Here is a 277,272-nt window from a genome sequence, read left to right on the forward strand (position 1 = left end):
AACCCTATCGCTAACCCTAACCCTAACACTATCTCTAACCCTAATACGACACCCTAACCCTAACCCTAACCCGACACCAGACACCCTAACCCTAACCCTATCCCAACACCCAAACCCTAACCATAACCCTAACCCTAACCCTAACGCTAAACCTCTCCCTAAACTAACCCTAAACCTAACGTGGCACTCTAACCCTAACCCTAACCCTAACCTGACACCAGACACCCAACCCCTACACCGACACCCGACACTCTAAACCTAACCCTAACCCTATCCCTATGCCTAACCTTAACCCTAACTCGATATCCCAACCCAAAACCGACACCCTAACGCTCATCCTAACCCAAACGAGACACCCTAACACTAACCCTAACCCTTACCCGACACCCTAACCCTATCCCTAAGCCCAACCATAACCCTAACCCTAACCCTATCCCGACACCCAAACCCTAACCCTAACCCTAACACCATAAACCAACATCCCAACCATTACCCGACACCCTAACCCTAACATGACACCCTAACCGTAACCCGACACCCTAAGTCTAACCCTAACCCTAATCCTAACCCAACACCAGACACACTAACCCTAATACTAACACTAATCCTAACCTTAAACCTATCCCTAACCCTAACCCTAACCCTAACTCTAACCCTATCACTATCCCTAAACGTAACCCTAACACGACCCCCTAATCCTAACCCTAACATGACACACTAACCCTAAGCCTAACCCGACACCAGACACCCTAACCCTAACCCTATCCCGACACCCAAACCCTAACCCTAACCCTAAGGCTAAACCTCTCCCTAACCCTAAACCTAAATCTAACCTGACACTTTAACCCTAACCCTAACCATAACCCTAACCCGACACCAGACACCCTAACCCTAACCCTAATCCCACACCCAAAACCTCACCCTAACCCTAACCCTAAACCGACACCCTAGTCTGACAACCTAACCCTAACAGAACACCCAAACCCTAACCCTAACCCAAACCCTATCCCCAACCCTAACCCTAACCCTAACATGACACCATAACCCTAACCCTAACCCGACACCAGACACCCTAACACTAACCCTAAAACTAACACTAAGACGACACCCAAAGCATAACCCTAACCAGACACAATAAACCGCAACCCTAACAAGACACCCAAACCCTAACCCTAACCCTAGACCTAACACTAAACCTAACCCTATCCCTAACCCTAACCCTAATGCTAACCCTAACCCTAACCACAACCATATCCCTAACCCTAATCCTAACCCTAACATGACACTCTAACCCTAACCCTAACCCGACACCAGACAACCTAAACCTAACCCTATCCTGACACCCAAACCCTAACCGTAATCCTAAGGCTAAACCTCTCCCTAACCCTAGCACTAAACCTAACCTGACACTCTAAACCTAACCCTAACCCTAACCCTAACCCGACACCAGACACCCTAACCCTAACCCTAATCCCATACCCAAAACCTCACCCTAACCCTAACCCTAACCCGAACCCTAAACCGACACCCTAAACTGACACCCTGACCCTAACACGACACCCAAACCCTAATCATTACCCTAACCCAAACCCTATCCCTAACCCTAACCCTAACATGACACCATAACCCTAACCCTAACCCTAACCCGACCTCAGACACCCTAACCCTAACCCTAATCCTATCCTGACACCAGACACCCTAACACAAACCCTAACCCGAAACGCAAACCATAACCCTAACCCTAGCCCTAACCATAACCTTAACCCTATCCCTATCCCTAACCCTAACCCTAACACGACAAACAAACCCTCACTCTAACCCTCACCCTAAGCCTTACACGACACCAAAACACTAAGACGACATGCTAACCCGACACCCTAACCCTAAACCTAACCCTAGCCCGACACCCCAAATCTAACCCTAACCCTAAACCTAAACCTAACCCTAACCCAACACCCTAACCCGACACCCTAGACAGATATCCTAACCTAACCAAGCCGTAACCCTAACCCAAAACCTAACTCTAATCCTAACATTAACAGTAACCCTAACACGACACCAAAACCCTAACCCTCACCCTAACCATAAAACTAACCCTAACACTATCCCTAAACCTAACACTAAACCTGACCCTAAACCTAACCCTAACCTTCTCCCTAAACCTAACCCTAACCCTAAGTCTAACCTGTCACCCAAGTCCTAACCCTAAACCTAACCCTAAGCCTTACAAAATAGCCTAACCATAAACCGACACGATAACCCCACACCCTAACCTGACAACCTAACCCGAAACGCGAACCTTAACCCAAGCCCCAACCCGCCACCCTAACGCTAACCCGAACCCTAATGCTAACACTAACACTAACACTAACCCGAAACCAGACTTCCTAAACCTAACCCTAATCCGACACCCAAACCCTAACCTGAACCCTTACCCGAAACCCTAACCCTAAACCGACACGCTAACACGACACCCTAACCTGAAACCCTAACCCAACATCCTAACCCTAACCCAAGACGTAACCCTAACCCTAACCCTAACCCTTACACTAACACTAACCTAACACTAACCAGACACGCTAACCCTAACCCTGACCCTAACGCTAACCCTAAACATAACCCTAACCCTAACCCTAAATCAGACTCCCTAACCCTACCCCTAACCCGACACCCAAACTCTAACCTTAACCCTTACCTGAAACCCCAACCCTAACCCAACACCCTAACCCGACACCCTAACACGACATCCTAAACCTAACCCAAGCTGTAACCCTAACCCTAACCCTAACCCTATCCCTAACCCTAACCCGAAACCCTAAATTTAAACCTAACCCTAACCTTAACCCGACACATTAAATCTAACCATAACCGGACACCGTAAACCTAACGCTAACCCTAACACTTACCCCAACCCAACACGAGACACCCTAAACCTAACACTACACCAAAACCCTAACCCTAACCCTAACACTAACACTAACCCGACACCAGACACCCAAACCCTATCGCTAACCCTAACCCTAACCATAACCCTATCCCTAACCCGACACCATAACACTAACCCTAATCCTAACAAGACACCCGACATCCTAACCCTAACCCTATCCGACACCCAAACCCTGACCCTAAACCTAATGCTAAACCTCTCCCTAACCGTAACCCTAAACCTAACCTGACACTATAAACCTAACCCTAACCCTATCCCTAACCCTACGCCTAACCCTTACCCTAACCCTAAGAAGACACCCTAACCATAACCCTAACCTGACACCCAAACCGTAACACCAACGCAAACACGACACCCAAACCCTAACCCTAACCCGACACCAGACACCCTAACCCAAAACCTAACCCTTTCCATAACCTTAACCCTAACTGTAACCATAACATGACATCCTAACTCTAACCCTGACCTAACCCTAACCCGACACAAGACACCTCAAACATAACACGACACCCAAACCCTAAACTTAACACTATCCTTACCATAAACCTATCCATAAACCTAAACCTAACCCTTACCCTAACCCAAGCCCGAACCCGCCACCCTAACGCTAACCCGAACCCTAATGATAACACTAACACTAACCCGAAACCAGACTTCCTAAACCTAACCCTAATCCGACACCCAAACCCTAACCTTAACCCTTACCCGACACCCTAACGCTAACCCGACACGCTAACCCGACACCCTAAACCGAAATGCTAACCCGACATCCTAACCCTAACCCAAGACGTAACACTAAACAAAACCTTAACCTCTTACACTAACACTAACCCTAACACTAACCAGACACCCTAACCCTAAACCTGACCCTAACCCTAACCCTAAATCAGACTCCCTAACCCTACCCCTAACCCGACACCCAAACCCTAACCTTAACCCTTACCCGACACCCTAACCCTAACCCGACACCCTAACCCGACACCCTAACACAACATCCTAACCCTAACCCAAGCTGTAACCCTAACCCTAACCCTAACCCTAACCCTAACCCTAACCCTAACCCTAACCCTTACCCTAACCCTAACCCTAACCCTAACCCTAACCCTAACCCTAACCCGACACACTAAACCTAACCATAACCGGACAATGTAAACCTAACGTTAACCCTAACTGTTATCCCAACCCGACACGAGATACCCTAAACCTAACACTACACCAAAACCCTAACCCTAACCCTAACACTACCCCAACACCAGACACCCAAACCCTAACCCTAACCCTAACCCTATCGCTAACCCTAACCCTAAACCTAATCCTATCCCTAACCCTGAAGTTAACTGTAACCCGACACCATAACCCTAACCCTAATCCTAACAAGACACCAGACATCCTAACCCTAACCCTATCCGACACCCAAACCCTACCCCTAAACCTAATGCCAAACCTCTCCCTAACAGTAACCCTGAATCTAACCTGACACTATAATCCTAACCCTAACCGTATCCCTAACCCTAAACCTATCCCTAACCCTTACTCTAACCTTAAGAAGACACCCTAACCGAAACCCTAACCCGACACCCAAACACTAACGCTAACCCGACACCAGACAACCTAACCCTAACCATAAACCTAACCCTTTCTCTAGCCCTAACCCTAACCGTAACCCTAACACGACATCCTATCTCTAACCGTAACCCTAACCCGACACAAGACACCTCAAACATAACACGACAACCAAACCCTAAACGTAACCCTACCCTAACCGTAAACCTATGCATAAACCTAACTCTAACCCTTACCCTAACCCTAACCCTAACCCTAACCCTAATCTTAACGCTAACACGACACCCTAACCATAACCCTAACCAGACAAAATACACCCCAACCCTAACAAGACACCCAAACCCTAACCCTAAACCTAGCCCTAACCCTAAACCTAACCCTATTCCTAACCCTAACGCTTACCCTAACCCTAACGCCAACCATATCCCTAACCCTAATCCTAACCCTAACATGACACCCTAACCCTAACCCTAACCCGACACCAGACTCTCTAACCCAAACCCTATCCCGACACCCAAACCCTAACCCTAACCCTAAGGCTAAAGCTCTCCCTAACCCTAACCCTAAACCTAAACCTAACCTGACACTCTAACCCTAACCCTAACCCCACACAAGACACCCTAACCCTAACCCTAATCCGACACCCAAACCCTAACCCTAACCTGACACCAGACATCGTAACCCTAAACCTAACCCTTTCCCTAACCCTAACCCTAACCCTAGCCCTAACCCTAGCCCTAACCCTAACCCTAGCCCTTACCCGACACCATAACCCTAACCCTATACCTAACCCTAACACGATACACTAACCCTAACCCTAACTCGACACCAGACACCCAACCCTAACCTGACACACAAACCCTAACCCTAACCCTAACCCTAACGCTAAATGTATCACTAAACCTAACCCTAACACTAACCTGACACTCTAACCCGAACCCTAACCCTAACCCGACACTAGACACCCTAACCCTAACCCTAAACCGACACCCAAACCCTAACCCTAAACCTAACCCTAACCCGACACCCAAACCCTAACCCTAAACCTAACCCTATCCCTATTGCCAACCCTAACCCTAACTCGACACCCTAACACTACACGCTAACCATAACCCTTAACCTAACCTGACACCAGACACCGTAACCCTAATAGGACACCCAAACCCTAACCCTAACCCTAATCCTAATGGCAGACCTCTCCCTAAACCTACCTCTAACCCTAACCTAACACTCTAACCGTAAACCTAACCGTAATCCTATCCCGACACCAGACACCATAATCCTAACCCTAACCATAACCATAACCATAACCATAACCCTATGCCTATCCCTAACCCTAACCCTAACACGACATCCTAACCCAAACCCAACAAACAAACCCTAACTCTAACCCTCACCCTAAGCCTTACACGACACCAAAACACTAAGACGACATGCTAACATGACACCCTAACCCTAACCCTGACCCTAACCCGACACCCTAATCTGACACCGTAACCCTAAACCTAACCCTAGCCCGACACACCAAACCTAACCCTAACCCTAACCCTAACCCAACACCCTAACCCGACACCCTGGCCCAATATGCTAATTCTAACCAAGCCGTAACCCTAACCCGAAACCTAACTCTAATCCTAACATTAACAGTAAACCTAACATGACACCAAAACCCTAACCCTCACCCTAACCCTAAAACTAACCCTAACCCTTCCCTAACCCTAACACTAAACCTAACCCTAACCTTCTCCCTAACCCTAACCCTAACCCTAACTCTAACCCGTCACCCAAGTCCTAACCCTAAACCTAACCCTAAGCCTTACACAATACCCTAACCATAAATCGACACGATAACCTGACACCCTAACCTGACAACCTAACCCGAAACACGAACCCTATCCCAAGCCCGAACCCGCCACCCTAATGCTAACCCAAACCCTAATGCTAACACTAACACTAACACGAAACCAGACTTCCTAACCCTAACCCTAATCCGACACCCAAACACTAACCTGAACCCTTACCCGAAACCCTAACCCTAACCCGACACGCTAACCCACCACACTAACCCGAAACCCTAACCCGACATCCTAACCCTAACCCTAACCCCTAAACCTAATGCTAAACCTCTCCCTAACCGTAACCCTAAACCTAACCTGACACTATAACCCTAACCCTAACCCTAACCCTAAACCTATCCCTAACCCTACGCCTAACCCTTACCCTAACCCTAAGAAGACACCCTAACCGTAACCCTAACCCGACACCCAAACCCTAACACCAACGCAAACATGACACCCAAACCCTAACCCTAACCCTAACCATAACCCTAATCAGACACAATACACCCCAACCCTAACAAGACACCCAAACCCTAACCCTAACCCTAGCCCTAACACTAAACCTAACCCTATCCCTAACCTTAATGCAACCCTAACACTAAACCCTACCGCATCCCCAACCCTAATCCTAACCCTAACATGACACCCTAACCCTAACCCTAACCCAACACCAGACACCCTAACACAAACCCTATCCTGACACCCAAACCCTAACCCTAACCCTAAGGCTAAACCTCTCCCTAACCGTAACCCTAAACCTAACTTGACACTCTAACCTTAATTCTAACCCTAACCCGACACCAGACACCCTAACCCTAACCCTAATCTGACACCCAAACCCTCACCCTAACCCTAACCATAACCCTAACCCTATCGCTAACCCTAACCCTAACCATAACCCTACACCTAACCCTTACCCTAACCCTAAGAAGACACCCTAACCGTAATCCTAACCCAACACCCAAACCCTAACACCAACGCAAACACGACACCCAAACCCTAACCCTAACCTAACACCAGACACCCTAACCCTAAACCTAACCCTTTCCCTAACCCTAACCCTAACTGTAACCCTAACATGACATCCTAACTCTAACCCTAACCCGACACAAGACACCTCAAACATAACACGACACCCAAACCCTAAACTTAACCCCACCCTAACCGTAAACCTATCCATAAACCTAACCCTAACCCTGACCCTAATCCTAACCCTAACCCTAATCCTAACGCTAACATGACACCCTAACCATAATCCTTACCAGACACAATACACCCCAACCCTAACAAGATACCCAAACCCTAACACTAACCCTAGACATAACACTAACCCTAACCCTATCCCTAACCCTAACCCTATCCCTAACCCTAACCCTAACGCTAACCCTAACCCTAACCCCAACAGTATTCCTAACCCTAATCCTAACCCTAACATGACACCCTATCCCTAACCCTAACCCGACACCAGACACCCTAACCCAAACCCTATCCCGACACCCAAACCCTAACCCTAACACTAAGGCTAAACCTCTCCCTAAACCTAACGCTAAACCTAACCTGACACTCTAACCCTAACCCTAAACCTAACCCTAACCCGACACCAGACAACCTAACCCTAACCCTAACCTGACACCCAAACCCTAACACCAACGCAAACACGACACCCAAACCCTAACCCTAACCTGACACCAGACACCCTAACCCTAAACCTAACCCTTTCCCTAACCCTTTCCCTAGCCCTAACCCTAACCGTAACCCTAACACGACATCCTAACTCTAACCCCAACCCTAACCCAACACAAGACACCTCAAACATAACATGACACCCAAACCCTAAACTTAACCCCACCCTAACCATAAACCTATCCATAAACCTAACCCTAACCCTAACCCTGACCCTAACCCTAACCCTAACCCTAATCCTAACACTAACACGACACCCTAACCATAATCCTTACCAGACACAATACACCCCAACCCTAACAAGACACCCAAACCCTAACACTAACCCTAGCCCTAACACTAAACCTAACCCTATCCCTAACCCTAACCCTAACGCTAACCCTAACCCTAACCCCAACCGTATTCCTAACCCTAATCCTAACCCTAACATGACACCCTATCCCTAACCCTAACCCGACACCAGACACCCTAACCCAAACCCTATCCCGACACCCAAACCCTAACCCTAACGCTAAGGCTAAACCTCTCCCTAAACCTAACACTAAACCTAACCTGACACTCTAACCCTAACCCTAACCCGACAACAGACACCCTAACCCTAACCCTAACACTAACCCTAACCCTAACCCAAACCCTAAACCGACACCCTAATCTGACACCCTAACCCTAACACGACACCCTAATCCTAACTCTAACCCTAACCAGACACAAGACACGCCAACCCTAACATGACACCCAAACCCTAACCATAACCCTAACCCTAACACTTAACCTAACCCTATCCCTAACCCTAACCCTAATGCTAACCCTAACCCTAACACTTAACCTAACCCTATCCCTAACCCTAAACCTAACCCTATCCCTAACCCCAACCCTAACCCTAACCCTAACCCTAACCTAACCCTAACCCTAACGCTAACCCTGACCCTAACCCAACACCCTAATATGACACACTAACCCTAACCCAACATGCTAATTCAACACCCTACACCAACATCCCAACCCTTACCTGACACCCTAAACCTAACATGACAAACTAACCCTAACCCGACACCCTAAGCCTAACCCTAACCCTAATCCTAACCCAACACCAGACACGCTAACCCTAATACTAACACTAATCCTAATCCTAAACCTATCCCTAACCCTAACCCTAACCCTAACCCTATCACTATTCCTAACCATAACCCTAACACGACCCCCTAAGCCTAACCCTAACCCTATCACTACATCAGACACCCTAACACTAACCGTAACCTGACACACAAACCCTAACCCTAACCCTAACCCTAAGCCTAACACGACACCCTAAGCCTAACCCTAACCCTGTCACTACACCAGACACCATAACACTAGCCCTAACCTGACACACAAACCCTAACCCTAACCCTAACCCGACACCAGACACCCAAACCCTCACCCTCACCCTAACCCTAACCCTAAATCGACACCCTAATCTGACACCCTAACCCTAACACGACACCCAAACCCTAACCCTAACCCTAACCCGAATCCTATCCCTAACCCTAACCCTACCACGACACCATAACCCTAACCCTAACCCTAACCCGACCCCAGACACCCTAACACTAACCCTATCCCGACACCCAAACCTTAATCCTAACCCTAATCCTATCCCAAAACCAGACACCCTAATCCTAACCCTAACCCTAACCATAACCATAACCCTATCCCTATCCATAACCCTAACCCTAACACGACATCCTAACCCAAACCCGACAAACAAACCCTAACTCTAACCCTCACCCTAAGCCTTACACGACACCCAAACACTAAGACGACATGCTAACCTGACACCCTAACCCTAACCCTAATCCCACACCCAAAACCTCACCCTAACCCTAACCCTAACCCTAAACCAACACCCTAACCTGACACCCTAACCCTAACACAACACCCAAACCCTAACCCTAACCCTAACCCTAATCCTAATGGCAGACCTCTCCCTAAACCTACCTCTAACCCTAACCTGACACTCTAACCCTAACCCTAATCCTAATCCTATCCTGACACCAGACACCCTAACTCTAACCGTAACCCGACACCCAAACCATAACCCTAACCCTAGCCCTAACCATAACCATAACCCTATCCCTATCCCTATCCCTAACCCTAACCCTAACCCTAACACGACATCCTAACCCAAACCTGACAAACAAACCCTAACTCTAACCCTCACCCTAAGCCTTACACGACACCAAAACACTAAGACGACATGCTAACCCGACACCCTAACCCTAACCCTCACCCTAACCCGACATCCTAATCTGACACCGTAACCCTAAACCTAACCCTATCCCGACACCCCAAACCTAACCCTAACCCTAACCCTAACCCAACACCCTAACCCGACACCCTAGACAGATATCCTAACCTAACCAAGCCATAACCCTAACCCGAAACCTAACTCTAATCCTAACATTAACAGTAACCCTAACACGACACCAAACCCTAACCCTCACCCTAACCCTAAAACTAACCCTAACCCTATCCCTAACCCTAACACTAAACCTAACCCTAAACCTAACCTTAACCTTATCCCTAACCCTAACCCTAACCCGTCACCCAAATCCAAACCCTAAACCTACCCCTAAGCCTTACACAATATCCTAACCATAAACCGACACGATAACCCGACACCCTAACCTGACAACCTAACCCGAAACACGAACCCTAACCCAAGCCCGAACCCGCCACCCTAACGCTAACCCGAACCCTAATGCTAACACTAACACTAACCCGAAACCAGACTTCCTTACCCTAACCCTAATTCGACACCCAAACCCTAACCTTAACCCTTACCCGACACCCTAACGCTAACCCGACACGCTAACCCGACACGCTAACCCGACACGCTAACCCGACACCCTAAACTGAAACACTAACCCAACATCCTAACCCTAACCCAAGACGAAACCCTAACCCAAACCTTAACCCTTACACTAACACTAACCCTAACACTAACCAGACACCCTAACCCTAACCCTGACCCTAACCCTAACCCTGACCCTAACTCTAACCCTAAACATAACCCTAACACTAACCCTAAATCAGACTCCCTAACCCTACCCCTAACCCGACACCCAAACCCTAACCTTAATCCTTACCCGACACCCTAACCCTAACCCTAACCCTAATCTATCCCTAAGCCTAAGCCTAACCCTAAGCCTAAGCCTAACCCTAAGCCTAACCCTAACCCTAACCTAAATCTATCCCTAAGCCTAAGCCTAAGCCTAACACTAACCCTAACCCTAACCTAAATCTATCACTAACCCTAACCCTAACCTAAATCTATCCCTAACCCTAACCCTAACCCTAACCCTAACCCTAACTCTAATCCTAACGGCAGACCTCTCCCTAAACCTACCTCTAACCCTAACCTAACACTCTAACCATAACCCTAACCGTAGTCCTTTCTCGACACCAGACACCCTAATCCTAACCCTAACCATAACCATAACCATAACCCTATGCCTATCCCTAACCCTAACCCTAACACGACATCCTAACCCAAACCCAACAAACAAACCCTAACTCTAACCCTCACCCTAAGCCTTACACGACACCAAAACACTAAGAAGACATGCTAACATGACACCCTAACCCTAACCCTGACCCTAACCCGACACCCTAATCTGACACCGTAACCCTAAACCTAACCCTAGCCCGACACCCCAAACCTAACCCTAACCCTAACCCAACACCCTAACCCGACACCCTAGACAGATATCCTAACCTAACCAAGCCGTAACCCTAACCTGAAACCTAACTCTAATCCTAACATTAACAGTAAACCTAACACTACATCAAAACCCTAACCCTAACCCTAACACTAACCCGACACCAGACACCCAAACCCTAACCCTAACCCTATCGCTAACCCTAACCCTAACCCTATCCCTAACCCTGAACCTAACCCTAACCCGACACCATAACTCTAAACCTAATCCTAACAAGACACCCGACATCCTAACTCTAACCCTATCCGACACCCAAACCCTACCCCTAAACCTAATGCTAAACCTCTCCCTAACCGTAACCCTAAACCTAACCTGACACTATAACCGTAACCCTAACCCTATCCCTAACCCTAAACCTATCCCTAACCCTACGCCTAACCCTTACCTTAACCCTAAGAAGACACCCTAACCGTAACCCTAACCCGACACCCAAACCCTAACACCAACGCAAACACGACACCCAAACCCTAACCCTAACCCGACACCAGACACCCTAACCCTAAACCTAACCCTTTCCCTAACCCTAACCCTAACTGTAACCCTAACATGACATCCTAACTCTAACCCTAACCCGACACAAGACACTTCAAACATAACATGACACCCAAACCCTAAACTTAACCCTACCCTAACTGTAAACCTATCCATAAACCTAACCCTAACCCTGACCCTAATCCTAATCCTAACCCTAACCCTAATGCTAACACGACACCCTAACCATAATCCTTACCAGACACAATACACCCCAACCCTAACAAGACACCCAAACCCTAACACTAACCCTAGACATAACACTAAACCTAACCCTATCCCTAACCCTAACCCTAACCCTAACCCTAACCCAACACTCTAACCCTAACCCTAAACCTAACCAGACACCCTAACACGACACCCTAACCCTAACCCTACCCCTAACCCGACACCAGACACGCTAACACTAACCCTAACCTGACACCCAAACCAAAACCCTATCACTAACCCTAACCCTAAACCTAACCAGACACCCTAACACGACACACTAACCCTAGCCCTAACCCTAACCCTAACCCTAACCCTAAACCTACCATTAATGCTAACCCTATTCCTAACCATAACCCTAACCCTAACCTGACACCCTAACCCTAAACCTAACCCTAACACTAACCGGACACCATAATTCTAACCCTAACCCTAACCCTAACCCTAACCCTAACGCTATCCCTATCCCTAACCCTAACCCTAACCCTAACTCGACACCCTAACCCTAAACCGACACCCCAAACCTAACCCTAACCCTAACTCGACACTCTAACCCTAACCCTACCCCTACCCCTAAATCTAAGCCTAACACTAACCGGACACCCTAGCACTAAACCTAACCCTAACCCTAACTCGACACCAGACTCCCTAACCCTAACCCTAACCCGACACCCAAATCATAACCCTAACCCTAACCCTAACCCTAAACCTATCCCTAACCCTAACATTAATGTGACACCCTAACCCTAACCCTATCCCTAACCCAAACCCTAAGCCTAACCCGACACCCTAAACATAACCATAACCTTAACCCTAATCCGAAACCAGACACCCAAACCCTAACCCTAACCCGAAACCCAAAGCCTACCCCTGACCCTAACCATAACCCTAACCCTATCCCTAACCCTAATCCTAACCCTAACCCTAACCCGACACCAGACACCCTAACCCTAACCCTAACCAGACACCAAAACCTTAACGCTAACCCGAACCCTTACCCAACACCCTAACCCTAACCCTACACGCTAACCCGACAACCTGACCTGACACCCTAACCCGACACCCTAACCCTAAGCCTAAGCCTAACACTATCCAGACACCCTAACCCTAACCCTGACCCTAACTCCACACCTTAGCCTGACACCCTAACCCTAACCCGATGCCCTAACCCGAGACCCTAAACCTAACCCTAACCCTAACCCTAACCCTAACCCTAACCCGAAACCTAACACGAACCCGAACTCTAACCCGAACCTGAACCCTAACCCGAACCCGAACGCGAACCCGAACCCTAAACTGAACCCTAATCCGAACCCAAACCCGAATCCGAAACCTAACCCTAACCTGAACCCGAACCCTAACCCAAACCCGAACCCGAACCCTAACCCTAACCAGAAACCTAATCCGAACCATAACCCGAACCCTAACCTGACCCTAACCCTAACCGTAACCCGAACCCTAACCCTAAGCCTAACACGAACCCGAACCGTACCCCTACCCCTACCCCTAACCCTAAACCTAACACTACCCCTATCCCTACCCCGAGCCTTACCCCGAACCCGACCCCGAACCCTACCCCGAACCCTGCCCCTAACCCTAACCCTAACCCAAACCCTAACCCAAAACTAACCCAAACCCTAACCCTAACCCGAACCCTAACCTGAAACCTAACCCGAACCCTAAAGCTAACCCTAACCCGAACCCTAACCCTAACCTGAACCCAAAACTGAACCCTACACCTACCCCTACCCCTACCCCTACCCCTACCCCTACACCTACCCCTAAACCTAACCCTAACCCTAACCCTACCCTGAACCCTACACCTATCCCTACCCTGAACCCTACACCTAACCCTACCCCGAACCCTACCCCTAACAATAACCCGAACCCGAACCCCAACCCCAACCCTACCCCCAACCCCCACCCTAACCCTAACCCAAACCCTAACCGTAAACCTAACCCTAACACTAACCTTAGCCCTATCCCTATCCTTAACCCTAACCCTAACCGAAACCCGACGTAACCCTAACCTGACACCAGACAGCCTAACCCTAACCCGACACCCAAACCCTAAAACTAAACCTAACACTTACCCAACACCCTAACCGTAACCGGACATGCTAACCCAACATGCTAACCCGACACCCTAACTCGACATCCTAACCATAACCCTAACCCTAACCCTAACACTAACCCTAACACTAACCCGACACACTAACCGGACAACTTAACCCTAACCCAAACCCTAATCCTAACCCTAAACCTAACCCTAACACTACCCCTAACCCTATCCCTATCCGAAACCCTAACCCTAACCCTAAGCCTAAACCTAAACCTAACCCTAACATGACACACTAACCCTCACCTTAATGTGACGGAAGAGGTGTTTGGATGGTGCCTTGATGTTCCCTGGGAGTGTGGGAACTCTAGCCGGAGGTGTGTGCTCAGCGGCCATGGCCCCTAAAAACTGACTTCCCAGCTAGCACTTCCCAGCCTCATGTGACTGTCAGCCGGAAGGTGGCCGGGCAGGCTCTCTTCCTTGGAGGGAGGAAAATCAGCCCCAGAGAGTGGGTTTTAAGGCCTCCCTCTCACAGCAAGTATGGGGCTCTGCAGACGACAGAACAAGAGGGCTGCAAGCAAGGCCTCACTTCCCGAATCAAGAAAGGACTACTCTCATGAGCTCTCTCCTGCAGAACAAACGTGATGGAAGAGCTGTGTGCAGAGAGCCTTGATGTACCCGGGCAGTGTGGGAGCCCTAGCCGAACACGTGCACCAAGCGGCTATGGCCCCTAAAAACTGACTTCCCAGCTAGCACTTCCCAGCCAATGTGACTTTCAGCCCAAAGGTGGCCGGGCAGGCTGTCTTCCTTGGAGGGAGGAAAGGCAGTCCCAGAGAGAGAGTTTGCAGGCCTCCCTCGCACAGCCAGTGTGGGGCTCTGAAGACACCAGTACAAGAGGGCTGCAAGCAGGGCCTCACTTCTCAAGTCAAGAAAGGCCTAGTCAAGCGAGCTCTCTCCTGCAGAAGACGTGACAAAACAGCTTTGTGGAGGGTGCCTTGATGTTCCCGAGCAGTGTGGGAACCCTACCCAGATGCATGGGCCCAGCGGCCATGGCCCCTAAAAACTGACTTCTCAGTTAGCACTTCCCAGCCTGTTGTGACTTTCATCTCGAAAGCGGCCGGGCAGGATCTCTTTCTTGGAGGGAGGAAAGGCACCCCCAGAGAGTGCGTTTTCAGGCCTCCCTCGCACAGTAAGTATGGGGCTCTGCAGAGGCAAGTACAAAAGGCCTGCAACCAGGGCCTCACTTCCCGATTCAAGAAAGTCCTATTCAGGAGAGGTCTCTCCTGCAGAATAAACATGACGAAACAGCTTTGAGGATGGTGCCTTGAAGTTCCTGGGCAGTGTGGGAGCCCTACCCAGACGCCTGGGACCAGCAGCCATGGCCCATAAAAACAGGCTTCCCAGCTAGCCCTTCCCAGCCCGATGTCACTTGCACCCGGTGGAGCCCGACAGGCTCTGTTCCTTGGAGGGAGGAAAGGCAGCCCCAGAGAATGGGTTTTCAGGCCTCCCGGGCTCAGGCGGTATTGGGCTCTTTAGACTCCCGAACCACAGGTCTGCGAGTAGGGCATCACTTTCGAGGCCACAAAGGCCTAGTCTCGCGAGCTCTCTCCTGCAGAGCAAACGTCACGGAAGAGCTGTGTGGAGGTAACCTTCATGTTCCCGGGCAGTGTGGGAGCCCTAGACATACATGTGCACCCAGTGGCCATTGCCCCTGAACACTGACTTCCCAACTAGCACTTCCCAGCCCGATGTGACTTTCAGCCAGAGGGTGGCCAGGCAGGCTCTCTTCCTTGGAGGGAGGAAAGGCAGCCCCAGAGAGTGGATTTTCAGGCCTCCCGCGCGCAGGCAACGTGGGGCTCGTGAAAAGCCCGAACCATAGGGTTGTGAGCAGGCCCATGCCTCCCGAGTCAAGAAAGGTCTAGTCTCGCGACCTCTCTTCTGCAGAGCAAACGTGACGAAAGAGCTGTTTTGAGGGAGCCTTGATGTTCCCAGTCAGTGTGGGAGCCCTAGCCGTAAACGGGCAAGCAGCAGCCATGGCCCCTGAAAACTGACTTCCCAGCTAGCACTACCTAGCCTGATGGGACTTTCAGCCCAAAGGTGGCGGGGCAGGCTCTCTTCCTTGAAGGGAGGAAAGGCTGCCCCAGAGAGTGGGTTTTCAGGCCTCCCTCGCTCAGTAAGTGTGGGGTTCTAAAGACGCAAGTACAAGAGGCCTGCATCCAGGGCCTCACTTCCCGAATCAAGAAAGGCTTGGTCTCGCGAGCTCTCTCCTGCAGAGCTAACGTGACGGAAGAGCTGTGTGGAGGGAACCTTGATGTTCTGGGCAGTGTGGGAGCCCTAGGCATACACGTGCACCCAGTGGCCATTGCCCCTGAAAACTGACTTCCCAACTAGCACTTCCCTGCCCGATGTGCCTTTCTGTCAGAAGGCGGCCGGGCAAGCTCTCTTCCATGGAGGGAGGAAAGGCAGCCCCAGAGAGTGGGTTTTCATGCGTCCCGTAGGCAGGCAACTTGGGGCTCTTGAGATGCCTGACCCATAGGGCTGCGAGCAGGGCTTCACGTCCCGAGTCAAGAAAGGTCTAGTCTCGTGAGCTCTCTCCTGCAGAGCAAACGTGACGGAAGAGCTGTGTGGAGGGAACCTTGATGTTCCAGGCCAGTGTGGGTGGCCTAGCTGTAAAAGTGCATCCAGCGACCATGGCCCCTGAAAACTGACTTCCCAGGTAGCACTTCCCAGCACAATGTGACTTTCAACTTGAAGGTGGCCGGGCAGGCTGTCTTCCTTGGAGGGAGGAAAGGCAGTTCCAGAGAATTGGTTTTTAGGCCTCCCTCGCACAGCAAGTGTTGGGCTCTGCAGACGCCAGTACAAGAGGCCTGCAAACAGGTCCTCACTTCCCGAGCCCAGAAAGGCCTAGTCTCGCGAGCTCTCTCCTGCAGAGCTAACATGACGGAAGAGCTGTGTGGAGGGAACCTTGATGTTCCCGGGCAGTGTGGGAGGCCTACCTGCAAACGTGCAGCCAGCGGCCATGGCCCCTGCAAACTGAATTCCCAGGTAGCACTACCCAGCCCAATGTGACTTTCAGCTTGATGGCAGCCGAGCAGGCTGTCTTCCTTGGAGGGAGGAAAGGCAGCCCCAGAGACTGGGTTTTCAGGCCTCCCTAGCACAACAACTGTGGGGCCCTGAGGACGCAAGTTCAAGAGGCCTGAAAGCAGGGCCTCACTTGCCGAGTCCAGAAAGTCCTAGTCTCGCGAGCTCTCTCCTGCAGAGCAAACGTCACAGAAGAGCTGTGTGGAGGTAACCTTGATGTTCCCGGGCAGTGTGGGAGCCCTAGGCATACACGTGCACCCAGCGGCCATTGCCCTTGAACACTGACTTCTCAACTAGCATTTCCCAGCCCCATGTGACTTTCAGCCAGAGGGCGGCCGGGCAGGCTCTCTTCCTTGCAGGGAGGAAAGGCAGCCCCAGAGTGTGGGATTTCAGGCCTCCCGCGCGCAGGCAATGTTGGGCTCTTGAGAAGACCGAACCATAGGGCTGTGAGCAGGCCCATGCCTACCGAGTCAAGAAAGGCCTAGTCTCGCGAGCTCTCTCCTGCAGAGCAAATGTGACGGAAGAGCTGTTTTGAGGAAGCCTTGATGTTCCTGGTCAGTGTGGGAGCCCAAGCCGTAAACGGACAGACAGCGGCCATGGCCCCTGAAAACTGACTTCCCAGCTAGGACATCCCAGCCCAATGTGACTTTCAGCCCGAAGGCGGCCGCACAAGCTGTCTTGCTTGGAGGGAGGAAAGGCAGCCCCAGAGAGTGGGTTTCCAGGCCTCCCTCGCACAACAACTGTGGGGCTCTGGGGATGCAAGTTCAGGAGGCCTGAAAGCAGGGCCTCACTTGCTGAGCCCAGAAAAGCCTAGTCTCGCAAACTCTCTCCTGCAGAGTAAACGTCACGGAAGAGCTGTGTGGAGGTAACCTTGATGTTCCCGGGCAGTGTGGGAGCCCTAGGCATACACGTGCACCCAGCGGCCATAGGCCCTGAAAACTGACTTCCCAACTAGCAATTCTCAGACCAAGGTGACTGTCAGCTTGAAGGCGGCCAAGCAGGCGGTCTTCCTTGGAGGGAGGAAAGGCAGCCCCAGAGATTGGGTTTTTAGGCCTCGCTCGCACAGCAAGTGTGGGGCTCTGCAGACGCCCGTACAAGAGGCCTGCAAACAGGTCCTCACTTCCCGAGCCAAGAAAGGACTACTTTCGCGAGCTCTTTACTGCAGAGCTAACGTGAGGGAAGAGCTGTGTGGAGGGAACCTTGATGTTCTGGGCAGTGTGGGAGGCCTAGCTCTAAACGTGCAGCCAGCGGCAATGGCCCCTGAAAACTGACTTCGCAACTAGAACTTCCCAGCCCAAGGTGACTGTCAGCTTGAAGGCGGCCAAGCAGGCGGTCTTCCTTGGAGGGAGGAAAGGCAGCCCCAAAGACTGGGTTTTTAGGCCTCTCTCGCACAGCAAGTGTGGGGCTCTGCAGACGCCAGTACAAGAGGCCTGCAAACAGTTCCTCACTTCCCGAGCCAAGAAAGGCCTAGTTTCGTGAGCTCTCTCCTGCAGAGCTAATGTGACGGAAGAGCTGTTTTGAGGAAGCCTTGATGTTCCTGGTCAGTGTGGGAGCCCAAGCCATAAACGGACAGACAGCGGCCATGGCCCCTGAAAACTGACTTCCCAGCTAGGACATCCCAGCCCAATGTGACTTTCAGCCCGAAGGCGGCCGCGCAAGCTGTCTTGCTTGGAGGGAGGAAAGGCAGCCCCAGAGAGTGGGTTTCCAGGCCTCCCTCGCACAACAACTGTGGGGCTCTGGGGATGCAAGTTCAAGAGGCCTGAAAGCAGGGCCTCACTTGCTGAGCCCAGAAAAGCCTAGTCTCGCAAACTCTCTCCTGCAGAGTAAACGTCACGGAAGAGCTGTTTGGAGGTAACCTTGATGTTCCCGGGCAGTGTGGGAGCCCTAGGCATACACGTGCACCCAGCGGCCATTGGCCCTGAAAACTGACTTCCCAACTAGCAATTCTCAGACCAAGGTGACTGTCAGCTTGGAGGCGGCCAAGCAGGCGGTCTTCCTTGGAGGGAGGAAAGGCAGCCCCAGAGATTGGGTTTTTAGGCCTCGCTCGCACAGCAAGTGTGGGGCTCTGCAGACGCCCGTACAAGAGGCCTGCAAACAGGTCCTCACTTCCCGAGCCAAGAAAGGACTACTTTCGCGAGCTCTTTACTGCAGAGCTAACGTGAGGGAAGAGCTGTGTGGAGGGAACCTTGATGTTCTGGGCAGTGTGGGAGGCCTAGCTCTAAACGTGCAGCCAGCGGCAATGGCCCCTGAAAACTGACTTCGCAACTAGAACTTCCCAGCCCAAGGTGACTGTCAGCTTGAAGGCGGCCAAGCAGGCGGTCTTCCTTGGAGGGAGGAAAGGCAGCCCCAAAGACTGGGTTTTTAGGCCTCTCTCGCACAGCAAGTGTGGGGCTCTGCAGACGCCAGTACAAGAGGCCTGCAAACAGTTCCTCACTTCCCGAGCCAAGAAAGGCCTAGTTTCGTGAGCTCTCTCCTGCAGAGCTAATGTGACGGAAGAGCTGTGTGGAGGGAACCTTGATGTTCTCGGCAGTGTGGGAGCACTAGGCATACACGTGCACCCAGCGGCCATTGCCCCTGAAAAGAGTCTTCCCAAATAGCACTTCCCAGCCCGATGTGACTTTCAGCCAGAAGGCGGCCGGGTAGGCTCTCTTCCTTGGAGGGAGGAAAGGCAGCCCCAGAGAGAGCGTTTTCATGCCTCCCGCGTGCAGGCAACGTGGGGCTCTTGAGAGGCCCGACCCATAGTGCTGCGAACAAATCCTCGCTTCCCGAGTCAAGAAAGGCCTAGTCTCGCGAGCTCTCTCCTGCAGAGCAAATGTGACGGAAGAGCTGTGTGTAGGGAGCCTTGATGTTCCCAGGCAGTGTGGGAGGCCTAGCTGTAAACGTGCAGCCAGCGGCCATGGCCCCTGAAAACTGACTTCGCAACTAGAACATCCCAGCCCACGGTGACTGTCAGCTTGAAGGCGGCCAAGCAGGCGGTCTTCCTTGGAGGGAGGAGAGGCAGCCCCAGAGATTGGGTTTTTAGGCCTCTCTCGCACAGCAAGTGTGGGGCTCTGCAGACGCCCGTACAAGAGGCCTGCAAACAGGTCCTCACTTCCCGAGCCAAGAAAGGCCTAGTTTCGCGAGCTCTTTACTGCAGAGCTAACGTGAGGGAAGAGCTGTGTGGAGGGAACCTTGATGTTCTGGGCAGTGTGGGAGCCCTAGGCATAAACTTGCACCCAGCGGCCATTGTCCCTGAAAACTGACTTCCCAACTAGCAATTCTCAGACCAATGTGACTGTCAGCGTGAAGGCGGCCGAGCAGCCTGTCTTTCTTTGAGGGAGGAAAGGCAGCCCAAGACACTGTGTTTTTATGCCTCCCTCGCACAGCAAGTGTGGGGCTCTGCAGACGCCAGTATAAGAGGCCTGCAAACAGGTCCTCACTTCCCGAGCAAAGAAAGGCCTAGTTTCGTGAGCTCTTTACTGCAGAGCTAACGTGAGGGGAGAGCTGTGTGGAGGGAACCTTGATGTTCTGGGCAGTGTGGGAGCCCTAGGCATACACGTGGACCCAGCGGCCATGGCCCCAGACACTGACTCCCCAGCTAGCACTTCCCAGCCTGATGTGATTTTCACTGCGAAGGCGGCAGGGCAGGCTCTCTTCCTTGGAAGGAGGAAAGACAGCTCCAGAGAGTTGGTTTTCAGGGCTTCCTCGCACAGCAAGTGTGGGGCTCTGCAGATGCCAGTAGAAGAGGGCTGAAAGCAGGGCCTCACTTCCCGAGTGAAGAAAGGCCTAGTCTCGCGAGCTCTCTCCTGCAGACCAAACGTGAAGGAAGAACTGTGTGGAAGAAACCTTGATGTTCCCGGGCAGTGTGGGAGCCCTAGGCATACACGTGCACCCAGCGGCCATTGCCCTGAAAACTGACTTCCCAACTATCACTTCACAGCCCGAAGTGAGTTTCAGCCAGAAGTCGGCAGGGCAGGCTGACTTCTTTGGAGGGAGGAAAGGCAGCCCCAGAGAGTGGGTTTTCAGGCCTCCCACGCGCAGGCAGCGTGGAGCTCTTGGGACGCCTGAAACACAGGGCTGTGAGCAAGCCCTCGCCTCTCGAGTCAAGAAAGGCCTAGTCTCGCGAACTCTCTCCTGCAGAGCAAACGTGACTAATCAGCTGTTTTGAGGGAGCCTTGATGTTCCCGGTCAGTGTGGGAGCCCTAGCCGTACACGTGCAGCCAGCGGCCATGGCCCCTGAAACTGCCTTCCCAGCTAGCACTTCGCATCCCGTTGTGACTTTCATCCCGAAAGCGGCCGGGCAGGCTCTCTTCCTTGGAGGGAGGAAAGGCTGCCCCAGAGAGTGGGTTTTCAGGCCTCTCTCGCACAACAACTGTTGGGCTCTGCAGATGCAAGTTCAAGAGGTCTGAAAGCAGGACCTCACTTCTCGAGGCCAGAAAGGCCTAGTCTCGCGAGCTCTCTCCTGCAGAGCAAACGTCACGGAAGAGCTGTGTGGAGGTAACCTTGATGTTCACGAGCAGTGTGGGAGGCCTAGGCATACACGTGCACCCAGCGGCCATTGCCCCTGAAAACTGACTTCCCAACTAGCACTTCCCAGCCCGATGTGACTTTCAGCCAGAGGGTGGCTGGGCAGGCTCTCTTCCTTAAAGGGAGGAAAAGCAGCCGCAGAGAGTGGGTTTTCAGGCCTCCAGCGTGCATGCAACATGGGGCTCTTGAGACGCCCGAACCATAGGTCTGCGAGCAGGGCCTCACTTCGCGAGCCAGGAAAGGCCTAGTCTCGCGAGCTCTCTCCTGCAGAGCTAACGTGACGGAAGAGCTGTGTGGAGGGAGCCTTGATGTTCCCGGGCAGTGTGGGATGCCTAGCTGTAAACCTGCAGCCAGCGGCCATGGCCTCTGAAAACTGATTTCGCAACTAGCACTTCCCAGCCCAAGGTGAATGTCAGCTTGAAGGCGGCCAAGCAGGCGGTCTTCCTTGGAGGAGGGAAAGGCAGCCCCAGAGATTGGGTTTTTAGGCCTCTCTCGCACAGCAAGTGTGGGGCTCTGCAGACGCCAGTACAAGAGGCCTGCAAACAGTTCCTCACTTCCCGAGCCAAGAAAGGCCTAGTTACCTGAGCTCTCTCCGGCAGAGCTAACGTGACGGAAGAGCTGTGTGGAGGGAACCTTGATGTTCTCGACAGTGTGGGAGCACTAGGCATACACGTGCACCCAGCTGCCATTGCCCCTGAAAAGAGTCTTCCCAAATAGCACTTCCAAGCCCGATGTGACTTTCAGCCAGAAGGCGGCCGCGTAGGCTCTCTTCCTTGGAGGGAGGAAAGGCAGCCCCAGAGAGAGCATTTTCATGCCTCCCGTGCACAGGCAACGTGGGGCTCTTGAGAGGCCCGACCCATAGTGCTGCGAGCAGGTCCTCGCTTCCCGAGTCAAGAAAGGCCTAGTCTCGCGAGCTCTCTCCTGCAGAGCAAACGTGACGGAAGAGCTGTGTGGAGGGAGCCTTGATGTTCCCGGGCAGTGTGGGAGGGCTAGCTGTAAACGTGCAGCCAGCGGCCATGGCCTCTGAAAACTGGCTTCGCAACTAGAACATCCCAGCCCAAGGTGACTGTCAGCTTGAAGGCGGCCAAGCAGGCGGTCTTTCTTGGAGGGAGGAGAGGCAACCCCAGAGAGTGGGTTTTCAGGCCTCCCGTGCGCAGGCAGCGTGGGACTCTTGGGACGCCTGTTCCATAGGGCTGTGAGCAGGCCCTCACTTCCCCGAGTCAAGAAAGTCCTAGTCTCGCGAACTCTCTCCTGCAAAGCAAATGTGAAGAAAGAGCTGTCTGGAGGGAGCCTTGATGTTCCCGGTCAGTGTGTGAGGCCTAGCCGTAAAACTGCAGCCAGCGGCCATGGCCCCTTAAAACTGACTGCCCAGCTAGCACTTCCCAGCCCAATGTGACTTTCAGCCCGAAGGCGGCCGCGCAGGCTGTCTTCCTTGGAGGGAGGAAAGGCAGCCCCAGAGAGTGGGCTTTCAGGCCTTCCTCGCACAACAACTGTGGGGCTCTGCACATGCAAGTTCAAGAGGCCTGAAAGAAGGGCCTCACATCCCGAGCCCAGAAAGTCCTAGTCTCGCGAGGTCTCTCCTGCAGACCAAAAGTCACGGAAGAGCTGTTTTGAGGGAGCCTTGATGTTCCCGGGCAGTGTGGGAGCCCTAGCGGTAAACGTGCAGCCAGCGGCCATGGCCCCTGAAAACTGACTTCCCAGCAAGCACTTCCCAGCCCAATGTGACTTTCAGCCCGAAGGCGGCCGCGCAGGCACTCTACCTTGCAGGTAGGAAAGGCAGCCCCAGAGAGTGGGTTTTTCAGGCCTCCTTCGTACAGCAAGCGTGGGGCACTCTAGACGCAAGTACAAGAGGCCTGCAAGCAGGGCTTCACTTTGCGAGTCAAGAAAGGCCTAGTCTCACGAGCTCTGTCCTGCAGAGCTAACGTGACGGAAGAGCCGTTTTGAGGGAGCCTTGATGCTCCCGGGCAGTGTGGGACCCCTAGCCGTATACGTGCAGCCAGCGGCCATGCCCCCTGAAAACTGACTTCCCAGCTAGCAATTGCCATCCCATTGTGACTTTCAACCCGAAGGCGGTCGGGCTGGCTGTCTTCATTGGAGGGAGGAAAGGCAGCCCCAGAGAGTGGGTTTTCAGGTCTCCCTCGCACAGCAAGGGTGGGGCTCTGCAGATGCCAGTACAAGAGGCCTGCAAGCAGGGCCTCACTTCCCGAGTCAAGAAAGGCCTAGTGTCGCGAGCTCTCTCCTGCAGAATAAACGTGAAGAAACAGCTTTGTGGATGGAGGCTTCAAGTTCCTGGTCAGTGTGGGAGCCCTACCCAGACCGCTGGGCCAGGGGCCATGGGCCATAAAAACTGACTTCCCAGCTAGCACTTCCCAGCACGATATTACTTGCACCCGGTGGCGCCCGGCAGCCTCTCTTCCTTGGAGGGAGGAAAGGCAGCCCCAGAGAGTGGGTTTCCAGGCCTCCCTCGGCCAGCAAGTGTGGGGCTCTAAAGACGCAAGTACAAGAGGCCTGCAACCAGGGCCTCACTTCCTGAGTCAAGAAAGGCCTAGTCTCGCGAGCTCTCTTCTGCAGAGAAAATGTGATGGAAGATCTGTGTGGAGAGAGCCTTGATGTTACCGGGTTGTGTGGCAGCACTAGCCATACACGTGCACCCAGCGGCCATTGGCCCTGAAAACTGACTTCCCAACTAGCACTTCTCAGACCAATGTGACTGTCAGCTTGAAGGCGGCTGAGCAGCCTGTCTTCCTTGGAGGGAGGAAAGGCAGCCCCAGAGACTGTGTTTTTATGCCTCCCTCGCACAGCAAGTGTGGGGCTCTGCAGACGCCAGTACAAGAGGCCTGCAAACAGGTCCTCACTTCCCGAGCCAGGAAAGGCCTAGTCTCGCGAGCTCTCTCCTGCTGAGCAAACGTGATGGAAGGGCTGTGTGGAGGGAGCCTTGATGTTCCCGGGCAGTGTGGGAGGCCTAGCTGTAAACGTGCAGCCAGCGGCCATGGCCCCTGAAAACTGATTTCGCAACTAGCACTTCCCAGCCCAAGGTGACTGTCAGCTTGAAGGCGGCCCAGCAGGCGGTCTTCCTTGGAGAGAGGAAGGCAGACCCACAGACTTTGTTTTTACGCCTCCCTCGCACAGCCATTGTTGGGCTCTGCAGACGCCAGTACAAGAGGCCTGCAAACACGTCCTCACTTACCGAGCCGAGAAAGGCCTAGTTTTGCGAGCTCTTTACTGCAGAGCTGACGTGAGGGAAGAGCTGTGTGGAGGGAACCTTGATGTTCTCGGCAGTGTGGGAGCCCTAGGCGTACACGTGCTTCCAGCGGCCATTGGCCCTGAAAACTGACTTCGCAGCTAGCACTTCCCAGCCCAAGGTGACTGTCAGCTTGAAGGCGGCCAAGCAGGCGGTCTTCCTTGGAGGGAGGAAAGGCAGCCCCAGAGATTGGGTTTTTAGGCCTCTCTCGCACAGCAGGTGTGGGGCTCTACAGACGCCAGTACAAGAGGCCTGCAAACATTTCCTGACTTCCCGAGCCAAGAAGAGCCTAGTTACGTGAGCTCTCTCCTGCAGAGCTAACGAGACAGAAGAGCTGTGTGGAGGGAACCTTGATGTTCTCGGCAGTGTGGGAGCACTAGGCATACATGTGCACCCAGCGGCCATTGCCCCTGAAAAGAGTCTTCCCAAATAGCACTTCCAAGCCCGATGTGACTTTCAGCCAGAAGGCGGCCGCGTAGGCTCTCTTCCTTGGAGGGAGGAAAGGCAGCCCCAGAGAGAGCGTTTTCATGCCTCCCGCGTCCAGTCAACGTGGGGCTCTTGAGAGGCCCGACCCATAGTGCTGGAAGCAGGTCCTCGCTTCCCGAGGCAAGAAAGGCCTAGTCTCGCAAGCTCTCTCCTGCAGAGCAAACGTGACGGAAGAGCTGTGTGGAGGAAGCCTTGATGTTCCCGGGCAGTGTGGCAGGCCTAGCTGTAAACGTGCAGCCAGCGGCCATGGCCCCTGAAAACTGACTTCGCAACTAGCACTTCCCAGCCCGATGTGCCTTTCAGATTGAAGGCGGCCCAGCAGGCGGTCTTCCTTGGAGAGAGGAAAGGCAGACCCACAGACTTTGTTTTTATGCCTCCCTCGCACAGCCATTGTTGGGCTTTGCAGACGCCAGTACAAGAGGCCTGCAAACAGGTCCTCACTTTCCGAGCCAAGAAAGGACTATTTTCGCGAGCTCTTTACTGCAGAGCTAACGTGAGGGAAGAGCTGTGTGGAGGGAACCTTGATGTTCTGGGCAGTGTGGGAGGCCTAGCTCTAAACGTGCAGCCAGCGGCAATGGCCCCTGAAAACTGACTTCGCAACTAGAACTTCCCAGCCCAAGGTGACTGTCAGCTTGAAGGCGGCCAAGCAGGCGGTCTTCCTTGGAGGGAGGAAAGGCAGCCCCAAAGACTGGGTTTTTAGGCCTCTCTCGCACAGCAAGTGTGGGGCTCTGCAGACGCCAGTACAAGAGGCCTGCAAACAGTTCCTCACTTCCCGAGCCAAGAAAGGCCTAGTTTCGTGAGCTCTCTCCTGCAGAGCTAATGTGACGGAAGAGCTGTGTGGAGGGAACCTTGATGTTCTCGGCAGTGTGGGAGCACTAGGCATACACGTGCACCCAGCGGCCATTGCCCCTGAAAAGAGTCTTCCCAAATAGCACTTCCCAGCCCGATGTGACTTTCAGCCAGAAGGCGGCCGGGTAGGCTCTCTTCCTTGGAGGGAGGAAAGGCAGCCCCAGAGAGAGCGTTTTCATGCCTCCCGCGTGCAGGCAACGTGGGGCTCTTGAGAGGCCCGACCCATAGTGCTGCGAACAAATCCTCGCTTCCCGAGTCAAGAAAGGCCTAGTCTCGCGAGCTCTCTCCTGCAGAGCAAATGTGACGGAAGAGCTGTGTGTAGGGAGCCTTGATGTTCCCAGGCAGTGTGGGAGGCCTAGCTGTAAACGTGCAGCCAGCGGCCATGGCCCCTGAAAACTGACTTCGCAACTAGAACATCCCAGCCCACGGTGACTGTCAGCTTGAAGGCGGCCAAGCAGGCGGTCTTCCTTGGAGGGAGGAGAGGCAGCCCCAGAGATTGGGTTTTTAGGCCTCTCTCGCACAGCAAGTGTGGGGCTCTGCAGACGCCCGTACAAGAGGCCTGCAAACAGGTCCTCACTTCCCGAGCCAAGAAAGGCCTAGTTTCGCGAGCTCTTTACTGCAGAGCTAACGTGAGGGAAGAGCTGTGTGGAGGGAACCTTGATGTTCTGGGCAGTGTGGGAGCCCTAGGCATAAACTTGCACCCAGCGGCCATTGTCCCTGAAAACTGACTTCCCAACTAGCAATTCTCAGACCAATGTGACTGTCAGCGTGAAGGCGGCCGAGCAGCCTGTCTTTCTTTGAGGGAGGAAAGGCAGCCCAAGACACTGTGTTTTTATGCCTCCCTCGCACAGCAAGTGTGGGGCTCTGCAGACGCCAGTATAAGAGGCCTGCAAACAGGTCCTCACTTCCCGAGCAAAGAAAGGCCTAGTTTCGTGAGCTCTTTACTGCAGAGCTAACGTGAGGGGAGAGCTGTGTGGAGGGAACCTTGATGTTCTGGGCAGTGTGGGAGCCCTAGGCATACACGTGGACCCAGCGGCCATGGCCCCAGACACTGACTCCCCAGCTAGCACTTCCCAGCCTGATGTGATTTTCACTGCGAAGGCGGCAGGGCAGGCTCTCTTCCTTGGAAGGAGGAAAGACAGCTCCAGAGAGTTGGTTTTCAGGGCTTCCTCGCACAGCAAGTGTGGGGCTCTGCAGATGCCAGTAGAAGAGGGCTGAAAGCAGGGCCTCACTTCCCGAGTGAAGAAAGGCCTAGTCTCGCGAGCTCTCTCCTGCAGACCAAACGTGAAGGAAGAACTGTGTGGAAGAAACCTTGATGTTCCCGGGCAGTGTGGGAGCCCTAGGCATACACGTGCACCCAGCGGCCATTGCCCTGAAAACTGACTTCCCAACTATCACTTCACAGCCCGAAGTGAGTTTCAGCCAGAAGTCGGCAGGGCAGGCTGACTTCTTTGGAGGGAGGAAAGGCAGCCCCAGAGAGTGGGTTTTCAGGCCTCCCACGCGCAGGCAGCGTGGGGCTCTTGGGACGCCTGAAACACAGGGCTGTGAGCAAGCCCTCGCCTCTCGAGTCAAGAAAGGCCTAGTCTCGCGAACTCTCTCCTGCAGAGCAAACGTGACTAATCAGCTGTTTTGAGGGAGCCTTGATGTTCCCGGTCAGTGTGGGAGCCCTAGCCGTACACGTGCAGCCAGCGGCCATGGCCCCTGAAACTGCCTTCCCAGCTAGCACTTCGCATCCCGTTGTGACTTTCATCCCGAAAGCGGCCGGGCAGGCTCTCTTCCTTGGAGGGAGGAAAGGCTGCCCCAGAGAGTGGGTTTTCAGGCCTCTCTCGCACAACAACTGTTGGGCTCTGCAGATGCAAGTTCAAGAGGTCTGAAAGCAGGACCTCACTTCTCGAGGCCAGAAAGGCCTAGTCTCGCGAGCTCTCTCCTGCAGAGCAAACATCACGGAAGAGCTGTGTGGAGGTAACCTTGATGTTCACGAGCAGTGTGGGAGGCCTAGGCATACACGTGCACCCAGCGGCCATTGCCCCTGAAAACTGACTTCCCAACTAGCACTTCCCAGCCCGATGTGACTTTCAGCCAGAGGGTGGCTGGGCAGGCTCTCTTCCTTAAAGGGAGGAAAAGCAGCGGCAGAGAGTGGGTTTTCAGGCCTCCAGCGTGCATGCAACATGGGGCTCTTGAGACGCCCGAACCATAGGTCTGCGAGCAGGGCCTCACTTCGCGAGCCAGGAAAGGCCTAGTCTCGCGAGCTCTCTCCTGCAGAGCTAACGTGACGGAAGAGCTGTGTGGAGGGAGCCTTGAAGTTCCCGGGCAGTGTGGGATGCCTAGCTGTAAACCTGCAGCCAGCGGCCATGGCCTCTGAAAACTGACTTCCCAACTACCACTTCCCAGCCAGATGTGACTTTCAGCCAGAAGGCGGCCGGGCAGGCTGTCTTCCTTGGAGGGAGGAAAGGCAGCCCCGAGATTGGGTTTTTAGGCCTCCCTCGCACAGCAAGTGTGGGGCTCTGCAGACGCCAGTACAAGAGGCCTGCAAACAGGTCGTCACTTCCCGAGCCAAGAAAGGCCTAGTTTCGCGAGCTCTCTCCTGCAGAGCTACCGTGACGGAAGAGCTGTGTGAAGGGAACCTTGGTGTTCTGGGCAGTGTGGGAACCCTAGGCATGCACGTACACCTAGCGGACATTGCCCCTGAAAACTGACTTCCCAACTACCACTTCCCAGCCAGATGTGACTTTCAGCCAGAAGGCGGCCGGGCAGGCTCTCTTCCTTGGAGGGAGGAAAGGCAGCCCCAGAGAGTGAGTTTTCAGGCCTCCCGCGCGCAGGCAACGTGGAGCTCTGGAAACGCCCGGTCCATAGGTCTGGGAGCAGGTCCTCACTTCCCGAGTCAAGAAAGGCCTAGTTTCGCGAGCTCTCTCCTGCAGAGCAAACGTGAAGAAAGAGCTGTGTGGAGGGAGCCTTGATGTTCCCGGGCAGTGTGGGAGGCCTAGCTGTAAACGTGCAGCCAGCAGCCATGGCCCCTGAAAACTGACTTCCCAACTACCACTTCCCAGCCAGATTTGACTTTCAGCCAGAAGGCGGCCGGGCAGGCTCTCTTCCTTGGAGGGAGGAAAGGCAGCCCCAGGGAGTGAGTTTTCAGGCCTCCCGCGCGCAGGCAACGTGGAGCTCTGGAAACGCCCGGTCCATAGGTCTGCGAGCAGGTCCTCACTTCCCGAGTCAAGAAAGGCCTAGTTTCGCGAGCTCTCTCCTGCAGAGCTAACGTGAAGGCAGAGCTGTGTGGAGGGAGCCTTGATGTTCCCGGGCAGTATCGGGGCTGTACACATACAGGTGCACCCAGCGGCTATGGCCCCTGAAAACTAACTTCCCATCTAGCACTTCCCAGCCCAATGTGACTTTCAGCTTGAAGGCGGCCGAGCCGGCTCTCTTCCTTGGAGGGAGGAAAGGCAGCCCCAGAGATGGGGTTTTTAGGCCTCCCTCGCACAGCAAGTGTGGGGCTCTGCAGAAGCCAGTACAAGAGGCCTGCAAACAGGCATTCACTTCCCGAGCCAAGAAAGGCCTAGTTTTGCGAGCTCTCTCCTGCAGAGCTACCGTGACGGAAGAGCTGTGTGAAGGGAACCTTGGTGTTCTGGGCAGTGTGGGAACCCTAGGCATGCACGTACACCTAGCGGACATTGCCCCTGAAAACTGACTTCCCAACTACCACTTCCCAGCCAGATGTGACTTTCAGCCAGAAGGCGGCCGGGCAGGCTCTCTTCCTTGGAGGGAGGAAAGGCAGCCCCAGAGAGTGAGTTTTCAGGCCTCCCGCGCGCAGGCAACGTGGAGCTCTGGAAACGCCCGGTCCATAGGTCTGGGAGCAGGTCCTCACTTCCCGAGTCAAGAAAGGCCTAGTTTCGCGAGCTCTCTCCTGCAGAGCAAACGTGAAGAAAGAGCTGTGTGGAGGGAGCCTTGATGTTCCCGGGCAGTGTGGGAGGCCTAGCTGTAAACGTGCAGCCAGCAGCCATGGCCCCTGAAAACTGACTTCCCAACTACCACTTCCCAGCCAGATTTGACTTTCAGCCAGAAGGCGGCCGGGCAGGCTCTCTTCCTTGGAGGGAGGAAAGGCAGCCCCAGGGAGTGAGTTTTCAGGCCTCCTGCGCGCAGGCAACGTGGAGCTCTGGAAACGCGCGGTCCATAGGTCTGCGAGCAGGTCCTCACTTCCCGAGTCAACAAAGGCCTAGTTTCGCGAGCTCTCTCCTGCAGAGCTAACGTGAAGGCAGAGCTGTGTGGAGGGAGCCTTGATGTTCCCGGGCAGTATCGGGGCTGTACACATACAGGTGCACCCAGCGGCTATGGCCCCTGAAAACTAACTTCCCATCTAGCACTTCCCAGCCCAATGTGACTTTCAGCTTGAAGGCGGCCGAGCCGGCTCTCTTCCTTGGAGGGAGGAAAGGCAGCCCCAGAGATGGGGTTTTTAGGCCTCCCTCGCACAGCAAGTGTGGGGCTCTGCAGAAGCCAGTACAAGAGGCCTGCAAACAGGCATTCACTTCCCGAGCCAAGAAAGGCCTAGTTTTGCGAGCTCTCTCCTGCAGAGCTACCGTGACGGAAGAGCTGTGTGAAGGGAACCTTGGTGTTCTGGGCAGTGTGGGAACCCTAGGCATGCACGTACACCTAGCGGACATTGCCCCTGAAAACTGACTTCCCAACTACCACTTCCCAGCCAGATGTGACTTTCAGCCAGAAGGCGGCCGGGCAGGCTGTCTTCCTTGGAGGGAGGAAAGGCAGCCCCGAGATTGGGTTTTTAGGCCTCCCTCGCACAGCAAGTGTGGGGCTCTGCAGACGCCAGTACAAGAGGCCTGCAAACAGGTCGTCACTTCCCGAGCCAAGAAAGGCCTAGTTTCGCGAGCTCTCTCCTGCAGAGCTACCGTGACGGAAGAGCTGTGTGAAGGGAACCTTGGTGTTCTGGGCACTGTGGGAACCCTAGGCATGCACGTACACCTAGCAGACATTGCCCCTGAAAACTGACCTCCCAACTACCACTTCCCAGCCAGATGTGACTTTCAGCCAGAAGGCGGCCGGGCAGGCTCTCTTCCTTGGAGGGAGGAAAGGCAGCCCCAGAGAGTGAGTTTTCAGGCCTCCCGTGCGCAGGCAACGTGGAGCTCTGGAAACGCCCGGTCCATAGGTCTGCGAGCAGGTCCTCACTTCCCGAGTCAAGAAAGGCCTAGTTTCGCGAGCTCTCTCCTGCAGAGCAAACGTGAAGAAAGAGCTGTGTGGAGGGAGCCTTGATGTTCCCGGGCAGTGTGGGAGGCCTAGCTGTAAACGTGCAGCCAGCAGCCATGGCCCCTGAAAACTGACTTCCCAACTACCACTTCCCAGCCAGATGTGACTTTCAGCCAGAAGGCGGCCGGGCAGGCTCTCTTCCTTGGAGGGAGGAAAGGCAGCCCCAGGGAGTGAGTTTTCAGGCCTCCCGCGCGCAGGCAACGTGGAGCTCTGGAAACGCCCGGTCCATAGGTCTGCGAGCAGGTCCTCACTTCCCGAGTCAAGAAAGGCCTAGTTTCGCGAGCTCTCTCCTGCAGAGCTAACGTGAAGGCAGAGCTGTGTGGAGGGAGCCTTGATGTTCCCGGGCAGTATCGGGGCTGTACACATACAGGTGCACCCAGCGGCTATGGCCCCTGAAAACTAACTTCCCATCTAGCACTTCCCAGCCCAATGTGACTTTCAGCTTGAAGGCGGCCGAGCCGGCTCTCTTCCTTGGAGGGAGGAAAGGCAGCCCCAGAGATGGGGTTTTTAGGCCTCCCTCGCACAGCAAGTGTGGGGCTCTGCAGAAGCCAGTACAAGAGGCCTGCAAACAGGCATTCACTTCCCGAGCCAAGAAAGGCCTAGTTTTGCGAGCTCTCTCCTGCAGAGCTACCGTGACGGAAGAGCTGTGTGAAGGGAACCTTGGTGTTCTGGGCAGTGTGGGAACCCTAGGCATGCACGTACACCTAGCGGACATTGCCCCTGAAAACTGACTTCCCAACTACCACTTCCCAGCCAGATATGACTTTCAGCCAGAAGGCGGCCGGGCAGGCTGTCTTCCTTGGAGGGAGGAAAGGCAGCCCCGAGATTGGGTTTTTAGGCCTCCCTCGCACAGCAAGTGTGGGGCTCTGCAGACGCCAGTACAAGAGGCCTGCAAACAGGTCGTCACTTCCCGAGCCAAGAAAGGCCTAGTTTCGCGAGCTCTCTCCTGCAGAGCTACCGTGACGGAAGAGCTGTGTGAAGGGAACCTTGGTGTTCTGGGCACTGTGGGAACCCTAGGCATGCACGTACACCTAGCGGACATTGCCCCTGAAAACTGACTTCCCAACTACCACTTCCCAGCCAGATGTGACTTTCAGCCAGAAGGCGGCCGGGCAGGCTCTCTTCCTTGGAGGGAGGAAAGGCAGCCCCAGAGAGTGAGTTTTCAGGCCTCCCGCGCGCAGCAAGGTGGAGCTCTGGAAACGCCCGGTCCATAGGTCTGGGAGCAGGTCCTCACTTCCCGAGTCAAGAAAGGCCTAGTTTCGCGAGCTCTCTCCTGCAGAGCAAACGGGAAGAAAGAGCTGTGTGGAGGGAGCCTTGATGTTCCCGGGCAGTGTGGGAGGCCTAGCTGTAAACGTGCAGCCAGCAGCCATGGCCCCTGAAAACTGACTTCCCAACTACCACTTCCCAGCCAGATGTGACTTTCAGCCAGAAGGCGGCCGGGCAGGCTCTCTTCCTTGGAGGGAGGAAAGGCAGCCCCAGGGAGTGAGTTTTCAGGCCTCCCGCGCGCAGGCAACGTGGAGATCTGGAAACGCCCGGTCCATAGGTCTGCGAGCAGGTCCTCACTTCCCGAGTCAACAAAGGCCTAGTTTCGCGAGCTCTCTCCTGCAGAGCTAACGTGAAGGCAGAGCTGTGTGGAGGGAGCCTTGATGTTCCCGGGCAGTATCGGGGCTGTACACATACAGGTGCACCCAGCGGCTATGGCCCCTGAAAACTAACTTCCCATCTAGCACTTCCCAGCCCAATGTGACTTTCAGCTTGAAGGCGGCCGAGCCGGCTCTCTTCCTTGGAGGGAGGAAAGGCAGCCCCAGAGATGGGGTTTTTAGGCCTCCCTCGCACAGCAAGTGTGGGGCTCTGCAGAAGCCAGTACAAGAGGCCTGCAAACAGGCATTCACTTCCCGAGCCAAGAAAGGCCTAGTTTTGCGAGCTCTCTCCTGCAGAGCTACCGTGACGGAAGAGCTGTGTGAAGGGAACCTTGGTGTTCTGGGCAGTGTGGGAACCCTAGGCATGCACGTACACCTAGCGGACATTGCCCCTGAAAACTGACTTCCCAACTACCACTTCCCAGCCAGATGTGACTTTCAGCCAGAAGGCGGCCGGGCAGGCTGTCTTCCTTGGAGGGAGGAAAGGCAGCCCCGAGATTGGGTTTTTAGGCCTCCCTCGCACAGCAAGTGTGGGGCTCTGCAGACGCCAGTACAAGAGGCCTGCAAACAGGTCGTCACTTCCCGAGCCAAGAAAAGCCTAGTTTCGCGAGCTCTCTCCTGCAGAGCTACCGTGACGGAAGAGCTGTGTGAAGGGAACCTTGGTGTTCTGGGCAGTGTGGGAACCCTAGGCATGCACGTACACCTAGCGGACATTGCCCCTGAAAACTGACTTCCCAACTACCACTTCCCAGCCAGATGTGACTTTCAGCCAGAAGGCGGCCGGGCAGGCTCTCTTCCTTGGAGGGAGGAAAGGCAGCCCCAGAGAGTGAGTTTTCAGGCCTCCCGCGCGCAGGCAACGTGGAGCTCTGGAAACGCCCGGTCCATAGGTCTGGGAGCAGGTCCTCACTTCCCGAGTCAAGAAAGGCCTAGTTTCGCGAGCTCTCTCCTGCAGAGCAAACGTGAAGAAAGAGCTGTGTGGAGGGAGCCTTGATGTTCCCGGGCAGTGTGGGAGGCCTAGCTGTAAACGTGCAGCCAGCAGCCATGGCCCCTGAAAACTGACTTCCCAACTACCACTTCCCAGCCAGATTTGACTTTCAGCCAGAAGGCGGCCGGGCAGGCTCTCTTCCTTGGAGGGAGGAAAGGCAGCCCCAGGGAGTGAGTTTTCAGGCCTCCCGCGCGCAGGCAACGTGGAGCTCTGGAAACGCCCGGTCCATAGGTCTGCGAGCAGGTCCTCACTTCCCGAGTCAAGAAAGGCCTAGTTTCGCGAGCTCTCTCCTGCAGAGCTAACGTGAAGGCAGAGCTGTGTGGAGGGAGCCTTGATGTTCCCGGGCAGTATCGGGGCTGTACACATACAGGTGCACCCAGCGGCTATGGCCCCTGAAAACTAACTTCCCATCTAGCACTTCCCAGCCCAATGTGACTTTCAGCTTGAAGGCGGCCGAGCCGGCTCTCTTCCTTGGAGGGAGGAAAGGCAGCCCCAGAGATGGGGTTTTTAGGCCTCCCTCGCACAGCAAGTGTGGGGCTCTGCAGAAGCCAGTACAAGAGGCCTGCAAACAGGCATTCACTTCCCGAGCCAAGAAAGGCCTAGTTTTGCGAGCTCTCTCCTGCAGAGCTACCGTGACGGAAGAGCTGTGTGAAGGGAACCTTGGTGTTCTGGGCAGTGTGGGAACCCTAGGCATGCACGTACACCTAGCGGACATTGCCCCTGAAAACTGACTTCCCAACTACCACTTCCCAGCCAGATGTGACTTTCAGCCAGAAGGCGGCCGGGCAGGCTGTCTTCCTTGGAGGGAGGAAAGGCAGCCCCGAGATTGGGTTTTTAGGCCTCCCTCGCACAGCAAGTGTGGGGCTCTGCAGACGCCAGTACAAGAGGCCTGCAAACAGGTCGTCACTTCCCGAGCCAAGAAAGGCCTAGTTTCGCGAGCTCTCTCCTGCAGAGCTACCGTGACGGAAGAGCTGTGTGAAGGGAACCTTGGTGTTCTGGGCAGTGTGGGAACCCTAGGCATGCACGTACACCTAGCGGACATTGCCCCTGAAAACTGACTTCCCAACTACCACTTCCCAGCCAGATGTGACTTTCAGCCAGAAGGCGGCCGGGCAGGCTCTCTTCCTTGGAGGGAGGAAAGGCAGCCCCAGAGAGTGAGTTTTCAGGCCTCCCGCGCGCAGGCAACGTGGAGCTCTGGAAACGCCCGGTCCATAGGTCTGGGAGCAGGTCCTCACTTCCCGAGTCAAGAAAGGCCTAGTTTCGCGAGCTCTCTCCTGCAGAGCAAACGTGAAGAAAGAGCTGTGTGGAGGGAGCCTTGATGTTCCCGGGCAGTGTGGGAGGCCGAGCTGTAAATGTGCAGCCAGCAGCCATGGCCCCTGAAAACTGACTTCCCAACTACCACTTCCCAGCCAGATTTGACTTTCAGCCAGAAGGCGGCCGGGCAGGCTCTCTTCCTTGGAGGGAGGAGAGGCAGCCCCAGAGAGTGAGTTTTCAGGCCTCCCGCGCGCAGGCAACGTGGAGCTCTGGAAACGCCCGGTCCATTGGTCTGCGAGCAGGTCCTCACTTCCTGAGTCAAGAAAGGCCTAGTTTCGCGAGCTCTCTCCTGCAGAGCTAACGTGAAGGCAGAGCTGTGTGGAGGGAGCCTTGATGTTCCCGGGCAGTATCGGGGCTGTACACATACAGGTGCACCCAGCGGCTATGGCCCCTGAAAACTAACTTCCCATCTAGCACTTCCCAGCCCAATGTGACTTTCAGCTTGAAGGCGGCCGAGCCGGCTCTCTTCCTTGGAGGGAGGAAAGGCAGCCCCAGAGATGGGGTTTTTAGGCCTCCCTCGCACAGCAAGTGTGGGGCTCTGCAGAAGCCAGTACAAGAGGCCTGCAAACAGGCATTCACTTCCCGAGCCAAGAAAGGCCTAGTTTTGCGAGCTCTCTCCTGAAGAGCTACCGTGACGGAAGAGCTGTGTGAAGGGAACCTTGGTGTTCTGGGCAGTGTGGGAACCCTAGGCATGCACGTACACCTAGCGGACATTGCCCCTGAAAACTGACTTCCCAACTACCACTTCCCAGCCAGATGTGACTTTCAGCCAGAAGGCGGCCGGGCAGGCTGTCTTCCTTGGAGGGAGGAAAGGCAGCCCCGAGATTGGGTTTTTAGGCCTCCCTCGCACAGCAAGTGTGGGGCTCTGCAGACGCCAGTACAAGAGGCCTGCAAACAGGTCGTCACTTCCCGAGCCAAGAAAGGCCTAGTTTCGCGAGCTCTCTCCTGCAGAGCTACCGTGACGGAAGAGCTCTGTGAAGGGAACCTTGGTGTTCTGGGCAGTGTGGGAACCCTAGGCATGCACGTACACCTAGCGGACATTGCCCCTGAAAACTGACTTCCCAACTACCACTTCCCAGCCAGATGTGACTTTCAGCCAGAAGGCGGCCGGGCAGGCTCTCTTCCTTGGAGGGAGGAAAGGCAGCCCCAGAGAGTGAGTTTTCAGGCCTCCCGCGCGCAGGCAACGTGGAGCTCTGGAAACGCCCGGTCCATAGGTCTGGGAGCAGGTCCTCACTTCCCGAGTCAAGAAAGGCCTAGTTTCGCGAGCTCTCTCCTGCAGAGCAAACGTGAAGAAAGAGCTGTGTGGAGGGAGCCTTGATGTTCCCGGGCAGTGTGGGAGGCCTAGCTGTAAACGTGCAGCCAGCAGCCATGGCCCCTGAAAACTGACTTCCCAACTACCACTTCCCAGCCAGATGTGACTTTCAGCCAGAAGGCGGCCGGGCAGGCTCTCTTCTTTGGAGGGAGGAAAGGCAGCCCCAGGGAGTGAGTTTTCAGGCCTCCCGCGCGCAGGCAACGTGGAGCTCTGCAAAAGCCCGGTCCATAGGTCTACGAGCAGGTCCTCACTTCCCGAGTCAAGAAAGGCCTAGTTTCGCGAGCTCTCTCCTGCAGAGCTAACGTGAAGGCAGAGCTGTGTGGAGGGAGCCTTGATGTTCCCGGGCAGTATCGGGGCTGTACACATACAGGTGCACCCAGCGGCTATGGCCCCTGAAAACTAACTTCCCATCTAGCACTTCCCAGCCCAATGTGACTTTCAGCTTGAAGGCGGCCGAGCCGGCTCTCTTCCTTGGAGGGAGGAAAGGCAGCCCCAGAGATGGGGTTTTTAGGCCTCCCTCGCACAGCAAGTGTGGGGCTCTGCAGAAGCCAGTACAAGAGGCCTGCGAAAAGGCATTCACTTCCCGAGCCAAGAAAGGCCTAGTTTTGCGAGCTCTCTCCTGCAGAGCTACCGTGACGGAAGAGCTGTGTGAAGGGAACCTTGGTGTTCTGGGCAGTGTGGGAACCCTAGGCATGCACGTACACCTAGCGGACATTGCCCCTGAAAACTGACTTCCCAACTACCACTTCCCAGCCAGATGTGACTTTCAGCCAGAAGGCGGCCGGGCAGGCTCTCTTCCTTGGAGGGAGGAAAGGCAGCCCCAGAGAGTGAGTTTTCAGGCCTCCCGCGCGCAGGCAACGTGGAGCTCTGGAAACGCCCGGTCCATAGGTCTGGGAGCAGGTCCTCACTTCCCGAGTCAAGAAAGGCCTAGTTTCGCGAGCTCTCTCCTGCAGAGCAAACGTGAAGAAAGAGCTGTGTGGAGGGAGCCTTGATGTTCCCGGGCAGTGTGGGAGGCCTAGCTGTAAACGTGCAGCCAGCAGCCATGGCCCCTGAAAACTGACTTCCCAACTACCACTTCCCAGCCAGATTTGACTTTCAGCCAGAAGGCGGCCGGGCAGGCTCTCTTCCTTGGAGGGAGGAAAGGCAGCCCCAGGGAGTGAGTTTTCAGACCTCCCGCGCGCAGGCAACCTGGAGCTCTGGAAACGCCCGGTCCATAGGTCTGCGAGCAGGTCCTCACTTCCCGAGTCAAGAAAGGCCTAGTTTCGCGAGCTCTCTCCTGCAGAGCTAACGTGAAGGCAGAGCTGTGTGGAGGGAGCCTTGATGTTCCCGGGCAGTATCGGGTCTGTACACATACAGGTGCACCCAGCGGCTATGGCCCCTGAAAACTAACTTCCCATCTAGCACTTCCCAGCCCAATGTGACTTTCAGCTTGAAGGCGGCCGAGCCGGCTCTCTTCCTTGGAGGGAGGAAAGGCAGCCCCAGAGATGGGGTTTTTAGGCCTCCCTCGCACAGCAAGTGTGGGGCTCTGCAGAAGCCAGTACAAGAGGCCTGCAAACAGGCATTCACTTCCCGAGCCAGGAAAGGCCTAGTTTTGCGAGCTCTCTCCTGCAGAGCTACCGTGACGGAAGAGCTGTGTGAAGGGAACCTTGGTGTTCTGGGCAGTGTGGGAACCCTAGGCATGCACGTACACCTAGCGGACATTGCCCCTGAAAACTGACTTCCCAACTACCACTTCCCAGCCAGATATGACTTTCAGCCAGAAAGCGGCCGGGCAGGCTCTCTTCCTTGGAGGGAGGAAAGGCAGCCCCAGAGATTGGGTTTTTAGGTCTCCCTCGCACAGCAAGTGTGGGGCTCTGCAGACGCCAGTACAAGAGGCCTGCAAACAGGTCGTCACTTCCCGAGCCAAGAAAGGCCTAGTTTCGCGAGCTCTCTCCTGCAGAGCTACCGTGACGGAAGAGCTGTGTGAAGGGAACCTTGGTGTTCTGGGCAGTGTGGGAACCCTAGGCATGCACGTACACCTAGCGGACATTGCCCCTGAAAACTGACTTCCCAACTACCACTTCCCAGCCAGATGTGACTTTCAGCCAGAAGGCGGCCGGGCAGGCTCTCTTCCTTGGAGGGAGGAAAGGCAGCCCCAGAGAGTGAGTTTTCAGGCCTCCCGCGCGCAGCAACGTGGAGCTCTGGAAACGCCCGGTCCATAGGTCTGGGAGCAGGTCCTCACTTCCCGAGCCAAGAAAGGCCTAGTTTCGCGAGCTCTCTCCTGCAGAGCAAACGTGAAGAAAGAGCTGTGTGGAGGGAGCCTTGATGTTCCCGGGCAGTGTGGGAGGCCTAGCTGTAAACGTGCAGCCAGCAGCCATGGCCCCTGAAAACTGACTTCCCAACTACCACTTCCCAGCCAGATGTGACTTTCAGCCAGAAGGCGGCCGGGCAGGCTCTCTTCCTTGGAGGTAGGAAAGGCAGCCCCAGGGAGTGAGTTTTCAGGCCTCCCGCGCGCAGGCAACGTGGAGCTCTGGAAACGCCCGGTCCATAGGTCTGCGAGCAGGTCCTCACTTCCCGAGTCAAGAAAGGCCTAGTTTCGCGAGCTCTCTCCTGCAGAGCTAACGTGAAGGCAGAGCTGTGTGGAGGGAGCCTTGATGTTCCCGGGCAGTATCGGGGCTGTACACATACAGGTGCACCCAGCGGCTATGGCCCCTGAAAACTAACTTCCCATCTAGCACTTCCCAGCCCAATGTGACTTTCAGCTTGAAGGCGGCCGAGCCGGCTCTCTTCCTTGGAGGGAGGAAAGTCAGCCCCAGAGATGGGGTTTTTAGGCCTCCCTCGCACAGCAAGTGTGGGGCTCTGCAGAAGCCAGTACAAGAGGCCTGCAAACAGGCATTCACTTCCCGAGCCAAGAAAGGCCTAGTTTTGCGAGCTCTCTCCTGCAGAGCTACCGTGACGGAAGAGCTGTGTGAAGGGAACCTTGGTGTTCTGGGCAGTGTGGGAACCCTAGGCATGCACGTACACCTAGCGGACATTGCCCCTGAAAACTGACTTCCCAACTACCACTTCCCAGCCAGATGTGACTTTCAGCCAGAAGGCGGCCGGGCAGGCTGTCTTCCTTGGAGGGAGGAAAGGCAGCCCCGAGATTGGGTTTTTAGGCCTCCCTCGCACAGCAAGTGTGGGGCTCTGCAGACGCCAGTACAAGAGGCCTGCAAACAGGTCGTCACTTCCCGAGCCAAGAAAGGCCTAGTTTCGCGAGCTCTCTCCTGCAGAGCTACCGTGACGGAAGAGCTGTGTGAAGGGAACCTTGGTGTTCTGGGCACTGTGGGAACCCTAGGCATGCACGTACACCTAGCGGACATTGCCCCTGAAAACTGACTTCCCAACTACCACTTCCCAGCCAGATGTGACTTTCAGCCAGAAGGCGGCCGGGCAGGCTCTCTTCCTTGGAGGGAGGAAAGGCAGCCCCAGAGAGTGAGTTTTCAGGCCTCCCGCGCGCAGGCAACGTGGAGCTCTGGAAACGCCCGGTCCATAGGTCTGGGAGCAGGTCCTCACTTCCCGAGTCAAAAAAGGCCTAGTTTCGCGAGCTCTCTCCTGCAGAGCAAACGTGAAGAAAGAGCTGTGTGGAGGGAGCCTTGATGTTCCCGGGCAGTGTGGGAGGCCTAGCTGTAAACGTGCAGCCAGCAGCCATGGCCCCTGAAAACTGACTTCCCAACTACCACTTCCCAGCCAGATGTGACTTTCAGCCAGAAGGCGGCCGGGCAGGCTCTCTTCCTTGGAGGGAGGAAAGGCAGCCCCAGGGAGTGAGTTTTCAGGCCTCCCGCGCGCAGGCAACGTGGAGCTCTGGAAACGCCCGGTCCATAGGTCTGCGAGCAGGTCCTCACTTCCCGAGTCAAGAAAGGCCTAGTTTCGCGAGCTCTCTCCTGCAGAGCTAACGTGAAGGCAGAGCTGTGTGGAGGGAGCCTTGATGTTCCCGGGCAGTATCGGGGCTGTACACATACAGGTGCACCCAGCGGCTATGGCCCCTGAAAACTAACTTCCCATCTAGCACTTCCCAGCCCAATGTGACTTTCAGCTTGAAGGCGGCCGAGCCGGCTCTCTTCCTTGGAGGGAGGAAAGGCAGCCCCAGAGATGGGGTTTTTAGGCCTCCCTCGCACAGCAAGTGTGGGGCTCTGCAGAAGCCAGTACAAGAGGCCTGCAAACAGGCATTCACTTCCCGAGCCAAGAAAGGCCTAGTTTTGCGAGCTCTCTCCTGCAGAGCTACCGTGACGGAAGAGCTGTGTGAAGGGAACCTTGGTGTTCTGGGCAGTGTGGGAACCCTAGGCATGCACGTACACCTAGCGGACATTGCCCCTGAAAACTGACTTCCCAACTACCACTTCCCAGCCAGATGTGACTTTCAGCCAGAAGGCGGCCGGGCAGGCTGTCTTCCTTGGAGGGAGGAAAGGCAGCCCCGAGATTGGGTTTTTAGGCCTCCCTCGCACAGCAAGTGTGGGGCTCTGCAGACGCCAGTACAAGAGGCCTGCAAACAGGTCGTCACTTCCCGAGCCAAGAAAGGCCTAGTTTCGCGAGCTCTCTCCTGCAGAGCTACCGTGACGGAAGAGCTGTGTGAAGGGAACCTTGGTGTTCTGGGCAGTGTGGGAACCCTAGGCATGCACGTACACCTAGCGGACATTGCCCCTGAAAACTGACTTCCCAACTACCACTTCCCAGCCAGATGTGACTTTCAGCCAGAAGGCGGCCGGGCAGGCTCTCTTCCTTGGAGGGAGGAAAGGCAGCCCCAGAGAGTGAGTTTTCAGGCCTCCCGCGCGCAGGCAACGTGGAGCTCTGGAAACGCCCGGTCCATAGGTCTGGGAGCAGGTCCTCACTTCCCGAGTCAAGAAAGGCCTAGTTTCGCGAGCTCTCTCCTGCAGAGCAAACGTGAAGAAAGAGCTGTGTGGAGGGAGCCTTGATGTTCCCGGGCAGTGTGGGAGGCCGAGCTGTAAATGTGCAGCCAGCAGCCATGGCCCCTGAAAACTGACTTCCCAACTACCACTTCCCAGCCAGATTTGACTTTCAGCCAGAAGGCGGCCGGGCAGGCTCTCTTCCTTGGAGGGAGGAGAGGCAGCCCCAGAGAGTGAGTTTTCAGGCCTCCCGCGCGCAGGCAACGTGGAGCTCTGGAAACGCCCGGTCCATTGGTCTGCGAGCAGGTCCTCACTTCCTGAGTCAAGAAAGGCCTAGTTTCGCGAGCTCTCTCCTGCAGAGCTAACGTGAAGGCAGAGCTGTGTGGAGGGAGCCTTGATGTTCCCGGGCAGTATCGGGGCTGTACACATACAGGTGCACCCAGCGGCTATGGCCCCTGAAAACTAACTTCCCATCTAGCACTTCCCAGCCCAATGTGACTTTCAGCTTGAAGGCGGCCGAGCCGGCTCTCTTCCTTGGAGGGAGGAAAGGCAGCCCCAGAGATGGGGTTTTTAGGCCTCCCTCGCACAGCAAGTGTGGGGCTCTGCAGAAGCCAGTACAAGAGGCCTGCAAACAGGCATTCACTTCCCGAGCCAAGAAAGGCCTAGTTTTGCGAGCTCTCTCCTGAAGAGCTACCGTGACGGAAGAGCTGTGTGAAGGGAACCTTGGTGTTCTGGGCAGTGTGGGAACCCTAGGCATGCACGTACACCTAGCGGACATTGCCCCTGAAAACTGACTTCCCAACTACCACTTCCCAGCCAGATGTGACTTTCAGCCAGAAGGCGGCCGGGCAGGCTGTCTTCCTTGGAGGGAGGAAAGGCAGCCCCGAGATTGGGTTTTTAGGCCTCCCTCGCACAGCAAGTGTGGGGCTCTGCAGACGCCAGTACAAGAGGCCTGCAAACAGGTCGTCACTTCCCGAGCCAAGAAAGGCCTAGTTTCGCGAGCTCTCTCCTGCAGAGCTACCGTGACGGAAGAGCTCTGTGAAGGGAACCTTGGTGTTCTGGGCAGTGTGGGAACCCTAGGCATGCACGTACACCTAGCGGACATTGCCCCTGAAAACTGACTTCCCAACTACCACTTCCCAGCCAGATGTGACTTTCAGCCAGAAGGCGGCCGGGCAGGCTCTCTTCCTTGGAGGGAGGAAAGGCAGCCCCAGAGAGTGAGTTTTCAGGCCTCCCGCGCGCAGGCAACGTGGAGCTCTGGAAACGCCCGGTCCATAGGTCTGGGAGCAGGTCCTCACTTCCCGAGTCAAGAAAGGCCTAGTTTCGCGAGCTCTCTCCTGCAGAGCAAACGTGAAGAAAGAGCTGTGTGGAGGGAGCCTTGATGTTCCCGGGCAGTGTGGGAGGCCTAGCTGTAAACGTGCAGCCAGCAGCCATGGCCCCTGAAAACTGACTTCCCAACTACCACTTCCCAGCCAGATGTGACTTTCAGCCAGAAGGCGGCCGGGCAGGCTCTCTTCTTTGGAGGGAGGAAAGGCAGCCCCAGGGAGTGAGTTTTCAGGCCTCCCGCGCGCAGGCAACGTGGAGCTCTGCAAAAGCCCGGTCCATAGGTCTACGAGCAGGTCCTCACTTCCCGAGTCAAGAAAGGCCTAGTTTCGCGAGCTCTCTCCTGCAGAGCTAACGTGAAGGCAGAGCTGTGTGGAGGGAGCCTTGATGTTCCCGGGCAGTATCGGGGCTGTACACATACAGGTGCACCCAGCGGCTATGGCCCCTGAAAACTAACTTCCCATCTAGCACTTCCCAGCCCAATGTGACTTTCAGCTTGAAGGCGGCCGAGCCGGCTCTCTTCCTTGGAGGGAGGAAAGGCAGCCCCAGAGATGGGGTTTTTAGGCCTCCCTCGCACAGCAAGTGTGGGGCTCTGCAGAAGCCAGTACAAGAGGCCTGCGAAAAGGCATTCACTTCCCGAGCCAAGAAAGGCCTAGTTTTGCGAGCTCTCTCCTGCAGAGCTACCGTGACGGAAGAGCTGTGTGAAGGGAACCTTGGTGTTCTGGGCAGTGTGGGAACCCTAGGCATGCACGTACACCTAGCGGACATTGCCCCTGAAAACTGACTTCCCAACTACCACTTCCCAGCCAGATGTGACTTTCAGCCAGAAGGCGGCCGGGCAGGCTCTCTTCCTTGGAGGGAGGAAAGGCAGCCCCAGAGAGTGAGTTTTCAGGCCTCCCGCGCGCAGGCAACGTGGAGCTCTGGAAACGCCCGGTCCATAGGTCTGGGAGCAGGTCCTCACTTCCCGAGTCAAGAAAGGCCTAGTTTCGCGAGCTCTCTCCTGCAGAGCAAACGTGAAGAAAGAGCTGTGTGGAGGGAGCCTTGATGTTCCCGGGCAGTGTGGGAGGCCTAGCTGTAAACGTGCAGCCAGCAGCCATGGCCCCTGAAAACTGACTTCCCAACTACCACTTCCCAGCCAGATTTGACTTTCAGCCAGAAGGCGGCCGGGCAGGCTCTCTTCCTTGGAGGGAGGAAAGGCAGCCCCAGGGAGTGAGTTTTCAGACCTCCCGCGCGCAGGCAACCTGGAGCTCTGGAAACGCCCGGTCCATAGGTCTGCGAGCAGGTCCTCACTTCCCGAGTCAAGAAAGGCCTAGTTTCGCGAGCTCTCTCCTGCAGAGCTAACGTGAAGGCAGAGCTGTGTGGAGGGAGCCTTGATGTTCCCGGGCAGTATCGGGTCTGTACACATACAGGTGCACCCAGCGGCTATGGCCCCTGAAAACTAACTTCCCATCTAGCACTTCCCAGCCCAATGTGACTTTCAGCTTGAAGGCGGCCGAGCCGGCTCTCTTCCTTGGAGGGAGGAAAGGCAGCCCCAGAGATGGGGTTTTTAGGCCTCCCTCGCACAGCAAGTGTGGGGCTCTGCAGAAGCCAGTACAAGAGGCCTGCAAACAGGCATTCACTTCCCGAGCCAGGAAAGGCCTAGTTTTGCGAGCTCTCTCCTGCAGAGCTACCGTGACGGAAGAGCTGTGTGAAGGGAACCTTGGTGTTCTGGGCAGTGTGGGAACCCTAGGCATGCACGTACACCTAGCGGACATTGCCCCTGAAAACTGACTTCCCAACTACCACTTCCCAGCCAGATATGACTTTCAGCCAGAAAGCGGCCGGGCAGGCTCTCTTCCTTGGAGGGAGGAAAGGCAGCCCCAGAGATTGGGTTTTTAGGTCTCCCTCGCACAGCAAGTGTGGGGCTCTGCAGACGCCAGTACAAGAGGCCTGCAAACAGGTCGTCACTTCCCGAGCCAAGAAAGGCCTAGTTTCGCGAGCTCTCTCCTGCAGAGCTACCGTGACGGAAGAGCTGTGTGAAGGGAACCTTGGTGTTCTGGGCAGTGTGGGAACCCTAGGCATGCACGTACACCTAGCGGACATTGCCCCTGAAAACTGACTTCCCAACTACCACTTCCCAGCCAGATGTGACTTTCAGCCAGAAGGCGGCCGGGCAGGCTCTCTTCCTTGGAGGGAGGAAAGGCAGCCCCAGAGAGTGAGTTTTCAGGCCTCCCGCGCGCAGCAACGTGGAGCTCTGGAAACGCCCGGTCCATAGGTCTGGGAGCAGGTCCTCACTTCCCGAGCCAAGAAAGGCCTAGTTTCGCGAGCTCTCTCCTGCAGAGCAAACGTGAAGAAAGAGCTGTGTGGAGGGAGCCTTGATGTTCCCGGGCAGTGTGGGAGGCCTAGCTGTAAACGTGCAGCCAGCAGCCATGGCCCCTGAAAACTGACTTCCCAACTACCACTTCCCAGCCAGATGTGACTTTCAGCCAGAAGGCGGCCGGGCAGGCTCTCTTCCTTGGAGGGAGGAAAGGCAGCCCCAGGGAGTGAGTTTTCAGGCCTCCCGCGCGCAGGCAACGTGGAGCTCTGGAAACGCCCGGTCCATAGGTCTGCGAGCAGGTCCTCACTTCCCGAGTCAAGAAAGGCCTAGTTTCGCGAGCTCTCTCCTGCAGAGCTAACGTGAAGGCAGAGCTGTGTGGAGGGAGCCTTGATGTTCCCGGGCAGTATCGGGGCTGTACACATACAGGTGCACCCAGCGGCTATGGCCCCTGAAAACTAACTTCCCATCTAGCACTTCCCAGCCCAATGTGACTTTCAGCTTGAAGGCGGCCGAGCCGGCTCTCTTCCTTGGAGGGAGGAAAGTCAGCCCCAGAGATGGGGTTTTTAGGCCTCCCTCGCACAGCAAGTGTGGGGCTCTGCAGAAGCCAGTACAAGAGGCCTGCAAACAGGCATTCACTTCCCGAGCCAAGAAAGGCCTAGTTTTGCGAGCTCTCTCCTGCAGAGCTACCGTGACGGAAGAGCTGTGTGAAGGGAACCTTGGTGTTCTGGGCAGTGTGGGAACCCTAGGCATGCACGTACACCTAGCGGACATTGCCCCTGAAAACTGACTTCCCAACTACCACTTCCCAGCCAGATGTGACTTTCAGCCAGAAGGCGGCCGGGCAGGCTGTCTTCCTTGGAGGGAGGAAAGGCAGCCCCGAGATTGGGTTTTTAGGCCTCCCTCGCACAGCAAGTGTGGGGCTCTGCAGACGCCAGTACAAGAGGCCTGCAAACAGGTCGTCACTTCCCGAGCCAAGAAAGGCCTAGTTTCGCGAGCTCTCTCCTGCAGAGCTACCGTGACGGAAGAGCTGTGTGAAGGGAACCTTGGTGTTCTGGGCACTGTGGGAACCCTAGGCATGCACGTACACCTAGCGGACATTGCCCCTGAAAACTGACTTCCCAACTACCACTTCCCAGCCAGATGTGACTTTCAGCCAGAAGGCGGCCGGGCAGGCTCTCTTCCTTGGAGGGAGGAAAGGCAGCCCCAGAGAGTGAGTTTTCAGGCCTCCCGCGCGCAGGCAACGTGGAGCTCTGGAAACGCCCGGTCCATAGGTCTGGGAGCAGGTCCTCACTTCCCGAGTCAAAAAAGGCCTAGTTTCGCGAGCTCTCTCCTGCAGAGCAAACGTGAAGAAAGAGCTGTGTGGAGGGAGCCTTGATGTTCCCGGGCAGTGTGGGAGGCCTAGCTGTAAACGTGCAGCCAGCAGCCATGGCCCCTGAAAACTGACTTCCCAACTACCACTTCCCAGCCAGATGTGACTTTCAGCCAGAAGGCGGCCGGGCAGGCTCTCTTCCTTGGAGGGAGGAAAGGCAGCCCCAGGGAGTGAGTTTTCAGGCCTCCCGCGCGCAGGCAACGTGGAGCTCTGGAAACGCCCGGTCCATAGGTCTGCGAGCAGGTCCTCACTTCCCGAGTCAAGAAAGGCCTAGTTTCGCGAGCTCTCTCCTGCAGAGCTAACGTGAAGGCAGAGCTGTGTGGAGGGAGCCTTGATGTTCCCGGGCAGTATCGGGGCTGTACACATACAGGTGCACCCAGCGGCTATGGCCCCTGAAAACTAACTTCCCATCTAGCACTTCCCAGCCCAATGTGACTTTCAGCTTGAAGGCGGCCGAGCCGGCTCTCTTCCTTGGAGGGAGGAAAGGCAGCCCCAGAGATGGGGTTTTTAGGCCTCCCTCGCACAGCAAGTGTGGGGCTCTGCAGAAGCCAGTACAAGAGGCCTGCAAACAGGCATTCACTTCCCGAGCCAAGAAAGGCCTAGTTTTGCGAGCTCTCTCCTGCAGAGCTACCGTGACGGAAGAGCTGTGTGAAGGGAACCTTGGTGTTCTGGGCAGTGTGGGAACCCTAGGCATGCACGTACACCTAGCGGACATTGCCCCTGAAAACTGACTTCCCAACTACCACTTCCCAGCCAGATGTGACTTTCAGCCAGAAGGCGGCCGGGCAGGCTCTCTTCCTTGGAGGGAGGAAAGGCAGCCCCAGAGAGTGAGTTTTCAGGCCTCCCGCGCGCAGGCAACGTGGAGCTCTGGAAACGCCCGGTCCATAGGTCTGCGAGCAGGTCCTCACTTCCTGAGTCAAGAAAGGCCTAGTTTCGCGAGCTCTCTCCTGCAGAGCTAACGTGAAGGCAGAGCTGTGTGGAGGGAGCCTTGATGTTCCCGGGCAGTGTGGGAGGCCTAGCTGTAAACGTGCAGCCAGCAGCCATGGCCCCTGAAAACTGACTTCCCAACTACCACTTCCCAGCCAGATTTGACTTTCAGCCAGAAGGCGGCCGGGCAGGCTCTCTTCCTTGGAGGGAGGAAAGGCAGCCCCAGGGAGTGAGTTTTCAGGCCTCCCGCGCAGGCAACGTGGAGCTCTGGAAACGCCCGGTCCATAGGTCTGCGAGCAGGTCCTCACTTCCCGAGTCAAGAAAGGCCTAGTTTCGCGAGCTCTCTCCTGCAGAGCTAACGTGAAGGCAGAGCTGTGTGGAGGGAGCCTTGATGTTCCCGGGCAGTATCGGGGCTGTACACATACAGGTGCACCCAGCGGCTATGGCCCCTGAAAACTAACTTCCCATCTAGCACTTCCCAGCCCAATGTGACTTTCAGCTTGAAGGCGGCCGAGCCGGCTCTCTTCCTTGGAGGGAGGAAAGGCAGCCCCAGAGATGGGGTTTTTAGGCCTCCCTCGCACAGCAAGTGTGGGGCTCTGCAGAAGCCAGTACAAGAGGCCTGCAAACAGGCATTCACTTCCCGAGCCAAGAAAGGCCTAGTTTTGCGAGCTCTCTCCTGCAGAGCTACCGTGACGGAAGAGCTGTGTGAAGGGAACCTTGGTGTTCTGGGCAGTGTGGGAACCCTAGGCATGCACGTACACCTAGCGGACATTGCCCCTGAAAACTGACTTCCAAACTACCACTTCCCAGCCAGATGTGACTTTCAGCCAGAAGGCGGCCGGGCAGGCTGTCTTCCTTGGAGGGAGGAAAGGCAGCCCCGAGATTGGGTTTTTAGGCCTCCCTCGCACAGCAAGTGTGGGGCTCTGCAGACGCCAGTACAAGAGGCCTGCAAACAGGTCGTCACTTCCCGAGCCAAGAAAGGCCTAGTTTCGCGAGCTCTCTCCTGCAGAGCTACCGTGACGGAAGAGCTGTGTGAAGGGAACCTTGGTGTTCTGGGCAGTGTGGGAACCCTAGGCATGCACGTACACCTAGCGGACATTGCCCCTGAAAACTGACTTCCCAACTACCACTTCCCAGCCAGATGTGACTTTCAGCCAGAAGGCAGCCGGGCAGGCTCTCTTCCTTGGAGGGAGGAAAGGCAGCCCCAGAGAGTGAGTTTTCAGGCCTCCCGCGCGCAGGCAACGTGGAGCTCTGGAAACGCCCGGTCCATAGGTCTGGGAGCAGGTCCTCACTTCCCGAGTCAAGAAAGGCCTAGTTTCGCGAGCTCTCTCCTGCAGAGCAAACGTGAAGAAAGAGCTGTGTGGAGGGAGCCTTGATGTTCCCGGGCAGTGTGGGAGGCCGAGCTGTAAATGTGCAGCCAGCAGCCATGGCCCCTGAAAACTGACTTCCCAACTACCACTTCCCAGCCAGATTTGACTTTCAGCCAGAAGGCGGCCGGGCAGGCTATCTTCCTTGGAGGGAGGAGAGGCAGCCCCAGAGAGTGAGTTTTCAGGCCTCCCGCGCGCAGGCAACGTGGAGCTCTGGAAACGCCCGGTCCATTGGTCTGCGAGCAGGTCCTCACTTCCTGAGTCAAGAAAGGCCTAGTTTCGCGAGCTCTCTCCTGCAGAGCAAACGTGAAGAAAGAGCTGTGTGGAGGGAGCCTTGATGTTCCCGGGCAGTGTGGGAGGCCGAGCTGTAAATGTGCAGCCAGCAGCCATGGCCCCTGAAAACTGACTTCCCAACTACCACTTCCCAGCCAGATTTGACTTTCAGCTTGAAGGCGGCCGAGCCGGCTCTCTTCCTTGGAGGGAGGAAAGGCAGCCCCAGAGATGGGGTTTTTAGGCCTCCCTCGCACAGCAAGTGTGGGGCTCTGCAGAAGCCAGTACAAGAGGCCTGCAAACAGGCATTCACTTCCCGAGCCAAGAAAGGCCTAGTTTTGCGAGCTCTCTCCTGAAGAGCTACCGTGACGGAAGAGCTGTGTGAAGGGAACCTTGGTGTTCTGGGCAGTGTGGGAACCCTAGGCATGCACGTACACCTAGCGGACATTGCCCCTGAAAACTGACTTCCCAACTACCACTTCCCAGCCAGATGTGACTTTCAGCCAGAAGGCGGCCGGGCAGGCTGTCTTCCTTGGAGGGAGGAAAGGCAGCCCCGAGATTGGGTTTTTAGGCCTCCCTCGCACAGCAAGTGTGGGGCTCTGCAGACGCCAGTACAAGAGGCCTGCAAACAGGTCGTCACTTCCCGAGCCAAGAAAGGCCTAGTTTCGCGAGCTCTCTCCTGCAGAGCTACCGTGACGGAAGAGCTCTGTGAAGGGAACCTTGGTGTTCTGGGCAGTGTGGGAACCCTAGGCATGCACGTACACCTAGCGGACATTGCCCCTGAAAACTGACTTCCCAACTACCACTTCCCAGCCAGATGTGACTTTCAGCCAGAAGGCGGCCGGGCAGGCTCTCTTCCTTGGAGGGAGGAAAGGCAGCCCCAGAGAGTGAGTTTTCAGGCCTCCCGCGCGCAGGCAACGTGGAGCTCTGGAAACGCCCGGTCCATAGGTCTGGGAGCAGGTCCTCACTTCCCGAGTCAAGAAAGGCCTAGTTTCGCGAGCTCTCTCCTGCAGAGCAAACGTGAAGAAAGAGCTGTGTGGAGGGAGCCTTGATGTTCCCGGGCAGTGTGGGAGGCCTAGCTGTAAACGTGCAGCCAGCAGCCATGGCCCCTGAAAACTGACTTCCCAACTACCACTTCCCAGCCAGATGTGACTTTCAGCCAGAAGGCGGCCGGGCAGGCTCTCTTCTTTGGAGGGAGGAAAGGCAGCCCCAGGGAGTGAGTTTTCAGGCCTCCCGCGCGCAGGCAACGTGGAGCTCTGCAAAAGCCCGGTCCATAGGTCTACGAGCAGGTCCTCACTTCCCGAGTCAAGAAAGGCCTAGTTTCGCGAGCTCTCTCCTGCAGAGCTAACGTGAAGGCAGAGCTGTGTGGAGGGAGCCTTGATGTTCCCGGGCAGTATCGGGGCTGTACACATACAGGTGCACCCAGCGGCTATGGCCCCTGAAAACTAACTTCCCATCTAGCACTTCCCAGCCCAATGTGACTTTCAGCTTGAAGGCGGCCGAGCCGGCTCTCTTCCTTGGAGGGAGGAAAGGCAGCCCCAGAGATGGGGTTTTTAGGCCTCCCTCGCACAGCAAGTGTGGGGCTCTGCAGAAGCCAGTACAAGAGGCCTGCAAAAAGGCATTCACTTCCCGAGCCAAGAAAGGCCTAGTTTTGCGAGCTCTCTCCTGCAGAGCTACCGTGACGGAAGAGCTGTGTGAAGGGAACCTTGGTGTTCTGGGCAGTGTGGGAACCCTAGGCATGCACGTACACCTAGCGGACATTGCCCCTGAAAACTGACTTCCCAACTACCACTTCCCAGCCAGATGTGACTTTCAGCCAGAAGGCGGCCGGGCAGGCTCTCTTCCTTGGAGGGAGGAAAGGCAGCCCCAGAGAGTGAGTTTTCAGGCCTCCCGCGCGCAGGCAACGTGGAGCTCTGGAAACGCCCGGTCCATAGGTCTGGGAGCAGGTCCTCACTTCCCGAGTCAAGAAAGGCCTAGTTTCGCGAGCTCTCTCCTGCAGAGCAAACGTGAAGAAAGAGCTGTGTGGAGGGAGCCTTGATGTTCCCGGGCAGTGTGGGAGGCCTAGCTGTAAACGTGCAGCCAGCAGCCATGGCCCCTGAAAACTGACTTCCCAACTACCACTTCCCAGCCAGATTTGACTTTCAGCCAGAAGGCGGCCGGGCAGGCTCTCTTCCTTGGAGGGAGGAAAGGCAGCCCCAGGGAGTGAGTTTTCAGACCTCCCGCGCGCAGGCAACCTGGAGCTCTGGAAACGCCCGGTCCATAGGTCTGCGAGCAGGTCCTCACTTCCCGAGTCAAGAAAGGCCTAGTTTCGCGAGCTCTCTCCTGCAGAGCTAACGTGAAGGCAGAGCTGTGTGGAGGGAGCCTTGATGTTCCCGGGCAGTATCGGGTCTGTACACATACAGGTGCACCCAGCGGCTATGGCCCCTGAAAACTAACTTCCCATCTAGCACTTCCCAGCCCAATGTGACTTTCAGCTTGAAGGCGGCCGAGCCGGCTCTCTTCCTTGGAGGGAGGAAAGGCAGCCCCAGAGATGGGGTTTTTAGGCCTCCCTCGCACAGCAAGTGTGGGGCTCTGCAGAAGCCAGTACAAGAGGCCTGCAAACAGGCATTCACTTCCCGAGCCAGGAAAGGCCTAGTTTTGCGAGCTCTCTCCTGCAGAGCTACCGTGACGGAAGAGCTGTGTGAAGGGAACCTTGGTGTTCTGGGCAGTGTGGGAACCGTAGGCATGCACGTACACCTAGCGGACATTGCCCCTGAAAACTGACTTCCCAACTACCACTTCCCAGCCAGATATGACTTTCAGCCAGAAGGCGGCCGGGCAGGCTCTCTTCCTTGGAGGGAGGAAAGGCAGCCCCAGAGATTGGGTTTTTAGGTCTCCCTCGCACAGCAAGTGTGGGGCTCTGCAGACGCCAGTACAAGAGGCCTGCAAACAGGTCGTCACTTCCCGAGCCAAGAAAGGCCTAGTTTCGCGAGCTCTCTCCTGCAGAGCTACCGTGACGGAAGAGCTGTGTGAAGGGAACCTTGGTGTTCTGGGCAGTGTGGGAACCCTAGGCATGCACGTACACCTAGCGGACATTGCCCCTGAAAACTGACTTCCCAACTACCACTTCCCAGCCAGATGTGACTTTCAGCCAGAAGGCGGCCGGGCAGGCTCTCTTCCTTGGAGGGAGGAAAGGCAGCCCCAGAGAGTGAGTTTTCAGGCCTCCCGCGCGCAGCAACGTGGAGCTCTGGAAACGCCCGGTCCATAGGTCTGGGAGCAGGTCCTCACTTCCCGAGCCAAGAAAGGCCTAGTTTCGCGAGCTCTCTCCTGCAGAGCAAACGTGAAGAAAGAGCTGTGTGGAGGGAGCCTTGATGTTCCCGGGCAGTGTGGGAGGCCTAGCTGTAAACGTGCAGCCAGCAGCCATGGCCCCTGAAAACTGACTTCCCAACTACCACTTCCCAGCCAGATGTGACTTTCAGCCAGAAGGCGGCCAGGCAGGCTCTCTTCCTTGGAGGGAGGAAAGGCAGCCCCAGGGAGTGAGTTTTCAGGCCTCCCGCGCGCAGGCAACGTGGAGCTCTGGAAACGCCCGGTCCATAGGTCTGCGAGCAGGTCCTCACTTCCCGAGTCAAGAAAGGCCTAGTTTCGCGAGCTCTCTCCTGCAGAGCTAACGTGAAGGCAGAGCTGTGTGGAGGGAGCCTTGATGTTCCCGGGCAGTATCGGGGCTGTACACATACAGGTGCACCCAGCGGCTATGGCCCCTGAAAACTAACTTCCCATCTAGCACTTCCCAGCCCAATGTGACTTTCAGCTTGAAGGCGGCCGAGCCGGCTCTCTTCCTTGGAGGGAGGAAAGGCAGCCCCAGAGATGGGGTTTTTAGGCCTCCCTCGCACAGCAAGTGTGGGGCTCTGCAGAAGCCAGTACAAGAGGCCTGCAAACAGGCATTCACTTCCCGAGCCAAGAAAGGCCTAGTTTTGCGAGCTCTCTCCTGCAGAGCTACCGTGACGGAAGAGCTGTGTGAAGGGAACCTTGGTGTTCTGGGCAGTGTGGGAACCCTAGGCATGCACGTACACCTAGCGGACATTGCCCCTGAAAACTGACTTCCCAACTACCACTTCCCAGCCAGATGTGACTTTCAGCCAGAAGGCGGCCGGGCAGGCTGTCTTCCTTGGAGGGAGGAAAGGCAGCCCCGAGATTGGGTTTTTAGGCCTCCCTCGCACAGCAAGTGTGGGGCTCTGCAGACGCCAGTACAAGAGGCCTGCAAACAGGTCGTCACTTCCCGAGCCAAGAAAGGCCTAGTTTCGCGAGCTCTCTCCTGCAGAGCTACCGTGACGGAAGAGCTGTGTGAAGGGAACCTTGGTGTTCTGGGCACTGTGGGAACCCTAGGCATGCACGTACACCTAGCGGACATTGCCCCTGAAAACTGACTTCCCAACTACCACTTCCCAGCCAGATGTGACTTTCAGCCAGAAGGCGGCCGGGCAGGCTCTCTTCCTTGGAGGGAGGAAAGGCAGCCCCAGAGAGTGAGTTTTCAGGCCTCCCGCGCGCAGGCAACGTGGAGCTCTGGAAACGCCCGGTCCATAGGTCTGGGAGCAGGTCCTCACTTCCCGAGTCAAAAAAGGCCTAGTTTCGCGAGCTCTCTCCTGCAGAGCAAACGTGAAGAAAGAGCTGTGTGGAGGGAGCCTTGATGTTCCCGGGCAGTGTGGGAGGCCTAGCTGTAAACGTGCAGCCAGCAGCCATGGCCCCTGAAAACTGACTTCCCAACTACCACTTCCCAGCCAGATGTGACTTTCAGCCAGAAGGCGGCCGGGCAGGCTCTCTTCCTTGGAGGGAGGAAAGGCAGCCCCAGGGAGTGAGTTTTCAGGCCTCCCGCGCGCAGGCAACGTGGAGCTCTGGAAACGCCCGGTCCATAGGTCTGCGAGCAGGTCCTCACTTCCCGAGTCAAGAAAGGCCTAGTTTCGCGAGCTCTCTCCTGCAGAGCTAACGTGAAGGCAGAGCTGTGTGGAGGGAGCCTTGATGTTCCCGGGCAGTATCGGGGCTGTACACATACAGGTGCACCCAGCGGCTATGGCCCCTGAAAACTAACTTCCCATCTAGCACTTCCCAGCCCAATGTGACTTTCAGCTTGAAGGCGGCCGAGCCGGCTCTCTTCCTTGGAGGGAGGAAAGGCAGCCCCAGAGATTGGGTTTTTAGGCCTCCCTCGCACAGCAAGTGTGGGGCTCTGCAGAAGCCAGTACAAGAGGCCTGCAAACAGGCATTCACTTCCCGAGCCAAGAAAGGCCTAGTTTTGCGAGCTCTCTCCTGCAGAGCTACCGTGACGGAAGAGCTGTGTGAAGGGAACCTTGGTGTTCTGGGCAGTGTGGGAACCCTAGGCATGCACGTACACCTAGCGGACATTGCCCCTGAAAACTGACTTCCCAACTACCACTTCCCAGCCAGATGTGACTTTCAGCCAGAAGGCAGCCGGGCAGGCTCTCTTCCTTGGAGGGAGGAAAGGCAGCCCCAGGGAGTGAGTTTTCAGGCCTCCCGCGCGCAGGCAACGTGGAGCTCTGGAAACGCCCTGTCCATAGGTCTGCGAGCAGGTCCTCACTTCCCGAGTCAAGAAAGGCCTAGTTTCGCGAGCTCCCTCCTGCAGAGCTAACGTGAAGGCAGAGCTGTGTGGAGGGAGCCTTGATGTTCCCGGGCAGTATCGGGGCTGTACACATACACGTGCACCCAGCGGCTATGGCCCCTGAAAACTGACTTCCCAGCTAGTACTTCCCAGCCCAATGTGACTTTCAGCTTGAAGGCGGCCGAGCAGGCTGTCTTCCTTGGAGGGAGGAAAGGCAGCCCCAGAGATTGGGTTTTTAGGCCTCCCTCGCACAGCAAGTGTGGGGCTCTGCAGACGCCAGTACAGAGGCCTGCAAACAGGCACTCACTTTCCGAGCCAAGAAAGGCCTAGTCTTGTGAGCTCTCTCCTGCAGAGCAAACGTGATGGAAGAGCTGTGTGGAGGGAGTCTTGATGTTCTCGGGCAGTGTGGGAGCCGTCGACATACACGTGCACCCAGCGGCTATGGCCCCTGAAAACTGACTTCGCAGCTAGCACTTCCCAGCCCAATGTGACTTTCAGCTTGAAGGCGGCCGAGCAGGCTGTCTTCTTGGAGGGAGGAAAGGCAGCCCCGAGATTGGGTTTTTAGGCCTCCCTCGCACAGCAAGTGTGGGGCTCTGCAGACGCCAGTACAAGAGGCCTGCAAACAGGTCGTCACTTCCCGAGCCAAGAAAGGCCTGGTTTCGCGAGCTCTCTCCTGCAGAGCTACCGTGACGGAAGAGCTGTGTGAAGGGAACCTTGGTGTTCTGGGCAGTGTGGGAACCCTAGGCATGCACGTACACCTAGCGGACATTGCCCCTGAAAACTGACTTCCCAACTACCACTTCCCAGCCAGATGTGACTTTCAGCCAGAAGGCGGCCGGGCAGGCTCTCTTCCTTGGAGGGAGGAAAGGCAGCCCCAGAGAGTGAGTTTTCAGGCCTCCCGCGCGCAGGCAACGTGGAGCTCTGGAAACGCCCGGTCCATAGGTCTGGGAGCAGGTCCTCACTTCCCGAGTCAAGAAAGGCCTAGTTTCGCGAGCTCTCTCCTGCAGAGCAAACGTGAAGAAAGAGCTGTGTGGAGGGAGCCTTGATGTTCCCGGGCAGTGTGGGAGGCCTAGCTGTAAACGTGCAGCCAGCAGCCATGGCCCCTGAAAACTGACTTCCCAACTACCACTTCCCAGCCAGATTTGACTTTCAGCCAGAAGGCGGCCGGGCAGGCTCTCTTCCTTGGAGGGAGGAAAGGCAGCCCCAGGGAGTGAGTTTTCAGGCCTCCCGCGCGCAGGCAACGTGGAGCTCTGGAAACGCCCGGTCCATAGGTCTGCGAGCAGGTCCTCACTTCCCGAGTCAAGAAAGGCCTAGTTTCGCGAGCTCTCTCCTGCAGAGCTAACGTGAAGGCAGAGCTGTGTGGAGGAAGCCTTGATGTTCCCGGGCAGTATCGGGGCTGTACACATACAGGTGCACCCAGCGGCTATGGCCCCTGAAAACTAACTTCCCATCTAGCACTTCCCAGCCCAATGTGACTTTCAGCTTGAAGGCGGCCGAGCCGGCTCTCTTCCTTGGAGGGAGGAAAGGCAGCCCCAGAGATGGGGTTTTTAGGCCTCCCTCGCACAGCAAGTGTGGGGCTCTGCAGAAGCCAGTACAAGAGGCCTGCAAACAGGCATTCACTTCCCGAGCCAAGAAAGGCCTAGTTTTGCGAGCTCTCTCCTGCAGAGCTACCGTGACGGAAGAGCTGTGTGAAGGGAACCTTGGTGTTCTGGGCAGTGTGGGAACCCTAGGCATGCACGTACACCTAGCGGACATTGCCCCTGAAAACTGACTTCCCAACTACCACTTCCCAGCCAGATGTGACTTTCAGCCAGAAGGCGGCCGGGCAGGCTGTCTTCCTTGGAGGGAGGAAAGGCAGCCCCGAGATTGGGTTTTTAGGCCTCCCTCGCACAGCAAGTGTGGGGCTCTGCAGACGCCAGTACAAGAGGCCTGCAAACAGGTCGTCACTTCCCGAGCCAAGAAAGGCCTAGTTTCGCGAGCTCTCTCCTGCAGAGCTACCGTGACGGAAGAGCTCTGTGAAGGGAACCTTGGTGTTCTGGGCAGTGTGGGAACCCTAGGCATGCACGTACACCTAGCGGACATTGCCCCTGAAAACTGACTTCCCAACTACCACTTCCCAGCCAGATGTGACTTTCAGCCAGAAGGCGGCCGGGCAGGCTCTCTTCCTTGGAGGGAGGAAAGGCAGCCCCAGAGAGTGAGTTTTCAGGCCTCCCGCGCGCAGGCAACGTGGAGCTCTGGAAACGCCCGGTCCATAGGTCTGGGAGCAGGTCCTCACTTCCCGAGTCAAGAAAGGCCTAGTTTCGCGAGCTCTCTCCTGCAGAGCAAACGTGAAGAAAGAGCTGTGTGGAGGGAGCCTTGATGTTCCCGGGCAGTGTGGGAGGCCTAGCTGTAAACGTGCAGCCAGCAGCCATGGCCCCTGAAAACTGACTTCCCAACTACCACTTCCCAGCCAGATTTGACTTTCAGCCAGAAGGCGGCCGGGCAGGCTCTCTTCCTTGGAGGGAGGAAAGGCAGCCCCAGGGAGTGAGTTTTCAGACCTCCCGTGCGCAGGCAACCTGGAGCTCTGGAAACGCCCGGTCCATAGGTCTGCGAGCAGGTCCTCACTTCCCGAGTCAAGAAAGGCCTAGTTTCGCGAGCTCTCTCCTGCAGAGCTAACGTGAAGGCAGAGCTGTGTGGAGGGAGCCTTGATGTTCCCGGGCAGTATCGGGTCTGTACACATACAGGTGCACCCAGCGGCTATGGCCCCTGAAAACTAACTTCCCATCTAGCACTTCCCAGCCCAATGTGACTTTCAGCTTGAAGGCGGCCGAGCCGGCTCTCTTCCTTGGAGGGAGGAAAGGCAGCCCCAGAGATGGGGTTTTTAGGCCTCCCTCGCACAGCAAGTGTGGGGCTCTGCAGAAGCCAGTACAAGAGGCCTGCAAACAGGCATTCACTTCCCGAGCCAGGAAAGGCCTAGTTTTGCGAGCTCTCTCCTGCAGAGCTACCGTGACGGAAGAGCTGTGTGAAGGGAACCTTGGTGTTCTGGGCAGTGTGGGAACCCTAGGCATGCACGTACACCTAGCAGACATTGCCCCTGAAAACTGACTTCCCAACTACCACTTCCCAGCCAGATATGACTTTCAGCCAGAAGGCGGCCGGGCAGGCTCTCTTCCTTGGAGGGAGGAAAGGCAGCCCCAGAGATTGGGTTTTTAGGTCTCCCTCGCACAGCAAGTGTGGGGCTCTGCAGACGCCAGTACAAGAGGCCTGCAAACAGGTCGTCACTTCCCGAGCCAAGAAAGGCCTAGTTTCGCGAGCTCTCTCCTGCAGAGCTACCGTGACGGAAGAGCTGTGTGAAGGGAACCTTGGTGTTCTGGGCAGTGTGGGAACCCTAGGCATGCACGTACACCTAGCGGACATTGCCCCTGAAAACTGACTTCCCAACTACCACTTCCCAGCCAGATGTGACTTTCAGCCAGAAGGCGGCCGGGCAGGCTCTCTTCCTTGGAGGGAGGAAAGGCAGCCCCAGAGAGTGAGTTTTCAGGCCTCCCGCGCGCAGCAACGTGGAGCTCTGGAAACGCCCGGTCCATAGGTCTGGGAGCAGGTCCTCACTTCCCGAGCCAAGAAAGGCCTAGTTTCGCGAGCTCTCTCCTGCAGAGCAAACGTGAAGAAAGAGCTGTGTGGAGGGAGCCTTGATGTTCCCGGGCAGTGTGGGAGGCCTAGCTGTAAACGTGCAGCCAGCAGCCATGGCCCCTGAAAACTGACTTCCCAACTACCACTTCCCAGCCAGATGTGACTTTCAGCCAGAAGGCGGCCGGGCAGGCTCTCTTCCTTGGAGGGAGGAAAGGCAGCCCCAGGGAGTGAGTTTTCAGGCCTCCCGCGCGCAGGCAACGTGGAGCTCTGGAAACGCCCGGTCCATAGGTCTGGGAGCAGGTCCTCACTTCCCGAGTCAAGAAAGGCCTAGTTTCGCGAGCTCTCTCCTGCAGAGCTAACGTGAAGGCAGAGCTGTGTGGAGGGAGCCTTGATGTTCCCGGGCAGTATCGGGGCTGTACACATACAGGTGCACCCAGCGGCTATGGCCCCTGAAAACTAACTTCCCATCTAGCACTTCCCAGCCCAATGTGACTTTCAGCTTGAAGGCGGCCGAGCCGGCTCTCTTCCTTGGAGGGAGGAAAGGCAGCCCCAGAGATGGGGTTTTTAGGCCTCCCTCGCACAGCAAGTGTGGGGCTCTGCAGAAGCCAGTACAAGAGGCCTGCAAACAGGCATTCACTTCCCGAGCCAAGAAAGGCCTAGTTTTGCGAGCTCTCTCCTGCAGAGCTACCGTGACGGAAGAGCTGTGTGAAGGGAACCTTGGTGTTCTGGGCAGTGTGGGAACCCTAGGCATGCACGTACACCTAGCGGACATTGCCCCTGAAAACTGACTTCCCAACTACCACTTCCCAGCCAGATGTGACTTTCAGCCAGAAGGCGGCCGGGCAGGCTGTCTTCCTTGGAGGGAGGAAAGGCAGCCCCGAGATTGGGTTTTTAGGCCTCCCTCGCACAGCAAGTGTGGGGCTCTGCAGACGCCAGTACAAGAGGCCTGCAAACAGGTCGTCACTTCCCGAGCCAAGAAAGGCCTAGTTTCGCGAGCTCTCTCCTGCAGAGCTACCGTGACGGAAGAGCTGTGTGAAGGGAACCTTGGTGTTCTGGGCACTGTGGGAACCCTAGGCATGCACGTACACCTAGCGGACATTGCCCCTGAAAACTGACTTCCCAACTACCACTTCCCAGCCAGATGTGACTTTCAGCCAGAAGGCGGCCGGGCAGGCTCTCTTCCTTGGAGGGAGGAAAGGCAGCCCCAGAGAGTGAGTTTTCAGGCCTCCCGCGCGCAGGCAACGTGGAGCTCTGGAAACGCCCGGTCCATAGGTCTGGGAGCAGGTCCTCACTTCCCGAGTCAAAAAAGGCCTAGTTTCGCGAGCTCTCTCCTGCAGAGCAAACGTGAAGAAAGAGCTGTGTGGAGGGAGCCTTGATGTTCCCGGGCAGTGTGGGAGGCCTAGCTGTAAACGTGCAGCCAGCAGCCATGGCCCCTGAAAACTGACTTCCCAACTACCACTTCCCAGCCAGATGTGACTTTCAGCCAGAAGGCGGCCGGGCAGGCTCTCTTCCTTGGAGGGAGGAAAGGCAGCCCCAGGGAGTGAGTTTTCAGGCCTCCCGCGCGCAGGCAACGTGGAGCTCTGGAAACGCCCGGTCCATAGGTCTGCGAGCAGGTCCTCACTTCCCGAGTCAAGAAAGGCCTAGTTTCGCGAGCTCTCTCCTGCAGAGCTAACGTGAAGGCAGAGCTGTGTGGAGGGAGCCTTGATGTTCCCGGGCAGTATCGGGGCTGTACACATACAGGTGCACCCAGCGGCTATGGCCCCTGAAAACTAACTTCCCATCTAGCACTTCCCAGCCCAATGTGACTTTCAGCTTGAAGGCGGCCGAGCCGGCTCTCTTCCTTGGAGGGAGGAAAGGCAGCCCCAGAGATGGGGTTTTTAGGCCTCCCTCGCACAGCAAGTGTGGGGCTCTGCAGAAGCCAGTACAAGAGGCCTGCAAACAGGCATTCACTTCCCGAGCCAAGAAAGGCCTAGTTTTGCGAGCTCTCTCCTGCAGAGCTACCGTGACGGAAGAGCTGTGTGAAGGGAACCTTGGTGTTCTGGGCAGTGTGGGAACCCTAGGCATGCACGTACACCTAGCGGACATTGCCCCTGAAAACTGACTTCCCAACTACCACTTCCCAGCCAGATGTGACTTTCAGCCAGAAGGCGGCCGGGCAGGCTCTCTTCCTTGGAGGGAGGAAAGGCAGCCCCAGAGAGTGAGTTTTCAGGCCTCCCGCGCGCAGGCAACGTGGAGCTCTGGAAACGCCCGGTCCATAGGTCTGCGAGCAGGTCCTCACTTCCCGAGTCAAGAAAGGCTGAGTTTCGCGAGCTCTCTCCTGCAGAGCTAACGTGAAGGCAGAGCTGTGTGGAGGGAGCCTTGATGTTCCCGGGCAGTGTGGGAGGCCTAGCTGTAAACGTGCAGCCAGCAGCCATGGCCCCTGAAAACTGACTTCCCAACTACCACTTCCCAGCCAGATTTGACTTTCAGCCAGAAGGCGGCCGGGCAGGCTCTCTTCCTTGGAGGGAGGAAAGGCAGCCCCAGGGAGTGAGTTTTCAGGCCTCCCGCGCGCAGGCAACGTGGAGCTCTGGAAACGCCCGGTCCATAGGTCTGCGAGCAGGTCCTCACTTCCCGAGTCAAGAAAGGCCTAGTTTCGCGAGCTCTCTCCTGCAGAGCTAACGTGAAGGCAGAGCTGTGTGGAGGGAGCCTTGATGTTCCCGGGCAGTATCGGGGCTGTACACATACAGGTGCACCCAGCGGCTATGGCCCCTGAAAACTAACTTCCCATCTAGCACTTCCCAGCCCAATGTGACTTTCAGCTTGAAGGCGGCCGAGCCGGCTCTCTTCCTTGGAGGGAGGAAAGGCAGCCCCAGAGATGGGGTTTTTAGGCCTCCCTCGCACAGCAAGTGTGGGGCTCTGCAGAAGCCAGTACAAGAGGCCTGCAAACAGGCATTCACTTCCCGAGCCAAGAAAGGCCTAGTTTTGCGAGCTCTCTCCTGCAGAGCTACCGTGACGGAAGAGCTGTGTGAAGGGAACCTTGGTGTTCTGGGCAGTGTGGGAACCCTAGGCATGCACGTACACCTAGCGGACATTGCCCCTGAAAACTGACTTCCCAACTACCACTTCCCAGCCAGATGTGACTTTCAGCCAGAAGGCGGCCGGGCAGGCTGTCTTCCTTGGAGGGAGGAAAGGCAGCCCCGAGATTGGGTTTTTAGGCCTCCCTCGCACAGCAAGTGTGGGGCTCTGCAGACGCCAGTACAAGAGGCCTGCAAACAGGTCGTCACTTCCCGAGCCAAGAAAGGCCTAGTTTCGCGAGCTCTCTCCTGCAGAGCTACCGTGACGGAAGAGCTGTGTGAAGGGAACCTTGGTGTTCTGGGCAGTGTGGGAACCCTAGGCATGCACGTACACCTAGCGGACATTGCCCCTGAAAACTGACTTCCCAACTACCACTTCCCAGCCAGATGTGACTTTCAGCCAGAAGGCGGCCGGGCAGGCTCTCTTTCTTGGAGGGAGGAAAGGCAGCCCCAGAGAGTGAGTTTTCAGGCCTCCCGCGCGCAGGCAACGTGGAGCTCTGGAAACGCCCGGTCCATAGGTCTGGGAGCAGGTCCTCACTTCCCGAGTCAAGAAAGGCCTAGTTTCGCGAGCTCTCTCCTGCAGAGCAAACGTGAAGAAAGAGCTGTGTGGAGGGAGCCTTGATGTTCCCGGGCAGTGTGGGAGGCCGAGCTGTAAATGTGCAACCAGCAGCCATGGCCCCTGAAAACTGACTTCCCAACTACCACTTCCCAGCCAGATTTGACTTTCAGCCAGAAGGCGGCCGGGCAGGCTCTCTTCCTTGGAGGGAGGAGAGGCAGCCCCAGAGAGTGAGTTTTCAGGCCTCCCGCGCGCAGGCAACGTGGAGCTCTGGAAACGCCCGGTCCATTGGTCTGCGAGCAGGTCCTCACTTCCTGAGTCAAGAAAGGCCTAGTTTCGCGAGCTCTCTCCTGCAGAGCTAACGTGAAGGCAGAGCTGTGTGGAGGGAGCCTTGATGTTCCCGGGCAGTGTGGGAGGCCTAGCTGTAAACGTGCAGCCAGCAGCCATGGCCCCTGAAAACTGACTTCCCAACTACCACTTCCCAGCCAGATTTGACTTTCAGCCAGAAGGCGGCCGGGCAGGCTCTCTTCCTTGGAGGGAGGAAAGGCAGCCCCAGGGAGTGAGTTTTCAGGCCTCCCGCGCGCAGGCAACGTGGAGCTCTGGAAACGCCCGGTCCATAGGTCTGCGAGCAGGTCCTCACTTCCCGAGTCAAGAAAGGCCTAGTTTCGCGAGCTCTCTCCTGCAGAGCTAACGTGAAGGCAGAGCTGTGTGGAGGGAGCCTTGATGTTCCCGGGCAGTATCGGGGCTGTACACATACAGGTGCACCCAGCGGCTATGGCCCCTGAAAACTAACTTCCCATCTAGCACTTCTCAGCCCAATGTGACTTTCAGCTTGAAGGCGGCCGAGCCGGCTCTCTTCCTTGGAGGGAGGAAAGGCAGCCCCAGAGATGGGGTTTTTAGGCCTCCCTCGCACAGCAAGTGTGGGGCTCTGCAGAAGCCAGTACAAGAGGCCTGCAAACAGGCATTCACTTCCCGAGCCAAGAAAGGCCTAGTTTTGCGAGCTCTCTCCTGCAGAGCTACCGTGACGGAAGAGCTGTGTGAAGGGAACCTTGGTGTTCTGGGCAGTGTGGGAACCCTAGGCATGCACGTACACCTAGCGGACATTGCCCCTGAAAACTGACTTCCCAACTACCACTTCCCAGCCAGATGTGACTTTCAGCCAGAAGGCGGCCGGGCAGGCTGTCTTCCTTGGAGGGAGGAAAGGCAGCCCCGAGATTGGGTTTTTAGGCCTCCCTCGCACAGCAAGTGTGGGGCTCTGCAGACGCCAGTACAAGAGGCCTGCAAACAGGTCGTCACTTCCCGAGCCAAGAAAGGCCTAGTTTCGCGAGCTCTCTCCTGCAGAGCTACCGTGACGGAAGAGCTGTGTGAAGGGAACCTTGGTGTTCTGGGCAGTGTGGGAACCCTAGGCATGCACGTACACCTAGCGGACATTGCCCCTGAAAACTGACTTCCCAACTACCACTTCCCAGCCAGATGTGACTTTCAGCCAGAAGGCGGCCGGGCAGGCTCTCTTTCTTGGAGGGAGGAAAGGCAGCCCCAGAGAGTGAGTTTTCAGGCCTCCCGCGCGCAGGCAACGTGGAGCTCTGGAAACGCCCGGTCCATAGGTCTGGGAGCAGGTCCTCACTTCCCGAGTCAAGAAAGGCCTAGTTTCGCGAGCTCTCTCCTGCAGAGCAAACGTGAAGAAAGAGCTGTGTGGAGGGAGCCTTGATGTTCCCGGGCAGTGTGGGAGGCCGAGCTGTAAATGTGCAACCAGCAGCCATGGCCCCTGAAAACTGACTTCCCAACTACCACTTCCCAGCCAGATTTGACTTTCAGCCAGAAGGCGGCCGGGCAGGCTCTCTTCCTTGGAGGGAGGAGAGGCAGCCCCAGAGAGTGAGTTTTCAGGCCTCCCGCGCGCAGGCAACGTGGAGCTCTGGAAACGCCCGGTCCATTGGTCTGCGAGCAAGTCCTCACTTCCTGAGTCAAGAAAGGCCTAGTTTCGCGAGCTCTCTCCTGCAGAGCTAACGTGAAGGCAGAGCTGTGTGGAGGGAGCCTTGATGTTCCCGGGCAGTATCGGGGCTGTACACATACAGGTGCACCCAGCGGCTATGGCCCCTGAAAACTAACTTCCCATCTAGCACTTCCCAGCCCAATGTGACTTTCAGCTTGAAGGCGGCCGAGCCGGCTCTCTTCCTTGGAGGGAGGAAAGGCAGCCCCAGAGATGGGGTTTTTAGGCCTCCCTCGCACAGCAAGTGTGGGGCTCTGCAGAAGCCAGTACAAGAGGCCTGCAAACAGGCATTCACTTCCCGAGCCAAGAAAGGCCTAGTTTTGCGAGCTCTCTCCTGAAGAGCTACCGTGACGGAAGAGCTGTGTGAAGGGAACCTTGGTGTTCTGGGCAGTGTGGGAACCCTAGGCATGCACGTACACCTAGCGGACATTGCCCCTGAAAACTGACTTCCCAACTACCACTTCCCAGCCAGATGTGACTTTCAGCCAGAAGGCGGCCGGGCAGGCTCTCTTCCTTGGAGGGAGGAAAGGCAGCCCCAGAGAGTGAGTTTTCAGGCCTCCCGCGCGCAGCAACATGGAGCTCTGGAAACGCCCGGTCCATAGGTCTGGGAGCAGGTCCTCACTTCCCGAGCCAAGAAAGGCCTAGTTTCGCGAGCTCTCTCCTGCAGAGCAAACGTGAAGAAAGAGCTGTGTGGAGGGAGCCTTGATGTTCCCGGGCAGTGTGGGAGGCCTAGCTGTAAACGTGCAGCCAGCAGCCATGGCCCCTGAAAACTGACTTCCCAACTACCACTTCCCAGCCAGATGTGACTTTCAGCCAGAAGGCGGCCGGGCAGGCTCTCTTCCTTGGAGGGAGGAAAGGCAGCCCCAGGGAGTGAGTTTTCAGGCCTCCCGCGCGCAGGCAACGTGGAGCTCTGGAAACACCCGGTCCATAGGTCTGCGAGCAGGTCCTCACTTCCCGAGTCAAGAAAGGCCTAGTTTCGCGAGCTCTCTCCTGCAGAGCTAACGTGAAGGCAGAGCTGTGTGGAGGGAGCCTTGATGTTCCCGGGCAGTATCGGGGCTGTACACATACAGGTGCACCCAGCGGCTATGGCCCCTGAAAACTAACTTCCCATCTAGCACTTCCCAGCCCAATGTGACTTTCAGCTTGAAGGCGGCCGAGCAGGCTGTCTTCCTTGGAGGGAGGAAAGGCAGCCCCAGAGATTGGGTTTTTAGGCCTCCCTCGCACAGCAAGTGTGGGGCTCTGCAGACGCCAGTACAGAGGCCTGCAAACAGGCACTCACTTTCCGAGCCAAGAAAGGCCTAGTCTTGTGAGCTCTCTCCTGCAGAGCAAACGTGATGGAAGAGCTGTGTGGAGGGAGTCTTGATGTTCTCGGGCAGTGTGGGAGCCGTCGACATACACGTGCACCCAGCGGCTATGGCCCCTGAAAACTGACTTCGCAGCTAGCACTTCCCAGCCCAATGTGACTTTCAGCTTGAAGGCGGCCGAGCAGGCTGTCTTCTTGGAGGGGGGAAAGGCAGCCCCGAGATTGGGTTTTTAGGCCTCCCTCGCACAGCAAGTGTGGGGCTCTGCAGACGCCAGTACAAGAGGCCTGCAAACAGGTCGTCACTTCCCGAGCCAAGAAAGGCCTAGTTTCGCGAGCTCTCTCCTGCAGAGCTACCGTGACGGAAGAGCTGTGTGAAGGGAACCTTGGTGTTCTGGGCAGTGTGGGAACCCTAGGCATGCACGTACACCTAGCGGACATTGCCCCTGAAAACTGACTTCCCAACTACCACTTCCCAGCCAGATGTGACTTTCAGCCAGAAGGCGGCCGGGCAGGCTCTCTTCCTTGGAGGGAGGAAAGGCAGCCGCAGAGAGTGAGTTTTCAGGCCTCCCGCGCGCAGGCAACGCGGAGCTCTGGAAACGCCCGGTCCATAGGTCTGGGAGCAGGTCCTCACTTCCCGAGTCAAGAAAGGCCTAGTTTCGCGAGCTCTCTCCTGCAGAGCAAACGTGAAGAAAGAGCTGTGTGGAGGGAGCCTTGATGTTCCCGGGCAGTGTGGGAGGCCTAGCTGTAAACGTGCAGCCAGCAGCCATGGCCCCTGAAAACTGACTTCCCAACTACCACTTCCCAGCCAGATGTGACTTTCAGCCAGAAGGCGGCCGGGCAGGCTCTCTTCCTTGGAGGGAGGAAAGGCAGCCCCAGGGAGTGAGTTTTCAGGCCTCCCGCGCGCAGGCAACGTGGAGCTCTGGAAACGCCCGGTCCATAGGTCTGCGAGCAGGTCCTCACTTCCCGAGTCAAGAAAGGCCTAGTTTCGCGAGCTCTCTCCTGCAGAGCTAACGTGAAGGCAGAGCTGTGTGGAGGGAGCCTTGATGTTCCCGGGCAGTATCGGGGCTGTACACATACAGGTGCACCCAGCGGCTATGGCCCCTGAAAACTAACTTCCCATCTAGCACTTCCCAGCCCAATGTGACTTTCAGCTTGAAGGCGGCCGAGCCGGCTCTCTTCCTTGGAGGGAGGAAAGGCAGCCCCAGAGATGGGGTTTTTAGGCCTCCCTCGCACAGCAAGTGTGGGGCTCTGCAGAAGCCAGTACAAGAGGCCTGCAAACAGGCATTCACTTCCCGAGCCAAGAAAGGCCTAGTTTTGCGAGCTCTCTCCTGCAGAGCTACCGTGACGGAAGAGCTGTGTGAAGGGAACCTTGGTGTTCTGGGCAGTGTGGGAACCCTAGGCATGCACGTACACCTAGCGGACATTGCCCCTGAAAACTGACTTCCCAACTACCACTTCCCAGCCAGATGTGACTTTCAGCCAGAAGGCGGCCGGGCAGGCTGTCTTCCTTGGAGGGAGGAAAGGCAGCCCCGAGATTGGGTTTTTAGGCCTCCCTCGCACAGCAAGTGTGGGGCTCTGCAGACGCCAGTACAAGAGGCCTGCAAACAGGTCGTCACTTCCCGAGCCAAGAAAGGCCTAGTTTCGCGAGCTCTCTCCTGCAGAGCTACCGTGACGGAAGAGCTGTGTGAAGGGAACCTTGGTGTTCTGGGCAGTGTGGGAACCCTAGGCATGCACGTACACCTAGCGGACATTGCCCCTGAAAACTGACTTCCCAACTACCACTTCCCAGCCAGATGTGACTTTCAGCCAGAAGGCGGCCGGGCAGGCTCTCTTCCTTGGAGGGAGGAAAGGCAGCCCCAGAGAGTGAGTTTTCAGGCCTCCCGCGCGCAGGCAACGTGGAGCTCTGGAAACGCCCGGTCCATAGGTCTGGGAGCAGGTCCTCACTTCCCGAGTCAAGAAAGGCCTAGTTTCGCGAGCTCTCTCCTGCAGAGCAAACGTGAAGAAAGAGCTGTGTGGAGGGAGCCTTGATGTTCCCGGGCAGTGTGGGAGGCCTAGCTGTAAACGTGCAGCCAGCAGCCATGGCCCCTGAAAACTGACTTCCCAACTACCACTTCCCAGCCAGATGTGACTTTCAGCCAGAAGGCAGCCGGGCAGGCTCTCTTCCTTGGAGGGAGGAAAGGCAGCCCCAGAGAGTGAGTTTTCAGGCCTCCCGCGCGCAGGCAACGTGGAGCTCTGGAAACCCCCGGTCCATAGGTCTGCGAGCAGGTCCTCACTTCCCGAGTCAAGAAAGGCCTAGTTTCGCGAGCTCTCTCCTGCAGAGCTAACGTGAAGGCAGAGCTGTGTGGAGGGAGCCTTGATGTTCCCGGGCAGTATCGGGGCTGTACACATACAGGTGCACCCAGCGGCTATGGCCCCTGAAAACTAACTTCCCATCTAGCACTTCCCAGCCCAATGTGACTTTCAGCTTGAAGGCGGCCGAGCCGGCTCTCTTCCTTGGAGGGAGGAAAGGCAGCCCCAGAGATGGGGTTTTTAGGCCTCCCTCGCACAGCAAGTGTGGGGCTCTGCAGAAGCCAGTACAGAGGCCTGCAACCAGGCACTCACTTTCCGAGCCAAGAAAGGCCTAGTCTTGTGAGCTCTCTCCTGCAGAGCAAACGTGATGGAAGAGCTGTGTGGAGGGAGTCTTGATGTTCTCGGGCAGTGTGGGAGCCGTCGACATACACGTGCACCCAGCGGCTATGGCCCCTGAAAACTGACTTCCCAGCTAGCACTTCCCAGCCCAATGTGACTTTCAGCCAGAAGGCGGCCGGGCAGGCTCTCTTCCTTGGAGGGAGGAAAGGCAGCCCCAGAGAGTGAGTTTTCAGGCCTCCCGCGCGCAGGCAACGTGGAGCTCTGGAAACGCCCGGTCCATAGGTCTGGGAGCAGGTCCTCACTTCCCGAGTCAAGAAAGGCCTAGTTTCGCGAGCTCTCTCCTGCAGAGCAAACGTGAAGAAAGAGCTGTGTGGAGGGAGCCTTGATGTTCCCGGGCAGTGTGGGAGGCCTAGCTGTAAACGTGCAGCCAGCAGCCATGGCCCCTGAAAACTGACTTCCCAACTACCACTTCCCAGCCAGATTTGACTTTCAGCCAGAAGGCGGCCGGGCAGGCTCTCTTCCTTGGAGGGAGGAAAGGCAGGCCCAGGGAGTGAGTTTTCAGGATTCCCGCGCGCAGGCAACGTGGAGCTCTGGAAACGCCCGGTCCATAGGTCTGCGAGCAGGTCCTCACTCCCGAGTCAAGAAAGGCCTAGTTTCGCGAGCTCTCTCCTGCAGAGCTAACGTGAAGGCAGAGCTGTGTGGAGGGATCCTTGATGTTCCCGGGCAGTATCGGGGCTGTACACATACAGGTGCACCCAGCGGCTATGGCCCCTGAAAACTAACTTCCCATCTAGCACTTCCCAGCCCAATGTGACTTTCAGCTTGAAGGCGGCCGAGCCGGCTCTCTTCCTTGGAGGGAGGAAAGGCAGCCCCAGAGATGGGGTTTTTAGGCCTCCCTCGCACAGCAAGTGTGGGGCTCTGCAGAAGCCAGTACAAGAGGCCTGCAAACAGGCATTCACTTCCCGAGCCAAGAAAGGCCTAGTTTTGCGAGCTCTCTCCTGCAGAGCTACCGTGACGGAAGAGCTGTGTGAAGGGAACCTTGGTGTTCTGGGCAGTGTGGGAACCCTAGGCATGCACGTACACCTAGCGGACATTGCCCCTGAAAACTGACTTCCCAACTACCACTTCCCAGCCAGATGTGACTTTCAGCCAGAAGGCGGCCGGGCAGGCTCTCTTCCTTGGAGGGAGGAAAGGCAGCCCCAGAGAGTGAGTTTTCAGGCCTCCCGCGCGCAGGCAACTTGGAGCTCTGGAAACGCCCGGTCCATAGGTCTGGGAGCAGGTCCTCACTTCCCGAGTCAAGAAAGGCCTAGTTTCGCGAGCTCTCTCCTGCAGAGCAAACGTGAAGAAAGAGCTGTGTGGAGGGAGCCTTGATGTTCCCGGGCAGTGTGGGAGGCCTAGCTGTAAACGTGCAGCCAGCAGCCATGGCCCCTGAAAACTGACTTCCCAACTACCACTTCCCAGCCAGATTTGACTTTCAGCCAGAAGGCGGCCGGGCAGGCTCTCTTCCTTGGAGGGAGGAAAGGCAGCCCCAGAGAGTGAGTTTTCAGGCCTCCCGCGCGCAGGCAACGTGGAGCTCTGGAAACGCCCGGTCCATAGGTCTGGGAGCAGGTCCTCACTTCCCGAGTCAAGAAAGGCCTAGTTTCGCGAGCTCTCTCCTGCAGAGCTAACGTGAAGGCAGAGCTGTGTGGAGGGAGCCTTGATGTTCCCGGGCAGTATCGGGGCTGTACACATACAGGTGCACCCAGCGGCTATGGCCCCTGAAAACTAACTTCCCATCTAGCACTTCCCAGCCCAATGTGACTTTCAGCTTGAAGGCGGCCGAGCCGGCTCTCTTCCTTGGAGGGAGGAAAGGCAGCCCCAGAGATGGGGTTTTTAGGCCTCCCTCGCACAGCAAGTGTGGGGCTCTGCAGAAGCCAGTACAAGAGGCCTGCAAACAGGCATTCACTTCTCGAGCCAAGAAAGGCCTAGTTTTGCGAGCTCTCTCCTGCAGAGCTACCGTGACGGAAGAGCTGTGTGAAGGGAACCTTGGTGTTCTGGGCAGTGTGGGAACCCTAGGCATGCACGTACACCTAGCGGACATTGCCCCTGAAAACTGACTTCCCAACTACCACTTCCCAGCCAGATGTGACTTTCAGCCAGAAGGCGGCCGGGCAGGCTGTCTTCCTTGGAGGGAGGAAAGGCAGCCCCGAGATTGGGTTTTTAGGCCTCCCTCGCACAGCAAGTGTGGGGCTCTGCAGACGCCAGTACAAGAGGCCTGCAAACAGGTCGTCACTTCCCGAGCCAAGAAAGGCCTAGTTTCGCAAGCTCTCTCCTGCTGAGCTACCGTGACGGAAGAGCTGTGTGAAGGGAACCTTGGTGTTCTGGGCAGTGTGGGAACCCTAGGCATGCACGTACACCTAGCGGACATTGCCCCTGAAAACTGACTTCCCAACTACCACTTCCCAGCCAGATTTGACTTTCAGCCAGAAGGCGGCCGGGCAGGCTCTCTTCCTTGGAGGGAGGAAAGGCAGCCCCAGGGAGTGAGTTTTCAGGCCTCCCGCGCGCAGGCAACGTGGAGCTCTGGAAACGCCCGATCCATAGGTCTGCGAGCAGGTCCTCACTTCCCGAGTCAAGAAAGGCCTAGTTTCGCGAGCTCTCTCCTGCAGAGCTAACGTGAAGGCAGAGCTGTGTGGAGGGAGCCTTGATGTTCCCGGGCAGTATCGGGGCTGTACACATACAGGTGCACCCAGCGGCTATGGTCCCTGAAAACTAACTTCCCATCTAGCACTTCCCAGCCCAATGTGACTTTCAGCTTGAAGGCGGCCGAGCCGGCTCTCTTCCTTGGAGGGAGGAAAGGCAGCCCCAGAGATGGGGTTTTTAGGCCTCCCTCGCACAGCAAGTGTGGGGCTCTGCAGAAGCCAGTACAAGAGGCCTGCAAACAGGCATTCACTTCCCGAGCCAAGAAAGGCCTAGTTTCGCGAGCTCTCTCCTGCAGAGCAAACGTGAAGAAAGAGCTGTGTGGAGGGAGCCTTGATGTTCCCGGGCAGTGTGGGAGGCCTAGCTGTAAAAGTGCAGCCAGCAGCCATGGCCCCTGAAAACTGACTTCCCAACTACAACTTCCCAGCCAGATTTGACTTTCAGCCAGAAGGCGGCCGGGCAGGCTCTCTTCCTTGGAGGGAGGAAAGGCAGCCCCAGGGAGTGAGTTTTCAGGCCTCCCGCGCACAGGCAACGTGGAGCTCTGGAAACGCCCGGTCCATAGGTCTGCGAGCAGGTCCTCACTTCCCGAGTCAAGAAAGGCCTAGTTTCGCGAGCTCTCTCCTGCAGAGCTAACGTGAAGGCAGAGCTGTGTGGAGGGAGCCTTGATGTTCCCGGGCAGTATCGGGGCTGTACACATACAGGTGCACCCAGCGGCTATGGCCCCTGAAAACTAACATCCCATCTAGCACTTCCCAGCCCAATGTGACTTTCAGCTTGAAGGCGGCCGAGCCGGCTCTCTTCCTTGGAGGGAGGAAAGGCAGCCCCAGAGATGGGGTTTTTAGACCTCCCTCGCACAGCAAGTGTGGGGCTCTGCAGAAGCCAGTACAAGAGGCCTGCAAACAGGCATTCACTTCCCGAGCCAAGAAAGGCCTAGTTTTGCGAGCTCTCTCCTGCAGAGCTACCGTGACGGAAGAGCTGTGTGAAGGGAACCTTGGTGTTCTGGGCAGTGTGGGAACCGTAGGCATGCACGTACACCTAGCGGACATTGCCCCTGAAAACTGACTTCCCAACTACCACTTCCCAGCCAGATGTGACTTTCAGCCAGAAGGCGGCGGGCAGGCTGTCTTCCTTGGAGGGAGGAAAGGCAGCCCCGAGATTGGGTTTTTAGGCCTCCCTCGCACAGCAAGTGTGGGGCTCTGCAGACGCCAGTACAAGAGGCCTGCAAACAGGTCGTCACTTCCCGAGCCAAGAAAGGCCTAGTTTCGCGAGCTCTCTCCTGCAGAGCTACCGTGACGGAAGAGCTGTGTGAAGGGAACCTTGGTGTTCTGGGCAGTGTGGGAACCCTAGGCATGCACGTACACCTAGCGGACATTGCCCCTGAAAACTGACTTCCCAACTACCACTTCCCAGCCAGATGTGACTTTCAGCCAGAAGGCGGCCGGGCAGGCTCTCTTCCTTGGAGGGAGGAAAGGCAGCCCCAGAGAGTGAGTTTTCAGGCCTCCCGCGCGCAGGCAACGTGGAGCTCTGGAAACGCCCGGTCCATAGCTCTGGGAGCAGGTCCTCACTTCCTGAGTCAAGAAAGGCCTAGATTCGCGAGCTCTCTCCTGCAGAGCAAACGTGAAGAAAGAGCTGTGTGGAGGGAGCCTTGATGTTCCCGGGCAGTGTGGGAGGCCTAGCTGTAAACGTGCAGCCAGCAGCCATGGCCCCTGAAAACTGACTTCCCAACTACCACTTCCCAGCCAGATTTGACTTTCAGCCAGAAGGCGGCCGGGCAGGCTCTCTTCCTTGGAGGGAGGAAAGGCAGCCCCAGGGAGTGAGTTTTCAGGCCTCCCGCGCGCAGGCAACGTGGAGCTCTGGAAACGCCCGATCCATAGGTCTGCGAGCAGGTCCTCACTTCCCGAGTCAAGAAAGGCCTAGTTTCGCGAGCTCTCTCCTGCAGAGCTAACGTGAAGGCAGAGCTGTGTGGAGGGAGCCTTGATGTTCCCGGGCAGTATCGGGGCTGTACACATACAGGTGCACCCAGCGGCTATGGCCCCTGAAAACTAACTTCCCATCTAGCACTTCCCAGCCCAATGTGACTTTCAGCTTGAAGGCGGCCGAGCCGGCTCTCTTCCTTGGAGGGAGGAAAGGCAGCCCCAGAGATGGGGTTTTTAGGCCTCCCTCGCACAGCAAGTGTGGGGCTCTGCAGAAGCCAGTACAAGAGGCCTGCAAACAGGCATTCACTTCCCGAGCCAAGAAAGGCCTAGTTTTGCGAGCTCTCTCCTGCAGAGCTACCGTGACGGAAGAGCTGTGTGAAGGGAACCTTGGTGTTCTGCGCAGTGTGGGAACCCTAGGCATGCACGTACACCTAGCGGACATTGCCCCTGAAAACTGACTTCCCAACTACCACTTCCCAGCCAGATGTGACTTTCAGCCAGAAGGCGGCCGTGTAGGCTGTCTTTCTTGGAGGGAGGAAAGGCAGCCCCGAGATTGGGTTTTTAGGCCTCCCTCGCACAGCAAGTGTGGGGCTCTGCAGACGCCAGTACAAGAGGCCTGCAAACAGGTCGTCACTTCCCGAGCCAAGAAAGGCCTAGTTTCGCGAGCTCTCTCCTGCAGAGCTACCGTGACGGAAGAGCTGTGTGAAGGGAACCTTGGTGTTCTGGGCAGTGTGGGAACCCTAGGCATGCACGTACACCTAGCGGACATTGCCCCTGAAAACTGACTTCCCAACTACCACTTCCCAGCCAGATGTGACTTTCAACCAGAAGGCGGCCGGGCAGGCTCTCTTCCTTGGAGGGAGGAAAGGCAGCCCCAGAGAGTGAGTTTTCAGGCCTCCCGCGCGCAGGCAACGTGGAGCTCTGGAAACGCCTGGTCCATAGGTCTGGGAGCAGGTCCTCACTTCCGGAGTCAAGAAAGGCCTAGTTTCGGGAGCTCTCTCCTGCAGAGCAAACGTGAAGAAAGAGCTGTGTGGAGGGAGCCTTGATGTTCCCGGGCAGTGTGGGAGGCCTAGCTGTAAACGTGCAGCCAGCAGCCATGGCCCCTGAAAACTGACTTCCCAACTACCACTTCCCAGCCAGATTTGACTTTCAGCCAGAAGGCGGCCGGGCAGGCTCTCTTCCTTGGAGGGAGGAAAGGCAGCCCCAGGGAGTGAGTTTTCAGGCCTCCCGTGCGCAGGCAACCTGGAGCTCTGGAAACGCCCGGTCCATAGGTCTGCGAGCAGGTCCTCACTTCCCGAGTCAAGAAAGGCCTAGTTTCGCGAGCTCTCTCCTGCAGAGCTAACGTGAAGGCAGAGCTGTGTGGAGGGAGCCTTGATGTTCCCGGGCAGTATCGGGGCTGTACACATACAGGTGCACCCAGCGGCTATGGCCCCTGAAAACTAACTTCCCATCTAGCACTTCCCAGCCCAATGTGACTTTCAGCTTGAAGGCGGCCGAGCCGGCTCTCTTCCTTGGAGGGAGGAAAGACAGCCCCAGAGATGGGGTTTTTAGGCCTCCCTCGCACAGCAAGTGTGGGGCTCTGCAGAAGCCAGTACAAGAGGCCTGCAAACAGGCATTCACTTCCCGAGCCAAGAAAGGCCTAGTTTTGCGAGCTCTCTCCTGCAGAGCTACCGTGACGGAAGAGCTGTGTGAAGGGAACCTTGGTGTTCTGGGCAGTGTGGGAACCGTAGGCATGCACGTACACCTAGCGGACATTGCCCCTGAAAACTGACTTCCCAACTACCACTTCCCAGCCAGATGTGACTTTCAGCCAGAAGGCGGCGGGCAGGCTGTCTTCCTTGGAGGGAGGAAAGGCAGCCCCGAGATTGGGTTTTTAGGCCTCCCTCGCACAGCAAGTGTGGGGCTCTGCAGACGCCAGTACAAGAGGCCTGCAAACAGGTCGTCACTTCCCGAGCCAAGAAAGGCCTAGTTTCGCGAGCTCTCTCCTGCAGAGCTACCGTGACGGATGAGCTGTGTGAAGGGAACCTTGGTGTTCTGGGCAGTGTGGGAACCCTAGGCATGCACGTACACCTAGCGGACATTGCCCCTGAAAACTGACTTCCCAACTACCACTTCCCAGCCAGATGTGACTTTCAGCCAGAAGGCGGCGGGGCAGGCTCTCTTCCTTGGAGGGAGGAAAGGCAGCCCCAGAGAGTGAGTTTTCAGGCCTCCCGCGCGCAGGCAACGTGGAGCTCTGGAAACGCCCGGTCCATAGCTCTGGGAGCAGGTCCTCACTTCCTGAGTCAAGAAAGGCCTAGATTCGCGAGCTCTCTCCTGCAGAGCAAACGTGAAGAAAGAGCTGTGTGGAGGGAGCCTTGATGTTCCCGGGCAGTGTGGGAGGCCTAGCTGTAAACGTGCAACCAGCAGCCATGGCCCCTGAAAACTGACTTCCCAACTACCACTTCCCAGCCAGATTTGACTTTCAGCCAGAAGGCGGCCGGGCAGGCTCTCTTCCTTGGAGGGAGGAAAGGCAGCCCCAGGGAGTGAGTTTTCAGGCCTCCCGTGCGCAGGCAACCTGGAGCTCTGGAAACGCCCGGTCCATAGGTCTGCGAGCAGGTCCTCACTTCCCGAGTCAAGAAAGGCCTAGTTTCGCGAGCTCTCTCCTGCAGAGCTAACGTGAAGGCAGAGCTGTGTGGAGGGAGCCTTGATGTTCCCGGGCAGTATCGGGGCTGTACACATACAGGTGCACCCAGCGGCTATGGCCCCTGAAAACTAACTTCCCATCTAGCACTTCCCAGCCCAATGTGACTTTCAGCTTGAAGGCGGCCGAGCCGGCTCTCTTCCTTGGAGGGAGGAAAGGCAGCCCCAGAGATGGGGTTTTTAGGCCTCCCTCGCACAGCAAGTGTGGGGCTCTGCAGAAGCCAGTACAAGAGGCCTGCAAACAGGCATTCACTTCCCGAGCCAAGAAAGGCCTAGTTTTGCGAGCTCTCTCCTGCAGAGCTACCGTGACGGAAGAGCTGTGTGAAGGGAACCTTGGTGTTCTGGGCAGTGTGGGAACCCTAGGCATGCACGTACACCTAGCGGACATTGCCCCTGAAAACTGACTTCCCAACTACCACTTCCCAGCCAGATGTGACTTTCAACCAGAAGGCGGCCGGGCAGGCTCTCTTCCTTGGAGGGAGGAAAGGCAGCCCCAGAGAGTGAGTTTTCAGGCCTCCCGCGCGCAGGCAACGTGGAGCTCTGGAAACGCCTGGTCCATAGGTCTGGGAGCAGGTCCTCACTTCCGGAGTCAAGAAAGGCCTAGTTTCGGGAGCTCTCTCCTGCAGAGCAAACGTGAAGAAAGAGCTGTGTGGAGGGAGCCTTGATGTTCCCGGGCAGTGTGGGAGGCCTAGCTGTAAACGTGCAGCCAGCAGCCATGGCCCCTGAAAACTGACTTCCCAACTACCACTTCCCAGCCAGATTTGACTTTCAGCCAGAAGGCGGCCGGGCAGGCTCTCTTCCTTGGAGGGAGGAAAGGCAGCCCCAGGGAGTGAGTTTTCAGGCCTCCCGTGCGCAGGCAACCTAGAGCTCTGGAAACGCCCGGTCCATAGGTCTGCGAGCAGGTCCTCACTTCCCGAGTCAAGAAAGGCCTAGTTTCGCGAGCTCTCTCCTGCAGAGCTAACGTGAAGGCAGAGCTGTGTGGAGGGAGCCTTGATGTTCCCGGGCAGTATCGGGGCTGTACACATACAGGTGCACCCAGCGGCTATGGCCCCTGAAAACTAACTTCCCATCTAGCACTTCCCAGCCCAATGTGACTTTCAGCTTGAAGGCGGCCGAGCCGGCTCTCTTCCTTGGAGGGAGGAAAGACAGCCCCAGAGATGGGGTTTTTAGGCCTCCCTTGCACAGCAAGTGTGGGGCTCTGCAGAAGCCAGTACAAGAGGCCTGCAAACAGGCATTCACTTCCCGAGCCAAGAAAGGCCTAGTTTTGCGAGCTCTCTCCTGCAGAGCTACCGTGACGGAAGAGCTGTGTGAAGGGAACCTTGGTGTTCTGGGCAGTGTGGGAACCGTAGGCATGCACGTACACCTAGCGGACATTGCCCCTGAAAACTGACTTCCCAACTACCACTTCCCAGCCAGATGTGACTTTCAGCCAGAAGGCGGCGGGCAGGCTGTCTTCCTTGGAGGGAGGAAAGGCAGCCCCGAGATTGGGTTTTTAGGCCTCCCTCGCACAGCAAGTGTGGGGCTCTGCAGACGCCAGTACAAGAGGCCTGCAAACAGGTCGTCACTTCCCGAGCCAAGAAAGGCCTAGTTTCGCGAGCTCTCTCCTGCAGAGCTACCGTGACGGATGAGCTGTGTGAAGGGAACCTTGGTGTTCTGGGCAGTGTGGGAACCCTAGGCATGCACGTACACCTAGCGGACATTGCCCCTGAAAACTGACTTCCCAACTACCACTTCCCAGCCAGATGTGACTTTCAGCCAGAAGGCGGCCGGGCAGGCTCTCTTCCTTGGAGGGAGGAAAGGCAGCCCCAGAGAGTGAGTTTTCAGGCCTCCCGCGCGCAGGCAACGTGGAGCTCTGGAAACGCCCGGTCCATAGCTCTGGGAGCAGGTCCTCACTTCCTGAGTCAAGAAAGGCCTAGATTCGCGAGCTCTCTCCTGCAGAGCAAACGTGAAGAAAGAGCTGTGTGGAGGGAGCCTTGATGTTCCCGGGCAGTGTGGGAGGCCTAGCTGTAAACGTGCAACCAGCAGCCATGGCCCCTGAAAACTGACTTCCCAACTACCACTTCCCAGCCAGATTTGACTTTCAGCCAGAAGGCGGCCGGGCAGGCTCTCTTCCTTGGAGGGAGGAAAGGCAGCCCCAGGGAGTGAGTTTTCAGGCCTCCCGTGCGCAGGCAACCTGGAGCTCTGGAAACGCCCGGTCCATAGGTCTGGGAGCAGGTCCTCACTTCCCGAGTCAAGAAAGGCCTAGTTTCGCGAGCTCTCTCCTGCAGAGCTAACGTGAAGGCAGAGCTGTGTGGAGGGAGCCTTGATGTTCCCGGGCAGTATCGGGGCTGTACACATACAGGTGCACCCAGCGGCTATGGCCCCTGAAAACTAACTTCCCATCTAGCACTTCCCAGCCCAATGTGACTTTCAGCTTGAAGGCGGCCGAGCCGGCTCTCTTCCTTGGAGGGAGGAAAGACAGCCCCAGAGATGGGGTTTTTAGGCCTCCCTCGCACAGCAAGTGTGGGGCTCTGCAGAAGCCAGTACAAGAGGCCTGCAAACAGGCATTCACTTCCCGAGCCAAGAAAGGCCTAGTTTTGCGAGCTCTCTCCTGCAGAGCTACCGTGACGGAAGAGCTGTGTGAAGGGAACCTTGGTGTTCTGGGCAGTGTGGGAACCGTAGGCATGCACGTACACCTAGCGGACATTGCCCCTGAAAACTGACTTCCCAACTACCACTTCCCAGCCAGATGTGACTTTCAGCCAGAAGGCGGCGGGCAGGCTGTCTTCCTTGGAGGGAGGAAAGGCAGCCCCGAGATTGGGTTTTTAGGCCTCCCTCGCACAGCAAGTGTGGGGCTCTGCAGACGCCAGTACAAGAGGCCTGCAAACAGGTCGTCACTTCCCGAGCCAAGAAAGGCCTAGTTTCGCGAGCTCTCTCCTGCAGAGCTACCGTGACGGAAGAGCTGTGTGAAGGGAACCTTGGTGTTCTGGGCAGTGTGGGAACCCTAGGCATGCACGTACACCTAGCGGACATTGCCCCTGAAAACTGACTTCCCAACTACCACTTCCCAGCCAGATGTGACTTTCAGCCAGAAGGCGGCCGGGCAGGCTCTCTTCCTTGGAGGGAGGAAAGGCAGCCCCAGAGAGTGAGTTTTCAGGCCTCCCGCGCGCAGGCAATGTGGAGCTCTGGAAACGCCCGGTCCATAGGTCTGGGAGCAGGTCCTCACTTCCCGAGTCAAGAAAGGCCTAGTTTCGCGAGCTCTCTCCTGCAGAGCAAACGTGAAGAAAGAGCTGTGTGAAGGGAGCCTTGATGTTCCCGGGCAGTGTGGGAGGCCTAGCTGTAAACGTGCAGCCAGCAGCCATGGCCCCTGAAAACTGACTTCCCAACTACCACTTCCCAGCCAGATTTGACTTTCAGCCAGAAGGCGGCCGTTCAGGCTCTCTTCCTTAGAGGGAGGAAAGGCAGCCCCAGGGAGTGAGTTTTCAGGCCTCCGGCGCGCAGGCAACGTGGAGCTCTGGAAACGCCCGGTCCATAGGTCTGCGAGCAGGTCCTCACTTCCCGAGTCAAGAAAGGCCTAGTTTCGCGAGCTCTCTCCTGCAGAGCTAACGTGAAGGCAGAGCTGTGTGGAGGGAGCCTTGATGTTCCCGGGCAGTATCGGGGCTGTACACATACAGGTGCACCCAGCGGCTATGGCCCCTGAAAACTAACTTCCCATCTAGCACTTCCCAGCCCAATGTGACTTTCAGCTTGAAGGCGGCCGAGCCGGCTCTCTTCCTTGGAGGGAGGAAAGGCAGCCCCAGAGATGGGGTTTTTAGGCCTCCCTCGCACAGCAAGTGTGGGGCTCTGCAGAAGCCAGTACAAGAGGCCTGCAAACAGGCATTCACTTCCCGAGCCAAGAAAGGCCTAGTTTTGCGAGCTCTCTCCTGCAGAGCTACCGTGACGGAAGAGCTGTGTGAAGGGAACCTTGGTGTTCTGGGCAGTGTGGGAACCGTAGGCATGCACGTACACCTAGCGGACATTGCCCCTGAAAACTGACTTCCCAACTACCACTTCCCAGCCAGATGTGACTTTCAGCCAGAAGGCGGCCGGGCAGGCTCTCTTCCTTGGAGGGAGGAAAGGCAGCCCCAGAGAGTGAGTTTTCAGGCCTCCCGCACGCAGGCAACGTGGAGCTCTGGAAACGCCCGGTCCATAGGTCTGGGAGCAGGTCCTCACTTCCCGAGTCAAGAAAGGCCTAGTTTCGCGAGCTCTCTCCTGCAGAGCAAACGTGAAGAAAGAGCTGTGTGGAGGGAGCCTTGATGTTCCCGGGCAGTGTGGGAGGCCTAGCTGTAAACGTGCAGCCAGCAGCCATGGCCCCTGAAAACTGACTTCCCAACTACCACTTCCCAGCCAGATTTGACTTTCAGCCAGAAGGCGGCCGGGCAGGCTCTCTTCCTTGGAGGGAGGAAAGGCAGCCCCAGGGAGTGAGTTTTCAGGCCTCCCACGCGCAGGCAACATGGAGCTCTGGAAACGCCCGGTCCATAGGTCTGCGAGCAGGTCCTCACTTCCCGAGTCAAGAAAGGCCTAGTTTCGCGAGCTCTCTCCTGCAGAGCTAACGTGAAGGCAGAGCTGTGTGGAGGGAGCCTTGATGTTCCCGGGCAGTATCGGGGCTGTACACATACAGGTGCACCCAGCGGCTATGGCCCCTGAAAACTAACTTCCCATCTAGCACTTCCCAGCCCAATGTGACTTTCAGCTTGAAGGCGGCCGAGCCGGCTCTCTTCCTTGGAGGGAGGAAAGGCAGCCCCAGAGATGGGGTTTTTAGGCCTCCCTCGCACAGCAAGTGTGGGGCTCTGCAGAAGCCAGTACAAGAGGCCTGCAAACAGGCATTCACTTCCCGAGCCAAGAAAGGCCTAGTTTTGCGAGCTCTCTCCTGCAGAGCTACCGTGACGGAAGAGCTGTGTGAAGGGAACCTTGGTGTTCTGGGCAGTGTGGGAACCCTAGGCATGCACGTACACCTAGCGGACATTGCCCCTGAAAACTGACTTCCCAACTACCACTTCCCAGCCAGATGTGACTTTCAGCCAGAAGGCGGCCGTGTAGGCTGTCTTCCTTGGAGGGAGGAAAGGCAGCCCCGAGATTGGGTTTTTAGGCCTCCCTCGCACAGCAAGTGTGGGGCTCTGCAGACGCCAGTACAAGAGGCCTGCAAACAGGTCGTCACTTCCCGAGCCAAGAAAGGCCTAGTTTCGCGAGCTCTCTCCTGCAGAGCTACCGTGACGGAAGAGCTGTGTGAAGGGAACCTTGGTGTTCTGAGCAGTGTGGGAACCCTAGGCATGCACGTACACCTAGCGGACATTGCCCCTGAAAACTGACTTCCCAACTACCACTTCCCAGCCAGATGTGACTTTCAGCCAGAAGGCGGCCGGGCAGGCTCTCTTCCTTGGAGGGAGGAAAGGCAGCCCCAGGGAGTGAGTTTTCAGGCCTCCCGCGCGCAGGCAACGTGGAGCTCTGGAAACGCCCTGTCCATAGGTCTGCGAGCAGGTCCTCACTTCCCGAGTCAAGAAAGGCCTAGTTTCGCGAGCTCTCTCCTGCAGAGCTAACGTGAAGGCAGAGCTGTGTGGAGGGAGCCTTGATGTTCCCGGGCAGTATCGGGGCTGTACACATACACGTGCACCCAGCGGCTATGGCCCCTGAAAACTGACTTCCCAGCTAGTACTTCCCAGCCCAATGTGACTTTCAGCTTGAAGGCGGCCGAGCAGGCTGTCTTCCTTGGAGGGAGGAAAGGCAGCCCCAGAGATTGGGTTTTTAGGCCTCCCTCGCACAGCAAGTGTGGGGCTCTGCAGACGCCAGTACAGAGGCCTGCAAACAGGCACTCACTTTCCGAGCCAAGAAAGGCCTAGTCTTGTGAGCTCTCTCCTGCAGAGCAAACGTGATGGAAGAGCTGTGTGGAGGGAGTCTTGATGTTCTCGGGCAGTGTGGGAGCCGTCGACATACACGTGCACCCAGCGGCTATGGCCCCTGAAAACTGACTTCGCAGCTAGCACTTCCCAGCCCAATGTGACTTTCAGCTTGAAGGCGGCCGAGCAGGCTGTCTTCTTGGAGGGAGGAAAGGCAGCCCCGAGATTGGGTTTTTAGGCCTCCCTCGCACAGCAAGTGTGGGGCTCTGCAGACGCCAGTACAAGAGGCCTGCAAACAGGTCGTCACTTCCCGAGCCAAGAAAGGCCTAGTTTCGCGAGCTCTCTCCTGCAGAGCTACCGTGACGGAAGAGCTGTGTGAAGGGAACCTTGGTGTTCTGGGCAGTGTGGGAACCCTAGGCATGCACGTACACCTAGCGGACATTGCCCCTGAAAACTGACTTCCCAACTACCACTTCCCAGCCAGATGTGACTTTCAGCCAGAAGGCGGCCGGGCAGGCTCTCTTCCTTGGAGGGAGGAAAGGCAGCCGCAGAGAGTGAGTTTTCAGGCCTCCCGCGCGCAGGCAACGCGGAGCTCTGGAAACGCCCGGTCCATAGGTCTGGGAGCAGGTCCTCACTTCCCGAGTCAAGAAAGGCCTAGTTTCGCGAGCTCTCTCCTGCAGAGCAAACGTGAAGAAAGAGCTGTGTGGAGGGAGCCTTGATGTTCCCGGGCAGTGTGGGAGGCCTAGCTGTAAACGTGCAGCCAGCAGCCATGGCCCCTGAAAACTGACTTCCCAACTACCACTTCCCAGCCAGATGTGACTTTCAGCCAGAAGGCGGCCGGGCAGGCTCTCTTCCTTGGAGGGAGGAAAGGCAGCCCCAGGGAGTGAGTTTTCAGGCCTCCCGCGCGCAGGCAACGTGGAGCTCTGGAAACGCCCGGTCCATAGGTCTGCGAGCAGGTCCTCACTTCCCGAGTCAAGAAAGGCCTAGTTTCGCGAGCTCTCTCCTGCAGAGCTAACGTGAAGGCAGAGCTGTGTGGAGGGAGCCTTGATGTTCCCGGGCAGTATCGGGGCTGTACACATACAGGTGCACCCAGCGGCTATGGCCCCTGAAAACTAACTTCCCATCTAGCACTTCCCAGCCCAATGTGACTTTCAGCTTGAAGGCGGCCGAGCCGGCTCTCTTCCTTGGAGGGAGGAAAGGCAGCCCCAGAGATGGGGTTTTTAGGCCTCCCTCGCACAGCAAGTGTGGGGCTCTGCAGAAGCCAGTACAAGAGGCCTGCAAACAGGCATTCACTTCCCGAGCCAAGAAAGGCCTAGTTTTGCGAGCTCTCTCCTGCAGAGCTACCGTGACGGAAGAGCTGTGTGAAGGGAACCTTGGTGTTCTGGGCAGTGTGGGAACCCTAGGCATGCACGTACACCTAGCGGACATTGCCCCTGAAAACTGACTTCCCAACTACCACTTCCCAGCCAGATGTGACTTTCAGCCAGAAGGCGGCCGGGCAGGCTGTCTTCCTTGGAGGGAGGAAAGGCAGCCCCGAGATTGGGTTTTTAGGCCTCCCTCGCACAGCAAGTGTGGGGCTCTGCAGACGCCAGTACAAGAGGCCTGCAAACAGGTGGTCACTTCCCGAGCCAAGAAAGGCCTAGTTTCGCGAGCTCTCTCCTGCAGAGCTACCGTGACGGAAGAGCTGTGTGAAGGGAACCTTGGTGTTCTGGGCAGTGTGGGAACCCTAGGCATGCACGTACACCTAGCGGACATTGCCCCTGAAAACTGACTTCCCAACTACCACTTCCCAGCCAGATGTGACTTTCAGCCAGAAGGCGGCCGGGCAGGCTCTCTTCCTTGGAGGTAGGAAAGGCAGCCCCAGAGAGTGAGTTTTCAGGCCTCCCGCGCGCAGGCAACGTGGAGCTCTGGAAACGCCCGGTCCATAGGTCTGGGAGCAGGTCCTCACTTCCCGAGTCAAGAAAGGCCTAGTTTCGCGAGCTCTCTCCTGCAGAGCAAACGTGAAGAAAGAGCTGTGTGGAGGGAGCCTTGATGTTCCCGGGCAGTGTGGGAGGCCTAGCTGTAAACGTGCAGCCAGCAGCCATGGCCCCTGAAAACTGACTTCCCAACTACCACTTCCCAGCCAGATGTGACTTTCAGCCAGAAGGCAGCCGGGCAGGCTCTCTTCCTTGGAGGGAGGAAAGGCAGCCCCAGAGAGTGAGTTTTCAGGCCTCCCGCGCGCAGGCAACGTGGAGCTCTGGAAACCCCCGGTCCATAGGTCTGCGAGCAGGTCCTCACTTCCCGAGTCAAGAAAGGCCTAGTTTCGCGAGCTCTCTCCTGCAGAGCTAACGTGAAGGCAGAGCTGTGTGGAGGGAGCCTTGATGTTCCCGGGCAGTATCGGGGCTGTACACATACAGGTGCACCCAGCGGCTATGGCCCCTGAAAACTAACTTCCCATCTAGCACTTCCCAGCCCAATGTGACTTTCAGCTTGAAGGCGGCCGAGCCGGCTCTCTTCCTTGGAGGGAGGAAAGGCAGCCCCAGAGATGGGGTTTTTAGGCCTCCCTCGCACAGCAAGTGTGGGGCTCTGCAGAAGCCAGTACAGAGGCCTGCAACCAGGCACTCACTTTCCGAGCCAAGAAAGGCCTAGTCTTGTGAGCTCTCTCCTGCAGAGCAAACGTGATGGAAGAGCTGTGTGGAGGGAGTCTTGATGTTCTCGGGCAGTGTGGGAGCCGTCGACATACACGTGCACCCAGCGGCTATGGCCCCTGAAAACTGACTTCGCAGCTAGCACTTCCCAGCCCAATGTGACTTTCAGCCAGAAGGCGGCCGGGCAGGCTCTCTTCCTTGGAGGGAGGAAAGGCAGCCCCAGAGAGTGAGTTTTCAGGCCTCCCGCGCGCAGGCAACGTGGAGCTCTGGAAACGCCCGGTCCATAGGTCTGGGAGCAGGTCCTCACTTCCCGAGTCAAGAAAGGCCTAGTTTCGCGAGCTCTCTCCTGCAGAGCAAACGTGAAGAAAGAGCTGTGTGGAGGGAGCCTTGATGTTCCCGGGCAGTGTGGGAGGCCTAGCTGTAAACGTGCAGCCAGCAGCCATGGCCCCTGAAAACTGACTTCCCAACTACCACTTCCCAGCCAGATTTGACTTTCAGCCAGAAGGCGGCCGGGCAGGCTCTCTTCCTTGGAGGGAGGAAAGGCAGGCCCAGGGAGTGAGTTTTCAGGATTCCCGCGCGCAGGCAACGTGGAGCTCTGGAAACGCCCGGTCCATAGGTCTGCGAGCAGGTCCTCACTCCCGAGTCAAGAAAGGCCTAGTTTCGCGAGCTCTCTCCTGCAGAGCTAACGTGAAGGCAGAGCTGTGTGGAGGGATCCTTGATGTTCCCGGGCAGTATCGGGGCTGTACACATACAGGTGCACCCAGCGGCTATGGCCCCTGAAAACTAACTTCCCATCTAGCACTTCCCAGCCCAATGTGACTTTCAGCTTGAAGGCGGCCGAGCCGGCTCTCTTCCTTGGAGGGAGGAAAGGCAGCCCCAGAGATGGGGTTTTTAGGCCTCCCTCGCACAGCAAGTGTGGGGCTCTGCAGAAGCCAGTACAAGAGGCCTGCAAACAGGCATTCACTTCCCGAGCCAAGAAAGGCCTAGTTTTGCGAGCTCTCTCCTGCAGAGCTACCGTGACGGAAGAGCTGTGTGAAGGGAACCTTGGTGTTCTGGGCAGTGTGGGAACCCTAGGCATGCACGTACACCTAGCGGACATTGCCCCTGAAAACTGACTTCCCAACTACCACTTCCCAGCCAGATGTGACTTTCAGCCAGAAGGCGGCCGGGCAGGCTCTCTTCCTTGGAGGGAGGAAAGGCAGCCCCAGAGAGTGAGTTTTCAGGCCTCCCGCGCGCAGGCAACGTGGAGCTCTGGAAACGCCCGGTCCATAGGTCTGGGAGCAGGTCCTCACTTCCCGAGTCAAGAAAGGCCTAGTTTCGCGAGCTCTCTCCTGCAGAGCAAACGTGAAGAAAGAGCTGTGTGGAGGGAGCCTTGATGTTCCCGGGCAGTGTGGGAGGCCTAGCTGTAAACGTGCAGCCAGCAGCCATGGCCCCTGAAAACTGACTTCCCAACTACCACTTCCCAGCCAGATTTGACTTTCAGCCAGAAGGCGGCCGGGCAGGCTCTCTTCCTTGGAGGGAGGAAAGGCAGCCCCAGAGAGTGAGTTTTCAGGCCTCCCGCGCGCAGGCAACGTGGAGCTCTGGAAACGCCCGGTCCATAGGTCTGGGAGCAGGTCCTCACTTCCCGAGTCAAGAAAGGCCTAGTTTCGCGAGCTCTCTCCTGCAGAGCTAACGTGAAGGCAGAGCTGTGTGGAGGGAGCCTTGATGTTCCCGGGCAGTATCGGGGCTGTACACATACAGGTGCACCCAGCGGCTATGGCCCCTGAAAACTAACTTCCCATCTAGCACTTCCCAGCCCAATGTGACTTTCAGCTTGAAGGCGGCCGAGCCGGCTCTCTTCCTTGGAGGGAGGAAAGGCAGCCCCAGAGATGGGGTTTTTAGGCCTCCCTCGCACAGCAAGTGTGGGGCTCTGCAGAAGCCAGTACAAGAGGCCTGCAAACAGGCATTCACTTCTCGAGCCAAGAAAGGCCTAGTTTTGCGAGCTCTCTCCTGCAGAGCTACCGTGACGGAAGAGCTGTGTGAAGGGAACCTTGGTGTTCTGGGCAGTGTGGGAACCCTAGGCATGCACGTACACCTAGCGGACATTGCCCCTGAAAACTGACTTCCCAACTACCACTTCCCAGCCAGATGTGACTTTCAGCCAGAAGGCGGCCGGGCAGGCTGTCTTCCTTGGAGGGAGGAAAGGCAGCCCCGAGATTGGGTTTTTAGGCCTCCCTCGCACAGCAAGTGTGGGGCTCTGCAGACGCCAGTACAAGAGGCCTGCAAACAGGTCGTCACTTCCCGAGCCAAGAAAGGCCTAGTTTCGCAAGCTCTCTCCTGCAGAGCTACCGTGACGGAAGAGCTGTGTGAAGGGAACCTTGGTGTTCTGGGCAGTGTGGGAACCCTAGGCATGCACGTACACCTAGCGGACATTGCCCCTGAAAACTGACTTCCCAACTACCACTTCCCAGCCAGATGTGACTTTCAGCCAGAAGGCGGCCGGGCAGGCTCTCTTCCTTGGAGGGAGGAAAGGCAGCCCCAGGGAGTGAGTTTTCAGGCCTCCCGCGCGCAGGCAACGTGGAGCTCTGGAAACGCCCGATCCATAGGTCTGCGAGCAGGTCCTCACTTCCCGAGACAAGAAAGGCCTAGTTTCGCGAGCTCTCTCCTGCAGAGCTAACGTGAAGGCAGAGCTGTGTGGAGGGAGCCTTGATGTTCCCGGGCAGTATCGGGGCTGTACACATACAGGTGCACCCAGCGGCTATGGCCCCTGAAAACTAACTTCCCATCTAGCACTTCCCAGCCCAATGTGACTTTCAGCTTGAAGGCGGCCGAGCCGGCTCTCTTCCTTGGAGGGAGGAAAGGCAGCCCCAGAGATGGGGTTTTTAGGCCTCCCTCGCACAGCAAGTGTGGGGCTCTGCAGAAGCCAGTACAAGAGGCCTGCAAACAGGCATTCACTTCCCGAGCCAAGAAAGGCCTAGTTTCGCGAGCTCTCTCCTGCAGAGCAAACGTGAAGAAAGAGCTGTGTGGAGGGAGCCTTGATGTTCCCGGGCAGTGTGGGAGGCCTAGCTGTAAACGTGCAGCCAGCAGCCATGGCCCCTGAAAACTGACTTCCCAACTACCACTTCCCAGCCAGATGTGACTTTCAGCCAGAAGGCGGCCGGGCAGGCTCTCTTCCTTGGAGGGAGGAAAGGCAGCCCCAGAGAGTGAGTTTTCAGGCCTCCCGCGCGCAGGCAACGTGGAGCTCTGGAAACGCCCGGTCCATAGCTCTGGGAGCAGGTCCTCACTTCCTGAGTCAAGAAAGGCCTAGATTCGCGAGCTCTCTCCTGCAGAGCAAACGTGAAGAAAGAGCTGTGTGGAGGGAGCCTTGATGTTCCCGGGCAGTGTGGGAGGCCTAGCTGTAAACGTGCAGCCAGCAGCCATGGCCCCTGAAAACTGACTTCCCAACTACCACTTCCCAGCCAGATTTGACTTTCAGCCAGAAGGCGGCCGGGCAGGCTCTCTTCCTTGGAGGGAGGAAAGGCAGCCCCAGGGAGTGAGTTTTCAGGCCTCCCGCGCGCAGGCAACGTGGAGCTCTGGAAACGCCCGATCCATAGGTCTGCGAGCAGGTCCTCACTTCCCGAGTCAAGAAAGGCCTAGTTTCGCGAGCTCTCTCCTGCAGAGCTAACGTGAAGGCAGAGCTGTGTGGAGGGAGCCTTGATGTTCCCGGGCAGTATCGGGGCTGTACACATACAGGTGCACCCAGCGGCTATGGCCCCTGAAAACTAACTTCCCATCTAGCACTTCCCAGCCCAATGTGACTTTCAGCTTGAAGGCGGCCGAGCCGGCTCTCTTCCTTGGAGGGAGGAAAGGCAGCCCCAGAGATGGGGTTTTTAGGCCTCCCTCGCACAGCAAGTGTGGGGCTCTGCAGAAGCCAGTACAAGAGGCCTGCAAACAGGCATTCACTTCCCGAGCCAAGAAAGGCCTAGTTTTGCGAGCTCTCTCCTGCAGAGCTACCGTGACGGAAGAGCTGTGTGAAGGGAACCTTGGTGTTCTGGGCAGTGTGGGAACCCTAGGCATGCACGTACACCTAGCGGACATTGCCCCTGAAAACTGACTTCCCAACTACCACTTCCCAGCCAGATGTGACTTTCAGCCAGAAGGCGGCCGTGTAGGCTGTCTTTCTTGGAGGGAGGAAAGGCAGCCCCGAGATTGGGTTTTTAGGCCTCCCTCGCACAGCAAGTGTGGGGCTCTGCAGACGCCAGTACAAGAGGCCTGCAAACAGGTCGTCACTTCCCGAGCCAAGAAAGGCCTAGTTTCGCGAGCTCTCTCCTGCAGAGCTACCGTGACGGAAGAGCTGTGTGAAGGGAACCTTGGTGTTCTGGGCAGTGTGGGAACCGTAGGCATGCACGTACACCTAGCGGACATTGCCCCTGAAAACTGACTTCCCAACTACCACTTCCCAGCCAGATGTGACTTTCAGCCAGAAGGCGGCCGGGCAGGCTCTCTTCCTTGGAGGGAGGAAAGGCAGCCCCAGAGAGTGAGTTTTCAGGCCTCCCGCCCGCAGGCATCGTGGAGCTCTGGAAACGCCCGGTCCATAGGTCTGGGAGCAGGTCCTCACTTCCCGAGTCAAGAAAGGCCTAGTTTCGCGAGCTCTCTCCTGCAGAGCAAACGTGAAGAAAGAGCTGTGTGGAGGGAGCCTTGATGTTCCCGGGCAGTGTGGGAGGCCTAGCTGTAAACGTGCAGCCAGCAGCCATGGCCCCTGAAAACTGACTTCCCAACTACCACTTCCCAGCCAGATTTGACTTTCAGCCAGAAGGCGGCCGGGCAGGCTCTCTTCCTTGGAGGGAGGAAAGGCAGCCCCAGGGAGTGAGTTTTCAGGCCTCCGGCGCGCAGGCAACGTGGAGCTCTGGAAACGCCCGGTCCATAGGTCTGCGAGCAGGTCCTCACTTCCCGAGTCAAGAAAGGCCTAGTTTCGCGAGCTCTCTCCTGCAGAGCTAACGTGAAGGCAGAGCTGTGTGGAGGGAGCCTTGATGTTCCCGGGCAGTATCGGGGCTGTACACATACAGGTGCACCCAGCGGCTATGGCCCCTGAAAACTAACTTCCCATCTAGCACTTCCCAGCCCAATGTGACTTTCAGCTTGAAGGCGGCCGAACCGGCTCTCTTCCTTGGAGGGAGGAAAGGCAGCCCCAGAGATGGGGTTTTTAGGCCTCCCTCGCACAGCAAGTGTGGGGCTCTGCAGAAGCCAGTACAAGAGGCCTGCAAACAGGCATTCACTTCCCGAGCCAAGAAAGGCCTAGTTTTGCGAGCTCTCTCCTGAAGAGCTACCGTGACGGAAGAGCTGTGTGAAGGGAACCTTGGTGTTCTGGGCAGTGTGGGAACCCTAGGCATGCACGTACACCTAGCGGACATTGCCCCTGAAAACTGACTTCCCAACTACCACTTCCCAGCCAGATGTGACTTTCAGCCAGAAGGCGGCCGGGCAGGCTGTCTTCCTTGGAGGGAGGAAAGGCAGCCCCGAGATTGGGTTTTTAGGCCTCCCTCGCACAGCAAGTGTGGGGCTCTGCAGACGCCAGTACAAGAGGCCTGCAAACAGGTCGTCACTTCCCGAGCCTAGAAAGGCCTAGTTTCGCGAGCTCTCTCCTGCAGAGCTACCGTGACGGAAGAGCTGTGTGAAGGGAACCTTGGTGTTCTGGGCAGTGTGGGAACCCTAGGCATGCACGTACACCTAGCGGACATTGCCCCTGAAAACTGACTTCCCAACTACCACTTCCCAGCCAGATGTGACTTTCAGCCAGAAGGCGGCCGGGCAGGCTCTCTTCCTTGGAGGGAGGAAAGGCAGCCCCAGAGAGTGAGTTTTCAGGCCTCCCGCGCGCAGGCAATGTGGAGCTCTGGAAACGCCCGGTCCATAGGTCTGGGAGCAGGTCCTCACTTCCCGAGTCAAGAAAGGCCTAGTTTCGCGAGCTCTCTCCTGCAGAGCAAACGTGAAGAAAGAGCTGTGTGGAGGGAGCCTTGATGTTCCCGGGCAGTGTGGGAGGCCTTGCTGTAAACGTGCAGCCAGCAGCCATGGCCCCTGAAAACTGACTTCCCAACTACCACTTCCCAGCCAGATTTGACTTTCAGCCAGAAGGCGGCCGTTCAGGCTCTCTTCCTTGGAGGGAGGAAAGGCAGCCCCAGGGAGTGAGTTTTCAGGCCTCCGGCGCGCAGGCAACGTGGAGCTCTGGAAACGCCCGGTCCATAGGTCTGCGAGCAGGTCCTCACTTCCCGAGTCAAGAAAGGCCTAGTTTCGCGAGCTCTCTCCTGCAGAGCTAACGTGAAGGCAGAGCTGTGTGGAGGGAGCCTTGATGTTCCCGGGCAGTATCGGGGCTGTACACATACAGGTGCACCCAGCGGCTATGGCCCCTGAAAACTAACTTCCCATCTAGCACTTCCCAGCCCAATGTGACTTTCAGCTTGAAGGCGGCCGAGCCGGCTCTCTTCCTTGGAGGGAGGAAAGGCAGCCCCAGAGATGGGGTTTTTAGGCCTCCCTCGCACAGCAAGTGTGGGGCTCTGCAGAAGCCAGTACAAGAGGCCTGCAAACAGGCATTCACTTCCCGAGCCAAGAAAGGCCTAGTTTTGCGAGCTCTCTCCTGCAGAGCTACCGTGACGGAAGAGCTGTGTGAAGGGAACCTTGGTGTTCTGGGCAGTGTGGGAACCCTAGGCATGCACGTACACCTAGCGGACATTGCCCCTGAAAACTGACTTCCCAACTACCACTTCCCAGCCAGATGTGACTTTCAGCCAGAAGGCGGCCGGGCAGGCTCTCTTCCTTGGAGGGAGGAAAGGCAGCCCCAGAGAGTGAGTTTTCAGGCCTCCCGCGCGCAGGCAACGTGGAGCTCTGGAAACGCCCGGTCCATAGGTCTGGGAGCAGGTCCTCACTTCCCGAGTCAAGAAAGGCCTAGTTTCGCGAGCTCTCTCCTGCAGAGCAAACGTGAAGAAAGAGCTGTGTGGAGGGAGCCTTGATGTTCCCGGGCAGTGTGGGAGGCCTAGCTGTAAACGTGCAGCCAGCAGCCATGGCCCCTGAAAACTGACTTCCCAACTACCACTTCCCAGCCAGATTTGACTTTCAGCCAGAAGGCGGCCGGGCAGGCTCTCTTCCTTGGAGGGAGGAAAGGCAGCCCCAGGGAGTGAGTTTTCAGGCCTCCCGCGCGCAGGCAACATGGAGCTCTGGAAACGCCCGGTCCATAGGTCTGCGAGCAGGTCCTCACTTCCCGAGTCAAGAAAGGCCTAGTTTCGCGAGCTCTCTCCTGCAGAGCTAACGTGAAGGCAGAGCTGTGTGGAGGGAGCCTTGATGTTCCCGGGCAGTATCGGGGCTGTACACATACAGGTGCACCCAGCGGCTATGGCCCCTGAAAACTAACTTCCCATCTAGCACTTCCCAGCCCAATGTGACTTTCAGCTTGAAGGCGGCCGAGCCGGCTCTCTTCCTTGGAGGGAGGAAAGGCAGCCCCAGAGATGGGGTTTTTAGGCCTCCCTCGCACAGCAAGTGTGGGGCTCTGCAGAAGCCAGTACAAGAGGCCTGCAAACAGGCATTCACTTCCCGAGCCAAGAAAGGCCTAGTTTTGCGAGCTCTCTCCTGCAGAGCTACCGTGACGGAAGAGCTGTGTGAAGGGAACCTTGGTGTTCTGGGCAGTGTGGGAACCCTAGGCATGCACGTACACCTAGCGGACATTGCCCCTGAAAACTGACTTCCCAACTACCACTTCCCAGCCAGATGTGACTTTCAGCCAGAAGGCGGCCGTGTAGGCTGTCTTCCTTGGAGGGAGGAAAGGCAGCCCCGAGATTGGGTTTTTAGGCCTCCCTCGCACAGCAAGTGTGGGGCTCTGCAGACGCCAGTACAAGAGGCCTGCAAACAGGTCGTCACTTCCCGAGCCAAGAAAGGCCTAGTTTCGCGAGCTCTCTCCTGCAGAGCTACCGTGACGGAAGAGCTGTGTGAAGGGAACCTTGGTGTTCTGAGCAGTGTGGGAACCCTAGGCATGCACGTACACCTAGCGGACATTGCCCCTGAAAACTGACTTCCCAACTACCACTTCCCAGCCAGATGTGACTTTCAGCCAGAAGGCGGCCGGGCAGGCTCTCTTCCTTGGAGGGAGGAAAGGCAGCCCCAGAGAGTGAGTTTTCAGGCCTCCCGCGCGCAGGCAACGTGGAGCTCTGGAAACGCCTGGTCCATAGGTCTGGGAGCAGGTCCTCACTTCCGGAGTCAAGAAAGGCCTAGTTTCGGGAGCTCTCTCCTGCAGAGCAAACGTGAAGAAAGAGCTGTGTGGAGGGAGCCTTGATGTTCCCGGGCAGTGTGGGAGGCCTAGCTGTAAACGTGCAGCCAGCAGCCATGGCCCCTGAAAACTGACTTCCCAACTACCACTTCCCAGCCAGATTTGACTTTCAGCCAGAAGGCGGCCGGGCAGGCTCTCTTCCTTGGAGGGAGGAAAGGCAGCCCCAGGGAGTGAGTTTTCAGGCCTCCCGTGCGCAGGCAACCTGGAGCTCTGGAAACGCCCGGTCCATAGGTCTGCGAGCAGGTCCTCACTTCCCGAGTCAAGAAAGGCCTAGTTTCGCGAGCTCTCTCCTGCAGAGCTAACGTGAAGGCAGAGCTGTGTGGAGGGAGCCTTGATGTTCCCGGGCAGTATCGGGGCTGTACACATACAGGTGCACCCAGCGGCTATGGCCCCTGAAAACTAACTTCCCATCTAGCACTTCCCAGCCCAATGTGACTTTCAGCTTGAAGGCGGCCGAGCCGGCTCTCTTCCTTGGAGGGAGGAAAGACAGCCCCAGAGATGGGGTTTTTAGGCCTCCCTCGCACAGCAAGTGTGGGGCTCTGCAGAAGCCAGTACAAGAGGCCTGCAAACAGGCATTCACTTCCCGAGCCAAGAAAGGCCTAGTTTTGCGAGCTCTCTCGAGCTACCGTGACGGAAGAGCTGTGTGAAGGGAACCTTGGTGTTCTGGGCAGTGTGGGAACCGTAGGCATGCACGTACACCTAGCGGACATTGCCCCTGAAAACTGACTTCCCAACTACCACTTCCCAGCCAGATGTGACTTTCAGCCAGAAGGCGGCCGGGCAGGCTGTCTTCCTTGGAGGGAGGAAAGGCAGCCCCGAGATTGGGTTTTTAGGCCTCCCTCGCACAGCAAGTGTGGGGCTCTGCAGACGCCAGTACAAGAGGCCTGCAAACAGGTCGTCACTTCCCGAGCCTAGAAAGGCCTAGTTTCGCGAGCTCTCTCCTGCAGAGCTACCGTGACGGAAGAGCTGTGTGAAGGGAACCTTGGTGTTCTGGGCAGTGTGGGAACCCTAGGCATGCACGTACACCTAGCGGACATTGCCCCTGAAAACTGACTTCCCAACTACCACTTCCCAGCCAGATTTGACTTTCAGCCAGAAGGCGGCCGGGCAGGCTCTCTTCCTTGGAGGGAGGAAAGGCAGCCCCAGGGAGTGAGTTTTCAGGCCTCCCGCGCGCAGGCAACGTGGAGCTCTGGAAACGCCCGGTCCATAGGTCTGCGAGCAGGTCCTCACTTCCCGAGTCAAGAAAGGCCTAGTTTCGCGAGCTCTCTCCTGCAGAGCTAACGTGAAGGCAGAGCTGTGTGGAGGGAGCCTTGATGTTCCCGGGCAGTATCGGGGCTGTACACATACAGGTGCACCCAGCGGCTATGGCCCCTGAAAACTAACTTCCCATCTAGCACTTCCCAGCCCAATGTGACTTTCAGCTTGAAGGCGGCCGAGCCGGCTCTCTTCCTTGGAGGGAGGAAAGGCAGCCCCAGAGATGGGGTTTTTAGGCCTCCCTCGCACAGCAAGTGTGGGGCTCTGCAGAAGCCAGTACAAGAGGCCTGCAAACAGGCATTCACTTCCCGAGCCAAGAAAGGCCTAGTTTTGCGAGCTCTCTCCTGCAGAGCTACCGTGACGGAAGAGCTGTGTGAAGGGAACCTTGGTGTTCTGGGCAGTGTGGGAACCCTAGGCATGCACGTACACCTAGCGGACATTGCCCCTGAAAACTGACTTCCCAACTACCACTTCCCAGCCAGATGTGACTTTCAGCCAGAAGGCGGCCGGGCAGGCTGTCTTCCTTGGAGGGAGGAAAGGCAGCCCTGAGATTGGGTTTTTAGGCCTCCCTCGCACAGCAAGTGTGGGGCTCTGCAGACGCCAGTACAAGAGGCCTGCAAACAGGTCGTCACTTCCCGAGCCAAGAAAGGCCTAGTTTCGCGAGCTCTCTCCTGCAGAGCTACCGTGACGGAAGAGCTGTGTGAAGGGAACCTTGGTGTTCTGGGCAGTGTGGGAACCCTAGGCATGCACGTACACCTAGCGGACATTGCCCCTGAAAACTGACTTCCCAACTACCACTTCCCAGCCAGATGTGACTTTCAGCCAGAAGGCGGCCGGGCAGGCTCTCTTCCTTGGAGGGAGGAAAGGCAGCCCCAGAGAGTGAGTTTTCAGGCCTCCCGCGCGCAGGCAACGTGGAGCTCAGGAAACGCCCGGTCCATAGGTCTGGGAGCAGGTCCTCACTTCCCGAGTCAAGAAAGGCCTAGTTTCGCGAGATCTCTCCTGCAGAGCAAACGTGAAGAAAGAGCTGTGTGGAGGGAGCCTTGATGTTCCCGGGCAGTGTGGGAGGCCTAGCTGTAAACGTGCAGCCAGCAGCCATGGCCCCTGAAAACTGACTTCCCAACTACCACTTCCCAGCCAGATTTGACTTTCAGCCAGAAGGCGGCCGGGCAGGCTCTCTTCCTTGGAGGGAGGAAAGGCAGGCCCAGGGAGTGAGTTTTCAGGCCTCCCGCGCGCAGGCAACGTGGAGCTCTGGAAACGCCCGGTCCATAGGTCTGCGAGCAGGTCCTCACTCCCGAGTCAAGAAAGGCCTAGTTTCGCGAGCTCTCTCCTGCAGAGCTAACGTGAAGGCAGAGCTGTGTGGAGGGAGCCTTGATGTTCCCGGGCAGTATCGGGGCTGTACACATACAGGTGCACCCAGCGGCTATGGCCCCTGAAAACTAACTTCCCATCTAGCACTTCCCAGCCCAATGTGACTTTCAGCTTGAAGGCGGCCGAGCCGGCTCTCTTCCTTGGAGGGAGGAAAGGCAGCCCCAGAGATGGGGTTTTTAGGCCTCCCTCACACAGCAAGTGTGGGGCTCTGCAGAAGCCAGTACAAGAGGCCTGCAAACAGGCATTCACTTCCCGAGCCAAGAAAGGCCTAGTTTTGCGAGCTCTCTCCTGCAGAGCTACCGTGACGGAAGAGCTGTGTGAAGGGAACCTTGGTGTTCTGGGCAGTGTGGGAACCCTAGGCATGCACGTACACCTAGCGGACATTGCCCCTGAAAACTGACTTCCCAACTACCACTTCCCAGCCAGATGTGACTTTCAGCCAGAAGGCGGCCGGGCAGGCTCTCTTCCTTGGAGGGAGGAAAGGCAGCCCCAGAGAGTGAGTTTTCAGGCCTCCCGCGCGCAGGCAACGTGGAGCTCTGGAAACGCCCGGTCCATAGGTCTGGGAGCAGGTCCTCACTTCCCGAGTCAAGAAAGGCCTAGTTTCGCGAGCTCTCTCCTGCAGAGCAAACGTGAAGAAAGAGCTGTGTGGAGGGAGCCTTGATGTTCCCGGGCAGTGTGGGAGGCCTAGCTGTAAACGTGCAGCCAGCAGCCATGGCCCCTGAAAACTGACTTCCCAACTACCACTTCCCAGCCAGATTTGACTTTCAGCCAGAAGGCGGCCGGGCAGGCTCTCTTCCTTGGAGGGAGGAAAGGCAGCCCCAGAGAGTGAGTTTTCAGGCCTCCCGCGCGCAGGCAACGTGGAGCTCTGGAAACGCCCGGTCCATAGGTCTGGGAGCAGGTCCTCACTTCCCGAGTCAAGAAAGGCCTAGTTTTGCGAGCTCTCTCCTGCAGAGCTAACGTGAAGGCAGAGCTGTGTGGAGGGAGCCTTGATGTTCCCGGGCAGTATCGGGGCTGTACACATACAGGTGCACCCAGCGGCTATGGCCCCTGAAAACTAACTTCCCATCTAGCACTTCCCAGCCCAATGTGACTTTCAGCTTGAAGGCGGCCGAGCCAGCTCTCTTCCTTGGAGGGAGGAAAGGCAGCCCCAGAGATGGGGTTTTAAGGCCTCCCTCGCACAGCAAGTGTGGGGCTCTGCAGAAGCCAGTACAAGAGGCCTGCAAACAGGCATTCACTTCCCGAGCCAAGAAAGGCCTAGTTTCGCGAGCTCTCTCCTGCAGAGCAAACGTGAAGAAAGAGCTGTGTGGAGGGAGCCTTGATGTTCCCGGGCAGTGTGGGAGGCCTAGCTGTAAACGTGCAGCCAGCAGCCATGGCCCCTGTAAACTGACTTCCGAACTACCACTTCCCAGCCAGATTTGACTTTCAGCCAGAAGGCGGCCGGGCAGGCTCTCTTCCTTGGAGGGAGGAAAGGCAGCCCCAGGGAGTGAGTTTTCAGGCCTCCCGCGCGCAGGCAACGTGGAGCTCTGGAAACGCCCGGTCCATAGGTCTGCGAGCAGGTCCTCACTTCCCGAGTCAAGAAAGGCCTAGTTTCGCGAGCTCTCTCCTGCAGAGCTAACGTGAAGGCAGAGCTGTGTGGAGGGAGCCTTGATGTTCCCGGGCAGTATCGGGGCTGTACACATACAGGTGCACCCAGCGGCTATGGCCCCTGAAAACTAACATCCCATCTAGCACTTCCCAGCCCAATGTGACTTTCAGCATGAAGGCGGCCGAGCCGGCTCTCTTCCTTGGAGGGAGGAAAGGCAGCCCCAGAGATGGGGTTTTTAGACCTCCCTCGCACAGCAAGTGTGGGGCTCTGCAGAAGCCAGTACAAGAGGCCTGCAAACAGGCATTCACTTCCCGAGCCAAGAAAGGCCTAGTTTTGCGAGCTCTCTCCTGCAGAGCTACCGTGACGGAAGAGCTGTGTGAAGGGAACCTTGGTGTTCTGGGCAGTGTGGGAACCGTAGGCATGCACGTACACCTAGCGGACATTGCCCCTGAAAACTGACTTCCCAACTACCACTTCCCAGCCAGATGTGACTTTCAGCCAGAAGGCGGCGGGCAGGCTGTCTTCCTTGGAGGGAGGAAAGGCAGCCCCGAGATTGGGTTTTTAGGCCTCCCTCGCACAGCAAGTGTGGGGCTCTGCAGACGCCAGTACAAGAGGCCTGCAAACAGGTCGTCACTTCCCGAGCCAAGAAAGGCCTAGTTTCGCGAGCTCTCTCCTGCAGAGCTACCGTGACGGAAGAGCTGTGTGAAGGGAACCTTGGTGTTCTGGGCAGTGTGGGAACCCTAGGCATGCACGTACACCTAGCGGACATTGCCCCTGAAAACTGACTTCCCAACTACCACTTCCCAGCCAGATGTGACTTTCAGCCAGAAGGCGGCCGGGCAGGCTCTCTTCCTTGGAGGGAGGAAAGGCAGCCCCAGAGAGTGAGTTTTCAGGCCTCCCGCGCGCAGGCAACGTGGAGCTCTGGAAACGCCTGGTCCATAGGTCTGGGAGCAGGTCCTCACTTCCGGAGTCAAGAAAGGCCTAGTTTCGGGAGCTCTCTCCTGCAGAGCAAACGTGAAGAAAGAGCTGTGTGGAGGGAGCCTTGATGTTCCCGGGCAGTGTGGGAGGCCTAGCTGTAAACGTGCAGCCAGCAGCCATGGCCCCTGAAAACTGACTTCCCAACTACCACTTCCCAGCCAGATTTGACTTTCAGCCAGAAGGCGGCCGGGCAGGCTCTCTTCCTTGGAGGGAGGAAAGGCAGCCCCAGGGAGTGAGTTTTCAGGCCTCCCGTGCGCAGGCAACCTGGAGCTCTGGAAACGCCCGGTCCATAGGTCTGCGAGCAGGTCCTCACTTCCCGAGTCAAGAAAGGCCTAGTTTCGCGAGCTCTCTCCTGCAGAGCTAACGTGAAGGCAGAGCTGTGTGGAGGGAGCCTTGATGTTCCCGGGCAGTATCGGGGCTGTACACATACAGGTGCACCCAGCGGCTATGGCCCCTGAAAACTAACTTCCCATCTAGCACTTCCCAGCCCAATGTGACTTTCAGCTTGAAGGCGGCCGAGCCGGCTCTCTTCCTTGGAGGGAGGAAAGACAGCCCCAGAGATGGGGTTTTTAGGCCTCCCTCGCACAGCAAGTGTGGGGCTCTGCAGAAGCCAGTACAAGAGGCCTGCAAACAGGCATTCACTTCCCGAGCCAAGAAAGGCCTAGTTTTGCGAGCTCTCTCCTGCAGAGCTACCGTGACGGAAGAGCTGTGTGAAGGGAACCTTGGTGTTCTGGGCAGTGTGGGAACCGTAGGCATGCACGTACACCTAGCGGACATTGCCCCTGAAAACTGACTTCCCAACTACCACTTCCCAGCCAGATGTGACTTTCAGCCAGAAGGCGGCCGGGCAGGCTCTCTTCCTTGGAGGGAGGAAAGGCAGCCCCAGAGAGTGAGTTTTCAGGCCTCCCGCCCGCAGGCAACGTGGAGCTCTGGAAACGCCCGGTCCATAGGTCTGGGAGCAGGTCCTCACTTCCCGAGTCAAGAAAGGCCTAGTTTCGCGAGCTCTCTCCTGCAGAGCAAACGTGAAGAAAGAGCTGTGTGGAGGGAGCCTTGATGTTCCCGGGCAGTGTGGGAGGCCTAGCTGTAAACGTGCAGCCAGCAGCCATGGCCCCTGAAAACTGACTTCCCAACTACCACTTCCCAGCCAGATTTGACTTTCAGCCAGAAGGCGGCCGGGCAGGCTCTCTTCCTTGGAGGGAGGAAAGGCAGCCCCAGGGAGTGAGTTTTCAGGCCTCCGGCGCGCAGGCAACGTGGAGCTCTGGAAAAGCCCGGTCCATAGGTCTGCGAGCAGGTCCTCACTTCCCGAGTCAAGAAAGGCCTAGTTTCGCGAGCTCTCTCCTGCAGAGCTAACGTGAAGGCAGAGCTGTGTGGAGGGAGCCTTGATGTTCCCGGGCAGTATCGGGGCTGTACACATACAGGTGCACCCAGCGGCTATGGCCCCTGAAAACTAACTTCCCATCTAGCACAACGCAGCCCAATGTGACTTTCAGCTTGAAGGCGGCCGAGCCGGCTCTCTTCCTTGGAGGGAGGAAAGGCAGCCCCAGAGATGGGGTTTTTAGGCCTCCCTCGCACAGCAAGTGTGGGGCTCTGCAGAAGCCAGTACAAGAGGCCTGCAAACAGGCATTCACTTCCCGAGCCAAGAAAGGCCTAGTTTTGCGAGCTCTCTCCTGAAGAGCTACCGTGACGGAAGAGCTGTGTGAAGGGAACCTTGGTGTTCTGGGCAGTGTGGGAACCCTAGGCATGCACGTACACCTAGCGGACATTGCCCCTGAAAATTGACTTCCCAACTACCACTTCCCAGCCAGATGTGACTTTCAGCCAGAAGGCGGCCGGGCAGGCTGTCTTCCTTGGAGGGAGGAAAGGCAGCCCCGAGATTGGGTTTTTAGGCCTCCCTCGCACAGCAAGTGTGGGGCTCTGCAGACGCCAGTACAAGAGGCCTGCAAACAGGTCGTCACTTCCCGAGCCTAGAAAGGCCTAGTTTCGCGAGCTCTCTCCTGCAGAGCTACCGTGACGGAAGAGCTGTGTGAAGGGAACCTTGGTGTTCTGGGCAGTGTGGGAACCCTAGGCATGCACGTACACCTAGCGGACATTGCCCCTGAAAACTGACTTCCCAACTACCACTTCCCAGCCAGATGTGACTTTCAGCCAGAAGGCGGCCGGGCAGGCTCTCTTCCTTGGAGGGAGGAAAGGCAGCCCCAGAGAGTGAGTTTTCAGGCCTCCCGCGCGCAGGCAACGTGGAGCTCTGGAAACGCCCGGTCCATAGGTCTGGGAGCAGGTCCTCACTTCCCGAGTCAAGAAAGGCCTAGTTTCGCGAGCTCTCTCCTGCAGAGCAAACGTGAAGAAAGAGCTGTGTGGAGGGAGCCTTGATGTTCCCGGGCAGTGTGGGAGGCCTAGCTGTAAACGTGCAGCCAGCAGCCATGGCCCCTGAAAACTGACTTCCCAACTACCACTTCCCAGCCAGATTTGACTTTCAGCCAGAAGGCGGCCGGGCAGGCTCTCTTCCTTGGAGGGAGGAAAGGCAGGCCCAGGGAGTGAGTTTTCAGGCCTCCCGCGCGCAGGCAACGTGGAGCTCTGGAAACGCCCGGTCCATAGGTCTGCGAGCAGGTCCTCACTCCCGAGTCAAGAAAGGCCTAGTTTCGCGAGCTCTCTCCTGCAGAGCTAACGTGAAGGCAGAGCTGTGTGGAGGGAGCCTTGATGTTCCCGGGCAGTATCGGGGGTGTACACATACAGGTGCACCCAGCGGCTATGGCCCCTGAAAACTAACTTCCCATCTAGCACTTCCCAGCCCAATGTGACTTTCAGCTTGAAGGCGGCCGAGCCGGCTCTCTTCCTTGGAGGGAGGAAAGGCAGCCCCAGAGATGGGGTTTTTAGGCCTCCCTCGCACAGCAAGTGTGGGGCTCTGCAGAAGCCAGTACAAGAGGCCTGCAAACAGGCATTCACTTCCCGAGCCAAGAAAGGCCTAGTTTTGCGAGCTCTCTCCTGCAGAGCTACCGTGACGGAAGAGCTGTGTGAAGGGAACCTTGGTGTTCTGGGCAGTGTGGGAACCCTAGGCATGCACGTACACCTAGCGGACATTGCCCCTGAAAACTGACTTCCCAACCAGCACTTCCCAGCCAGATGTGACTTTCAGCCAGAAGGCGGCCGGGCAGGCTCTCTTCCTTGGAGGGAGGAAAGGCAGCCCCAGAGAGTGAGTTTTCAGGCCTCCCGCGCGCAGGCAACATGGAGCTCTGGAAACGCCCGGTCCATAGGTCTGGGAGCAGGTCCTCACTTCCCGAGTCAAGAAAGGCCTAGTTTCGCGAGCTCTCTCCTGCAGAGCAAACGTGAAGAAAGAGCTGTGTGGAGGGAGCCTTGATGTTCCCGGGCAGTGTGGGAGGCCTAGCTGTAAACGTGCAGCCAGCAGCCATGGCCCCTGAAAACTGACTTCCCAACTACCACTTCCCAGCCAGATTTGACTTTCAGCCAGAAGGCGGCCGGGCAGGCTCTCTTCCTTGGAGGGAGGAAAGGCAGCCCCAGGGAGTGAGTTTTCAGGCCTCCCGCGCACAGGCAACGTGGAGCTCTGGAAACGCCCAGTCCATAGGTCTGCGAGCAGGTCCTCACTTCCCGAGTCAAGAAAGGCCTAGTTTCGCGAGCTCTCTCCTGCAGAGCTAACGTGAAGGCAGAGCTGTGTGGAGGGAGCCTTGATGTTCCCGGGCAGTATCGGGGCTGTACACATACAGGTGCACCCAGCGGCTATGGCCCCTGAAAACTAACTTCCCATCTAGCACTTCCCAGCCCAATGTGACTTTCAGCTTGAAGGCGGCCGAGCCGGCTCTCTTCCTTGGAGGGAGGAAAGGCAGCCCCAGAGATGGGGTTTTTAGGCCTCCCTCGCACAGCAAGTGTGGGGCTCTGCAGAAGCCAGTACAAGAGGCCTGCAAACAGGCATTCACTTCCCGAGCCAAGAAAGGCCTAGTTTTGCGAGCTCTCTCCTGCAGAGCTACCGTGACGGAAGAGCTGTGTGAAGGGAACCTTGGTGTTCTGGGCAGTGTGGGAACCCTAGGCATGCACGGACACCTAGCGGACATTGCCCCTGAAAACTGACTTCGCAACTACCACTTCCCAGCCAGATGTGACTTTCAGCCAGAAGGCGGCCGGGCAGGCTCTCTTCCTTGGAGGGAGGAAAGGCAGCCCCAGAGAGTGAGTTTTCAGGCCTCCCGCGCGCAGGCAACGTGGAGCTCTGGAAACGCCCGGTCCATAGGTCTGGGAGCAGGTCCTCACTTCCCGAGTCAAGAAAGGCCTAGTTTCGCGAGCTCTCTCCTGCAGAGCAAACGTGAAGAAAGAGCTGTGTGGAGGGAGCCTTGATGTTCCCGGGCAGTGTGGGAGGCCTAGCTGTAAACGTGCAGCCAGCAGCCATGGCCCCTGAAAACTGACTTCCCAACTACCACTTCCCAGCCAGATTTGACTTTCAGCCAGAAGGCGGCCGGGCAGGCTCTCTTCCTTGGAGGGAGGAAAGGCAGCCCCAGGGAGTGAGTTTTCAGGCCTCCCGCACGCAGGCAACGTGGAGCTCTGGAAACGCCCGGTCCATAGGTCTGCGAGCAGGTCCTCACGTCCCGAGTCAAGAAAGGCCTAGTTTCGCGAGCTCTCTCCTGCAGAGCTAACGTGAAGGCAGAGCTGTGTGGAGGGAGCCTTGATGTTCCCGGGCAGTATCGGGGCTGTACACATACAGGTGCACCCAGCGGCTATGGCCCCTGAAAACTAACATCCCATCTAGCACTTCCCAGCCCAATGTGACTTTCAGCTTGAAGGCGGCCGAGCCGGCTCTCTTCCTTGGAGGGAGGAAAGGCAGCCCCAGAGATGGGGTTTTTAGACCTCCCTCGCACAGCAAGTGTGGGGCTCTGCAGAAGCCAGTACAAGAGGCCTGCAAACAGGCATTCACTTCCCGAGCCAAGAAAGGCCTAGTTTTGCGAGCTCTCTCCTGCAGAGCTACCGTGACGGAAGAGCTGTGTGAAGGGAACCTTGGTGTTCTGGGCAGTGTGGGAACCGTAGGCATGCACGTACACCTAGCGGACATTGCCCCTGAAAACTGACTTCCCAACTACCACTTCCCAGCCAGATGTGACTTTCAGCCAGAAGGCGGCGGGCAGGCTGTCTTCCTTGGAGGGAGGAAAGGCAGCCCCGAGATTGGGTTTTTAGGCCTCCCTCGCACAGCAAGTGTGGGGCTCTGCAGACGCCAGTACAAGAGGCCTGCAAACAGGTCGTCACTTCCCGAGCCAAGAAAGGCCTAGTTTCGCGAGCTCTCTCCTGCAGAGCTACCGTGACGGAAGAGCTGTGTGAAGGGAACCTTGGTGTTCTGGGCAGTGTGGGAACCCTAGGCATGCACGTACACCTAGCGGACATTGCCCCTGAAAACTGACTTCCCAACTACCACTTCCCAGCCAGATGTGACTTTCAGCCAGAAGGCGGCCGGGCAGGCTCTCTTCCTTGGAGGGAGGAAAGGCAGCCCCAGAGAGTGAGTTTTCAGGCCTCCCGCGCGCAGGCAACGTGGAGCTCTGGAAACGCCCGGTCCATAGCTCTGGGAGCAGGTCCTCACTTCCCGAGTCAAGAAAGGCCTAGATTCGCGAGCTCTCTCCTGCAGAGCAAACGTGAAGAAAGAGCTGTGTGGAGGGAGCCTTGATGTTCCCGGGCAGTGTGGGAGGCCTAGCTGTAAACGTGCAGCCAGCAGCCATGGCCCCTGAAAACTGACTTCCCAACTACCACTTCCCAGCCAGATTTGACTTTCAGCCAGAAGGCGGCCGGGCAGGCTCTCTTCCTTGGAGGGAGGAAAGGCAGCCCCAGGGAGTGAGTTTTCAGGCCTCCCGCGCGCAGGCAACGTGGAGCTCTGGAAACGCCCGGTCCATAGGTCTGCGAGCAGGTCCTCACTTCCCGAGTCAAGAAAGGCCTAGTTTCGCGAGCTCTCTGCTGCAGAGCTAACGTGAAGGCAGAGCTGTGTGGAGGGAGCCTTGATGTTCCCGGGCAGTATCGGGGCTGTACACATACAGGTGCACCCAGCGGCTATGGCCCCTGAAAACTAACATCCCATCTAGCACTTCCCAGCCCAATGTGACTTTCAGCTTGAAGGCGGCCGAGCCGGCTCTCTTCCTTGGAGGGAGGAAAGGCAGCCCCAGAGATGGGGTTTTTAGACCTCCCTCGCACAGCAAGTGTGGGGCTCTGCAGAAGCCAGTACAAGAGGCCTGCAAACAGGCATTCACTTCCCGAGCCAAGAAAGGCCTAGTTTTGCGAGCTCTCTCCTGCAGAGCTACCGTGACGGAAGAGCTGTGTGAAGGGAACCTTGGTGTTCTGGGCAGTGTGGGAACCGTAGGCATGCACGTACACCTAGCGGACATTGCCCCTGAAAACTGACTTCCCAACTACCACTTCCCAGCCAGATGTGACTTTCAGCCAGAAGGCGGCGGGCAGGCTCTCTTCCTTGGAGGGAGGAAAGGCAGCCCCGAGATTGGGTTTTTAGGCCTCCCTCGCACAGCAAGTGTGGGGCTCTGCAGACGCCAGTACAAGAGGCCTGCAAACAGGTCGTCACTTCCCGAGCCAAGAAAGGCCTAGTTTCGCGAGCTCTCTCCTGCAGAGCTACCGTGACGGAAGAGCTGTGTGAAGGGAACCTTGGTGTTCTGGGCAGTGTGGGAACCCTAGGCATGCACGTACACCTAGCGGACATTGCCCCTGAAAACTGACTTCCCAACTACCACTTCCCAGCCAGATGTGACTTTCAGCCAGAAGGCGGCCGGGCAGGCTCTCTTCCTTGGAGGGAGGAAAGGCAGCCCCAGAGAGTGAGTTTTCAGGCCTCCCGCGCGCAGGCAACGTGGAGCTCTGGAAACGCCCGGTCCATAGCTCTGGGAGCAGGTCCTCACTTCCTGAGTCAAGAAAGGCCTAGATTCGCGAGCTCTCTCCTGCAGAGCAAACGTGAAGAAAGAGCTGTGTGGAGGGAGCCTTGATGTTCCCGGGCAGTGTGGGAGGCCTAGCTGTAAACGTGCAGCCAGCAGCCATGGCCCCTGAAAACTGACTTCCCAACTACCACTTCCCAGCCAGATTTGACTTTCAGCCAGAAGGCGGCCGGGCAGGCTCTCTTCCTTGGAGGGAGGAAAGGCAGCCCCAGGGAGTGAGTTTTCAGGCCTCCCGCGCGCAGGCAACGTGGAGCTCTGGAAACGCCCGGTCCATAGGTCTGCGAGCAGGTCCTCACTTCCCGAGTCAAGAAAGGCCTAGTTTCGCGAGCTCTCTCCTGCAGAGCTAACGTGAAGGCAGAGCTGTTTGGAGGGAGCCTTGATGTTCCCGGGCAGTATCGGGGCTGTACACATACAGGTGCACCCAGCGGCTATGGCCCCTGAAAACTAACTTCCCATCTAGCACTTCCCAGCGCAATGTGACTTTCAGCTTGAAGGCGGCCGAGCCGGCTCTCTTCCTTGGAGGGAGGAAAGGCAGCCCCAGAGATGGGGTTTTTAGGCCTCCCTCGCACAGCAAGTGTGGGGCTCTGCAGAAGCCAGTACAAGAGGCCTGCAAACAGGCATTCACTTCCCGAGCCAAGAAAGGCCTAGTTTTGCGAGCTCTCTCCTGCAGAGCTACCGTGACAGAAGAGCTGTGTGAAGGGAACCTTGGTGTTCTGGGCAGTGTGGGAACCCTAGGCATGCACGTACACCTAGCGGACATTGCCCCTGAAAACTGACTTCCCAACTACCACTTCCCAGCCAGATGTGACTTTCAGCCAGAAGGCGGCCGTGTAGGCTGTCTTCCTTGGAGGGAGGAAAGGCAGCCCCGAGATTGGGTTTTTAGGCCTCCCTCGCACAGCAAGTGTGGGGCTCTGCAGACGCCAGTACAAGAGGCCTGCAAACAGGTCGTCACTTCCCGAGCCAAGAAAGGCCTAGTTTCGCGAGCTCTCTCCTGCAGAGCTACCGTGACGGAAGAGCTGTGTGAAGGGAACCTTGGTGTTCTGGGCAGTGTGGGAACCCTAGGCATGCACGTACACCTAGCGGACATTGCCCCTGAAAACTGACTTCCCAACTACCACTTCCCAGCCAGATGTGACTTTCAGCCAGAAGGCGGCCGGGCAGGCTCTCTTCCTTGGAGGGAGGAAAGGCAGCCCCAGAGAGTGAGTTTTCAGGCCTCCCGCGCGCAGGCAACGTGGAGCTCTGGAAACGCCTGGTCCATAGGTCTGGGAGCAGGTCCTCACTTCCGGAGTCAAGAAAGGCCTAGTTTCGGGAGCTCTCTCCTGCAGAGCAAACGTGAAGAAAGAGCTGTGTGGAGGGAGCCTTGATGTTCCCGGGCAGTGTGGGAGGCCTAGCTGTAAACGTGCAGCCAGCAGCCATGGCCCCTGAAAACTGACTTCCCAACTACCACTTCCCAGCCAGATTTGACTTTCAGCCAGTAGGCGGCCGGGCAGGCTCTCTTCCTTGGAGGGAGGAAAGGCAGACCCAGGGAGTGAGTTTTCAGGCCTCCCGCGCGCAGGCAACCTGGAGCTCTGGAAACGCCCGGTCCATAGGTCTGCGAGCAGGTCCTCACTTCCCGAGTCAAGAAAGGCCTAGTTTCGCGAGCTCTCTCCTGCAGAGCTAACGTGAAGGCAGAGCTGTGTGGAGGGAGCCTTGATGTTCCCGGGCAGTATCGGGGCTGTACACATACAGGTGCACCCAGCGGCTATGGCCCCTGAAAACTAACTTCCCATCTAGCACTTCCCAGCCCAATGTGACTTTCAGCTTGAAGGCGGCCGAGCCGGCTCTCTTCCTTGGAGGGAGGAAAGACAGCCCCAGAGATGGGGTTTTTAGGCCTCCCTCGCACAGCAAGTGTGGGGCTCTGCAGAAGCCAGTACAAGAGGCCTGCAAACAGGCATTCACTTCCCGAGCCAAGAAAGGCCTAGTTTTGCGAGCTCTCTCCTGCAGAGCTACCGTGACGGAAGAGCTGTGTGAAGGGAACTTTGGTGTTCTGGGCAGTGTGGGAACCGTAGGCATGCACGTACACCTAGCGGACATTGCCCCTGAAAACTGACTTCCCAACTACCACTTCCCAGCCAGATGTGACTTTCAGCCAGAAGGCGGCCGGGCAGGCTCTCTTCCTTGGAGGGAGGAAAGGCAGCCCCAGAGAGTGAGTTTTCAGGCCTCCCGCCCGCAGGCAACGCGGAGCTCTGGAAACGCCCGGTCCATAGGTCTGGGAGCAGGTCCTCACTTCCCGAGTCAAGAAAGGCCTAGTTTCGCGAGCTCTCTCCTGCAGAGCAAACGTGAAGAAAGAGCTGTGTGGAGGGAGCCTTGATGTTCCCGGGCAGTGTGGGAGGCCTAGCTGTAAACGTGCAGCCAGCAGCCATGGCCCCTGAAAACTGACTTCCCAACTACCACTTCCCAGCCAGATTTGACTTTCAGCCAGAAGGCGGCCGGGCAGGCTCTCTTCCTTGGAGGGAGGAAAGGCAGCCCCAGGGAGTGAGTTTTCAGGCCTCCGGCGCGCAGGCAACGTGGAGCTCTGGAAACGCCCGGTCCATAGGTCTGCGAGCAGGTCCTCACTTCCCGAGTCAAGAAAGGCCTAGTTTCGCGAGCTCTCTCCTGCAGAGCTAACGTGAAGGCAGAGCTGTGTGGAGGGAGCCTTGATGTTCCCGGGCAGTATCGGGGCTGTACACATACAGGTGCACCCAGCGGCTATGGCCCCTGAAAACTAACTTCCCATCTAGCACTTCCCAGCCCAATGTGACTTTCAGCTTGAAGGCGGCCGAGCCGGCTCTCTTCCTTGGAGGGAGGAAAGGCAGCCCCAGAGATGGGGTTTTTAGGCCTCCCTCGCACAGCAAGTGTGGGGCTCTGCAGAAGCCAGTACAAGAGGCCTGCAAACAGGCATTCACTTCCCGAGCCAAGAAAGGCCTAGTTTTGCGAGCTCTCTCCTGAAGAGCTACCGTGACGGAAGAGCTGTGTGAAGGGAACCTTGGTGTTCTGGGCAGTGTGGGAACCCTAGGCATGCACGTACACCTAGCGGACATTGCCCCTGAAAACTGACTTCCCAACTACCACTTCCCAGCCAGATGTGACTTTCAGCCAGAAGGCGGCCGGGCAGGCTGTCTTCCTTGGAGGGAGGAAAGGCAGCCCCGAGATTGGGTTTTTAGGCCTCCCTCGCACAGCAAGTGTGGGGCTCTGCAGACGCCAGTACAAGAGGCCTGCAAACAGGTCGTCACTTCCCGAGCCTAGAAAGGCCTAGTTTCGCGAGCTCTCTCCTGCAGAGCTACCGTGACGGAAGAGCTGTGTGAAGGGAACCTTGGTGTTCTGGGCAGTGTGGGAACCCTAGGCATGCACGTACACCTAGCGGACATTGCCCCTGAAAACTGACTTCCCAACTACCACTTCCCAGCCAGATGTGACTTTCAGCCAGAAGGCGGCCGGGCAGGCTCTCTTCCTTGGAGGGAGGAAAGGCAGCCCCAGAGAGTGAGTTTTCAGGCCTCCCGCGCGCAGGCAATGTGGAGCTCTGGAAACGCCCGGTCCATAGGTCTGGGAGCAGGTCCTCACTTCCCGAGTCAAGAAAGGCCTAGTTTCGCGAGCTCTCTCCTGCAGAGCAAACGTGAAGAAAGAGCTGTGTGGAGGGAGCCTTGATGTTCCCGGGCAGTGTGGGAGGCCTAGCTGTAAACGTGCAGCCAGCAGCCATGGCCCCTGAAAAGTGACTTCCCAACTACCACTTCCCAGCCAGATTTGACTTTCAGCCAGAAGGCGGCCGTGCAGGCTCTCTTCCTTGGAGGGAGGAAAGGCAGCCCCAGGGAGTGAGTTTTCAGGCCTCCGGCGCGCAGGCAACGTGGAGCTCTGGAAACGCCCGGTCCATAGGTCTGCGAGCAGGTCCTCACTTCCCGAGTCAAGAAAGGCCTAGTTTCGCGAGCTCTCTCCTGCAGAGCTAACGTGAAGGCAGAGCTGTGTGGAGGGAGCCTTGATGTTCCCGGGCAGTATCGGGGCTGTACACATACAGGTGCACCCAGCGGCTATGGCCCCTGAAAACTAACTTCCCATCTAGCACTTCCCAGCCCAATGTGACTTTCAGCTTGAAGGCGGCCGAGCCGGCTCTCTTCCTTGGAGGGAGGAAAGGCAGCCCCAGAGATGGGGTTTTTAGGCCTCCCTCGCACAGCAAGTGTGGGGCTCTGCAGAAGCCAGTACAAGAGGCCTGCAAACAGGCATTCACTTCCCGAGCCAAGAAAGGCCTAGTTTTGCGAGCTCTCTCCTGCAGAGCTACCGTGACGGAAGAGCTGTGTGAAGGGAACCTTGGTGTTCTGGGCAGTGTGGGAACCCTAGGCATGCACGTACACCTAGCGGACATTGCCCCTGAAAACTGACTTCCCAACTACCACTTCCCAGCCAGATGTGACTTTCAGCCAGAAGGCGGCCGGGCAGGCTCTCTTCCTTGGAGGGAGGAAAGGCAGCCCCAGAGAGTGAGTTTTCAGGCCTCCCGCGGGCAGGCAACGTGGAGCTCTGGAAACGCCCGGTCCATAGGTCTGGGAGCAGGTCCTCACTTCCCGAGTCAAGAAAGGCCTAGTTTCGCGAGCTCTCTCCTGCAGAGCAAACGTGAAGAAAGAGCTGTGTGGAGGGAGCCTTGATGTTCCCGGGCAGTGTGGGAGGCCTAGCTGTAAACGTGCAGCCAGCAGCCATGGCCCCTGAAAACTGACTTCCCAACTACCACTTCCCAGCCAGATTTGACTTTCAGCCAGAAGGCGGCCGGGCAGGCTCTCTTCCTTGGAGGGAGGAAAGGCAGCCCCAGGGAGTGAGTTTTCAGGCCTCCCGCGCGCAGGCAACGTGGAGCTCTGGAAACGCCCGGTCCATAGGTCTGCGAGCAGGTCCTCACTTCCCGAGTCAAGAAAGGCCTAGTTTCGCGAGCTCTCTCCTGCAGAGCTAACGTGAAGGCAGAGCTGTGTGGAGGGAGCCTTGATGTTCCCGGGCAGTATCGGGGCTGTACACATACAGGTGCACCCAGCGGCTATGGCCCCTGAAAACTAACTTCCCATCTAGCACTTCCAGCCCAATGTGACTTTCAGCTTGAAGGCGGCCGAGCCGGCTCTCTTCCTTGGAGGGAGGAAAGGCAGCCACAGAGATGGGGTTTTTAGGCCTCCCTCGCACAGCAAGTGTGGGGCTCTGCAGAAGCCAGTACAAGAGGCCTGCAAACAGGCATTCACTTCCCGAGCCAAGAAAGGCCTAGTTTTGCGAGCTCTCTCCTGCAGAGCTACCGTGACGGAAGAGCTGTGTGAAGGGAACCTTGGTGTTCTGGGCAGTGTGGGAACCCTAGGCATGCACGTACACCTAGCGGACATTGCCCCTGAAAACTGACTTCCCAACTACCACTTCCCAGCCAGATGTGACTTTCAGCCAGAAGGCGGCCGGGCAGGCTGTCTTCCTTGGAGGGAGGAAAGGCAGCCCCAGAGATGGGGTTTTTAGGCCTCCCTCGCACAGCAAGTGTGGGGCTCTGCAGAAGCCAGTACAAGAGGCCTGCAAACAGGCATTCACTTCCCGAGCCAAGAAAGGCCTAGTTTTGCGAGCTCTCTCCTGAAGAGCTACCGTGACGGAAGAGCTGTGTGAAGGGAACCTTGGTGTTCTGGGCAGTGTGGGAACCCTAGGCATGCACGTACACCTAGCGGACATTGCCCCTGAAAACTGACTTCCCAACTACCACTTCCCAGCCAGATGTGACTTTCAGCCAGAAGGCGGCCGGGCAGGCTGTCTTCCTTGGAGGGAGGAAAGGCAGCCCCGAGATTGGGTTTTTAGGCCTCCCTCGCACAGCAAGTGTGGGGCTCTGCAGACGCCAGTACAAGAGGCCTGCAAACAGGTCGTCACTTCCCGAGCCTAGAAAGGCCTAGTTTCGCGAGCTCTCTCCTGCAGAGCTACCGTGACGGAAGAGCTGTGTGAAGGGAACCTTGGTGTTCTGGGCAGTGTGGGAAACCTAGGCATGCACGTACACCTAGCGGACATTGCCCCTGAAAACTGACTTCCCAACTACCACTTCCCAGCCAGATGTGACTTTCAGCCAGAAGGCGGCCGGGCAGGCTCTCTTCCTTGGAGGGAGGAAAGGCAGCCCCAGAGAGTGAGTTTTCAGGCCTCCCGCGCGCAGGCAATGTGGAGTTCTGGAAACGCCCGGTCCATAGGTCTGGGAGCAGGTCCTCACTTCCCGAGTCAAGAAAGGCCTAGTTTCGCGAGCTCTCTCCTGCAGAGCAAACGTGAAGAAAGAGCTGTGTGGAGGGAGCCTTGATGTTCCCGGGCAGTGTGGGAGGCCTAGCTGTAAACGTGCAGCCAGCAGCCATGGCCCCTGAAAAGTGACTTCCCAACTACCACTTCCCAGCCAGATGTGACTTTCAGCCAGAAGGCGGGCGTGCAGGCTCTCTTCCTTGGAGGGAGGAAAGGCAGCCCCAGGGAGTGAGTTTTCAGGCCTCCGGCGCGCAGGCAACGTGGAGCTCTGGAAACGCCCGGTCCATAGGTCTGCGAGCAGGTCCTCACTTCCCGAGTCAAGAAAGGCCTAGTTTCGCGAGCTCTCTCCTGCAGAGCTAACGTGAAGGCAGAGCTGTGTGGAGGGAGCCTTGATGTTCCCGGGCAGTATCGGGGCTGTACACATACAGGTGCACCCAGCGGCTATGGCCCCTGAAAACTAACTTCCCATCTAGCACTTCCCAGCCCAATGTGACTTTCAGCTTGAAGGCGGCCGAGCCGGCTCTCTTCCTTGGAGGGAGGAAAGGCAGCCCCAGAGATGGGGTTTTTAGGCCTCCCTCGCACAGCAAGTGTGGGGCTCTGCAGAAGCCAGTACAAGAGGCCTGCAAACAGGCATTCACTTCCCGAGCCAAGAAAGGCCTAGTTTCGCGAGCTCTCTCCTGCAGAGCTACCGTGACGGAAGAGCTGTGTGGAGGGAACCTTGGTGTTCTGGGCAGTGTGGGAACCCTAGGCATGCACGTACACCTAGCGGACATTGCCCCTGAAAACTGACTTCCCAACTACCACTTCCCAGCCAGATGTGACTTTCAGCCAGAAGGCGGCCGGGCAGGCTCTCTTCCTTGGAGGGAGGAAAGGCAGCCCCAGAGAGTGAGTTTTCAGGCCTCCCGCGCGCAGGCAACGTGGAGCTCAGGAAACGCCCGGTCCATAGGTCTGGGAGCAGGTCCTCACTTCCCGAGTCAAGAAAGGCCTAGTTTCGCGAGATCTCTCCTGCAGAGCAAACGTGAAGAAAGAGCTGTGTGGAGGGAGCCTTGATGTTCCCGGGCAGTGTGGGAGGCCTAGCTGTAAACGTGCAGCCAGCAGCCATGGCCCCTGAAAACTGACTTCCCAACTACCACTTCCCAGCCAGATTTGACTTTCAGCCAGAAGGCGGCCGGGCAGGCTCTCTTCCTTGGAGGGAGGAAAGGCAGGCCCAGGGAGTGAGTTTTCAGGCCTCCCGCGCGCAGGCAACGTGGAGCTCTGGAAACGCCCGGTCCATAGGTCTGCGAGCAGGTCCTCACTCCCGAGTCAAGAAAGGCCTAGTTTCGCGAGCTCTCTCCTGCAGAGCTAACGTGAAGGCAGAGCTGTGTGGAGGGAGCCTTGATGTTCCCGGGCAGTATCGGGGCTGTACACATACAGGTGCACCCAGCGGCTATGGCCCCTGAAAACTAACTTCCCATCTAGCACTTCCCAGCCCAATGTGACTTTCAGCTTGAAGGCGGCCGAGCCGGCTCTCTTCCTTGGAGGGAGGAAAGGCAGCCCGAGAGATGGGGTTTTTAGTCCTCCCTCACACAGCAAGTGTGGGGCTCTGCAGAAGCCAGTACAAGAGGCCTGCAAACAGGCATTCACTTCCCGAGCCAAGAAAGGCCTAGTTTTGCGAGCTCTCTCCTGCAGAGCTACCGTGACGGAAGAGCTGTGTGAAGGGAACCTTGGTGTTCTGGGCAGTGTGGGAACCGTAGGCATGCACGTACACCTAGCGGACATTGCCCCTGAAAACTGACTTCCCAACTACCACTTCCCAGCCAGATGTGACTTTCAGCCAGAAGGCGGCGGGCAGGCTGTCTTCCTTGGAGGGAGGAAAGGCAGCCCCGAGATTGGGTTTTTAGGCCTCCCTCGCACAGCAAGTGTGGGGCTCTGCAGACGCCAGTACAAGAGGCCTGCAAACAGGTCGTCACTTCCCGAGCCAAGAAAGGCCTAGTTTCGCGAGCTCTCTCCTGCAGAGCTACCGTGACGGAAGAGCTGTGTGAAGGGAACCTTGGTGTTCTGGGCAGTGTGGGAACCCTAGGCATGCACGTACACCTAGCGGACATTGCCCCTGAAAACTGACTTCCCAACTACCACTTCCCAGCCAGATGTGACTTTCAGCCAGAAGGCGGCCGGGCAGGCTCTCTTCCTTGGAGGGAGGAAAGGCAGCCCCAGAGAGTGAGTTTTCAGGCCTCCCGCGCGCAGGCAACGTGGAGCTCTGGAAACGCCCGGTCCATAGCTCTGGGAGCAGGTCCTCACTTCCTGAGTCAAGAAAGGCCTAGATTCGCGAGCTCTCTCCTGCAGAGCAAACGTGAAGAAAGAGCTGTGTGGAGGGAGCCTTGATGTTCCCGGGCAGTGTGGGAGGCCTAGCTGTAAACGTGCAGCCAGCAGCCATGGCCCCTGAAAACTGACTTCCCAACTACCACTTCCCAGCCAGATTTGACTTTCAGCCAGAAGGCGGCCGGGCAGGCTCTCTTCCTTGGAGGGAGGAAAGGCAGCCCCAGGGAGTGAGTTTTCAGGCCTCCCGCGCGCAGGCAACGTGGAGCTCTGGAAACGCCCGGTCCATAGGTCTGCGAGCAGGTCCTCACTTACCGAGTCAAGAAAGGCCTAGTTTCGCGAGCTCTCTCCTGCAGAGCTAACGTGAAGGCAGAGCTGTGTGGAGGGAGCCTTGATGTTCCCGGGCAGTATCGGGGCTGTACACATACAGGTGCACCCAGCGGCTATGGCCCCTGAAAACTAACTTCCCATCTAGCACTTCCCAGCCCAATGTGACTTTCAGCTTGAAGGCGGCCGAGCCGGCTCTCTTCCTTGGAGGGATGAAAGGCAGCCCCAGAGATGGGGTTTTTAGGCCTCCCTCGCACAGCAAGTGTGGGGCTCTGCAGAAGCCAGTACAAGAGGCCTGCAAACAGGCATTCACTTCCCGAGCCAAGAAAGGCCTAGTTTTGCGAGCTCTCTCCTGCAGAGCTACCGTGACGGAAGAGCTGTGTGAAGGGAACCTTGGTGTTCTGGGCAGTGTGGGAACCCTAGGCATGCACGTACACCTAGCGGACATTGCCCCTGAAAACTGACTTCCCAACTACCACTTCCCAGCCAGATGTGACTTTCAGCCAGAAGGCGGCCGTGTAGGCTGTCTTCCTTGGAGGGAGGAAAGGCAGCCCCGAGATTGGGTTTTTAGGCCTCCCTCGCACAGCAAGTGTGGGGCTCTGCAGACGCCAGTACAAGAGGCCTGCAAACAGGTCGTCACTTCCCGAGCCAAGAAAGGCCTAGTTTCGCGAGCTCTCTCCTGCAGAGCTACCGTGACGGAAGAGCTGTGTGAAGGGAACCTTGGTGTTCTGGGCAGTGTGGGAACCCTAGGCATGCACGTACACCTAGCGGACATTGCCCCTGAAAACTGACTTCCCAACTACCACTTCCCAGCCAGATGTGACTTTCAGCCAGAAGGCGGCCGGGCAGGCTCTCTTCCTTGGAGGGAGGAAAGGCAGCCCCAGAGAGTGAGTTTTCAGGCCTCCCGCGCGCAGGCAACGTGGAGCTCTGGAAACGCCTGGTCCATAGGTCTGGGAGCAGGTCCTCACTTCCGGAGTCAAGAAAGGCCTAGTTTCGGGAGCTCTCTCCTGCAGAGCAAACGTGAAGAAAGAGCTGTGTGGAGGGAGCCTTGATGTTCCCGGGCAGTGTGGGAGGCCTAGCTGTAAACGTGCAGCCAGCAGCCATGGCCCCTGAAAACTGACTTCCCAACTACCACTTCCCAGCCAGATTTGACTTTCAGCCAGAAGGCGGCCGGGCAGGCTCTCTTCCTTGGAGGGAGGAAAGGCAGCCCCAGGGAGTAAGTTTTCAGGCCTCCCGTGCGCAGGCAACCTGGAGCTCTGGAAACGCCCGGTCCATAGGTCTGCGAGCAGGTCCTCACTTCCCGAGTCAAGAAAGGCCTAGTTTCGCGAGCTCTCTCCTGCAGAGCAAACGTGAAGAAAGAGCTGTGTGGAGGGAGCCTTGATGTTCCCGGGCAGTGTGGGAGGCCTAGCTGTAAACGTGCAGCCAGCAGCCATGGCCCCTGAAAAGTGACTTCCCAACTACCACTTCCCAGCCAGATTTGACTTTCAGCCAGAAGGCGGCCGTGCAGGCTCTCTTCCTTGGAGGGAGGAAAGGCAGCCCCAGGGAGTGAGTTTTCAGGCCTCCGGCGCGCAGGCAACGTGGAGCTCTGGAAACGCCCGGTTCATAGGTCTGCGAGCAGGTCCTCACTTCCCGAGTCAAGAAAGGCCTAGTTTCGCGAGCTCTCTCCTGCAGAGCTAACGTGAAGGCAGAGCTGTGTGGAGGGAGCCTTGATGTTCCCGGGCAGTATCGGGGCTGTACACATACAGGTGCACCCAGCGGCTATGGCCCCTGAAAACTAACTTCCCATCTAGCACTTCCCAGCCCAATGTGACTTTCAGCTTGAAGGCGGCCGAGCCGGCTCTCTTCCTTGGAGGGAGGAAAGGCAGCCCCAGAGATGGGGTTTTTAGGCCTCCCTCGCACAGCAAGTGTGGGGCTCTGCAGAAGCCAGTACAAGAGGCCTGCAAACAGGCATTCACTTCCCGAGCCAAGAAAGGCCTAGTTTTGCGAGCTCTCTCCTGCAGAGCTACCGTGACGGAAGAGCTGTATGAAGGGAACCTTGGTGTTCTGGGCAGTGTGGGAACCCTAGGCATGCACGTACACCTAGCGGACATTGCCCCTGAAAACTGACTTCCCAACTACCACTTCCCAGCCAGATGTGACTTTCAGCCAGAAGGCGGCCGGGCAGGCTGTCTTCCTTGGAGGGAGGAAAGGCAGCCCCGAGATTGGGTTTTTAGGCCTCCCTCGCACTGCAAGTGTGGGGCTCTGCAGACGCCAGTACAAGAGGCCTGCAAACAGGTCGTCACTTCCCGAGCCAAGAAAGGCCTAGTTTCGCGAGCTCTCTCCTGCAGAGCTACCGTGACGGAAGAGCTGTGTGAAGGGAACCTTGGTGTTCTGGGCAGTGTGGGAACCCTAGGCATGCACGTACACCTAGCGGACATTGCCCCTGAAAACTGACTTCCCAACTACCACTTCCCAGCCAGATGTGACTTTCAGCCAGAAGGCGGCCGGGCAGGCTCTCTTCCTTGGAGGGAGGAAAGGCAGCCCCAGAGAGTGAGTTTTCAGGCCTCCCGCGCGCAGGCAACGTGGAGCTCTGGAAACGCCCGGTCCATAGGTCTGGGAGCAGGTCCTCACTTCCCGAGTCAAGAAAGGCCTAGTTTCGCGAGCTCTCTCCTGCAGAGCAAACGTGAAGAAAGAGCTGTGTGGAGGGAGCCTTGATGTTCCCGGGCAGTGTGGGAGGCCTAGCTGTAAACGTGCAGCCAGCAGCCATGGCCCCTGAAAACTGACTTCCCAACTACCACTTCCCAGCCAGATTTGACTTTCAGCCAGAAGGCGGCCGGGCAGGCTCTCTTCCTTGGAGGGAGGAAAGGCAGGCCCAGGGAGTGAGTTTTCAGGCCTCCCGCGCGCAGGCAACGTGGAGCTCTGGAAACGCCCGGTCCATAGGTCTGCGAGCAGGTCCTCACTCCCGAGTCAAGAAAGGCCTAGTTTCGCGAGCTCTCTCCTGCAGAGCTAACGTGAAGGCAGAGCTGTGTGGAGGGAGCCTTGATGTTCCCGGGCAGTATCGGGGCTGTACACATACAGGTGCACCCAGCGGCTATGGCCCCTGAAAACTAACTTCCCATCTAGCACTTCCCAGCCCAATGTGACTTTCAGCTTGAAGGCGGCCGAGCCGGCTCTCTTCCTTGGAGGGAGGAAAGGCAGCCCCAGAGATGGGGTTTTTAGGCCTCCCTCGCACAGCAAGTGTGGGGCTCTGCAGAAGCCAGTACAAGAGGCCTGCAAACAGGCATTCACTTCCCGAGCCAAGAAAGGCCTAGTTTTGCGAGCTCTCTCCTGCAGAGCTACCGTGACGGAAGAGCTGTGTGAAGGGAACCTTGGTGTTCTGGGCAGTGTGGGAACCCTAGGCATGCACGTACACCTAGCGGACATTGCCCCTGAAAACTGACTTCCCAACTACCACTTCCCAGCCAGATGTGACTTTCAGCCAGAAGGCGGCCGGGCAGGCTGTCTTCCTTGGAGGGAGGAAAGGCAGCCCTGAGATTGGGTTTTTAGGCCTCCCTCGCACAGCAAGTGTGGGGCTCTGCAGACGCCAGTACAAGAGGCCTGCAAACAGGTCGTCACTTCCCGAGCCAAGAAAGGCCTAGTTTCGCGAGCTCTCTCCTGCAGAGCTACCGTGACGGAAGAGCTGTGTGGAGGGAACCTTGGTGTTCTGGGCAGTGTGGGAACCCTAGGCATGCACGTACACCTAGCGGACATTGCCCCTGAAAACTGACTTCCCAACTACCACTTCCCAGCCAGATGTGACTTTCAGCCAGAAGGCGGCCGGGCAGGCTCTCTTCCTTGGAGGGAGGAAAGGCAGCCCCAGAGAGTGAGTTTTCAGGCCTCCCGCGCGCAGGCAACGTGGAGCTCAGGAAACGCCCGGTCCATAGGTCTGGGAGCAGGTCCTCACTTCCCGAGTCAAGAAAGGCCTAGTTTCGCGAGATCTCTCCTGCAGAGCAAACGTGAAGAAAGAGCTGTGTGGAGGGAGCCTTGATGTTCCCGGGCAGTGTGGGAGGCCTAGCTGTAAACGTGCAGCCAGCAGCCATGGCCCCTGAAAACTGACTTCCCAACTACCACTTCCCAGCCAGATTTGACTTTCAGCCAGAAGGCGGCCGGGCAGGCTCTCTTCCTTGGAGGGAGGAAAGGCAGGCCCAGGGAGTGAGTTTTCAGGCCTCCCGCGCGCAGGCAACGTGGAGCTCTGGAAACGCCCGGTCCATAGGTCTGCGAGCAGGTCCTCACTCCCGAGTCAAGAAAGGCCTAGTTTCGCGAGCTCTCTCCTGCAGAGCTAACGTGAAGGCAGAGCTGTGTGGAGGGAGCCTTGATGTTCCCGGGCAGTATCGGGGCTGTACACATACAGGTGCACCCAGCGGCTATGGCCCCTGAAAACTAACTTCCCATCTAGCACTTCCCAGCCCAATGTGACTTTCAGCTTGAAGGCGGCCGAGCCGGCTCTCTTCCTTGGAGGGAGGAAAGGCAGCCCGAGAGATGGGGTTTTTAGGCCTCCCTCACACAGCAAGTGTGGGGCTCTGCAGAAGCCAGTACAAGAGGCCTGCAAACAGGCATTCACTTCCCGAGCCAAGAAAGGCCTAGTTTTGCGAGCTCTCTCCTGCAGAGCTACCGTGACGGAAGAGCTGTGTGAAGGGAACCTTGGTGTTCTGGGCAGTGTGGGAACCCTAGGCATGCACGTACACCTAGCGGACATTGCCCCTGAAAACTGACTTCCCAACTACCACTTCCCAGCCAGATGTGACTTTCAGCCAGAAGGCGGCCGGGCAGGCTCTCTTCCTTGGAGGGAGGAAAGGCAGCCCCAGAGAGTGAGTTTTCAGGCCTCCCGCGCGCAGGCAACGTGGAGCTCTGGAAACGCCCGGTCCATAGGTCTGCGAGCAGGTCCTCACTTCCCGAGTCAAGAAAGGCCTAGTTTCGCGAGCTCTCTCCTGCAGAGGAAACGTGAAGAAAGAGCTGTGTGGAGGGAGCCTTGATGTTCCCGGGCAGTGTGGGAGGCCTAGCTGTAAACGTGCAGCCAGCAGCCATGGCCCCTGAAAACTGACTTCCCAACTACCACTTCCCAGCCAGATTTGACTTTCAGCCAGAAGGCGGCCGGGCAGGCTCTCTTCCTTGGAGGGAGGAAAGGCAGCCCCAGGGAGTGAGTTTTCAGGCCTCCCGCGCGCAGGCAACGTGGAGCTCTGGAAACGCCCGGTCCATAGGTCTGCGAGCAGGTCCTCACTTCCCGAGTCAAGAAAGGCCTAGTTTTGCGAGCTCTCTCCTGCAGAGCTACCGTGACGGAAGAGCTGTGTGAAGGGAACCTTGGTGTTCTGGGCAGTGTGGGAACCGTAGGCATGCACGTACACCTAGCGGACATTGCCCCTGAAAACTGACTTCCCAACTACCACTTCCCAGCCAGATGTGACTTTCAGCCAGAAGGCGGCGGGCAGGCTGTCTTCCTTGGAGGGAGGAAAGGCAGCCCCGAGATTGGGTTTTTAGGCCTCCCTCGCACAGCAAGTGTGGGGCTCTGCAGACGCCAGTACAAGAGGCCTGCAAACAGGTCGTCACTTCCCGAGCCAAGAAAGGCCTAGTTTCGCGAGCTCTCTCCTGCAGAGCTACCGTGACGGAAGAGCTGTGTGAAGGGAACCTTGGTGTTCTGGGCAGTGTGGGAACCCTAGGCATGCACGTACACCTAGCGGACATTGCCCCTGAAAACTGACTTCCCAACTACCACTTCCCAGCCAGATGTGACTTTCAGCCAGAAGGCGGCCGGGCAGGCTCTCTTCCTTGGAGGGAGGAAAGGCAGCCCCAGAGAGTGAGTTTTCAGGCCTCCCGCGCGCAGGCAACGTGGAGCTCTGGAAACGCCCGGTCCATAGCTCTGGGAGCAGGTCCTCACTTCCTGAGTCAAGAAAGGCCTAGATTCGCGAGCTCTCTCCTGCAGAGCAAACGTGAAGAAAGAGCTGTGTGGAGGGAGCCTTGATGTTCCCGGGCAGTGTGGGAGGCCTAGCTGTAAACGTGCAGCCAGCAGCCATGGCCCCTGAAAACTGACTTCCCAACTACCACTTCCCAACCAGATTTGACTTTCAGCCAGAAGGCGGCCGGGCAGGCTCTCTTCCTTGGAGGGAGGAAAGGCAGCCCCAGGGAGTGAGTTTTCAGGCCTCCCGCGCGCAGGCAACGTGGAGCTCTGGAAACGCCCGGTCCATAGGTCTGCGAGCAGGTCCTCACTTCCCGAGTCAAGAAAGGCCTAGTTTCGCGAGCTCTCTCCTGCAGAGCTAACGTGAAGGCAGAGCTGTGTGGAGGGAGCCTTGATGTTCCCGGGCAGTATCGGGGCTGTACACATACAGGTGCACCCAGCGGCTATGGCCCCTGAAAACTAACTTCCCATCTAGCACTTCCCAGCCCAATGTGACTTTCAGCTTGAAGGCGGCCGAGCCGGCTCTCTTCCTTGGAGGGAGGAAAGGCAGCCCCAGAGATGGGGTTTTTAGGCCTCCCTCGCACAGCAAGTGTGGGGCTCTGCAGAAGCCAGTACAAGAGGCCTGCAAACAGGCATTCACTTCCCGAGCCAAGAAAGGCCTAGTTTTGCGAGCTCTCTCCTGCAGAGCTACCGTGACGGAAGAGCTGTGTGAAGGGAACCTTGGTGTTCTGGGCAGTGTGGGAACCCTAGGCATGCACGTACACCTAGCGGACATTGCCCCTGAAAACTGACTTCCCAACTACCACTTCCCAGCCAGATGTGACTTTCAGCCAGAAGGCGGCCGTGTAGGCTGTCTTCCTTGGAGGGAGGAAAGGCAGCCCCGAGATTGGGTTTTTAGGCCTCCCTCGCACAGCAAGTGTGGGGCTCTGCAGACGCCAGTACAAGAGGCCTGCAAACAGGTCGTCACTTCCCGAGCCAAGAAAGGCCTAGTTTCGCGAGCTCTCTCCTGCAGAGCTACCGTGACGGAAGAGCTGTGTGAAGGGAACCTTGGTGTTCTGGGCAGTGTGGGAACCCTAGGCATGCACGTACACCTAGCGGACATTGCCCCTGAAAACTGACTTCCCAACTACCACTTCCCAGCCAGATGTGACTTTCAGCCAGAAGGCGGCCGGGCAGGTTCTCTTCCTTGGAGGGAGGAAAGGCAGCCCCAGAGAGTGAGTTTTCAGGCCTCCCGCGCGCAGGCAACGTGGAGCTCTGGAAACGCCTGGTCCATAGGTCTGGGAGCAGGTCCTCACTTCCGGAGTCAAGAAAGGCCTAGTTTCTGGAGCTCTCTCCTGCAGAGCAAACGTGAAGAAAGAGCTGTGTGGAGGGAGCCTTGATGTTCCCGGGCAGTGTGGGAGGCCTAGCTGTAAACGTGCAGCCAGCAGCCATGGCCCCTGAAAACTGACTTCCCAACTACCACTTCCCAGCCAGATTTGACTTTCAGCCAGAAGGCGGCCGGGCAGGCTCTCTTCCTTGGAGGGAGGAAAGGCAGCCCCAGGGAGTAAGTTTTCAGGCCTCCCGCGCGCAGGCAACGTGGAGCTCTGGAAACGCCCGGTCCATAGGTCTGGGAGCAGGTCCTCACTTCCCGAGTCAAGAAAGGCCTAGTTTCGCGAGCTCTCTCCTGCAGAGCAAACGTGAAGAAAGAGCTGTGTGGAGGGAGCCTTGATGTTCCCGGGCAGTGTGGGAGGCCTAGCTGTAAACGTGCAGCCAGCAGCCATGGCCCCTGAAAACTGACTTCCCAACTACCACTTCCCAGCCAGATTTGACTTTCAGCCAGAAGGCGGCCGGGCAGGCTCTCTTCCTTGGAGGGAGGAAAGGCAGGCCCAGGGAGTGAGTTTTCAGGCCTCCCGCGCGCAGGCAACGTGGAGCTCTGGAAACGCCCGGTCCATAGGTCTGCGAGCAGGTCCTCACTCCCGAGTCAAGAAAGGCCTAGTTTCGCGAGCTCTCTCCTGCAGAGCTAACGTGAAGGCAGAGCTGTGTGGAGGGAGCCTTGATGTTCCCGGGCAGTATCGGGGCTGTACACATACAGGTGCACCCAGCGGCTATGGCCCCTGAAAACTAACTTCCCATCTAGCACTTCCCAGCCCAATGTGACTTTCAGCTTGAAGGCGGCCGAGCCGGCTCTCTTCCTTGGAGGGAGGAAAGGCAGCCCCAGAGATGGGGTTTTTAGGCCTCCCTCGCACAGCAAGTGTGGGGCTCTGCAGAAGCCAGTACAAGAGGCCTGCAAACAGGCATTCACTTCCCGAGCCAAGAAAGGCCTAGTTTTGCGAGCTCTCTCCTGCAGAGCTACCGTGACGGAAGAGCTGTGTGAAGGGAACCTTGGTGTTCTGGGCAGTGTGGGAACCCTAGGCATGCACGTACACCTAGCGGACATTGCCCCTGAAAACTGACTTCCCAACTACCACTTCCCAGCCAGATGTGACTTTCAGCCAGAAGGCGGCCGGGCAGGCTCTCTTCCTTGGAGGGAGGAAAGGCAGCCCCAGAGAGTGAGTTTTCAGGCCTCCCGCGCGCAGGCAACGTGGAGCTCTGGAAACGCCCGGTCCATAGGTCTGGGAGCAGGTCCTCACTTCCCGAGTCAAGAAAGGCCTAGTTTCGCGAGCTCTCTCCTGCAGAGCAAACGTGAAGAAAGAGCTGTGTGAAGGGAGCCTTGATGTTCCCGGGCAGTGTGGGAGGCCTAGCTGTAAACGTGCAGCCAGCAGCCATGGCCCCTGAAAACTGACTTCCCAACTACCACTTCCCAGCCAGATTTGACTTTCAGCCAGAAGGCGGCCGGGCAGGCTCTCTTCCTTGGAGGGAGGAAAGGCAGCCCCAGGGAGTGAGTTTTCAGGCCTCCCGCGCGCAGGCAACGTGGAGCTCTGGAAACGCCCGGTCCATAGGTCTGCGAGCAGGTCCTCACTTCCCGAGTCAAGAAAGGCCTAGTTTCGCGAGCTCTCTCCTGCAGAGCTAACGTGAAGGCAGAGCTGTGTGGAGGGAGCCTTGATGTTCCCGGGCAGTATCGGGGCTGTACACATACAGGTGCACCCAGCGGCTATGGCCCCTGAAAACTAACTTCCCATCTAGCACTTCCCAGCCCAATGTGACTTTCAGCTTGAAGGCGGCCGAGCCGGCTCTCTTCCTTGGAGGGAGGAAAGGCAGCCCCAGAGATGGGGTTTTTAGGCCTCCCTCGCACAGCAAGTGTGGGGCTCTGCAGAAGCCAGTACAAGAGGCCTGCAAACAGGCATTCACTTCCCGAGCCAAGAAAGGCCTAGTTTTGCGAGCTCTCTCCTGCAGAGCTACCGTGACGGAAGAGCTGTGTGAAGGGAACCTTGGTGTTCTGGGCAGTGTGGGAACCCTAGGCATGCACGTACACCTAGCGGACATTGCCCCTGAAAACTGACTTCCCAACTACCACTTCCCAGCCAGATGTGACTTTCAGCCAGAAGGCGGCCGAGCAGGCTGTCTTCCTTGGAGGGAGGAAAGGCAGCCCTGAGATTGGGTTTTTAGGCCTCCCTCGCACAGCAAGTGTGGGGCTCTGCAGACGCCAGTACAAGAGGCCTGCAAACAGGTCGTCACTTCCCGAGCCAAGAAAGGCCTAGTTTCGCGAGCTCTCTCCTGCAGAGCTACCGTGACGGAAGAGCTGTGTGGAGGGAACCTTGGTGTTCTGGGCAGTGTGGGAACCCTAGGCATGCACGTACACCTAGCGGACATTGCCCCTGAAAACTGACTTCCCAACTACCACTTCCCAGCCAGATGTGACTTTCAGCCAGAAGGCGGCCGGGCAGGCTCTCTTCCTTGGAGGGAGGAAAGGCAGCCCCAGAGAGTGAGTTTTCAGGCCTCCCGCGCGCAGGCAACGTGGAGCTCAGGAAACGCCCGGTCCATAGGTCTGGGAGCAGGTCCTCACTTCCCGAGTCAAGAAAGGCCTAGTTTCGCGAGATCTCTCCTGCAGAGCAAACGTGAAGAAAGAGCTGTGTGGAGGGAGCCTTGATGTTCCCGGGCAGTGTGGGAGGCCTAGCTGTAAACGTGCAGCCAGCAGCCATGGCCCCTGAAAACTGACTTCCCAACTACCACTTCCCAGCCAGATTTGACTTTCAGCCAGAAGGCGGCCGGGCAGGCTCTCTTCCTTGGAGGGAGGAAAGGCAGGCCCAGGGAGTGAGTTTTCAGGCCTCCCGCGCGCAGGCAACGTGGAGCTCTGGAAACGCCCGGTCCATAGGTCTGCGAGCAGGTCCTCACTCCCGAGTCAAGAAAGGCCTAGTTTCGCGAGCTCTCTCCTGCAGAGCTAACGTGAAGGCAGAGCTGTGTGGAGGGAGCCTTGATGTTCCCGGGCAGTATCGGGGCTGTACACATACAGGTGCACCCAGCGGCTATGGCCCCTGAAAACTAACTTCCCATCTAGCACTTCCCAGCCCAATGTGACTTTCAGCTTGAAGGCGGCCGAGCCGGCTCTCTTCCTTGGAGGGAGGAAAGGCAGCCCGAGAGATGGGGTTTTTAGGCCTCCCTCACACAGCAAGTGTGGGGCTCTGCAGAAGCCAGTACAAGAGGCCTGCAAACAGGCATTCACTTCCCGAGCCAAGAAAGGCCTAGTTTTGCGAGCTCTCTCCTGCAGAGCTACCGTGACGGAAGAGCTGTGTGAAGGGAACCTTGGTGTTCTGGGCAGTGTGGGAACCCTAGGCATGCACGTACACCTAGCGGACATTGCCCCTGAAAACTGACTTCCCAACTACCACTTCCCAGCCAGATGTGACTTTCAGCCAGAAGGCGGCCGGGCAGGCTCTCTTCCTTGGAGGGAGGAAAGGCAGCCCCAGAGAGTGAGTTTTCAGGCCTCCCGCGCGCAGGCAACGTGGAGCTCTGGAAACGCCCGGTCCATAGGTCTGCGAGCAGGTCCTCACTTCCCGAGTCAAGAAAGGCCTAGTTTCGCGAGCTCTCTCCTGCAGAGGAAACGTGAAGAAAGAGCTGTGTGGAGGGAGCCTTGATGTTCCCGGGCAGTGTGGGAGGCCTAGCTGTAAACGTGCAGCCAGCAGCCATGGCCCCTGAAAACTGACTTCCCAACTACCACTTCCCAGCCAGATTTGACTTTCAGCCAGAAGGCGGCCGGGCAGGCTCTCTTCCTTGGAGGGAGGAAAGGCAGCCCCAGGGAGTGAGTTTTCAGGCCTCCCGCGCGCAGGCAACGTGGAGCTCTGGAAACGCCCGGTCCATAGGTCTGCGAGCAGGTCCTCACTTCCCGAGTCAAGAAAGGCCTAGTTTCGCGAGCTCTCTCCTGCAGAGCTAACGTGAAGGCAGAGCTGTGTGGAGGGAGCCTTGATGTTCCCGGGCAGTATCGGGGCTGTACACATACAGGTGCACCCAGCGGCTATGGCCCCTGAAAACTAACATCCCATCTAGCACTTCCCAGCCCAAGGTGACTTTCAGCTTGAAGGCGGCCGAGCCGGCTCTCTTCCTTGGAGGGAGGAAAGGCAGCCCCAGAGATGGGGTTTTTAGACCTCCCTCGCACAGCAAGTGTGGGGCTCTGCAGAAGCCAGTACAAGAGGCCTGCAAACAGGCATTCACTTCCCGAGCCAAGAAAGGCCTAGTTTTGCGAGCTCTCTCCTGCAGAGCTACCGTGACGGAAGAGCTGTGTGAAGGGAACCTTGGTGTTCTGGGCAGTGTGGGAACCGTAGGCATGCACGTACACCTAGCGGACATTGCCCCTGAAAACTGACTTCCCAACTACCACTTCCCAGCCAGATGTGACTTTCAGCCAGAAGGCGGCGGGCAGGCTGTCTTCCTTGGAGGGAGGAAAGGCAGCCCCGAGATTGGGTTTTTAGGCCTCCCTCGCACAGCAAGTGTGGGGCTCTGCAGACGCCAGTACAAGAGGCCTGCAAACAGGTCGTCACTTCCCGAGCCAAGAAAGGCCTAGTTTCGCGAGCTCTCTCCTGCAGAGCTACCGTGACGGAAGAGCTGTGTGAAGGGAACCTTGGTGTTCTGGGCAGTGTGGGAACCCTAGGCATGCACGTACACCTAGCGGACATTGCCCCTGAAAACTGACTTCCCAACTACCACTTCCCAGCCAGATGTGACTTTCAGCCAGAAGGCGGCCGGGCAGGCTCTCTTCCTTGGAGGGAGGAAAGGCAGCCCCAGAGAGTGAGTTTTCAGGCCTCCCGCGCGCAGGCAACGTGGAGCTCTGGAAACGCCCGGTCCATAGCTCTGGGAGCAGGTCCTCACTTCCTGAGTCAAGAAAGGCCTAGATTCGCGAGCTCTCTCCTGCAGAGCAAACGTGAAGAAAGAGCTGTGTGGAGGGAGCCTTGATGTTCCCGGGCAGTGTGGGAGGCCTAGCTGTAAACGTGCAGCCAGCAGCCATGGCCCCTGAAAACTGACTTCCCAACTACCACTTCCCAGCCAGATTTGACTTTCAGCCAGAAGGCGGCCGGGCAGGCTCTCTTCCTTGGAGGGAGGAAAGGCAGCCCCAGGGAGTGAGTTTTCAGGCCTCCCGCGCGCAGGCAACGTGGAGCTCTGGAAACGCCCGGTCCATAGGTCTGCGAGCAGGTCCTCACTTCCCGAGTCAAGAAAGGCCTAGTTTCGCGAGCTCTCTCCTGCAGAGCTAACGTGAAGGCAGAGCTGTGTGGAGGGAGCCTTGATGTTCCCGGGCAGTATCGGGGCTGTACACATACAGGTGCACCCAGCGGCTATGGCCCCTGAAAACTAACTTCCCATCTAGCACTTCCCAGCCCAATGTGACTTTCAGCTTGAAGGCGGCCGAGCCGGCTCTCTTCCTTGGAGGGAGGAAAGGCAGCCCCAGAGATGGGGTTTTTAGGCCTCCCTCGCACAGCAAGTGTGGGGCTCTGCAGAAGCCAGTACAAGAGGCCTGCAAACAGGCATTCACTTCCCGAGCCAAGAAAGGCCTAGTTTTGCGAGCTCTCTCCTGCAGAGCTACCGTGACGGAAGAGCTGTGTGAAGGGAACCTTGGTGTTCTGGGCAGTGTGGGAACCCTAGGCATGCACGTACACCTAGCGGACATTGCCCCTGAAAACTGACTTCCCAACTACCACTTCCCAGCCAGATGTGACTTTCAGCCAGAAGGCGGCCGTGTAGGCTGTCTTCCTTGGAGGGAGGAAAGGCAGCCCCGAGATTGGGTTTTTAGGCCTCCCTCGCACAGCAAGTGTGGGGCTCTGCAGACGCCAGTACAAGAGGCCTGCAAACAGGTCGTCACTTCCCGAGCCAAGAAAGGCCTAGTTTCGCGAGCTCTCTCCTGCAGAGCTACCGTGACGGAAGAGCTGTGTGAAGGGAACCTTGGTGTTCTGGGCAGTGTGGGAACCCTAGGCATGCACGTACACCTAGCGGACATTGCCCCTGAAAACTGACTTCCCAACTACCACTTCCCAGCCAGATGTGACTTTCAGCCAGAAGGCGGCCGGGCAGGCTCTCTTCCTTGGAGGGAGGAAAGGCAGCCCCAGAGAGTGAGTTTTCAGGCCTCCCGCGCGCAGGCAACGTGGAGCTCTGGAAACGCCTGGTCCATAGGTCTGGGAGCAGGTCCTCACTTCCGGAGTCAAGAAAGGCCTAGTTTCTGGAGCTCTCTCCTGCAGAGCAAACGTGAAGAAAGAGCTGTGTGGAGGGAGCCTTGATGTTCCCGGGCAGTGTGGGAGGCCTAGCTGTAAACGTGCAGCCAGCAGCCATGGCCCCTGAAAACTGACTTCCCAACTACCACTTCCCAGCCAGATTTGACTTTCAGCCAGAAGGCGGCCGGGCAGGCTCTCTTCCTTGGAGGGAGGAAAGGCAGCCCCAGGGAGTAAGTTTTCAGGCCTCCCGTGCGCAGGCAACCTGGAGCTCTGGAAACGCCCGGTCCATAGGTCTGCGAGCAGGTCCTCACTTCCCGAGTCAAGAAAGGCCTAGTTTCGCGAGCTCTCTCCTGCAGAGCAAACGTGAAGAAAGAGCTGTGTGGAGGGAGCCTTGATGTTCCCGGGCAGTGTGGGAGGCCTAGCTGTAAACGTGCAGCCAGCAGCCATGGCCCCTGAAAAGTGACTTCCCAACTACCACTTCCAAGCCAGATTTGACTTTCAGCCAGAAGGCGGCCGTGCAGGCTCTCTTCCTTGGAGGGAGGAAAGGCAGCCCCAGGGAGTGAGTTTTCAGGCCTCCGGCGCGCAGGCAACGTGGAGCTCTGGAAACGCCTGGTTCATAGGTCTGCGAGCAGGTCCTCACTTCCCGAGTCAAGAAAGGCCTAGTTTCGCGAGCTCTCTCCTGCAGAGCTAACGTGAAGGCAGAGCTGTGTGGAGGGAGCCTTGATGTTCCCGGGCAGTATCGGGGCTGTACACATACAGGTGCACCCAGCGGCTATGGCCCCTGAAAACTAACTTCCCATCTAGCACTTCCCAGCCCAATGTGACTTTCAGCTTGAAGGCGGCCGAGCCGGCTCTCTTCCTTGGAGGGAGGAAAGGCAGCCCCAGAGATGGGGTTTTTAGGCCTCCCTCGCACAGCAAGTGTGGGGCTCTGCAGAAGCCAGTACAAGAGGCCTGCAAACAGGCATTCACTTCCCGAGCCAAGAAAGGCCTAGTTTTGCGAGCTCTCTCCTGCAGAGCTACCGTGACGGAAGAGCTGTATGAAGGGAACCTTGGTGTTCTGGGCAGTGTGGGAACCCTAGGCATGCACGTACACCTAGCGGACATTGCCCCTGAAAACTGACTTCCCAACTACCACTTCCCAGCCAGATGTGACTTTCAGCCAGAAGGCGGCCGGGCAGGCTGTCTTCCTTGGAGGGAGGAAAGGCAGCCCCGAGATTGGGTTTTTAGGCCTCCCTCGCACTGCAAGTGTGGGGCTCTGCAGACGCCAGTACAAGAGGCCTGCAAACAGGTCGTCACTTCCCGAGCCAAGAAAGGCCTAGTTTCGCGAGCTCTCTCCTGCAGAGCTACCGTGACGGAAGAGCTGTGTGAAGGGAACCTTGGTGTTCTGGGCAGTGTGGGAACCCTAGGCATGCACGTACACCTAGCGGACATTGCCCCTGAAAACTGACTTCCCAACTACCACTTCCCAGCCAGATGTGACTTTCAGCCAGAAGGCGGCCGGGCAGGCTCTCTTCCTTGGAGGGAGGAAAGGCAGCCCCAGAGAGTGAGTTTTCAGGCCTCCCGCGCGCAGGCAACGTGGAGCTCTGGAAACGCCCGGTCCATAGGTCTGGGAGCAGGTCCTCACTTCCCGAGTCAAGAAAGGCCTAGTTTCGCGAGCTCTCTCCTGCAGAGCAAACGTGAAGAAAGAGCTGTGTGGAGGGAGCCTTGATGTTCCCGGGCAGTGTGGGAGGCCTAGCTGTAAACGTGCAGCCAGCAGCCATGGCCCCTGAAAACTGACTTCCCAACTACCACTTCCCAGCCAGATTTGACTTTCAGCCAGAAGGCGGCCGGGCAGGCTCTCTTCCTTGGAGGGAGGAAAGGCAGCCCCAGGGAGTAAGTTTTCAGGCCTCCCGTGCGCAGGCAACCTGGAGCTCTGGAAACGCCCGGTCCATAGGTCTGCGAGCAGGTCCTCACTTCCCGAGTCAAGAAAGGCCTAGTTTCGCGAGCTCTCTCCTGCAGAGCAAACGTGAAGAAAGAGCTGTGTGGAGGGAGCCTTGATGTTCCCGGGCAGTGTGGGAGGCCTAGCTGTAAACGTGCAGCCAGCAGCCATGGCCCCTGAAAAGTGACTTCCCAACTACCACTTCCAAGCCAGATTTGACTTTCAGCCAGAAGGCGGCCGTGCAGGCTCTCTTCCTTGGAGGGAGGAAAGGCAGCCCCAGGGAGTGAGTTTTCAGGCCTCCGGCGCGCAGGCAACGTGGAGCTCTGGAAACGCCCGGTTCATAGGTCTGCGAGCAGGTCCTCACTTCCCGAGTCAAGAAAGGCCTAGTTTCGCGAGCTCTCTCCTGCAGAGCTAACGTGAAGGCAGAGCTGTGTGGAGGGAGCCTTGATGTTCCCGGGCAGTATCGGGGCTGTACACATACAGGTGCACCCAGCGGCTATGGCCCCTGAAAACTAACTTCCCATCTAGCACTTCCCAGCCCAATGTGACTTTCAGCTTGAAGGCGGCCGAGCCGGCTCTCTTCCTTGGAGGGAGGAAAGGCAGCCCCAGAGATGGGGTTTTTAGGCCTCCCTCGCACAGCAAGTGTGGGGCTCTGCAGAAGCCAGTACAAGAGGCCTGCAAACAGGCATTCACTTCCCGAGCCAAGAAAGGCCTAGTTTTGCGAGCTCTCTCCTGCAGAGCTACCGTGACGGAAGAGCTGTATGAAGGGAACCTTGGTGTTCTGGGCAGTGTGGGAACCCTAGGCATGCACGTACACCTAGCGGACATTGCCCCTGAAAACTGACTTCCCAACTACCACTTCCCAGCCAGATGTGACTTTCAGCCAGAAGGCGGCCGGGCAGGCTGTCTTCCTTGGAGGGAGGAAAGGCAGCCCCGAGATTGGGTTTTTAGGCCTCCCTCGCACTGCAAGTGTGGGGCTCTGCAGACGCCAGTACAAGAGGCCTGCAAACAGGTCGTCACTTCCCGAGCCAAGAAAGGCCTAGTTTCGCGAGCTCTCTCCTGCAGAGCTACCGTGACGGAAGAGCTGTGTGAAGGGAACCTTGGTGTTCTGGGCAGTGTGGGAACCCTAGGCATGCACGTACACCTAGCGGACATTGCCCCTGAAAACTGACTTCCCAACTACCACTTCCCAGCCAGATGTGACTTTCAGCCAGAAGGCGGCCGGGCAGGCTCTCTTCCTTGGAGGGAGGAAAGGCAGCCCCAGAGAGTGAGTTTTCAGGCCTCCCGCGCGCAGGCAACGTGGAGCTCTGGAAACGCCCGGTCCATAGGTCTGGGAGCAGGTCCTCACTTCCCGAGTCAAGAAAGGCCTAGTTTCGCGAGCTCTCTCCTGCAGAGCAAACGTGAAGAAAGAGCTGTGTGGAGGGAGCCTTGATGTTCCCGGGCAGTGTGGGAGGCCTAGCTGTAAACGTGCAGCCAGCAGCCATGGCCCCTGAAAACTGACTTCCCAACTACCACTTCCCAGCCAGATTTGACTTTCAGCCAGAAGGCGGCCGGGCAGGCTCTCTTCCTTGGAGGGAGGAAAGGCAGGCCCAGGGAGTGAGTTTTCAGGCCTCCCGCGCGCAGGCAACGTGGAGCTCTGGAAACGCCCGGTCCATAGGTCTGCGAGCAGGTCCTCACTCCCGAGTCAAGAAAGGCCTAGTTTCGCGAGCTCTCTCCTGCAGAGCTAACGTGAAGGCAGAGCTGTGTGGAGGGAGCCTTGATGTTCCCGGGCAGTATCGGGGCTGTACACATACAGGTGCACCCAGCGGCTATGGCCCCTGAAAACTAACTTCCCATCTAGCACTTCCCAGCCCAATGTGACTTTCAGCTTGAAGGCGGCCGAGCCGGCTCTCTTCCTTGGAGGGAGGAAAGGCAGCCCCAGAGATGGGGTTTTTAGGCCTCCCTCGCACAGCAAGTGTGGGGCTCTGCAGAAGCCAGTACAAGAGGCCTGCAAACAGGCATTCACTTCCCGAGCCAAGAAAGGCCTAGTTTTGCGAGCTCTCTCCTGCAGAGCTACCGTGACGGAAGAGCTGTGTGAAGGGAACCTTGGTGTTCTGGGCAGTGTGGGAACCCTAGGCATGCACGTACACCTAGCGGACATTGCCCCTGAAAACTGACTTCCCAACTACCACTTCCCAGCCAGATGTGACTTTCAGCCAGAAGGCGGCCGGGCAGGCTCTCTTCCTTGGAGGGAGGAAAGGCAGCCCCAGAGAGTGAGTTTTCAGGCCTCCCGCGCGCAGGCAACGTGGAGCTCTGGAAACGCCTGGTCCATAGGTCTGGGAGCAGGTCCTCACTTCCGGAGTCAAGAAAGGCCTAGTTTCGGGAGCTCTCTCCTGCAGAGCAAACGTGAAGAAAGAGCTGTGTGGAGGGAGCCTTGATGTTCCCGGGCAGTGTGGGAGGCCTAGCTGTAAACGTGCAGCCAGCAGCCATGGCCCCTGAAAACTGACTTCCCAACTACCACTTCCCAGCCAGATTTGACTTTCAGCCAGAAGGCGGCCGGGCAGGCTCTCTTCCTTGGAGGGAGGAAAGGCAGCCCCAGGGAGTAAGTTTTCAGGCCTCCCGTGCGCAGGCAACCTGGAGCTCTGGAAATGCCCGGTCCATAGGTCTGCGAGCAGGTCCTCACTTCCCGAGTCAAGAAAGGCCTAGTTTCGCGAGCTCTCTCCTGCAGAGCAAACGTGAAGAAAGAGCTGTGTGGAGGGAGCCTTGATGTTCCCGGGCAGTGTGGGAGGCCTAGCTGTAAACGTGCAGCCAGCAGCCATGGCCCCTGAAAAGTGACTTCCCAACTACCACTTCCCAGCCAGATTTGACTTTCAGCCAGAAGGCGGCCGTGCAGGCTCTCTTCCTTGGAGGGAGGAAAGGCAGCCCCAGGGAGTGAGTTTTCAGGCCTCCGGCGCGCAGGCAACGTGGAGCTCTGGAAACGCCCGGTCCATAGGTCTGCGAGCAGGTCCTCACTTCCCGAGTCAAGAAAGGCCTAGTTTCGCGAGCTCTCTCCTGCAGAGCTAACGTGAAGGCAGAGCTGTGTGGAGGGAGCCTTGATGTTCCCGGGCAGTATCGGGGCTCTACACATACAGGTGCACCCAGCGGCTATGGCCCCTGAAAACTAACTTCCCATCTAGCACTTCCCAGCCCAATGTGACTTTCAGCTTGAAGGCGGCCGAGCCGGCTCTCTTCCTTGGAGGGAGGAAAGGCAGCCCCACAGATGGGATTTTTAGGCCTCCCTCGCACAGCAAGTGTGGGGCTCTGCAGAAGCCAGTACAAGAGGCCTGCAAACAGGCATTCACTTCCCGAGCCAAGAAAGGCCTAGTTTTGCGAGCTCTCTCCTGCAGAGCTACCGTGATGGAAGAGCTGTATGAAGGGAACCTTGGTGTTCTGGGCAGTGTGGGAACCCTAGGCATGCACGTACACCTAGCGGACATTGCCCCTGAAAACTGACTTCCCAACTACCACTTCCCAGCCAGATGTGACTTTCAGCCAGAAGGCGGCCGGGCAGGCTGTCTTCCTTGGAGGGAGGAAAGGCAGCCCCGAGATTGGGTTTTTAGGCCTCCCTCGCACTGCAAGTGTGGGGCTCTGCAGACGCCAGTACAAGAGGCCTGCAAACAGGTCGTCACTTCCCGAGCCAAGAAAGGCCTAGTTTCGCGAGCTCTCTCCTGCAGAGCTACCGTGACGGAAGAGCTGTGTGAAGGGAACCTTGGTGTTCTGGGCAGTGTGGGAACCCTAGGCATGCACGTACACCTAGCGGACATTGCCCCTGAAAACTGACTTCCCAACTACCACTTCCCAGCCAGATGTGACTTTCAGCCAGAAGGCAGCCGGGCAGGCTCTCTTCCTTGGAGGGAGGAAAGGCAGCCCCAGAGAGTGAGTTTTCAGGCCTCCCGCGCGCAGGCAACGTGGAGCTCTGGAAACGCCCGGTCCATAGGTCTGGGAGCAGGTCCTCACTTCCCGAGTCAAGAAAGGCCTAGTTTCGCGAGCTCTCTCCTGCAGAGCAAACGTGAAGAAAGAGCTGTGTGGAGGGAGCCTTGATGTTCCCGGGCAGTGTGGGAGGCCTAGCTGTAAACGTGCAGCCAGCAGCCATGGCCCCTGAAAACTGACTTCCCAACTACCACTTCCCAGCCAGATTTGACTTTCAGCCAGAAGGCGGCCGGGCAGGCTCTCTTCCTTGGAGGGAGGAAAGGCAGGCCCAGGGAGTGAGTTTTCAGGCCTCCCGCGCGCAGGCAACCTGGAGCTCTGGAAACGCCCGGTCCATAGGTCTGCGAGCAGGTCCTCACTCCCGAGTCAAGAAAGGCCTAGTTTCGCGAGCTCTCTCCTGCAGAGCTAACGTGAAGGCAGAGCTGTGTGGAGGGAGCCTTGATGTTCCCGGGCAGTATCGGGGCTGTACACATACAGGTGCACCCAGCGGCTATGGCCCCTGAAAACTAACTTCCCATCTAGCACTTCCCAGCCCAATGTGACTTTCAGCTTGAAGGCGGCCGAGCCGGCTCTCTTCCTTGGAGGGAGGAAAGGCAGCCCCAGAGATGGGGTTTTTAGGCCTCCCTCGCACAGCAAGTGTGGGGCTCTGCAGAAGCCAGTACAAGAGGCCTGCAAACAGGCATTCACTTCCCGAGCCAAGAAAGGCCTAGTTTTGCGAGCTCTCTCCTGCAGAGCTACCGTGACGGAAGAGCTGTGTGAAGGGAACCTTGGTGTTCTGGGCAGTGTGGGAACCCTAGGCATGCACGTACACCTAGCGGACATTGCCCCTGAAAACTGACTTCCCAACTAGCACTTCCCAGCCAGATGTGACTTTCAGCCAGAAGGCGGCCGGGCAGGCTCTCTTCCTTGGAGGGAGGAAAGGCAGCCCCAGAGAGTGAGTTTTCAGGCCTCCCGCGCGCAGGCAACGTGGAGCTCTGGAAACGCCCGGTCCATAGGTCTGGGAGCAGGTCCTCACTTCCCGAGTCAAGAAAGGCCTAGTTTCGCGAGCTCTCTCCTGCAGAGCAAACGTGAAGAAAGAGCTGTGTGAAGGGAGCCTTGATGTTCCCGGGCAGTGTGGGAGGCCTAGCTGTAAACGTGCAGCCAGCAGCCATGGCCCCTGAAAACTGACTTCCCAACTACCACTTCCCAGCCAGATGTGACTTTCAGCCAGAAGGCGGCCGGGCAGGCTGTCTTCCTTGGAGGGAGGAAAGGCAGCCCCGAGATTGGGTTTTTAGGCCTCCCTCGCACAGCAAGTGTGGGGCTCTGCAGACGCCAGTACAAGAGGCCTGCAAACAGGTCGTCACTTCCCGAGCCAAGAAAGGCCTAGTTTCGCGAGCTCTCTCCTGCAGAGCTACCGTGACGGAAGAGCTGTGTGAAGGGAACCTTGGTGTTCTGGGCAGTGTGGGAACCCTAGGCATGCACGTACACCTAGCGGACATTGCCCCTGAAAACTGACTTCCCAACTACCACTTCCCAGCCAGATGTGACTTTCAGCCAGAAGGCGGCCGGGCAGGCTCTCTTCCTTGGAGGGAGGAAAGGCAGCCCCAGAGAGTGAGTTTTCAGGCCTCCCGCGCGCAGGCAACGTGGAGCTCTGGAAACGCCCGGTCCATAGGTCTGGGAGCAGGTCCTCACTTCCCGAGTCAAGAAAGGCCTAGTTTCGCGAGCTCTCTCCTGCAGAGCAAACGTGAAGAAAGAGCTGTGTGGAGGGAGCCTTGATGTTCCCGGGCAGTGTGGGAGGCCTAGCTGTAAACGTGCAGCCAGCAGCCATGGCCCCTGAAAACTGACTTCCCAACTACCACTTCCCAGCCAGATTTGACTTTCAGCCAGAAGGCGGCCGGGCAGGCTCTCTTCCTTGGAGGGAGGAAAGGCAGCCCCAGGGAGTGAGTTTTCAGGCCTCCCGCGCGCAGGCAACGTGGAGCTCTGGAAACGCCCGGTCCCTAGGTCTGCGAGCAGGTCCTCACTTCCCGAGTCAAGAAAGGCCTAGTTTCGCGAGCTCTCTCCTGCAGAGCTAACGTGAAGGCAGAGCTGTGTGGAGGGAGCCTTGATGTTCCCGGGCAGTATCGGGGCTGTACACATACAGGTGCACCCAGCGGCTATGGCCCCTGAAAACTAACTTCCCATCTAGCACTTCCCAGCCCAATGTGACTTTCAGCTTGAAAGCGGCCGAGCCGGCTCTCTTCCTTGGAGGGAGGAAAGGCAGCCCCAGAGATGGGGTTTTTAGGCCTCCCTCGCACAGCAAGTGTGGGGCTCTGCAGAAGCCAGTACAAGAGGCCTGCAAACAGGCATTCACTTCCCGAGCCAAGAAAGGCCTAGTTTTGCGAGCTCTCTCCTGCAGAGCTACCGTGACGGAAGAGCTGTGTGAAGGGAACCTTGGTGTTCTGGGCAGTGTGGGAACCCTAGGCATGTACGTACACCTAGCGGACATTGCCCCTGAAAACTGACTTCCCAACTACCACTTCCCAGCCAGATGTGACTTTCAGCCAGAAGGCGGCCGGGCAGGCTGTCTTCCTTGGAGGGAGGAAAGGCAGCCCCGAGATTGGGTTTTTAGGCCTCCCTCGCACAGCAAGTGTGGGGCTCTGCAGACGCCAGTACAAGAGGCCTGCAAACAGGTCGTCACTTCCCGAGCCAAGAAAGGCCTAGTTTCGCGAGCTCTCTCCTGCAGAGCTACCGTGACGGAAGAGCTGTGTGAAGGGAACCTTGGTGTTCTGGGCAGTGTGGGAACCCTAGGCATGCACGTACACCTAGCGGACATTGCCCCTGAAAACTGACTTCCCAACTACCACTTCCCAGCCAGATGTGACTTTCAGCCAGAAGGCGGCCGGGCAGGCTCTCTTCCTTGGAGGGAGGAAAGGCAGCCCCAGAGAGTGAGTTTTCAGGCCTCCCGCGCGCAGGCAACGTGGAGCTCTGGAAACGCCCGGTCCATAGGTCTGGGAGCAGGTCCTCACTTCCCGAGTCAAGAAAGGCCTAGTTTCGCGAGCTCTCTCCTGCAGAGCAAACGTGAAGAAAGAGCTGTGTGGAGGGAGCCTTGATGTTCCCGGGCAGTGTGGGAGGCCTGGCTGTAAACGTGCAGCCAGCAGCCATGGCCCCTGAAAACTGACTTCCCAACTACCACTTCCCAGCCAGATTTGACTTTCAGCCAGAAGGCGGCCGGGCAGGCTCTCTTCCTTGGAGGGAGGAGAGGCAGCCCCAGAGAGTGAGTTTTCAGGCCTCCCGCGCGCAGGCAACGTGGAGCTCTGGAAACGCCCGGTCCATAGGTCTGCGAGCAGGTCCTCACTTCCCGAGTCAGAAAGGCCTAGTTTCGCGAGCTCTCTCCTGCAGAGCTAACGTGAAGGCAGAGCTGTGTGGAGGGAGCCTTGATGTTCCCGGGCAGTATCGGGGCTGTACACATACAGGTGCACCCAGCGGCTATGGCCCCTGAAAACTAACTTCCCATCTAGCACTTCCCAGCCCAATGTGACTTTCAGCTAGAAGGCGGCCGAGCCGGCTCTCTTCCTTGGAGGGAGGAAAGGCAGCCCCAGAGATGGGGTTTTTAGGCCTCCCTCTCACAGCAAGTGTGGGGCTCTGCAGACGCCAGTACTAGAGGCCTGCAAACAGGTCGGCACTTCCCGAGCCTAGAAAGGCCTAGTTTCGCGAGCTCTCTCCTGAAGAGCTACCGTGACGGAAGAGCTGTGTGAAGGGAACCTTGGTGTTCTGGGCAGTGTGGGAACCCTAGGCATGCACGTACACCTAGCGGACATTGCCCCTGAAAACTGACTTCCCAACTACCACTTCCCAGCCAGATGTGACTTTCAGCCAGAAGGCGGCCGGGCAGGCTCTCTTCCTTGGAGGGAGGAAAGGCAGCCCCAGAGAGTGAGTTTTCAGGCCTCCCGCGCGCAGGCAACGTGGAGCTCTGGAAACGCCTGGTCCATAGGTCTGGGAGCAGGTCCTCACTTCCGGAGTCAAGAAAGGCCTAGTTTCGGGAGCTCTCTCCTGCAGAGCAAACGTGAAGAAAGAGCTGTGTGGAGGGAGCCTTGATGTTCCCGGGCAGTGTGGGAGGCCTAGCTGTAAACGTGCAGCCAGCAGCCATGGCCCCTGAAAACTGACTTCCCAACTACCACTTCCCAGCCAGATTTGACTTTCAGCCAGAAGGCGGCCGGGCAGGCTCTCTTCCTTGGAGGGAGGAAAGGCAGCCCCAGGGAGTAAGTTTTCAGGCCTCCCGTGCGCAGGCAACCTGGAGCTCTGGAAATGCCCGGTCCATAGGTCTGCGAGCAGGTCCTCACTTCCCGAGTCAAGAAAGGCCTAGTTTCGCGAGCTCTCTCCTGCAGAGCAAACGTGAAGAAAGAGCTGTGTGGAGGGAGCCTTGATGTTCCCGGGCAGTGTGGGAGGCCTAGCTGTAAACGTGCAGCCAGCAGCCATGGCCCCTGAAAAGTGACTTCCCAACTACCACTTCCCAGCCAGATTTGACTTTCAGCCAGAAGGCGGCCGTGCAGGCTCTCTTCCTTGGAGGGAGGAAAGGCAGCCCCAGGGAGTGAGTTTTCAGGCCTCCGGCGCGCAGGCAACGTGGAGCTCTGGAAACGCCCGGTCCATAGGTCTGCGAGCAGGTCCTCACTTCCCGAGTCAAGAAAGGCCTAGTTTCGCGAGCTCTCTCCTGCAGAGCTAACGTGAAGGCAGAGCTGTGTGGAGGGAGCCTTGATGTTCCCGGGCAGTATCGGGGCTGTACACATACAGGTGCACCCAGCGGCTATGGCCCCTGAAAACTAACTTCCCATCTAGCACTTCCCAGCCCAATGTGACTTTCAGCTTGAAGGCGGCCGAGCCGGCTCTCTTCCTTGGAGGGAGGAAAGGCAGCCCCACAGATGGGATTTTTAGGCCTCCCTCGCACAGCAAGTGTGGGGCTCTGCAGAAGCCAGTACAAGAGGCCTGCAAACAGGCATTCACTTCCCGAGCCAAGAAAGGCCTAGTTTTGCGAGCTCTCTCCTGCAGAGCTACCGTGATGGAAGAGCTGTATGAAGGGAACCTTGGTGTTCTGGGCAGTGTGGGAACCCTAGGCATGCACGTACACCTAGCGGACATTGCCCCTGAAAACTGACTTCCCAACTACCACTTCCCAGCCAGATGTGACTTTCAGCCAGAAGGCGGCCGGGCAGGCTGTCTTCCTTGGAGGGAGGAAAGGCAGCCCCGAGATTGGGTTTTTAGGCCTCCCTCGCACAGCAAGTGTGGGGCTCTGCAGACGCCAGTACAAGAGGCCTGCAAACAGGTCGTCACTTCCCGAGCCAAGAAAGGCCTAGTTTCGCGAGCTCTCTCCTGCAGAGCTACCGTGACGGAAGAGCTGTGTGAAGGGAACCTTGGTGTTCTGGGCAGTGTGGGAACCCTAGGCATGCACGTACACCTAGCGGACATTGCCCCTGAAAACTGACTTCCCAACTACCACTTCCCAGCCAGATGTGACTTTCAGCCAGAAGGCGGCCGGGCAGGCTCTCTTCCTTGGAGGGAGGAAAGGCAGCCCCAGAGAGTGAGTTTTCAGGCCTCCCGCGCGCAGGCAACGTGGAGCTCTGGAAACGCCCGGTCCATAGGTCTGGGAGCAGGTCCTCACTTCCCGAGTCAAGAAAGGCCTAGTTTCGCGAGCTCTCTCCTGCAGAGCAAACGTGAAGAAAGAGCTGTGTGGAGGGAGCCTTGATGTTCCCGGGCAGTGTGGGAGGCCTAGCTGTAAACGTGCAGCCAGCAGCCATGGCCCCTGAAAACTGACTTCCCAACTACCACTTCCCAGCCAGATTTGACTTTCAGCCAGAAGGCGGCCGGGCAGGCTCTCTTCCTTGGAGGGAGGAAAGGCAGCCCCAGGGAGTGAGTTTTCAGGCCTCCCGCGCGCAGGCAACGTGGAGCTCTGGAAACGCCCGGTCCCTAGGTCTGCGAGCAGGTCCTCACTTCCCGAGTCAAGAAAGGCCTAGTTTCGCGAGCTCTCTCCTGCAGAGCTAACGTGAAGGCAGAGCTGTGTGGAGGGAGCCTTGATGTTCCCGGGCAGTATCGGGGCTGTACACATACAGGTGCACCCAGCGGCTATGGCCCCTGAAAACTAACTTCCCATCTAGCACTTCCCAGCCCAATGTGACTTTCAGCTTGAAAGCGGCCGAGCCGGCTCTCTTCCTTGGAGGGAGGAAAGGCAGCCCCAGAGATGGGGTTTTTAGGCCTCCCTCGCACAGCAAGTGTGGGGCTCTGCAGAAGCCAGTACAAGAGGCCTGCAAACAGGCATTCACTTCCCGAGCCAAGAAAGGCCTAGTTTTGCGAGCTCTCTCCTGCAGAGCTACCGTGACGGAAGAGCTGTGTGAAGGGAACCTTGGTGTTCTGGGCAGTGTGGGAACCCTAGGCATGTACGTACACCTAGCGGACATTGCCCCTGAAAACTGACTTCCCAACTACCACTTCCCAGCCAGATGTGACTTTCAGCCAGAAGGCGGCCGGGCAGGCTGTCTTCCTTGGAGGGAGGAAAGGCAGCCCCGAGAATGGGTTTTTAGGCCTCCCTCGCACAGCAAGTGTGGGGCTCTGCAGACGCCAGTACAAGAGGCCTGCAAACAGGTCGTCACTTCCCGAGCCAAGAAAGGCCTAGTTTCGCGAGCTCTCTCCTGCAGAGCTACCGTGACGGAAGAGCTGTGTGAAGGGAACCTTGGTGTTCTGGGCAGTGTGGGAACCCTAGGCATGCACGTACACCTAGCGGACATTGCCCCTGAAAACTGACTTCCCAACTACCACTTCCCAGCCAGATGTGACTTTCAGCCAGAAGGCGGCCGGGCAGGCTCTCTTCCTTGGAGGGAGGAAAGGCAGCCCCAGAGAGTGAGTTTTCAGGCCTCCCGCGCGCAGGCAACGTGGAGCTCTGGAAACGCCCGGTCCATAGGTCTGGGAGCAGGTCCTCACTTCCCGAGTCAAGAAAGGCCTAGTTTCGCGAGCTCTCTCCTGCAGAGCAAACGTGAAGAAAGAGCTGTGTGGAGGGAGCCTTGATGTTCCCGGGCAGTGTGGGAGGCCTGGCTGTAAACGTGCAGCCAGCAGCCATGGCCCCTGAAAACTGACTTCCCAACTACCACTTCCCAGCCAGATTTGACTTTCAGCCAGAAGGCGGCCGGGCAGGCTCTCTTCCTTGGAGGGAGGAGAGGCAGCCCCAGAGAGTGAGTTTTCAGGCCTCCCGCGCGCAGGCAACGTGTAGCTCTGGAAACGCCCGGTCCATAGGTCTGCGAGCAGGTCCTCACTTCCCGAGTCAGAAAGGCCTAGTTTCGCGAGCTCTCTCCTGCAGAGCTAACGTGAAGGCAGAGCTGTGTGGAGGGAGCCTTGATGTTCCCGGGCAGTATCGGGGCTGTACACATACAGGTGCACCCAGCGGCTATGGCCCCTGAAAACTAACTTCCCATCTAGCACTTCCCAGCCCAATGTGACTTTCAGCTAGAAGGCGGCCGAGCCGGCTCTCTTCCTTGGAGGGAGGAAAGGCAGCCCCAGAGATGGGGTTTTTAGGCCTCCCTCTCACAGCAAGTGTGGGGCTCTGCAGACGCCAGTACTAGAGGCCTGCAAACAGGTCGGCACTTCCCGAGCCTAGAAAGGCCTAGTTTCGCGAGCTCTCTCCTGAAGAGCTACCGTGACGGAAGAGCTGTGTGAAGGGAACCTTGGTGTTCTGGGCAGTGTGGGAACCCTAGGCATGCACGTACACCTAGCGGACATTGCCCCTGAAAACTGACTTCCCAACTACCACTTCCCAGCCAGATGTGACTTTCAGCCAGAAGGCGGCCGGGCAGGCTCTCTTCCTTGGAGGGAGGAAAGGCAGCCCCAGAGAGTGAGTTTTCAGGCCTCCCGCGCGCAGGCAACGTGGAGCTCTGGAAACGCCTGGTCCATAGGTCTGGGAGCAGGTCCTCACTTCCGGAGTCAAGAAAGGCCTAGTTTCGGGAGCTCTCTCCTGCAGAGCAAACGTGAAGAAAGAGCTGTGTGGAGGGAGCCTTGATGTTCCCGGGCAGTGTGGGAGGCCTAGCTGTAAACGTGCAGCCAGCAGCCATGGCCCCTGAAAACTGACTTCCCAACTACCACTTCCCAGCCAGATTTGACTTTCAGCCAGAAGGCGGCCGGGCAGGCTCTCTTCCTTGGAGGGAGGAAAGGCAGCCCCAGGGAGTAAGTTTTCAGGCCTCCCGTGCGCAGGCAACCTGGAGCTCTGGAAATGCCCGGTCCATAGGTCTGCGAGCAGGTCCTCACTTCCCGAGTCAAGAAAGGCCTAGTTTCGCGAGCTCTCTCCTGCAGAGCAAACGTGAAGAAAGAGCTGTGTGGAGGGAGCCTTGATGTTCCCGGGCAGTGTGGGAGGCCTAGCTGTAAACGTGCAGCCAGCAGCCATGGCCCCTGAAAAGTGACTTCCCAACTACCACTTCCCAGCCAGATTTGACTTTCAGCCAGAAGGCGGCCGTGCAGGCTCTCTTCCTTGGAGGGAGGAAAGGCAGCCCCAGGGAGTGAGTTTTCAGGCCTCCGGCGCGCAGGCAACGTGGAGCTCTGGAAACGCCCGGTCCATAGGTCTGCGAGCAGGTCCTCACTTCCCGAGTCAAGAAAGGCCTAGTTTCGCGAGCTCTCTCCTGCAGAGCTAACGTGAAGGCAGAGCTGTGTGGAGGGAGCCTTGATGTTCCCGGGCAGTATCGGGGCTGTACACATACAGGTGCACCCAGCGGCTATGGCCCCTGAAAACTAACTTCCCATCTAGCACTTCCCAGCCCAATGTGACTTTCAGCTTGAAGGCGGCCGAGCCGGCTCTCTTCCTTGGAGGGAGGAAAGGCAGCCCCACAGATGGGATTTTTAGGCCTCCCTCGCACAGCAAGTGTGGGGCTCTGCAGAAGCCAGTACAAGAGGCCTGCAAACAGGCATTCACTTCCCGAGCCAAGAAAGGCCTAGTTTTGCGAGCTCTCTCCTGCAGAGCTACCGTGATGGAAGAGCTGTATGAAGGGAACCTTGGTGTTCTGGGCAGTGTGGGAACCCTAGGCATGCACGTACACCTAGCGGACATTGCCCCTGAAAACTGACTTCCCAACTACCACTTCCCAGCCAGATGTGACTTTCAGCCAGAAGGCGGCCGGGCAGGCTGTCTTCCTTGGAGGGAGGAAAGGCAGCCCCGAGATTGGGTTTTTAGGCCTCCCTCGCACTGCAAGTGTGGGGCTCTGCAGACGCCAGTACAAGAGGCCTGCAAACAGGTCGTCACTTCCCGAGCCAAGAAAGGCCTAGTTTCGCGAGCTCTCTCCTGCAGAGCTACCGTGACGGAAGAGCTGTGTGAAGGGAACCTTGGTGTTCTGGGCAGTGTGGGAACCCTAGGCATGCACGTACACCTAGCGGACATTGCCCCTGAAAACTGACTTCCCAACTACCACTTCCCAGCCAGATGTGACTTTCAGCCAGAAGGCGGCCGGGCAGGCTCTCTTCCTTGGAGGGAGGAAAGGCAGCCCCAGAGAGTGAGTTTTCAGGCCTCCCGCGCGCAGGCAACGTGGAGCTCTGGAAACGCCCGGTCCATAGGTCTGGGAGCAGGTCCTCACTTCCCGAGTCAAGAAAGGCCTAGTTTCGCGAGCTCTCTCCTGCAGAGCAAACGTGAAGAAAGAGCTGTGTGGAGGGAGCCTTGATGTTCCCGGGCAGTGTGGGAGGCCTAGCTGTAAACGTGCAGCCAGCAGCCATGGCCCCTGAAAACTGACTTCCCAACTACCACTTCCCAGCCAGATTTGACTTTCAGCCAGAAGGCGGCCGGGCAGGCTCTCTTCCTTGGAGGGAGGAAAGGCAGGCCCAGGGAGTGAGTTTTCAGGCCTCCCGCGCGCAGGCAACCTGGAGCTCTGGAAACGCCCGGTCCATAGGTCTGCGAGCAGGTCCTCACTCCCGAGTCAAGAAAGGCCTAGTTTCGCGAGCTCTCTCCTGCAGAGCTAACGTGAAGGCAGAGCTGTGTGGAGGGAGCCTTGATGTTCCCGGGCAGTATCGGGGCTGTACACATACAGGTGCACCCAGCGGCTATGGCCCCTGAAAACTAACTTCCCATCTAGCACTTCCCAGCCCAATGTGACTTTCAGCTTGAAGGCGGCCGAGCCGGCTCTCTTCCTTGGAGGGAGGAAAGGCAGCCCCAGAGATGGGGTTTTTAGGCCTCCCTCGCACAGCAAGTGTGGGGCTCTGCAGAAGCCAGTACAAGAGGCCTGCAAACAGGCATTCACTTCCCGAGCCAAGAAAGGCCTAGTTTTGCGAGCTCTCTCCTGCAGAGCTACCGTGACGGAAGAGCTGTGTGAAGGGAACCTTGGTGTTCTGGGCAGTGTGGGAACCCTAGGCATGCACGTACACCTAGCGGACATTGCCCCTGAAAACTGACTTCCCAACTACCACTTCCCAGCCAGATGTGACTTTCAGCCAGAAGGCGGCCGGGCAGGCTCTCTTCCTTGGAGGGAGGAAAGGCAGCCCCAGAGAGTGAGTTTTCAGGCCTCCCGCGCGCAGGCAACGTGGAGCTCTGGAAACGCCCGGTCCATAGGTCTGGGAGCAGGTCCTCACTTCCCGAGTCAAGAAAGGCCTAGTTTCGCGAGCTCTCTCCTGCAGAGCAAACGTGAAGAAAGAGCTGTGTGAAGGGAGCCTTGATGTTCCTGGGCAGTGTGGGAGGCCTAGCTGTAAACGTGCAGCCAGCAGCCATGGCCCCTGAAAACTGACTTCCCAACTACCACTTCCCAGCCAGATTTGACTTTCAGCCAGAAGGCGGCCGGGCAGGCTCTCTTCCTTGGAGGGAGGAAAGGCAGCCCCAGGGAGTGAGTTTTCAGGCCTCCCGCGCGCAGGCAACGTGGAGCTCTGGAAACGCCCGGTCCATAGGTCTGCGAGCAGGTCCTCACTTCCCGAGTCAAGAAAGGCCTAGTTTCGCGAGCTCTCTCCTGCAGAGCTAACGTGAAGGCAGAGCTGTGTGGAGGGAGCCTTGATGTTCCCGGGCAGTATCGGGGCTGTACACATACAGGTGCACCCAGCGGCTATGGCCCCTGAAAACTAACTTCCCATCTAGCACTTCCCAGCCCAATGTGACTTTCAGCTTGAAGGCGGCCGAGCCGGCTCTCTTCCTTGGAGGGAGGAAAGGCAGCCCCAGAGATGGGGTTTTTAGGCCTCCCTCGCACAGCAAGTGTGGGGCTCTGCAGAAGCCAGTACAAGAGGCCTGCAAACAGGCATTCACTTCCCGAGCCAAGAAAGGCCTAGTTTTGTGAGCTCTCTCCTGCAGAGCTACCGTGACGGAAGAGCTGTGTGAAGGGAACCTTGGTGTTCTGGGCAGTGTGGGAACCCTAGGCATGCACGTACACCTAGCGGACATTGCCCCTGAAAACTGACTTCCCAACTACCACTTCCCAGCCAGATGTGACTTTCAGCCAGAAGGCGGCCGGGCAGGCTGTCTTCCTTGGAGGGAGGAAAGGCAGCCCCGAGATTGGGTTTTTAGGCCTCCCTCGCACAGCAAGTGTGGGGCTCTGCAGACGCCAGTACAAGAGGCCTGCAAACAGGTCGTCACTTCCCGAGCCAAGAAAGGCCTAGTTTCGCGAGCTCTCTCCTGCAGAGCTACCGTGACGGAAGAGCTGTGTGAAGGGAACCTTGGTGTTCTGGGCAGTGTGGGAACCCTAGGCATGCACGTACACCTAGCGGACATTGCCCCTGAAAACTGACTTCCCAACTACCACTTCCCAGCCAGATGTGACTTTCAGCCAGAAGGCGGCCGGGCAGGCTCTCTTCCTTGGAGGGAGGAAAGGCAGCCCCAGAGAGTGAGTTTTCAGGCCTCCCGCGCGCAGGCAACGTGGAGCTCTGGAAACGCCCGGTCCATAGGTCTGGGAGCAGGTCCTCACTTCCCGAGTCAAGAAAGGCCTAGTTTCGCGAGCTCTCTCCTGCAGAGCAAACGTGAAGAAAGAGCTGTGTGGAGGGAGCCTTGATGTTCCCGGGCAGTGTGGGAGGCCTAGCTGTAAACGTGCAGCCAGCAGCCATGGCCCCTGAAAACTGACTTCCCAACTACCACTTCCCAGCCAGATTTGACTTTCAGCCAGAAGGCGGCCGGGCAGGCTCTCTTCCTTGGAGGGAGGAAAGGCAGCCCCAGGGAGTGAGTTTTCAGGCCTCCCGCGCGCAGGCAACGTGGAGCTCTGGAAACGCCCGGTCCCTAGGTCTGCGAGCAGGTCCTCACTTCCCGAGTCAAGAAAGGCCTAGTTTCGCGAGCTCTCTCCTGCAGAGCTAACGTGAAGGCAGAGCTGTGTGGAGGGAGCCTTGATGTTCCCGGGCAGTATCGGGACTGTACACATACAGGTGCACCCAGCGGCTATGGCCCCTGAAAACTAACTTCCCATCTAGCACTTCCCAGCCCAATGTGACTTTCAGCTTGAAAGCGGCCGAGCCGGCTCTCTTCCTTGGAGGGAGGAAAGGCAGCCCCAGAGATGGGGTTTTTAGGCCTCCCTCGCACAGCAAGTGTGGGGCTCTGCAGAAGCCAGTACAAGAGGCCTGCAAACAGGCATTCACTTCCCGAGCCAAGAAAGGCCTAGTTTTGCGAGCTCTCTCCTGCAGAGCTACCGTGACGGAAGAGCTGTGTGAAGGGAACCTTGGTGTTCTGGGCAGTGTGGGAACCCTAGGCATGTACGTACACCTAGCGGACATTGCCCCTGAAAACTGACTTCCCAACTACCACTTCCCAGCCAGATGTGACTTTCAGCCAGAAGGCGGCCGGGCAGGCTGTCTTCCTTGGAGGGAGGAAAGGCAGCCCCGAGATTGGGTTTTTAGGCCTCCCTCGCACAGCAAGTGTGGGGCTCTGCAGACGCCAGTACAAGAGGCCTGCAAACAGGTCGTCACTTCCCGAGCCAAGAAAGGCCTAGTTTCGCGAGCTCTCTCCTGCAGAGCTACCGTGACGGAAGAGCTGTGTGAAGGGAACCTTGGTGTTCTGGGCAGTGTGGGAACCCTAGGCATGCACGTACACCTAGCGGACATTGCCCCTGAAAACTGACTTCCCAACTACCACTTCCCAGCCAGATGTGACTTTCAGCCAGAAGGCGGCCGGGCAGGCTCTCTTCCTTGGAGGGAGGAAAGGCAGCCCCAGAGAGTGAGTTTTCAGGCCTCCCGCGCGCAGGCAACGTGGAGCTCTGGAAACGCCCGGTCCATAGGTCTGGGAGCAGGTCCTCACTTCCCGAGTCAAGAAAGGCCTAGTTTCGCGAGCTCTCTCCTGCAGAGCAAACGTGAAGAAAGAGCTGTGTGGAGGGAGCCTTGATGTTCCCGGGCAGTGTGGGAGGCCTGGCTGTAAACGTGCAGCCAGCAGCCATGGCCCCTGAAAACTGACTTCCCAACTACCACTTCCCAGCCAGATTTGACTTTCAGCCAGAAGGCGGCCGGGCAGGCTCTCTTCCTTGGAGGGAGGAGAGGCAGCCCCAGAGAGTGAGTTTTCAGGCCTCCCGCGCGCAGGCAACGTGGAGCTCTGGAAACGCCCGGTCCATAGGTCTGCGAGCAGGTCCTCACTTCCCGAGTCAGAAAGGCCTAGTTTCGCGAGCTCTCTCCTGCAGAGCTAACGTGAAGGCAGAGCTGTGTGGAGGGAGCCTTGATGTTCCCGGGCAGTATCGGGGCTGTACACATACAGGTGCACCCAGCGGCTATGGCCCCTGAAAACTAACTTCCCATCTAGCACTTCCCAGCCCAATGTGACTTTCAGCTAGAAGGCGGCCGAGCCGGCTCTCTTCCTTGGAGGGAGGAAAGGCAGCCCCAGAGATGGGGTTTTTAGGCCTCCCTCTCACAGCAAGTGTGGGGCTCTGCAGACGCCAGTACTAGAGGCCTGCAAACAGGTCGGCACTTCCCGAGCCTAGAAAGGCCTAGTTTCGCGAGCTCTCTCCTGAAGAGCTACCGTGACGGAAGAGCTGTGTGAAGGGAACCTTGGTGTTCTGGGCAGTGTGGGAACCCTAGGCATGCACGTACACCTAGCGGACATTGCCCCTGAAAACTGACTTCCCAACTACCACTTCCCAGCCAGATGTGACTTTCAGCCAGAAGGCGGCCGGGCAGGCTCTCTTCCTTGGAGGGAGGAAAGGCAGCCCCAGAGAGTGAGTTTTCAGGCCTCCCGCGCGCAGGCAACGTGGAGCTCTGGAAACGCCCGGTCCATAGGTCTGGGAGCAGGTCCTCACTTCCCGAGTCAAGAAAGGCCTAGTTTCGCGAGCTCTCTCCTGCAGAGCAAACGTGAAGAAAGAGCTGTGTGGAGGGAGCCTTGATGTTCCCGGGCAGTGTGGGAGGCCTAGCTGTAAACGTGCAGCCAGCAGCCATGGCCCCTGAAAACTGACTTCCCAACTACCACTTCCCAGCCAGATTTGACTTTCAGCCAGAAGGCGGCCGGGCAGGCTCTCTTCCTTGGAGGGAGGAAAGGCAGCCCCAGGGAGTGAGTTTTCAGGCCTCCCGCGCGCAGGCAACGTGGAGCTCTGGAAACGCCCGGTCCATAGGTCTGCGAGCAGGTCCTCACTCCCGAGTCAAGAAAGGCCTAGTTTCGCGAGCTCTCTCCTGCAGAGCTAACGTGAAGGCAGAGCTGTGTGGAGGGAGCCTTGATGTTCCCGGGCAGTATCGGGGCTGTACACATACAGGTGCACCCAGCGGCTATGGCCCCTGAAAACTAACTTCCCATCTAGCACTTCCCAGCCCAATGTGACTTTCAGCTTGAAGACGGCCGAGCCGGCTCTCTTCCTTGGAGGGAGGAAAGGCAGACCCAGAGATGGTGTTTTTAGGCCTCCCTCGCACAGCAAGTGTGGGGCTCTGCAGAAGCCAGTACAAGAGGCCTGCAAACAGGCATTCACTTCCCGAGCCAAGAAAGGCCTAGTTTTGCGAGCTCTCTCCTGCAGAGCTACCGTGACGGAAGAGCTGTGTGAAGGGAACCTTGGTGTTCTGGGCAGTGTGGGAACCCTAGGCATGCACGTACACCTAGCGGACATTGCCCCTGAAAACTGACTTCCCAACTACCACTTCCCAGCCAGATGTGACTTTCAGCCAGAAGGCGGCCGGGCAGGCTGTCTTCCTTGGAGGGAGGAAAGGCAGCCCCGAGATTGGGTTTTTAGGCCTCCCTCGCACAGCAAGTGTGGGGCTCTGCAGACGCCAGTACAAGAGGCCTGCAAACAGGTCGTCACTTCCCGAGCCAAGAAAGGCCTAGTTTCGCGAGCTCTCTCCTGCAGAGCTACCGTGACGGAAGAGCTGTGTGAAGGGAACCTTGGTGTTCTGGGCAGTGTGGGAACCCTAGGCATGCACGTACACCTAGCGGACATTGCCCCTGAAAACTGACTTCCCAACTACCACTTCCCAGCCAGATGTGACTTTCAGCCAGAAGGCGGCCGGGCAGGCTCTCTTCCTTGGAGGGAGGAAAGGCAGCCCCAGAGAGTGAGTTTTCAGGCCTCCCGCGCGCAGGCAACGTGGAGCTCTGGAAACGCCCGGTCCATAGGTCTGGGAGCAGGTCCTCACTTCCCGAGTCAAGAAAGGCCTAGTTTCGCGAGCTCTCTCCTGCAGAGCAAACGTGAAGAAAGAGCTGTGTGGAGGGAGCCTTGATGTTCCCGGGCAGTGTGGGAGGCCTAGCTGTAAACGTGCAGCCAGCAGCCATGGCCCCTGAAAACTGACTTCCCAACTACCACTTCCCAGCCAGATGTGACTTTCAGCCAGAAGGCGGCCGGGCAGGCTCTCTCCCTTGGAGGGGGGAAAGGCAGCCCCAGGGAGTGTGTTTTCAGGCCTCCCGCGCGCAGGCAACGTGGAGCTCTGGAAACGCCCGGTCCATAGGTCTGGGAGCAGGTCGTCACTTCCCGAGTCAAGAAAGGCCTAGTTTCGCGAGCTCTCTCCTGCAGAGCTAACGTGAAGGCAGAGCTGTGTGGAGGGAGCCTTGATGTTCCCGGGCAGTATCGGGGCTGTACACATACAGGTGCACCCAGCGGCTATGGCCCCTGAAAACTAACTTCCCATCTAGCACTTCCCAGCCCAATGTGACTTTCAGCTTGAAGGCGGCCGAGCCGGCTCTCTTCCTTGGAGGGAGGAAAGGCAGCCCCAGAGATGGGGTTTTTAGGCCTCCCTCACACAGCAAGTGTGGGGCTCTGCAGACGCCAGTACTAGAGGCCTGCAAACAGGTCGTCACTTCCCGAGCCAAGAAAGGCCTAGTTTCGCGAGCTCTCTCCTGAAGAGCTACCGTGACGGAAGAGCTGTGTGAAGGGAACCTTGGTGTTCTGGGCAGTGTGGGAACCCTAGGCATGCACGTACACCTAGCGGACATTGCCCCTGAAAACTGACTTCCCAACTACCACTTCCCAGCCAGATGTGACTTTCAGCCAGAAGGCGGCCGGGCAGGCTCTCTTCCTTGGAGGGAGGAAAGGCAGCCCCAGAGAGTGAGTTTTCAGGCCTCCCGCGCGCAGGCAACGTGGAGCTCTGGAAACGCCCGGTCCATAGGTCTGGGAGCAGGTCCTCACTTCCCGAGTCAAGAAAGGCCTAGTTTCGCGAGCTCTCTCCTGCAGAGCAAACGTGAAGAAAGAGCTGTGTGGAGGGAGCCTTGATGTTCCCGGGCAGTGTGGGAGGCCTAGCTGTAAACGTGCAGCCAGCAGCCATGGCCCCTGAAAACTGACTTCCCAACTACCACTTCCCAGCCAGATTTGACTTTCAGCCAGAAGGCGGCCGGGCAGGCTCTCTTCCTTGGAGGGAGGAAAGGCAGGCCCAGGGAGTGAGTTTTCAGGCCTCCCGCGCGCAGGCAACCTGGAGCTCTGGAAACGCCCGGTCCATAGGTCTGCGAGCAGGTCCTCACTCCCGAGTCAAGAAAGGCCTAGTTTCGCGAGCTCTCTCCTGCAGAGCTAACGTGAAGGCAGAGCTGTGTGGAGGGAGCCTTGATGTTCCCGGGCAGTATCGGGGCTGTACACATACAGGTGCACCCAGCGGCTATGGCCCCTGAAAACTAACTTCCCATCTAGCACTTCCCAGCCCAATGTGACTTTCAGCTTGAAGGCGGCCGAGCCGGCTCTCTTCCTTGGAGGGAGGAAAGGCAGCCCCAGAGATGGGGTTTTTAGGCCTCCCTCGCACAGCAAGTGTGGGGCTCTGCAGAAGCCAGTACAAGAGGCCTGCAAACAGGCATTCACTTCCCGAGCCAAGAAAGGCCTAGTTTTGCGAGCTCTCTCCTGCAGAGCTACCGTGACGGAAGAGCTGTGTGAAGGGAACCTTGGTGTTCTGGGCAGTGTGGGAACCCTAGGCATGCACGTACACCTAGCGGACATTGCCCCTGAAAACTGACTTCCCAACTACCACTTCCCAGCCAGATGTGACTTTCAGCCAGAAGGCGGCCGGGCAGGCTCTCTTCCTTGGAGGGAGGAAAGGCAGCCCCAGAGAGTGAGTTTTCAGGCCTCCCGCGCGCAGGCAACGTGGAGCTCTGGAAACGCCCGGTCCATAGGTCTGGGAGCAGGTCCTCACTTCCCGAGTCAAGAAAGGCCTAGTTTCGCGAGCTCTCTCCTGCAGAGCAAACGTGAAGAAAGAGCTGTGTGAAGGGAGCCTTGATGTTCCTGGGCAGTGTGGGAGGCCTAGCTGTAAACGTGCAGCCAGCAGCCATGGCCCCTGAAAACTGACTTCCCAACTACCACTTCCCAGCCAGATTTGACTTTCAGCCAGAAGGCGGCCGGGCAGGCTCTCTTCCTTGGAGGGAGGAAAGGCAGCCCCAGGGAGTGAGTTTTCAGGCCTCCCGCGCGCAGGCAACGTGGAGCTCTGGAAACGCCCGGTCCATAGGTCTGCGAGCAGGTCCTCACTTCCCGAGTCAAGAAAGGCCTAGTTTCGCGAGCTCTCTCCTGCAGAGCTAACGTGAAGGCAGAGCTGTGTGGAGGGAGCCTTGATGTTCCCGGGCAGTATCGGGGCTGTACACATACAGGTGCACCCAGCGGCTATGGCCCCTGAAAACTAACTTCCCATCTAGCACTTCCCAGCCCAATGTGACTTTCAGCTTGAAGGCGGCCGAGCCGGCTCTCTTCCTTGGAGGGAGGAAAGGCAGCCCCAGAGATGGGGTTTTTAGGCCTCCCTCGCACAGCAAGTGTGGGGCTCTGCAGAAGCCAGTACAAGAGGCCTGCAAACAGGCATTCACTTCCCGAGCCAAGAAAGGCCTAGTTTTGTGAGCTCTCTCCTGCAGAGCTACCGTGACGGAAGAGCTGTGTGAAGGGAACCTTGGTGTTCTGGGCAGTGTGGGAACCCTAGGCATGCACGTACACCTAGCGGACATTGCCCCTGAAAACTGACTTCCCAACTACCACTTCCCAGCCAGATGTGACTTTCAGCCAGAAGGCGGCCGGGCAGGCTGTCTTCCTTGGAGGGAGGAAAGGCAGCCCCGAGATTGGGTTTTTAGGCCTCCCTCGCACAGCAAGTGTGGGGCTCTGCAGACGCCAGTACAAGAGGCCTGCAAACAGGTCGTCACTTCCCGAGCCAAGAAAGGCCTAGTTTCGCGAGCTCTCTCCTGCAGAGCTACCGTGACGGAAGAGCTGTGTGAAGGGAACCTTGGTGTTCTGGGCAGTGTGGGAACCCTAGGCATGCACGTACACCTAGCGGACATTGCCCCTGAAAACTGACTTCCCAACTACCACTTCCCAGCCAGATGTGACTTTCAGCCAGAAGGCGGCCGGGCAGGCTCTCTTCCTTGGAGGGAGGAAAGGCAGCCCCAGAGAGTGAGTTTTCAGGCCTCCCGCGCGCAGGCAACGTGGAGCTCTGGAAACGCCCGGTCCATAGGTCTGGGAGCAGGTCCTCACTTCCCGAGTCAAGAAAGGCCTAGTTTCGCGAGCTCTCTCCTGCAGAGCAAACGTGAAGAAAGAGCTGTGTGGAGGGAGCCTTGATGTTCCCGGGCAGTGTGGGAGGCCTAGCTGTAAACGTGCAGCCAGCAGCCATGGCCCCTGAAAACTGACTTCCCAACTACCACTTCCCAGCCAGATTTGACTTTCAGCCAGAAGGCGGCCGGGCAGGCTCTCTTCCTTGGAGGGAGGAAAGGCAGCCCCAGGGAGTGAGTTTTCAGGCCTCCCGCGCGCAGGCAACGTGGAGCTCTGGAAACGCCCGGTCCCTAGGTCTGCGAGCAGGTCCTCACTTCCCGAGTCAAGAAAGGCCTAGTTTCGCGAGCTCTCTCCTGCAGAGCTAACGTGAAGGCAGAGCTGTGTGGAGGGAGCCTTGATGTTCCCGGGCAGTATCGGGGCTGTACACATACAGGTGCACCCAGCGGCTATGGCCCCTGAAAACTAACTTCCCATCTAGCACTTCCCAGCCCAATGTGACTTTCAGCTTGAAAGCGGCCGAGCCGGCTCTCTTCCTTGGAGGGAGGAAAGGCAGCCCCAGAGATGGGGTTTTTAGGCCTCCCTCGCACAGCAAGTGTGGGGCTCTGCAGAAGCCAGTACAAGAGGCCTGCAAACAGGCATTCACTTCCCGAGCCAAGAAAGGCCTAGTTTTGCGAGCTCTCTCCTGCAGAGCTACCGTGACGGAAGAGCTGTGTGAAGGGAACCTTGGTGTCCTGGGCAGTGTGGGAACCCTAGGCATGTACGTACACCTAGCGGACATTGCCCCTGAAAACTGACTTCCCAACTACCACTTCCCAGCCAGATGTGACTTTCAGCCAGAAGGCGGCCGGGCAGGCTGTCTTCCTTGGAGGGAGGAAAGGCAGCCCCGAGATTGGGTTTTTAGGCCTCCCTCGCACAGCAAGTGTGGGGCTCTGCAGACGCCAGTACAAGAGGCCTGCAAACAGGTCGTCACTTCCCGAGCCAAGAAAGGCCTAGTTTCGCGAGCTCTCTCCTGCAGAGCTACCGTGACGGAAGAGCTGTGTGAAGGGAACCTTGGTGTTCTGGGCAGTGTGGGAACCCTAGGCATGCACGTACACCTAGCGGACATTGCCCCTGAAAACTGACTTCCCAACTACCACTTCCCAGCCAGATGTGACTTTCAGCCAGAAGGCGGCCGGGCAGGCTCTCTTCCTTGGAGGGAGGAAAGGCAGCCCCAGAGAGTGAGTTTTCAGGCCTCCCGCGCGCAGGCAACGTGGAGCTCTGGAAACGCCCGGTCCATAGGTCTGGGAGCAGGTCCTCACTTCCCGAGTCAAGAAAGGCCTAGTTTCGCGAGCTCTCTCCTGCAGAGCAAACGTGAAGAAAGAGCTGTGTGGAGGGAGCCTTGATGTTCCCGGGCAGTGTGGGAGGCCTGGCTGTAAACGTGCAGCCAGCAGCCATGGCCCCTGAAAACTGACTTCCCAACTACCACTTCCCAGCCAGATTTGACTTTCAGCCAGAAGGCGGCCGGGCAGGCTCTCTTCCTTGGAGGGAGGAGAGGCAGCCCCAGAGAGTGAGTTTTCAGGCCTCCCGCGCGCAGGCAACGTGGAGCTCTGGAAACGCCCGGTCCATAGGTCTGCGAGCAGGTCCTCACTTCCCGAGTCAGAAAGGCCTAGTTTCGCGAGCTCTCTCCTGCAGAGCTAACGTGAAGGCAGAGCTGTGTGGAGGGAGCCTTGATGTTCCCGGGCAGTATCGGGGCTGTACACATACAGGTGCACCCAGCGGCTATGGCCCCTGAAAACTAACTTCCCATCTAGCACTTCCCAGCCCAATGTGACTTTCAGCTAGAAGGCGGCCGAGCCGGCTCTCTTCCTTGGAGGGAGGAAAGGCAGCCCCAGAGATGGGGTTTTTAGGCCTCCCTCTCACAGCAAGTGTGGGGCTCTGCAGACGCCAGTACTAGAGGCCTGCAAACAGGTCGGCACTTCCCGAGCCTAGAAAGGCCTAGTTTCGCGAGCTCTCTCCTGAAGAGCTACCGTGACGGAAGAGCTGTGTGAAGGGAACCTTGGTGTTCTGGGCAGTGTGGGAACCCTAGGCATGCACGTACACCTAGCGGACATTGCCCCTGAAAACTGACTTCCCAACTACCACTTCCCAGCCAGATGTGACTTTCAGCCAGAAGGCGGCCGGGCAGGCTCTCTTCCTTGGAGGGAGGAAAGGCAGCCCCAGAGAGTGAGTTTTCAGGCCTCCCGCGCGCAGGCAACGTGGAGCTCTGGAAACGCCCGGTCCATAGGTCTGGGAGCAGGTCCTCACTTCCCGAGTCAAGAAAGGCCTAGTTTCGCGAGCTCTCTCCTGCAGAGCAAACGTGAAGAAAGAGCTGTGTGGAGGGAGCCTTGATGTTCCCGGGCAGTGTGGGAGGCCTAGCTGTAAACGTGCAGCCAGCAGCCATGGCCCCTGAAAACTGACTTCCCAACTACCACTTCCCAGCCAGATTTGACTTTCAGCCAGAAGGCGGCCGGGCAGGCTCTCTTCCTTGGAGGGAGGAAAGGCAGCCCCAGGGAGTGAGTTTTCAGGCCTCCCGCGCGCAGGCAACGTGGAGCTCTGGAAACGCCCGGTCCATAGGTCTGCGAGCAGGTCCTCACTCCCGAGTCAAGAAAGGCCTAGTTTCGCGAGCTCTCTCCTGCAGAGCTAACGTGAAGGCAGAGCTGTGTGGAGGGAGCCTTGATGTTCCCGGGCAGTATCGGGGCTGTACACATACAGGTGCACCCAGCGGCTATGGCCCCTGAAAACTAACTTCCCATCTAGCACTTCCCAGCCCAATGTGACTTTCAGCTTGAAGACGGCCGAGCCGGCTCTCTTCCTTGGAGGGAGGAAAGGCAGACCCAGAGATGGTGTTTTTAGGCCTCCCTCGCACAGCAAGTGTGGGGCTCTGCAGAAGCCAGTACAAGAGGCCTGCAAACAGGCATTCACTTCCCGAGCCAAGAAAGGCCTAGTTTTGCGAGCTCTCTCCTGCAGAGCTACCGTGACGGAAGAGCTGTGTGAAGGGAACCTTGGTGTTCTGGGCAGTGTGGGAACCCTAGGCATGCACGTACACCTAGCGGACATTGCCCCTGAAAACTGACTTCCCAACTACCACTTCCCAGCCAGATGTGACTTTCAGCCAGAAGGCGGCCGGGCAGGCTGTCTTCCTTGGAGGGAGGAAAGGCAGCCCCGAGATTGGGTTTTTAGGCCTCCCTCGCACAGCAAGTGTGGGGCTCTGCAGACGCCAGTACAAGAGGCCTGCAAACAGGTCGTCACTTCCCGAGCCAAGAAAGGCCTAGTTTCGCGAGCTCTCTCCTGCAGAGCTACCGTGACGGAAGAGCTGTGTGAAGGGAACCTTGGTGTTCTGGGCAGTGTGGGAACCCTAGGCATGCACGTACACCTAGCGGACATTGCCCCTGAAAACTGACTTCCCAACTACCACTTCCCAGCCAGATGTGACTTTCAGCCAGAAGGCGGCCGGGCAGGCTCTCTTCCTTGGAGGGAGGAAAGGCAGCCCCAGAGAGTGAGTTTTCAGGCCTCCCGCGCGCAGGCAACGTGGAGCTCTGGAAACGCCCGGTCCATAGGTCTGGGAGCAGGTCCTCACTTCCCGAGTCAAGAAAGGCCTAGTTTCGCGAGCTCTCTCCTGCAGAGCAAACGTGAAGAAAGAGCTGTGTGGAGGGAGCCTTGATGTTCCCGGGCAGTGTGGGAGGCCTAGCTGTAAACGTGCAGCCAGCAGCCATGGCCCCTGAAAACTGACTTCCCAACTACCACTTCCCAGCCAGATGTGACTTTCAGCCAGAAGGCGGCCGGGCAGGCTCTCTCCCTTGGAGGGGGGAAAGGCAGCCCCAGGGAGTGTGTTTTCAGGCCTCCCGCGCGCAGGCAACGTGGAGCTCTGGAAACGCCCGGTCCATAGGTCTGGGAGCAGGTCGTCACTTCCCGAGTCAAGAAAGGCCTAGTTTCGCGAGCTCTCTCCTGCAGAGCTAACGTGAAGGCAGAGCTGTGTGGAGGGAGCCTTGATGTTCCCGGGCAGTATCGGGGCTGTACACATACAGGTGCACCCAGCGGCTATGGCCCCTGAAAACTAACTTCCCATCTAGCACTTCCCAGCCCAATGTGACTTTCAGCTTGAAGGCGGCCGAGCCGGCTCTCTTCCTTGGAGGGAGGAAAGGCAGCCCCAGAGATGGGGTTTTTAGGCCTCCCTCACACAGCAAGTGTGGGGCTCTGCAGACGCCAGTACTAGAGGCCTGCAAACAGGTCGTCACTTCCCGAGCCAAGAAAGGCCTAGTTTCGCGAGCTCTCTCCTGAAGAGCTACCGTGACGGAAGAGCTGTGTGAAGGGAACCTTGGTGTTCTGGGCAGTGTGGGAACCCTAGGCATGCACGTACACCTAGCGGACATTGCCCCTGAAAACTGACTTCCCAACTACCACTTCCCAGCCAGATGTGACTTTCAGCCAGAAGGCGGCCGGGCAGGCTCTCTTCCTTGGAGGGAGGAAAGGCAGCCCCAGAGAGTGAGTTTTCAGGCCTCCCGCGCGCAGGCAACGTGGAGCTCTGGAAACGCCCGGTCCATAGGTCTGGGAGCAGGTCCTCACTTCCCGAGTCAAGAAAGGCCTAGTTTCGCGAGCTCTCTCCTGCAGAGCAAACGTGAAGAAAGAGCTGTGTGGAGGGAGCCTTGATGTTCCCGGGCAGTGTGGGAGGCCTAGCTGTAAACGTGCAGCCAGCAGCCATGGCCCTTGAAAACTGACTTCCCAACTACCACTTCCCAGCCAGATGTGACTTTCAGCCAGAAGGCGGCCGGGCAGGCTCTCTTCTTTGGAGGGAGGAAAGGCAGCCCCAGGGAGTGAGTTTTCAGGCCTCCCGCGCGCAGGCAACGTGGAGCTCTGGAAACGCCCGGTCCATAGGTCTGCGAGCAGGTCCTCACTTCCCGAGTCAAGAAAGGCCTAGTTTCGCGAGCTCTCTCCTGCAGAGCTAACGTGAAGGCAGAGCTGTGTGGAGGGAGCCTTGATGTTCCCGGGCAGTATCGGGGCTGTACACATACAGGTGCACCCAGCGGCTATGGCCCCTGAAAACTAACTTCCCATCTAGCACTTCCCAGCCCAATGTGACTTTCAGCTTGAAGGCGGCCGAGCCGGCTCTCTTCCTTGGAGGGAGGAAAGGCAGCCCCAGAGATGGGGTTTTTAGGCCTCCCTCGCACAGCAAGTGTGGGGCTCTGCAGAAGCCAGTACAAGAGGCCTGCAAACAGGCATTCACTTCCCGAGCCAAGAAAGGCCTAGTTTTGCGAGCTCTCTCCTGCAGAGCTACCGTGACGGAAGAGCTGTGTGAAGGGAACCTTGGTGTTCTGGGCAGTGTGGGAACCCTAGGCATGCACGTACACCTAGCGGACATTGCCCCTGAAAACTGACGTCCCAACTACCACTTCCCAGCCAGATGTGACTTTCAGCCAGAAGGCGGCCGGGCAGGCTGTCTTCCTTGGAGGGAGGAAAGGCAGCCCCGAGATTGGGTTTTTAGGCCTCCCTCGCACAGCAAGTGTGGGGCTCTGCAGACGCCAGTACAAGAGGCCTGCAAACAGGTCGTCACTTCCCGAGCCAAGAAAGGCCTAGTTTCGCGAGCTCTCTCCTGCAGAGCTACCGTGACGGAAGAGCTGTGTGAAGGGAACCTTGGTGTTCTGGGCAGTGTGGGAACCCTAGGCATGCACGTACACCTAGCGGACATTGCCCCTGAAAACTGACTTCCCAACTACCACTTCCCAGCCAGATGTGACTTTCAGCCAGAAGGCGGCCGGGCAGGCTCTCTTCCTTGGAGGGAGGAAAGGCAGCCCCAGAGAGTGAGTTTTCAGGCCTCCCGCGCGCAGGCAACGTGGAGCTCTGGAAACGCCCGGTCCATAGGTCTGGGAGCAGGTCCTCACTTCCCGAGTCAAGAAAGGCCTAGTTTCGCGAGCTCTCTCCTGCAGAGCAAACGTGAAGAAAGAGCTGTGTGGAGGGAGCCTTGATGTTCCCGGGCAGTGTGGGAGGCCTAGCTGTAAACGTGCAGCCAGCAGCCATGGCCCTTGAAAACTGACTTCCCAACTACCACTTCCCAGCCAGATGTGACTTTCAGCCAGAAGGCGGCCGGGCAGGCTCTCTTCTTTGGAGGGAGGAAAGGCAGCCCCAGGGAGTGAGTTTTCAGGCCTCCCGCGCGCAGGCAACGTGGAGCTCTGGAAACGCCCGGTCCATAGGTCTGCGAGCAGGTCCTCACTTCCCGAGTCAAGAAAGGCCTAGTTTCGCGAGCTCTCTCCTGCAGAGCTAACGTGAAGGCAGAGCTGTGTGGAGGGAGCCTTGATGTTCCCGGGCAGTATCGGGGCTGTACACATACAGGTGCACCCAGCGGCTATGGCCCCTGAAAACTAACTTCCCATCTAGCACTTCCCAGCCCAATGTGACTTTCAGCTTGAAGGCGGCCGAGCCGGCTCTCTTCCTTGGAGGGAGGAAAGGCAGCCCCAGAGATGGGGTTTTTAGGCCTCCCTCGCACAGCAAGTGTGGGGCTCTGCAGAAGCCAGTACAAGAGGCCTGCAAACAGGCATTCACTTCCCGAGCCAAGAAAGGCCTAGTTTTGCGAGCTCTCTCCTGCAGAGCTACCGTGACGGAAGAGCTGTGTGAAGGGAACCTTGGTGTTCTGGGCAGTGTGGGAACACTAGGCATGCACGTACACCTAGCGGACATTGCCCCTGAAAACTGACTTCCCAACTACCACTTCCCAGCCAGATGTGACTTTCAGCCAGAAGGCGGCCGGGCAGGCTGTCTTCCTTGGAGGGAGGAAAGGCAGCCCCGAGATTGGGTTTTTAGGCCTCCCTCGCACAGCAAGTGTGGGGCTCCTCAGACGCCAGTACAAGAGGCCTGCAAACAGGTCGTCACTTCCCGAGCCAAGAAAGGCCTAGTTTCGCGAGCTCTCTCCTGCAGAGCTACCGTGACGGAAGAGCTGTGTGAAGGGAACCTTGGTGTTCTGGGCAGTGTGGGAACCCTAGGCATGCACGTACACCTAGCGGACATTGCCCGTGAAAACTGACTTCCCAACTACCACTTCCCAGCCAGATGTGACTTTCAGCCAGAAGGCGGCCGGGCAGGCTCTCTTCCTTGGAGGGAGGAAAGGCAGCCCCAGAGAGTGAGTTTTCAGGCCTCCCGCGCGCAGGCAACGTGGAGCTCTGGAAACGCCCGGTCCATAGGTCTGGGAGCAGGTCCTCACTTCCCGAGTCAAGAAAGGCCTAGTTTCGCGAGCTCTCTCCTGCAGAGCAAACGTGAAGAAAGAGCTGTGTGGAGGGAGCCTTGATGTTCCCGGGCAGTGTGGGAGGCCTAGCTGTAAACGTGCAGCCAGCAGCCATGGCCCTTGAAAACTGACTTCCAAACTACCACTTCCCAGCCAGATGTGACTTTCAGCCAGAAGGCGGCCGGGCAGGCTCTCTTCTTTGGAGGGAGGAAAGGCAGCCCCAGGGAGTGAGTTTTCAGGCCTCCCGCGCGCAGGCAACGTGGAGCTCTGGAAACGCCCGGTCCATAGGTCTGCGAGCAGGTCCTCACTTCCCGAGTCAAGAAAGGCCTAGTTTCGCGAGCTCTCTCCTGCAGAGCTAACGTGAAGGCAGAGCTGTGTGGAGGGAGCCTTGATGTTCCCGGGCAGTATCGGGGCTGTACACATACAGGTGCACCCAGCGGCTATGGCCCCTGAAAACTAACTTCCCATCTAGCACTTCCCAGCCCAATGTGACTTTCAGCTTGAAGGCGGCCGAGCCGGCTCTCTTCCTTGGAGGGAGGAAAGGCAGCCCCAGAGATGGGGTTTTTAGGCCTCCCTCACACAGCAAGTGTGGGGCTCTGCAGAAGCCAGTACAAGAGGCCTGCAAACAGGCATTCACTTCCCGAGCCAAGAAAGGCCTAGTTTTGCGAGCTCTCTCCTGCAGAGCTACCGTGACGGAAGAGCTGTGTGAAGGGAACCTTGGTGTTCTGGGCAGTGTGGGAACCCTAGGCATGCACGTACACCTAGCGGACATTGCCCCTGAAAACTGACTTCCCAACTACCACTTCCCAGCCAGATGTGACTTTCAGCCAGAAGGCGGCCGGGCAGGCTCTCTTCCTTGGAGGGAGGAAAGGCAGCCCCAGAGAGTGAGTTTTCAGGCCTCCCGCGCGCAGGCAACGTGGAGCTCTGGAAACGCCCGGTCCATAGGTCTGGGAGCAGGTCCTCACTTCCCGAGTCAAGAAAGGCCTAGTTTCGCGAGCTCTCTCCTGCAGAGCAAACGTGAAGAAAGAGCTGTGTGGAGGGAGCCTTGATTTTCCCGGGCAGTGTGGGAGGCCTAGCTGTAAACGTGCAGCCAGCAGCCATGGCCCCTGAAAACTGACTTCCCAACTACCACTTCCCAGCCAGATTTGACTTTCAGCCAGAAGGCGGCCGGGCAGGCTCTCTTCCTTGGAGGGAGGAAAGGCAGGCCCAGGGAGTGAGTTTTCAGGCCTCCCGCGCGCAGGCAACGTGGAGCTCTGGAAACGCCCGGTCCATAGGTCTGCGAGCAGGTCCTCACTTCCCGAGTCAAGAAAGGCCTAGTTTCGCGAGCTCTCTCCTGCAGAGCTAACGTGAAGGCAGAGCTGTGTGGAGGGAGCCTTGATGTTCCCGGGCAGTATCGGGGCTGTACACATACAGGTGCACCCAGCGGCTATGGCCCCTGAAAACTAACTTCCCATCTAGCACTTCCCAGCCCAATGTGACTTTCAGCTTGAAGGCGGCCGAGCCGGCTCTCTTCCTTGGAGGGAGGAAAGGCAGCCCCAGAGATGGGGTTTTTAGGCCTCCCTCGTACAGCAAGTGTGGGGCTCTGCAGAAGCCAGTACAAGAGGCCTGCAAACAGGCATTCACTTCCCGAGCCAAGAAAGGCCTAGTTTTGCGAGCTCTCTCCTGCAGAGCTACCGTGACGGAAGAGCTATGTGAAGGGAACCTTGGTGTTCTGGGCAGTGTGGGAACCCTAGGCATGCACGTACACCTAGCGGACATTGCCCCTGAAAACTGACTTCCCAACTACCACTTCCCAGCCAGATGTGACTTTCAGCCAGAAGGCGGCCGGGCAGGCTGTCTTCCTTGGAGGGAGGAAAGGCAGCCCCGAGATTGGGTTTTTAGGCCTCCCTCGCACAGCAAGTGTGGGGCTCTGCAGACGCCAGTACAAGAGGCCTGCAAACAGGTCGTCACTTCCCGAGCCAAGAAAGGCCTAGTTTCGCGAGCTCTCTCCTGCAGAGCTACCGTGACGGAAGAGCTGTGTGAAGGGAACCTTGGTGTTCTGGGCAGTGTGGGAACCCTAGGCATGCACGTACACCTAGCGGACATTGCCCCTGAAAACTGACTTCCCAACTACCACTTCCCAGCCAGATGTGACTTTCAGCCAGAAGGCGGCCGGGCAGGCTCTCTTCCTTGGAGGGAGGAAAGGCAGCCCCAGAGAGTGAGTTTTCAGGCCTCCCGCGCGCAGGCAACGTGGAGCTCTGGAAACGCCCGGTCCATAGGTCTGGGAGCAGGTCCTCACTTCCCGAGTCAAGAAAGGCCTAGTTTCGCGAGCTCTCTCCTGCAGAGCAAACGTGAAGAAAGAGCTGTGTGGAGGGAGCCTTGATGTTCCCGGGCAGTGTGGGAGGCCTAGCTGTAAACGTGCAGCCAGCAGCCATGGCCCCTGAAAACTGACTTCCCAACTACCACTTCCCAGCCAGATGTGACTTTCAGCCAGAACGCGGCCGGGCAGGCTCTCTTCCTTGGAGGGAGGAAAGGCAGCCCCAGGGAGTGAGTTTTCAGGCCTCCCGCGCGCAGGCAACGTGGAGCTCTGGAAACGCCCGGTCCATAGGTCTGCGATCAGGTCCTCACTTCCCCAGTCAAGAAAGGCCTAGTTTCACGAGCTCTCTCCTGCAGAGCTAACGTGAAGGCAGAGCTGTGTGGAGGGAGCCTTGATGTTCCCGGGCAGTATCGGGGCTGTACACATACACGTGCACCCAGCGGCTATGGCCCCTGAAAACTGACTTCCCAGCTAGTACTTCCCAGCCCAATGTGACTTTCAGCTTGAAGGCGGCCGAGCAGGCTGTCTTCCTTGGAGGGAGGAAAGGCAGCCCCGAGATTGGGTTTTTAGGCCTCCCTCGCTTAGCAAGTGTGGGGCTCTGCAGACGCCAGTACAAGAGGCCTGCAAACAGGTCGTCACTTCCCGAGCCAAGAAAGGCCTAGTTTCGCGAGCTCTCTCCTGCAGAGCTACCGTGACGGAAGAGCTGTGTGAAGGGAACCTTGGTGTTCTGGGCAGTGTGGGAACCCTAGGCATGCACGTACACCTAGCGGACATTGCCCCTGAAAACTGACTTCCCAACTACCACTTCCCAGCCAGATGTGACTTTCAGCCAGAAGGCGGCCGGGCAGGCTCTCTTCCTTGGAGGGAGGAAAGGCAGCCCCAGAGAGTGAGTTTTCAGGCCTCCCGCGCGCAGGCAACGTGGAGCTCTGGAAACGCCCGGTCCATAGGTCTGGGAGCAGGTCCTCACTTCCCGAGTCAAGAAAGGCCTAGTTTCGCGAGCTCTCTCCTGCAGAGCAAACGTGAAGAAAGAGCTGTGTGGAGGGAGCCTTGATGTTCCCGGGCAGTATCGGGGCTGTACACATACAGGTGCACCCAGCGGCTATGGCCCCTGAAAACTAACTTCCCATCTATCACTTCCCAGCCCAATGTGACTTTCAGCTTGAAGGCGGCCGAGCCGGCTCTCTTCCTTGGAGGGAGGAAAGGCAGCCCCAGAGATGGGGTTTTTAGGCCTCCCTCGCACAGCAAGTGTGGGGCTCTGCAGAAGCCAGTACAAGAGGCCTGCAAACAGGCATTCACTTTCCGAGCCAAGAAAGGCCTAGTCTTGTGAGCTCTCTCCTGCAGAGCAAACGTGATGGAAGAGCTGTGTGGAGGGAGTCTTGATGTTCTCGGTCAGCGTGGGAGCCGTCGACATACACGTGCACCCAGCGGCTATGGCCCCTGAAAACTGACTTCGCAGCTAGCACTTCCCAGCCCAATGTGACTTTCAGCTTGAAGGCGGCCGAGCAGGCTGTCTTCCTTGGAGGGAGGAAAGGCAGCCCCGAGATTGGGTTTTTAGGCCTCCCTCGCACAGCAAGTGTGGGGCTCTGCAGACGCCAGTACAAGAGGCCTGCAAACAGGTCGTCACTTCCCGAGCCAAGAAAGGCCTAGTTTCGCGAGCTCTCTCCTGCAGAGCTACCGAGACGGAAGAGCTGTGTGAAGGGAACCTTGGTGTTCTGGGCAGTGTGGGAACCCTAGGCATGCACGTACACCTAGCAGACATTGCCCCTGAAAACTGACTTCCCAACTACCACTTCCCAGCCAGATGTGACTTTCAGCCAGAAGGCAGCCGGGCAGGCTCTCTTCCTTGGAGGGAGGAAAGGCAGCCCCAGAGAGTGAGTTTTCAGGCCTCCCGCGCGCAGGCAACGTGGAGCTCTGGAAACGCCCGGTCCATAGGTCTGCGAGCAGGTCCTCACTTCCCGAGTCAAGAAAGGCCTAGTTTCGCGAGCTCTCTCCTGCAGAGCTAACGTGAAGGCAGAGCTGTGTGGAGGGAGCCTTGATGTTCCCGGGCAGTATCGGGGCTGTACACATACAGGTGCACCCAGCGGCTATGGCCCCTGAAAACTAACTTCCCATCTAGCACTTCCCAGCCCAATGTGACTTTCAGCTTGAAGGCGGCCGAGCCGGCTCTCTTCCTTGGAGGGAGGAAAGGCAGGCCCAGAGATGGGGTTTTTAGGCCTCCCTCGCACAGCAAGTGTGGGACTCTGCAGAAACCAGTACAAGAGGCCTGCAAACAGGCATTCACTTCCCGAGCCAAGAAAGGCCTAGTTTTGCGAGCTCTCTCCTGCAGAGCTACCGTGACGGAAGAGCTGTGTGAAGGGAACCTTGGTGTTCTGGGCAGTGTGGGAACCCTAGGCATGCACGTACACCTAGCGGACATTGCCCCTGAAAACTGACTTCCCAACTACCACTTCCCAGCCAGATATGACTTTCAGCCAGAAGGCGGCCGGGCAGGCTGTCTTCCTTGGAGGGAGGAAAGGCAGCCCCGAGATTGGGTTTTTAGGCCTCCCTCGCACAGCAAGTGTGGGGCTCTGCAGACGCCAGTACAAGAGGCCTGCAAACAGGTCCTCACTTCCCGAGCCAAGAAAGGCCTAGTTTCGCGAGCTCTCTCCTGCAGAGCTACCGTGACGGAAGAGCTGTGTGAAGGGAACCTTGGTGTTCTGGGCAGTGTGGGAACCCTAGGCATGCACGTACACCTAGCGGACATTGCCCCTGAAAACTGACTTCCCAACTACCACTTCCCAGCCAGATGTGACTTTCAGCCAGAAGGCGGCCGGGCAGGCTCTCTTCCTTGGAGGGAGGAAAGGCAGCCCCAGAGAGTGAGTTTTCAGGCCTCCCACGCGCAGCAACGTGGAGCTCTGGAAACGCCCGGTCCATAGGTCTGGGAGCAGGTCGTCACTTCCCGAGTCAAGAAAGGCCTAGTTTCGCGAGCTCTCTCCTGCAGAGCAAACGTGAAGAAAGAGCTGTGTGGAGGGAGCCTTGATGTTCCCGGGCAGTGTGGGAGGCCTAGCTGTAAACGTGCAGCCAGCAGCCATGGCCCCTGAAAACTGACTTCCCAACTACCACTTCCCAGCCAGATGTGACTTTCAGCCAGAAGGCGGCCGGGCAGGCTCTCTTCCTTGGAGGGAGGAAAGGCAGCCCCAGGGAGTGAGTTTTCAGGCCTCCCGTGCGCAGGCAACGTGGAGCTCTGGAAACGCCCGGTCCATAGGTCTGCGAGCAGGTCCTCACTTCCCGAGTCAACAAAGGCCTAGTTTCGCGAGCTCTCTCCTGCAGAGCTAACGTGAAGGCAGAGCTGTGTGGAGGGAGCCTTGATGTTCCCGGGCAGTATCGGGGCTGTACACATACAGGTGCACCCAGCGGCTATGGCCCCTGAAAACTAACTTCCCATCTAGCACTTCCCAGCCCAATGTGACTTTCAGCTTGAAGGCGGCCGAGCCGGCTCTCTTCCTTGGAGGGAGGAAAGGCAGCCCCAGAGATGGGGTTTTTAGGCCTCCCTCGCACAGCAAGTGTGGGGCTCTGCAGAAGCCAGTACAAGAGGCCTGCAAACAGGCATTCACTTCCCGAGCCAAGAAAGGCCTAGTTTTGCGAGCTCTCTCCTGCAGAGCTACCGTGACGGAAGAGCTGTGTGAAGGGAACCTTGGTGTTCTGGGCAGTGTGGGAACCCTAGGCATGCACGTACACCTAGCGGACATTGCCCCTGAAAACTGACTTCCCAACTACCACTTCCCAGCCAGATGTGACTTTCAGCCAGAAGGCGGCTGGGCAGGCTCTCTTCCTTGGAGGGAGGAAAGGCAGCCCCAGAGAGTGAGTTTTCAGGCCTCCCGCGCGCAGGCAACGTGGAGCTCTGGAAACGCCCGGTCCATAGGTCTGGGAGCAGGTCCTCACTTCCCGAGTCAAGAAAGGCCTAGTTTCGCGAGCTCTCTCCTGCAGAGCAAACGTGAAGAAAGAGCTGTGTGGAGGGAGCCTTGATGTTCCCGGGCAGTGTGGGAGGCCTAGCTGTAAACGTGCAGCCAGCAGCCATGGCCCCTGAAAACTGACTTCCCAACTACCACTTCCCAGCCAGATGTGACTTTCAGCCAGAAGGCGGCCGGGCAGGCTCTCTTCCTTGGAGGGAGGAAAGGCAGCCCCAGGGAGTGAGTTTTCAGGCCTCCCGCGCGCAGGCAACGTGGAGCTCTGGAAACGCCCGGTCCATAGGTCTGCGAGCAGGTCCTCACTTCCCGAGTCAAGAAAGGCCTAGTTTCGCGAGCTCTCTCCTGCAGAGCTAACGTGAAGGCAGAGCTGTGTGGAGGGAGCCTTGATGTTCCCGGGCAGTATCGGGGCTGTACACATACAGGTGCACCCAGCGGCTATGGCCCCTGAAAACTAACTTCCCATCTAGCACTTCCCAGCCCAATGTGACTTTCAGCTTGAAGGCGGCCGAGCCGGCTCTCTTCCTTGGAGGGAGGAAAGGCAGCCCCAGAGATGGGGTTTTTAGGCCTCCCTCGCACAGCAAGTGTGGGGCTCTGCAGAAGCCAGTACAAGAGGCCTGCAAACAGGCATTCACTTCCCGAGCCAAGAAAGGCCTAGTTTTGCGAGCTCTCTCCTGCAGAGCTACCGTGACGGAAGAGCTGTGTGAAGGGAACCTTGGTGTTCTGGGCAGTGTGGGAACCCTAGGCATGCACGTACACCTAGCGGACATTGCCCCTGAAAACTGACTTCCCAACTACCACTTCCCAGCCAGATGTGACTTTCAGCCAGAAGGCGGCCGGGCAGGCTGTCTTCCTTGGAGGGAGGAAAGGCAGCCCCGAGATTGGGTTTTTAGGCCTCCCTCGCACAGCAAGTGTGGGGCTCTGCAGACGCCAGTACAAGAGGCCTGCAAACAGGTCGTCACTTCCCGAGCCAAGAAAGGCCTAGTTTCGCGAGCTCTCTCCTGCAGAGCTACCGTGACGGAAGAGCTGTGTGAAGGGAACCTTGGTGTTCTGGGCAGTGTGGGAACCCTAGGCATGCACGTACACCTAGCGGACATTGCCCCTGAAAACTGACTTCCCAACTACCACTTCCCAGCCAGATGTGACTTTCAGCCAGAAGGCGGCCGGGCAGGCTCTCTTCCTTGGAGGGAGGAAAGGCAGCCCCAGAGAGTGAGTTTTCAGGCCTCCCGCGCGCAGGCAACGTGGAGCTCTGGAAACGTCCGGTCCGTAGGTTTGGGAGCAGGTCCTCACTTCCCGAGTAAAGAAAGGCCTAGTTTCGCGAGCTCTCTCCTGCAGAGCAAACGTGAAGAAAGAGCTGTGTGGAGGGAGCCTTGATGTTCCCGGGCAGTGTGGGAGGCCTAGCTGTAAACGTGCAGCCAGCAGCCATGGCCCCTGAAAACTGACTTCCCAGCCAGATTTGACTTTCAGCCAGAAGGCGGCCGGGCAGGCTCTCTTCCTTGGAGGGAGGAAAGGCAGCCCCAGGGAGTGAGTTTTCAGGCCTCCCGCGCGCAGGCAACGTGGAGCTCTGGAAACGCCCGGTCCATAGGTCTGCGAGCAGGTCCTCACTTCCCGAGTCAACAAAGGCCTAGTTTCGCGAGCTCTCTCCTGCAGAGCTAACGTGAAGGCAGAGCTGTGTGGAGGGAGCCTTGATGTTCCCGGGCAGTATCGGGGCTGTACACATACAGGTGCACCCAGCGGCTATGGCCCCTGAAAACTAACTTCCCATCTAGCACTTCCCAGCGCAATGTGACTTTCAGCTTGAAGGCGGCCGAGCCGGCTCTCTTCCTTGGAGGGAGGAAAGGCAGCCCCAGAGATGGGGTTTTTAGGCCTCCCTCGCACAGCAAGTGTGGGGCTCTGCAGAAGCCAGTACAAGAGGCCTGCAAACAGGCATTCACTTCCCGAGCCAAGAAAGGCCTAGTTTTGCGAGCTCTCTCCTGCAGAGCTACCGTGACGGAAGAGCTGTGTGAAGGGAACCTTGGTGTTCTGGGCAGTGTGGGAACCCTAGGCATGCACGTACACCTAGCGGACATTGCCCCTGAAAACTGACTTCCCAACTACCACTTCCCAGCCAGATGTGACTTTCAGCCAGAAGGCGGCCGGGCAGGCTCTCTTCCTTGGAGGGAGGAAAGGCAGCCCCAGAGAGTGAGTTTTCAGGCCTCCCGCGCGCAGGCAACGTGGAGCTCTGGAAACGCCCGGTCCATAGGTCTGGGAGCAGGTCCTCACTTCCCGAGTCAAGAAAGGCCTAGTTTCGCGAGCTCTCTCCTGCAGAGCAAACGTGAAGAAAGAGCTGTGTGGAGGGAGCCTTGATGTTCCCGGGCAGTGTGGGAGGCCTAGCTGTAAACGTGCAGCCAGCAGCCATGGCCCCTGAAAACTGACTTCCCAACTACCACTTCCCAGCCAGATGTGACTTTCAGCCAGAAGGCGGCCGGGCAGGCTCTCTTCCTTGGAGGGAGGAAAGGCAGCCCCAGGGAGTGAGTTTTCAGGCCTCCCGCGCGCAGGCAACGTGGAGCTCTGGAAACGCCCGGTCCATAGGTCTGCGAGCAGGTCCTCACTTCCCGAGTCAAGAAAGGCCTAGTTTCGCGAGCTCTCTCCTGCAGAGCTAACGTGAAGGCAGAGCTGTGTGGAGGGAGCCTTGATGTTCCCGGGCAGTATCGGGGCTGTACACATACAGGTGCACCCAGCGGCTATGGCCCCTGAAAACTAACTTCCCATCTAGCACTTCCCAGCCCAATGTGACTTTCAGCTAGAAGGCGGCCGAGCCGGCTCTCTTCCTTGGAGGGAGGAAAGGCAGCCCCAGAGATGGGGTTTTTAGGCCTCCCTCGCACAGCAAGTGTGGGGCTCTGCAGAAGCCAGTATAAGAGGCCTGCAAACAGGCATTCACTTCCCGAGCCAAGAAAGGCCTAGTTTTGCGAGCTCTCTCCTGCAGAGCTACCGTGACGGAAGAGCTGTGTGAAGGGAACCTTGGTGTTCTGGGCAGTGTGGGAACCCTAGGCATGCACGTACACCTAGCGGACATTGCCCCTGAAAACTGACTTCCCAACTACCACTTCCCAGCCAGATGTGACTTTCAGCCAGAAGGCGGCCGGGCAGGCTGTCTTCCTTGGAGGGAGGAAAGGCAGCCCCGAGATTGGGTTTTTAGGCCTCCCTCGCACAGCAAGTGTGGGGCTCTGCAGACGCCAGTACAAGAGGCCTGCAAACAGGTCGTCACTTCCCGAGCCAAGAAAGGCCTAGTTTCGCGAGCTCTCTCCTGCAGAGCTACCGTGACGGAAGAGCTGTGTGAAGGGAACCTTGGTGTTCTGGGCAGTGTGGGAACCCTAGGCATGCACGTACACCTAGCGGACATTGCCCCTGAAAACTGACTTCCCAACTACCACTTCCCAGCCAGATGTGACTTTCAGCCAGAAGGCGGCCGGGCAGGCTCTCTTCCTTGGAGGGAGGAAAGGCAGCCCCAGAGAGTGAGTTTTCAGGCCTCCCGCGCGCAGGCAACGTGGAGCTCTGGAAACGCCCGGTCCATAGGTCTGGGAGCAGGTCCTCACTTCCCGAGTCAAGAAAGGCCTAGTTTCGCGAGCTCTCTCCTGCAGAGCAAACGTGAAGAAAGAGCTGTGTGGAGGGAGCCTTGATGTTCCCGGGCAGTGTGGGAGGCCTAGCTGTAAACGTGCAGCCAGCAGCCATGGCCCCTGAAAACTGACTTCCCAACTACCACTTCCCAGCCAGATGTGACTTTCAGCCAGAAGGCGGCCGGGCAGGCTCTCTTCCTTGGAGGGAGGAAAGGCAGCCCCAGGGAGTGAGTTTTCAGGCCTCCCGCGCGCAGGCAACGTGGAGCTCTGGAAACGCCCGGTCCATAGGTCTGCGAGCAGGTCCTCACTTCCCGAGTCAAGAAAGGCCTAGTTTCGCGACCTCTCTCCTGCAGAGCTAACGTGAAGGCAGAGCTGTGTGGAGGGAGCCTTGATGTTCCCGGGCAGTATCGGGGCTGTACACATACAGGTGCACCCAGCGGCTATGGCCCCTGAAAACTAACTTCCCATCTAGCACTTCCCAGCCCAATGTGACTTTCAGCTTGAAGGCGGCCGAGCCGGCTCTCTTCCTTGGAGGGAGGAAAGGCAGCCCCAGAGATGGGGTTTTTAGGCCTCCCTCGCACAGCAAGTGTGGGGCTCTGCAGAAGCCAGTACAAGAGGCCTGCAAACAGGCATTCACTTCCCGAGCCAAGAAAGGCCTAGTTTTGCGAGCTCTCTCCTGCAGAGCTACCGTGACGGAAGAGCTGTGTGAAGGGAACCTTGGTGTTCTGGGCAGTGTGGGAACCCTAGGCATGCACGTACACCTAGCGGACATTGCCCCTGAAAACTGACTTCCCAACTACCACTTCCCAGCCAGATGTGACTTTCAGCCAGAAGGCGGCCGGGCAGGCTGTCTTCCTTGGAGGGAGGAAAGGCAGCCCCGAGATTGGGTTTTTAGGCCTCCCTCGCACAGCAAGTGTGGGGCTCTGCAGACGCCAGTACAAGAGGCCTGCAAACAGGTCGTCACTTCCCGAGCCAAGAAAGGCCTAGTTTCGCGAGCTCTCTCCTGCAGAGCTACCGTGACGGAAGAGCTGTGTGAAGGGAACCTTGGTGTTCTGGGCAGTGTGGGAACCCTAGGCATGCACGTACACCTAGCGGACATTGCCCCTGAAAACTGACTTCCCAACTACCACTTCCCAGCCAGATGTGACTTTCAGCCAGAAGGCGGCCGGGCAGGCTCTCTTCCTTGGAGGGAGGAAAGGCAGCCCCAGAGAGTGAGTTTTCAGGCCTCCCGCGCGCAGGCAACGTGGAGCTCTGGAAACGCCCGGTCCATAGGTCTGGGAGCAGGTCCTCACTTCCCGAGTCAAGAAAGGCCTAGTTTCGCGAGCTCTCTCCTGCAGAGCAAACGTGAAGAAAGAGCTGTGTGGAGGGAGCCTTGATGTTCCCGGGCAGTGTGGGAGGCCTAGCTGTAAACGTGCAGCCAGCAGCCATGGCCCCTGAAAACTGACTTCCCAACTACCACTTCCCAGCCAGATTTGACTTTCAGCCAGAAGGCGGCCGGGCAGGCTCTCTTCCTTGGAGGGAGGAAAGGCAGCCCCAGGGAGTGAGTTTTCAGGCCTCCCGCACGCAGGCAACGTGGAGCTCTGGAAACGCCCGGTCCATAGGTCTGCGAGCAGGTCCTCACTTCCTGAGTCAACAAAGGCCTAGTTTCGCGAGCTCTCTCCTGCAGAGCTAACGTGAAGGCAGAGCTGTGTGGAGGGAGCCTTGATGTTCCCGGGCAGTATCAGGGCTGTACACATACAGGTGCACCCAGCGGCTATGGCCCCTGAAAACTAACTTCCCATCTAGCACTTCCCAGCCCAATGTGACTTTCAGCTTGAAGGCGGCCGAGCCGGCTCTCTTCCTTGGAGGGAGGAAAGGCAGCCCCAGAGATGGGGTTTTTAGGCCTCCCTCGCACAGCAAGTGTGGGGCTCTGCAGAAGCCAGTACAAGAGGCCTGCAAACAGGCATTCACTTCCCGAGCCAGGAAAGGCCTAGTTTGCGAGCTCTCTCCTGCAGAGCTACCGTGACGGAAGAGCTGTGTGAAGGGAACCTTGGTGTTCTGGGCAGTGTGGGAACCCTAGGCATGCACGTACACCTAGCGGACATTGCCCCTGAAAACTGACTTCCCAACTACCACTTCCCAGCCAGATGTGACTTTCAGCCAGAAGGCGGCCGGGCAGGCTGTCTTCCTTGGAGGGAGGAAAGGCAGCCCCGAGATTGGGTTTTTAGGCCTCCCTCGCACAGCAAGTGTGGGGCTCTGCAGACGCCAGTACAAGAGGCCTGCAAACAGGTCGTCACTTCCCGAGCCAAGAAAGGCCTAGTTTCGCGAGCTCTCTCCTGCAGAGCTACCGTGACGGAAGAGCTGTGTGAAGGGAACCTTGGTGTTCTGGGCAGTGTGGGAACCCTAGGCATGCACGTACACCTAGCGGACATTGCCCCTGAAAACTGACTTCCCAACTACCACTTCCCAGCCAGATGTGACTTTCAGCCAGAAGGCGGCCGGGCAGGCTCTCTTCCTTGGAGGGAGGAAAGGCAGCCCCAGAGAGTGAGTTTTCAGGCCTCCCGCGCGCAGGCAACGTGGAGCTCTGGAAACGTCCGGTCCGTAGGTCTGGGAGCAGGTCCTCACTTCCCGAGTCAAGAAAGGCCTAGTTTCGCGAGCTCTCTCCTGCAGAGCAAACGTGAAGAAAGAGCTGTGTGGAGGGAGCCTTGATGTTCCCGGGCAGTGTGGGAGGCCTAGCTGTAAACGTGCAGCCAGCAGCCATGGCCCCTGAAAACTGACTTCCCAGCCAGATTTGACTTTCAGCCAGAAGGCGGCCGGGCAGGCTCTCTTCCTTGGAGGGAGGAAAGGCAGCCCCAGGGAGTGAGTTTTCAGGCCTCCCGCGCGCAGGCAACGTGGAGCTCTGGAAACGCCCGGTCCATAGGTCTGCGAGCAGGTCCTCACTTCCCGAGTCAACAAAGGCCTAGTTTCGCGAGCTCTCTCCTGCAGAGCTAACGTGAAGGCAGAGCTGTGTGGAGGGAGCCTTGATGTTCCCGGGCAGTATCGGGGCTGTACACATACAGGTGCACCCAGCGGCTATGGCCCCTGAAAACTAACTTCCCATCTAGCACTTCCCAGCCCAATGTGACTTTCAGCTTGAAGGCGGCCGAGCCGGCTCTCTTCCTTGGAGGGAGGAAAGGCAGCCCCAGAGATGGGGTTTTTAGGCCTCCCTCGCACAGCAAGTGTGGGGCTCTGCAGAAGCCAGTACAAGAGGCCTGCAAACAGGCATTCACTTCCCGAGCCAAGAAAGGCCTAGTTTTGCGAGCTCTCTCCTGCAGAGCTACCGTGACGGAAGAGCTGTGTGAAGGGAACCTTGGTGTTCTGGGCAGTGTGGGAACCCTAGGCATGCACGTACACCTAGCGGACATTGCCCCTGAAAACTGACTTCCCAACTACCACTTCCCAGCCAGATGTGACTTTCAGCCAGAAGGCGGCCGGGCAGGCTGTCTTCCTTGGAGGGAGGAAAGGCAGCCCCGAGATTGGGTTTTTAGGCCTCCCTCGCACAGCAAGTGTGGGGCTCTGCAGACGCCAGTACAAGAGGCCTGCAAACAGGTCGTCACTTCCCGAGCCAAGAAAGGCCTAGTTTCGCGAGCTCTCTCCTGCAGAGCTACCGTGACGGAAGAGCTGTGTGAAGGGAACCTTGGTGTTCTGGGCAGTGTGGGAACCCTAGGCATGCACGTACACCTAGCGGACATTGCCCCTGAAAACTGACTTCCCAACTACCACTTCACAGCCAGATGTGACTTTCAACCAGAAGGCGGCCGGGCAGGCTCTCTTCCTTGGAGGGAGGAAAGGCAGCCCCAGAGAGTGAGTTTTCAGGCCTCCCGCGCGCAGGCAACGTGGAGCTCTGGAAACGCCCGGTCCATAGGTCTGGGAGCAGGTCCTCACTTCCCGAGTCAAGAAAGGCCTAGTTTCGCGAGCTCTCTCCTGCAGAGCAAACGTGAAGAAAGAGCTGTGTGGAGGGAGCCTTGATGTTCCCGGGCAGTGTGGGAGGCCTAGCTGTAAACGTGCAGCCAGCAGCCATGGCCCCTGAAAACTGACTTCCCAACTACCACTTCCCAGCCAGATTTGACTTTCAGCCAGAAGGCGGCCGGGCAGGCTCTCTTCCTTGGAGGGAGGAAAGGCAGCCCCAGGGAGTGAGTTTTCAGGCCTCCCGCACGCAGGCAACGTGGAGCTCTGGAAACGCCCGGTCCATAGGTCTGCGAGCAGGTCCTCACTTCCTGAGTCAACAAAGGCCTAGTTTCGCGAGCTCTCTCCTGCAGAGCTAACGAGAAGGCAGAGCTGTGTGGAGGGAGCCTTGATGTTCCCGGGCAGTATCAGGGCTGTACACATACAGGTGCACCCAGCGGCTACGGCCCCTGAAAACTAACTTCCCATCTAGCACTTCCCAGCCCAATGTGACTTTCAGCTTGAAGGCGGCCGAGCCGGCTCTCTTCCTTGGAGGGAGGAAAGGCAGCCCCAGAGATGGGGTTTTTAGGCCTCCCTCGCACAGCAAGTGTGGGGCTCTGCAGAAGCCAGTACAAGAGGCCTGCAAACAGGCATTCACTTCCCGAGCCAGGAAAGGCCTAGTTTGCGAGCTCTCTCCTGCAGAGCTACCGTGACGGAAGAGCTGTGTGAAGGGAACCTTGGTGTTCTGGGCAGTGTGGGAACCCTAGGCATGCACGTACACCTAGCGGACATTGCCCCTGAAAACTGACTTCCCAACTACCACTTCCCAGCCAGATGTGACTTTCAGCCAGAAGGCGGCCGGGCAGGCTGTCTTCCTTGGAGGGAGGAAAGGCAGCCCCGAGATTGGGTTTTTAGGCCTCCCTCGCACAGCAAGTGTGGGGCTCTGCAGACGCCAGTACAAGAGGCCTGCAAACAGGTCGTCACTTCCCGAGCCAAGAAAGGCCTAGTTTCGCGAGCTCTCTCCTGCAGAGCTACCGTGACGGAAGAGCTGTGTGAAGGGAACCTTGGTGTTCTGGGCAGTGTGGGAACCCTAGGCATGCACGTACACCTAGCGGACATTGCCCCTGAAAACTGACTTCCCAACTACCACTTCCCAGCCAGATGTGACTTTCAGCCAGAAGGCGGCCGGGCAGGCTCTCTTCCTTGGAGGGAGGAAAGGCAGCCCCAGAGAGTGAGTTTTCAGGCCTCCCGCGCGCAGGCAACGTGGAGCTCTGGAAACGTCCGGTCCGTAGGTCTGGGAGCAGGTCCTCACTTCCCGAGTCAAGAAAGGCCTAGTTTCGCGAGCTCTCTCCTGCAGAGCAAACGTGAAGAAAGAGCTGTGTGGAGGGAGCCTTGATGTTCCCGGGCAGTGTGGGAGGCCTAGCTGTAAACGTGCAGCCAGCAGCCATGGCCCCTGAAAACTGACTTCCCAGCCAGATTTGACTTTCAGCCAGAAGGCGGCCGGGCAGGCTCTCTTCCTTGGAGGGAGGAAAGGCAGCCCCAGGGAGTGAGTTTTCAGGCCTCCCGCGCGCAGGCAACGTGGAGCTCTGGAAACGCCCGGTCCATAGGTCTGCGAGCAGGTCCTCACTTCCCGAGTCAACAAAGGCCTAGTTTCGCGAGCTCTCTCCTGCAGAGCTAACGTGAAGGCAGAGCTGTGTGGAGGGAGCCTTGATGTTCCCGGGCAGTATCGGGGCTGTACACATACAGGTGCACCCAGCGGCTATGGCCCCTGAAAACTAACTTCCCATCTAGCACTTCCCAGCCCAATGTGACTTTCAGCTTGAAGGCGGCCGAGCCGGCTCTCTTCCTTGGAGGGAGGAAAGGCAGCCCCAGAGATGGGGTTTTTAGGCCTCCCTCGCACAGCAAGTGTGGGGCTCTGCAGAAGCCAGTACAAGAGGCCTGCAAACAGGCATTCACTTCCCGAGCCAAGAAAGGCCTAGTTTTGCGAGCTCTCTCCTGCAGAGCTACCGTGACGGAAGAGCTGTGTGAAGGGAACCTTGGTGTTCTGGGCAGTGTGGGAACCCTAGGCATGCACGTACACCTAGCGGACATTGCCCCTGAAAACTGACTTCCCAACTACCACTTCCCAGCCAGATATGACTTTCAGCCAGAAGGCGGCCGGGCAGGCTGTCTTCCTTGGAGGGAGGAAAGGCAGCCCCGAGATTGGGTTTTTAGGCCTCCCTCGCACAGCAAGTGTGGGGCTCTGCAGACGCCAGTACAAGAGGCCTGCAAACAGGTCGTCACTTCCCGAGCCAAGAAAGGCCTAGTTTCGCGAGCTCTCTCCTGCAGAGCTACCGTGACGGAAGAGCTGTGTGAAGGGAACCTTGGTGTTCTGGGCAGTGTGGGAACCCTAGGCATGCACGTACACCTAGCGGACATTGCCCCTGAAAACTGACTTCCCAACTACCACTTCCCAGCCAGATGTGACTTTCAGCCAGAAGGCGGCCGGGCAGGCTCTCTTCCTTGGAGGGAGGAAAGGCAGCCCCAGAGAGTGAGTTTTCAGGCCTCCCGCGCGCAGCAACGTGGAGCTCTGGAAACGCCCGGTCCATAGGTCTGGGAGCAGGTCGTCACTTCCCGAGTCAAGAAAGGCCTAGTTTCGCGAGCTCTCTCCTGCAGAGCAAACGTGAAGAAAGAGCTGTGTGGAGGGAGCCTTGATGTTCCCGGGCAGTGTGGGAGGCCTAGCTGTAAACGTGCAGCCAGCAGCCATGGCCCCTGAAAACTGACTTCCCAACTACCACTTCCCAGCCAGATGTGACTTTCAGCCAGAAGGCGGCCGGGCAGGCTCTCTTCCTTGGAGGGAGGAAAGGCAGCCCCAGGGAGTGAGTTTTCAGGCCTCCCGCGCGCAGGCAACGTGGAGCTCTGGAAACGCCCGGTCCATAGGTCTGCGAGCAGGTCCTCACTTCCCGAGTCAAGAAAGGCCTAGTTTCGCGAGCTCTCTCCTGCAGAGCTAACGTGAAGGCAGAGCTGTGTGGAGGGAGCCTTGATGTTCCCGGGCAGTATCGGAGCTGTACACATACAGGTGCACCCAGCGGCTATGGCCCCTGAAAACTAACTTCCCATCTAGCACTTCCCAGCCCAATGTGACTTTCAGCTTGAAGGCGGCCGAGCCGGCTCTCTTCCTTGGAGGGAGGAAAGGCAGCCCCAGAGATGGGGTTTTTAGGCCTCCCTCGCACAGCAAGTGTGGGGCTCTGCAGAAGCCAGTACAAGAGGCCTGCAAACAGGCATTCACTTCCCGAGCCAAGAAAGGCCTAGTTTTGCGAGCTCTCTCCTGCAGAGCTACCGTGACGGAAGAGCTGTGTGAAGGGAACCTTGGTGTTCTGGGCAGTGTGGGAACCCTAGGCATGCACGTACACCTAGCGGACATTGCCCCTGAAAACTGACTTCCCAACTACCACTTCCCAGCCAGATATGACTTTCAGCCAGAAGGCGGCCGGGCAGGCTGTCTTCCTTGGAGGGAGGAAAGGCAGCCCCGAGATTGGGTTTTTAGGCCTCCCTCGCACAGCAAGTGTGGGGCTCTGCAGACGCCAGTACAAGAGGCCTGCAAACAGGTCGTCACTTCCCGAGCCAAGAAAGGCCTAGTTTCGCGAGCTCTCTCCTGCAGAGCAAACGTGAAGAAAGAGCTGTGTGGAGGGAGCCTTGATGTTCCCGGGCAGTGTGGGAGGCCTAGCTGTAAACGTGCAGCCAGCAGCCATGGCCCCTGAAAACTGACTTCCCAACTACCACTTCCCAGCCAGATGTGACTTTCAGCCAGAAGGCGGCCGGGCAGGCTCTCTTCCTTGGAGGGAGGAAAGGCAGCCCCAGGGAGTGAGTTTTCAGGCCTCCCGCGCGCAGGCAACGTGGAGCTCTGGAAACGCCCGGTCCATAGGTCTGCGAGCAGGTCCTCACTTCCCGAGTCAAGAAAGGCCTAGTTTCGCGAGCTCTCTCCTGCAGAGCTAACGTGAAGGCAGAGCTGTGTGGAGGGAGCCTTGATGTTCCCGGGCAGTATCGGGGCTGTACACATACAGGTGCACCCAGCGGCTATGGCCCCTGAAAACTAACTTCCCATCTAGCACTTCCCAGCCCAATGTGACTTTCAGCTTGAAGGCGGCCGAGCCGGCTCTCTTCCTTGGAGGGAGGAAAGGCAGCCCCAGAGATGGGGTTTTTAGGCCTCCCTCGCACAGCAAGTGTGGGGCTCTGCAGAAGCCAGTACAAGAGGCCTGCAAACAGGCATTCACTTCCCGAGCCAAGAAAGGCCTAGTTTTGCGAGCTCTCTCCTGCAGAGCTACCGTGACGGAAGAGCTGTGTGAAGGGAACCTTGGTGTTCTGGGCAGTGTGGGAACCCTAGGCATGCACGTACACCTAGCGGACATTGCCCCTGAAAACTGACTTCCCAACTACCACTTCCCAGCCAGATATGACTTTCAGCCAGAAGGCGGCCGGGCAGGCTGTCTTCCTTGGAGGGAGGAAAGGCAGCCCCGAGATTGGGTTTTTAGGCCTCCCTCGCACAGCAAGTGTGGGGCTCTGCAGACGCCAGTACAAGAGGCCTGCAAACAGGTCGTCACTTCCCGAGCCAAGAAAGGCCTAGTTTCGCGAGCTCTCTCCTGCAGAGCTACCGTGACGGAAGAGCTGTGTGAAGGGAACCTTGGTGTTCTGGGCAGTGTGGGAACCCTAGGCATGCACGTACACCTAGCGGACATTGCCCCTGAAAACTGACTTCCCAACTACCACTTCCCAGCCAGATGTGACTTTCAGCCAGAAGGCGGCCGGGCAGGCTCTCTTCCTTGGAGGGAGGAAAGGCAGCCCCAGAGAGTGAGTTTTCAGGCCTCCCGCGCGCAGCAACGTGGAGCTCTGGAAACGCCCGGTCCATAGGTCTGGGAGCAGGTCGTCACTTCCCGAGTCAAGAAAGGCCTAGTTTCGCGAGCTCTCTCCTGCAGAGCAAACGTGAAGAAAGAGCTGTGTGGAGGGAGCCTTGATGTTCCCGGGCAGTGTGGGAGGCCTAGCTGTAAACGTGCAGCCAGCAGCCATGGCCCCTGAAAACTGACTTCCCAACTACCACTTCCCAGCCAGATGTGACTTTCAGCCAGAAGGCGGCCGGGCAGGCTCTCTTCCTTGGAGGGAGGAAAGGCAGCCCCAGGGAGTGAGTTTTCAGGCCTCCCGCGCGCAGGCAACGTGGAGCTCTGGAAACGCCCGGTCCATAGGTCTGCGAGCAGGTCCTCACTTCCCGAGTCAAGAAAGGCCTAGTTTCGCGAGCTCTCTCCTGCAGAGCTAACGTGAAGGCAGAGCTGTGTGGAGGGAGCCTTGATGTTCCCGGGCAGTATCGGAGCTGTACACATACAGGTGCACCCAGCGGCTATGGCCCCTGAAAACTAACTTCCCATCTAGCACTTCCCAGCCCAATGTGACTTTCAGCTTGAAGGCGGCCGAGCCGGCTCTCTTCCTTGGAGGGAGGAAAGGCAGCCCCAGAGATGGGGTTTTTAGGCCTCCCTCGCACAGCAAGTGTGGGGCTCTGCAGAAGCCAGTACAAGAGGCCTGCAAACAGGCATTCACTTCCCGAGCCAAGAAAGGCCTAGTTTTGCGAGCTCTCTCCTGCAGAGCTACCGTGACGGAAGAGCTGTGTGAAGGGAACCTTGGTGTTCTGGGCAGTGTGGGAACCCTAGGCATGCACGTACACCTAGCGGACATTGCCCCTGAAAACTGACTTCCCAACTACCACTTCCCAGCCAGATATGACTTTCAGCCAGAAGGCGGCCGGGCAGGCTGTCTTCCTTGGAGGGAGGAAAGGCAGCCCCGAGATTGGGTTTTTAGGCCTCCCTCGCACAGCAAGTGTGGGGCTCTGCAGACGCCAGTACAAGAGGCCTGCAAACAGGTCGTCACTTCCCGAGCCAAGAAAGGCCTAGTTTCGCGAGCTCTCTCCTGCAGAGCAAACGTGAAGAAAGAGCTGTGTGGAGGGAGCCTTGATGTTCCCGGGCAGTGTGGGAGGCCTAGCTGTAAACGTGCAGCCAGCAGCCATGGCCCCTGAAAACTGACTTCCCAACTACCACTTCCCAGCCAGATGTGACTTTCAGCCAGAAGGCGGCCGGGCAGGCTCTCTTCCTTGGAGGGAGGAAAGGCAGCCCCAGGGAGTGAGTTTTCAGGCCTCCCGCGCGCAGGCAACGTGGAGCTCTGGAAACGCCCGGTCCATAGGTCTGCGAGCAGGTCCTCACTTCCCGAGTCAAGAAAGGCCTAGTTTCGCGAGCTCTCTCCTGCAGAGCTAACGTGAAGGCAGAGCTGTGTGGAGGGAGCCTTGATGTTCCCGGGCAGTATCGGGGCTGTACACATACAGGTGCACCCAGCGGCTATGGCCCCTGAAAACTAACTTCCCATCTAGCACTTCCCAGCCCAATGTGACTTTCAGCTTGAAGGCGGCCGAGCCGGCTCTCTTCCTTGGAGGGAGGAAAGGCAGCCCCAGAGATGGGGTTTTTAGGCCTCCCTCGCACAGCAAGTGTGGGGCTCTGCAGAAGCCAGTACAAGAGGCCTGCAAACAGGCATTCACTTCCCGAGCCAAGAAAGGCCTAGTTTTGCGAGCTCTCTCCTGCAGAGCTACCGTGACGGAAGAGCTGTGTGAAGGGAACCTTGGTGTTCTGGGCAGTGTGGGAACCCTAGGCATGCACGTACACCTAGCGGACATTGCCCCTGAAAACTGACTTCCCAACTACCACTTCCCAGCCAGATGTGACTTTCAGCCAGAAGGCGGCTGGGCAGGCTCTCTTCCTTGGAGGGAGGAAAGGCAGCCCCAGAGAGTGAGTTTTCAGGCCTCCCGCGCGCAGGCAACGTGGAGCTCTGGAAACGCCCGGTCCATAGGTCTGGGAGCAGGTCCTCACTTCCCGAGTCAAGAAAGGCCTAGTTTCGCGAGCTCTCTCCTGCAGAGCAAACGTGAAGAAAGAGCTGTGTGGAGGGAGCCTTGATGTTCCCGGGCAGTGTGGGAGGCCTAGCTGTAAACGTGCAGCCAGCAGCCATGGCCCCTGAAAACTGACTTCCCAACTACCACTTCCCAGCCAGATGTGACTTTCAGCCAGAAGGCGGCCGGGCAGGCTCTCTTCCTTGGAGGGAGGAAAGGCAGCCCCAGGGAGTGAGTTTTCAGGCCTCCCGCGCGCAGGCAACGTGGAGCTCTGGAAACGCCCGGTCCATAGGTCTGCGAGCAGGTCCTCACTTCCCGAGTCAAGAAAGGCCTAGTTTCGCGAGCTCTCTCCTGCAGAGCTAACGTGAAGGCAGAGCTGTGTGGAGGGAGCCTTGATGTTCCCGGGCAGTATCGGGGCTGTACACATACAGGTGCACCCAGCGGCTATGGCCCCTGAAAACTAACTTCCCATCTAGCACTTCCCAGCCCAATGTGACTTTCAGCTTGAAGGCGGCCGAGCCGGCTCTCTTCCTTGGAGGGAGGAAAGGCAGCCCCAGAGATGGGGTTTTTAGGCCTCCCTCGCACAGCAAGTGTGGGGCTCTGCAGAAGCCAGTACAAGAGGCCTGCAAACAGGCATTCACTTCCCGAGCCAAGAAAGGCCTAGTTTTGCGAGCTCTCTCCTGCAGAGCTACCGTGACGGAAGAGCTGTGTGAAGGGAACCTTGGTGTTCTGGGCAGTGTGGGAACCCTAGGCATGCACGTACACCTAGCGGACATTGCCCCTGAAAACTGACTTCCCAACTACCACTTCCCAGCCAGATGTGACTTTCAGCCAGAAGGCGGCCGGGCAGGCTGTCTTCCTTGGAGGGAGGAAAGGCAGCCCCGAGATTGGGTTTTTAGGCCTCCCTCGCACAGCAAGTGTGGGGCTCTGCAGACGCCAGTACAAGAGGCCTGCAAACAGGTCGTCACTTCCCGAGCCAAGAAAGGCCTAGTTTCGCGAGCTCTCTCCTGCAGAGCTACCGTGACGGAAGAGCTGTGTGAAGGGAACCTTGGTGTTCTGGGCAGTGTGGGAACCCTAGGCATGCACGTACACCTAGCGGACATTGCCCCTGAAAACTGACTTCCCAACTACCACTTCCCAGCCAGATGTGACTTTCAGCCAGAAGGCGGCCGGGCAGGCTCTCTTCCTTGGAGGGAGGAAAGGCAGCCCCAGAGAGTGAGTTTTCAGGCCTCCCGCGCGCAGGCAACGTGGAGCTCTGGAAACGTCCGGTCCGTAGGTCTGGGAGCAGGTCCTCACTTCCCGAGTCAAGAAAGGCCTAGTTTCGCGAGCTCTCTCCTGCAGAGCAAACGTGAAGAAAGAGCTGTGTGGAGGGAGCCTTGATGTTCCCGGGCAGTGTGGGAGGCCTAGCTGTAAACGTGCAGCCAGCAGCCATGGCCCCTGAAAACTGACTTCCCAGCCAGATTTGACTTTCAGCCAGAAGGCGGCCGGGCAGGCTCTCTTCCTTGGAGGGAGGAAAGGCAGCCCCAGGGAGTGAGTTTTCAGGCCTCCCGCGCGCAGGCAACGTGGAGCTCTGGAAACGCCCGGTCCATAGGTCTGCGAGCAGGTCCTCACTTCCCGAGTCAAGAAAGGCCTAGTTTCGCGAGCTCTCTCCTGCAGAGCTAACGTGAAGGCAGAGCTGTGTGGAGGGAGCCTTGATGTTCCCGGGCAGTATCGGGGCTGTACACATACAGGTGCACCCAGCGGCTATGGCCCCTGAAAACTAACTTCCCATCTAGCACTTCCCAGCCCAATGTGACTTTCAGCTTGAAGGCGGCCGAGCCGGCTCTCTTCCTTGGAGGGAGGAAAGGCAGCCCCAGAGATGGGGTTTTTAGGCCTCCCTCGCACAGCAAGTGTGGGGCTCTGCAGAAGCCAGTACAAGAGGCCTGCAAACAGGCATTCACTTCCCGAGCCAAGAAAGGCCTAGTTTTGCGAGCTCTCTCCTGCAGAGCTACCGTGACGGAAGAGCTGTGTGAAGGGAACCTTGGTGTTCTGGGCAGTGTGGGAACCCTAGGCATGCACGTACACCTAGCGGACATTGCCCCTGAAAACTGACTTCCCAACTACCACTTCCCAGCCAGATGTGACTTTCAGCCAGAAGGCGGCCGGGCAGGCTCTCTTCCTTGGAGGGAGGAAAGGCAGCCCCAGAGAGTGAGTTTTCAGGCCTCCCGCGCGCAGGCAACGTGGAGCTCTGGAAACGCCCGGTCCATAGGTCTGGGAGCAGGTCCTCACTTCCCGAGTCAAGAAAGGCCTAGTTTCGCGAGCTCTCTCCTGCAGAGCAAACGTGAAGAAAGAGCTGTGTGGAGGGAGCCTTGATGTTCCCGGGCAGTGTGGGAGGCCTAGCTGTAAACGTGCAGCCAGCAGCCATGGCCCCTGAAAACTGACTTCCCAACTACCACTTCCCAGCCAGATGTGACTTTCAGCCAGAAGGCGGCCGGGCAGGCTCTCTTCCTTGGAGGGAGGAAAGGCAGCCCCAGGGAGTGAGTTTTCAGGCCTCCCGCGCGCAGGCAACGTGGAGCTCTGGAAACGCCCGGTCCATAGGTCTGCGAGCAGGTCCTCACTTCCCGAGTCAAGAAAGGCCTAGTTTCGCGAGCTCTCTCCTGCAGAGCTAACGTGAAGGCAGAGCTGTGTGGAGGGAGCCTTGATGTTCCCGGGCAGTATCGGGGCTGTACACATACAGGTGCACCCAGCGGCTATGGCCCCTGAAAACTAACTTCCCATCTAGCACTTCCCAGCCCAATGTGACTTTCAGCTTGAAGGCGGCCGAGCCGGCTCTCTTCCTTGGAGGGAGGAAAGGCAGCCCCAGAGATGGGGTTTTTAGGCCTCCCTCGCACAGCAAGTGTGGGGCTCTGCAGAAGCCAGTACAAGAGGCCTGCAAACAGGCATTCACTTCCCGAGCCAAGAAAGGCCTAGTTTTGCGAGCTCTCTCCTGCAGAGCTACCGTGACGGAAGAGCTGTGTGAAGGGAACCTTGGTGTTCTGGGCAGTGTGGGAACCCTAGGCATGCACGTACACCTAGCGGACATTGCCCCTGAAAACTGACTTCCCAACTACCACTTCCCAGCCAGATGTGACTTTCAGCCAGAAGGCGGCCGGGCAGGCTGTCTTCCTTGGAGGGAGGAAAGGCAGCCCCGAGATTGGGTTTTTAGGCCTCCCTCGCACAGAAAGTGTGGGGCTCTGCAGACGCCAGTACAAGAGGCCTGCAAACAGGTCGTCACTTCCCGAGCCAAGAAAGGCCTAGTTTCGCGAGCTCTCTCCTGCAGAGCTACCGTGACGGAAGAGCTGTGTGAAGGGAACCTTGGTGTTCTGGGCAGTGAGGGAACCCTAGGCATGCACGTACACCTAGCGGACATTGCCCCTGAAAACTGACTTCCCAACTACCACTTCCCAGCCAGATGTGACTTTCAGCCAGAAGGCGGCCGGGCAGGCTCTCTTCCTTGGAGGGAGGAAAGGCAGCCCCAGAGAGTGAGTTTTCAGGCCTCCCGCGCGCAGGCAACGTGGAGCTCTGGAAACGCCCGGTCCATAGGTCTGGGAGCAGGTCCTCACTTCCCGAGTCAAGAAAGGCCTAGTTTCGCGAGCTCTCTCCTGCAGAGCAAACGTGAAGAAAGAGCTGTGTGGAGGGAGCCTTGATGTTCCCGGGCAGTGTGGGAGGCCTAGCTGTAAACGTGCAGCCAGCAGCCATGGCCCCTGAAAACTGACTTCCCAACTACCACTTCCCAGCCAGATGTGACTTTCAGCCAGAAGGCGGCCGGGCAGGCTCTCTTCCTTGGAGGGAGGAAAGGCAGCCCCAGGGAGTGAGTTTTCAGGCCTCCCGCGCGCAGGCAACGTGGAGCTCTGGAAACGCCCGGTCCATAGGTCTGCGAGCAGGTCCTCACTTCCCGAGTCAAGAAAGGCCTAGTTTCGCGACCTCTCTCCTGCAGAGCTAACGTGAAGGCAGAGCTGTGTGGAGGGAGCCTTGATGTTCCCGGGCAGTATCGGGGCTGTACACATACAGGTGCACCCAGCGGCTATGGCCCCTGAAAACTAACTTCCCATCTAGCACTTCCCAGCCCAATGTGACTTTCAGCTTGAAGGCGGCCGAGCCGGCTCTCTTCCTTGGAGGGAGGAAAGGCAGCCCCAGAGATGGGGTTTTTAGGCCTCCCTCGCAGAGCAAGTGTGGGGCTCTGCAGAAGCCAGTACAAGAGGCCTGCAAACAGGCATTCACTTCCCGAGCCAAGAAAGGCCTAGTTTTGCGAGCTCTCTCCTGCAGAGCTACCGTGACGGAAGAGCTGTGTGAAGGGAACCTTGGTGTTCTGGGCAGTGTGGGAACCCTAGGCATGCACGTACACCTAGCGGACATTGCCCCTGAAAACTGACTTCCCAACTACCACTTCCCAGCCAGATGTGACTTTCAGCCAGAAGGCGGCCGGGCAGGCTGTCTTCCTTGGAGGGAGGAAAGGCAGCCCCGAGATTGGGTTTTTAGGCCTCCCTCGCACAGCAAGTGTGGGGCTCTGCAGACGCCAGTACAAGAGGCCTGCAAACAGGTCGTCACTTCCCGAGCCAAGAAAGGCCTAGTTTCGCGAGCTCTCTCCTGCAGAGCTACCGTGACGGAAGAGCTGTGTGAAGGGAACCTTGGTGTTCTGGGCAGTGTGGGAACCCTAGGCATGCACGTACACCTAGCGGACATTGCCCCTGAAAACTGACTTCCCAACTACCACTTCCCAGCCAGATGTGACTTTCAGCCAGAAGGCGGCCGGGCAGGCTCTCTTCCTTGGAGGGAGGAAAGGCAGCCCCAGAGAGTGAGTTTTCAGGCCTCCCGCGCGCAGGCAACGTGGAGCTCTGGAAACGCCCGGTCCATAGGTCTGGGAGCAGGTCCTCACTTCCCGAGTCAAGAAAGGCCTAGTTTCGCGAGCTCTCTCCTGCAGAGCAAACGTGAAGAAAGAGCTGTGTGGAGGGAGCCTTGATGTTCCCGGGCAGTGTGGGAGGCCTAGCTGTAAACGTGCAGCCAGCAGCCATGGCCCCTGAAAACTGACTTCCCAACTACCACTTCCCAGCCAGATTTGACTTTCAGCCAGAAGGCGGCCGGGCAGGCTCTCTTCCTTGGAGGGAGGAAAGGCAGCCCCAGGGAGTGAGTTTTCAGGCCTCCCGCACGCAGGCAACGTGGAGCTCTGGAAACGCCCGGTCCATAGGTCTGCGAGCAGGTCCTCACTTCCTGAGTCAACAAAGGCCTAGTTTCGCGAGCTCTCTCCTGCAGAGCTAACGTGAAGGCAGAGCTGTGTGGAGGGAGCCTTGATGTTCCCGGGCAGTATCAGGGCTGTACACATACAGGTGCACCCAGCGGCTACGGCCCCTGAAAACTAACTTCCCATCTAGCACTTTCCAGCCCAATGTGACTTTCAGCTTGAAGGCGGCCGAGCCGGCTCTCTTCCTTGGAGGGAGGAAAGGCAGCCCCAGAGATGGGGTTTTTAGGCCTCCCTCGCACAGCAAGTGTGGGGCTCTGCAGAAGCCAGTACAAGAGGCCTGCAAACAGGCATTCACTTCCCGAGCCAGGAAAGGCCTAGTTTGCGAGCTCTCTCCTGCAGAGCTACCGTGACGGAAGAGCTGTGTGAAGGGAACCTTGGTGTTCTGGGCAGTGTGGGAACCCTAGGCATGCACGTACACCTAGCGGACATTGCCCCTGAAAACTGACTTCCCAACTACCACTTCCCAGCCAGATGTGACTTTCAGCCAGAAGGCGGCCGGGCAGGCTGTCTTCCTTGGAGGGAGGAAAGGCAGCCCCGAGATTGGGTTTTTAGGCCTCCCTCGCACAGCAAGTGTGGGGCTCTGCAGACGCCAGTACAAGAGGCCTGCAAACAGGTCGTCACTTCCCGAGCCAAGAAAGGCCTAGTTTCGCGAGCTCTCTCCTGCAGAGCTACCGTGACGGAAGAGCTGTGTGAAGGCAACCTTGGTGTTCTGGGCAGTGTGGGAACCCTAGGCATGCACGTACACCTAGCGGACATTGCCCCTGAAAACTGACTTCCCAACTACCACTTCCCAGCCAGATGTGACTTTCAGCCAGAAGGCGGCCGGGCAGGCTCTCTTCCTTGGAGGGAGGAAAGGCAGCCCCAGAGAGTGAGTTTTCAGGCCTCCCGCGCGCAGGCAACGTGGAGCTCTGGAAACGTCCGGTCCGTAGGTCTGGGAGCAGGTCCTCACTTCCCGAGTCAAGAAAGGCCTAGTTTCGCGAGCTCTCTCCTGCAGAGCAAACGTGAAGAAAGAGCTGTGTGGAGGGAGCCTTGATGTTCCCGGGCAGTGTGGGAGGCCTAGCTGTAAACGTGCAGCCAGCAGCCATGGCCCCTGAAAACTGACTTCCCAGCCAGATTTGACTTTCAGCCAGAAGGCGGCCGGGCAGGCTCTCTTCCTTGGAGGGAGGAAAGGCAGCCCCAGGGAGTGAGTTTTCAGGCCTCCCGCGCGCAGGCAACGTGGAGCTCTGGAAACGCCCGGTCCATAGGTCTGCGAGCAGGTCCTCACTTCCCGAGTCAACAAAGGCCTAGTTTCGCGAGCTCTCTCCTGCAGAGCTAACGTGAAGGCAGAGCTGTGTGGAGGGAGCCTTGATGTTCCCGGGCAGTATCGGGGCTGTACACATACAGGTGCACCCAGCGGCTATGGCCCCTGAAAACTAACTTCCCATCTAGCACTTCCCAGCCCAATGTGACTTTCAGCTTGAAGGCGGCCGAGCCGGCTCTCTTCCTTGGAGGGAGGAAAGGCAGCCCCAGAGATGGGGTTTTTAGGCCTCCCTCGCACAGCAAGTGTGGGGCTCTGCAGAAGCCAGTACAAGAGGCCTGCAAACAGGCATTCACTTCCCGAGCCAAGAAAGGCCTCGTTTTGCGAGCTCTCTCCTGCAGAGCTACCGTGACGGAAGAGCTGTGTGAAGGGAACCTTGGTGTTCTGGGTAGTGTGGGAACCCTAGGCATGCACGTACACCTAGCGGACATTGCCCCTGAAAACTGACTTCCCAACTACCACTTCCCAGCCAGATGTGACTTTCAGCCAGAAGGCGGCCGGGCAGGCTGTCTTCCTTGGAGGGAGGAAAGGCAGCCCCGAGATTGGGTTTTTAGGCCTCCCTCGCACAGCAAGTGTGGGGCTCTGCAGACGCCAGTACAAGAGGACTGCAAACAGGTCGTCACTTCCCGAGCCAAGAAAGGCCTAGTTTCGCGAGCTCTCTCCTGCAGAGCTACCGTGACGGAAGAGCTGTGTGAAGGGAACCTTGGTGTTCTGGGCAGTGTGGGAACCCTAGGCATGCACGTACACCTAGCGGACATTGCCCCTGAAAACTGACTTCCCAACTACCACTTCCCAGCCAGATGTGACTTTCAGCCAGAAGGCGGCCGGGCAGGCTCTCTTCCTTGGAGGGAGGAAAGGCAGCCCCAGAGAGTGAGTTTTCAGGCCTCCCGCGCGCAGGCAACGTGGAGCTCTGGAAACGCCCGGTCCATAGGTCTGGGAGCAGGTCCTCACTTCCCGAGTCAAGAAAGGCCTAGTTTCGCGAGCTCTCTCCTGCAGAGCAAACGTGAAGAAAGAGCTGTGTGGAGGGAGCCTTGATGTTCCCGGGCAGTGTGGGAGGCCTAGCTATAAACGTGCAGCCAGCAGCCATGGCCCCTGAAAACTGACTTCCCAACTACCACTTCCCAGCCAGATGTGACTTTCAGCCAGAAGGCGGCCGGGCAGGCTCTCTTCCTTGGAGGGAGGAAAGGCAGCCCCAGGGAGTGAGTTTTCAGGCCTCCCGCGCGCAGGCAACGTGGAGCTCTGGAAACGCCCGGTCCATAGGTCTGCGAGCAGGTCCTCACTTCCCGAGTCAAGAAAGGCCTAGTTTCGCGACCTCTCTCCTGCAGAGCTAACGTGAAGGCAGAGCTGTGTGGAGGGAGCCTTGATGTTCCCGGGCAGTATCGGGGCTGTACACATACAGGTGCACCCAGCGGCTATGGCCCCTGAAAACTAACTTCCCATCTAGCACTTCCCAGCCCAATGTGACTTTCAGCTTGAAGGCGGCCGAGCCGGCTCTCTTCCTTGGAGGGAGGAAAGGCAGCCCCAGAGATGGGGTTTTTAGGCCTCCCTCGCAGAGCAAGTGTGGGGCTCTGCAGAAGCCAGTACAAGAGGCCTGCAAACAGGCATTCACTTCCCGAGCCAAGAAAGGCCTAGTTTTGCGAGCTCTCTCCTGCAGAGCTACCGTGACGGAAGAGCTGTGTGAAGGGAACCTTGGTGTTCTGGGCAGTGTGGGAACCCTAGGCATGCACGTACACCTAGCGGACATTGCCCCTGAAAACTGACTTCCCAACTACCACTTCCCAGCCAGATGTGACTTTCAGCCAGAAGGCGGCCGGGCAGGCTGTCTTCCTTGGAGGGAGGAAAGGCAGCCCCGAGATTGGGTTTTTAGGCCTCCCTCGCACAGCAAGTGTGGGGCTCTGCAGACGCCAGTACAAGAGGCCTGCAAACAGGTCGTCACTTCCCGAGCCAAGAAAGGCCTAGTTTCGCGAGCTCTCTCCTGCAGAGCTACCGTGACGGAAGAGCTGTGTGAAGGGAACCTTGGTGTTCTGGGCAGTGTGGGAACCCTAGGCATGCACGTACACCTAGCGGACATTGCCCCTGAAAACTGACTTCCCAACTACCACTTCCCAGCCAGATGTGACTTTCAGCCAGAAGGCGGCCGGGCAGGCTCTCTTCCTTGGAGGGAGGAAAGGCAGCCCCAGAGAGTGAGTTTTCAGGCCTCCCGCGCGCAGGCAACGTGGAGCTCTGGAAACGCCCGGTCCATAGGTCTGGGAGCAGGTCCTCACTTCCCGAGTCAAGAAAGGCCTAGTTTCGCGAGCTCTCTCCTGCAGAGCAAACGTGAAGAAAGAGCTGTGTGGAGGGAGCCTTGATGTTCCCGGGCAGTGTGGGAGGCCTAGCTGTAAACGTGCAGCCAGCAGCCATGGCCCCTGAAAACTGACTTCCCAACTACCACTTCCCAGCCAGATTTGACTTTCAGCCAGAAGGCGGCCGGGCAGGCTCTCTTCCTTGGAGGGAGGAAAGGCAGCCCCAGAGAGTGAGTTTTCAGGCCTCCCGCGCGCAGGCAACGTGGAGCTCTGGAAACGTCCGGTCCGTAGTTCTGGGAGCAGGTCCTCACTTCCCGAGTCAAGAAAGGCCTAGTTTCGCGAGCTCTCTCCTGCAGAGCAAACGTGAAGAAAGAGCTGTGTGGAGGGAGCCTTGATGTTCCCGGGCAGTGTGGGAGGCCTAGCTGTAAACGTGCAGCCAGCAGCCATGGCCCCTGAAAACTGACTTCCCAGCCAGATTTGACTTTCAGCCAGAAGGCGGCCGGGCAGGCTCTCTTCCTTGGAGGGAGGAAAGGCAGCCCCAGGGAGTGAGTTTTCAGGCCTCCCGCGCGCAGGCAACGTGGAGCTCTGGAAACGCCCGGTCCATAGGTCTGCGAGCAGGTCCTCACTTCCCGAGTCAACAAAGGCCTAGTTTCGCGAGCTCTCTCCTGCAGAGCTAACGTGAAGGCAGAGCTGTGTGGAGGGAGCCTTGATGTTCCCGGGCAGTATCGGGGCTGTACACATACAGGTGCACCCAGCGGCTATGGCCCCTGAAAACTAACTTCCCATCTAGCACTTCCCAGCCCAATGTGACTTTCAGCTTGAAGGCGGCCGAGCCGGCTCTCTTCCTTGGAGGGAGGAAAGGCAGCCCCAGAGATGGGGTTTTTAGGCCTCCCTCGCACAGCAAGTGTGGGGCTCTGCAGAAGCCAGTACAAGAGGCCTGCAAACAGGCATTCACTTCCCGAGCCAAGAAAGGCCTAGTTTTGCGAGCTCTCTCCTGCAGAGCTACCGTGACGGAAGAGCTGTGTGAAGGGAACCTTGGTGTTCTGGGCAGTGTGGGAACCCTAGGCATGCACGTACACCTAGCGGACATTGCCCCTGAAAACTGACTTCCCAACTACCACTTCCCAGCCAGATGTGACTTTCAGCCAGAAGGCGGCCGGGCAGGCTCTCTTCCTTGGAGGGAGGAAAGGCAGCCCCAGAGAGTGAGTTTTCAGGCCTCCCGTGCGCAGGCAACGTGGAGCTCTGGAAACGCCCGGTCCATAGGTCTGGGAGCAGGTCCTCACTTCCCGAGTCAAGAAAGGCCTAGTTTCGCGAGCTCTCTCCTGCAGAGCAAACGTGAAGAAAGAGCTGTGTGGAGGGAGCCTTGATGTTCCCGGGCAGTGTGGGAGGCCTAGCTGTAAACGTGCAGCCAGCAGCCATGGCCCCTGAAAACTGACTTCCCAACTACCACTTCCCAGCCAGATGTGACTTTCAGCCAGAAGGCGGCCGGGCAGGCTCTCTTCCTTGGAGGGAGGAAAGGCAGCCCCAGAGAGTGAGTTTTCAGGCCTCCCGCGCGCAGGCAACGTGGAGCTCTGGAAACGCCCGGTCCATAGGTCTGGGAGCAGGTCCTCACTTCCCGAGTCAAGAAAGGCCTAGTTTCGCGAGCTCTCTCCTGCAGAGCAAACGTGAAGAAAGAGCTGTGTGGAGGGAGCCTTGATGTTCCCGGGCAGTATCGGGGCTGTACACATACAGGTGCACCCAGCGGCTATGGCCCCTGAAAACTAACTTCCCATCTAGCACTTCCCAGCCCAATGTGACTTTCAGCTTGAAGGCGGCCGAGCCGGCTCTCTTCCTTGGAGGGAGGAAAGGCAGCCCCAGAGATGGGGTTTTTAGGCCTCCCTCGCACAGCAAGTGTGGGGCTCTGCAGAAGCCAGTACAAGAGGCCTGCAAACAGGCATTCACTTCCCGAGCCAGGAAAGGCCTAGTTTTGCGAGCTCTCTCCTGCAGAGCTACCGTGACGGAAGAGCTGTGTGAAGGGAACCTTGGTGTTCTGGGCAGTGTGGGAACCCTAGGCATGCACGTACACCTAGCGGACATTGCCCCTGAAAACTGACTTCCCAACTACCACTTCCCAGCCAGATGTGACTTTCAGCCAGAAGGCGGCCGGGCAGGCTGTCTTCCTTGGAGGGAGGAAAGGCAGCCCCGAGATTGGGTTTTTAGGCCTCCCTCGCACAGCAAGTGTGGGGCTCTGCAGACGCCAGTACAAGAGGCCTGCAAACAGGTCGTCACTTCCCGAGCCAAGAAAGGCCTAGTTTCGCGAGCTCTCTCCTGCAGAGCTACCGTGACGGAAGAGCTGTGTGAAGGGAACCTTGGTGTTCTGGGCAGTGTGGGAACCCTAGGCATGCACGTACACCTAGCGGACATTGCCCCTGAAAACTGACTTCCCAACTACCACTTCCCAGCCAGATGTGACTTTCAGCCAGAAGGCGGCCGGGCAGGCTCTCTTCCTTGGAGGGAGGAAAGGCAGCCCCAGAGAGTGAGTTTTCAGGCCTCCCGCGCGCAGGCAACGTGGAGCTCTGGAAACGCCCGGTCCATAGGTCTGGGAGCAGGTCCTCACTTCCCGAGTCAAGAAAGGCCTAGTTTCGCGAGCTCTCTCCTGCAGAGCAAACGTGAAGAAAGAGCTGTGTGGAGGGAGCCTTGATGTTCCCGGGCAGTGTGGGAGGCCTAGCTGTAAACGTGCAGCCAGCAGCCATGGCCCCTGAAAACTGACTTCCCAACTACCACTTCCCAGCCAGATTTGACTTTCAGCCAGAAGGCGGCCGGGCAGGCTCTCTTCCTTGGAGGGAGGAAAGGCAGCCCCAGAGAGTGAGTTTTCAGGCCTCCCGCGCGCAGGCAACGTGGAGCTCTGGAAACGTCCGGTCCGTAGTTCTGGGAGCAGGTCCTCACTTCCCGAGTCAAGAAAGGCCTAGTTTCGCGAGCTCTCTCCTGCAGAGCAAACGTGAAGAAAGAGCTGTGTGGAGGGAGCCTTGATGTTCCCGGGCAGTGTGGGAGGCCTAGCTGTAAACGTGCAGCCAGCAGCCATGGCCCCTGAAAACTGACTTCCCAGCCAGATTTGACTTTCAGCCAGAAGGCGGCCGGGCAGGCTCTCTTCCTTGGAGGGAGGAAAGGCAGCCCCAGGGAGTGAGTTTTCAGGCCTCCCGCGCGCAGGCAACGTGGAGCTCTGGAAACGCCCGGTCCATAGGTCTGCGAGCAGGTCCTCACTTCCCGAGTCAACAAAGGCCTAGTTTCGCGAGCTCTCTCCTGCAGAGCTAACGTGAAGGCAGAGCTGTGTGGAGGGAGCCTTGATGTTCCCGGGCAGTATCGGGGCTGTACACATACAGGTGCACCCAGCGGCTATGGCCCCTGAAAACTAACTTCCCATCTAGCACTTCCCAGCCCAATGTGACTTTCAGCTTGAAGGCGGCCGAGCCGGCTCTCTTCCTTGGAGGGAGGAAAGGCAGCCCCAGAGATGGGGTTTTTAGGCCTCCCTCGCACAGCAAGTGTGGGGCTCTGCAGAAGCCAGTACAAGAGGCCTGCAAACAGGCATTCACTTCCCGAGCCAAGAAAGGCCTAGTTTTGCGAGCTCTCTCCTGCAGAGCTACCGTGACGGAAGAGCTGTGTGAAGGGAACCTTGGTGTTCTGGGCAGTGTGGGAACCCTAGGCATGCACGTACACCTAGCGGACATTGCCCCTGAAAACTGACTTCCCAACTACCACTTCCCAGCCAGATGTGACTTTCAGCCAGAAGGCGGCCGGGCAGGCTCTCTTCCTTGGAGGGAGGAAAGGCAGCCCCAGAGAGTGAGTTTTCAGGCCTCCCGTGCGCAGGCAACGTGGAGCTCTGGAAACGCCCGGTCCATAGGTCTGGGAGCAGGTCCTCACTTCCCGAGTCAAGAAAGGCCTAGTTTCGCGAGCTCTCTCCTGCAGAGCAAACGTGAAGAAAGAGCTGTGTGGAGGGAGCCTTGATGTTCCCGGGCAGTGTGGGAGGCCTAGCTGTAAACGTGCAGCCAGCAGCCATGGCCCCTGAAAACTGACTTCCCAACTACCACTTCCCAGCCAGATGTGACTTTCAGCCAGAAGGCGGCCGGGCAGGCTCTCTTCCTTGGAGGGAGGAAAGGCAGCCCCAGAGAGTGAGTTTTCAGGCCTCCCGCGCGCAGGCAACGTGGAGCTCTGGAAACGCCCGGTCCATAGGTCTGGGAGCAGGTCCTCACTTCCCGAGTCAAGAAAGGCCTAGTTTCGCGAGCTCTCTCCTGCAGAGCAAACGTGAAGAAAGAGCTGTGTGGAGGGAGCCTTGATGTTCCCGGGCAGTATCGGGGCTGTACACATACAGGTGCACCCAGCGGCTATGGCCCCTGAAAACTAACTTCCCATCTAGCACTTCCCAGCCCAATGTGACTTTCAGCTTGAAGGCGGCCGAGCCGGCTCTCTTCCTTGGAGGGAGGAAAGGCAGCCCCAGAGATGGGGTTTTTAGGCCTCCCTCGCACAGCAAGTGTGGGGCTCTGCAGAAGCCAGTACAAGAGGCCTGCAAACAGGCATTCACTTCCCGAGCCAGGAAAGGCCTAGTTTTGCGAGCTCTCTCCTGCAGAGCTACCGTGACGGAAGAGCTGTGTGAAGGGAACCTTGGTGTTCTGGGCAGTGTGGGAACCCTAGGCATGCACGTACACCTAGCGGACATTGCCCCTGAAAACTGACTTCCCAACTACCACTTCCCAGCCAGATGTGACTTTCAGCCAGAAGGCGGCCGGGCAGGCTGTCTTCCTTGGAGGGAGGAAAGGCAGCCCCGAGATTGGGTTTTTAGGCCTCCCTCGCACAGCAAGTGTGGGGCTCTGCAGACGCCAGTACAAGAGGCCTGCAAACAGGTCGTCACTTCCCGAGCCAAGAAAGGCCTAGTTTCGCGAGCTCTCTCCTGCAGAGCTACCGTGACGGAAGAGCTGTGTGAAGGGAACCTTGGTGTTCTGGGCAGTGTGGGAACCCTAGGCATGCACGTACACCTAGCGGACATTGCCCCTGAAAACTGACTTCCCAACTACCACTTCCCAGCCAGATGTGACTTTCAGCCAGAAGGCGGCCGGGCAGGCTCTCTTCCTTGGAGGGAGGAAAGGCAACCCCAGAGAGTGAGTTTTCAGGCCTCTCGCGCGCAGGCAACGTGGAGTTCTGGAAACGCCCGGTCCATAGGTCTGGGAGCAGGTCCTCACTTCCCGAGTCAAGAAAGGCCTAGTTTCGCGAGCTCTCTCCTGCAGAGCAAACGTGAAGAAAGAGCTGTGTGGAGGGAGCCTTGATGTTCCCGGGCAGTGTGGGAGGCCTAGCTGTAAACGTGCAGCCAGCAGCCATGGCCCCTGAAAACTGACTTCCCAACTACCACTTCCCAGCCAGATTTGACTTTCAGCCAGAAGGCGGCCGGGCAGGCTCTCTTCCTTGGAGGGAGGAAAGGCAGCCCCAGGGAGTGAGTTTTCAGGCCTCCCGCGCGCAGGCAACGTGGAGCTCTGGAAACGCCCGGTCCATAGGTCTGCGAGCTGGTCCTCACTCCCGAGTCAAGAAAGACCTAGTTTCGCGAGCTCTCTCCTGCAGAGCTAACGTGAAGGCAGAGCTGTGTGGAGGGAGCCTTGATGTTCCCGGGCAGTATCGGGGCTGTACACATACAGGTGCACCCAGCGGCTATGGCCCCTGAAAACTAACTTCCCATCTAGCACTTCCCAGCCCAATGTGACTTTCAGCTTGAAGGCGGCCGAGCCGGCTCTCTTCCTTGGAGGGAGGAAAGGCAGCCCCAGAGATGGGGTTTTTAGGCCTCCCTCGCACAGCAAGTGTGGGGCTCTGCAGAAGCCAGTACAAGAGGCCTGCAAACAGGCATTCACTTCCCGAGCCAAGAAAGGCCTAGTTTCGCGAGCTCTCTCCTGCAGAGCTACCGTGACGGAAGAGCTGTGTGAAGGGAACCTTGGTGTTCTGGGCAGTGTGGGAACCCTAGGCATGCACGTACACCTAGCGGACATTGCCCCTGAAAACTGACTTCCCAACTACCACTTCCCAGCCAGATGTGACTTTCAGCCAGAAGGCGGCCGGGCAGGCTCTCTTCCTTGGAGGGAGGAAAGGCAGCCCCAGAGAGTGAGTTTTCAGGCCTCCCGCGCGCAGGCAACGTGGAGCTCTGGAAACGCCCGGTCCATAGGTCTGGGAGCAGGTCGTCACTTCCCGAGTCAAGAAAGGCCTAGTTTCGCGAGCTCTCTCCTGCAGAGCTAACGTGAAGGCAGAGCTGTGTGGAGGGAGCCTTGATGTTCCCGGGCAGTGTGGGAGGCCTAGCTGTAAACGTGCAGCCAGCAGCCATGGCCCCTGAAAACTGACTTCCCAACTACCACTTCCCAGCCAGATGTGACTTTCAGCCAGAAGGCGGCCGGGCAGGCTCTCTTCCTTGGAGGGAGGAAAGGCAGCCCCAGGGAGTGAGTTTTCAGGCCTCCCGCGCAGGCAACGTGGAGCTCTGGAAACACCCGGTCCATAGGTCTGCGAGCAGGTCCTCACTTCCCGAGTCAAGAAAGGCCTAGTTTCGCGAGCTCTCTCCTGCAGAGCTAACGTGAAGGCAGAGCTCTGTGGAGGGAGCCTTGATGTTCCCGGGCAGTATCGGGGCTGTACACACACAGGTGCACCCAGCGGCTATGGCCCCTGAAAACTAACTTCCCATCTAGCACTTCCCAGCCCAATGTGACTTTCAGCTTGAAGGCGGCCGAGCCGGCTCTCTTCCTTGGAGGGAGGAAAGGCAGCCCCAGAGATGGGGTTTTTAGGCCTCCCTCGCACAGCAAGTGTGGGGCTCTGCAGAAGCCAGTACAAGAGGCCTGCAAACAGGCATTCACTTCCCGAGCCAAGAAAGGCCTAGTTTTGCGAGCTCTCTCCTGCAGAGCTACCGTGACGGAAGAGCTGTGTGAAGGGAACCTTGGTGTTCTGGGCAGTGTGGGAACCCTAGGCATGCACGTACACCTAGCGGACATTGCCCCTGAAAACTGACTTCCCAACTACCACTTCCCAGCCAGATGTGACTTTCAGCCAGAAGGCGGCCGGGCAGGCTGTCTTCCTTGGAGGGAGGAAAGGCAGCCCCGAGATTGGGTTTTTAGGCCTCCCTCGCACAGCAAGTGTGGGGCTCTGCAGACGCCAGTACAAGAGGCCTGCAAACAGGTCGTCACTTCCCGAGCCAAGAAAGGCCTAGTTTCGCGAGCTCTCTCCTGCAGAGCTACCGTGACGGAAGAGCTGTGTGAAGGGAACCTTGGTGTTCTGGGCAGTGTGGGAACCCTAGGCATGCACGTACACCTAGCGGACATTGCCCCTGAAAACTGACTTCCCAACTACCACTTCCCAGCCAGATGTGACTTTCAGCCAGAAGGCGGCCGGGCAGGCTCTCTTCCTTGGAGGGAGGAAAGGCAGCCCCAGAGAGTGAGTTTTCAGGCCTCCCGCGCGCAGGCAACGTGGAGCTCTGGAAACGCCCGGTCCATAGGTCTGGGAGCAGGTCCTCACTTCCCGAGTCAAGAAAGGCCTAGTTTCGCGAGCTCTCTCCTGCAGAGCAAACGTGAAGAAAGAGCTGTGTGGAGGGAGCCTTGATGTTCCCGGGCAGTGTGGGAGGCCTAGCTGTAAACGTGCAGCCAGCAGCCATGGCCCCTGAAAACTGACTTCCCAACTACCACTTCCCAGCCAGATTTGACTTTCAGCCAGAAGGCGGCCGTGCAGGGTCTCTTCCTTGGAGGGAGGAAAGGCAGCCCCCGGGAGTGAGTTTTCAAGCCTCCCGCGCGCAGGCAACGTGGAGCTCTGGAAACGCCCGGTCCATAGGTCTGCGAGCAGGTCCTCACTTCCCGAGTCAAGAAAGGCCTAGTTTCGCGAGCTCTCTCCTGCAGAGCTAACGTGAAGGCAGAGCTGTGTGGAGGGAGCCTTGATGTTCCCGGGCAGTATCGGGGCTGTACACATACAGGTGCACCCAGCGGCTATGGCCCCTGAAAACTAACTTCCCATCTAGCACTTCCCAGCCCAATGTGACTTTCAGCTTGAAGGCGGCCGAGCCGGCTCTCTTCCTTGGAGGGAGGAAAGGCAGCCCCAGAGATGGGGTTTTTAGGCCTCCCTCGCACAGCAAGTGTGGGGCTCTGCAGAAGCCAGTACAAGAGGCCTGCAAACAGGCATTCACTTCCCGAGCCAGGAAAGGCCTAGTTTTGCGAGCTCTCTCCTGCAGAGCTACCGTGACGGAAGAGCTGTGTGAAGGGAACCTTGGTGTTCTGGGCAGTGTGGGAACCCTAGGCATGCACGTACACCTAGCGGACATTGCCCCTGAAAACTGACTTCCCAACTACCACTTCCCAGCCAGATGTGACTTTCAGCCAGAAGGCGGCCGGGCAGGCTCTCTTCCTTGGAGGGAGGAAAGGCAGCCCCAGAGAGTGAGTTTTCAGGCCTCCCGCGCGCAGGCAACGTGGAGCTCTGGAAACGCCCGGTCCATAGGTCTGGGAGCAGGTCCTCACTTCCCGAGTCAAGAAAGGCCTAGTTTCGCGAGCTCTCTCCTGCAGAGCAAACGTGAAGAAAGAGCTGTGTGGAGGGAGCCTTGATGTTCCCGGGCAGTGTGGGAGGCCTAGCTGTAAACGTGCAGCCAGCAGCCATGGCCCCTGAAAACTGACTTCCCAACTACCACTTCCCAGCCAGATTTGACTTTCAGCCAGATGGCGGCCGGGCAGGCTCTCTTCCTTGGAGGGAGGAAAGGCAGCCCCAGGGAGTGAGTTTTCAGGCCTCCCGCGCGCAGGCAACGTGGAGCTCTGGAAACGCCCGGTCCATAGGTCTGCGAGCAGGTCCTCACTTCCCGAGTCAACAAAGGCCTAGTTTCGCGAGCTCTCTCCTGCAGAGCTAACGTGAAGGCAGAGCTGTGTGGAGGGAGCCTTGATGTTCCCGGGCAGTATCGGGGCTGTACACATACACGTGCACCCAGCGGCTATGGCCCCCGAAAACTAACTTCCCATCTAGCACTTCCCAGCCCAATGTGACTTTCAGCTTGAAGGCGGCCGAGCCGGCTCTCTTCCTTGGAGGGAGGAAAGGCAGCCCCAGAGATGGGATTTTTAGGCCTCCCTCGCACAGCAAGTGTGGGGCTCTGCAGACGCCAGTACTAGAGGCCTGCAAACAGGTCGTCACTTCCCGAGCCTAGAAAGGCCTAGTTTCGCGAGCTCTCTCCTGAAGAGCTACCGTGACGGAAGAGCTGTGTGAAGGGAACCTTGGTGTTCTGGGCAGTGTGGGAACCCTAGGCATGCACGTACACCTAGCGGACATTGCCCCTGAAAACTGACTTCCCAACTACCACTTCCCAGCCAGATGTGACTTTCAGCCAGAAGGCGGCCGGGCAGGCTCTCTTCCTTGGAGGGAGGAAAGGCAGCCCCAGAGAGTGAGTTTTCAGGCCTCCCGCGCGCAGGCAACGTGGAGCTCTGGAAACGCCCGGTCCATAGGTCTGGGAGCAGGTCCTCACTTCCCGAGTCAAGAAAGGCCTAGTTTCGCGAGCTCTCTCCTGCAGAGCAAACGTGAAGAAAGAGCTGTGTGGAGGGAGCCTTGATGTTCCCGGGCAGTGTGGGAGGCCTAGCTGTAAACGTGCAGCCAGCAGCCATGGCCCCTGAAAACTGACTTCCCAACTACCACTTCCCAGCCAGATGTGACTTTCAGCCAGAAGGCGGCCGGGCAGGCTCTCTTCCTTGGAGGGAGGAAAGGCAGCCCCAGGGAGTGAGTTTTCAGGCCTCCCGCGCGCAGGCAACGTGGAGCTCTGGAAACGCCCGGTCCATAGGTCTGCGAGCAGGTCCTCACTTCCCGAGTCAAGAAAGGCCTAGTTTCGCGAGCTCTCTCCTGCAGAGCTAACGTGAAGGCAGAGCTGTGTGGAGGGAGCCTTGATGTTCCCGGGCAGTATCGGGGCTGTACACATACAGGTGCACCCAGCGGCTATGGCCCCTGAAAACTAACTTCCCATCTAGCACTTCCCAGCCCAATGTGACTTTCAGCTTGAAGGCGGCCGAGCCGGCTCTCTTCCTTGGAGGGAGGAAAGGCAGCCCCAGAGATGGGGTTTTTAGGCCTCCCTCGCACAGCAAGTGTGGGGCTCTGCAGACGCCAGTACAAGAGGCCTGCAAACAGGCATTCACTTCCCGAGCCAAGAAAGGCCTAGTTTTGCGAGCTCTCTCCTGCAGAGCTACCGTGACGGAAGAGCTGTGTGAAGGGAACCTTGGTGTTCTGGGCAGTGTGGGAACCCTAGGCATGCACGTACACCTAGAGGACATTGCCCCTGAAAACTGACTTCCCAACTACCACTTCCCAGCCAGATGTGACTTTCAGCCAGAAGGCGGCCGGGCAGGCTGTCTTCCTTGGAGGGAGGAAAGGCAGCCCCGAGATTGGGTTTTTAGGCCTCCCTCGCACAGCAAGTGTGGGGCTCTGCAGACGCCAGTACAAGAGGCCTGCAAACAGGTCGTCACTTCCCGAGCCAAGAAAGGCCTAGTTTCGCGAGCTCTCTCCTGCAGAGCTACCGTGACGGAAGAGCTGTGTGAAGGGAACCTTGGTGTTCTGGGCAGTGTGGGAACCCTAGGCATGCACGTACACCTAGCGGACATTGCCCCTGAAAACTGACTTCCCAACTACCACTTCCCAGCCAGATGTGACTTTCAGCCAGAAGGCGGCCGGGCAGGCTCTCTTCCTTGGAGGGAGGAAAGGCAGCCCCAGAGAGTGAGTTTTCAGGCCTCCCGCGCGCAGGCAACGTGGAGCTCTGGAAACGCCCGGTCCATAGGTCTGGGAGCAGGTCCTCACTTCCCGAGTCAAGAAAGGCCTAGTTTCGCGAGCTCTCTCCTGCAGAGCAAACGTGAAGAAAGAGCTGTGTGGAGGGAGCCTTGATGTTCCCGGGCAGTGTGGGAGGCCTAGCTGTAAACGTGCAGCCAGCAGCCATGGCCCCTGAAAACTGACTTCCCAACTACCACTTCCCAGCCAGATGTGACTTTCAGCCAGAAGGCGGCCGGGCAGGCTCTCTTCCTTGGAGGGAGGAAAGGCAGCCCCAGGGAGTGAGTTTTCAGGCCTCCCGCGGGCAGGCAACGTGGAGCTCTGGAAACGCCCGGTCCATAGGTCTGCGAGCAGGTCCTCACTTCCCGAGTCAAGAAAGGCCTAGTTTCGCGAGCTCTCTCCTGCAGAGCTAACGTGAAGGCAGAGCTGTGTGGAGGGAGCCTTGATGTTCCCGGGCAGTATCGGGGCTGTACACATACAGGTGCACCCAGCGGCTATGGCCCCTGAAAACTAACTTCCCATCTAGCACTTCCCAGCCCAATGTGACTTTCAGCTTGAAGGCGGCCGAGCCGGCTCTCTTCCTTGGAGGGAGGAAAGGCAGCCCCAGAGATGGGGTTTTTAGGCCTCCCTCGCACAGCAAGTGTGGGGCTCTGCAGAAGCCAGTACAAGAGGCCTGCAAACAGGCATTCACTTCCCGAGCCAAGAAAGGCCTAGTTTTGCGAGCTCTCTCCTGCAGAGCTACCGTGACGGAAGAGCTGTGTGAAGGGAACCTTGGTGTTCTGGGCAGTGTGGGAACCCTAGGCATGCACGTACACCTAGCGGACATTGCCCCTGAAAACTGACTTCCCAACTACCACTTCCCAGCCAGATGTGACTTTCAGCCAGAAGGCGGCCGGGCAGGCTCTCTTCCTTGGAGGGAGGAAAGGCAGCCCCAGAGAGTGAGTTTTCAGGCCTCCCGCGCGCAGGCAACGTGGAGCTCTGGAAACGCCCGGTCCATAGGTCTGGGAGCAGGTCCTCACTTCCCGAGTCAAGAAAGGCCTAGTTTCGCGAGCTCTCTCCTGCAGAGCAAACGTGAAGAAAGAGCTGTGTGGAGGGAGCCTTGATGTTCCCGGGCAGTGTGGGAGGCCTAGCTGTAAACGTGCAGCCAGCAGCCATGGCCCCTGAAAACTGACTTCCCAACTACCACTTCCCAGCCAGATTTGACTTTCAGCCAGAAGGCGGCCGGGCAGGCTCTCTTCCTTGGAGGGAGGAAAGGCAGCCCCAGGGAGTGAGTTTTCAGGCCTCCCGCGCGCAGGCAACGTGGAGCTCTGGAAACGCCCGGTCCATAGGTCTGCGAGCAGGTCCTCACTTCCCGAGTCAAGAAAGGCCTAGTTTCGCGAGCTCTCTCCTGCAGAGCTAACGTGAAGGCAGAGCTGTGTGGAGGGAGCCTTGATGTTCCCGGGCAGTATCGGGGCTGTACACATACAGGTGCACCCAGCGGCTATGGCCCCTGAAAACTAACTTCCCATCTAGCACTTCCCAGCCCAATGTGACTTTCAGTTTGAAGGCGGCCGAGCCGGCTCTCTTCCTTGGAGGGAGGAAAGGCAGCCCCAGAGATGGGGTTTTTAGGCCTCCCTCGCACAGCAAGTGTGGGGCTCTGCAGAAGCCAGTACAAGAGGCCTGCAAACAGGCATTCACTTCCCGAGCCAAGAAAGGCCTAGTTTTGCGAGCTCTCTCCTGCAGAGCTACCGTGACGGAAGAGCTGTGTGAAGGGAACCTTGGTGTTCTGGGCAGTGTGGGAACCCTAGGCATGCACGTACACCTAGCGGACATTGCCCCTGAAAACTGACTTCCCAACTACCACTTCCCAGCCAGATGTGACTTTCAGCCAGAAGGCGGCCGGGCAGGCTGTCTTCCTTGGAGGGAGGAAAGGCAGCCCCGAGATTGGGTTTTTAGGCCTCCCTCGCACAGCAAGTGTGGGGCTCTGCAGACGCCAGTACAAGAGGCCTGCAAACAGGTCGTCACTTCCCGAGCCAAGAAAGGCCTAGTTTCGCGAGCTCTCTCCTGCAGAGCTACCGTGACGGAAGAGCTCTGTGAAGGGAACCTTGGTGTTCTGGGCAGTGTGGGAACCCTAGGCATGCACGTACACCTAGCGGACATTGCCCCTGAAAACTGACTTCCCAACTACCACTTCCCAGCCAGATGTGACTTTCAGCCAGAAGGCGGCCGGGCAGGCTATCTTCCTTGGAGGGAGGAAAGGCAGCCCCAGAGAGTGAGTTTTCAGGCCTCCCGCGCGCAGGCAACGTGGAGCTCTGGAAACGCCCGGTCCATAGGTCTGGGAGCAGGTCCTCACTTCCCGAGTCAAGAAAGGCCTAGTTTCGCGAGCTCTCTCCTGCAGAGCAAACGTGAAGAAAGAGCTGTGTGGAGGGAGCCTTGATGTTCCCGGGCAGTGTGGGAGGCCTAGCTGTAAACGTGCAGCCAGCAGCCATGGCCCCTGAAAACTGACTTCCCAACTACCACTTCCCAGCCAGATTTGACTTTCAGCCAGAAGGCGGCCGGGCAGGCTCTCTTCCTTGGAGGGAGGAAAGGCAGCCCCAGGGAGTGAGTTTTCAGGCCTCCCGCGCGCAGGCAACGTGGAGCTCTGGAAACGCCCGGTCCATAGGTCTGCGAGCAGGTCCTCACTTCCCGAGTCAAGAAAGGCCTAGTTTCGCGAGCTCTCTCCTGCAGAGCTAACGTGAAGGCAGAGCTGTGTGGAGGAAGCCTTGATGTTCCCGGGCAGTATCGGGGCTGTACACATACAGGTGCACCCAGCGGCTATGGCCCCTGAAAACTAACTTCCCATCTAGCACTTCCCAGCCCAATGTGACTTTCAGCTTGAAGGCGGCCGAGCCGGCTCTCTTCCTTGGAGGGAGGAAAGGCAGCCCCAGAGATTGGGTTTTTAGGCCTCCCTCGCACAGCAAGTGTGGGGCTCTGCAGAAGCCAGTACAAGAGGCCTGCAAACAGGCATTCACTTCCCGAGCCAAGAAAGGCCTAGTTTTGCGAGCTCTCTCCTGCAGAGCTACCGTGACGGAAGAGCTGTGTGAAGGGAACCTTGGTGTTCTGGGCAGTGTGGGAACCCTAGGCATGCACGTACACCTAGCGGACATTGCCCCTGAAAACTGACTTCCCAACTACCACTTCCCAGCCAGATGTGACTTTCAGCCAGAAGGCGGCCGGGCAGGCTGTCTTCCTTGGAGGGAGGAAAGGCAGCCCCGAGATTGGGTTTTTAGGCCTCCCTCGCACAGCAAGTGTGGGGCTCTGCAGACGCCAGTACAAGAGGCCTGCAAACAGGTCGTCACTTCCCGAGCCAAGAAAGGCCTAGTTTCGCGAGCTCTCTCCTGCAGAGCTACCGTGACGGAAGAGCTGTGTGAAGGGAACCTTGGTGTTCTGGGCAGTGTGGGAACCCTAGGCATGCACGTACACCTAGCGGACATTGCCCCTGAAAACTGACTTCCCAACTACCACTTCCCAGCCAGATGTGACTTTCAGCCAGAAGGCGGCCGGGCAGGCTCTCTTCCTTGGAGGGAGGAAAGGCAGCCCCAGAGAGTGAGTTTTCAGGCCTCCCGCGCGCAGGCAACGTGGAGCTCTGGAAACGCCCGGTCCATAGGTCTGGGAGCAGGTCCTCACTTCCCGAGTCAAGAAAGGCCTAGTTTCGCGAGCTCTCTCCTGCAGAGCAAACGTGAAGAAAGAGCTGTGTGGAGGGAGCCTTGATGTTCCCGGGCAGTGTGGGAGGCCTAGCTGTAAACGTGCAGCCAGCAGCCATGGCCCCTGAAAACTGACTTCCCAACTACCACTTCCCAGCCAGATGTGACTTTCAGCCAGAAGGCGGCCGGGCAGGCTCTCTTCTTTGGAGGGAGGAGAGGCAGCCCCAGGGAGTGAGTTTTCAGGCCTCCCGCGCGCAGGCAACGTGGAGCTCTGCAAAAGCCCGGTCCATAGGTCTACGAGCAGGTCCTCACTTCCCGAGTCAAGAAAGGCCTAGTTTCGCGAGCTCTCTCCTGCAGAGCTAACGTGAAGGCAGAGCTGTGTGGAGGGAGCCTTGATGTTCCCGGGCAGTATCGGGGCTGTACACATACAGGTGCACCCAGCGGCTATGGCCCCTGAAAACTAACTTCCCATCTAGCACTTCCCAGCCCAATGTGACTTTCAGCTTGAAGGCGGCCGAGCCGGCTCTCTTCCTTGGAGGGAGGAAAGGCAGCCCCAGAGATGGGGTTTTTAGGCCTCCCTCGCACAGCAAGTGTGGGGCTCTGCAGAAGCCAGTACAAGAGGCCTGCAAAAAGGCATTCACTTCCCGAGCCAAGAAAGGCCTAGTTTTGCGAGCTCTCTCCTGCAGAGCTACCGTGACGGAAGAGCTGTGTGAAGGGAACCTTGGTGTTCTGGGCAGTGTGGGAACCCTAGGCATGCACGTACACCTAGCGGACATTGCCCCTGAAAACTGACTTCCCAACTACCACTTCCCAGCCAGATGTGACTTTCAGCCAGAAGGCGGCCGGGCAGGCTCTCTTCCTTGGAGGGAGGAAAGGCAGCCCCAGAGAGTGAGTTTTCAGGCCTCCCGCGCGCAGGCAACGTGGAGCTCTGGAAACGCCCGGTCCATAGGTCTGGGAGCAGGTCCTCACTTCCCGAGTCAAGAAAGGCCTAGTTTCGCGAGCTCTCTCCTGCAGAGCAAACGTGAAGAAAGAGCTGTGTGGAGGGAGCCTTGATGTTCCCGGGCAGTGTGGGAGGCCTAGCTGTAAACGTGCAGCCAGCAGCCATGGCCCCTGAAAACTGACTTCCCAACTACCACTTCCCAGCCAGATTTGACTTTCAGCCAGAAGGCGGCCGGGCAGGCTCTCTTCCTTGGAGGGAGGAAAGGCAGCCCCAGGGAGTGAGTTTTCAGACCTCCCGCGCGCAGGCAACCTGGAGCTCTGGAAACGCCCGGTCCATAGGTCTGCGAGCAGGTCCTCACTTCCCGAGTCAAGAAAGGCCTAGTTTCGCGAGCTCTCTCCTGCAGAGCTAACGTGAAGGCAGAGCTGTGTGGAGGGAGCCTTGATGTTCCCGGGCAGTATCGGGGCTGTACACATACAGGTGCACCCAGCGGCTATGGCCCCTGAAAACTAACTTCCCATCTAGCACTTCCCAGCCCAATGTGACTTTCAGCTTGAAGGCGGCCGAGCCGGCTCTCTTCCTTGGAGGGAGGAAAGGCAGCCCCAGAGATGGGGTTTTTAGGCCTCCCTCGCACAGCAAGTGTGGGGCTCTGCAGAAGCCAGTACAAGAGGCCTGCAAACAGGCATTCACTTCCCGAGCCAAGAAAGGCCTAGTTTTGCGAGCTCTCTCCTGCAGAGCTACCGTGACGGAAGAGCTGTGTGAAGGGAACCTTGGTGTTCTGGGCAGTGTGGGAACCCTAGGCATGCACGTACACCTAGCGGACATTGCCCCTGAAAACTGACTTCCCAACTACCACTTCCCAGCCAGATGTGACTTTCAGCCAGAAGGCGGCCGGGCAGGCTGTCTTCCTTGGAGGGAGGAAAGGCAGCCCCGAGATTGGGTTTTTAGGCCTCCCTCGCACAGCAAGTGTGGGGCTCTGCAGACGCCAGTACAAGAGGCCTGCAAACAGGTCGTCACTTCCCGAGCCAAGAAAGGCCTAGTTTCGCGAGCTCTCTCCTGCAGAGCTACCGTGACGGAAGAGCTGTGTGAAGGGAACCTTGGTGTTCTGGGCAGTGTGGGAACCCTAGGCATGCACGTACACCTAGCGGACATTGCCCCTGAAAACTGACTTCCCAACTACCACTTCCCAGCCAGATGTGACTTTCAGCCAGAAGGCGGCCGGGCAGGCTCTCTTCCTTGGAGGGAGGAAAGGCAGCCCCAGAGAGTGAGTTTTCAGGCCTCCCGCGCGCAGGCAACGTGGAGCTCTGGAAACGCCCGGTCCATAGGTCTGGGAGCAGGTCCTCACTTCCCGAGTCAAGAAAGGCCTAGTTTCGCGAGCTCTCTCCTGCAGAGCAAACGTGAAGAAAGAGCTGTGTGGAGGGAGCCTTGATGTTCCCGGGCAGTGTGGGAGGCCTAGCTGTAAACGTGCAGCCAGCAGCCATGGCCCCTGAAAACTGACTTCCCAACTACCACTTCCCAGCCAGATTTGACTTTCAGCCAGAAGGCGGCCGGGCAGGCTCTCTTCCTTGGAGGGAGGAAAGGCAGCCCCAGGGAGTGAGTTTTCAGGCCTCCCGCGCGCAGGCAACGTGGAGCTCTGGAAACGCCCGGTCCATAGGTCTGCGAGCAGGTCCTCACTTCCCGAGTCAAGAAAGGCCTAGTTTCGCGAGCTCTCTCCTGCAGAGCTAACGTGAAGGCAGAGCTGTGTGGAGGGAGCCTTGATGTTCCCGGGCAGTATCGGGGCTGTACACATACAGGTGCACCCAGCGGCTATGGCCCCTGAAAACTAACTTCCCATCTAGCACTTCCCAGCCCAATGTGACTTTCAGCTTGAAGGCGGCCGAGCCGGCTCTCTTCCTTGGAGGGAGGAAAGGCAGCCCCAGAGATTGGGTTTTTAGGCCTCCCTCGCACAGCAAGTGTGGGGCTCTGCAGAAGCCAGTACAAGAGGCCTGCAAACAGGCATTCACTTCCCGAGCCAAGAAAGGCCTAGTTTTGCGAGCTCTCTCCTGCAGAGCTACCGTGACGGAAGAGCTGTGTGAAGGGAACCTTGGTGTTCTGGGCAGTGTGGGAACCCTAGGCATGCACGTACACCTAGCGGACATTGCCCCTGAAAACTGACTTCCCAACTACCACTTCCCAGCCAGATGTGACTTTCAGCCAGAAGGCAGCCGGGCAGGCTCTCTTCCTTGGAGGGAGGAAAGGCAGCCCCAGGGAGTGAGTTTTCAGGCCTCCCGCGCAGGCAACGTGGAGCTCTGGAAACGCCCTGTCCATAGGTCTGCGAGCAGGTCCTCACTTCCCGAGTCAAGAAAGGCCTAGTTTCGCGAGCTCTCTCCTGCAGAGCTAACGTGAAGGCAGAGCTGTGTGGAGGGAGCCTTGATGTTCCCGGGCAGTATCGGGGCTGTACACATACACGTGCACCCAGCGGCTATGGCCCCTGAAAACTGACTTCCCAGCTAGTACTTCCCAGCCCAATGTGACTTTCAGCTTGAAGGCGGCCGAGCAGGCTGTCTTCCTTGGAGGGAGGAAAGGCAGCCCCAGAGATTGGGTTTTTAGGCCTCCCTCGCACAGCAAGTGTGGGGCTCTGCAGACGCCAGTACAGAGGCCTGTAAACAGGCACTCACTTTCCGAGCCAAGAAAGGCCTAGTCTTGTGAGCTCTCTCCTGCAGAGCAAACGTGATGGAAGAGCTGTGTGGAGGGAGTCTTGATGTTCTCGGGCAGTGTGGGAGCCGTCGACATACACGTGCACCCAGCGGCTATGGCCCCTGAAAACTGACTTCGCAGCTAGCACTTCCCAGCCCAATGTGACTTTCAGCTTGAAAGCGGCCGAGCAGGCTGTCTTCTTGGAGGGAGGAAAGGCAGCCCCGAGATTGGGTTTTTAGGCCTCCCTCGCACAGCAAGTGTGGGGCTCTGCAGATGCCAGTACAAGAGGCCTGCAAACAGGTCGTCACTTCCGGAGCCAAGAAAGGCCTAGTTTCGCGAGCTCTCTCCTGCAGAGCTACCGTGACGGAAGAGCTGTGTGAAGGGAACCTTGGTGTTCTGGGCAGTGTGGGAACCCTAGGCATGCACGTACACCTAGCGGACATTGCCCCTGAAAACTGACTTCCCAACTACCACTTCCCAGCCAGATGTGACTTTCAGCCAGAAGGCGGCCGGGCAGGCTCTCTTCCTTGGAGGGAGGAAAGGCAGCCGCAGAGAGTGAGTTTTCAGGCCTCCCGCGCGCAGGCAACGCGGAGCTCTGGAAACGCCCGGTCCATAGGTCTGGGAGCAGGTCCTCACTTCCCGAGTCAAGAAAGGCCTAGTTTCGCGAGCTCTCTCCTGCAGAGCAAATGTGAAGAAAGAGCTGTGTGGAGGGAGCCTTGATGTTCCCGGGCAGTGTGGGAGGCCTAGCTGTAAACGTGCAGCCAGCAGCCATGGCCCCTGAAAACTGACTTCCCAACTACCACTTCCCAGCCAGATGTGACTTTCAGCCAGAAGGCGGCCGGGCAGGCTCTCTTCCTTGGAGGGAGGAAAGGCAGCCCCAGGGAGTGAGTTTTCAGGCCTCCCGCGCTCAGGCAACGTGGAGCTCTGGAAACGCCCGGTCCATAGGTCTGCGAGCAGGTCCTCACTTCCCGAGTCAAGAAAGGCCTAGTTTCGCGAGCTCTCTCCTGCAGAGCTAACGTGAAGGCAGAGCTGTGTGGAGGGAGCCTTGATGTTCCCGGGCAGTATCGGGGCTGTACACATACAGGTGCACCCAGCGGCTATGGCCCCTGAAAACTAACTTCCCATCTAGCACTTCCCAGCCCAATGTGACTTTCAGCTTGAAGGCGGCCGAGCCGGCTCTCTTCCTTGGAGGGAGGAAAGGCAGCCCCAGAGATTGGGTTTTTAGGCCTCCCTCGCACAGCAAGTGTGGGGCTCTGCAGACGCCAGTACAGAGGCCTGCAAACAGGCACTCACTTTCCGAGCCAAGAAAGGCCTAGTCTTGTGAGCTCTCTCCTGCAGAGCAAACGTGATGGAAGAGCTGTGTGGAGGGAGTCTTGATGTTCTCGGGCAGTGTGGGAGCCGTCGACATACACGTGCACCCAGCGGCTATGGCCCCTGAAAACTGACTTCGCAGCTAGCACTTCCCAGCCCAATGTGACTTTCAGCTTGAAGGCGGCCGAGCAGGCTGTCTTCTTGGAGGGAGGAAAGGCAGCCCCGAGATTGGGTTTTTAGGCCTCCCTCGCACAGCAAGTGTGGGGCTCTGCAGACGCCAGTACAAGAGGCCTGCAAACAGGTCGTCACTTCCCGAGCCAAGAAAGGCCTAGTTTCGCGAGCTCTCTCCTGCAGAGCTACCGTGACGGAAGAGCTGTGTGAAGGGAACCTTGGTGTTCTGGGCAGTGTGGGAACCCTAGGCATGCACGTACACCTAGCGGACATTGCCCCTGAAAACTGACTTCCCAACTACCACTTCCCAGCCAGATGTGACTTTCAGCCAGAAGGCGGCCGGGCAGGCTCTCTTCCTTGGAGGGAGGAAAGGCAGCCCCAGAGAGTGAGTTTTCAGGCCTCCCGCGCGCAGGCAACGCGGAGCTCTGGAAACGCCCGGTCCATAGGTCTGGGAGCAGGTCCTCACTTCCCGAGTCAAGAAAGGCCTAGTTTCGCGAGCTCTCTCCTGCAGAGCAAACGTGAAGAAAGAGCTGTGTGGAGGGAGCCTTGATGTTCCCGGGCAGTGTGGGAGGCCTAGCTGTAAACGTGCAGCCAGCAGCCATGGCCCCTGAAAACTGACTTCCCAACTACCACTTCCCAGCCAGATGTGACTTTCAGCCAGAAGGCGGCCGGGCAGGCTCTCTTCCTTGGAGGGAGGAAAGGCAGCCCCAGGGAGTGAGTTTTCAGGCCTCCCGCGCGCAGGCAACGTGGAGCTCTGGAAACGCCCGGTCCATAGGTCTGCGAGCAGGTCCTCACTTCCCGAGTCAAGAAAGGCCTAGTTTCGCGAGCTCTCTCCTGCAGAGCTAACGTGAAGGCAGAGCTGTGTGGAGGGAGCCTTGATGTTCCCGGGCAGTATCGGGGCTGTACACATACAGGTGCACCCAGCGGCTATGGCCCCTGAAAACTAACTTCCCATCTAGCACTTCCCAGCCCAATGTGACTTTCAGCTTGAAGGCGGCCGAGCCGGCTCTCTTCCTTGGAGGGAGGAAAGGCAGCCCCAGAGATGGGGTTTTTAGGCCTCCCTCGCACAGCAAGTGTGGGGCTCTGCAGAAGCCAGTACAGAGGCCTGCAACCAGGCACTCACTTTCCGAGCCAAGAAAGGCCTAGTCTTGTGAGCTCTCTCCTGCAGAGCAAACGTGATGGAAGAGCTGTGTGGAGGGAGTCTTGATGTTCTCGGGCAGTGTGGGAGCCGTCGACATACACGTGCACCCAGCGGCTATGGCCCCTGAAAACTGACTTCGCAGCTAGCACTTCCCAGCCCAATGTGACTTTCAGCCAGAAGGCGGCCGGGCAGGCTCTCTTCCTTGGAGGGAGGAAAGGCAGCGCCAGAGAGTGAGTTTTCAGGCCTCCCGCGCGCAGGCAACGTGGAGCTCTGGAAACGCCCGGTCCATAGGTCTGCGAGCAGGTCCTCACTTGCCGAGTCAAGAAAGGCCTAGTTTCGCGAGCTCTCTCCTGCAGAGCTAACATGAAGGCAGAGCTGTGTGGAGGGAGCCTTGATGTTCCCGGGCAGTATCGGGGCTGTACACATACAGGTGCACCCAGCGGCTATGGCCCCTGAAAACTAACTTCCCATCTAGCACTTCCCAGCCCAATGTGACTTTCAGCTTGAAGGCGGCCGAGCCGGCTCTCTTCCTTGGAGGGAGGAAAGGCAGCCCCAGAGATGGGGTTTTTAGGCCTCCCTCGCACAGCAAGTGTGGGGCTCTGCAGAAGCCAGTACAAGAGGCCTGCAAACAGGCATTCACTTCCCGAGCCAAGAAAGGCCTAGTTTCGCGAGCTCTCTCCTGCAGAGCAAACGTGAAGAAAGAACTGTGTGGAGGGAGCCTTGATGTTCCCGGGCAGTGTGGGAGGCCTAGCTGTAAACGTGCAGCCAGCAGCCATGGCCCCTGAAAACTGACTTCCCAACTACAACTTCCCAGCCAGATTTGACTTTCAGCCAGAAGGCGGCCGGGCAGGCTCTCTTCCTTGGAGGGAGGAAAGGCAGCCCCAGGGAGTGAGTTTTCAGGCCTCCCGCGCACAGGCAACGTGGAGCTCTGGAAACGCCCGGTCCATAGGTCTGCGAGCAGGTCCTCACTTCCCGAGTCAAGAAAGGCCTAGTTTCGCGAGCTCTCTCCTGCAGAGCTAACGTGAAGGCAGAGCTGTGTGGAGGGAGCCTTGATGTTCCCGGGCAGTATCGGGGCTGTACACATACAGGTGCACCCAGCGGCTATGGCCCCTGAAAACTAACATCCCATCTAGCACTTCCCAGCCCAATGTGACTTTCAGCTTGAAGGCGGCCGAGCCGGCTCTCTTCCTTGGAGGGAGGAAAGGCAGCCCCAGAGATGGGGTTTTTAGACCTCCCTCGCACAGCAAGTGTGGGGCTCTGCAGAAGCCAGTACAAGAGGCCTGCAAACAGGCATTCACTTCCCGAGCCAAGAAAGGCCTAGTTTTGCGAGCTCTCTCCTGCAGAGCTACCGTGACGGAAGAGCTGTGTGAAGGGAACCTTGGTGTTCTGGGCAGTGTGGGAACCCTAGGCATGCACGTACACCTAGCGGACATTGCCCCTGAAAACTGACTTCCCAACTACCACTTCCCAGCCAGATGTGACTTTCAGCCAGAAGGCGGCGGGCAGGCTGTCTTCCTTGGAGGGAGGAAAGGCAGCCCCGAGATTGGGTTTTTAGGCCTCCCTCGCACAGCAAGTGTGGGGCTCTGCAGACGCCAGTACAAGAGGCCTGCAAACAGGTCGTCACTTCCCGAGCCAAGAAAGGCCTAGTTTCGCGAGCTCTCTCCTGCAGAGCTACCGTGACGGAAGAGCTGTGTGAAGGGAACCTTGGTGTTCTGGGCAGTGTGGGAACCCTAGGCATGCACGTACACCTAGCGGACATTGCCCCTGAAAACTGACTTCCCAACTACCACTTCCCAGCCAGATGTGACTTTCAGCCAGAAGGCGGCCGGGCAGGCTCTCTTCCTTGGAGGGAGGAAAGGCAGCCCCAGAGAGTGAGTTTTCAGGCCTCCCGCGCGCAGGCAACGTGGAGCTCTGGAAACGTCCGGTCCGTAGGTCTGGGAGCAGGTCCTCACTTCCCGAGTCAAGAAAGGCCTAGTTTCGCGAGCTCTCTCCTGCAGAGCAAACGTGAAGAAAGAGCTGTGTGGAGGGAGCCTTGATGTTCCCGGGCAGTGTGGGAGGCCTAGCTGTAAACGTGCAGCCAGCAGCCATGGCCCCTGAAAACTGACTTCCCAGCCAGATTTGACTTTCAGCCAGAAGGCGGCCGGGCAGGCTCTCTTCCTTGGAGGGAGGAAAGGCAGCCCCAGGGAGTGAGTTTTCAGGCCTCCCGCGCGCAGGCAACGTGGAGCTCTGGAAACGCCCGGTCCATAGGTCTGCGAGCAGGTCCTCACTTCCCGAGTCAACAAAGGCCTAGTTTCGCGAGCTCTCTCCTGCAGAGCTAACGTGAAGGCAGAGCTGTGTGGAGGGAGCCTTGATGTTCCCGGGCAGTATCGGGGCTGTACACATACAGGTGCACCCAGCGGCTATGGCCCCTGAAAACTAACTTCCCATCTAGCACTTCCCAGCCCAATGTGACTTTCAGCTTGAAGGCGGCCGAGCCGGCTCTCTTCCTTGGAGGGAGGAAAGGCAGCCCCAGAGATGGGGTTTTTAGGCCTCCCTCGCACAGCAAGTGTGGGGCTCTGCAGAAGCCAGTACAAGAGGCCTGCAAACAGGCATTCACTTCCCGAGCCAAGAAAGGCCTAGTTTTGCGAGCTCTCTCCTGCAGAGCTACCGTGACGGAAGAGCTGTGTGAAGGGAACCTTGGTGTTCTGGGCAGTGTGGGAACCCTAGGCATGCACGTACACCTAGCGGACATTGCCCCTGAAAACTGACTTCCCAACTACCACTTCCCAGCCAGATATGACTTTCAGCCAGAAGGCGGCCGGGCAGGCTGTCTTCCTTGGAGGGAGGAAAGGCAGCCCCGAGATTGGGTTTTTAGGCCTCCCTCGCACAGCAAGTGTGGGGCTCTGCAGACGCCAGTACAAGAGGCCTGCAAACAGGTCGTCACTTCCCGAGCCAAGAAAGGCCTAGTTTCGCGAGCTCTCTCCTGCAGAGCTACCGTGACGGAAGAGCTGTGTGAAGGGAACCTTGGTGTTCTGGGCAGTGTGGGAACCCTAGGCATGCACGTACACCTAGCGGACATTGCCCCTGAAAACTGACTTCCCAACTACCACTTCCCAGCCAGATGTGACTTTCAGCCAGAAGGCGGCCGGGCAGGCTCTCTTCCTTGGAGGGAGGAAAGGCAGCCCCAGAGAGTGAGTTTTCAGGCCTCCCGCGCGCAGCAACGTGGAGCTCTGGAAACGCCCGGTCCATAGGTCTGGGAGCAGGTCGTCACTTCCCGAGTCAAGAAAGGCCTAGTTTCGCGAGCTCTCTCCTGCAGAGCAAACGTGAAGAAAGAGCTGTGTGGAGGGAGCCTTGATGTTCCCGGGCAGTGTGGGAGGCCTAGCTGTAAACGTGCAGCCAGCAGCCATGGCCCCTGAAAACTGACTTCCCAACTACCACTTCCCAGCCAGATGTGACTTTCAGCCAGAAGGCGGCCGGGCAGGCTCTCTTCCTTGGAGGGAGGAAAGGCAGCCCCAGGGAGTGAGTTTTCAGGCCTCCCGCGCGCAGGCAACGTGGAGCTCTGGAAACGCCCGGTCCATAGGTCTGCGAGCAGGTCCTCACTTCCCGAGTCAAGAAAGGCCTAGTTTCGCGAGCTCTCTCCTGCAGAGCTAACGTGAAGGCAGAGCTGTGTGGAGGGAGCCTTGATGTTCCCGGGCAGTATCGGAGCTGTACACATACAGGTGCACCCAGCGGCTATGGCCCCTGAAAACTAACTTCCCATCTAGCACTTCCCAGCCCAATGTGACTTTCAGCTTGAAGGCGGCCGAGCCGGCTCTCTTCCTTGGAGGGAGGAAAGGCAGCCCCAGAGATGGGGTTTTTAGGCCTCCCTCGCACAGCAAGTGTGGGGCTCTGCAGAAGCCAGTACAAGAGGCCTGCAAACAGGCATTCACTTCCCGAGCCAAGAAAGGCCTAGTTTTGCGAGCTCTCTCCTGCAGAGCTACCGTGACGGAAGAGCTGTGTGAAGGGAACCTTGGTGTTCTGGGCAGTGTGGGAACCCTAGGCATGCACGTACACCTAGCGGACATTGCCCCTGAAAACTGACTTCCCAACTACCACTTCCCAGCCAGATATGACTTTCAGCCAGAAGGCGGCCGGGCAGGCTGTCTTCCTTGGAGGGAGGAAAGGCAGCCCCGAGATTGGGTTTTTAGGCCTCCCTCGCACAGCAAGTGTGGGGCTCTGCAGACGCCAGTACAAGAGGCCTGCAAACAGGTCGTCACTTCCCGAGCCAAGAAAGGCCTAGTTTCGCGAGCTCTCTCCTGCAGAGCAAACGTGAAGAAAGAGCTGTGTGGAGGGAGCCTTGATGTTCCCGGGCAGTGTGGGAGGCCTAGCTGTAAACGTGCAGCCAGCAGCCATGGCCCCTGAAAACTGACTTCCCAACTACCACTTCCCAGCCAGATGTGACTTTCAGCCAGAAGGCGGCCGGGCAGGCTCTCTTCCTTGGAGGGAGGAAAGGCAGCCCCAGGGAGTGAGTTTTCAGGCCTCCCGCGCGCAGGCAACGTGGAGCTCTGGAAACGCCCGGTCCATAGGTCTGCGAGCAGGTCCTCACTTCCCGAGTCAAGAAAGGCCTAGTTTCGCGAGCTCTCTCCTGCAGAGCTAACGTGAAGGCAGAGCTGTGTGGAGGGAGCCTTGATGTTCCCGGGCAGTATCGGGGCTGTACACATACAGGTGCACCCAGCGGCTATGGCCCCTGAAAACTAACTTCCCATCTAGCACTTCCCAGCCCAATGTGACTTTCAGCTTGAAGGCGGCCGAGCCGGCTCTCTTCCTTGGAGGGAGGAAAGGCAGCCCCAGAGATGGGGTTTTTAGGCCTCCCTCGCACAGCAAGTGTGGGGCTCTGCAGAAGCCAGTACAAGAGGCCTGCAAACAGGCATTCACTTCCCGAGCCAAGAAAGGCCTAGTTTTGCGAGCTCTCTCCTGCAGAGCTACCGTGACGGAAGAGCTGTGTGAAGGGAACCTTGGTGTTCTGGGCAGTGTGGGAACCCTAGGCATGCACGTACACCTAGCGGACATTGCCCCTGAAAACTGACTTCCCAACTACCACTTCCCAGCCAGATGTGACTTTCAGCCAGAAGGCGGCTGGGCAGGCTCTCTTCCTTGGAGGGAGGAAAGGCAGCCCCAGAGAGTGAGTTTTCAGGCCTCCCGCGCGCAGGCAACGTGGAGCTCTGGAAACGCCCGGTCCATAGGTCTGGGAGCAGGTCCTCACTTCCCGAGTCAAGAAAGGCCTAGTTTCGCGAGCTCTCTCCTGCAGAGCAAACGTGAAGAAAGAGCTGTGTGGAGGGAGCCTTGATGTTCCCGGGCAGTGTGGGAGGCCTAGCTGTAAACGTGCAGCCAGCAGCCATGGCCCCTGAAAACTGACTTCCCAACTACCACTTCCCAGCCAGATGTGACTTTCAGCCAGAAGGCGGCCGGGCAGGCTCTCTTCCTTGGAGGGAGGAAAGGCAGCCCCAGGGAGTGAGTTTTCAGGCCTCCCGCGCGCAGGCAACGTGGAGCTCTGGAAACGCCCGGTCCATAGGTCTGCGAGCAGGTCCTCACTTCCCGAGTCAAGAAAGGCCTAGTTTCGCGAGCTCTCTCCTGCAGAGCTAACGTGAAGGCAGAGCTGTGTGGAGGGAGCCTTGATGTTCCCGGGCAGTATCGGGGCTGTACACATACAGGTGCACCCAGCGGCTATGGCCCCTGAAAACTAACTTCCCATCTAGCACTTCCCAGCCCAATGTGACTTTCAGCTTGAAGGCGGCCGAGCCGGCTCTCTTCCTTGGAGGGAGGAAAGGCAGCCCCAGAGATGGGGTTTTTAGGCCTCCCTCGCACAGCAAGTGTGGGGCTCTGCAGAAGCCAGTACAAGAGGCCTGCAAACAGGCATTCACTTCCCGAGCCAAGAAAGGCCTAGTTTTGCGAGCTCTCTCCTGCAGAGCTACCGTGACGGAAGAGCTGTGTGAAGGGAACCTTGGTGTTCTGGGCAGTGTGGGAACCCTAGGCATGCACGTACACCTAGCGGACATTGCCCCTGAAAACTGACTTCCCAACTACCACTTCCCAGCCAGATGTGACTTTCAGCCAGAAGGCGGCCGGGCAGGCTGTCTTCCTTGGAGGGAGGAAAGGCAGCCCCGAGATTGGGTTTTTAGGCCTCCCTCGCACAGCAAGTGTGGGGCTCTGCAGACGCCAGTACAAGAGGCCTGCAAACAGGTCGTCACTTCCCGAGCCAAGAAAGGCCTAGTTTCGCGAGCTCTCTCCTGCAGAGCTACCGTGACGGAAGAGCTGTGTGAAGGGAACCTTGGTGTTCTGGGCAGTGTGGGAACCCTAGGCATGCACGTACACCTAGCGGACATTGCCCCTGAAAACTGACTTCCCAACTACCACTTCCCAGCCAGATGTGACTTTCAGCCAGAAGGCGGCCGGGCAGGCTCTCTTCCTTGGAGGGAGGAAAGGCAGCCCCAGAGAGTGAGTTTTCAGGCCTCCCGCGCGCAGGCAACGTGGAGCTCTGGAAACGTCCGGTCCGTAGGTCTGGGAGCAGGTCCTCACTTCCCGAGTCAAGAAAGGCCTAGTTTCGCGAGCTCTCTCCTGCAGAGCAAACGTGAAGAAAGAGCTGTGTGGAGGGAGCCTTGATGTTCCCGGGCAGTGTGGGAGGCCTAGCTGTAAACGTGCAGCCAGCAGCCATGGCCCCTGAAAACTGACTTCCCAGCCAGATTTGACTTTCAGCCAGAAGGCGGCCGGGCAGGCTCTCTTCCTTGGAGGGAGGAAAGGCAGCCCCAGGGAGTGAGTTTTCAGGCCTCCCGCGCGCAGGCAACGTGGAGCTCTGGAAACGCCCGGTCCATAGGTCTGCGAGCAGGTCCTCACTTCCCGAGTCAAGAAAGGCCTAGTTTCGCGAGCTCTCTCCTGCAGAGCTAACGTGAAGGCAGAGCTGTGTGGAGGGAGCCTTGATGTTCCCGGGCAGTATCGGGGCTGTACACATACAGGTGCACCCAGCGGCTATGGCCCCTGAAAACTAACTTCCCATCTAGCACTTCCCAGCCCAATGTGACTTTCAGCTTGAAGGCGGCCGAGCCGGCTCTCTTCCTTGGAGGGAGGAAAGGCAGCCCCAGAGATGGGGTTTTTAGGCCTCCCTCGCACAGCAAGTGTGGGGCTCTGCAGAAGCCAGTACAAGAGGCCTGCAAACAGGCATTCACTTCCCGAGCCAAGAAAGGCCTAGTTTTGCGAGCTCTCTCCTGCAGAGCTACCGTGACGGAAGAGCTGTGTGAAGGGAACCTTGGTGTTCTGGGCAGTGTGGGAACCCTAGGCATGCACGTACACCTAGCGGACATTGCCCCTGAAAACTGACTTCCCAACTACCACTTCCCAGCCAGATATGACTTTCAGCCAGAAGGCGGCCGGGCAGGCTGTCTTCCTTGGAGGGAGGAAAGGCAGCCCCGAGATTGGGTTTTTAGGCCTCCCTCGCACAGCAAGTGTGGGGCTCTGCAGACGCCAGTACAAGAGGCCTGCAAACAGGTCGTCACTTCCCGAGCCAAGAAAGGCCTAGTTTCGCGAGCTCTCTCCTGCAGAGCTACCGTGACGGAAGAGCTGTGTGAAGGGAACCTTGGTGTTCTGGGCAGTGTGGGAACCCTAGGCATGCACGTACACCTAGCGGACATTGCCCCTGAAAACTGACTTCCCAACTACCACTTCCCAGCCAGATGTGACTTTCAGCCAGAAGGCGGCCGGGCAGGCTCTCTTCCTTGGAGGGAGGAAAGGCAGCCCCAGAGAGTGAGTTTTCAGGCCTCCCGCGCGCAGCAACGTGGAGCTCTGGAAACGCCCGGTCCATAGGTCTGGGAGCAGGTCGTCACTTCCCGAGTCAAGAAAGGCCTAGTTTCGCGAGCTCTCTCCTGCAGAGCAAACGTGAAGAAAGAGCTGTGTGGAGGGAGCCTTGATGTTCCCGGGCAGTGTGGGAGGCCTAGCTGTAAACGTGCAGCCAGCAGCCATGGCCCCTGAAAACTGACTTCCCAACTACCACTTCCCAGCCAGATGTGACTTTCAGCCAGAAGGCGGCCGGGCAGGCTCTCTTCCTTGGAGGGAGGAAAGGCAGCCCCAGGGAGTGAGTTTTCAGGCCTCCCGCGCGCAGGCAACGTGGAGCTCTGGAAACGCCCGGTCCATAGGTCTGCGAGCAGGTCCTCACTTCCCGAGTCAAGAAAGGCCTAGTTTCGCGAGCTCTCTCCTGCAGAGCTAACGTGAAGGCAGAGCTGTGTGGAGGGAGCCTTGATGTTCCCGGGCAGTATCGGAGCTGTACACATACAGGTGCACCCAGCGGCTATGGCCCCTGAAAACTAACTTCCCATCTAGCACTTCCCAGCCCAATGTGACTTTCAGCTTGAAGGCGGCCGAGCCGGCTCTCTTCCTTGGAGGGAGGAAAGGCAGCCCCAGAGATGGGGTTTTTAGGCCTCCCTCGCACAGCAAGTGTGGGGCTCTGCAGAAGCCAGTACAAGAGGCCTGCAAACAGGCATTCACTTCCCGAGCCAAGAAAGGCCTAGTTTTGCGAGCTCTCTCCTGCAGAGCTACCGTGACGGAAGAGCTGTGTGAAGGGAACCTTGGTGTTCTGGGCAGTGTGGGAACCCTAGGCATGCACGTACACCTAGCGGACATTGCCCCTGAAAACTGACTTCCCAACTACCACTTCCCAGCCAGATATGACTTTCAGCCAGAAGGCGGCCGGGCAGGCTGTCTTCCTTGGAGGGAGGAAAGGCAGCCCCGAGATTGGGTTTTTAGGCCTCCCTCGCACAGCAAGTGTGGGGCTCTGCAGACGCCAGTACAAGAGGCCTGCAAACAGGTCGTCACTTCCCGAGCCAAGAAAGGCCTAGTTTCGCGAGCTCTCTCCTGCAGAGCAAACGTGAAGAAAGAGCTGTGTGGAGGGAGCCTTGATGTTCCCGGGCAGTGTGGGAGGCCTAGCTGTAAACGTGCAGCCAGCAGCCATGGCCCCTGAAAACTGACTTCCCAACTACCACTTCCCAGCCAGATGTGACTTTCAGCCAGAAGGCGGCCGGGCAGGCTCTCTTCCTTGGAGGGAGGAAAGGCAGCCCCAGGGAGTGAGTTTTCAGGCCTCCCGCGCGCAGGCAACGTGGAGCTCTGGAAACGCCCGGTCCATAGGTCTGCGAGCAGGTCCTCACTTCCCGAGTCAAGAAAGGCCTAGTTTCGCGAGCTCTCTCCTGCAGAGCTAACGTGAAGGCAGAGCTGTGTGGAGGGAGCCTTGATGTTCCCGGGCAGTATCGGGGCTGTACACATACAGGTGCACCCAGCGGCTATGGCCCCTGAAAACTAACTTCCCATCTAGCACTTCCCAGCCCAATGTGACTTTCAGCTTGAAGGCGGCCGAGCCGGCTCTCTTCCTTGGAGGGAGGAAAGGCAGCCCCAGAGATGGGGTTTTTAGGCCTCCCTCGCACAGCAAGTGTGGGGCTCTGCAGAAGCCAGTACAAGAGGCCTGCAAACAGGCATTCACTTCCCGAGCCAAGAAAGGCCTAGTTTTGCGAGCTCTCTCCTGCAGAGCTACCGTGACGGAAGAGCTGTGTGAAGGGAACCTTGGTGTTCTGGGCAGTGTGGGAACCCTAGGCATGCACGTACACCTAGCGGACATTGCCCCTGAAAACTGACTTCCCAACTACCACTTCCCAGCCAGATGTGACTTTCAGCCAGAAGGCGGCTGGGCAGGCTCTCTTCCTTGGAGGGAGGAAAGGCAGCCCCAGAGAGTGAGTTTTCAGGCCTCCCGCGCGCAGGCAACGTGGAGCTCTGGAAACGCCCGGTCCATAGGTCTGGGAGCAGGTCCTCACTTCCCGAGTCAAGAAAGGCCTAGTTTCGCGAGCTCTCTCCTGCAGAGCAAACGTGAAGAAAGAGCTGTGTGGAGGGAGCCTTGATGTTCCCGGGCAGTGTGGGAGGCCTAGCTGTAAACGTGCAGCCAGCAGCCATGGCCCCTGAAAACTGACTTCCCAACTACCACTTCCCAGCCAGATGTGACTTTCAGCCAGAAGGCGGCCGGGCAGGCTCTCTTCCTTGGAGGGAGGAAAGGCAGCCCCAGGGAGTGAGTTTTCAGGCCTCCCGCGCGCAGGCAACGTGGAGCTCTGGAAACGCCCGGTCCATAGGTCTGCGAGCAGGTCCTCACTTCCCGAGTCAAGAAAGGCCTAGTTTCGCGAGCTCTCTCCTGCAGAGCTAACGTGAAGGCAGAGCTGTGTGGAGGGAGCCTTGATGTTCCCGGGCAGTATCGGGGCTGTACACATACAGGTGCACCCAGCGGCTATGGCCCCTGAAAACTAACTTCCCATCTAGCACTTCCCAGCCCAATGTGACTTTCAGCTTGAAGGCGGCCGAGCCGGCTCTCTTCCTTGGAGGGAGGAAAGGCAGCCCCAGAGATGGGGTTTTTAGGCCTCCCTCGCACAGCAAGTGTGGGGCTCTGCAGAAGCCAGTACAAGAGGCCTGCAAACAGGCATTCACTTCCCGAGCCAAGAAAGGCCTAGTTTTGCGAGCTCTCTCCTGCAGAGCTACCGTGACGGAAGAGCTGTGTGAAGGGAACCTTGGTGTTCTGGGCAGTGTGGGAACCCTAGGCATGCACGTACACCTAGCGGACATTGCCCCTGAAAACTGACTTCCCAACTACCACTTCCCAGCCAGATGTGACTTTCAGCCAGAAGGCGGCCGGGCAGGCTGTCTTCCTTGGAGGGAGGAAAGGCAGCCCCGAGATTGGGTTTTTAGGCCTCCCTCGCACAGCAAGTGTGGGGCTCTGCAGACGCCAGTACAAGAGGCCTGCAAACAGGTCGTCACTTCCCGAGCCAAGAAAGGCCTAGTTTCGCGAGCTCTCTCCTGCAGAGCTACCGTGACGGAAGAGCTGTGTGAAGGGAACCTTGGTGTTCTGGGCAGTGTGGGAACCCTAGGCATGCACGTACACCTAGCGGACATTGCCCCTGAAAACTGACTTCCCAACTACCACTTCCCAGCCAGATGTGACTTTCAGCCAGAAGGCGGCCGGGCAGGCTCTCTTCCTTGGAGGGAGGAAAGGCAGCCCCAGAGAGTGAGTTTTCAGGCCTCCCGCGCGCAGGCAACGTGGAGCTCTGGAAACGTCCGGTCCGTAGGTCTGGGAGCAGGTCCTCACTTCCCGAGTCAAGAAAGGCCTAGTTTCGCGAGCTCTCTCCTGCAGAGCAAACGTGAAGAAAGAGCTGTGTGGAGGGAGCCTTGATGTTCCCGGGCAGTGTGGGAGGCCTAGCTGTAAACGTGCAGCCAGCAGCCATGGCCCCTGAAAACTGACTTCCCAGCCAGATTTGACTTTCAGCCAGAAGGCGGCCGGGCAGGCTCTCTTCCTTGGAGGGAGGAAAGGCAGCCCCAGGGAGTGAGTTTTCAGGCCTCCCGCGCGCAGGCAACGTGGAGCTCTGGAAACGCCCGGTCCATAGGTCTGCGAGCAGGTCCTCACTTCCCGAGTCAAGAAAGGCCTAGTTTCGCGAGCTCTCTCCTGCAGAGCTAACGTGAAGGCAGAGCTGTGTGGAGGGAGCCTTGATGTTCCCGGGCAGTATCGGGGCTGTACACATACAGGTGCACCCAGCGGCTATGGCCCCTGAAAACTAACTTCCCATCTAGCACTTCCCAGCCCAATGTGACTTTCAGCTTGAAGGCGGCCGAGCCGGCTCTCTTCCTTGGAGGGAGGAAAGGCAGCCCCAGAGATGGGGTTTTTAGGCCTCCCTCGCACAGCAAGTGTGGGGCTCTGCAGAAGCCAGTACAAGAGGCCTGCAAACAGGCATTCACTTCCCGAGCCAAGAAAGGCCTAGTTTTGCGAGCTCTCTCCTGCAGAGCTACCGTGACGGAAGAGCTGTGTGAAGGGAACCTTGGTGTTCTGGGCAGTGTGGGAACCCTAGGCATGCACGTACACCTAGCGGACATTGCCCCTGAAAACTGACTTCCCAACTACCACTTCCCAGCCAGATGTGACTTTCAGCCAGAAGGCGGCCGGGCAGGCTCTCTTCCTTGGAGGGAGGAAAGGCAGCCCCAGAGAGTGAGTTTTCAGGCCTCCCGCGCGCAGGCAACGTGGAGCTCTGGAAACGCCCGGTCCATAGGTCTGGGAGCAGGTCCTCACTTCCCGAGTCAAGAAAGGCCTAGTTTCGCGAGCTCTCTCCTGCAGAGCAAACGTGAAGAAAGAGCTGTGTGGAGGGAGCCTTGATGTTCCCGGGCAGTGTGGGAGGCCTAGCTGTAAACGTGCAGCCAGCAGCCATGGCCCCTGAAAACTGACTTCCCAACTACCACTTCCCAGCCAGATGTGACTTTCAGCCAGAAGGCGGCCGGGCAGGCTCTCTTCCTTGGAGGGAGGAAAGGCAGCCCCAGGGAGTGAGTTTTCAGGCCTCCCGCGCGCAGGCAACGTGGAGCTCTGGAAACGCCCGGTCCATAGGTCTGCGAGCAGGTCCTCACTTCCCGAGTCAAGAAAGGCCTAGTTTCGCGAGCTCTCTCCTGCAGAGCTAACGTGAAGGCAGAGCTGTGTGGAGGGAGCCTTGATGTTCCCGGGCAGTATCGGGGCTGTACACATACAGGTGCACCCAGCGGCTATGGCCCCTGAAAACTAACTTCCCATCTAGCACTTCCCAGCCCAATGTGACTTTCAGCTTGAAGGCGGCCGAGCCGGCTCTCTTCCTTGGAGGGAGGAAAGGCAGCCCCAGAGATGGGGTTTTTAGGCCTCCCTCGCACAGCAAGTGTGGGGCTCTGCAGAAGCCAGTACAAGAGGCCTGCAAACAGGCATTCACTTCCCGAGCCAAGAAAGGCCTAGTTTTGCGAGCTCTCTCCTGCAGAGCTACCGTGACGGAAGAGCTGTGTGAAGGGAACCTTGGTGTTCTGGGCAGTGTGGGAACCCTAGGCATGCACGTACACCTAGCGGACATTGCCCCTGAAAACTGACTTCCCAACTACCACTTCCCAGCCAGATGTGACTTTCAGCCAGAAGGCGGCCGGGCAGGCTGTCTTCCTTGGAGGGAGGAAAGGCAGCCCCGAGATTGGGTTTTTAGGCCTCCCTCGCACAGAAAGTGTGGGGCTCTGCAGACGCCAGTACAAGAGGCCTGCAAACAGGTCGTCACTTCCCGAGCCAAGAAAGGCCTAGTTTCGCGAGCTCTCTCCTGCAGAGCTACCGTGACGGAAGAGCTGTGTGAAGGGAACCTTGGTGTTCTGGGCAGTGAGGGAACCCTAGGCATGCACGTACACCTAGCGGACATTGCCCCTGAAAACTGACTTCCCAACTACCACTTCCCAGCCAGATGTGACTTTCAGCCAGAAGGCGGCCGGGCAGGCTCTCTTCCTTGGAGGGAGGAAAGGCAGCCCCAGAGAGTGAGTTTTCAGGCCTCCCGCGCGCAGGCAACGTGGAGCTCTGGAAACGCCCGGTCCATAGGTCTGGGAGCAGGTCCTCACTTCCCGAGTCAAGAAAGGCCTAGTTTCGCGAGCTCTCTCCTGCAGAGCAAACGTGAAGAAAGAGCTGTGTGGAGGGAGCCTTGATGTTCCCGGGCAGTGTGGGAGGCCTAGCTGTAAACGTGCAGCCAGCAGCCATGGCCCCTGAAAACTGACTTCCCAACTACCACTTCCCAGCCAGATGTGACTTTCAGCCAGAAGGCGGCCGGGCAGGCTCTCTTCCTTGGAGGGAGGAAAGGCAGCCCCAGGGAGTGAGTTTTCAGGCCTCCCGCGCGCAGGCAACGTGGAGCTCTGGAAACGCCCGGTCCATAGGTCTGCGAGCAGGTCCTCACTTCCCGAGTCAAGAAAGGCCTAGTTTCGCGACCTCTCTCCTGCAGAGCTAACGTGAAGGCAGAGCTGTGTGGAGGGAGCCTTGATGTTCCCGGGCAGTATCGGGGCTGTACACATACAGGTGCACCCAGCGGCTATGGCCCCTGAAAACTAACTTCCCATCTAGCACTTCCCAGCCCAATGTGACTTTCAGCTTGAAGGCGGCCGAGCCGGCTCTCTTCCTTGGAGGGAGGAAAGGCAGCCCCAGAGATGGGGTTTTTAGGCCTCCCTCGCAGAGCAAGTGTGGGGCTCTGCAGAAGCCAGTACAAGAGGCCTGCAAACAGGCATTCACTTCCCGAGCCAAGAAAGGCCTAGTTTTGCGAGCTCTCTCCTGCAGAGCTACCGTGACGGAAGAGCTGTGTGAAGGGAACCTTGGTGTTCTGGGCAGTGTGGGAACCCTAGGCATGCACGTACACCTAGCGGACATTGCCCCTGAAAACTGACTTCCCAACTACCACTTCCCAGCCAGATGTGACTTTCAGCCAGAAGGCGGCCGGGCAGGCTGTCTTCCTTGGAGGGAGGAAAGGCAGCCCCGAGATTGGGTTTTTAGGCCTCCCTCGCACAGCAAGTGTGGGGCTCTGCAGACGCCAGTACAAGAGGCCTGCAAACAGGTCGTCACTTCCCGAGCCAAGAAAGGCCTAGTTTCGCGAGCTCTCTCCTGCAGAGCTACCGTGACGGAAGAGCTGTGTGAAGGGAACCTTGGTGTTCTGGGCAGTGTGGGAACCCTAGGCATGCACGTACACCTAGCGGACATTGCCCCTGAAAACTGACTTCCCAACTACCACTTCCCAGCCAGATGTGACTTTCAGCCAGAAGGCGGCCGGGCAGGCTCTCTTCCTTGGAGGGAGGAAAGGCAGCCCCAGAGAGTGAGTTTTCAGGCCTCCCGCGCGCAGGCAACGTGGAGCTCTGGAAACGCCCGGTCCATAGGTCTGGGAGCAGGTCCTCACTTCCCGAGTCAAGAAAGGCCTAGTTTCGCGAGCTCTCTCCTGCAGAGCAAACGTGAAGAAAGAGCTGTGTGGAGGGAGCCTTGATGTTCCCGGGCAGTGTGGGAGGCCTAGCTGTAAACGTGCAGCCAGCAGCCATGGCCCCTGAAAACTGACTTCCCAACTACCACTTCCCAGCCAGATTTGACTTTCAGCCAGAAGGCGGCCGGGCAGGCTCTCTTCCTTGGAGGGAGGAAAGGCAGCCCCAGGGAGTGAGTTTTCAGGCCTCCCGCACGCAGGCAACGTGGAGCTCTGGAAACGCCCGGTCCATAGGTCTGCGAGCAGGTCCTCACTTCCTGAGTCAACAAAGGCCTAGTTTCGCGAGCTCTCTCCTGCAGAGCTAACGTGAAGGCAGAGCTGTGTGGAGGGAGCCTTGATGTTCCCGGGCAGTATCAGGGCTGTACACATACAGGTGCACCCAGCGGCTACGGCCCCTGAAAACTAACTTCCCATCTAGCACTTTCCAGCCCAATGTGACTTTCAGCTTGAAGGCGGCCGAGCCGGCTCTCTTCCTTGGAGGGAGGAAAGGCAGCCCCAGAGATGGGGTTTTTAGGCCTCCCTCGCACAGCAAGTGTGGGGCTCTGCAGAAGCCAGTACAAGAGGCCTGCAAACAGGCATTCACTTCCCGAGCCAGGAAAGGCCTAGTTTGCGAGCTCTCTCCTGCAGAGCTACCGTGACGGAAGAGCTGTGTGAAGGGAACCTTGGTGTTCTGGGCAGTGTGGGAACCCTAGGCATGCACGTACACCTAGCGGACATTGCCCCTGAAAACTGACTTCCCAACTACCACTTCCCAGCCAGATGTGACTTTCAGCCAGAAGGCGGCCGGGCAGGCTGTCTTCCTTGGAGGGAGGAAAGGCAGCCCCGAGATTGGGTTTTTAGGCCTCCCTCGCACAGCAAGTGTGGGGCTCTGCAGACGCCAGTACAAGAGGCCTGCAAACAGGTCGTCACTTCCCGAGCCAAGAAAGGCCTAGTTTCGCGAGCTCTCTCCTGCAGAGCTACCGTGACGGAAGAGCTGTGTGAAGGCAACCTTGGTGTTCTGGGCAGTGTGGGAACCCTAGGCATGCACGTACACCTAGCGGACATTGCCCCTGAAAACTGACTTCCCAACTACCACTTCCCAGCCAGATGTGACTTTCAGCCAGAAGGCGGCCGGGCAGGCTCTCTTCCTTGGAGGGAGGAAAGGCAGCCCCAGAGAGTGAGTTTTCAGGCCTCCCGCGCGCAGGCAACGTGGAGCTCTGGAAACGTCCGGTCCGTAGGTCTGGGAGCAGGTCCTCACTTCCCGAGTCAAGAAAGGCCTAGTTTCGCGAGCTCTCTCCTGCAGAGCAAACGTGAAGAAAGAGCTGTGTGGAGGGAGCCTTGATGTTCCCGGGCAGTGTGGGAGGCCTAGCTGTAAACGTGCAGCCAGCAGCCATGGCCCCTGAAAACTGACTTCCCAGCCAGATTTGACTTTCAGCCAGAAGGCGGCCGGGCAGGCTCTCTTCCTTGGAGGGAGGAAAGGCAGCCCCAGGGAGTGAGTTTTCAGGCCTCCCGCGCGCAGGCAACGTGGAGCTCTGGAAACGCCCGGTCCATAGGTCTGCGAGCAGGTCCTCACTTCCCGAGTCAACAAAGGCCTAGTTTCGCGAGCTCTCTCCTGCAGAGCTAACGTGAAGGCAGAGCTGTGTGGAGGGAGCCTTGATGTTCCCGGGCAGTATCGGGGCTGTACACATACAGGTGCACCCAGCGGCTATGGCCCCTGAAAACTAACTTCCCATCTAGCACTTCCCAGCCCAATGTGACTTTCAGCTTGAAGGCGGCCGAGCCGGCTCTCTTCCTTGGAGGGAGGAAAGGCAGCCCCAGAGATGGGGTTTTTAGGCCTCCCTCGCACAGCAAGTGTGGGGCTCTGCAGAAGCCAGTACAAGAGGCCTGCAAACAGGCATTCACTTCCCGAGCCAAGAAAGGCCTCGTTTTGCGAGCTCTCTCCTGCAGAGCTACCGTGACGGAAGAGCTGTGTGAAGGGAACCTTGGTGTTCTGGGCAGTGTGGGAACCCTAGGCATGCACGTACACCTAGCGGACATTGCCCCTGAAAACTGACTTCCCAACTACCACTTCCCAGCCAGATGTGACTTTCAGCCAGAAGGCGGCCGGGCAGGCTGTCTTCCTTGGAGGGAGGAAAGGCAGCCCCGAGATTGGGTTTTTAGGCCTCCCTCGCACAGCAAGTGTGGGGCTCTGCAGACGCCAGTACAAGAGGACTGCAAACAGGTCGTCACTTCCCGAGCCAAGAAAGGCCTAGTTTCGCGAGCTCTCTCCTGCAGAGCTACCGTGACGGAAGAGCTGTGTGAAGGGAACCTTGGTGTTCTGGGCAGTGTGGGAACCCTAGGCATGCACGTACACCTAGCGGACATTGCCCCTGAAAACTGACTTCCCAACTACCACTTCCCAGCCAGATGTGACTTTCAGCCAGAAGGCGGCCGGGCAGGCTCTCTTCCTTGGAGGGAGGAAAGGCAGCCCCAGAGAGTGAGTTTTCAGGCCTCCCGCGCGCAGGCAACGTGGAGCTCTGGAAACGCCCGGTCCATAGGTCTGGGAGCAGGTCCTCACTTCCCGAGTCAAGAAAGGCCTAGTTTCGCGAGCTCTCTCCTGCAGAGCAAACGTGAAGAAAGAGCTGTGTGGAGGGAGCCTTGATGTTCCCGGGCAGTGTGGGAGGCCTAGCTATAAACGTGCAGCCAGCAGCCATGGCCCCTGAAAACTGACTTCCCAACTACCACTTCCCAGCCAGATGTGACTTTCAGCCAGAAGGCGGCCGGGCAGGCTCTCTTCCTTGGAGGGAGGAAAGGCAGCCCCAGGGAGTGAGTTTTCAGGCCTCCCGCGCGCAGGCAACGTGGAGCTCTGGAAACGCCCGGTCCATAGGTCTGCGAGCAGGTCCTCACTTCCCGAGTCAAGAAAGGCCTAGTTTCGCGACCTCTCTCCTGCAGAGCTAACGTGAAGGCAGAGCTGTGTGGAGGGAGCCTTGATGTTCCCGGGCAGTATCGGGGCTGTACACATACAGGTGCACCCAGCGGCTATGGCCCCTGAAAACTAACTTCCCATCTAGCACTTCCCAGCCCAATGTGACTTTCAGCTTGAAGGCGGCCGAGCCGGCTCTCTTCCTTGGAGGGAGGAAAGGCAGCCCCAGAGATGGGGTTTTTAGGCCTCCCTCGCACAGCAAGTGTGGGGCTCTGCAGAAGCCAGTACAAGAGGCCTGCAAACAGGCATTCACTTCCCGAGCCAAGAAAGGCCTAGTTTTGCGAGCTCTCTCCTGCAGAGCTACCGTGACGGAAGAGCTGTGTGAAGGGAACCTTGGTGTTCTGGGCAGTGTGGGAACCCTAGGCATGCACGTACACCTAGCGGACATTGCCCCTGAAAACTGACTTCCCAACTACCACTTCCCAGCCAGATGTGACTTTCAGCCAGAAGGCGGCCGGGCAGGCTGTCTTCCTTGGAGGGAGGAAAGGCAGCCCCGAGATTGGGTTTTTAGGCCTCCCTCGCACAGCAAGTGTGGGGCTCTGCAGACGCCAGTACAAGAGGCCTGCAAACAGGTCGTCACTTCCCGAGCCAAGAAAGGCCTAGTTTCGCGAGCTCTCTCCTGCAGAGCTACCGTGACGGAAGAGCTGTGTGAAGGGAACCTTGGTGTTCTGGGCAGTGTGGGAACCCTAGGCATGCACGTACACCTAGCGGACATTGCCCCTGAAAACTGACTTCCCAACTACCACTTCCCAGCCAGATGTGACTTTCAGCCAGAAGGCGGCCGGGCAGGCTCTCTTCCTTGGAGGGAGGAAAGGCAGCCCCAGAGAGTGAGTTTTCAGGCCTCCCGCGCGCAGGCAACGTGGAGCTCTGGAAACGCCCGGTCCATAGGTCTGGGAGCAGGTCCTCACTTCCCGAGTCAAGAAAGGCCTAGTTTCGCGAGCTCTCTCCTGCAGAGCAAACGTGAAGAAAGAGCTGTGTGGAGGGAGCCTTGATGTTCCCGGGCAGTGTGGGAGGCCTAGCTGTAAACGTGCAGCCAGCAGCCATGGCCCCTGAAAACTGACTTCCCAACTACCACTTCCCAGCCAGATTTGACTTTCAGCCAGAAGGCGGCCGGGCAGGCTCTCTTCCTTGGAGGGAGGAAAGGCAGCCCCAGAGAGTGAGTTTTCAGGCCTCCCGCGCGCAGGCAACGTGGAGCTCTGGAAACGTCCGGTCCGTAGTTCTGGGAGCAGGTCCTCACTTCCCGAGTCAAGAAAGGCCTAGTTTCGCGAGCTCTCTCCTGCAGAGCAAACGTGAAGAAAGAGCTGTGTGGAGGGAGCCTTGATGTTCCCGGGCAGTGTGGGAGGCCTAGCTGTAAACGTGCAGCCAGCAGCCATGGCCCCTGAAAACTGACTTCCCAGCCAGATTTGACTTTCAGCCAGAAGGCGGCCGGGCAGGCTCTCTTCCTTGGAGGGAGGAAAGGCAGCCCCAGGGAGTGAGTTTTCAGGCCTCCCGCGCGCAGGCAACGTGGAGCTCTGGAAACGCCCGGTCCATAGGTCTGCGAGCAGGTCCTCACTTCCCGAGTCAACAAAGGCCTAGTTTCGCGAGCTCTCTCCTGCAGAGCTAACGTGAAGGCAGAGCTGTGTGGAGGGAGCCTTGATGTTCCCGGGCAGTATCGGGGCTGTACACATACAGGTGCACCCAGCGGCTATGGCCCCTGAAAACTAACTTCCCATCTAGCACTTCCCAGCCCAATGTGACTTTCAGCTTGAAGGCGGCCGAGCCGGCTCTCTTCCTTGGAGGGAGGAAAGGCAGCCCCAGAGATGGGGTTTTTAGGCCTCCCTCGCACAGCAAGTGTGGGGCTCTGCAGAAGCCAGTACAAGAGGCCTGCAAACAGGCATTCACTTCCCGAGCCAAGAAAGGCCTAGTTTTGCGAGCTCTCTCCTGCAGAGCTACCGTGACGGAAGAGCTGTGTGAAGGGAACCTTGGTGTTCTGGGCAGTGTGGGAACCCTAGGCATGCACGTACACCTAGCGGACATTGCCCCTGAAAACTGACTTCCCAACTACCACTTCCCAGCCAGATGTGACTTTCAGCCAGAAGGCGGCCGGGCAGGCTCTCTTCCTTGGAGGGAGGAAAGGCAGCCCCAGAGAGTGAGTTTTCAGGCCTCCCGTGCGCAGGCAACGTGGAGCTCTGGAAACGCCCGGTCCATAGGTCTGGGAGCAGGTCCTCACTTCCCGAGTCAAGAAAGGCCTAGTTTCGCGAGCTCTCTCCTGCAGAGCAAACGTGAAGAAAGAGCTGTGTGGAGGGAGCCTTGATGTTCCCGGGCAGTGTGGGAGGCCTAGCTGTAAACGTGCAGCCAGCAGCCATGGCCCCTGAAAACTGACTTCCCAACTACCACTTCCCAGCCAGATGTGACTTTCAGCCAGAAGGCGGCCGGGCAGGCTCTCTTCCTTGGAGGGAGGAAAGGCAGCCCCAGAGAGTGAGTTTTCAGGCCTCCCGCGCGCAGGCAACGTGGAGCTCTGGAAACGCCCGGTCCATAGGTCTGGGAGCAGGTCCTCACTTCCCGAGTCAAGAAAGGCCTAGTTTCGCGAGCTCTCTCCTGCAGAGCAAACGTGAAGAAAGAGCTGTGTGGAGGGAGCCTTGATGTTCCCGGGCAGTATCGGGGCTGTACACATACAGGTGCACCCAGCGGCTATGGCCCCTGAAAACTAACTTCCCATCTAGCACTTCCCAGCCCAATGTGACTTTCAGCTTGAAGGCGGCCGAGCCGGCTCTCTTCCTTGGAGGGAGGAAAGGCAGCCCCAGAGATGGGGTTTTTAGGCCTCCCTCGCACAGCAAGTGTGGGGCTCTGCAGAAGCCAGTACAAGAGGCCTGCAAACAGGCATTCACTTCCCGAGCCAGGAAAGGCCTAGTTTTGCGAGCTCTCTCCTGCAGAGCTACCGTGACGGAAGAGCTGTGTGAAGGGAACCTTGGTGTTCTGGGCAGTGTGGGAACCCTAGGCATGCACGTACACCTAGCGGACATTGCCCCTGAAAACTGACTTCCCAACTACCACTTCCCAGCCAGATGTGACTTTCAGCCAGAAGGCGGCCGGGCAGGCTGTCTTCCTTGGAGGGAGGAAAGGCAGCCCCGAGATTGGGTTTTTAGGCCTCCCTCGCACAGCAAGTGTGGGGCTCTGCAGACGCCAGTACAAGAGGCCTGCAAACAGGTCGTCACTTCCCGAGCCAAGAAAGGCCTAGTTTCGCGAGCTCTCTCCTGCAGAGCTACCGTGACGGAAGAGCTGTGTGAAGGGAACCTTGGTGTTCTGGGCAGTGTGGGAACCCTAGGCATGCACGTACACCTAGCGGACATTGCCCCTGAAAACTGACTTCCCAACTACCACTTCCCAGCCAGATGTGACTTTCAGCCAGAAGGCGGCCGGGCAGGCTCTCTTCCTTGGAGGGAGGAAAGGCAACCCCAGAGAGTGAGTTTTCAGGCCTCTCGCGCGCAGGCAACGTGGAGTTCTGGAAACGCCCGGTCCATAGGTCTGGGAGCAGGTCCTCACTTCCCGAGTCAAGAAAGGCCTAGTTTCGCGAGCTCTCTCCTGCAGAGCAAACGTGAAGAAAGAGCTGTGTGGAGGGAGCCTTGATGTTCCCGGGCAGTGTGGGAGGCCTAGCTGTAAACGTGCAGCCAGCAGCCATGGCCCCTGAAAACTGACTTCCCAACTACCACTTCCCAGCCAGATTTGACTTTCAGCCAGAAGGCGGCCGGGCAGGCTCTCTTCCTTGGAGGGAGGAAAGGCAGCCCCAGGGAGTGAGTTTTCAGGCCTCCCGCGCGCAGGCAACGTGGAGCTCTGGAAACGCCCGGTCCATAGGTCTGCGAGCTGGTCCTCACTCCCGAGTCAAGAAAGACCTAGTTTCGCGAGCTCTCTCCTGCAGAGCTAACGTGAAGGCAGAGCTGTGTGGAGGGAGCCTTGATGTTCCCGGGCAGTATCGGGGCTGTACACATACAGGTGCACCCAGCGGCTATGGCCCCTGAAAACTAACTTCCCATCTAGCACTTCCCAGCCCAATGTGACTTTCAGCTTGAAGGCGGCCGAGCCGGCTCTCTTCCTTGGAGGGAGGAAAGGCAGCCCCAGAGATGGGGTTTTTAGGCCTCCCTCGCACAGCAAGTGTGGGGCTCTGCAGAAGCCAGTACAAGAGGCCTGCAAACAGGCATTCACTTCCCGAGCCAAGAAAGGCCTAGTTTCGCGAGCTCTCTCCTGCAGAGCTACCGTGACGGAAGAGCTGTGTGAAGGGAACCTTGGTGTTCTGGGCAGTGTGGGAACCCTAGGCATGCACGTACACCTAGCGGACATTGCCCCTGAAAACTGACTTCCCAACTACCACTTCCCAGCCAGATGTGACTTTCAGCCAGAAGGCGGCCGGGCAGGCTCTCTTCCTTGGAGGGAGGAAAGGCAGCCCCAGAGAGTGAGTTTTCAGGCCTCCCGCGCGCAGGCAACGTGGAGCTCTGGAAACGCCCGGTCCATAGGTCTGGGAGCAGGTCGTCACTTCCCGAGTCAAGAAAGGCCTAGTTTCGCGAGCTCTCTCCTGCAGAGCTAACGTGAAGGCAGAGCTGTGTGGAGGGAGCCTTGATGTTCCCGGGCAGTGTGGGAGGCCTAGCTGTAAACGTGCAGCCAGCAGCCATGGCCCCTGAAAACTGACTTCCCAACTACCACTTCCCAGCCAGATGTGACTTTCAGCCAGAAGGCGGCCGGGCAGGCTCTCTTCCTTGGAGGGAGGAAAGGCAGCCCCAGGGAGTGAGTTTTCAGGCCTCCCGCGCAGGCAACGTGGAGCTCTGGAAACACCCGGTCCATAGGTCTGCGAGCAGGTCCTCACTTCCCGAGTCAAGAAAGGCCTAGTTTCGCGAGCTCTCTCCTGCAGAGCTAACGTGAAGGCAGAGCTCTGTGGAGGGAGCCTTGATGTTCCCGGGCAGTATCGGGGCTGTACACACACAGGTGCACCCAGCGGCTATGGCCCCTGAAAACTAACTTCCCATCTAGCACTTCCCAGCCCAATGTGACTTTCAGCTTGAAGGCGGCCGAGCCGGCTCTCTTCCTTGGAGGGAGGAAAGGCAGCCCCAGAGATGGGGTTTTTAGGCCTCCCTCGCACAGCAAGTGTGGGGCTCTGCAGAAGCCAGTACAAGAGGCCTGCAAACAGGCATTCACTTCCCGAGCCAAGAAAGGCCTAGTTTTGCGAGCTCTCTCCTGCAGAGCTACCGTGACGGAAGAGCTGTGTGAAGGGAACCTTGGTGTTCTGGGCAGTGTGGGAACCCTAGGCATGCACGTACACCTAGCGGACATTGCCCCTGAAAACTGACTTCCCAACTACCACTTCCCAGCCAGATGTGACTTTCAGCCAGAAGGCGGCCGGGCAGGCTGTCTTCCTTGGAGGGAGGAAAGGCAGCCCCGAGATTGGGTTTTTAGGCCTCCCTCGCACAGCAAGTGTGGGGCTCTGCAGACGCCAGTACAAGAGGCCTGCAAACAGGTCGTCACTTCCCGAGCCAAGAAAGGCCTAGTTTCGCGAGCTCTCTCCTGCAGAGCTACCGTGACGGAAGAGCTGTGTGAAGGGAACCTTGGTGTTCTGGGCAGTGTGGGAACCCTAGGCATGCACGTACACCTAGCGGACATTGCCCCTGAAAACTGACTTCCCAACTACCACTTCCCAGCCAGATGTGACTTTCAGCCAGAAGGCGGCCGGGCAGGCTCTCTTCCTTGGAGGGAGGAAAGGCAGCCCCAGAGAGTGAGTTTTCAGGCCTCCCGCGCGCAGGCAACGTGGAGCTCTGGAAACGCCCGGTCCATAGGTCTGGGAGCAGGTCCTCACTTCCCGAGTCAAGAAAGGCCTAGTTTCGCGAGCTCTCTCCTGCAGAGCAAACGTGAAGAAAGAGCTGTGTGGAGGGAGCCTTGATGTTCCCGGGCAGTGTGGGAGGCCTAGCTGTAAACGTGCAGCCAGCAGCCATGGCCCCTGAAAACTGACTTCCCAACTACCACTTCCCAGCCAGATTTGACTTTCAGCCAGAAGGCGGCCGTGCAGGGTCTCTTCCTTGGAGGGAGGAAAGGCAGCCCCCGGGAGTGAGTTTTCAAGCCTCCCGCGCGCAGGCAACGTGGAGCTCTGGAAACGCCCGGTCCATAGGTCTGCGAGCAGGTCCTCACTTCCCGAGTCAAGAAAGGCCTAGTTTCGCGAGCTCTCTCCTGCAGAGCTAACGTGAAGGCAGAGCTGTGTGGAGGGAGCCTTGATGTTCCCGGGCAGTATCGGGGCTGTACACATACAGGTGCACCCAGCGGCTATGGCCCCTGAAAACTAACTTCCCATCTAGCACTTCCCAGCCCAATGTGACTTTCAGCTTGAAGGCGGCCGAGCCGGCTCTCTTCCTTGGAGGGAGGAAAGGCAGCCCCAGAGATGGGGTTTTTAGGCCTCCCTCGCACAGCAAGTGTGGGGCTCTGCAGAAGCCAGTACAAGAGGCCTGCAAACAGGCATTCACTTCCCGAGCCAGGAAAGGCCTAGTTTTGCGAGCTCTCTCCTGCAGAGCTACCGTGACGGAAGAGCTGTGTGAAGGGAACCTTGGTGTTCTGGGCAGTGTGGGAACCCTAGGCATGCACGTACACCTAGCGGACATTGCCCCTGAAAACTGACTTCCCAACTACCACTTCCCAGCCAGATGTGACTTTCAGCCAGAAGGCGGCCGGGCAGGCTCTCTTCCTTGGAGGGAGGAAAGGCAGCCCCAGAGAGTGAGTTTTCAGGCCTCCCGCGCGCAGGCAACGTGGAGCTCTGGAAACGCCCGGTCCATAGGTCTGGGAGCAGGTCCTCACTTCCCGAGTCAAGAAAGGCCTAGTTTCGCGAGCTCTCTCCTGCAGAGCAAACGTGAAGAAAGAGCTGTGTGGAGGGAGCCTTGATGTTCCCGGGCAGTGTGGGAGGCCTAGCTGTAAACGTGCAGCCAGCAGCCATGGCCCCTGAAAACTGACTTCCCAACTACCACTTCCCAGCCAGATTTGACTTTCAGCCAGATGGCGGCCGGGCAGGCTCTCTTCCTTGGAGGGAGGAAAGGCAGCCCCAGGGAGTGAGTTTTCAGGCCTCCCGCGCGCAGGCAACGTGGAGCTCTGGAAACGCCCGGTCCATAGGTCTGCGAGCAGGTCCTCACTTCCCGAGTCAACAAAGGCCTAGTTTCGCGAGCTCTCTCCTGCAGAGCTAACGTGAAGGCAGAGCTGTGTGGAGGGAGCCTTGATGTTCCCGGGCAGTATCGGGGCTGTACACATACACGTGCACCCAGCGGCTATGGCCCCCGAAAACTAACTTCCCATCTAGCACTTCCCAGCCCAATGTGACTTTCAGCTTGAAGGCGGCCGAGCCGGCTCTCTTCCTTGGAGGGAGGAAAGGCAGCCCCAGAGATGGGATTTTTAGGCCTCCCTCGCACAGCAAGTGTGGGGCTCTGCAGACGCCAGTACTAGAGGCCTGCAAACAGGTCGTCACTTCCCGAGCCTAGAAAGGCCTAGTTTCGCGAGCTCTCTCCTGAAGAGCTACCGTGACGGAAGAGCTGTGTGAAGGGAACCTTGGTGTTCTGGGCAGTGTGGGAACCCTAGGCATGCACGTACACCTAGCGGACATTGCCCCTGAAAACTGACTTCCCAACTACCACTTCCCAGCCAGATGTGACTTTCAGCCAGAAGGCGGCCGGGCAGGCTCTCTTCCTTGGAGGGAGGAAAGGCAGCCCCAGAGAGTGAGTTTTCAGGCCTCCCGCGCGCAGGCAACGTGGAGCTCTGGAAACGCCCGGTCCATAGGTCTGGGAGCAGGTCCTCACTTCCCGAGTCAAGAAAGGCCTAGTTTCGCGAGCTCTCTCCTGCAGAGCAAACGTGAAGAAAGAGCTGTGTGGAGGGAGCCTTGATGTTCCCGGGCAGTGTGGGAGGCCTAGCTGTAAACGTGCAGCCAGCAGCCATGGCCCCTGAAAACTGACTTCCCAACTACCACTTCCCAGCCAGATGTGACTTTCAGCCAGAAGGCGGCCGGGCAGGCTCTCTTCCTTGGAGGGAGGAAAGGCAGCCCCAGGGAGTGAGTTTTCAGGCCTCCCGCGCGCAGGCAACGTGGAGCTCTGGAAACGCCCGGTCCATAGGTCTGCGAGCAGGTCCTCACTTCCCGAGTCAAGAAAGGCCTAGTTTCGCGAGCTCTCTCCTGCAGAGCTAACGTGAAGGCAGAGCTGTGTGGAGGGAGCCTTGATGTTCCCGGGCAGTATCGGGGCTGTACACATACAGGTGCACCCAGCGGCTATGGCCCCTGAAAACTAACTTCCCATCTAGCACTTCCCAGCCCAATGTGACTTTCAGCTTGAAGGCGGCCGAGCCGGCTCTCTTCCTTGGAGGGAGGAAAGGCAGCCCCAGAGATGGGGTTTTTAGGCCTCCCTCGCACAGCAAGTGTGGGGCTCTGCAGACGCCAGTACAAGAGGCCTGCAAACAGGCATTCACTTCCCGAGCCAAGAAAGGCCTAGTTTTGCGAGCTCTCTCCTGCAGAGCTACCGTGACGGAAGAGCTGTGTGAAGGGAACCTTGGTGTTCTGGGCAGTGTGGGAACCCTAGGCATGCACGTACACCTAGAGGACATTGCCCCTGAAAACTGACTTCCCAACTACCACTTCCCAGCCAGATGTGACTTTCAGCCAGAAGGCGGCCGGGCAGGCTGTCTTCCTTGGAGGGAGGAAAGGCAGCCCCGAGATTGGGTTTTTAGGCCTCCCTCGCACAGCAAGTGTGGGGCTCTGCAGACGCCAGTACAAGAGGCCTGCAAACAGGTCGTCACTTCCCGAGCCAAGAAAGGCCTAGTTTCGCGAGCTCTCTCCTGCAGAGCTACCGTGACGGAAGAGCTGTGTGAAGGGAACCTTGGTGTTCTGGGCAGTGTGGGAACCCTAGGCATGCACGTACACCTAGCGGACATTGCCCCTGAAAACTGACTTCCCAACTACCACTTCCCAGCCAGATGTGACTTTCAGCCAGAAGGCGGCCGGGCAGGCTCTCTTCCTTGGAGGGAGGAAAGGCAGCCCCAGAGAGTGAGTTTTCAGGCCTCCCGCGCGCAGGCAACGTGGAGCTCTGGAAACGCCCGGTCCATAGGTCTGGGAGCAGGTCCTCACTTCCCGAGTCAAGAAAGGCCTAGTTTCGCGAGCTCTCTCCTGCAGAGCAAACGTGAAGAAAGAGCTGTGTGGAGGGAGCCTTGATGTTCCCGGGCAGTGTGGGAGGCCTAGCTGTAAACGTGCAGCCAGCAGCCATGGCCCCTGAAAACTGACTTCCCAACTACCACTTCCCAGCCAGATGTGACTTTCAGCCAGAAGGCGGCCGGGCAGGCTCTCTTCCTTGGAGGGAGGAAAGGCAGCCCCAGGGAGTGAGTTTTCAGGCCTCCCGCGGGCAGGCAACGTGGAGCTCTGGAAACGCCCGGTCCATAGGTCTGCGAGCAGGTCCTCACTTCCCGAGTCAAGAAAGGCCTAGTTTCGCGAGCTCTCTCCTGCAGAGCTAACGTGAAGGCAGAGCTGGGTGGAGGGAGCCTTGATGTTCCCGGGCAGTATCGGGGCTGTACACATACAGGTGCACCCAGCGGCTATGGCCCCTGAAAACTAACTTCCCATCTAGCACTTCCCAGCCCAATGTGACTTTCAGCTTGAAGGCGGCCGAGCCGGCTCTCTTCCTTGGAGGGAGGAAAGGCAGCCCCAGAGATGGGGTTTTTAGGCCTCCCTCGCACAGCAAGTGTGGGGCTCTGCAGAAGCCAGTACAAGAGGCCTGCAAACAGGCATTCACTTCCCGAGCCAAGAAAGGCCTAGTTTTGCGAGCTCTCTCCTGCAGAGCTACCGTGACGGAAGAGCTGTGTGAAGGGAACCTTGGTGTTCTGGGCAGTGTGGGAACCCTAGGCATGCACGTACACCTAGCGGACATTGCCCCTGAAAACTGACTTCCCAACTACCACTTCCCAGCCAGATGTGACTTTCAGCCAGAAGGCGGCCGGGCAGGCTCTCTTCCTTGGAGGGAGGAAAGGCAGCCCCAGAGAGTGAGTTTTCAGGCCTCCCGCGCGCAGGCAACGTGGAGCTCTGGAAACGCCCGGTCCATAGGTCTGGGAGCAGGTCCTCACTTCCCGAGTCAAGAAAGGCCTAGTTTCGCGAGCTCTCTCCTGCAGAGCAAACGTGAAGAAAGAGCTGTGTGGAGGGAGCCTTGATGTTCCCGGGCAGTGTGGGAGGCCTAGCTGTAAACGTGCAGCCAGCAGCCATGGCCCCTGAAAACTGACTTCCCAACTACCACTTCCCAGCCAGATTTGACTTTCAGCCAGAAGGCGGCCGGGCAGGCTCTCTTCCTTGGAGGGAGGAAAGGCAGCCCCAGGGAGTGAGTTTTCAGGCCTCCCGCGCGCAGGCAACGTGGAGCTCTGGAAACGCCCGGTCCATAGGTCTGCGAGCAGGTCCTCACTTCCCGAGTCAAGAAAGGCCTAGTTTCGCGAGCTCTCTCCTGCAGAGCTAACGTGAAGGCAGAGCTGTGTGGAGGGAGCCTTGATGTTCCCGGGCAGTATCGGGGCTGTACACATACAGGTGCACCCAGCGGCTATGGCCCCTGAAAACTAACTTCCCATCTAGCACTTCCCAGCCCAATGTGACTTTCAGTTTGAAGGCGGCCGAGCCGGCTCTCTTCCTTGGAGGGAGGAAAGGCAGCCCCAGAGATGGGGTTTTTAGGCCTCCCTCGCACAGCAAGTGTGGGGCTCTGCAGAAGCCAGTACAAGAGGCCTGCAAACAGGCATTCACTTCCCGAGCCAAGAAAGGCCTAGTTTTGCGAGCTCTCTCCTGCAGAGCTACCGTGACGGAAGAGCTGTGTGAAGGGAACCTTGGTGTTCTGGGCAGTGTGGGAACCCTAGGCATGCACGTACACCTAGCGGACATTGCCCCTGAAAACTGACTTCCCAACTACCACTTCCCAGCCAGATGTGACTTTCAGCCAGAAGGCGGCCGGGCAGGCTGTCTTCCTTGGAGGGAGGAAAGGCAGCCCCGAGATTGGGTTTTTAGGCCTCCCTCGCACAGCAAGTGTGGGGCTCTGCAGACGCCAGTACAAGAGGCCTGCAAACAGGTCGTCACTTCCCGAGCCAAGAAAGGCCTAGTTTCGCGAGCTCTCTCCTGCAGAGCTACCGTGACGGAAGAGCTCTGTGAAGGGAACCTTGGTGTTCTGGGCAGTGTGGGAACCCTAGGCATGCACGTACACCTAGCGGACATTGCCCCTGAAAACTGACTTCCCAACTACCACTTCCCAGCCAGATGTGACTTTCAGCCAGAAGGCGGCCGGGCAGGCTATCTTCCTTGGAGGGAGGAAAGGCAGCCCCAGAGAGTGAGTTTTCAGGCCTCCCGCGCGCAGGCAACGTGGAGCTCTGGAAACGCCCGGTCCATAGGTCTGGGAGCAGGTCCTCACTTCCCGAGTCAAGAAAGGCCTAGTTTCGCGAGCTCTCTCCTGCAGAGCAAACGTGAAGAAAGAGCTGTGTGGAGGGAGCCTTGATGTTCCCGGGCAGTGTGGGAGGCCTAGCTGTAAACGTGCAGCCAGCAGCCATGGCCCCTGAAAACTGACTTCCCAACTACCACTTCCCAGCCAGATTTGACTTTCAGCCAGAAGGCGGCCGGGCAGGCTCTCTTCCTTGGAGGGAGGAAAGGCAGCCCCAGGGAGTGAGTTTTCAGGCCTCCCGCGCGCAGGCAACGTGGAGCTCTGGAAACGCCCGGTCCATAGGTCTGCGAGCAGGTCCTCACTTCCCGAGTCAAGAAAGGCCTAGTTTCGCGAGCTCTCTCCTGCAGAGCTAACGTGAAGGCAGAGCTGTGTGGAGGAAGCCTTGATGTTCCCGGGCAGTATCGGGGCTGTACACATACAGGTGCACCCAGCGGCTATGGCCCCTGAAAACTAACTTCCCATCTAGCACTTCCCAGCCCAATGTGACTTTCAGCTTGAAGGCGGCCGAGCCGGCTCTCTTCCTTGGAGGGAGGAAAGGCAGCCCCAGAGATTGGGTTTTTAGGCCTCCCTCGCACAGCAAGTGTGGGGCTCTGCAGAAGCCAGTACAAGAGGCCTGCAAACAGGCATTCACTTCCCGAGCCAAGAAAGGCCTAGTTTTGCGAGCTCTCTCCTGCAGAGCTACCGTGACGGAAGAGCTGTGTGAAGGGAACCTTGGTGTTCTGGGCAGTGTGGGAACCCTAGGCATGCACGTACACCTAGCGGACATTGCCCCTGAAAACTGACTTCCCAACTACCACTTCCCAGCCAGATGTGACTTTCAGCCAGAAGGCGGCCGGGCAGGCTGTCTTCCTTGGAGGGAGGAAAGGCAGCCCCGAGATTGGGTTTTTAGGCCTCCCTCGCACAGCAAGTGTGGGGCTCTGCAGACGCCAGTACAAGAGGCCTGCAAACAGGTCGTCACTTCCCGAGCCAAGAAAGGCCTAGTTTCGCGAGCTCTCTCCTGCAGAGCTACCGTGACGGAAGAGCTGTGTGAAGGGAACCTTGGTGTTCTGGGCAGTGTGGGAACCCTAGGCATGCACGTACACCTAGCGGACATTGCCCCTGAAAACTGACTTCCCAACTACCACTTCCCAGCCAGATGTGACTTTCAGCCAGAAGGCGGCCGGGCAGGCTCTCTTCCTTGGAGGGAGGAAAGGCAGCCCCAGAGAGTGAGTTTTCAGGCCTCCCGCGCGCAGGCAACGTGGAGCTCTGGAAACGCCCGGTCCATAGGTCTGGGAGCAGGTCCTCACTTCCCGAGTCAAGAAAGGCCTAGTTTCGCGAGCTCTCTCCTGCAGAGCAAACGTGAAGAAAGAGCTGTGTGGAGGGAGCCTTGATGTTCCCGGGCAGTGTGGGAGGCCTAGCTGTAAACGTGCAGCCAGCAGCCATGGCCCCTGAAAACTGACTTCCCAACTACCACTTCCCAGCCAGATGTGACTTTCAGCCAGAAGGCGGCCGGGCAGGCTCTCTTCTTTGGAGGGAGGAGAGGCAGCCCCAGGGAGTGAGTTTTCAGGCCTCCCGCGCGCAGGCAACGTGGAGCTCTGCAAAAGCCCGGTCCATAGGTCTACGAGCAGGTCCTCACTTCCCGAGTCAAGAAAGGCCTAGTTTCGCGAGCTCTCTCCTGCAGAGCTAACGTGAAGGCAGAGCTGTGTGGAGGGAGCCTTGATGTTCCCGGGCAGTATCGGGGCTGTACACATACAGGTGCACCCAGCGGCTATGGCCCCTGAAAACTAACTTCCCATCTAGCACTTCCCAGCCCAATGTGACTTTCAGCTTGAAGGCGGCCGAGCCGGCTCTCTTCCTTGGAGGGAGGAAAGGCAGCCCCAGAGATGGGGTTTTTAGGCCTCCCTCGCACAGCAAGTGTGGGGCTCTGCAGAAGCCAGTACAAGAGGCCTGCAAAAAGGCATTCACTTCCCGAGCCAAGAAAGGCCTAGTTTTGCGAGCTCTCTCCTGCAGAGCTACCGTGACGGAAGAGCTGTGTGAAGGGAACCTTGGTGTTCTGGGCAGTGTGGGAACCCTAGGCATGCACGTACACCTAGCGGACATTGCCCCTGAAAACTGACTTCCCAACTACCACTTCCCAGCCAGATGTGACTTTCAGCCAGAAGGCGGCCGGGCAGGCTCTCTTCCTTGGAGGGAGGAAAGGCAGCCCCAGAGAGTGAGTTTTCAGGCCTCCCGCGCGCAGGCAACGTGGAGCTCTGGAAACGCCCGGTCCATAGGTCTGGGAGCAGGTCCTCACTTCCCGAGTCAAGAAAGGCCTAGTTTCGCGAGCTCTCTCCTGCAGAGCAAACGTGAAGAAAGAGCTGTGTGGAGGGAGCCTTGATGTTCCCGGGCAGTGTGGGAGGCCTAGCTGTAAACGTGCAGCCAGCAGCCATGGCCCCTGAAAACTGACTTCCCAACTACCACTTCCCAGCCAGATTTGACTTTCAGCCAGAAGGCGGCCGGGCAGGCTCTCTTCCTTGGAGGGAGGAAAGGCAGCCCCAGGGAGTGAGTTTTCAGACCTCCCGCGCGCAGGCAACCTGGAGCTCTGGAAACGCCCGGTCCATAGGTCTGCGAGCAGGTCCTCACTTCCCGAGTCAAGAAAGGCCTAGTTTCGCGAGCTCTCTCCTGCAGAGCTAACGTGAAGGCAGAGCTGTGTGGAGGGAGCCTTGATGTTCCCGGGCAGTATCGGGGCTGTACACATACAGGTGCACCCAGCGGCTATGGCCCCTGAAAACTAACTTCCCATCTAGCACTTCCCAGCCCAATGTGACTTTCAGCTTGAAGGCGGCCGAGCCGGCTCTCTTCCTTGGAGGGAGGAAAGGCAGCCCCAGAGATGGGGTTTTTAGGCCTCCCTCGCACAGCAAGTGTGGGGCTCTGCAGAAGCCAGTACAAGAGGCCTGCAAACAGGCATTCACTTCCCGAGCCAAGAAAGGCCTAGTTTTGCGAGCTCTCTCCTGCAGAGCTACCGTGACGGAAGAGCTGTGTGAAGGGAACCTTGGTGTTCTGGGCAGTGTGGGAACCCTAGGCATGCACGTACACCTAGCGGACATTGCCCCTGAAAACTGACTTCCCAACTACCACTTCCCAGCCAGATGTGACTTTCAGCCAGAAGGCGGCCGGGCAGGCTGTCTTCCTTGGAGGGAGGAAAGGCAGCCCCGAGATTGGGTTTTTAGGCCTCCCTCGCACAGCAAGTGTGGGGCTCTGCAGACGCCAGTACAAGAGGCCTGCAAACAGGTCGTCACTTCCCGAGCCAAGAAAGGCCTAGTTTCGCGAGCTCTCTCCTGCAGAGCTACCGTGACGGAAGAGCTGTGTGAAGGGAACCTTGGTGTTCTGGGCAGTGTGGGAACCCTAGGCATGCACGTACACCTAGCGGACATTGCCCCTGAAAACTGACTTCCCAACTACCACTTCCCAGCCAGATGTGACTTTCAGCCAGAAGGCGGCCGGGCAGGCTCTCTTCCTTGGAGGGAGGAAAGGCAGCCCCAGAGAGTGAGTTTTCAGGCCTCCCGCGCGCAGGCAACGTGGAGCTCTGGAAACGCCCGGTCCATAGGTCTGGGAGCAGGTCCTCACTTCCCGAGTCAAGAAAGGCCTAGTTTCGCGAGCTCTCTCCTGCAGAGCAAACGTGAAGAAAGAGCTGTGTGGAGGGAGCCTTGATGTTCCCGGGCAGTGTGGGAGGCCTAGCTGTAAACGTGCAGCCAGCAGCCATGGCCCCTGAAAACTGACTTCCCAACTACCACTTCCCAGCCAGATTTGACTTTCAGCCAGAAGGCGGCCGGGCAGGCTCTCTTCCTTGGAGGGAGGAAAGGCAGCCCCAGGGAGTGAGTTTTCAGGCCTCCCGCGCGCAGGCAACGTGGAGCTCTGGAAACGCCCGGTCCATAGGTCTGCGAGCAGGTCCTCACTTCCCGAGTCAAGAAAGGCCTAGTTTCGCGAGCTCTCTCCTGCAGAGCTAACGTGAAGGCAGAGCTGTGTGGAGGGAGCCTTGATGTTCCCGGGCAGTATCGGGGCTGTACACATACAGGTGCACCCAGCGGCTATGGCCCCTGAAAACTAACTTCCCATCTAGCACTTCCCAGCCCAATGTGACTTTCAGCTTGAAGGCGGCCGAGCCGGCTCTCTTCCTTGGAGGGAGGAAAGGCAGCCCCAGAGATTGGGTTTTTAGGCCTCCCTCGCACAGCAAGTGTGGGGCTCTGCAGAAGCCAGTACAAGAGGCCTGCAAACAGGCATTCACTTCCCGAGCCAAGAAAGGCCTAGTTTTGCGAGCTCTCTCCTGCAGAGCTACCGTGACGGAAGAGCTGTGTGAAGGGAACCTTGGTGTTCTGGGCAGTGTGGGAACCCTAGGCATGCACGTACACCTAGCGGACATTGCCCCTGAAAACTGACTTCCCAACTACCACTTCCCAGCCAGATGTGACTTTCAGCCAGAAGGCAGCCGGGCAGGCTCTCTTCCTTGGAGGGAGGAAAGGCAGCCCCAGGGAGTGAGTTTTCAGGCCTCCCGCGCAGGCAACGTGGAGCTCTGGAAACGCCCTGTCCATAGGTCTGCGAGCAGGTCCTCACTTCCCGAGTCAAGAAAGGCCTAGTTTCGCGAGCTCTCTCCTGCAGAGCTAACGTGAAGGCAGAGCTGTGTGGAGGGAGCCTTGATGTTCCCGGGCAGTATCGGGGCTGTACACATACACGTGCACCCAGCGGCTATGGCCCCTGAAAACTGACTTCCCAGCTAGTACTTCCCAGCCCAATGTGACTTTCAGCTTGAAGGCGGCCGAGCAGGCTGTCTTCCTTGGAGGGAGGAAAGGCAGCCCCAGAGATTGGGTTTTTAGGCCTCCCTCGCACAGCAAGTGTGGGGCTCTGCAGACGCCAGTACAGAGGCCTGTAAACAGGCACTCACTTTCCGAGCCAAGAAAGGCCTAGTCTTGTGAGCTCTCTCCTGCAGAGCAAACGTGATGGAAGAGCTGTGTGGAGGGAGTCTTGATGTTCTCGGGCAGTGTGGGAGCCGTCGACATACACGTGCACCCAGCGGCTATGGCCCCTGAAAACTGACTTCGCAGCTAGCACTTCCCAGCCCAATGTGACTTTCAGCTTGAAAGCGGCCGAGCAGGCTGTCTTCTTGGAGGGAGGAAAGGCAGCCCCGAGATTGGGTTTTTAGGCCTCCCTCGCACAGCAAGTGTGGGGCTCTGCAGATGCCAGTACAAGAGGCCTGCAAACAGGTCGTCACTTCCGGAGCCAAGAAAGGCCTAGTTTCGCGAGCTCTCTCCTGCAGAGCTACCGTGACGGAAGAGCTGTGTGAAGGGAACCTTGGTGTTCTGGGCAGTGTGGGAACCCTAGGCATGCACGTACACCTAGCGGACATTGCCCCTGAAAACTGACTTCCCAACTACCACTTCCCAGCCAGATGTGACTTTCAGCCAGAAGGCGGCCGGGCAGGCTCTCTTCCTTGGAGGGAGGAAAGGCAGCCGCAGAGAGTGAGTTTTCAGGCCTCCCGCGCGCAGGCAACGCGGAGCTCTGGAAACGCCCGGTCCATAGGTCTGGGAGCAGGTCCTCACTTCCCGAGTCAAGAAAGGCCTAGTTTCGCGAGCTCTCTCCTGCAGAGCAAATGTGAAGAAAGAGCTGTGTGGAGGGAGCCTTGATGTTCCCGGGCAGTGTGGGAGGCCTAGCTGTAAACGTGCAGCCAGCAGCCATGGCCCCTGAAAACTGACTTCCCAACTACCACTTCCCAGCCAGATGTGACTTTCAGCCAGAAGGCGGCCGGGCAGGCTCTCTTCCTTGGAGGGAGGAAAGGCAGCCCCAGGGAGTGAGTTTTCAGGCCTCCCGCGCTCAGGCAACGTGGAGCTCTGGAAACGCCCGGTCCATAGGTCTGCGAGCAGGTCCTCACTTCCCGAGTCAAGAAAGGCCTAGTTTCGCGAGCTCTCTCCTGCAGAGCTAACGTGAAGGCAGAGCTGTGTGGAGGGAGCCTTGATGTTCCCGGGCAGTATCGGGGCTGTACACATACAGGTGCACCCAGCGGCTATGGCCCCTGAAAACTAACTTCCCATCTAGCACTTCCCAGCCCAATGTGACTTTCAGCTTGAAGGCGGCCGAGCCGGCTCTCTTCCTTGGAGGGAGGAAAGGCAGCCCCAGAGATTGGGTTTTTAGGCCTCCCTCGCACAGCAAGTGTGGGGCTCTGCAGACGCCAGTACAGAGGCCTGCAAACAGGCACTCACTTTCCGAGCCAAGAAAGGCCTAGTCTTGTGAGCTCTCTCCTGCAGAGCAAACGTGATGGAAGAGCTGTGTGGAGGGAGTCTTGATGTTCTCGGGCAGTGTGGGAGCCGTCGACATACACGTGCACCCAGCGGCTATGGCCCCTGAAAACTGACTTCGCAGCTAGCACTTCCCAGCCCAATGTGACTTTCAGCTTGAAGGCGGCCGAGCAGGCTGTCTTCTTGGAGGGAGGAAAGGCAGCCCCGAGATTGGGTTTTTAGGCCTCCCTCGCACAGCAAGTGTGGGGCTCTGCAGACGCCAGTACAAGAGGCCTGCAAACAGGTCGTCACTTCCCGAGCCAAGAAAGGCCTAGTTTCGCGAGCTCTCTCCTGCAGAGCTACCGTGACGGAAGAGCTGTGTGAAGGGAACCTTGGTGTTCTGGGCAGTGTGGGAACCCTAGGCATGCACGTACACCTAGCGGACATTGCCCCTGAAAACTGACTTCCCAACTACCACTTCCCAGCCAGATGTGACTTTCAGCCAGAAGGCGGCCGGGCAGGCTCTCTTCCTTGGAGGGAGGAAAGGCAGCCCCAGAGAGTGAGTTTTCAGGCCTCCCGCGCGCAGGCAACGCGGAGCTCTGGAAACGCCCGGTCCATAGGTCTGGGAGCAGGTCCTCACTTCCCGAGTCAAGAAAGGCCTAGTTTCGCGAGCTCTCTCCTGCAGAGCAAACGTGAAGAAAGAGCTGTGTGGAGGGAGCCTTGATGTTCCCGGGCAGTGTGGGAGGCCTAGCTGTAAACGTGCAGCCAGCAGCCATGGCCCCTGAAAACTGACTTCCCAACTACCACTTCCCAGCCAGATGTGACTTTCAGCCAGAAGGCGGCCGGGCAGGCTCTCTTCCTTGGAGGGAGGAAAGGCAGCCCCAGGGAGTGAGTTTTCAGGCCTCCCGCGCGCAGGCAACGTGGAGCTCTGGAAACGCCCGGTCCATAGGTCTGCGAGCAGGTCCTCACTTCCCGAGTCAAGAAAGGCCTAGTTTCGCGAGCTCTCTCCTGCAGAGCTAACGTGAAGGCAGAGCTGTGTGGAGGGAGCCTTGATGTTCCCGGGCAGTATCGGGGCTGTACACATACAGGTGCACCCAGCGGCTATGGCCCCTGAAAACTAACTTCCCATCTAGCACTTCCCAGCCCAATGTGACTTTCAGCTTGAAGGCGGCCGAGCCGGCTCTCATCCTTGGAGGGAGGAAAGGCAGCCCCAGAGATGGGGTTTTTAGGCCTCCCTCGCACAGCAAGTGTGGGGCTCTGCAGAAGCCAGTACAGAGGCCTGCAACCAGGCACTCACTTTCCGAGCCAAGAAAGGCCTAGTCTTGTGAGCTCTCTCCTGCAGAGCAAACGTGATGGAAGAGCTGTGTGGAGGGAGTCTTGATGTTCTCGGGCAGTGTGGGAGCCGTCGACATACACGTGCACCCAGCGGCTATGGCCCCTGAAAACTGACTTCGCAGCTAGCACTTCCCAGCCCAATGTGACTTTCAGCCAGAAGGCGGCCGGGCAGGCTCTCTTCCTTGGAGGGAGGAAAGGCAGCGCCAGAGAGTGAGTTTTCAGGCCTCCCGCGCGCAGGCAACGTGGAGCTCTGGAAACGCCCGGTCCATAGGTCTGCGAGCAGGTCCTCACTTGCCGAGTCAAGAAAGGCCTAGTTTCGCGAGCTCTCTCCTGCAGAGCTAACATGAAGGCAGAGCTGTGTGGAGGGAGCCTTGATGTTCCCGGGCAGTATCGGGGCTGTACACATACAGGTGCACCCAGCGGCTATGGCCCCTGAAAACTAACTTCCCATCTAGCACTTCCAAGCCCAATGTGACTTTCAGCTTGAAGGCGGCCGAGCCGGCTCTCTTCCTTGGAGGGAGGAAAGGCAGCCCCAGAGATGGGGTTTTTAGGCCTCCCTCGCACAGCAAGTGTGGGGCTCTGCAGAAGCCAGTACAAGAGGCCTGCAAACAGGCATTCACTTCCCGAGCCAAGAAAGGCCTAGTTTCGCGAGCTCTCTCCTGCAGAGCAAACGTGAAGAAAGAACTGTGTGGAGGGAGCCTTGATGTTCCCGGGCAGTGTGGGAGGCCTAGCTGTAAACGTGCAGCCAGCAGCCATGGCCCCTGAAAACTGACTTCCCAACTACAACTTCCCAGCCAGATTTGACTTTCAGCCAGAAGGCGGCCGGGCAGGCTCTCTTCCTTGGAGGGAGGAAAGGCAGCCCCAGGGAGTGAGTTTTCAGGCCTCCCGCGCACAGGCAACGTGGAGCTCTGGAAACGCCCGGTCCATAGGTCTGCGAGCAGGTCCTCACTTCCCGAGTCAAGAAAGGCCTAGTTTCGCGAGCTCTCTCCTGCAGAGCTAACGTGAAGGCAGAGCTGTGTGGAGGGAGCCTTGATGTTCCCGGGCAGTATCGGGGCTGTACACATACAGGTGCACCCAGCGGCTATGGCCCCTGAAAACTAACATCCCATCTAGCACTTCCCAGCCCAATGTGACTTTCAGCTTGAAGGCGGCCGAGCCGGCTCTCTTCCTTGGAGGGAGGAAAGGCAGCCCCAGAGATGGGGTTTTTAGACCTCCCTCGCACAGCAAGTGTGGGGCTCTGCAGAAGCCAGTACAAGAGGCCTGCAAACAGGCATTCACTTCCCGAGCCAAGAAAGGCCTAGTTTTGCGAGCTCTCTCCTGCAGAGCTACCGTGACGGAAGAGCTGTGTGAAGGGAACCTTGGTGTTCTGGGCAGTGTGGGAACCCTAGGCATGCACGTACACCTAGCGGACATTGCCCCTGAAAACTGACTTCCCAACTACCACTTCCCAGCCAGATGTGACTTTCAGCCAGAAGGCGGCGGGCAGGCTGTCTTCCTTGGAGGGAGGAAAGGCAGCCCCGAGATTGGGTTTTTAGGCCTCCCTCGCACAGCAAGTGTGGGGCTCTGCAGACGCCAGTACAAGAGGCCTGCAAACAGGTCGTCACTTCCCGAGCCAAGAAAGGCCTAGTTTCGCGAGCTCTCTCCTGCAGAGCTACCGTGACGGAAGAGCTGTGTGAAGGGAACCTTGGTGTTCTGGGCAGTGTGGGAACCCTAGGCATGCACGTACACCTAGCGGACATTGCCCCTGAAAACTGACTTCCCAACTACCACTTCCCAGCCAGATGTGACTTTCAGCCAGAAGGCGGCCGGGCAGGCTATCTTCCTTGGAGGGAGGAAAGGCAGCCCCAGAGAGTGAGTTTTCAGGCCTCCCGCGCGCAGGCAACGTGGAGCTCTGGAAACGCCCGGTCCATAGGTCTGGGAGCAGGTCCTCACTTCCCGAGTCAAGAAAGGCCTAGTTTCGCGAGCTCTCTCCTGCAGAGCAAACGTGAAGAAAGAGCTGTGTGGAGGGAGCCTTGATGTTCCCGGGCAGTGTGGGAGGCCTAGCTGTAAACGTGCAGCCAGCAGCCATGGCCCCTGAAAACTGACTTCCCAACTACCACTTCCCAGCCAGATTTGACTTTCAGCCAGAAGGCGGCCGGGCAGGCTCTCTTCCTTGGAGGGAGAAAAGGCAGCCCCAGGGAGTGAGTTTTCAGGCCTCCCGCGCGCAGGCAACGTGGAGCTCTGGAAACGCCCGGTCCATAGGTCTGCGAGCAGGTCCTCACTTCCCGAGTCAAGAAAGGCCTAGTTTCGCGAGCTCTCTCCTGCAGAGCTAACGTGAAGGCAGAGCTGTGTGGAGGAAGCCTTGATGTTCCCGGGCAGTATCGGGGCTGTACACATACAGGTGCACCCAGCGGCTATGGCCCCTGAAAACTAACTTCCCATCTAGCACTTCCCAGCCCAATGTGACTTTCAGCTTGAAGGCGGCCGAGCCGGCTCTCTTCCTTGGAGGGAGGAAAGGCAGCCCCAGAGATGGGGTTTTTAGGCCTCCCTCGCAGAGCAAGTGTGGGGCTCTGCAGAAGCCAGTACAAGAGGCCTGCAAACAGGCATTCACTTCCCGAGCCAAGAAAGGCCTAGTTTTGCGAGCTCTCTCCTGCAGAGCTACCGTGACGGAAGAGCTGTGTGAAGGGAACCTTGGTGTTCTGGGCAGTGTGGGAACCCTAGGCATGCACGTACACCTAGCGGACATTGCCCCTGAAAACTGACTTCCCAACTACCACTTCCCAGCCAGATGTGACTTTCAGCCAGAAGGCGGCCGGGCAGGCTGTCTTCCTTGGAGGGAGGAAAGGCAGCCCCGAGATTGGGTTTTTAGGCCTCCCTCGCACAGCAAGTGTGGGGCTCTGCAGACGCCAGTACAAGAGGCCTGCAAACAGGTCGTCACTTCCCGAGCCAAGAAAGGCCTAGTTTCGCGAGCTCTCTCCTGCAGAGCTACCGTGACGGAAGAGCTGTGTGAAGGGAACCTTGGTGTTCTGGGCAGTGTGGGAACCCTAGGCATGCACGTACACCTAGCGGACATTGCCCCTGAAAACTGACTTCCCAACTACCACTTCCCAGCCAGATGTGACTTTCAGCCAGAAGGCGGCCGGGCAGGCTCTCTTCCTTGGAGGGAGGAAAGGCAGCCCCAGAGAGTGAGTTTTCAGGCCTCCCGCGCGCAGGCAACGTGGAGCTCTGGAAACGCCCGGTCCATAGGTCTGGGAGCAGGTCCTCACTTCCCGAGTCAAGAAAGGCCTAGTTTCGCGAGCTCTCTCCTGCAGAGCAAACGTGAAGAAAGAGCTGTGTGGAGGGAGCCTTGATGTTCCCGGGCAGTGTGGGAGGCCGAGCTGTAAATGTGCAGCCAGCAGCCATGGCCCCTGAAAACTGACTTCCCAACTACCACTTCCCAGCCAGATTTGACTTTCAGCCAGAAGGCGGCCGGGCAGGCTCTCTTCCTTGGAGGGAGGAGAGGCAGCCCCAAAGAGTGAGTTTTCAGGCCTCCCGCGCGCAGGCAACGTGGAGCTCTGGAAACGCCCGGTCCATAGGTCTGCGAGCAGGTCCTCACTTCCTGAGTCAAGAAAGGCCTAGTTTCGCGAGCTCTCTCCTGCAGAGCTAACGTGAAGGCAGAGCTGTGTGGAGGGAGCCTTGATGTTCCCGGGCAGTATCGGGGCTGTACACATACAGGTGCACCCAGCGGCTATGGCCCCTGAAAACTAACTTCCCATCTAGCACTTCCCAGCCCAATGTGACTTTCAGCTTGAAGGCGGCCGAGCCGGCTCTCTTCCTTGGAGGGAGGAAAGGCAGCCCCAGAGATGGGGTTTTTAGGCCTCCCTCGCACAGCAAGTGTGGGGCTCTGCAGAAGCCAGTACAAGAGGCCTGCAAAAAGGCATTCACTTCCCGAGCCAAGAAAGGCCTAGTTTTGCGAGCTCTCTCCTGCAGAGCTACCGTGACGGAAGAGCTGTGTGAAGGGAACCTTGGTGTTCTGGGCAGTGTGGGAACCCTAGGCATGCACGTACACCTAGCGGACATTGCCCCTGAAAACTGACTTCCCAACTACCACTTCCCAGCCAGATGTGACTTTCAGCCAGAAGGCGGCCGGGCAGGCTCTCTTCCTTGGAGGGAGGAAAGGCAGCCCCAGAGAGTGAGTTTTCAGGCCTCCCGCGCGCAGGCAACGTGGAGCTCTGGAAACGCCCGGTCCATAGGTCTGGGAGCAGGTCCTCACTTCCCGAGTCAAGAAAGGCCTAGTTTCGCGAGCTCTCTCCTACAGAGCAAACGTGAAGAAAGAGCTGTGTGGAGGGAGCCTTGATGTTCCCGGGCAGTGTGGGAGGCCTAGCTGTAAACGTGCAGCCAGCAGCCATGGCCCCTGAAAACTGACTTCCCAACTACCACTTCCCAGCCAGATTTGACTTTCAGCCAGAAGGCGGCCGGGCAGGCTCTCTTCCTTGGAGGGAGGAAAGGCAGCCCCAGGGAGTGAGTTTTCAGACCTCCCGCGCGCAGGCAACCTGGAGCTCTGGAAACGCCCGGTCCATAGGTCTGCGAGCAGGTCCTCACTTCCCGAGTCAAGAAAGGCCTAGTTTCGCGAGCTCTCTCCTGCAGAGCTAACGTGAAGGCAGAGCTGTGTGGAGGGAGCCTTGATGTTCCCGGGCAGTATCGGGGCTGTACACATACAGGTGCACCCAGCGGCTATGGCCCCTGAAAACTAACTTCCCATCTAGCACTTCCCAGCCCAATGTGACTTTCAGCTTGAAGGCGGCCGAGCCGGCTCTCTTCCTTGGAGGGAGGAAAGGCAGCCCCAGAGATTGGGTTTTTAGGCCTCCCTCGCACAGCAAGTGTGGGGCTCTGCAGACGCCAGTACAGAGGCCTGCAAACAGGCACTCACTTTCCGAGCCAAGAAAGGCCTAGTCTTGTGAGCTCTCTCCTGCAGAGCAAACGTGATGGAAGAGCTGTGTGGAGGGAGTCTTGATGTTCTCGGGCAGTGTGGGAGCCGTCGACATACACGTGCACCCAGCGGCTATGGCCCCTGAAAACTGACTTCGCAGCTAGCACTTCCCAGCCCAATGTGACTTTCAGCTTGAAGGCGGCCGAGCAGGCTGTCTTCTTGGAGGGAGGAAAGGCAGCCCCGAGATTGGGTTTTTAGGCCTCCCTCGCACAGCAAGTGTGGGGCTCTGCAGACGCCAGTACAAGAGGCCTGCAAACAGGTCGTCACTTCCCGAGCCAAGAAAGGCCTAGTTTCGCGAGCTCTCTCCTGCAGAGCTACCGTGACGGAAGAGCTGTGTGAAGGGAACCTTGGTGTTCTGGGCAGTGTGGGAACCCTAGGCATGCACGTACACCTAGCGGACATTGCCCCTGAAAACTGACTTCCCAACTACCACTTCCCAGCCAGATGTGACTTTCAGCCAGAAGGCGGCCGGGCAGGCTCTCTTCCTTGGAGGGAGGAAAGGCAGCCCCAGAGAGTGAGTTTTCAGGCCTCCCGCGCGCAGGCAACGCGGAGCTCTGGAAACGCCCGGTCCATAGGTCTGGGAGCAGGTCCTCACTTCCCGAGTCAAGAAAGGCCTAGTTTCGCGAGCTCTCTCCTGCAGAGCAAACGTGAAGAAAGAGCTGTGTGGAGGGAGCCTTGATGTTCCCGGGCAGTGTGGGAGGCCTAGCTGTAAACGTGCAGCCAGCAGCCATGGCCCCTGAAAACTGACTTCCCAACTACCACTTCCCAGCCAGATGTGACTTTCAGCCAGAAGGCGGCCGGGCAGGCTCTCTTCCTTGGAGGGAGGAAAGGCAGCCCCAGGGAGTGAGTTTTCAGGCCTCCCGCGCGCAGGCAACGTGGAGCTCTGGAAACGCCCGGTCCATAGGTCTGCGAGCAGGTCCTCACTTCCCGAGTCAAGAAAGGCCTAGTTTCGCGAGCTCTCTCCTGCAGAGCTAACGTGAAGGCAGAGCTGTGTGGAGGGAGCCTTGATGTTCCCGGGCAGTATCGGGGCTGTACACATACAGGTGCACCCAGCGGCTATGGCCCCTGAAAACTAACTTCCCATCTAGCACTTCCCAGCCCAATGTGACTTTCAGCTTGAAGGCGGCCGAGCCGGCTCTCTTCCTTGGAGGGAGGAAAGGCAGCCCCAGAGATGGGGTTTTTAGGCCTCCCTCGCACAGCAAGTGTGGGGCTCTGCAGAAGCCAGTACAAGAGGCCTGCAAACAGGCATTCACTTCCCGAGCCAAGAAAGGCCTAGTTTCGCGAGCTCTCTCCTGCAGAGCAAACGTGAAGAAAGAACTGTGTGGAGGGAGCCTTGATGTTCCCGGGCAGTGTGGGAGGCCTAGCTGTAAACGTGCAGCCAGCAGCCATGGCCCCTGAAAACTGACTTCCCAACTACAACTTCCCAGCCAGATTTGACTTTCAGCCAGAAGGCGGCCGGGCAGGCTCTCTTCCTTGGAGGGAGGAAAGGCAGCCCCAGGGAGTGAGTTTTCAGGCCTCCCGCGCACAGGCAACGTGGAGCTCTGGAAACGCCCGGTCCATAGGTCTGCGAGCAGGTCCTCACTTCCCGAGTCAAGAAAGGCCTAGTTTCGCGAGCTCTCTCCTGCAGAGCTAACGTGAAGGCAGAGCTGTGTGGAGGGAGCCTTGATGTTCCCGGGCAGTATCGGGGCTGTACACATACAGGTGCACCCAGCGGCTATGGCCCCTGAAAACTAACTTCCCATCTAGCACTTCCCAGCCCAATGTGACTTTCAGCTTGAAGGCGGCCGAGCCGGCTCTCTTCCTTGGAGGGAGGAAAGGCAGCCCCAGAGATGGGGTTTTTAGGCCTCCCTCGCACAGCAAGTGTGGGGCTCTGCAGACGCCAGTACAAGAGGCCTGCAAACAGGCATTCACTTCCCGAGCCAAGAAAGGCCTAGTTTTGCGAGCTCTCTCCTGCAGAGCTACCGTGACGGAAGAGCTGTGTGAAGGGAACCTTGGTGTTCTGGGCAGTGTGGGAACCCTAGGCATGCACGTACACCTAGAGGACATTGCCCCTGAAAACTGACTTCCCAACTACCACTTCCCAGCCAGATGTGACTTTCAGCCAGAAGGCGGCCGGGCAGGCTGTCTTCCTTGGAGGGAGGAAAGGCAGCCCCGAGATTGGGTTTTTAGGCCTCCCTCGCACAGCAAGTGTGGGGCTCTGCAGACGCCAGTACAAGAGGCCTGCAAACAGGTCGTCACTTCCCGAGCCAAGAAAGGCCTAGTTTCGCGAGCTCTCTCCTGCAGAGCTACCGTGACGGAAGAGCTGTGTGAAGGGAACCTTGGTGTTCTGGGCAGTGTGGGAACCCTAGGCATGCACGTACACCTAGCGGACATTGCCCCTGAAAACTGACTTCCCAACTACCACTTCCCAGCCAGATGTGACTTTCAGCCAGAAGGCGGCCGGGCAGGCTCTCTTCCTTGGAGGGAGGAAAGGCAGCCCCAGAGAGTGAGTTTTCAGGCCTCCCGCGCGCAGGCAACGTGGAGCTCTGGAAACGCCCGGTCCATAGGTCTGGGAGCAGGTCCTCACTTCCCGAGTCAAGAAAGGCCTAGTTTCGCGAGCTCTCTCCTGCAGAGCAAACGTGAAGAAAGAGCTGTGTGGAGGGAGCCTTGATGTTCCCGGGCAGTGTGGGAGGCCTAGCTGTAAACGTGCAGCCAGCAGCCATGGCCCCTGAAAACTGACTTCCCAACTACCACTTCCCAGCCAGATGTGACTTTCAGCCAGAAGGCGGCCGGGCAGGCTCTCTTCCTTGGAGGGAGGAAAGGCAGCCCCAGGGAGTGAGTTTTCAGGCCTCCCCCGGGCAGGCAACGTGGAGCTCTGGAAACGCCCGGTCCATAGGTCTGCGAGCAGGTCCTCACTTCCCGAGTCAAGAAAGGCCTAGTTTCGCGAGCTCTCTCCTGCAGAGCTAACGTGAAGGCAGAGCTGTGTGGAGGGAGCCTTGATGTTCCCGGGCAGTATCGGGGCTGTACACATACAGGTGCACCCAGCGGCTATGGCCCCTGAAAACTAACTTCCCATCTAGCACTTCCCAGCCCAATGTGACTTTCAGCTTGAAGGCGGCCGAGCCGGCTCTCTTCCTTGGAGGGAGGAAAGGCAGCCCCAGAGATGGGGTTTTTAGGCCTCCCTCGCACAGCAAGTGTGGGGCTCTGCAGAAGCCAGTACAAGAGGCCTGCAAACAGGCATTCACTTCCCGAGCCAAGAAAGGCCTAGTTTTGCGAGCTCTCTCCTGCAGAGCTACCGTGACGGAAGAGCTGTGTGAAGGGAACCTTGGTGTTCTGGGCAGTGTGGGAACCCTAGGCATGCACGTACACCTAGCGGACATTGCCCCTGAAAACTGACTTCCCAACTACCACTTCCCAGCCAGATGTGACTTTCAGCCAGAAGGCGGCCGGGCAGGCTCTCTTCCTTGGAGGGAGGAAAGGCAGCCCCAGAGAGTGAGTTTTCAGGCCTCCCGCGCGCAGGCAACGTGGAGCTCTGGAAACGCCCGGTCCATAGGTCTGGGAGCAGGTCCTCACTTCCCGAGTCAAGAAAGGCCTAGTTTCGCGAGCTCTCTCCTGCAGAGCAAACGTGAAGAAAGAGCTGTGTGGAGGGAGCCTTGATGTTCCCGGGCAGTGTGGGAGGCCTAGCTGTAAACGTGCAGCCAGCAGCCATGGCCCCTGAAAACTGACTTCCCAACTACCACTTCCCAGCCAGATTTGACTTTCAGCCAGAAGGCGGCCGGGCAGGCTCTCTTCCTTGGAGGGAGGAAAGGCAGCCCCAGGGAGTGAGTTTTCAGGCCTCCCGCGCGCAGGCAACGTGGAGCTCTGGAAACGCCCGGTCCATAGGTCTGCGAGCAGGTCCTCACTTCCCGAGTCAAGAAAGGCCTAGTTTCGCGAGCTCTCTCCTGCAGAGCTAACGTGAAGGCAGAGCTGTGTGGAGGGAGCCTTGATGTTCCCGGGCAGTATCGGGGCTGTACACATACAGGTGCACCCAGCGGCTATGGCCCCTGAAAACTAACTTCCCATCTAGCACTTCCCAGCCCAATGTGACTTTCAGTTTGAAGGCGGCCGAGCCGGCTCTCTTCCTTGGAGGGAGGAAAGGCAGCCCCAGAGATGGGGTTTTTAGGCCTCCCTCGCACAGCAAGTGTGGGGCTCTGCAGAAGCCAGTACAAGAGGCCTGCAAACAGGCATTCACTTCCCGAGCCAAGAAAGGCCTAGTTTTGCGAGCTCTCTCCTGCAGAGCTACCGTGACGGAAGAGCTGTGTGAAGGGAACCTTGGTGTTCTGGGCAGTGTGGGAACCCTAGGCATGCACGTACACCTAGCGGACATTGCCCCTGAAAACTGACTTCCCAACTACCACTTCCCAGCCAGATGTGACTTTCAGCCAGAAGGCGGCCGGGCAGGCTGTCTTCCTTGGAGGGAGGAAAGGCAGCCCCGAGATTGGGTTTTTAGGCCTCCCTCGCACAGCAAGTGTGGGGCTCTGCAGACGCCAGTACAAGAGGCCTGCAAACAGGTCGTCACTTCCCGAGCCAAGAAAGGCCTAGTTTCGCGAGCTCTCTCCTGCAGAGCTACCGTGACGGAAGAGCTCTGTGAAGGGAACCTTGGTGTTCTGGGCAGTGTGGGAACCCTAGGCATGCACGTACACCTAGCGGACATTGCCCCTGAAAACTGACTTCCCAACTACCACTTCCCAGCCAGATGTGACTTTCAGCCAGAAGGCGGCCGGGCAGGCTATCTTCCTTGGAGGGAGGAAAGGCAGCCCCAGAGAGTGAGTTTTCAGGCCTCCCGCGCGCAGGCAACGTGGAGCTCTGGAAACGCCCGGTCCATAGGTCTGGGAGCAGGTCCTCACTTCCCGAGTCAAGAAAGGCCTAGTTTCGCGAGCTCTCTCCTGCAGAGCAAACGTGAAGAAAGAGCTGTGTGGAGGGAGCCTTGATGTTCCCGGGCAGTGTGGGAGGCCTAGCTGTAAACGTGCAGCCAGCAGCCATGGCCCCTGAAAACTGACTTCCCAACTACCACTTCCCAGCCAGATTTGACTTTCAGCCAGAAGGCGGCCGGGCAGGCTCTCTTCCTTGGAGGGAGGAAAGGCAGCCCCAGGGAGTGAGTTTTCAGGCCTCCCGCGCGCAGGCAACGTGGAGCTCTGGAAACGCCCGGTCCATAGGTCTGCGAGCAGGTCCTCACTTCCCGAGTCAAGAAAGGCCTAGTTTCGCGAGCTCTCTCCTGCAGAGCTAACGTGAAGGCAGAGCTGTGTGGAGGAAGCCTTGATGTTCCCGGGCAGTATCGGGGCTGTACACATACAGGTGCACCCAGCGGCTATGGCCCCTGAAAACTAACTTCCCATCTAGCACTTCCCAGCCCAATGTGACTTTCAGCTTGAAGGCGGCCGAGCCGGCTCTCTTCCTTGGAGGGAGGAAAGGCAGCCCCAGAGATTGGGTTTTTAGGCCTCCCTCGCACAGCAAGTGTGGGGCTCTGCAGAAGCCAGTACAAGAGGCCTGCAAACAGGCATTCACTTCCCGAGCCAAGAAAGGCCTAGTTTTGCGAGCTCTCTCCTGCAGAGCTACCGTGACGGAAGAGCTGTGTGAAGGGAACCTTGGTGTTCTGGGCAGTGTGGGAACCCTAGGCATGCACGTACACCTAGCGGACATTGCCCCTGAAAACTGACTTCCCAACTACCACTTCCCAGCCAGATGTGACTTTCAGCCAGAAGGCGGCCGGGCAGGCTGTCTTCCTTGGAGGGAGGAAAGGCAGCCCCGAGATTGGGTTTTTAGGCCTCCCTCGCACAGCAAGTGTGGGGCTCTGCAGACGCCAGTACAAGAGGCCTGCAAACAGGTCGTCACTTCCCGAGCCAAGAAAGGCCTAGTTTCGCGAGCTCTCTCCTGCAGAGCTACCGTGACGGAAGAGCTGTGTGAAGGGAACCTTGGTGTTCTGGGCAGTGTGGGAACCCTAGGCATGCACGTACACCTAGCGGACATTGCCCCTGAAAACTGACTTCCCAACTACCACTTCCCAGCCAGATGTGACTTTCAGCCAGAAGGCGGCCGGGCAGGCTCTCTTCCTTGGAGGGAGGAAAGGCAGCCCCAGAGAGTGAGTTTTCAGGCCTCCCGCGCGCAGGCAACGTGGAGCTCTGGAAACGCCCGGTCCATAGGTCTGGGAGCAGGTCCTCACTTCCCGAGTCAAGAAAGGCCTAGTTTCGCGAGCTCTCTCCTGCAGAGCAAACGTGAAGAAAGAGCTGTGTGGAGGGAGCCTTGATGTTCCCGGGCAGTGTGGGAGGCCTAGCTGTAAACGTGCAGCCAGCAGCCATGGCCCCTGAAAACTGACTTCCCAACTACCACTTCCCAGCCAGATGTGACTTTCAGCCAGAAGGCGGCCGGGCAGGCTCTCTTCTTTGGAGGGAGGAGAGGCAGCCCCAGGGAGTGAGTTTTCAGGCCTCCCGCGCGCAGGCAACGTGGAGCTCTGCAAAAGCCCGGTCCATAGGTCTACGAGCAGGTCCTCACTTCCCGAGTCAAGAAAGGCCTAGTTTCGCGAGCTCTCTCCTGCAGAGCTAACGTGAAGGCAGAGCTGTGTGGAGGGAGCCTTGATGTTCCCGGGCAGTATCGGGGCTGTACACATACAGGTGCACCCAGCGGCTATGGCCCCTGAAAACTAACTTCCCATCTAGCACTTCCCAGCCCAATGTGACTTTCAGCTTGAAGGCGGCCGAGCCGGCTCTCTTCCTTGGAGGGAGGAAAGGCAGCCCCAGAGATGGGGTTTTTAGGCCTCCCTCGCACAGCAAGTGTGGGGCTCTGCAGAAGCCAGTACAAGAGGCCTGCAAAAAGGCATTCACTTCCCGAGCCAAGAAAGGCCTAGTTTTGCGAGCTCTCTCCTGCAGAGCTACCGTGACGGAAGAGCTGTGTGAAGGGAACCTTGGTGTTCTGGGCAGTGTGGGAACCCTAGGCATGCACGTACACCTAGCGGACATTGCCCCTGAAAACTGACTTCCCAACTACCACTTCCCAGCCAGATGTGACTTTCAGCCAGAAGGCGGCCGGGCAGGCTCTCTTCCTTGGAGGGAGGAAAGGCAGCCCCAGAGAGTGAGTTTTCAGGCCTCCCGCGCGCAGGCAACGTGGAGCTCTGGAAACGCCCGGTCCATAGGTCTGGGAGCAGGTCCTCACTTCCCGAGTCAAGAAAGGCCTAGTTTCGCGAGCTCTCTCCTGCAGAGCAAACGTGAAGAAAGAGCTGTGTGGAGGGAGCCTTGATGTTCCCGGGCAGTGTGGGAGGCCTAGCTGTAAACGTGCAGCCAGCAGCCATGGCCCCTGAAAACTGACTTCCCAACTACCACTTCCCAGCCAGATTTGACTTTCAGCCAGAAGGCGGCCGGGCAGGCTCTCTTCCTTGGAGGGAGGAAAGGCAGCCCCAGGGAGTGAGTTTTCAGACCTCCCGCGCGCAGGCAACCTGGAGCTCTGGAAACGCCCGGTCCATAGGTCTGCGAGCAGGTCCTCACTTCCCGAGTCAAGAAAGGCCTAGTTTCGCGAGCTCTCTCCTGCAGAGCTAACGTGAAGGCAGAGCTGTGTGGAGGGAGCCTTGATGTTCCCGGGCAGTATCGGGGCTGTACACATACAGGTGCACCCAGCGGCTATGGCCCCTGAAAACTAACTTCCCATCTAGCACTTCCCAGCCCAATGTGACTTTCAGCTTGAAGGCGGCCGAGCCGGCTCTCTTCCTTGGAGGGAGGAAAGGCAGCCCCAGAGATGGGGTTTTTAGGCCTCCCTCGCACAGCAAGTGTGGGGCTCTGCAGAAGCCAGTACAAGAGGCCTGCAAACAGGCATTCACTTCCCGAGCCAAGAAAGGCCTAGTTTTGCGAGCTCTCTCCTGCAGAGCTACCGTGACGGAAGAGCTGTGTGAAGGGAACCTTGGTGTTCTGGGCAGTGTGGGAACCCTAGGCATGCACGTACACCTAGCGGACATTGCCCCTGAAAACTGACTTCCCAACTACCACTTCCCAGCCAGATGTGACTTTCAGCCAGAAGGCGGCCGGGCAGGCTGTCTTCCTTGGAGGGAGGAAAGGCAGCCCCGAGATTGGGTTTTTAGGCCTCCCTCGCACAGCAAGTGTGGGGCTCTGCAGACGCCAGTACAAGAGGCCTGCAAACAGGTCGTCACTTCCCGAGCCAAGAAAGGCCTAGTTTCGCGAGCTCTCTCCTGCAGAGCTACCGTGACGGAAGAGCTGTGTGAAGGGAACCTTGGTGTTCTGGGCAGTGTGGGAACCCTAGGCATGCACGTACACCTAGCGGACATTGCCCCTGAAAACTGACTTCCCAACTACCACTTCCCAGCCAGATGTGACTTTCAGCCAGAAGGCGGCCGGGCAGGCTCTCTTCCTTGGAGGGAGGAAAGGCAGCCCCAGAGAGTGAGTTTTCAGGCCTCCCGCGCGCAGGCAACGTGGAGCTCTGGAAACGCCCGGTCCATAGGTCTGGGAGCAGGTCCTCACTTCCCGAGTCAAGAAAGGCCTAGTTTCGCGAGCTCTCTCCTGCAGAGCAAACGTGAAGAAAGAGCTGTGTGGAGGGAGCCTTGATGTTCCCGGGCAGTGTGGGAGGCCTAGCTGTAAACGTGCAGCCAGCAGCCATGGCCCCTGAAAACTGACTTCCCAACTACCACTTCCCAGCCAGATTTGACTTTCAGCCAGAAGGCGGCCGGGCAGGCTCTCTTCCTTGGAGGGAGGAAAGGCAGCCCCAGGGAGTGAGTTTTCAGGCCTCCCGCGCGCAGGCAACGTGGAGCTCTGGAAACGCCCGGTCCATAGGTCTGCGAGCAGGTCCTCACTTCCCGAGTCAAGAAAGGCCTAGTTTCGCGAGCTCTCTCCTGCAGAGCTAACGTGAAGGCAGAGCTGTGTGGAGGGAGCCTTGATGTTCCCGGGCAGTATCGGGGCTGTACACATACAGGTGCACCCAGCGGCTATGGCCCCTGAAAACTAACTTCCCATCTAGCACTTCCCAGCCCAATGTGACTTTCAGCTTGAAGGCGGCCGAGCCGGCTCTCTTCCTTGGAGGGAGGAAAGGCAGCCCCAGAGATTGGGTTTTTAGGCCTCCCTCGCACAGCAAGTGTGGGGCTCTGCAGAAGCCAGTACAAGAGGCCTGCAAACAGGCATTCACTTCCCGAGCCAAGAAAGGCCTAGTTTTGCGAGCTCTCTCCTGCAGAGCTACCGTGACGGAAGAGCTGTGTGAAGGGAACCTTGGTGTTCTGGGCAGTGTGGGAACCCTAGGCATGCACGTACACCTAGCGGACATTGCCCCTGAAAACTGACTTCCCAACTACCACTTCCCAGCCAGATGTGACTTTCAGCCAGAAGGCAGCCGGGCAGGCTCTCTTCCTTGGAGGGAGGAAAGGCAGCCCCAGGGAGTGAGTTTTCAGGCCTCCCGCGCAGGCAACGTGGAGCTCTGGAAACGCCCTGTCCATAGGTCTGCGAGCAGGTCCTCACTTCCCGAGTCAAGAAAGGCCTAGTTTCGCGAGCTCTCTCCTGCAGAGCTAACGTGAAGGCAGAGCTGTGTGGAGGGAGCCTTGATGTTCCCGGGCAGTATCGGGGCTGTACACATACACGTGCACCCAGCGGCTATGGCCCCTGAAAACTGACTTCCCAGCTAGTACTTCCCAGCCCAATGTGACTTTCAGCTTGAAGGCGGCCGAGCAGGCTGTCTTCCTTGGAGGGAGGAAAGGCAGCCCCAGAGATTGGGTTTTTAGGCCTCCCTCGCACAGCAAGTGTGGGGCTCTGCAGACGCCAGTACAGAGGCCTGTAAACAGGCACTCACTTTCCGAGCCAAGAAAGGCCTAGTCTTGTGAGCTCTCTCCTGCAGAGCAAACGTGATGGAAGAGCTGTGTGGAGGGAGTCTTGATGTTCTCGGGCAGTGTGGGAGCCGTCGACATACACGTGCACCCAGCGGCTATGGCCCCTGAAAACTGACTTCGCAGCTAGCACTTCCCAGCCCAATGTGACTTTCAGCTTGAAAGCGGCCGAGCAGGCTGTCTTCTTGGAGGGAGGAAAGGCAGCCCCGAGATTGGGTTTTTAGGCCTCCCTCGCACAGCAAGTGTGGGGCTCTGCAGATGCCAGTACAAGAGGCCTGCAAACAGGTCGTCACTTCCGGAGCCAAGAAAGGCCTAGTTTCGCGAGCTCTCTCCTGCAGAGCTACCGTGACGGAAGAGCTGTGTGAAGGGAACCTTGGTGTTCTGGGCAGTGTGGGAACCCTAGGCATGCACGTACACCTAGCGGACATTGCCCCTGAAAACTGACTTCCCAACTACCACTTCCCAGCCAGATGTGACTTTCAGCCAGAAGGCGGCCGGGCAGGCTCTCTTCCTTGGAGGGAGGAAAGGCAGCCGCAGAGAGTGAGTTTTCAGGCCTCCCGCGCGCAGGCAACGCGGAGCTCTGGAAACGCCCGGTCCATAGGTCTGGGAGCAGGTCCTCACTTCCCGAGTCAAGAAAGGCCTAGTTTCGCGAGCTCTCTCCTGCAGAGCAAATGTGAAGAAAGAGCTGTGTGGAGGGAGCCTTGATGTTCCCGGGCAGTGTGGGAGGCCTAGCTGTAAACGTGCAGCCAGCAGCCATGGCCCCTGAAAACTGACTTCCCAACTACCACTTCCCAGCCAGATGTGACTTTCAGCCAGAAGGCGGCCGGGCAGGCTCTCTTCCTTGGAGGGAGGAAAGGCAGCCCCAGGGAGTGAGTTTTCAGGCCTCCCGCGCTCAGGCAACGTGGAGCTCTGGAAACGCCCGGTCCATAGGTCTGCGAGCAGGTCCTCACTTCCCGAGTCAAGAAAGGCCTAGTTTCGCGAGCTCTCTCCTGCAGAGCTAACGTGAAGGCAGAGCTGTGTGGAGGGAGCCTTGATGTTCCCGGGCAGTATCGGGGCTGTACACATACAGGTGCACCCAGCGGCTATGGCCCCTGAAAACTAACTTCCCATCTAGCACTTCCCAGCCCAATGTGACTTTCAGCTTGAAGGCGGCCGAGCCGGCTCTCTTCCTTGGAGGGAGGAAAGGCAGCCCCAGAGATTGGGTTTTTAGGCCTCCCTCGCACAGCAAGTGTGGGGCTCTGCAGACGCCAGTACAGAGGCCTGCAAACAGGCACTCACTTTCCGAGCCAAGAAAGGCCTAGTCTTGTGAGCTCTCTCCTGCAGAGCAAACGTGATGGAAGAGCTGTGTGGAGGGAGTCTTGATGTTCTCGGGCAGTGTGGGAGCCGTCGACATACACGTGCACCCAGCGGCTATGGCCCCTGAAAACTGACTTCGCAGCTAGCACTTCCCAGCCCAATGTGACTTTCAGCTTGAAGGCGGCCGAGCAGGCTGTCTTCTTGGAGGGAGGAAAGGCAGCCCCGAGATTGGGTTTTTAGGCCTCCCTCGCACAGCAAGTGTGGGGCTCTGCAGACGCCAGTACAAGAGGCCTGCAAACAGGTCGTCACTTCCCGAGCCAAGAAAGGCCTAGTTTCGCGAGCTCTCTCCTGCAGAGCTACCGTGACGGAAGAGCTGTGTGAAGGGAACCTTGGTGTTCTGGGCAGTGTGGGAACCCTAGGCATGCACGTACACCTAGCGGACATTGCCCCTGAAAACTGACTTCCCAACTACCACTTCCCAGCCAGATGTGACTTTCAGCCAGAAGGCGGCCGGGCAGGCTCTCTTCCTTGGAGGGAGGAAAGGCAGCCCCAGAGAGTGAGTTTTCAGGCCTCCCGCGCGCAGGCAACGCGGAGCTCTGGAAACGCCCGGTCCATAGGTCTGGGAGCAGGTCCTCACTTCCCGAGTCAAGAAAGGCCTAGTTTCGCGAGCTCTCTCCTGCAGAGCAAACGTGAAGAAAGAGCTGTGTGGAGGGAGCCTTGATGTTCCCGGGCAGTGTGGGAGGCCTAGCTGTAAACGTGCAGCCAGCAGCCATGGCCCCTGAAAACTGACTTCCCAACTACCACTTCCCAGCCAGATGTGACTTTCAGCCAGAAGGCGGCCGGGCAGGCTCTCTTCCTTGGAGGGAGGAAAGGCAGCCCCAGGGAGTGAGTTTTCAGGCCTCCCGCGCGCAGGCAACGTGGAGCTCTGGAAACGCCCGGTCCATAGGTCTGCGAGCAGGTCCTCACTTCCCGAGTCAAGAAAGGCCTAGTTTCGCGAGCTCTCTCCTGCAGAGCTAACGTGAAGGCAGAGCTGTGTGGAGGGAGCCTTGATGTTCCCGGGCAGTATCGGGGCTGTACACATACAGGTGCACCCAGCGGCTATGGCCCCTGAAAACTAACTTCCCATCTAGCACTTCCCAGCCCAATGTGACTTTCAGCTTGAAGGCGGCCGAGCCGGCTCTCTTCCTTGGAGGGAGGAAAGGCAGCCCCAGAGATGGGGTTTTTAGGCCTCCCTCGCACAGCAAGTGTGGGGCTCTGCAGAAGCCAGTACAGAGGCCTGCAACCAGGCACTCACTTTCCGAGCCAAGAAAGGCCTAGTCTTGTGAGCTCTCTCCTGCAGAGCAAACGTGATGGAAGAGCTGTGTGGAGGGAGTCTTGATGTTCTCGGGCAGTGTGGGAGCCGTCGACATACACGTGCACCCAGCGGCTATGGCCCCTGAAAACTGACTTCGCAGCTAGCACTTCCCAGCCCAATGTGACTTTCAGCCAGAAGGCGGCCGGGCAGGCTCTCTTCCTTGGAGGGAGGAAAGGCAGCGCCAGAGAGTGAGTTTTCAGGCCTCCCGCGCGCAGGCAACGTGGAGCTCTGGAAACGCCCGGTCCATAGGTCTGCGAGCAGGTCCTCACTTGCCGAGTCAAGAAAGGCCTAGTTTCGCGAGCTCTCTCCTGCAGAGCTAACATGAAGGCAGAGCTGTGTGGAGGGAGCCTTGATGTTCCCGGGCAGTATCGGGGCTGTACACATACAGGTGCACCCAGCGGCTATGGCCCCTGAAAACTAACTTCCCATCTAGCACTTCCAAGCCCAATGTGACTTTCAGCTTGAAGGCGGCCGAGCCGGCTCTCTTCCTTGGAGGGAGGAAAGGCAGCCCCAGAGATGGGGTTTTTAGGCCTCCCTCGCACAGCAAGTGTGGGGCTCTGCAGAAGCCAGTACAAGAGGCCTGCAAACAGGCATTCACTTCCCGAGCCAAGAAAGGCCTAGTTTCGCGAGCTCTCTCCTGCAGAGCAAACGTGAAGAAAGAACTGTGTGGAGGGAGCCTTGATGTTCCCGGGCAGTGTGGGAGGCCTAGCTGTAAACGTGCAGCCAGCAGCCATGGCCCCTGAAAACTGACTTCCCAACTACAACTTCCCAGCCAGATTTGACTTTCAGCCAGAAGGCGGCCGGGCAGGCTCTCTTCCTTGGAGGGAGGAAAGGCAGCCCCAGGGAGTGAGTTTTCAGGCCTCCCGCGCACAGGCAACGTGGAGCTCTGGAAACGCCCGGTCCATAGGTCTGCGAGCAGGTCCTCACTTCCCGAGTCAAGAAAGGCCTAGTTTCGCGAGCTCTCTCCTGCAGAGCTAACGTGAAGGCAGAGCTGTGTGGAGGGAGCCTTGATGTTCCCGGGCAGTATCGGGGCTGTACACATACAGGTGCACCCAGCGGCTATGGCCCCTGAAAACTAACATCCCATCTAGCACTTCCCAGCCCAATGTGACTTTCAGCTTGAAGGCGGCCGAGCCGGCTCTCTTCCTTGGAGGGAGGAAAGGCAGCCCCAGAGATGGGGTTTTTAGACCTCCCTCGCACAGCAAGTGTGGGGCTCTGCAGAAGCCAGTACAAGAGGCCTGCAAACAGGCATTCACTTCCCGAGCCAAGAAAGGCCTAGTTTTGCGAGCTCTCTCCTGCAGAGCTACCGTGACGGAAGAGCTGTGTGAAGGGAACCTTGGTGTTCTGGGCAGTGTGGGAACCCTAGGCATGCACGTACACCTAGCGGACATTGCCCCTGAAAACTGACTTCCCAACTACCACTTCCCAGCCAGATGTGACTTTCAGCCAGAAGGCGGCGGGCAGGCTGTCTTCCTTGGAGGGAGGAAAGGCAGCCCCGAGATTGGGTTTTTAGGCCTCCCTCGCACAGCAAGTGTGGGGCTCTGCAGACGCCAGTACAAGAGGCCTGCAAACAGGTCGTCACTTCCCGAGCCAAGAAAGGCCTAGTTTCGCGAGCTCTCTCCTGCAGAGCTACCGTGACGGAAGAGCTGTGTGAAGGGAACCTTGGTGTTCTGGGCAGTGTGGGAACCCTAGGCATGCACGTACACCTAGCGGACATTGCCCCTGAAAACTGACTTCCCAACTACCACTTCCCAGCCAGATGTGACTTTCAGCCAGAAGGCGGCCGGGCAGGCTATCTTCCTTGGAGGGAGGAAAGGCAGCCCCAGAGAGTGAGTTTTCAGGCCTCCCGCGCGCAGGCAACGTGGAGCTCTGGAAACGCCCGGTCCATAGGTCTGGGAGCAGGTCCTCACTTCCCGAGTCAAGAAAGGCCTAGTTTCGCGAGCTCTCTCCTGCAGAGCAAACGTGAAGAAAGAGCTGTGTGGAGGGAGCCTTGATGTTCCCGGGCAGTGTGGGAGGCCTAGCTGTAAACGTGCAGCCAGCAGCCATGGCCCCTGAAAACTGACTTCCCAACTACCACTTCCCAGCCAGATTTGACTTTCAGCCAGAAGGCGGCCGGGCAGGCTCTCTTCCTTGGAGGGAGAAAAGGCAGCCCCAGGGAGTGAGTTTTCAGGCCTCCCGCGCGCAGGCAACGTGGAGCTCTGGAAACGCCCGGTCCATAGGTCTGCGAGCAGGTCCTCACTTCCCGAGTCAAGAAAGGCCTAGTTTCGCGAGCTCTCTCCTGCAGAGCTAACGTGAAGGCAGAGCTGTGTGGAGGAAGCCTTGATGTTCCCGGGCAGTATCGGGGCTGTACACATACAGGTGCACCCAGCGGCTATGGCCCCTGAAAACTAACTTCCCATCTAGCACTTCCCAGCCCAATGTGACTTTCAGCTTGAAGGCGGCCGAGCCGGCTCTCTTCCTTGGAGGGAGGAAAGGCAGCCCCAGAGATGGGGTTTTTAGGCCTCCCTCGCAGAGCAAGTGTGGGGCTCTGCAGAAGCCAGTACAAGAGGCCTGCAAACAGGCATTCACTTCCCGAGCCAAGAAAGGCCTAGTTTTGCGAGCTCTCTCCTGCAGAGCTACCGTGACGGAAGAGCTGTGTGAAGGGAACCTTGGTGTTCTGGGCAGTGTGGGAACCCTAGGCATGCACGTACACCTAGCGGACATTGCCCCTGAAAACTGACTTCCCAACTACCACTTCCCAGCCAGATGTGACTTTCAGCCAGAAGGCGGCCGGGCAGGCTGTCTTCCTTGGAGGGAGGAAAGGCAGCCCCGAGATTGGGTTTTTAGGCCTCCCTCGCACAGCAAGTGTGGGGCTCTGCAGACGCCAGTACAAGAGGCCTGCAAACAGGTCGTCACTTCCCGAGCCAAGAAAGGCCTAGTTTCGCGAGCTCTCTCCTGCAGAGCTACCGTGACGGAAGAGCTGTGTGAAGGGAACCTTGGTGTTCTGGGCAGTGTGGGAACCCTAGGCATGCACGTACACCTAGCGGACATTGCCCCTGAAAACTGACTTCCCAACTACCACTTCCCAGCCAGATGTGACTTTCAGCCAGAAGGCGGCCGGGCAGGCTCTCTTCCTTGGAGGGAGGAAAGGCAGCCCCAGAGAGTGAGTTTTCAGGCCTCCCGCGCGCAGGCAACGTGGAGCTCTGGAAACGCCCGGTCCATAGGTCTGGGAGCAGGTCCTCACTTCCCGAGTCAAGAAAGGCCTAGTTTCGCGAGCTCTCTCCTGCAGAGCAAACGTGAAGAAAGAGCTGTGTGGAGGGAGCCTTGATGTTCCCGGGCAGTGTGGGAGGCCGAGCTGTAAATGTGCAGCCAGCAGCCATGGCCCCTGAAAACTGACTTCCCAACTACCACTTCCCAGCCAGATTTGACTTTCAGCCAGAAGGCGGCCGGGCAGGCTCTCTTCCTTGGAGGGAGGAGAGGCAGCCCCAAAGAGTGAGTTTTCAGGCCTCCCGCGCGCAGGCAACGTGGAGCTCTGGAAACGCCCGGTCCATAGGTCTGCGAGCAGGTCCTCACTTCCTGAGTCAAGAAAGGCCTAGTTTCGCGAGCTCTCTCCTGCAGAGCTAACGTGAAGGCAGAGCTGTGTGGAGGGAGCCTTGATGTTCCCGGGCAGTATCGGGGCTGTACACATACAGGTGCACCCAGCGGCTATGGCCCCTGAAAACTAACTTCCCATCTAGCACTTCCCAGCCCAATGTGACTTTCAGCTTGAAGGCGGCCGAGCCGGCTCTCTTCCTTGGAGGGAGGAAAGGCAGCCCCAGAGATGGGGTTTTTAGGCCTCCCTCGCACAGCAAGTGTGGGGCTCTGCAGAAGCCAGTACAAGAGGCCTGCAAAAAGGCATTCACTTCCCGAGCCAAGAAAGGCCTAGTTTTGCGAGCTCTCTCCTGCAGAGCTACCGTGACGGAAGAGCTGTGTGAAGGGAACCTTGGTGTTCTGGGCAGTGTGGGAACCCTAGGCATGCACGTACACCTAGCGGACATTGCCCCTGAAAACTGACTTCCCAACTACCACTTCCCAGCCAGATGTGACTTTCAGCCAGAAGGCGGCCGGGCAGGCTCTCTTCCTTGGAGGGAGGAAAGGCAGCCCCAGAGAGTGAGTTTTCAGGCCTCCCGCGCGCAGGCAACGTGGAGCTCTGGAAACGCCCGGTCCATAGGTCTGGGAGCAGGTCCTCACTTCCCGAGTCAAGAAAGGCCTAGTTTCGCGAGCTCTCTCCTACAGAGCAAACGTGAAGAAAGAGCTGTGTGGAGGGAGCCTTGATGTTCCCGGGCAGTGTGGGAGGCCTAGCTGTAAACGTGCAGCCAGCAGCCATGGCCCCTGAAAACTGACTTCCCAACTACCACTTCCCAGCCAGATTTGACTTTCAGCCAGAAGGCGGCCGGGCAGGCTCTCTTCCTTGGAGGGAGGAAAGGCAGCCCCAGGGAGTGAGTTTTCAGACCTCCCGCGCGCAGGCAACCTGGAGCTCTGGAAACGCCCGGTCCATAGGTCTGCGAGCAGGTCCTCACTTCCCGAGTCAAGAAAGGCCTAGTTTCGCGAGCTCTCTCCTGCAGAGCTAACGTGAAGGCAGAGCTGTGTGGAGGGAGCCTTGATGTTCCCGGGCAGTATCGGGGCTGTACACATACAGGTGCACCCAGCGGCTATGGCCCCTGAAAACTAACTTCCCATCTAGCACTTCCCAGCCCAATGTGACTTTCAGCTTGAAGGCGGCCGAGCCGGCTCTCTTCCTTGGAGGGAGGAAAGGCAGCCCCAGAGATTGGGTTTTTAGGCCTCCCTCGCACAGCAAGTGTGGGGCTCTGCAGACGCCAGTACAGAGGCCTGCAAACAGGCACTCACTTTCCGAGCCAAGAAAGGCCTAGTCTTGTGAGCTCTCTCCTGCAGAGCAAACGTGATGGAAGAGCTGTGTGGAGGGAGTCTTGATGTTCTCGGGCAGTGTGGGAGCCGTCGACATACACGTGCACCCAGCGGCTATGGCCCCTGAAAACTGACTTCGCAGCTAGCACTTCCCAGCCCAATGTGACTTTCAGCTTGAAGGCGGCCGAGCAGGCTGTCTTCTTGGAGGGAGGAAAGGCAGCCCCGAGATTGGGTTTTTAGGCCTCCCTCGCACAGCAAGTGTGGGGCTCTGCAGACGCCAGTACAAGAGGCCTGCAAACAGGTCGTCACTTCCCGAGCCAAGAAAGGCCTAGTTTCGCGAGCTCTCTCCTGCAGAGCTACCGTGACGGAAGAGCTGTGTGAAGGGAACCTTGGTGTTCTGGGCAGTGTGGGAACCCTAGGCATGCACGTACACCTAGCGGACATTGCCCCTGAAAACTGACTTCCCAACTACCACTTCCCAGCCAGATGTGACTTTCAGCCAGAAGGCGGCCGGGCAGGCTCTCTTCCTTGGAGGGAGGAAAGGCAGCCCCAGAGAGTGAGTTTTCAGGCCTCCCGCGCGCAGGCAACGCGGAGCTCTGGAAACGCCCGGTCCATAGGTCTGGGAGCAGGTCCTCACTTCCCGAGTCAAGAAAGGCCTAGTTTCGCGAGCTCTCTCCTGCAGAGCAAACGTGAAGAAAGAGCTGTGTGGAGGGAGCCTTGATGTTCCCGGGCAGTGTGGGAGGCCTAGCTGTAAACGTGCAGCCAGCAGCCATGGCCCCTGAAAACTGACTTCCCAACTACCACTTCCCAGCCAGATGTGACTTTCAGCCAGAAGGCGGCCGGGCAGGCTCTCTTCCTTGGAGGGAGGAAAGGCAGCCCCAGGGAGTGAGTTTTCAGGCCTCCCGCGCGCAGGCAACGTGGAGCTCTGGAAACGCCCGGTCCATAGGTCTGCGAGCAGGTCCTCACTTCCCGAGTCAAGAAAGGCCTAGTTTCGCGAGCTCTCTCCTGCAGAGCTAACGTGAAGGCAGAGCTGTGTGGAGGGAGCCTTGATGTTCCCGGGCAGTATCGGGGCTGTACACATACAGGTGCACCCAGCGGCTATGGCCCCTGAAAACTAACTTCCCATCTAGCACTTCCCAGCCCAATGTGACTTTCAGCTTGAAGGCGGCCGAGCCGGCTCTCTTCCTTGGAGGGAGGAAAGGCAGCCCCAGAGATGGGGTTTTTAGGCCTCCCTCGCACAGCAAGTGTGGGGCTCTGCAGAAGCCAGTACAAGAGGCCTGCAAACAGGCATTCACTTCCCGAGCCAAGAAAGGCCTAGTTTCGCGAGCTCTCTCCTGCAGAGCAAACGTGAAGAAAGAACTGTGTGGAGGGAGCCTTGATGTTCCCGGGCAGTGTGGGAGGCCTAGCTGTAAACGTGCAGCCAGCAGCCATGGCCCCTGAAAACTGACTTCCCAACTACAACTTCCCAGCCAGATTTGACTTTCAGCCAGAAGGCGGCCGGGCAGGCTCTCTTCCTTGGAGGGAGGAAAGGCAGCCCCAGGGAGTGAGTTTTCAGGCCTCCCGCGCACAGGCAACGTGGAGCTCTGGAAACGCCCGGTCCATAGGTCTGCGAGCAGGTCCTCACTTCCCGAGTCAAGAAAGGCCTAGTTTCGCGAGCTCTCTCCTGCAGAGCTAACGTGAAGGCAGAGCTGTGTGGAGGGAGCCTTGATGTTCCCGGGCAGTATCGGGGCTGTACACATACAGGTGCACCCAGCGGCTATGGCCCCTGAAAACTAACATCCCATCTAGCACTTCCCAGCCCAATGTGACTTTCAGCTTGAAGGCGGCCGAGCCGGCTCTCTTCCTTGGAGGGAGGAAAGGCAGCCCCAGAGATGGGGTTTTTAGACCTCCCTCGCACAGCAAGTGTGGGGCTCTGCAGAAGCCAGTACAAGAGGCCTGCAAACAGGCATTCACTTCCCGAGCCAAGAAAGGCCTAGTTTTGCGAGCTCTCTCCTGCAGAGCTACCGTGACGGAAGAGCTGTGTGAAGGGAACCTTGGTGTTCTGGGCAGTGTGGGAACCCTAGGCATGCACGTACACCTAGCGGACATTGCCCCTGAAAACTGACTTCCCAACTACCACTTCCCAGCCAGATGTGACTTTCAGCCAGAAGGCGGCGGGCAGGCTGTCTTCCTTGGAGGGAGGAAAGGCAGCCCCGAGATTGGGTTTTTAGGCCTCCCTCGCACAGCAAGTGTGGGGCTCTGCAGACGCCAGTACAAGAGGCCTGCAAACAGGTCGTCACTTCCCGAGCCAAGAAAGGCCTAGTTTCGCGAGCTCTCTCCTGCAGAGCTACCGTGACGGAAGAGCTGTGTGAAGGGAACCTTGGTGTTCTGGGCAGTGTGGGAACCCTAGGCATGCACGTACACCTAGCGGACATTGCCCCTGAAAACTGACTTCCCAACTACCACTTCCCAGCCAGATGTGACTTTCAGCCAGAAGGCGGCCGGGCAGGCTCTCTTCCTTGGAGGGAGGAAAGGCAGCCCCAGAGAGTGAGTTTTCAGGCCTCCCGCGCGCAGGCAACGTGGAGCTCTGGAAACGCCCGGTCCATAGCTCTGGGAGCAGGTCCTCACTTCCTGAGTCAAGAAAGGCCTAGATTCGCGAGCTCTCTCCTGCAGAGCAAACGTGAAGAAAGAGCTGTGTGGAGGGAGCCTTGATGTTCCCGGGCAGTGTGGGAGGCCTAGCTGTAAACGTGCAGCCAGCAGCCATGGCCCCTGAAAACTGACTTCCCAACTACCACTTCCCAGCCAGATTTGACTTTCAGCCAGAAGGCGGCCGGGCAGGCTCTCTTCCTTGGAGGGAGGAAAGGCAGCCCCAGGGAGTGAGTTTTCAGGCCTCCCGCGCGCAGGCAACGTGGAGCTCTGGAAACGCCCGATCCATAGGTCTGCGAGCAGGTCCTCACTTCCCGAGTCAAGAAAGGCCTAGTTTCGAGAGCTCTCTCCTGCAGAGCTAACGTGAAGGCAGAGCTGTGTGGAGGGAGCCTTGATGTTCCCGGGCAGTATCGGGGCTGTACACATACAGGTGCACCCAGCGGCTATGGCCCCTGAAAACTAACTTCCCATCTAGCACTTCCCAGCCCAATGTGACTTTCAGCTTGAAGGCGGCCGAGCCGGCTCTCTTCCTTGGAGGGAGGAAAGGCAGCCCCAGAGATGGGGTTTTTAGGCCTCCCTCGCACAGCAAGTGTGGGGCTCTGCAGAAGCCAGTACAAGAGGCCTGCAAACAGGCATTCACTTCCCGAGCCAAGAAAGGCCTAGTTTTGCGAGCTCTCTCCTGCAGAGCTACCGTGACGGAAGAGCTGTGTGAAGGGAACCTTGGTGTTCTGGGCAGTGTGGGAACCCTAGGCATGCACGTACACCTAGCGGACATTGCCCCTGAAAACTGACTTCCCAACTACCACTTCCCAGCCAGATGTGACTTTCAGCCAGAAGGCGGCCGTGTAGGCTGTCTTCCTTGGAGGGAGGAAAGGCAGCCCCGAGATTGGGTTTTTAGGCCTCCCTCGCACAGCAAGTGTGGGGCTCTGCAGACGCCAGTACAAGAGGCCTGCAAACAGGTCGTCACTTCCCGAGCCAAGAAAGGCCTAGTTTCGCGAGCTCTCTCCTGCAGAGCTACCGTGACGGAAGAGCTGTGTGAAGGGAACCTTGGTGTTCTGGGCAGTGTGGGAACCCTAGGCATGCACGTACACCTAGCGGACATTGCCCCTGAAAACTGACTTCCCAACTACCACTTCCCAGCCAGATGTGACTTTCAGCCAGAAGGCGGCCGGGCAGGCTCTCTTCCTTGGAGGGAGGAAAGGCAGCCCCAGAGAGTGAGTTTTCAGGCCTCCCGCGCGCAGGCAACGTGGAGCTCTGGAAACGCCTGGTCCATAGGTCTGGGAGCAGGTCCTCACTTCCGGAGTCAAGAAAGGCCTAGTTTCGGGAGCTCTCTCCTGCAGAGCAAACGTGAAGAAAGAGCTGTGTGGAGGGAGCCTTGATGTTCCCGGGCAGTGTGGGAGGCCTAGCTGTAAACGTGCAGCCAGCAGCCATGGCCCCTGAAAACTGACTTCCCAACTACCACTTCCCAGCCAGATTTGACTTTCAGCCAGAAGGCGGCCGGGCAGGCTCTCTTCCTTGGAGGGAGGAAAGGCAGCCCCAGGGAGTGAGTTTTCAGGCCTCCCGTGCGCAGGCAACCTGGAGCTCTGGAAACGCCCGGTCCATAGGTCTGCGAGCAGGTCCTCACTTCCCGAGTCAAGAAAGGCCTAGTTTCGCGAGCTCTCTCCTGCAGAGCTAACGTGAAGGCAGAGCTGTGTGGAGGGAGCCTTGATGTTCCCGGGCAGTATCGGGGCTGTACACATACAGGTGCACCCAGCGGCTATGGCCCCTGAAAACTAACTTCCCATCTAGCACTTCCCAGCCCAATGTGACTTTCAGCTTGAAGGCGGCCGAGCCGGCTCTCTTCCTTGGAGGGAGGAAAGACAGCCCCAGAGATGGGGTTTTTAGGCCTCCCTCGCACAGCAAGTGTGGGGCTCTGCAGAAGCCAGTACAAGAGGCCTGCAAACAGGCATTCACTTCCCGAGCCAAGAAAGGCCTAGTTTTGCGAGCTCTCTCCTGCAGAGCTACCGTGACGGAAGAGCTGTGTGAAGGGAACCTTGGTGTTCTGGGCAGTGTGGGAACCGTAGGCATGCACGTACACCTAGCGGACATTGCCCCTGAAAACTGACTTCCCAACTACCACTTCCCAGCCAGATGTGACTTTCAGCCAGAAGGCGGCCGGGCAGGCTCTCTTCCTTGGAGGGAGGAAAGGCAGCCCCAGAGAGTGAGTTTTCAGGCCTCCCGCCCGCAGGCAACGTGGAGCTCTGGAAACGCCCGGTCCATAGGTCTGGGAGCAGGTCCTCACTTCCCGAGTCAAGAAAGGCCTAGTTTCGCGAGCTCTCTCCTGCAGAGCAAACGTGAAGAAAGAGCTGTGTGGAGGGAGCCTTGATGTTCCCGGGCAGTGTGGGAGGCCTAGCTGTAAACGTGCAGCCAGCAGCCATGGCCCCTGAAAACTGACTTCCCAACTACCACTTCCCAGCCAGATGTGACTTTCAGCCAGAAGGCGGCCGGGCAGGCTCTCTTCCTTGGAGGGAGGAAAGGCAGCCCCAGGGAGTGAGTTTTCAGGCCTCCGGCGCGCAGGCAACGTGGAGCTCTGGAAACGCCCGGTCCATAGGTCTGCGAGCAGGTCCTCACTTCCCGAGTCAAGAAAGGCCTAGTTTCGCGAGCTCTCTCCTGCAGAGCTAACGTGAAGGCAGAGCTGTGTGGAGGGAGCCTTGATGTTCCCGGGCAGTATCGGGGCTGTACACATACAGGTGCACCCAGCGGCTATGGCCCCTGAAAACTAACTTCCCATCTAGCACTTCGCAGCCCAATGTGACTTTCAGCTTGAAGGCGGCCGAGCCGGCTCTCTTCCTTGGAGGGAGGAAAGGCAGCCCCAGAGATGGGGTTTTTAGGCCTCCCTCGCACAGCAAGTGTGGGGCTCTGCAGAAGCCAGTACAAGAGGCCTGCAAACAGGCATTCACTTCCCGAGCCAAGAAAGGCCTAGTTTTGCGAGCTCTCTCCTGAAGAGCTACCGTGACGGAAGAGCTGTGTGAAGGGAACCTTGGTGTTCTGGGCAGTGTGGGAACCCTAGGCATGCACGTACACCTAGCGGACATTGCCCCTGAAAACTGACTTCCCAACTACCACTTCCCAGCCAGATGTGACTTTCAGCCAGAAGGCGGCCGGGCAGGCTGTCTTCCTTGGAGGGAGGAAAGGCAGCCCCGAGATTGGGTTTTTAGGCCTCCCTCGCACAGCAAGTGTGGGGCTCTGCAGACGCCAGTACAAGAGGCCTGCAAACAGGTCGTCACTTCCCGAGCCTAGAAAGGCCTAGTTTCGCGAGCTCTCTCCTGCAGAGCTACCGTGACGGAAGAGCTGTGTGAAGGGAACCTTGGTGTTCTGGGCAGTGTGGGAACCCTAGGCATGCACGTACACCTAGCGGACATTGCCCCTGAAAACTGACTTCCCAACTACCACTTCCCAGCCAGATGTGACTTTCAGCCAGAAGGCGGCCGGGCAGGCTCTCTTCCTTGGAGGGAGGAAAGGCAGCCCCAGAGAGTGAGTTTTCAGGCCTCCCGCGCGCAGGCAATGTGGAGCTCTGGAAACGCCCGGTCCATAGGTCTGGGAGCAGGTCCTCACTTCCCGAGTCAAGAAAGGCCTAGTTTCGCGAGCTCTCTCCTGCAGAGCAAACGTGAAGAAAGAGCTGTGTGGAGGGAGCCTTGATGTTCCCGGGCAGTGTGGGAGGCCTAGCTGTAAACGTGCAGCCAGCAGCCATGGCCCCTGAAAACTGACTTCCCAACTACCACTTCCCAGCCAGATTTGACTTTCAGCCAGAAGGCGGCCGTGCAGGCTCTCTTCCTTGGAGGGAGGAAAGGCAGCCCCAGGGAGTGAGTTTTCAGGCCTCCGGCGCGCAGGCAACGTGGAGCTCTGGAAACGCCCGGTCCATAGGTCTGCGAGCAGGTCCTCACTTCCCGAGTCAAGAAAGGCCTAGTTTCGCGAGCTCTCTCCTGCAGAGCTAACGTGAAGGCAGAGCTGTGTGGAGGGAGCCTTGATGTTCCCGGGCAGTATCGGGGCTGTACACATACAGGTGCACCCAGCGGCTATGGCCCCTGAAAACTAACTTCCCATCTAGCACTTCCCAGCCCAATGTGACTTTCAGCTTGAAGGCGGCCGAGCCGGCTCTCTTCCTTGGAGGGAGGAAAGGCAGCCCCAGAGATGGGGTTTTTAGGCCTCCCTCGCACAGCAAGTGTGGGGCTCTGCAGAAGCCAGTACAAGAGGCCTGCAAACAGGCATTCACTTCCCGAGCCAAGAAAGGCCTAGTTTTGCGAGCTCTCTCCTGCAGAGCTACCGTGACGGAAGAGCTGTGTGAAGGGAACCTTGGTGTTCTGGGCAGTGTGGGAACCCTAGGCATGCACGTACACCTAGAGGACATTGCCCCTGAAAACTGACTTCCCAACTACCACTTCCCAGCCAGATGTGACTTTCAGCCAGAAGGCGGCCGGGCAGGCTGTCTTCCTTGGAGGGAGGAAAGGCAGCCCTGAGATTGGGTTTTTAGGCCTCCCTCGCACAGCAAGTGTGGGGCTCTGCAGACGCCAGTACAAGAGGCCTGCAAACAGGTCGTCACTTCCCGAGCCAAGAAAGGCCTAGTTTCGCGAGCTCTCTCCTGCAGAGCTACCGTGACGGAAGAGCTGTGTGAAGGGAACCTTGGTGTTCTGGGCAGTGTGGGAACCCTAGGCATGCACGTACACCTAGCGGACATTGCCCCTGAAAACTGACTTCCCAACTACCACTTCCCAGCCAGATGTGACTTTCAGCCAGAAGGCGGCCGGGCAGGCTCTCTTCCTTGGAGGGAGGAAAGGCAGCCCCAGAGAGTGAGTTTTCAGGCCTCCCGCGCGCAGGCAACGTGGAGCTCTGGAAACGCCCGGTCCATAGGTCTGGGAGCAGGTCCTCACTTCCCGAGTCAAGAAAGGCCTAGTTTCGCGAGCTCTCTCCTGCAGAGCAAACGTGAAGAAAGAGCTGTGTGGAGGGAGCCTTGATGTTCCCGGGCAGTGTGGGAGGCCTAGCTGTAAACGTGCAGCAGGCAGCCATGGCCCCTGAAAACTGACTTCCCAACTACCACTTCCCAGCCAGATTTGACTTTCAGCCAGAAGGCGGCCGGGCAGGCTCTCTTCCTTGGAGGGAGGAAAGGCAGGCCCAGGGAGTGAGTTTTCAGGCCTCCCGCGCGCAGGCAACGTGGAGCTCTGGAAACGCCCGGTCCATAGGTCTGCGAGCAGGTCCTCACTCCCGAGTCAAGAAAGGCCTAGTTTCGCGAGCTCTCTCCTGCAGAGCTAACGTGAAGGCAGAGCTGTGTGGAGGGAGCCTTGATGTTCCCGGGCAGTATCGGGGCTGTACACATACAGGTGCACCCAGCGGCTATGGCCCCTGAAAACTAACTTCCCATCTAGCACTTCCCAGCCCAATGTGACTTTCAGCTTGAAGGCGGCCGAGCCGGCTCTCTTCCTTGGAGGGAGGAAAGGCAGCCCCAGAGATGGGGTTTTTAGGCCTCCCTCGCACAGCAAGTGTGGGGCTCTGCAGAAGCCAGTACAAGAGGCCTGCAAACAGGCATTCACTTCCCGAGCCAAGAAAGGCCTAGTTTTGCGAGCTCTCTCCTGCAGAGCTACCGTGACGGAAGAGCTGTGTGAAGGGAACCTTGGTGTTCTGGGCAGTGTGGGAACCCTAGGCATGCACGTACACCTAGCGGACATTGCCCCTGAAAACTGACTTCCCAACTACCACTTCCCAGCCAGATGTGACTTTCAGCCAGAAGGCGGCCGGGCAGGCTGTCTTCCTTGGAGGGAGGAAAGGCAGCCCTGAGATTGGGTTTTTAGGCCTCCCTCGCACAGCAAGTGTGGGGCTCTGCAGACGCCAGTACAAGAGGCCTGCAAACAGGTCGTCACTTCCCGAGCCAAGAAAGGCCTAGTTTCGCGAGCTCTCTCCTGCAGAGCTACCGTGACGGAAGAGCTGTGTGAAGGGAACCTTGGTGTTCTGGGCAGTGTGGGAACCCTAGGCATGCACGTACACCTAGCGGACATTGCCCCTGAAAACTGACTTCCCAACTACCACTTCCCAGCCAGATGTGACTTTCAGCCAGAAGGCGGCCGGGCAGGCTCTCTTCCTTGGAGGGAGGAAAGGCAGCCCCAGAGAGTGAGTTTTCAGGCCTCCCGCGCGCAGGCAACGTGGAGCTCAGGAAACGCCCGGTCCATAGGTCTGGGAGCAGGTCCTCACTTCCCGAGTCAAGAAAGGCCTAGTTTCGCGAGATCTCTCCTGCAGAGCAAACGTGAAGAAAGAGCTGTGTGGAGGGAGCCTTGATGTTCCCGGGCAGTGTCGGAGGCCTAGCTGTAAACGTGCAGCCAGCAGCCATGGCCCCTGAAAACTGACTTCCCAACTACCACTTCCCAGCCAGATTTGACTTTCAGCCAGAAGGCGGCCGGGCAGGCTCTCTTCCTTGGAGGGAGGAAAGGCAGGCCCAGGGAGTGAGTTTTCAGGCCTCCCGCGCGCAGGCAACGTGGAGCTCTGGAAACGCCCGGTCCATAGGTCTGCGAGCAGGTCCTCACTCCCGAGTCAAGAAAGGCCTAGTTTCGCGAGCTCTCTCCTGCAGAGCTAACGTGAAGGCAGAGCTGTGTGGAGGGAGCCTTGATGTTCCCGGGCAGTATCGGGGCTGTACACATACAGGTGCACCCAGCGGCTATGGCCCCTGAAAACTAACTTCCCATCTAGCACTTCCCAGCCCAATGTGACTTTCAGCTTGAAGGCGGCCGAGCCGGCTCTCTTCCTTGGAGGGAAGAAAGGCAGCCCCAGAGATGGGGTTTTTAGGCCTCCCTCGCACAGCAAGTGTGGGGCTCTGCAGA

This window comes from Giraffa tippelskirchi, chromosome 9 (genome assembly GCF_054371585.1).
Source record: "Giraffa tippelskirchi isolate mGirTip1 chromosome 9, T2T-mGirTip1v1.2.pri, whole genome shotgun sequence".
Classification (NCBI taxonomy): Eukaryota; Metazoa; Chordata; class Mammalia; order Artiodactyla; family Giraffidae; genus Giraffa; species Giraffa tippelskirchi.